The sequence below is a fragment of the Labrus bergylta genome, chromosome 17 (genome assembly GCF_963930695.1).
Source record: "Labrus bergylta chromosome 17, fLabBer1.1, whole genome shotgun sequence".
In the NCBI taxonomy this organism is placed as follows: domain Eukaryota; kingdom Metazoa; phylum Chordata; class Actinopteri; order Labriformes; family Labridae; genus Labrus; species Labrus bergylta.
In genome coordinates this window covers 19,538,641-19,749,849 of record NC_089211.1, presented here as the reverse complement: position 1 = coordinate 19,749,849, position 211,209 = coordinate 19,538,641, and the positions used below count along the sequence as shown (strand labels likewise).

The following is a 211,209-nucleotide window of genomic DNA, read 5'->3' as shown; positions in this document are numbered from 1 at the left end:
GTGCTGTGTCTGCAGGCGTCAAAAGGCGTGATTGTTATCACTATCCATATCCATTGAGACAGATAAGTCCTCATTACCTGATGAACACCAGTTTCCTCTGCAGATTAAAACAGTTGGTATTCATTTTCTTGATATTACTAGTTTTCAAGCATTTGTGTGCACATACTTTTTGACAAGGATACAACATAGAGTATCCGATGCAGCCTATAATATTTTCTGGCTTATTCCTCTGAATTAAACTCAACAATAATTTTATTTAAAAAAATTGAATTTTGGCCAATTGCAGATCTTTAATGAAACAACTGTTCATACTCTTATACCAATACCTAGGTTATTTTGTTGTTGACATCTAAGGAAGAAATATGCAACCACTCCAGTAATGACGATTTTCTTTTACTTTTATCAAATCTTCAAGTTAATCATCTGGAAGTTAAAACGGAAAAACTCACAAATTGAAGATATGTTCAGATTATTAAAAAGGCTGTGAACATAACCAAAAACTGATGGTATTGTCTTCCCCTGGAATTGATGAATGGTTAATGTTATAAAATAGTTTATTTCTAACTGCAGTGTCTCTAATGTAACCTAAAAAATACCTTTTTTGAAATATTTGTACAATGCATAAAAACTAGAAAAATTAATTTCAATGCAATTTCCCTTTTGGCAATGTTAAGAATGGGATTTAAATAATTATGTTGTTTTTTTACGATGAGGCGATTTAGAAGGAATGGTAAGACTTTCCATTCTACCTCCCCCTCATTTCTGGGTCATGTCATTTCCAATGAAAGGAGGAGAAGATTAAGTTCAGTTATTGCGTATAGTTGGAGGTCCCCTTTCACTAGAGATCTTCAATCTTTGAAACTTTGTCAATGTCTGATAACAAGCTGCCTGAGAGATCTGTTGCCCCGTGTCTCCTTTTACTCAAAGCTTTTCATCGCTAAACATTACCTGAGGCAAGGAGGCCCCCTCAGAAGACTTATAAGGGTAACAGGGTTAGGGATGTCTCATTACTTAAGGGTCCTGGATTTGGGATTCCTTCTTCCTTCTATTTCCGTCTACTCTGTCCTTTAATACCTCCACATCAGAGCAGGTCTGAGCCCTGGAGGTGATTGGCTCTGAAGCCTTGAAAGAGTGCTCAAAAAGTCCTTGAAATGTGGGGCACCTGGTGGATTGAAGGCATGTGGTTTGCTGACTGGTGAGTTTAGCCTTTGGGTCCAGCTGGAGAGCATTAAAAACTGTACTGGAGGTGCTTTTCGCTGCCTTTGGAATGAGTCCTTTGGTCTGCGTAGAGTTTAAATAAAATCCTGCCATGTTTGCTATCATGTCTGGTAAAGTGTCCGAGATCAATATGAATGTATGAGTATGCTTATAATTCTTTTGCTCTGGTGGTTTTTCTCAGCTTGTGCTCTTACCTTAAGCATCCAAATAAGACTAACTAATGTACAGAAAGAAGCATGTTATGGATGACTTCATTGACCCCCCCCCATTGTTGTTGTTTTTCCCCCGTTTTTGAAGTTGCTTATCTCATGGGGGAATGAGTCTGTGATGGATTAGAACAAAGCAGCGACCTCCTGCTCTGGTTCACAGTAAGGTTTTCCTGTGAAGCTGCTGAGTTTAAGCATTCATCATCTCAGGGTGTAAACCTTTTGGAGATTCCAGTAAAAGATAGTTTTGCTAAGCTGAAAAAGACCGTCCTCTTGGGTGCAAAAGTCTTTATGATTTCGGTCTAGGTCTGGCTGAGGTTTGTTCTGGTGCTAATTTGAGGGAGCGCATTAAAGCTCCTGTGAGGAATATTTAGCTGGTTATAAATAGTTCCGAACTAAATAGCTGTTTTCTATGTCTGAAACTGCAGCAGGGTCGGTGTCAGACGAATCTCACTACAGAAACAGCCATTGTTTCCATTTTTCCACAGAAAAGGTTGTGAATGAGTCATTATGTTGACTCAAGAGAAGTTAAAAAAAAAAAAATCTTGTACAGACACATGTACAGGATAAAATCTTTAATACAAAAGAGGTGTCCACAGGGGGCGCCAAAATCAATGCAAACTAACTGTTCATCACAGGAGTGGATACGTAGGACTTTTGGAGCCAAGTAACCTTCAAAATCTTATTGCAATTTCAGGTCTGAGAAACTCTGAACAACTAAAGTTATAACTCAGACCACAAGTTCTTTGGCTCTCTCAGTTCCTAGTGCAGCTATGGTGCAATCCAAACCTGGCATGCCTTTGCCCTCCCTGAACTGGTTTTTGTGGGTTTGAGAAACCTCCTGGCAGGTGGTCCTGTGCTGTCTGAACACATTTTCTGCTTAGTCAGATGGCTGTCTGGATACATTACTGCTGATTTAAGCCAACCTCGGACTTCATCACATCCCTAATGGTCCTGACTTCTGGTTTACCCACCATAGCAAACCCTGTGAGAGGTTTCAAGCTGTGAGGCAGAAGAAGCATGTTACAAATATAACTTAAGGGAATAACTGCAGGGTTGTTTGATGAATTCACATGTAAACGTGATTAATAAGGATCTCTTTGCATATGCTTTATCAGCAGAACAAGAGTCTGAGATCGTCTGATAGTAGAAGCTAAATTAAATCAATACATGTGAACATGTACAAACAGGCAAAGTCACTGCTTTCTCAGTTTTGTTTTTTTGGACATTAAACAAGCGTAAGACTTTTCACTCAAGCATTGCAAACATCACATTGTCTACATTTACAATCAGGGAACTAACAACAATGCTACAGTTAAAGTGCAGCTGGCAGAGGTAGAGGAGTATGCTTTAGCCATAACAAAATCATGCTGATTCCTCATAATGCTGTAGAATTTTAATCACCTGATATTGAACCAAGGGTCATGTCATATTTTACATTCTCAGCAGCAAGGCAACCTTTTAGCCTGACTTGATGTAATTATAATTCCACCTCTTTTAGGGCCCTCTTCAGGCTAATATCTATCATGACTTTAATCAGCATCTTGTTACACAGGGTGTGGAGCCCCTCTGCTGGTGGCTCTAAAGCCAATACACTGACACTTGAGAATTGTTCAACTGTCCTAATGCCACCCTGTGTTGTCCTTAGAAGCTGGGATGTTTTGTAAAATGTAAATAAAAGACGATTGTGCATGATATGCAAACTACTGAAACCCCATATTTGATTAGAAAAAAACAGAGATATGTCAAATGTTGAACATGAGAAATGTCATTGTTTTGGAAAATGATATGCCAAATTTGAATTTGATGCCGGCAACAGATTTAAAAACAAAAGTTGGGACAGGGTCAAGTTGCCTTTTGTTGCATCACTTTTCCTTTTAACAGCACTTGGTAGGGTTTCGGGAACTTCAGTGACACATTTCTGTAAGTTCTGCAGAATGTTTTACAAGAGTTGCTTAATGTAGGATTTCAGCTGTTCAAGCATACCATGGTCTCCTTGTCATGATTTGGTTTTGTATTTTGGTCTATTTCAGAGTTTAGATTTTCTTGTTTTAGTGTTTCTCATTCTTCCCTGGTGTTGATTTACTCCATAACTGTAAAGTTTCTAGTGCTTGATTTATTTTCTCTTTTCCCTGTGTGTGCATTCCTCAGTCTTGTCTGCGGTGTCTCATGTCTTATCCTGCCTTTGTGTTTCCCTCCAGTTTTGATTGCCCTCATTGTCTGCACCTGTGTCGCTTGTCTCACCTGTGTTTGATTGCCCCTTGTATTTATGTTTCTTCCCTTCTGTGTCAGTTCATTGTCAGATTTAATTTTCTTCCCTGTGATTCCTCGTGGCTCCCTCTGTATTTGACCTTTTGTGTTTTTTTTGTTTTTTTTTCAGTTTGGACTTTTTTCAAGAAGTAAGCCTTCTTTTGGCTTTTTGTTAAAATAAAAACCTTTGTTTAGATTCTGCACTTGGGGTACTGTGTCTTATTTACACTTCATAATGCTACAAAAATTTTCAAAGGGTAACAAGTCGGGACTGCAGTCAGACCAGTTTTTAAACCCGGACTCTTTTGCTTCTGAGCCATTCTGTAGTACATTAAGATTGTGGTTTAGCATGGCCTTTCTGACATAACCTGACAAATAAATTGTCTATTTGTTAAAATGTGTTGCTTCAAAACCTGTATGGCTCATCCTTCACAAATGTGCAGGTCACCGATGCCATGTGAAATAATCATAGACTGTAAATATTAATGCATCTTAATGAAGTCTTCTTAAATCTTAATTGAATTCTGAACTGATAACAAGTTGAATGATCCCTCTCCTCTTTAGCCCAGAGAAGATATTTCCCAACAGTCAAGTCAAAATGTGACTTGTCAGATCTTGTCAGAGTTTTCCACTTCACCTCAGTCCATTTTAAATGAGCCCCAGACCCGGAAAAAGGCGTTTCTGTAGAATGCAGTTTCATCTTTTCATGGTAGAGTTACAGCTAATGTTTGTGAATACAGCTATGAACTGTGTTCTCAGAAAATGGTTATTGGAAGTTTTTCTGAGCCCATGCAGTAACGTCCACTCTAGAATCCAGTCTGTTTTTAATGCAGTGCCATCGGAGGGCCTGAAGATCACAGCCACCCAGTATTGTTTTGTGGCCTTGTCCCTTGCTACAATTATTATAATGCACTGAATATTGAATTGTAGACAATGAAATCCTCAGATTCTTTACAAATTTTTTTAGAAAATATTCTCCCAAAAAATGTTGATTGCCTGCACGGTATTTCTGTGATATGAACCCCTTTACTCCAGAAAGACTCAGCCTCTGTGGGATTCTCTCTTTATACCCAATAATGTTTCTAACTTGTTGCCAGTTAATCCTAACTGTGGTCTCAGGTGGTCTCTGTTTCAACATTTGACTTCTTTATTTTCACATTGTTCTTTTTCTCTTTCAATTCATTTCATTTATTATACAGGAAAGTTTAAAAGGAACATTACGTCACAGTTTAACGGGCCTGACTCAGTTTAAAAACTGGTTTCCAGCAGGTTCCTGTTCTGCGGAACATGAAACATAAACCAGTCATGACACATCAAGACAAACACATTTACAGGACATTAGCAAAAGCTAGGCAAATACAGACAAATAGAAACAAACAGTACAGATACTGCGAACAGTACATGAACAATTAATGAGTGCAGGTGTAAGTGTGGAGAAGGTGTCGTTTGTATGTATTTCTGAAATGTGAGGTAGATGGTAAAGTTCTAATGTGATGGGGAATGTCATTCCAAATGTTGGTGTATGTGTAAATGAAGGACTTCCGACCATAGTTGTTTTTGTATGTATACTTGTCTCATTTTCTGTGTCGGTAGAAGTGCAGCAAGTGTTGGTGAAGTGCTGCTTTTAATCTGAAAATAATACGTTGTTTGCACTGTTGACTTAGCAATACTCAGGAAACTAAAAAAACAACACTTTTTTTTTTTAAATGTCACACTTGCCCCCCCCCCCCCCTAAAATGTGACCCGGATAAAAAAAAAAATGTCACACTAGTTTTCATTGTGATTAAATGACGTGTCCTCGCTTGAATTCAAAATGCATTTCCTTATTTTTTTTCCTCCCCACACTGTTTTGGAAATACCATTTGTAATTATGTTGTTTTTTTTTTTTTTAATCTTTTTATTTTGAGTGGCTTAACTGGTCCTATAAGAGCTTTGGCATGTGAACATTTTTTTTAAATTTTTTTTAAAGGAAGACAAATCTAACCAACAACAGCCGTCTCCATCTTCTCATTGAGTCTCATGATCACACTGACGGGACGGTAGCCTACAGGAGGGGATCAGAGAGATGCTTCCCCCCCCCTCCCATCCAGAGACACAGCCTCCATGTGATCTCTCTCTCTCTCTCTCTCTCTCTCTCTCTCTCTCTCTCTCTCTCTCTCTCTGCTCGGGCCTTGACGTCACAAGTGCTCCTGTGCAGTCGCTATGGCAACATATTTCCCTATACCCCCTCTTCTTCTTCCCTCCCTCCCTCCCTCCCTCCCTCTCTCCCTCTCTCTCTCTCTCTCTCTCTCTCTCTCTCTCTCTGCTCTGGTAGGTCCACAATGGTACAGCCAGCATCTTGCAGCACAATGGTCGTAAGGTGGTGTTGAGTTGGAGGAAGAGTGATTCAGCATCAGCAGACCTCGTCTACGTCCATCTCTGCTTCTTTTTTCCTTTCCTCATCGCCGTTTTTTGCCTCGTCTTGTCCCCTTTTTGCTCATTCGCCATCTTTGTCTTTCACGTCTAAATGAAGCTTTCGGCTCCGCTCAGCGCAATGTTTGGCGTCGGGATGTTTTGAAAAAAAAAAAGGACTGTCACCGGACTGGGATCGTCATCAGCTGGCACGGAATGGTAGGCGAAGGGCCGGGCTGGGTTTGTTTTAGATGTGGGTGCGATGGCTGCCTGGAGGGTGGAGTGATGAATATTGATTGGAAGCGAAGGTTAATGAAGTCCACTGGCGATGCCTTGGTGGGAAAAGGACAGCGACTTAAAAAAAAAATAAAAAAAATAAAAAAAATAACCAACCCCATCGTGATGCATTCACGGCCGCGGATGTTGTTGTTACAACAACTGGCATCTTTGTGCGGGGATTTCATTATGGCGTTAATCTTGACCTGACTCAATGTGCATCTCCATCCATACACACATCCTGCTTCAATATCACATCTTAATTATTGACAATAAAACCACAGCAAAAACGGGCTACAATCCAGTCTTGTTAATCAATATTTAGACTTTAAAAAAAAAAAACATTTTATCATGCAATTACTTCTGTGAAACACAGAATTCTAGCTACTTTAAGAGGGGATAAACACTTCACTGTTGTATAGCGCGCAATGCATTTTTGATTAGAGGTGCCACAGTGCTGCAAATGGATGATGCTCCTCTGAACACAAGCCTTGCACGGGGCCACACAGCTACTGTAGGCCTGCATGCAGAGTTTGTCCATCCTCCCCCTCAGAAGTAAGCTGCGCACCTTGTGCATTATGCAGGCCATCACTACTTCACTGAGGGGATGGGACCACCCTCAGATCCATCCCAAGTGCTTTGGAAAGCAAGAAATTGTGAGACGAACAGGCTGAAGCACTGCTATTCTCTGTAGATTCATTTGGGAATTTTTCTATATGGGGAGGTTTTGTGTGTGTTTGTGCTGTATATTGATGTTCCTGGAGGGACTCTGAAGCTGTAATGCAGAGGGGGGACGGGATGTTATTCACCTTAGGCTTCACTCTGTGCAGGACATATGGGGTTTAAAGGAAATCAAGCTACATAGGAGGGTCATTTATCTAAATCTGCTTTGTTTATGGGAATCTTCTGCACTTGAATTATTGGCAAATTAAGAGGACAGAGATGATGGAACAGCACCAATTATACTCTCAGATTTCACATTCTTCCACCTAGCCTTTTCAGCGCACTGCATGCCCACAGTCCTGGACTAATTACTGGTGTGCAGTGCCGTGGAGTGAGTGAAGGTTTAAAGGTGTCACAACAAACTCCCCATGTTCAGGAGAAAAGAGAGAGAGAGAGGTTTTAGCGCTGTGACCTTGGCTGCTGAATAATTCAGGAGCAGGCTTCCATGCCTGTGAAAGTGCTGCAGGGAGCACGCTTAACAATTAAACAAAGCTTTTTATGGTGATTCTGCAGCGGCTGGAGAGACTGACATCTCTCTTCTAAGAGTGACATGGGTTAATCTCACGTCTCATTATCATCTTCACTTTGTGGAAAAGGATATGTCTTGAACAATTCCTTAAGAATTCTGTTAAATTTCTAACATAGCTTCAGTTTATAACCCCATCTGTTTTATTTGAGGTAGTGGACACTGCAGGATACTCACTGATATTGATTTTGAGGTAGACTGCTTGTTTGTCCGGTGGAAAATCATCAATGGAAACAGCCGACAGCAGACAAATGTTATCTTGCTATAGATGATGCTCGCATTTTAATTCCATTTTGTTTTCAGACTTTGCAGCATCAGTGTACTAATCCTTTGTTATGCAACAAACTAAGGCAGTGTAGATGAGATCATGATGGGATTGCAGGCTAAATTAATCAACTAAGTAATGACATGTATTTAAATGTATGATCATTTTTATTATCTGCTGATCTTTTATTTGGTCTGAAAGGTGTCACAAATAAGGTTCATTCAAATTTGACAGTTTCCAACAGTGCATGTTAAAATGTATTGTTTTGTCCAACCAACAGTAGAAAGGCAAATATATTTATTTCTAGAAAATGTCAGGCACTCTTTCTCTGAAATCTTCCTGACTTTCTTGTTCTCACAGGTAACTCACAGCAAGAGACTGATCCCTATCTGAAAAAAAGGTGGGGGGAGGGGGGGTCTCTGCAGGTAGTACATGATGTGGTGGGCGAAGCGACAGACTTCAACACTATTATGACAATATTTGTCTTTATATCCAAGTATTTCATGTAGCTCGACATATATGTGGCATCAACAAAATAGTGGAGAAGAACATTCTCGCAAGCACATATTGAGGCAGTTTCATTACCAGCACGGCGATCGCACCTGATGCACGCTCTCAGTCTGGTCGTGGGATAAACATAGGATATAAATCATCTGCCCCTCCCACTGGCTCATGGTCAATTTTCCTCAATATTTTCCACTTTGTTTTCACATCAGCTGCTCACGCCAAGTCCACAATTCCAGGTGAGGGCGGAATCAAAATTCAGCTGTTTGTGTTCAGACTCACAGCTTTTCAGCAGTTGTGTGCACGTGTGAAAGTGTCCTAAGAGAAAAGCAGCAAACTTAGCTGCTGACATTATTGGGAATGTTGTACATATTACTCTTTCAATTGGATATCAATTGAAATGGAAGATATTAAATGTAAATTAAATAAGAAAATGACTGGAAAGACATAATGGAATTAATTAAAGGTAAATGGTTTACTGGAGAGTAGATAAACATAAAAGCCAGGAAGGGTCTTTAATGTACAGTGTGGTTCTGCTTAGAAGGCCAGCATCTCTTTAAACCTTATCTTAAATGATCTTAATGAATTATTGAGTCATAAACAATAATTATAGCCTACTACAAACTATCCTGGAAATATAAACCCACCAGAGTAAAGGAGCAAACCAAACACCATCCAGGTTCACAGTATTGCTCAGCTTGCATGCAGGTTGATAGAGGCTTAATGTGAACATTTCAGGACTTTTTCCATCCCAATTCTCGCTGACCATCAATTACTTAAATGTCCCCATCAGTCTTTTGGTGTCCATTGTGCCAAAGTTCCTATTATGATTGTGTGGAAGGTCAAAGTTGTCATTAGAAGTGGATGGATGAGGAACACTGGCATAGTCTATCATCACCAAACGACCCTGTCTGGCTCTTTTTACTTGCTGTGTAATACCAAGGACTTAATTCTCCATGCAGTTATCGGCTCAAATATTAAGAGGCAGAGTCAATAAATTCAGTTTTGTCAAGTTATGTAATTAAGCAAAGATCTAAAAAAACAAGAAGTATAAATAATTTGAGAAAATAAATGTTTAACAAGATAAGTAGGTCACCATGTGAAGGTTTACTTGTTTGTGTGTAGAATAATTAAGCCTGGACAAGTAACTGAAGGAAGGACTAAAAACTTACAAAGCATGATTGGCTCATATGTTTGCATGAGCAGGCGTCGATTTCTCATATCAGTTATATAGTATTTGGCTTTTATGAGTACGCCTTAAGCAGTGACTTACGGTGTTGAAGCAAATGCAGAAGTGCAAACACATGCAGTTCCTTGAGTGTCCACTTGAGGCTGTCTCCTAAAGCCAAGTATAAAAAATGGCACATTTAAAGTAGAAGTAAATATGTTTACATTACTGTGCTTAGCCTGAAGTAGCCTGAAGTGCACCTCCTCAAGAATATACCGATGCTTTGAAACAACGCAGACTGCAAGCCCTGTGATTGGTCTACATTTTCCTCTCCAGGATTGCACTGCAAAACATCGGGATACAGAGTGTAATTATGACACGAAGATAAATATATGTTCTTAGTTTCAAGAACCTCTGTGGGTTATATTAACAAAGGCTAACAATTAGCCTGAGCTAACAATGTTATCAAAAATGTAAATCCTGTCCATTCTATTCCAATGCGGTACATTTCATCTCCTCCAGTGTCTCCTCTCTTTTCTTATTTGTAATAATTGCAGTACAATGAACTGTTGCTCAGTATTTCTCAGTTCCTACTCCAACATAATACATTCGGTTTAAGTCGCTATGGTTTCCTGTACACAACAAATACAGAATGTGGCAGAACATGAAGCTATCGATATAACTTGAATAGAAATCACATTGCCAACTAGCGTTTGTAGGTGAAGTAATGCAGAGCTACGCAGACACCAACACACAAGTATGTAGTGTTCATGGCGGTGTATGCCACTACGACGTAGCAACTGCAAGGATTCGATGCCGAAATATTAACTTAAGATGTATGCATACATTTGCATAAATTTGGCCGTGGTTGTGTTGACTGACAGGTGTAGATGTTTGCCAAGAGGCTTAAGGCCGTCTCACCTCTGACTCTTTGTCTGTTTCTCAACTGATCTAAAGTAAGGTTGAGATAGCATTTTCAAAATGGCAACCCCCTTTGTGGCTTCAAAATGCCGCTTAAAAAAACAATTGCCGATGTCACTGAGACTACGTCCATGTGTTACACAGTCTACAGTACGTCCACATTAATATGTTTACCAGAAGAAAAAAGTGATTATATGTTTTCATTAAGCTTTATTTTTCCTAAACAGTTATAGCTGGTTGGATTAAATTACACATCATTATTATTGCTGTGAAGGACAATCACTTTTATATATATATATATATATATATGTATTGTACTGTATATAAATATTCAGATCTAAACTTAAAGTTTCTGTTGAAACTTAATAATACATTTTTCAGTAATAAAACAATATTTTTCTGTGAGGGGTTGTCCCCACATACTTATAAGTAAAATAAAATTCTTGCTGTACAAAAGTCGTTTCCCCCTGGCTGCAGTAAAAAGAAATGCCCCTGCAGACTCAGATGCAGTTACATAATTAGATTTGATCAGACAAATATGCCGCTTTTATTTGCTTTCTGCAGATAGCTGAGTGCAAGACTTTAACCTGTGTTAGACTCGTTCCCAATCTTCTAGCAATGGCAGCAATTCTGTGAAGATAATTGCAAACCAGTATGGGTCAGGCATTGAAGGAACTCGACCATCAAAAGATATTAAATTCAGATTTAGTACAATTATGGAAACCTGCATTTGATGACAATTTTTGTATGACATTGTACCTTCATCAAAGATTGATGCTAAAGTGTTGTTGCTCATACATCAGATAACAGGTGTGGTGAAATCCATTGAGAGAATAGGTATACTTTTGCAGCAGTGGTCTATTTTGGAAAGCATAATCTACTGTAACCATGGCATCAGAATAGCTCTGTGGTCATGTGAAATAAAATATATTCATCTTATTATGTTTTACAGGTGACTATTCAGGAGGTTGTTGTACTGCAGGCAAAGTGATTTTAAAAGCATGCTCCACCTCTACCGAGTGTGTTTCTGGTTCTGGAAGAAAAGCTGTAAATTACATGATGGTGCTCATGCACCTGCTCATCTGTACATGTTGCTACCATACGGCTGATCAGAAAACTGCAGCGTAATCAGATTTTCAGCAAACATGTCTGTTGTTTACTTCAAGAAAATTGAGGGATGTGAGGATGACAACAGGGAAGAACCAGCAGATAAGTGTATTTTTCAGCTCTAAAAAAACAAATCAATAGATGTCAGCGAACATTTGGATTCTCAAAGCCTGCAGATGAGCTCAGGAGTCCGCGCTGACTTGTTTTCCTGGCTGGGTCCGCAGTTTGAAGTGCTTCCCTTCCCCTCCCCTGAGTCCGTATGGGAGGCTGTGCTGCGTTTGGCTCAGGAAAGGCAAAGCAAGGCAGCGTACTGCAGGAGAGGCTAGGGCTGCTGAACCAAGCAGCACTCACAATGGAGCTCAGAGGGAGGGGGAGGGGAGAGACGGTTGCAGGGAGGCTTGGAGCCTGGGAATGGTAGGAGCGAGGGAGGGACAAAAGAGACAGAGAGAGGCAGGAAGGGGAGAGCACAGGCTCTCAGCAGTGTTGATGATGGAGGGGAGAATGAAGAATTATAGATGATGCTGTGGCGTGCATTATTTGACATTTACCAAATGTGTGTAAGCCTGAAAGCATGACAAAGGGAAGACGAATGGTGGGAGGAGAGGAAGCATAGATGGATACGACAGGACACAATAACACTGGTGTGTAGTGGGTATTTACACTGGCACTACTGTGTTTTATAAGAAGCCTAGCAGTCAATCAACCTCTTAAATGCAGACATAAAATCTTGTTTATAACTGAACTCAAACCCTGTGTGGCTTTAGGTGTACAATGCAGTGACTGAATGAAACACATAGTGCTGGCATGTCTCCTAGAGTTGTTCTGAGACAGAAACCAGTATGAGAAATGCTTAATGCCTAAAAAGCTGCATCGCATAGGCCTATGGTCCGTCTAATCCACCTTCCTGAAACTACATTTGATTAACCCCACAAAAAAAGATACATTTCTTAGTCTTGAAACAGTAGCTTACACAGCAATATTATTTCTGATCCTCCAGCAACTACTGTTTAGGATCGGCAAAGAAGAACTATGCGCTGCTAGCAAAGCATGGAACGTTTTTTGAAATCACTGTTTTCCCATCACACATTTTGAAGCTGTATATATTTATTTTAAATGGAAAGATAAGATCATTAAGACATGTGATAATTATTATGAAGCTGTTTCTGTAAAAAAGAGTCTTTAACATTCTTGGACACAGGATGTCGGAAGCTGCTAGCTGAGCTTCTGCCAACACTAACTTAGCTAGTCTCTACAATCTGACCTTGTTCTTTGGTTAGGGTTTCCTTAAGCCTACTTAGCCTGGCAATACAACAATGAATGCAATCAAATCATGTTCGATGAGGATTGGTCTTGGCCTGGCTGAGGTTACAGTAGTTCTTGTAGCCTAAAACATACTACATATAAAACATGTTTTCTTTGCTTGTATTGGAGGGGTACTTTGTATCGACCAATACTCAAATCTAGGAATCCATACAGGAATGAAAAGATAGTATCAGAACATCAGTATTGTCTCCCTCTGTTAACTGGACTACACTATGTCAGAAACAGTCTGTTAAATTTGTTAGCAAATTAGCTTATAATTGGACTCAAAGATGCACCTCATGATTTTATTTTTCAAAAAGCAGATGTACTTCTTACTAACAGTATTAGGCATACAATATTTCTCGGATAATTCACTACCAATGTTTCTATGAAATTCATCTCCAGTCGAATGCTTTTCGTACCAGAGACATTTCCACTAGATATTGGCATGTCATGTACCCAGCCTGCACTTCTCCAACAAGTAATGAAATGGACTCTCCAGACACATGGGAAATATTCCATACCCTGTTCTTTAAAAACAATGTATGTAATAGTATGTAAGTAAGTAAGTAAGAAAAGCTCTACAACAGATCAGCCATTACATGTCTAACACCTGCTCTCAGAAACCTTTCACTTTTTGCTGCATGAAGAAAAAGAATAATGAACCTCAGTATTACACTTTGGCACATTCCAATCATATAACATGATGTCAAAGTGTTTTTGCTTGTCATACTTACAGTACCATGACTTTGCTGGCTTGCATACATAGCATTATTTTAGAAAAGAAAATGTAATTTGTGGTTTGCATTTTATTGTGGGGTCTTTTGAGGTGGTGAATGTAACATTTGGGAGGAAATTAAGGAATATTAGTGAACTGTTCTTCCGTGCTTTTAACCAATAACCATCAGGTTGGACCTGTTTTATCACCAATGCATTGCTCTCCGTACACCTATTAATCATCACAGCGGCATTACAGGTGTAACTGCTGACTTTAATGTTAGCTTCAATCTTTTTAGGCCTTGCCAGTGAGCCAGCATGCACAGCGGAGCTTTATCACAGCACGTCCAGGAAAGCCACAGGTGGAGCAAATAACATTCCCTTGTTTTGTGCATCCTCACTCAGCGGTGTCTTACTGCATCACTTAAATTTCATAACTACACGTTTAATGTCTATCCTAAACAGAGTTACAGCAGCCCCCCTGTGTCTGACAGACCTAAACATGTGTAGCCATATAGTGAATATAACCTGTTACATCTTTGTTCTACAAAACAAAATTATGTAAGTTGTGGTCTCCCTGATTATGCTGCGTTCATGTCCGTGTTCAGCCAGTTATTAGTAGCTGATGGGTGAAACTATTTATGTCAGCCTCCTAAATGCAATTCCCACTTGGAGTACCCAACTAAACATTTTTGAAAATTAATTGGTGATGTTTAACATAAAATATACATGCTGAAAGAGTCCATCCAGCTCAAACGTTGAACCTACTATGCACAGTGTGACCACTAATTTTAGATATAATCTGGCATTGGAAAGACGCATACACTGCCAGACATTTTTTTTTTCAGACTTGTTGATAGCTGTGCACTTATTCAAGAGTAGCATCTTTCAAAGGACCAAGCCTTCGAAGCTTATGTAGACCGCTCAGGCCAAACTGAAATGAGAAAGTCTGGTCTTCAGATGATTTCCTGTTTGCTTGACCAGCTCTTTAGCCTCAATAATTTGCTACTTGGCGCCACTCCTGTTGCCTAGCAACCTTGCAAGCCAGAACTAGCTAAACCTATTATTTTAAAGGTAATTTGAAGTTTTAAGGCACCTTTTTTTACTTTAGTATATAGCTAGTTACTCAACTGAGTTGAAACTGGTAAGTTAAATTTGAAAGTGTATTTTTAGTTATCACATGTTATTATTGCGGCTTGTAAGTCTGGCATCCTGTTGGAAATGGCGCATAATGAATCTTGGGATATGTCGGGCCACAAAGGATGCATTGGATGGACCTGTGGTGTTCCAGGAAAAGAAAGATGGGTTTGTTTTGCTGCATTTGAAGGAGCCTTGAAATGGGGACAGTCGACGCACCACGGTGACACAGTTGGTCTGGAAACGCTGCTGCACCCTTCAAAGGAAGCAGCCCCTGAACCGGGACACAGATGATGTTCCTCCAGCCATCTAATCAAAGTCTGACTTGGCTGCCAGTCGTGTGCAATAAACTAAAGGGTAAAACAGAAAACCCAAAGTCACCTAAAGTAGACTGACCTGGATTAATAGCTTCCGCTGTATGACTGCACCCTCCCCTCCCAGAGTCTGCAGAGTGATCACTGGTTTGCCTGAGGCGTTGTTGTGCCCATGAGGGCGGATGTAACAGAATGCTCAGGATCCAAACACCAAGGACCAGTCACAACTGCAGAGCACACACACACACACACACACACACACTCATACATGCATACACACACACCAGCAGAGTTCAGCATCAGCAAGGCCAGCCCTGGAGATTAATGGTGTGCTGTATCAGTGAAATGCATTGGCCCATTCAGGATGATTAAAACAGCCTCTCTGTTTCGTCTTTTTTCTTTGTCTCAAGTCTTCAGTTTATTTCATTTTTCCCCTCACGACTGTCATCTCATAAGTGGAGCATCCTTTTGTAATTGTGCGGCACATCTGTTTTTCTAATGTTTCTCTTTGGGTCCAGACAAATGCTTAAATAATCAACTTAAATCAAACCAGTTTGTCAAAGCTGCTGGTCTTTCTTTTAAAATCTTCTTCCACAAGCAGTATTTGTCCTTTTAAAAACCATCAGGTACATTCTTTTTGTGTACGTTATGATTCTGTATGTTGATTACCAATCTGATGCAATGATTGGGTCACTCAGACATAGGCATACATCAATCATAATTTGCATCCAAACCCTGCACAGTAATGACATGTTGGTGCGGGCTTAATGGGAGGGTGCTCATGTGTCTCCACTGGTGTGGCGTGAAATTGCTTTGGCGCAGGCTCTGAGTTTTCTTTTAAAGGTTGAATTTGTAAGAGCACAGGCTGGCTGTTTTTCCACTTTTTTTTTTAACACTATCAGACTTTAACAGTTACTCCCGGAATTGGCAGTACAATACAATCTATACAACAAAGCGTCTAGATCTCCAGTCCGTCCTTCAGATGCTCCCTTTCTTCCTGAACTCTGATGCGACACTGAACAACTCTTTCAAAAAAGTCCCAAGAGCAACACACAGGAGGGGAACCTTTGTTAAAATTGTGATTTCTTATCCTTATATTATAGAATGGTTCTCTGATTTTCTCTTGAAGATTAATCAGCATGTCATCTTATCCATTTTAAAATGACGCTGGATAGTTAAAAAAAAGTTATTGGGGAACATAAAACTTCATTCTGTGGTTTCAATTGTTTATCATGTACAATTCAAAACATAAAAACCAAACCCTTATTTTATATGATTATGCAGAGTTCATTACAGTAAAATGTAATACATTGTCATTATTATATATTTGTGAGTGCTATGGACCTGTTTGTCTTCAATGGCTACAATTATTATCAGTCATCCTTTTCAAAAAGATTTTTTTTAATGCCTTTATTGGAGAGACAGGACGGTGGATAGTTTTGGAAATCGTGGAGAGAGAGTGGGGAAATGAAATGCAGGAAAGGAGCCATGGTTGGATTAGAAGCAGGGCCACCTGCTTTCGAGTACTTCCACCCCTGTACATGTGGGCGCCCACAACAACCACTAGGCTACTGGCGCTCCCTTAGTCATTGTGATATTATCCATACAGTATTTGATTTGTGTATTTCTATTCTGCTATTATTATTGTCGATGCAGCCATAAGTCCTTATATTCTGTTGTACTGCTGTTGCTGTGTTGGTCTGTCTCTAACCATCTCTCTCTTTCTCTATTTCACCTGATCCGCCCACACAACAGTTGCAAACAGTTTTTCACTGATTTGTTCAGTTCTGCTCTAGGTTGCTACCTGGTCAAAGGATTCTTTCTTGCCACTGTTTCAAAATGTTGCCCAGTGTTTGCTCATATAGACGGTTAATGTTGGGTCTCTCTAAATAATATTACAAAGAGAATGATCCATAACTGCTTTTATTTATTTTAATATAATATGCCTGTAACCCTCCAATCTCTTTTATTTGTATTTAGAATAAGCTGTGGTAGAAAAGGGACCTTCAAGCTGCCTATCGTTTGTTATTCCTACCTCTCAATCCCCTGACATTGGCTTAAGTACTGATGACACACATTGTAGGATGAGTGATATGGGCATTTTAAAGATGGTGCTGAGTGTAGTCTTAGCTCCAACCAACAGCATTTCAACCACAACCTCTCTCAGCACAATCTGGCCAAAAGGTTGAACAAACACAATCACATAATCTGCTTTTTCACTCGCTGTCTGCCTCACAAGGGGAATGATTGCTTGAGAGGGCTTTGATTTGTTGTTTTCATCACATTTTCATTGTTAACTGCTGTTAACTACACAAATCAATGTGTCTGCCTTTTGTCATGACAGGAATGTACTGTCTAATTCGTAATTGTTGCGACGTTTAAATTCCTGTGTATTTTTTTTTTTATGGCCTTCATTCACATAGGAGTTTGCATTCTTTATTTATCCTTAAAGCTCTACAGAGGTCTCTTATCTGAAATCATCAATCTGGGTTTCTAAGGGTTTTTAAGGTGAAGACCCAGTCCACTTAAGATGACTCATGTATGCACATCATGATTCTGTCTTTGTGTTTTTCTCTCTTTAGACTCATCATCTTTTTGAACCTGGTGTCAAATTCAATGATAATCGAAAAATTAGCATCTATTGAAACAGATTGGTTACTATTTAGCAACTCTAAGGCCTTTATATGACATATATTTTGTTATAAAAAAGTGGAGGAAAACTTAAGACCAAAAAGCATCGGCATAAATAATCCAGGTCCAGTCACGCAGGATGGTTGGAAAAATATAAAAGGCTTTTAATTCATTGGGCTGGAAACATTAAAATACACCAACGCGTATCGGCTTGTGCCTTCTTCAGGGTGCAGAGGTGCAGTATGTTGTTGCTTCTAAAGTATCATCATGCGTTTGTATTTGGAAAAACAGTGAAACAATCTAAATCTAATAAGTTATCTGGTAACATATAGATATTAGATCTGCTACAGATATTTGCACACACTGTCTAAATTCATTCAAAACAATGAGGCAGGTGTTTATTGAATGAATACAGTATACAGTATACTATACTGCTGGAAGAGTGAGAGGTTTAATATCTTATGTACACTGATGGTTAAACATAAAAGCGAACACACATATTATTAGGTAGCTGTTGGGGCTTGTTCAGTGTTGATCTGTTAGATGAATAGCAAATATTGCACTGGTTGATGCAGTGGAAGGCCTGTTAATCATGTCAAACATACAGGTGTGATGTGAAATTGCAATGGTGGCTTGAGAGATGCAACTGATGTATTGATTGTGGACAAAAGTACTTCCTCAACCTAATCCTTATGACTGTAGCCTCATGTGTGCATCATTTTTTACTCGTTTATTACATCTCCTTATCTTCCCCTCTCGTCTTTTCCATTTCGCTCAGTGTTTCAAACACAGCGACCCCAACAGAAAGGTGCAGACAGCAGGAATACCAGCCATCACTTTGTACTGTGTCACTGCATGCGTTTGAAGTAAAAGGTCGACCTAAACAGGCCAAAGCAGAAATCTCAAGCCTTTGTGTCCCGGATTTTTCTAAAGCCGCCCTGCTCTTTTTAGATTGAGCACAGACACTAAAATCTTAACTGTGACATTATTGGAGGACTCGTGGCGCTAACTGATAAATGTGTGTCCAGAAAGTCCTACATCTGCCTCCTGAGAGTGAATTGCAAAGTCTGTGATGTGCTAAACTATATTTTGTGAAGGGCAAGAAAGCATTTTGGGCGCCTGTCGTCTCATGGTCTAACCCCCACTCTTTTTTTCTATTATTTTTTATGCCAACATTAACACCACACATGAATCCATTCAGAGCACATAATCATCAGCATACTGGGGGATTCATTACCTGGAAAATCCTCAAAGCCATTAGAGTCATCGTGGATGATAGCTGCAGCCTTTCTAGCGTCTGCGTAATGTGGGAACTGCAACGGCAACTGTCCTTTATTCCTTCAGTGGAATTTTTCTGCCAAAAGAGAAACCAGACGAAAATGTGAAAATCTGCACTAAAACCAAATTGACCCATTACTTGCCCCATTGCAGTAAAAAGCCCCTCAACAGTGCCAAAATGACTACACTGGTTTTATGCAAATGCTCATGCCTGATGGTATAAGCTCTTTGAAAGTTTGCTTCATGTATGATAGCAGTATTAAGTGTTACCCTGTGAAACTTCATGTGTTATCTTATGACTCACAGCTCGGGTGAAGGTTGAAGAGGTTAATGAGTGTCAGAGTGATAAAATGTAAGCGCTAATGGCTAAGTGCATACGGTGTCACAGTATGAAAGGAAAAATGTTTCTAATGTTGATAACTGACCGTCCTGTTTTTTTCGATATGTGTTTGTGGTCCTAAGACTTATATCTCAAGTGTCATTACTTTCTATACTGAGGACTTTTCAAAGAGAAGGGAATTAAAAAAATTATTAACCTAGACATTTTTGGCAAGAAGATTATTTACTTTTATGCTGAGAAGAAAGACATTTGTATTTTTTAATGCCTATAGCCTAGCGGAAAGATACGATTCAGCGTTAGCACTTTAACACGACAAGAGCTCACTGATTAGCGTGTAGTTTATTTAATTTCACTGTCACTTCCTGAAATCTCTGCTGTGTTAGGATGATGACTAATTTTTTATGAATCAATAAACAGGTTAAATGTGTTGTTGTTAGTCAGCTAGCTTCTTTTCACATTTACTTTTCTTTATTTTTAACGAAGCTTTTAACGAGCAAACAGACACATATTTTGCTAAAATTGCTGTTAGCAGTAGCTTTACATTTAATAGATAGACGAGTGATATTGATTCATTTGGGTGCTAATAAATTCAGGCCTCACAGAGCCAAGCTGTTTTCCCCTTTTAGTCTTATTCAGGGCTAAGGTAACTGGCTAAAAAAAGGCACATTTTTCTGATTAATTAAACAAACTAGATGCATTTATTTGTTAGCTTTAGTGGTGTTGAAAAGTTTTGTTAGCATTCGACAAAGCCAGGATTTATGCTAAACTAAGCTAACCAGCTGGGAATAGCCCTCTGAACAGACATCAGAGTTTCATCAATATTTCAGGCAGCACATCAAATAAGGTCTCAAAAAAAGGTTAAAAAAAACAAAACAATGTTGATGTGAAGTTGTATAAGGGGGCGTACATGTGGAGGCTTTATCTTGGAGGTGATCTTTTACTCCTTGATTGTACGCCTACTAGCTGTTCAGGTATTTTTTTTTCCAATCCAGGTCACTTCACTATCTGGATGACATTTTTTTTTTATTGTAGCCATGCGATATTGTATTCTCATAAAGAATCTCTATTTTCCTGTAAGGATGATAAATGTTTTTCTCACTTCCATTGAGAATGATGGTTGGCAGAGAGGAGAGCGCAGTCAGTGAATTGTCTGGGAGAATTCAATCCTACACCAGGAGGCGTGTCGACACAGAGGTCCAAACAAACTATCCATCTTTTTGGTGGACATGTTGAAAAATTCTGTACTCAGAAAGACCATGATAAATGGAATGCTTCAAGTTTATTTTATTTTTTTATGAAGTGTGTTGGGAGTGAAATGGATGATACACATCCTCTGTTTATTGGCTCGGAGTCAGTTCATTTCCTCATATGCTAGAAATTGTAACAAATGTGTAAATTCCTGTTAATCATGTTAACACCTCGGACTCTCACCCGCTGATCCTGGCTCTCCTCTCTTTGTGTCTTTCAGGTATTTATGAGCAGACATTTCTTATATAACTGCAGCCAACCTATCCTGGATGTGAAGATAGCCTTTTGTCAGGTGTGTGTTCCTTACAGGTAAAAAAGGTACAGTATTCATTCACTTCCATTTCCCCTTTCATTGCTCTATGTGTTGTGCAGTTGTTCTGTTTTTATGTCTGTAAATGTGGTAATTCATGTTTGAGTTTATATTACAAAATGTTTGATAGGAATAAAGATTAAAGATGAATGATTCATTTGGCTCTTTGTGTGAGGAGAGTTAAAGCTTTTTTTGACATTTTGTAGATACATATCATGCAAAGTTAAAATATTTGGCTGCTTGTGCTTGAAGTTAAATACCACAAGGGATTTTCTACCAGCAATATCTCAAATAAAGACAAAGCAGAGGGATTTCCTAATCGGAGTATCTGCTGTCTCCTGTGGGGATGTTATTTCAAATCAGTGCAGTTTATACTGTAAGATTGTTCATGTAAGGACCAATAGCTTGAAGCAAAGTCTTCAGACTATCGCACTGTAGCTAAATCGATTGAGACTCTTGCATGACATGTCTGCATTAAACATGCTTTAGCTAGATGTTTCACTAGATGCTCAATAGTCACTATAGGTAGCAGTCGTCACTGCACAGGGAAAGCTGCAGTCCAATGTATTGAAATAATTAGATCATAGATTTTAATGACCTCCCAGCCATGCTGAATTTATTACATCACATATATGATTTTTTCATGGCATCAATGGGAAGTGTTTCAAACTGGTGTGCCCCTCAGTAATAACACATAGCGGAACAGCTTTGTTTGCTTTGTGAGCTGGGTTGTAATTACCCCGTCTGTAATTAACTGATTTTTTTTTTTGGGTCGGGGCACAATTTGTTCGACTGCTCTGCCCAAGTAATTATAGCCTAATTGTTGTGTGCACATTCATGAAAGAATAATGACTTTAGTCTAGTTATTACAGTAAAGACATTAGGGGTACTAATGTCGTTACATGGCTATTATCGAGTTGACATTTCTGAATGGAAATAATCTTAGTGTAAACTCAACTGTACTGCATGTCTTGTCCTGTTGATCCTACCTCTCCAGCTTTACCAATAAGCACATAACTCTCACTGTACCAATAAATAAATATGGAGTATATGATATAGCAGAAACTAAAAATATTTTGTATGTTAATTACTTGATATTTTTAGTGATACCTGGTTCTGTTATTTTTGAGTTGATGATTGTCTTCCAGGTGTTTCATACTTGCACGGTAATTAATCATACAGATCATCTTAACCATCAATGACAGTGTCTTTTGTTGTTGTCTTTGTTTCATGCAGGGTTTTGGAAAACAAGTGGATGTGTCATATATTGCCAAACATTACAACATGAGCAAAAGCAAAGTGGACAACCAGTTCTACAGTGTGGAAGTGGGAGACTCTACTTTCACAGTTTTAAAACGTTACCAGAATTTAAAGCCCATTGGCTCTGGAGCTCAGGGAATAGTCTGGTAAGTACTCAACAGTGCATTTCTTTTATGTCCTGTTTTACATAATATCAAGCTATTTTATGTGTTTTTATGCAGTACTTAATGAGCACTTATCTCATTTAGCTGTAAGTTGTTTTTTCTAATTGTCTCGTAGTTTATTGCTATGGGAGAATATTAAGGGAGGTTTATTGTTTTCAATGTTGTGTGAGGGAAGGGTGGCAACATTAAATTTAATGAAATTGTACCAACTTTCCATGATTAATAATGGTGTAATTAGACAATATGAAAGTCTTATTTTTAACTCCTGTGAAAAACCAGATGTGGTGCCTGACCTATCATGACATCTACAAGCATAGCATGCAGCCTCATGGGTTGTAGATGCAGGTGAGCAAAATGAAAGGGAATGGATCAACTTCAAGTAAAACTTTCATATGCGCTTTTTTGTTTACTTATTCAAGAGAAAATTTTATTCCACCTTTTTAAACATTTTTAAATATTTTGCTCTTGGCTGGGGGTGGAGTCCAGGGGTGGAGATACCAGGGGAGGGGAGGGGATTTTTTTTTTTTTTACCAGAATCCCACTGTGACATCAAAAGGAGAGCACATTGGAAACGGAGCATTTTTCTCTGTGTTGTAAGACTTATGCAGACCACATACAAAGGACTGGATGGATTTATTTCACATTATGTGGGTCAGTAGACACTCAGATTACCTAAATATATGTTCAAAAATGCTTTAAAAGTCAATTTTTTCATAATATGTCCCCTTTAATGAAGTAAAGGAGTTAGTTATTTGAAAATACTCTAAGGGTAAACATGCAAACGATCCTAAAAAGTTGCGAATAAAACTTGTCATGATGATGTATTGATCATAATCTGAAAGATAATTTGATTGACAGATTGACTGATTCAGTAGTGAAGCAGAGTATCCATCTGAGAAGTGCATTTTTTTTTACAATTTATGAAATAATAATAAAGGGGATTACCTTATATTAGCATACAGTAGGATGAATAATAGATAAGACAATCTAAGTGAAAATTAGAGGTGATGTTGCAGCTCCTTTAAGAAAGGGAAATATTATCATTAGTGTTTTTCAGGAAAGGAGAAATATATAAAGAGGCCTCTCCAGTGCTGTGATGACATATCTGTTGTTGTTTGAATATGGATATGTGGGCTTTAAGGGCCTAACAAGATGGGCACTTAAGTGAATCCTTAATCCGGATTGCAGAGAGAGCTTGTATTCATTGTAATTCATCTCACGCCTGTCCTGTCAGAATGCAGTGGAACTGCTGCCAAGGCTCCACTTAAAGGAATGCATCTTACAGTGTTTGTCAAAAGACTAAAAAAGATCCTTAAATTATATTCATGTTAATGCTGGGTCAGTGTCAGCTCATAGTTGACCCATGTTGACACGTTTTAGTATTTTATATAGTGTTTGAAGAATCACTGGCTCTCTACACTGTAAACCCTCTGCCCTCCACTCGCCCTCTTTCATTGTCCGTCCTTTGCTTCCCATGCCCTCGGCCTTTTCCCTCTTCCGCTCCAAAGCAATTTTGTGCATTTGCAGAGGAGCTTGGGCAGGCAATGCGGGCTTTAGCTGCTAATGCTGGGATTGTGCCTGTTTGAAGGATATTGTAGGGAGACAGTGAAAATCTAATTGAACCCACTCTGCTCCGTTCTGCCCACAGCTGTCATCTGGTGTCAAACGTTGATGATATTAAATCAAACCATACCGCTGATATGATATCTTAATAATTATACACATTAAAAGGGACAAGCTATGGAAGTACTATTAATTAGATAGTTAGAAAAAATCACATCAACAAATAACCAAAACTGAAATGTTTATTCATGATGGAAAATGGGTTCTGTTGGAATATGGTGATTAAGTAATTAGAGTGATGTTTTTTTTTTTTTTTTTTACCAGGCATTATTATCAGCCTAATCCCCATCTGGATGACATCATCACAACACAACATCTGTCTGATTTTGCACAAACAGTCCGATCCCTTTCTAATAACAGTTATAACACATATCTGTACATCGCTGCTGTCTGTACATGCACAGACAGCAAGCTGAGTCCACACAGAAAATCAGCAGTCAGTACAGTATTCTGCCTTTCTTACGCAATCAGGAGACTCTTGCCCCTGTCTGAATCCTGGGAACATGTTAATGAGGGAAAAAATGTGAATCACGTGTGCTTCTAAAAAGTCCCTCGGCAAATGTTGTCGCCCACAAACGTCGCAATCTGTGCACATGCTCTGCCCTTATGACTCCTGTGCTCGGTCAGGATGAGCTCCCAGATTCAGAAGCATCTTAGGGAGGGATGAAGGCTTTAAGTAGTTTAGCTGGTCATGACATCATCTTTCACTCAACTAGAAAAGTGATGACAGGCTTAAATCCCCATTGAATCAATGCTTTTATGAAGACTGCACTGTTTCCATGGTCACACACTATCCCTGGCCTGCAGTCTCCAGAGACATGATGAACCACAGTCAGTGTATCCAGCCCAGCCATGCACAAACCCACACACAGCGTCATATTGGTTATGGTTGCATTAATCCTGCATACAGATGCCATGTAACTCGATTTGTAACATCCTATAGGGACAGGAACATCTGAAAGAAAACGCACAGTCTAATATATAGATGAATATTTGATGTGTATGTCTTCCTATGGCTGTAAATCTAAATTTCAAACCAATCTAAAAGGTTTTTCAGGATGTTGATTGTGCTGTGTAGCGAAGAACAAGAACTCACTCTGTTGTAATGACCTCCAGGAGGGCTTTAGCCACTTTATTGAAAAAAAGAATAATTTTATTGTAACATTTATTGTTGTAGCTACATCATAAAGCAGCATCAACATTGTGAAGCATATTATTGCCTCGTGTTTATACCTTTTTAATGGTAGCTATGCAAACTCAAATTGAAAAACAGAGAAGTTCAAGTGTTGGGAATTTGAATAGTTTGAAGTGGAATTATAGGAATAGTTTGATATATTCAGAGATGTTTTTACAGTCTAGGGTCTAATTTAAAATATTATATTCAATTTCATAATATTATAGTCAATGATGTAAGGGATATCTCAAATTGCATAAGAAAGGTTTTCCTCTTAACAGTCACACTGACCATCTCTTAGTATTTCTCTGTTGCTGACAAATATTTCCATGAGTCTGTGTGTTTGCAGATTGGAAAATAATCCTTTTGTTTTTGTGACCAGTAACAATCAGCATGGATTGTCCCAGAGTCATGCAATCACGTGCATCGTGCTATGAATATTGAAATAAAATGTTTCTGCTCTACTCTGATGTTTTCTCTCTGCAGTGCGGGCTATGATGCTGTCCTGGACAGAAATGTAGCCATAAAAAAGCTGAGCAGACCCTTCCAGAACCAGACCCATGCTAAGAGGGCTTACCGGGAGTTGGTGCTCATGAAATGTGTCAATCACAAAAATGTAAGTGACTCCTCCGAGGTGAAACAGAGATAGAAAGGAATACAAGAAGACAGCTCCATTGTCAGATTGATGCACTGTTTCAAACAGTACCCAAAGCCAGTGTCTATTTTTGGTTCTGGATAAATCCCTTCCCTACAAAACGGAGACGAGCGACTGCAATGTTGTGGCCGTGCTAAATTCCTTGCCTCCAGAAATTTACCGAACTGGCATGGAAGTGAAACAGAGAGCCCTCTGAGGCAATAATGTAATCTCCAGCGCTGCAGTTTGTCCCCTTTTCTTCTTCTCTGTCTCTTCATCCTCTTCTGCAAATTTATCCTCACTCTTTTGTTCCAACTTGAATCTGTCTCTCACTCAGCTGTGTCCTTCATCAGGGTCATTACACACTTGTCTCCTCAACTGTTGTATTTTAGGTGTTGATTAAACTGCTGCATGTTGATTATTTGCTTGTTCTTCTCTCTTTCAGATTATCAGTTTATTAAATGTCTTCACACCACAGAAATCATTAGAGGAATTCCAGGATGTGTGAGTATAGCAAACCTGCATAATATCATCCCTACAAAATATGAATAGAGCTCAACTTATTTTCATGTAACTTTGTATATAACAGAAAGAAGAAGGGGGCAGATTCCTACTTTGCACCTTCACTTGTGATAACACTACTTCTTGAGTGTTAGTGAAAGTAGTGTAGGTGTAACCTGAGGCTGCTGAATGTATCTCGTGCACGTACTGAATGATGAATGAGTGTTTTCACATTAAGAACAATCTCAGGGTAAAAAGTTCTGCAGAAGAATTAATGAATCCTTGAGGGACTTTTATTTTTTTCTGACTGAGACAGTTGAAGCACTGCTGAATACTCAATATGTAATATAATATATATATTAAATAACTTAGGAACAAAATGTTTTGAATATTTTATTAGACGGCTTATCCATCAAATGCTAATTAGTGAAGTGTGTCAAATCAATAAAACTCTTTTTCAGGTACCTAGTGATGGAGCTGATGGATGCCAACTTGTGCCAGGTGATTCAGATGGAGCTTGACCATGAGAGAATGTCCTACCTGCTCTACCAGATGCTGTGTGGTATCAAACATCTGCACTCGGCCGGTATTATTCACAGGGTAAGAAAGCTAGGAGACTCAAACTGTAGTGAACAGGTTTGGGATTTTTTTCATTTGTTTGAGATAACAAATATTAGTAAAACACCCGTAGACTTACCTTAAACCTTGATGTCACTTTGGTCATTTAATTGGCAATCAAAGGAAAACCCTCGAGGCACTACAGTGACAAAGCCTTAATCCCTAGATTATGTGTTGTCTCTCCCTCACTGGATGGTAAACCTGTGAGGGATCAGTTTTAACTAGCTGCCCAGATTACCTATGGGAAAGAAAAATATGATCAAGGAGATGTTGCATGTGTTTCTTCTTCCACCTAAAGTTCCTCACTGGCAGGTCAGTAAATGAAAGTGCATGACCTTACAGTGGGAGATGCATGAGGATAAAAAACAATAAAGCTGAGGACTATCAAATTGTTGCTTCTGTGTTTCCATTTACAGATCTGATTTAAATCAAAATAACCAACACAGGGTAGACATTTTGGGAAACACACTTAGTTTCTTTGTAGAAGAGAGTACGTTATTATAAAGCCAGCATCCAATTAACATACCTAGCATCTGTTAGTACTGTATTTTAGAATCACCCTTTAACCCAAATCTGTGTTTATTTCTGCAAAGTTGTTACCAAAGATGTTGTTGTTTTTTTTTTTTTTTTGCGTCAGTGGTAAAAAAAGAATATTCAGAGAATGTGCAGACAGACTGTGTCAGTGTGTATCACTTTGACAAATGCCAGACAACTAAACACAAATAGAAAAGGAGATCTGCACTTCACCAACATGCACACAGTTTCTCATCCAGTCTTTTCCCGTCTCCAGGACCTCAAACCGAGCAATATAGTGGTGAAGTCAGACTGCACCCTGAAGATCCTGGACTTTGGTTTGGCCAGGACTGCGGGCACCAGCTTCATGATGACCCCTTATGTGGTGACTAGATACTACAGAGCCCCGGAGGTTATCCTGGGAATGGGATACAAAGAGAATGGTGAGAAGTCATGAGAATTGACTTTAAGCTTGCTTGGATCAAATTCAGACATATTTCATGGTTAACAGTGGAGCCAGTGTGTTATTTGCCTTCCTTAATTATATCCACAATCCGTCTAACACCTGCTCACAGGTGTATAGCAGAATGAGCTAGTATGAAGCATCACTGAATATGTTTTTTTGGAGCTATTTTCAGTGCTCCCAAAACCGCACTGAGCTGCTCTCTTCTGGTGGCTGTGAAGAAAAGGGAACGGAAGTTAGTGCAGCCTAGAAGACGAAATCTCTCTGTAGTCAAATAAAACTTTTGCAGCCGTGTTACAAAGTCGTTTCAAGAGGTGATTGAAAATATAGCAGCCGTATGTCTATTTGCACTGAAGCCTATGAAATGTATTTTCAAACTATAGAGACACAGCGACTTCCCCAAAGACAAACATTCAGTCGACAGATGAAGCTGTAATTATCTTCTTGAAGGCATTAATGATGAAGAGAAAAAAAAAAAAGATTAAATTACACTTGTTATACCTTAATGATCCCAGATAAAAGTCACAGTGTGTGATATGTGACACCTAACAAACAATTCTAGGGGAGGTGCACTTTATAAACAAACTCAAGTGAACTGAAGCGTTGGATGTCTGAGTCACTGATTAAAAGCCCCCAGATCCTCAGACATGTGATTGAAACCCAGCCAACGTTGTGACTCATTTGCTGTATTATTCCTCTCATGGATGGAAGCCTGTAGGAGCCGAGGCTTTCAGTTTCCTGTCACTACAAAAGTCCCTCTAAGGCTCTGCTTCTCTGCTCTTTGTGTAAACCTGCTTTTCATTCGTATTTAAGTCTATGTGTAACATGCTCCCGGCTAATTATTTCCCTCCAACGAATAACAACTTGTTTCTAATCTAATGTCGCTTGATGTGTCACACACTAACCTTTTTTGCCTTCCTCTCTTTTCTTTTGCTCCCGCTTCGTCTTACTGTCACCTCTGTGCGTGCAGTGGATATATGGTCGGTGGGGTGCATTATGGGAGAAATGGTGCGCCACAAAATCCTCTTCCCTGGCCGAGACTGTATCCTTATAAACACACAGCGAATTTATCTGATGGTAATGACATTTATTATATTGTAGGGATATGTCTTGTGTTATAATGCAGAATATAAAAACATTCTTAATTTATACGTGAGTAACTCTAGGGCGCCCAAATAAAACCGTGTTTTTCTTACACTTTGCTTAAAATCAGTCATTTTATATAATTGATTTACCTTTTACCTCTTTTTTAAAATATCTTTTGGGCCATTTTGGTCTTTATTGGATAGGACAGCTGAAGAAAGACAGGGACTGCTGGGAGGAAGGAGGGTGGGGGATGACATGCAGCAAAGGGCCGAGGTCGGACTCGAACCCATGGCCGCTGCGACGAGGACTGCAGTCTCTGTACATGGGGCATGCAACATAACCAATATAAATGTGAAGTTTTGGTCCAAAGGCAACTCTTCGACCAGTCCAGCTGCCTTTGGATCAAGCTTTGAATTCACCACGACCTGGATGACTGAGAACCTACACAGACAACATAATCACTACCGGCTTCGCTATGATTAATTTACTTTAGATGACTCTGTGCCTCGCCTAATGCTCTCTGTTTGTCGCTGAGGTGACCTAAAACCACACTCACGTCCACATATTTATAAAAACACATGTTCATATCAACTGATCTTACAACACTTCTAATTCAACCTGCAGTAACATTTTAAAAAAAGCATAAAAACGGTTAAATCTGAAGCTGAAATCAGTCTCTTGTTTTGGCAGGATTAAGCGCTCCATCCACGTTTCTGAATATCTAAGTGTGTATTATTTACAGTGTTTTTTAAAGTGTGTCCTCTTGCAGTGAGGGGGCTGAGATGACTCGTCTGTAGGATTGTTTTTTTTTAATGTTCCTCTTGCTGACTTTGTTCATGTGTGTTCAGTACATCTCGCCACCTCAAGGTGCCCACATATGTGAGTCAGACATAGTTATTAAGCATTCAGTGAATAATAATGAATGATTAATGTAATCATTCTGAGCATCTGTTCATAGCTCGTTATTTGAATGCATTTCCTGGTGTGAGGAAAGTGCAAACGTTGAAGGTGTTGACTAAATCGTCAAACAAACAAAATGAGGCAGCTACGATGAAGCAGATGTATCATATCATAGACTGTATGTGGATGCAACGTTCATTAGTGAATGGTGTTGCACTTTGGCTGTGTCTACTTGGTTTTTGGAACTGGTCTTGTTTATTGATGGCAAGTGATCTTTAGGAAAAGGAAGTTGAATGCATTACTATTCTCTATCCAAATTAAGAGGTTGCAGTGGTGGCACCATGTCAGACAAAAGAAAGCAGTGCCCAAGAGCATACCCTGCGTAATTGTCTATTTTACTCCAAATAAGTCAACTATTTACTCAGTGAATAATGTGCTGTGTTGAGGTGGACTTAAAGCTAGTGACTGATACCAGAAATGTAATAGGATAAAGTCAACTGAGGTAATAAATCAAGTGAGAATCAGTGTCAAGACAATTGCAACTAGTAAAGTTTCCCCCTGCTGGCCATTTAAAAAACTGCAGGCTTAGGGCACTGAGTTCATTTTCCTGAGTCCTCCTCTTCACTGCGGTCTTTGGGATGCACTCAAAATGATATAATACGAGCTACAAATGTGTTTTCTGTTCAAGGACAACTTTTGAGGTATACCTGATGCTCATTAATATGAAATCATCCCACAAACATAGATAATTAAGTATTTGGCTAAGAAGTGTGATTGTCTGACTGGACAAAGCCAATATGTATAACTTATCTCCACCTCTGTCCAAAAACACATAAACAGCACTGTTGCTGTGGTTAACATGTTCAATCCTCCACAATCTTGCAGCCATTTATAATCACCTCCTCAAATCCAAACGAGCTATTTCCTGTGTTTACATCGTCACAAAACTGTTCCAGTTAAGAAAGGAAGCCTTTTTTAAATAATGAAAGTATATATTAGTGACATGTTCAGATGGGCTAACGTTTTTGTTGATAAGAAAGGTTTGAAATACTGCCAGTGTTGTTGTTTAAAATGAGTTTTTTTTTTACTGTCAGACATTTAGGTAGAGATAAGCAGTGAGAAAAGCAACACTTTGTGTGTCGGCAGAAGCTTGTCGCTAATACTCTGTAGATCCCCGAGCATGCAGTCTCTCAAAGATTAATGCTCTGTAGAACAAGAACACCCCTGCATTGAGCTCTGCAATATCGCTCTCTTCTTCTATCTCTGCTCTCACGTCGACCTTACCCTCTAACACTCCATCTTCTCTCACTGTAGATCAATGATCTGTAGTCATGCACACTTTTGTTAATCGTCTGTTTATAGATCAGTTCTGGGCTGGTACCCTGCTGTTGCTGATCTTAATTTACTTCATAGACTTTTTGACCTTGAGTATTACCTTCCTGAGACTCTGTCGAAAGATGGCTGTGTTAACACGGGTCACTGCACAGTTAGGCTCGGGGTGACTGGCTGTTTGATAGCCGATTAGTACAGTGGGTTGTTAAATGAGAGAGATGGCAAGGGAACTCAAGCTGAGTGGATACTTTTAGGCTTAAATATGGATAGCTCACTACAGGAACATTTAGCACACTTTGTTTCTTGTGATGAACTTATAATGAAACAAAATACCGGGTACGAGAGTGACCTAGGTGTAGTTCACCCAAAAGTGGGCGTGGCTTAGTCAACATCACTTGCTTTATGAGATCAGTTACTGTTACAGTGAAATTAATAAATCAGTCTGTATTGGAAACAGAAATGCAACAAAAAGCAAAACACAAGCCCCAGTCTATTTATCTTAATGCAATCATAATGCCTGTCTACAAGCTAACAGTCAAGCTAACAGTCAAGCTAACAGTCCTTAGGGGGATCTAACATCTGGGGACCCATAAAGTATTAAACTTAATGTAATATTTGGTGGTGTGACTTTATCTTCAGCCTTTTGCACAGATATTTGTAACTAGCTAACATTAGCATTATAAGATTAGCAAGAAGTTGTTGATGTTGATGCTAAAATGAAATGCTTATTAGCCTTTGTGCTGTTAAATTAGCGTATTTTTTAATGTTTCATTGAACTAAAAGTGCTGCTAATATTTTAATCCTTAAAAATGATTTACAGTTGGTTTTGCACAGTTTAACATAAACTGCATTATGTGTAATAGCCCAGCAGGCTGTGTTTTGCAGTCAATAATAAATGTTTTTTTAATGCTTAGACTAATAAAGCCAAGAGGCAGAGAAACAGACTGTTTTCTAAACGGTTCAAATAAATGTTAAGAGATCAAATTAACCATAGGCTCACATGGCTAACCTTTTAGGTTGGCAGTTTTCCAATTCAACCAAATAAATGTAACATCCACTGAGATTAAGATGGGTCAACAAAAGTACTTCTAGGTTTTACTGAATAAAGACAAGGGCTTTTAACACACATTAAGAATGTGATAAATGAAAATGCATTAACATACGCCGATGTGCAATTCATTTAGAAGGTAGAAGTGTTTTAATAAGAGTTGGTAATGTGTGTTTGTGTGTGACCCCAGTGGACATGTGGTCAGTGGGCTGCATCTTTGGAGAGGTAATAAGAGGGACAGTGCTGTTCCCTGGGACTGACCGTATCCTTCTGCCTCCTGCTTCCTCACATGTGAACCTGAATTTCATAGAGACCATGCAGCATTTTCACGAGATAGGTTTCCTTCAGGTGCATGAGGCCCTTTTCCGAGACTCCAAACACATTGGAGCGTCATGCAGTTTGGCACTGACACACTGGAAAAAGCACCTCGAGCTGTCTGAGTGAATCCGAAAACTTGCCAAGGAGCCATGGATAAGAAACTTACTGGATAAAAAAAAAATGCCTCACAGAGCACAGGGTGGATCATGGCCAATGTGCTACAGAGACAAAAAAAGAGGTTGAAGTCTGAAGCGTTCCAGTAAGCTGAAGTACCGGGGATCTCTGGTGGTCCTGGCAGCCAACGGCCTCATCTGGCAGCCTGTGTGAGAAAAAGGGGAAGGGAGGGTTACTGGGAATGTGTGGAGGGGTAAGAGAGGAGATATTTGTCTGGAAACATAGGCTGATAACACCTCACTACCATATATGCAAACACAAACACATCCACTTGTACATGAAAGATTCATCTTATTAATTAAAAACTAGTGGGTATTCAATGCATTTTAAAGCTACTATGAGAAGTTTTCAGATGGTTATGAAACAGTCTAAAATTAAAACTGGTGACTCTATATGACCTACAAAAGCAAACAAGACCATAATCCTCAAGATTGATTGTTTCTATACATTATTTTTTAATGCTTGAAACTGCTGCTAGGAGGTAGGTGTCAGACTAAATGTTCATTTGCACACGACCAAAACGCAACTTGAAAGCACAGGTTCCTGAAAGCAGGACGAACACTACTGACACATGTTCAGGACAACATCAGCAAGAGATGACACATACTGTTTTATCCCCATTGGTCGCCAAAATAAAAATAAAAATAAAAACTCATAGATCTTTATACAGATTTCAAGGCATAAAATAAATGTGTGAATTGGAATAAGTAATTAATTCCCAGGAAGCCCCCAAAAAAATAGACTGGAGGTATTTTGTGAGGAAAATGAATGAAAAAGAAAAATGAATTGTTATAATCAATGGACAGGATTTTGGTCACAAATTATTGATGTAATGCTTTGTTGGGGCATAATAAAAACAACCTAATTTAGTTCAGAAATCACATTAAAGCAATTAGACTTTGGGATCACATCTTAGAAATGATACTCCGTCCACTACACCATGTTGTGTTTTTGTTTTGTTTTCATTTGGTCGACATGAATCCAACATGATTATGAGTGAACCTCAACCATTTTTACAACTTGTCCTAATTACGCCTGAGTCTAGTATAGTAGGTGAACAGGATGTTGCCTCTTCCAAATGTTTTTCCCCTTAATCCTGACCACCCCACATCAGACATCGACCAGTGGAACAAGGTGATCGAGCAGCTGGGAACACCTTCACCAGACTTCATGAAGAAGCTGCAGCCCACAGTGAGGAACTATGTAGAGAACCGGCCAAAGTACGCAGGCCTCACCTTCCCCAAGCTGTTCCCTGACTGCCTTTTCCCTGCTGACTCCGAGCACAACAAACTCAAAGGTGAGAACTGGACCTGCACTTGAGCTGTGTTAAACTGTATAGTGTATAGTCGTCTGTGTCCTCCATTGTATTGGTTGATTATTCACATTTAAAACATTATCACGTCTGTGTTTAAAGACACACACTTGTGTCCCTGTGGCATGTTCCTGTACTCTGGAGTATTTCCTGCCTGATCTCACAAAAAAAAGTCAAAACCATCACCATGATACCACTCATAGAATCTTTTTGATTTAAAGACGCAACATAAGGTGTTTCTGAATAGTTGGTCCCTCATCTTGGACAGAATTACATTTACAACCGAGAGAATTTTGTAGAGGATTTTTTAATGGCAGGGTTGTTGAAAAAACATACCGCCACACACGACTAAGCATGCCTTTAGTGTTCATAGAAATCCTAATGGCTTCTTTAAACCATAACACAAATATGACGTCTGTCCCTTTAATGTTTCAATAAATGATATAGCCAGTCATGAAGCAGCTTTAATTACCTCTGCATCATTTACACTCTGCCCGGACAAAAAGTCATACCTGAATGATATATTAGTCGACCGATATTGTTGGACAGGTATCGGTCCACCATCACTCTATGAGCACTGTGATGAGAGAAAGTGTTCAGTCTTAAGAATATTCACTTCAGACTTTGGTGATCCACTGACTAGTCTTGGTGCAACACTTTATTCGAAACCAATTAAACTCCCTTTAATATAAATGTACTTTAAGACCTTATTAGCATATTAATGTTACAGTTTAGCTGTAAGAACAGCTTCAAACAGCACCCAGGACGTCTGCAGACTCTTGAGTTTAAGTCCTTTATAAAAAACTTATGGTCAACCTTTACCTCAGAAAACTTCTACTTTTTTCGTTTGCCTTCAGGGCTCACACATTACACCGAAACGTGTTCCCTAAAATGAAGTCTTTGAACAGTATCCCTCAAGCCTCGGTGAATTAAATTTATTGCAGGGCGTTAACTAAGACATCATATGTTGCTGCCATCTCAACTGAGAATCACAATCTCTCATCCTAGTGGTATAAAAAGAGGAAAATCCCTCCAATGAGATATAAGAAAATATGTTTTTTTTTTTTTTCATGTTGCCTCACCCTTACATCAAAGCGCCTGTCTGGTACATTTCTCATGAATCACTGCTGTATGCTGTCTGCTCCCTGCTGGAGTGATGGTGTTAAAGGAAAAGCACCTACAGAGAGTGGGAGGGAGTGAGAGCGGGTTGAAAGTGCTGCTGTTGTGAATGTTTTGTGCCGTTACAGGCAGGAACTGAGGGAGACATCCTTTGGGGCTTTGGTACTTTTGAATTGTTGGAGAAGAGGCCTACTATAGGAGAGAGTGAAAAAAAAAACAGACAGATAAAGGGTAAAGGAAGGTTAGAGGAGAGCGATAGAGGAGTCATTTTTCAGATTTACCATCCTTTTGTTATTGACGTTTGGATGCTGAGGCAGAAAGCCGGCTCATCTGTCTCTCTCTCTCTCTCTCTCTCTGCTCACAGTTCACTTCCTTGAGTCCTGTGCTGCTGTAGTGCTATTTATATCAGGGTCAGTGTGTGTAGGAGAGCATGGGTGTGTGGTTTAAGGGTTCTCAATTTCATATCAGTCAGGCAGGCCCTTCGGTTAAGAGAGTCCGGCCCTTTAAGAGATGCTGAAATACAGCACATTCTCCACATACGCATGTCTTTATTTAGAGAAGGTACCAGGGGGAGCAGGTAATTTCACAGATCCCATAAATTATTTAAGACCAGGATGACTGAATCATCCTGTTACAAATAGCACCAAGACCTAAATTTTGCATGAATCAGAGATAAACAGTATTTGGGACAAGCCTGAGTCTTGAATTTTAATTAGATAAAAAAAAGAGAGAGAGATCTGGGTGGTTGATAGGGAATAGCAGAATTATCTGCAGTACATTTTCCTCCACGTTCACTGCATACTTCATGATAACAAAAAGTCAAAATAGAGCTTTTTTCAGAATCTTTCCCTTTGTGAAAGTATTCTGTTTATTTGCTGAAAATGTTTTTTTTTCTGTTTTCCCTTTTGAAGCAGCTGCTGTTGTGTATTATTCTCTTTAATCCATTTCTTGCCTCTGTCCTAATTGTGTTTTTTTTTTTTTTTATATATTCCCTCCGGCTCACAAAGTGACACAAACAGAAGAAAACCATTTTCATGCCTCTTGATCTCAACCAGATGTTTGTCTGTTTGTCTCAAAACCCACAGCGAGTCAGGCCAGAGACCTGCTGTCTAAGATGCTGATCATCGACCCGTCTAAACGGATATCGGTGGACGAGGCCTTGCAGCACCCCTACATCAACGTGTGGTACGACCCAGCTGAGGTGGAGGCGGTGAGTAGGCCTCTGGCAGAGCTGTGTTATTGATTATTGTCCTCAGCCTAATCCTTAATCCTCCTTTTCCTTGTTTTTGAATGTTAATTAGTATCACAAAAGATAACAACGCTGATGACTCCTCTCATTTTCTTTAAATTCCATTTTTAGTCTAGTTCCTTTCAAATCAGTGAAAATGGCTGCATCAGTGCATTTTTTTAATTTAATTTTTTAATTTTCTGTTCACATCTCATTTTCATTTACTCTCACATGTGGTTTTATAAAAAAACATATCTGAGTGGTATTCAAGATCAGTGAAAATTAACTCTCGCTGCTACTGATAACGGAGTGACTTAGTGCATTGTTCTGAGTCGTAATGTAAGAGTGGTGGTGGTGTTTCTGGTCCGTTTGGTGAAGTCTAATTTCTTCATCAGTGCCTCATTAGTATGAGGTGACAGCGAGATTGGGAAAACGCCATCTGCAGCTCCATTAACTTAGCACAGATACCACTTCTTCTACTTGCAGCAATACACTAATGAATGCATGACCAGCTGACCAATTTCAGCGCTGTCTTTGGCTAGTCTATACTAGCTTTCAAAAAGAATAATTTACAAAATGCCACACCTCCATTGTAGTTCTTAATCATTCTCTGAGGATTTCACTGTGCACTTGTCTTAGCTGTGTAGCTCTTTGATGGTTTTCATGCTGTTATTGTTGTTAGACTTGATGTGGATTGTATGATATGGCTGTGAATGGCATTTTCAACACATTTTCTGCTGTTTTCCCTTTCTCTAATGTCATCTCATGCTGATGAAGGCCAGAGATCTCATCCAAATATCCATGGTAAATAACAACCGCCCTACATCCAATGAAAATGACAAATTCAATGGGACTGAAGAGGTTTGATTTGAGACACTTTGACACATTTGGTTCAGCACTGTCGCTCATTCAGCATGATTTAAAAAGAATCATAATTGAATTTGCATATTGCATTGGACTAAAGTGTTGCATTGGGATTGTGGGTTTTACTGCAGTGTGAAGCTGAGGCATTTATTTTAGGATGTTTAGAAGCAGAGAAGTGATGAAAAGACATTTAATTGATTTGTGTTTGAAGGAATTCCTCACTTCTGTCTCGCTGTAGCTGCTGAATGCTAAAGATAAAATGTCCCACCATGGTCGTGTCAGAGAGGTTTATGGTGGTCCTGTGTGGTTATGGTGTCATATGGTGCAGCAGGATCACTAAGAGCAGGGCTGAGTGGACGACAGACAGCAGATTTGTGACAACCGCAATGTAGCTAGAAAAGAACACCAGACCGTATCTCTCTGTCCGTCAGTTGTTTTATGCTCATTTTCATGTGCTTCACAAAAAAAAAAAAAAAATGTATTGCAAACTTTTTTAATGTAAGACTTCATCTGATGTGATTAAGGATAATTAACTCCTCATTGTTTGTTTTCTGTCATAGCCTTATTTTCTCTCCATTATCCACATGAGCCGACCGAGCATGTCTTTGTGTTCATACAGAATTTATCCGTCAGATGTTTGTCTCATGTTTGGATATTTTAACCTCATATTTGAATCTATTCGTCTACATACTACCAATCTCAATGCATAATAACATAAAGGGGTAAAAACTTGATTGTACAGTAAGTCACTTGTAGCACCTTGCCGTGATACGTCCAGTGATATGAATTCATGTTTTTCAAATCTCAAATCCTAAATTGAATTTCTGACTGATTTGTAAGATTAACTTAAATGTTTGTGCTTCGTCCCCTTTAGCCTCCGCCTCAGATCTACGACAAGCAGCTGGATGAAAGAGAACACTCCATTGATGAATGGAAAGGTGAGGATTAGTTTTTGAGTAACGTTTTTTTTTAAACCATGAATCAAACAAAAACAAACATTTATCATTTCCTTTTTTTGTGCTAGCTTACATTAGAAGTCTCTTGGTAACTATTTTTGTATCAGTTATCAATGAGTATTCTTTAATAGTTAGACACCATCAAAGTACCGCTTTAAACAAAAGTCATTATATTCAGGGAACAATATTTGATCATTTCAGTTTTCATTGTCGAGTATAAACACGGTATGATGTGATATGAGGAATGCACCATGGTGTCCACCCTGTTTACAGACATCAGCCCATTGGCAAACAATGCGGCATACACTGATGTCAGTAGCCAATGTGTATCTGTTTGTGTTGTATCAATTTAAAGCTGACAAGCTAGTGTACCTTACCTCTGATTCAAAGAAAATGTTGGCTGTGGGCAGAAGTGACCTATAGCACAATCTCTGATTTGTTTTTATGGTCAGGCATGAAATAAAATGTCAGCAGAGTCGGAGTCGTACATCGTCTGTTAAAAAAGACCAGTGACATGCAGTTTGTAGAACTTGTTCCAGTGACATTTCAAGACTAGGGAATATTGACATTATAAACAATTTAAGTTCATGAAATCTCATAGCACTCTGAAAAACAGACATGAAGAAATAAGATGAAGTATGAAAAAAAAAAACACGGGCATTGGAATCAGCTACATACATTTTGTTTGTATTTTAATCATCAGGTTAATGTACAGTTTTTACCAATATGTTTGGTTTTAAATATGTTTTCTCTATTTGGCAGAATTAATCTACAAAGAGGTGATGAACTTTGAGGAGAGAACGAAGAATGGCGTAGTGAAGGGACAGCCTTCACCTTCAGGTACTCTCAGTGCATAACCCTAATCGCTCTGTAAGTGAATTTACTATAACCTTACTGGAGTCACTTGTAAATTAAATAACCCATCGTGTTGTCGACCATGCGTCTCTGTCTTTTGCATCCTCTGTTTTTGAACATGTAGTGTTGTTCTCTTGTGCACAGTGTATTTGTTAAATGGTTTCGTCAACAAGAATTGCTAAGATAGTTTTTTTATTGGACATAATTAATTAACATGTAATGTTTGTTTGTTGTTTAAATAGAAATGTATGTATTCATGTACAACATGTCCCTGATTTAAGTTTGGGGTTCTCTGGGGTCTGTCACAGGACATTTCAGTCCACAGCTGCAGCTGACATTTGATGTTTTTTTTGTTCTCTGCACCAAAAAAAAAGAAAAAAACATCAGGTGCAGTTCCCATACTTTGCCACAGAGAGGCAGTGTGGAGTCATGTATGCACATTGACTATAGATCATCTAGACTCAGTTCATGTTTGTAAAAAAATATTGATATTCAATATAAAAAATATACAGAAATATACAAGAACAAAACGTCAAGACCATTTTGACGCATACTCAAAGTTATTGAAGTTGAATCCTTCAGAGAGAGTAACACGTGTTAGCCAGAAGAGGGACTGCCACATGTGAAAATGCAGTTAAATTAGTGTGTATCAAAAATTCATCGAAGTATAAACATTACCCCTCAAAATACTCTCCCTAAGCATTCAAACATTTTAGAATTTAGAAACCGTTTACTTGTAAAAAGGTTAATGAACGTTTATCTCTCTTATCCTAGCAGAGCCAAAAATAACACACTCAGCAGTTCATTGTAAAAGCAGTTAGTTTAAACTTAAATGCAGTATGTAATCTTCTGCAAGCATCTTCAAGCTGAAAGATAACATGGTAGAGATGTGTCTGAAATATTGAGATCAGTAAAGAGCTAATAGGATGAATTCATCCCATAATGCAACAGCTGTTCTTTATCGCATCTTCTTTACCCACTCCGCCTCTCAGAAAAGCATCACCGCCATCTTTCCGTCTTTTTTTTTTTTTTTTTTGTTGCCATCCACTTGTAATTAAGCAGATGGGCTGGCTGTCTGATGCTGAGTTCAGCAGACTCAGGGCATTGCAGGCACTGCAGACAGCAGAGTCTTTACTGCAGCAGAGGAACAGACGAGCTGAGAGCACACATGAAAGTCAGAAAGCAGACCGGCCCTGCAGCTCTTTGTGTGCTCCTGCATGTGTGTGTGTTGGAGATTTCAACATCTTTTATTCCATAATTATTACTCGTTAAGCAATTACAAGACCGGCACTATAGACTTTGTTTATTTACACACGGTAGATTTTCAATACAGTTTAATATAAACATTACCATAAAACTTAAAGTAATAGCCCGGGCTTTTATTCACTTCAGTCTATGAAATGATCCTTCCTTTATTTAGGACAGGCATCAATATTAGACAGGCCTTTTATTATTTTTAAACAGCACTCGTGCAAAGCAAAGATGGGAAAGACTATAAAATTGTAAACTAACACCAGAACAAATATTTGAATTTGAACAAAATTAGGATATAAACTTTGTAAAGCTGCATGCACACCTGCTTAATTGCCCGTACACCTATGAGCATTGTTTTGTCTATCTCGGACGGATGTTGAAGTTCATCTTTGTTTTTTCTGTCGTGCAGCTTTTTATCGTTTATTTTGATCCACAAACTATTTGAACGGGAGACTCACAGGAGCCTTTATAGGTCAAAACTTGCAGCGACACCAGGCTAGTGAAAGGGACTAGGCTTTCATTTGGGATGGGCTTTTATCTGAAATTTTACGGTAACTCCCATTACATGACCACGCTCGACTCATCACGAGAATATCTGAAATATATAAAAAAGTGAAAACATACATTAGGGCATATAGCAGTGGTTTATAAGGACTGCTAGATTATTTCAGAGCAAGAGTTCAAATATCTCGTCACAAATTCTGTCAGAGTTTCTCCCAAGATTAGTCGTCAGTCGTTAATCTTCCGTTATGGTATTCGTTCTTGCTAGCAGTATTTTTTTTTTCTACTCAAGTCATTAAACTTTTCCTGCACACACACTGTGACTTTTAGCATTTGGTTCTGATGTGTTTACAGTAAGTAAACCTCCTGCTGGAATTAATGCCAGCTATAAATCCTGCTTTGTTCTCTGTTTTGTTTTGGGTCAGCTCAAGTGCCCGACAGTCTTCATTAAGCAATTACCTCCAACAGGGAGCAGACACAACCATCAGATTTACAGTTAGTCTGCACTGTACGGTGTCATCTATGGACATCAATTAACTACTGGCCTGCCTGGAAACAAATCTAACGACAGTTGTTCCAGCGATTTTCTCACATTGATAATAACCTTTAATTCTTGTCTTCATCCTTTTCAATCACTGTTTTCTTTCAGCTAACATCATACTGAAAAGCAGACTGTTTTTGTTGATTTGCTAATAAAACTATGAAGGGCAGCATAAGACTCTCAGTGAGGATTTGGTAAAAGTCAAAACCCACAGAAGTTCTTGATACCTTCTGACTTTTTTGGTGACAGAAATAAACCTTAAAGTCCAAAGCTAGTCCCATGAAAACATTAAAGAGACTTATCAGCTGCCAAAAGTACAATAATACTCAAACAATAATGGACGTTAAGTGCTGTCAAAGTTAATTCAAGCATGGAAATCAAATACTTCTGCTGTGTTTAATGAAGTCTTGGTCTTATTATGAATGACAAAAACATTTTAAAAAAACAGCTAATTAGACTCGATAAGTAATTTTAACCTTACTCATTTGAGGAAATTTCCATTTTTGTTGATTTTGGTGCCCCCTGTGGACAAAATAGGAAATATATCTCTTTTCTTACTTGGAAAAAACAAATCCTTTTTTTAAACAGTCAAATGTTGTCACATAGTGTGAATATTTTCAGTGTGAAATGTAAACGAAGACTCATCTTGTCTGACACCTACCCTGCAGCAGCGGTTACAGGCATCAAAATAACTACATAGACATAATCTATCTTGTTGCTGATGGTCTTGTTTGCCTTTAAAGGTCATAAACAGGTATTCATTTCAGTCTCTTTCATAATGATAATAAAAGTTGCCACAGTAGCTAAAAAAAAAATCACAAAAGTTGCCTTCAAAACAAGATCATGGGGACTAAGTCAGGGTGTTTTTAAAAAAGAGGACAAATGACTGAGCAAAAAATGGCATTAACATGGTCAACTGAAAAATGCTTTTGACAAGGCCCAGCCACATTAAAGCCCTCAAAACAAAATAAATTGCACCATAAAATATCCAATCCTAATCATGTCTGGGTTTATATTGATGTGCATAGCTATTAGGCAAATTATAAGGATGTGCTGAAAAGCTGCAGACTCTGATAAGATTTCCTGTGAAACCCATCGGACCCTGAAGCTTACTTACACCTTCCTCACTACAAACACACTGTGATCATGTTGTCCTTTTACAGCTTTTGTCGATGTTGTTGATGTCTCAGTGTCACAGAACATATTCAGCTACAACATTTCTCTCACTGTGTGCACAATACCTTCTCTGCTTGTGTATTTATACTGCTGCTTTCCTCTGGTCTCTTTTTACGTTGTAACCCCCTGCTGCTGTTGATTCCCTTAGCACAGGTGCAGCCGTGAACAGCAGCGAGAGCCTCCCTCCCTCCTCCTCCATCAACGACATCTCCTCCATGTCCACCGACCAGACCCTGGCCTCAGACACTGACAGCAGCCTGGAGACCTCTGCAGGACCCCTGGGGTGTTGCAGGTGACTAGCCGCCTGCCTGCGCAACCCCATGTTCTTCCGGAGGTGAAGAACTCGAACGAAATGACCCACTGAAAATATACACACACACAAAAAAAAAAAGAGTAAAGATCAAATTACTATATATTAAGAACAAAAACATGAGGTATGGAAACAGAGAATCTGAAATGATGAAATCTAAAAAGCCTGTGCATTGTCATTCAAAAACAGCATTTAAACTGAAGATAATAAGCTGAGATATATGTTAATGATCCTCTAGTTGCTTTGCTTATATTACCCCACATATCTTGTATATGGCATCCAAACAAAAACGACCAAATGCTTAGACTTGCATCTCCTGTAAAGTGCATATTGGCTGGCTGCTGGTCTCCCAATTCCTAACGAAAGCATTTATGCTTCGATCACCGTGGCAAGGTGGCCATTTTGCTCATCACAACTGTACAATAAAATCTTCATTCCCCTTTTCCCTTTTCTTATGTAACAACACTGCTGTATTTTAACCTCAAGGCTTGATCTTAGACACCCTCATCCTCATCCAACACAACCCCCATGTAAGGTTGCCTGATATGTGTGTTTTTATGTGGTTATTCTGCAGGGATATGTAGTCGCTCTCACCCTGAGCGACGCTGCCTGCACTACTTGTAAATAATGTAATTCTGTACAGCTGATGGGCACACAGAGTGGGACTGATGGCCAGTACACTGGGAGTTTTTTTTCTGACTAGCGCACCTTGCCACATCACCGCTTTCCACCTCAGTTGCCCCTGCCTATTGCTGTAGTCCTGCATGATTAGATTTAAATCAATGCTAATCTCACTGTATGCTAAAATGAGTCTGTGTAGAGACTTTTGTTTATATAAGATGTGAGCTAACTCAAATCCAGACATCAGGGGGAGGAGGGGTCTGGTCACAGGATAGAATGTGTGAGTGTTTGTGTGAGTGTTAACCACTGGCAAGCCATCGAGAGATGAGTAAATGTCAGGGCAGAGTTTGGGACTTAAAGGGTCAGTACACTCAGTAGAGTGATTTATTTGATTGTGCTCAGACTTCTTAAGAGGAGTTTTAAAAGTCTGATTTGTCAGTGATTTCCCTTTTATTCCCCTGGTAGTGTTTGATTGGTTTCTGCACCAGCACACAGGCTGGTCCACAGCCCTGCATGTTATCCACCAAATTCACACAGCGGCCATTTTGTTCTGATGTGGCGCTCACGGTCGGTGGGGGGGGCTTTAATGCTGTAATAATGTAACGCTGCGATCCAGGTTACAAGTCAAATAACTGCTTAAACTCTAACAAATGATTTTTTTTCCACCACTTTTCCACTGATGAAGAATAAAATAAGATGGGGAAAGTTTAAATCAGGGCATATCTGGACACATCAAGCTAAAACACAACCTAGCATCTGATACCAGATCACATTCGCGTACAACCAATCTCCTAGCTAAAATTACTGTAGGACAGGAATTTAGACTTCTAATAATGTTGCTGTCACACTGTCAAACAATAATGTTAACCTGGGCTAATGCTAAATACGTCTGTGGTACAGTAGCTAATAGGTCAAAATTTAAATTAGCTTAAAATGAAACAATGAGGCAATCTACCGTTAGCTACAATGTTATTACTATGTTCGCTAGGAAGTGGCTAAATACTATACTTAGCTGTAATATACCAGAGCTTATCATTTATCATATATTTTGTTGTTATAACTTGAAATTTGGTCCGTTTCGAAACAATGATACAATCTAGGCTAATCTTAGCCTGGCGTTTTTGCCTTAATCAATATTTTAAACCATCGAAATATAATATCATTAAGAGATTAGCAGTTACCCTACAGCTAAGCTTAGCTGATAACAAAGTTAGCTATAGGGTACATCATAGTGTTTTGTTTCAGCTTGAAATGTGGAATAATTTCCAGGGACGATTATGAAATCTATTGTAGCTAAGAGTTGATGCCATTCTGCGTATACGGTCTTATTGACCGACCGAGCAAGTAGTTGAATGCTAAAGTTATCGCTTCCTAGTGGATTATCAAAAATGTTTTTCTAGTTATATATACTTTAAATATATGGCTCATATACCTATAATTATCCACGTCCTTTCAAGTTGCCATCAGATATGTGCGTTTACCTGACATGCTACCTGGAACAAAGCAGTAAGGGGTTGTCAACATTTTAGCCTCCCGCTCTGAGAGTGACATCAGAGAAAGGCCGCTGTGTAAACGCGGTGAACTGTGTAACATGAACCCCTCGTAGGCACAGGAGGCTGGTCTGTTTCACAGTTGGGTTCACCATTAAGATAACGTTATTATTTATTTGACTGAAACATAGATTATTGAAGGAGTATCAAAACACACAGTTTGTAGTTTACCGGCGGGCGATGAGTGTTAACCTCGTAGCAATGTGACATTTTGTTCCAACATAAATAATATTATTTAACTACACACAACAGAAACAAACACCCTTTTTCTGTTTGAACTAGAAACAGTCTTTCTCACATTATTTCGTAGCTAGAAGATATTTATTGACTTATTTATTTTGATAGGTGGAACTGAAAATGGCAAGTGCCTTTTGGAACGAAGCATTGTTGGTGCAGAAATTATATTTTTTCCTCTGCTTCTTCTTTTTCTGCCTTAAAATGATCTGAATCCCCAATCCAACATTTTTTGGTTGAACAATAATGAAAACACAGTTTGGCCTGATGTTGGTGCTTTAACTTTGGGTTTTAGCTTGGAATAGTGAAAGAATCGAATTGCTTTGCTGAGATTGAATGACTTACTTATGCTTGTGCTGGTTTAACATGACATTACATGGACGGTTTTCTACCATTTGCATATTTAGGCTGAATTTAATTTCACTATTTCTTAGATTTAATCTTCATTTAATAGTGTTGCCAGATATTCTCAAGCCGGGACACTTGCACACGCTCAGACGCTTACATGTATTGTTTGCATTGAACTTTACAAAGGCCCAGCTGCAGTGATGCACTCTTTCTCTTTAGATTTAGAGAAGGAGATGCACAGAATGTGTGGCAGAAATCAGAGATGTTTCTCATGTCTCATGTCTCATGTCCAAATTTGAAACATTTTTCACTAACATACAGTTACATAGTTTAGGGTTTTACTACATTTTTATTTTCATGCTTACGACAAAACTGTGCCGCTAGAAACCTCAACTACACCCTGAGTTGTTGATCTCAACAACATTCTCCTTTTGTTAAACAAGAATGAGAAAAAGATTCCAAGTTATCTTGATTTTTACTGCTATATTTCATGAATATAAATACAGCATCACCATCTTTCATACTCATGCACTTTGCATGGCCCCTGCTTAAGATGTTAAGTCATGAATTGTTAAAACACGAGGAGATGTTTGGAGATCACTGTTTAAATGCACATTTCAAATATTTGTTTGTTAGCATGTCATTTGATCGTCCAGCTATTTCTCTGTGATCTCTGGTTTAGCACCCCCATTAAACCGGCTAAATGTTCCGCTTCACTGTACATATGAGGTCTCCCAATCCCTCCCCTCAGTTTTTCTTACAGAACTGCAGATAGCTACTTTGTTAACACTCTTACTTAGCCTGCGGCCTGTGTACAGTTAACCACACACAGACTCACAGTACCTTCACCGAGCTACAAGGGTACCTGACGGCAGCGTCTCCAGGATAAGCTACAGCTAGCTTGGCTTTCTGTTCAGGGTCTGGCCAGGGCAATCTTTACAAAAAAAAACAAAACAGGGTGCAACTTTGAAAAATGACTTTTATGTTTCGAAGATGTACAGAAGATTTTATCACAAATACTACTGTTGCTGATAATCTACAGGGCATTTTTAACGATCCATACTACTTCATTTGAACTTTTACACGTTTTTTCGCACAGAGCAACCACTGAATCATATTCCTTTTCCTTTTTTTTCTTTTTTTTCTCTGAATGTGAATTGTAGATCTTTTTTATAAGACGTCCCTCCACACAATTCTGTTGTTATAACAAGGTGCTTATGGTCCCGTTTGATGCGCCTAAAGCAGATCCGGTTCTAACGCAGATGAACAGCTGGGTTGTCCGCACTGAATGTAGAAAATGAATTGTTTCACTCACGTCATTGCTGCTCTGCTTGGTCATCAGTTTGTGTGTGTGTGTGTGTGTGTGTGTGTGTGTGATTTCAAATGAACCAGCAATGAACGGCGACGGGTTTGTGAAGGTTGATGACGTTTTAAATAAAATCATGTTGGATTGATTTCAAGAATGTTGATGGAGCGTTGGTAAAGTCATGTGTTTGGGTGTATTTCATGTGTGTATTCATGTTCAGTCACATAGAATTAGAAATGTGTCAACTACCAATCCTGCATCTATTTTTTTTTTTCACAATTAAAAGGACTTCAAAAGTTCTCGCTTGAATCCAGGATTAGAAAGTTTGTTAGCCATTTATCTAGGAATGGCCGACTTGTCATTCAGCCATGTTTTTTTTCCCTGCTAATTTTAAACTACATGTCAGAAGTTAGGATACATCTTGTACTCAGCTGTGCCAACAGAAAATCATTGGACCCAGTACTTGTGATCCCCAGCTTGTTTTCTCCCCCCCCCCCCCCTCACTCTTTTTCTGTTGTCTCATATTGTAAATAACAACAATCCAACAATGCAATAAACACTTTATTGCACTCAGACAGGGAGGCAAGCTACTGCAAAGGTCAGGTGATGCTCAAAATGTTTGGAGTCTTCAATGTGGACTACTAAGATGAAACCCTGTAAAGCTCATCTGAATCAGGTGATGTTGTTCTTTTACGATTCCTTCTCTCTTGTTTTCTTTTACTCTGTGCTGTTTTAATGAATCATTCTTTTGACATTGTCAGGTTGAATAATAAAGAAAAAAAAAAAAAGGAAATTGTATCTGTTTCACGCTGATCTCAAAGCTTCAGGCTCAAGCGTTTCAAATAAAGTCAAAACAAATGCAAAAGAAAAAAATTACTGAAAGCTGTTACTGTAAACACAACATTTTAAAGGAACTGTGTATGTAAAAATAGTATATGTATGTGATTGAAAATAAACAAAACCTTTGATCTTGGACTCTGCTGTATGTTTATTTCTTCTTTTACCTGCAGTGAAGTGCAATTCAATATGCCTTAATTTCTCAGTAGGAACCATCCGTCCAAAGCGTCACAGTGACACTGAGTCCCATCTACACCGACTCTAAATCAGGTTTCAGGCTCTTCTCAGGTCTGCTGGACTCTCTGTCTCAAAGCTGGCAACCATTACAAAGTGTCAGACAGACAGAGAGAAGAAATGTGGAGCAGAGAGAAAGAAGCAGATGTTACATTGATGCTAGAGGAGGAGGAGGAGGAGAGGACAGTAAGAGATGATAACATTCGTTTAGTGTCAGATTTCACGACCTATGTGGTCACTTTACCTTCTTCTATATGAGGTAACTGTACCTCACAACTGAAATATCTTTAATCAACAATCACTTTTCTTTGTTTTTTTCTTATGTATCTTCACATTAAATATTAGATCATACCTTATTTACTTGTGTAATTATCTTTTTCTTTTAAGCTGTCTGTTTATTCGACTCTGTAAATGGACTTTTCCAGCAGTTTCTCTTCTGACCATTCAAAGCAGTTCACTCACATTCACTGTGACGGGAACAATTTTGAGTTCAGAGTTTTCCCCAAAGAATATTCAACATGATCAAACCCCCCCCAACCTTTCGACTGAGAGACTACCGACTCTTCCAATGAGCCACAGCTGCTCGCCCTCATTGCCTACTAGAAGGTCATTTTATGAATGTAGATAAGAATTTTCCACGATAATGTTTTGGTAAAATAAGTAAATACATTTATATATGAGTAACTTGTAGGCATGGTTGTTAGTCCATTTTTTTGTTTTATTCATTATTTTTCTTGCACCAATGATCTGATGTAGAACAAGTTGACATCTTATTTTAGGATATGAACAAAAAGACACTTTTAATGCGACAAAAAACTTTTTCAGGAAATATATTTCCATTCATCCATCCTTTATTCATACCGTCTATCCTTGAAGTGTCGCTGTGGGCGTTGGAGCCAATCAAAGCTGAAATTCAGCGTGAGGAAGGGAACATCCTGGTCGACTTTCAACAGAACTGAAAGAGACAAACACAACCACAGACACACACTCACACACACTTTGATATAGACTCAAAATTATGTTCAAGATCAATTTATCACCATCCACATCTACTGTAACATTTAAAAAAAAAAAACATCTTATATGATATACTGTAATATAATATATATGGGACATATTCTGATTATTTACCAGTGTAAGATGTTTAAATAAAAATCTGTTTGCCCACAGGATAATTTCATGCCAATTAAAGAATTATCACACAGCACTCACTCAAAAATGTAAATTCATAAAATGACAAAAAGTTTAAATAGTTTAAGCCTCTCAATCGCCAGAATTTGCTACTTTGGTTGTTTGTATGACACTTTTTGGTAAAGGACTCTTTTGGATGACCATTTCGATCACATAAACAACACCATTATTTAATAATCTTAAAAAATGTCATAAAAATTCTGTCATATACCTTTAAATTTCACACAGATTCAAATTGGTTCAAGTTTTGTCTCTTAATATGTTGAAGAAAAGTTGCAGTGAAGAACATTACAAAGGGGGACTCACATGAAAATGCCTTTTTATTCATATTAAGTCTTTTTTTTTTTTTTTTTTTTAAAGTTCTTTTGGGTGTCAAGTGTCATGTCATGAAAATATTCCTCCGTCCCAGTCCTCCACTTCCTCTCGCCCTGTGTCCATAATCTGCTCTTTTGTGTGGAATTCACAGAACGAGGTGCCGCTGTCAGCTCGGATTAAGCCTATTACTTCCCGGTGAAGGGCGCAAAATGAGGAGCTCTCCTCGCCCTCCGTCTCTCACTTGTTCAGGCACTTTTTTTTTCCCCCTCCATGTGCACATTCCTCATGTCCTGCATTGACCAGCAGCAGGTTCAAACGAGACCTGGTGTTCAGAGGGGAACGACTGGCCTGTGGCAACTTTCTGCACACTTCAAACTTCTTTTTGCAGAAGTCCGGCTTAGGTCTGCAGTCACGCGTGTCCTGTATTGTACCCATCAGTAAAATCCACATGGTGTAGATGTTTGGTTTGAAGCTACATAAATACACTCTTTATTGATATGCAGTCACTTTACAGACATTCACTTATTGTACACTGGCCCTCAAAGACTCATGCTCCATCATGCACTCACATCTTGCTACTGAAGCCAAAAACCCGGCTGTTTGTGCCCTCCATGTGGACACTCACTGTCCATGTGGATACACTTGATGAAGTCATCCCCTTTATTTTACAGTTATGACCCACAAACACAACTCGCTCTTTGAACCTCTAAATGTAAAGCTGAATAAGGATTGAAACTAGTTTTTTCAGGTAGATTGAAGACTACAGTAGAGCTGAAAACTAGAGTTGTTCTGATAATGATACTGCTATTTGTATCAGTACCAGTATCAGACGAGTACCAAAACTGGTATCAGTAATAGGAAAATCACCAATACTCATAACATTATCGGTATCACTATTAGAAAATGACCAACACCAGTAACAATACTGAAATGAAAACAATAACAATACTGATACCACTGTTTGTATTAGTATCAGTAAATTACTAATACCAATAAGTATCAGTTTCAGAACAACACTGATACCACCATCAGGTAACTACCAATACTGATCCCAGTATTGATATCAGTATAAGGTAGCTACTAACCAGTACTGATACCAATATCAGGTAACTACCAATACTGATACCAGTATCAGAACAACACTGATATAGAGATAAGGATGCCTATCAGGATACTACCAACTCTGATACCAGTATAAGTATCCGTACCAAAACAATAATAATACAGATTCTGATATCAGTATAAGTATCAAAAAACTAACCGATAGTGATGCCAGTACCGGTATCAGTAACAGTACCATAACAATAAAAACACTGACACCAGAAAGTTTATCGGCCTCTGATATTGCCTTAAATGCAAACACTGGTATTGATGAATTTATCAGTCAAAGCACTGATACAATACACATTTTAATAATCCCTCAGTCAACTTGTTTCAGTGTGGTTCAATGTTTTCTAACTTACATCCCAATTTTGTTTTCACACTTGATTCTGAAGTCCTCGGTATCAGCTCATACTTTAATCTGTTTACTGGAATCTTCTCTACTAGTTCACTTGTAATCTCAGACACAAACCAACATTTCAAGAGAATTAAGAGTGACAAGAGCCACACATTCCTTAAAAGGGAGAGTCATATTAGTTACCTGATCTTATTAATTGATGACATATGTTTCTTTTTCTTTTTTCCTTTCTGGGATTCAAACCAATGACGCATTGTGCAAGTCTTTAAATTCATGTTTACGAGCAAAAACATTCCTCAATCAGTATCAACTCAACTCGAGCCACATCCATCTGATTATGTGTCAAACTAACTAACGACTATCTATAAAATATTTACAGTACAGGCTCTCTTTTTTTTTTTTTTGGTCATGGTGGGGAAAAGAAACAGCACAGAAGCACAGGCACATATACAATATATTGTCCACTTGAAATGGTGCACACACATTGAGACACAGAACATTTCAGTACCACCTTGCTGAGACTCCATGAAACATGTAAGTGCAAGGACGAGTCGTCATAGAAAACATCACACTTTGATACGTTTGCTTAAATATCAGACACACATTGAAGTATTATTTTCATTCCTTTTTACAAACATGTGATTTCTCTGCATTGTTTTCCCCTCTATGTACAAGAGCACACACCGAATAACATGGAACAATAGGAGGATTTTGGTTGGATTTTAAAAGGAGATTAAGATAGTGTTTTTGTTCTTTCAGTCTTTTTTACGACCATGATATTTTTATTAGCTGATCACATCCTTTCCAACTTTTTTTCCCGCTTCTTTTTCGCTCCAGGAGTAACATTTCAACAATAGTAGTTCTGTGTATCACTGTAAACCACGGTGTACTTTCCCCAGTCAGAGGAGTGATTAACACAGTTTCTGGACACGTCAAAAAGTCTCTCCGAGTGACTTTTTGTTTAAATAATGCCGTATTTACAGATAATGTCAGAGTGGCATCACTCCAGGTGATGTCTACATTTATACAGGTGGCTCCCATTGGCCCCCTACACCTTCTATTCTTAAATTAAAACATGCTTTTAACCTTCCCTTCTTCAACGCTCCCTCTACAACCAGCAGCCAAATCCTGTTTGGAGCCCTCATCTTCTTCACATCATTTAATTAAACAGTTTTCAGTCTTCAGTCAAAGCTCCTCGCTCTTCCCTCACTGTATCCAGATGGGGTTGTTCCGATCAGGTCGGCGGGGGTCGGTCACAGTGGTGTTGCCAGTTGCAGTGAGGTCACTAAACGTGGAGAAAAACTGTTCCATCTCTTTCTGCAGCATCTGATTTCTCTTCTCGGCGTCATCCTTGGCGCGCTCGGCGTTGCGCAGCTTGATCTCGGCCATCGTGTATTTCTTCCTCTCCTGGTCCAGCTCTTCGTGGAGGTTCACCATTTCAGTCTCCAGGTCCAGGTTACGCTGCTCCAAGCTGCGGAGGAGGGTAAACACAGGGTGAGGAGAGGAGAATAATATTGAAATCAGAAGGAAACTGCTGCTTATAGTTCTTAAATTTAATTTATAAAAGATTGTGTGGAGCATAAATACTGGATTTTTAAATCGTGTCTAATGCTGTTGAATTGTTTAGGAGCGTGGTTCTCAATTGGTGGGAATCTAATTTAGACGTTACAACTTCATTCAATGTGTTCATTTTTTTAATTTATGCTATATACTTTCCTTATCCCTGAGGTGAAATTGGGGTTCTCACTCTGTTATTGAGGGACACACATCAAAAAACAGGCCCCAAATACACCAATGGACATGCTTTAATGGAGATATATCAAAGTGAGGGGGGGGCTGCCCATACATGGGGCACCCCTGAGCTTTTTGCTGGTGTTAGCTAAAGGGCACATAGGGAAGTGAACCAACACCTCTCCAGCAACCAGACCAATTCCAATACTTTGGTTTGTTCCAAAGTCCCTACAGACTAAACTACTGCAGTCCCTCAGATATGTTTGGCATCCTCCTAGACAACACAACTTTTCTCAGATTAGAACCCTACCTCTTTATCCGAGCCTCGTACTCGGCCTTCTGCTTGTGCATCTCCTGTTTCAGACTGGCCACTAAACTGTGCAGAGCGCTGTGGCTGCCCGCTCCGTTGCCCACAGTAGGACCGTCACTGTTCTCGCTGCTGCTGGTGCTCCGACTGCTCCGCCCTGCTCCGTCTCCGCTGCCCTCTCTGTTGCTCATCCTGCCCTCCCCCTCTCCTCCTCCTCCTCCTCCTCCTCCTCCTCCTCCTCCAGACTGGGGATGCTCGCTATCCTGCGCCGGACCGTCCAGATCCTCAAAGTGACCCCCGTAGAAGTCCTGCTCGGGGCAGGTGGTGGTGGAGGAGCGGCAGGAAGTGGAGTTGTCGGGGAGAGAGATTTCACAGGAGGATGTGGACCAGGTGGCGCTGTCCACGCTCTGTTTGTCCTCACAGCTGTTGTTCAGACACGTGTTGGCGACGTGGTTATGCTGCTGCTGGTTGTGATGGTTTAACTGGACATTGTCGTACGTAGAGAGTCTGTTCTGATTGGACGTTTGATCCACGTGCGTTTTGCTGCTATCCCGCAACGTGACGCAGCCGTTCGGTACCCAAAGGCCATTGCGGCTTTGGGTTTCTGTGCCGGAGACGCCCAATCGGACAACTCCGGTGCCATTCCCCACGCTGCTGCTTCCACTCGTCACGCCACTGGTTCCCATTTTTGTTCCGGAGCCTTTGAGTGCCCCGCTGCGCCGCGCCGGTAAACTCCCACTTCCTGTTAAAGTCTGACTCTTCTCTTGATTCAGGTCTGAGGAGGGGGAGGAGCTAAAGGAGCCGTTTGTAACAATCCCGCTTCCTTTGCTGAACGCCGGGTTCTTTTTAACCGTCAGCGGCGGGCTGCGCGTCATATCAAAGCGTCCTATGACCCCGTTACGAGGGCTCGCTGACCGCGGGGAGCCACTGTTGTCCACGTGCTGGCGATGGGAGGGAGACTCGGGAGCTTCCCAAACACACTTCCTGACCGCGTGGGTGTTGTTGTTCTCTGCGTTCTGAGACACCGCAGTGATGGCGGAGGTAGTCGTGTTGGTTTGTCGTTTTTGTGCGTCGATGTTGTTGTTGTTGACGAGCTCTAGAGCCGTGGGGCTGTCCTCATTGAGGGGAAACAGAACGTCATGTCGGCCAATCAGAACGGCCATGAGCTGCTGGACCAGAACAGTACCTGACAACGTAAAAATCACATGTCATTATCTCAGAAAGTCAAAAAAACGAGCTTTGAACTTAGCCAAACTTTAAAAAAAAAATATGCAAGAAATCACATGAGTTTCAAGACCTTCCATTATCGTTACTGGATCCTCAACCTTCGGCCTCAGAATATTCGGTCCGAACACTGTGGCCAAGTTTTGGACGCTCATTTTGTTCACTCCTGAATACGACTGGACTTCATCTAGGAATCTGCAAAACAGTAAAAAAAAAATAATAATAATAATTTAAAAAAAAATCAGCTGTTCACTATTCTTTAAAAGTTCATGATTCAGCAGAACTTAAATGATCATTTTGTACCTGCAGATGTACTTGAGCAGATTGTAGTTCACTGGAGGTAGACATTCAACAAGCCTTCTCAACTCCTTCATACCCTGCGGATCATGAGGCAATGTGAGCTAGATCAGGAAGAGTAAGTCATATCTTCTCACATTAAAAGTTGTGCTGACTACAGACAGCCAGTGGGGAAAAAAACACAACAGGGAAACAAATGGAAAAAGAGCTTAGTGCATACCGAGGGCAAAATGATCATTAACATGTTTTCTCGCAGGGATTAATCAGGCTGATTTAAAGATCTCTTGTGGAAACTATTCATATGTTTTATTGGAGATTACAAAAGATGAAGATTTCTCATTTAAAAACAATGAGTACAAATGAATCTACTATCTAAGATGTGCATAAGGTATGCGTTTTATATATTAATGTACTTTCCCTTAGGACAGGTTTCTAACAACTTCTATGAGAAATTCTACTTCTATTTTACACAATAGAAAATAATTGGAAATAACGTGTCGGATACAAAATAATAATACAATGCACAAGATCATTTCTATATTTCTAAACTGTCTGGTGAATCGTTGTGATCTGATAGGAAATCAAACGTCTGTAGCAGTCCACTGAAGAAACATTTTTTTAAGAAATATTGTAAATTCTGCCCGTTGTGTCCAAAAGGTTCTAAGGGAAGTACATCTCTAATATCATTTGAGATGTAAAAACATATTACTGGATCTAAAACAAGAACACACAAGTGCACATGCACAGACAAAAGCACATACATGATGTCCCGTAAATACATCTTTTCTGACATTGTGGTGAGCCTAAACATGAAAACATTGCCATGAATCATAACTTTTATTCTGAAAGAAGTCATGTTTGTATGAGAAAAGTTCAGTCCTAACACAAAAGCATTGTAAGAGAAACAGCAGAGTATGGACGACTGAGCAGCTGTAACGTCTCAGAGCAGGACTCCGGATGATTTATGTGACAGATTTTCAGTTCTGACTTCTCTCAGGATTTGAACTCTGAAAACTTTATGTGTTTGAAAAGCCATGTTCATGCAGGATACAGCTACAAAGGAAGTAATCGAGTGGCCTTTCTCACCATTTCATCATCCTTGCTCAGAAGTTTGGCGGAGGCCAGGAAGTCGCCGTACTTATGAAAGGGGATGACGGGCTCCGGCAGCTCTCTCAGGTACAGCTTCAGGAGAGAGGCTACTGTGTGCACATCTGTGTTACTGTGGAGGAAGACGAGACACACAGAGGGTGAGTCATACACAGTGTTCAAGCAAACACCAATCATGAATACTGCTGCAGCAAGGTCGACTAGTCGTAAGAGAAATACCACAAGAGAGAGAAAACACAGAGCCCTTCAACTTTTAAAACACCACAGATCACGTTCAGAATTTAAAGGAATAGTTAGACGTTTTGGGGAATCCAGTAATTCACATTTTCATAAATAGGTCAAATTGGATACCACTTTTATTATGAGTCATTTTGACGGTACAGCATTCGTATGTGGTCATCTGGCTTAGCTTGGAATGCCTGGAAAAAAACAGAGTGTATAAAACATGGATGTAGTCTCAATGACATCAAATACTATCTCAACCTAACTTTAGATCAATCTAGAAACAGCAGAGATAAATTTCAGGCAAATCGCTACAATGCATCAACCTGACAGTAACTCGACCGCCCCCTAATATGCAAATGTATGCATAACTCTTACCTTTATATAATTAACAGGTGAGTTATAAATGTATAAGCTATTCCAACCAGATTCAGTTTTTGAAGCGGGCTGTAAACAGGTTTATTTCTACTGTACAAACAGACATTTTAATATGACATCTAAAGTGGCACCCTGTGGTTTTAGAGCTCGCTTCAAGTGGACACTCGAGGAACAACCGTTTTTTGCACGACCGCATGGTTTCATTTTTTAACACCAAAAGGTTTCTGCTTGTGTAAAACCACTACCCCAGCTTTTTATAATTCTACCAAAAGAGACAAGCAGAACTTCTAGCGCCCCCTGGCATAGCGGTCAGTGTGCACTGCATGCCCCATGTACATGGCCCAAGTCCTTGAGAGCAGATCAAGGAGGTTTGAATCTGACCTGTCGTTCCCCACTCTCTCACTCTCCAGTTCCTGACAGCTTGTGAGATTGGCAGCTAACGGGGGAATCTGCACGGTGAGGGAAAGTTACGAACAAGAAACTGGAATGTGGGCAGAGACAGAGGAGGGCTTAAGTTCAGTGTCAAATCAGAAATCAGAGGGTGGAGATGTTTCACTTTGAGGAATGACATACTGATGTTCCTTCTGAGTTTGATTTTGATTCCTGTGTTTCTTAGACATGGTAAGAAGTTGATGCATGGTCTAGATCTGACCGTCCTGTCCAGGTTTTATTTCTGGTCTTCAGAGAAGGTGGATGAGAGACGAAGGGTGGAGTGAAGGAGGGAGGACAAGCAGAAGAGAAGAAGAGATGTGGAGGTGGAACACAGGCATTAGTCTGTCACCCTGAATTATGGATGAAGGCTGTCATATTAAATAACAGCTCCCAGTCTCTCAGTACAGCCACCTACACACCACACATTGCAAATCCAATTTATCCAGCCTGTTGAGAGTTTGAGTCAGTCGATAAATATAATTAAAAGTGTGGATGTTTAGCATTTGAATTTCTCGCTTCCATTTCACAATTCAAGAAAACTTAAAAATGATAGAAGGCTTCTTGTCACAAGACCAGAATTTTAAAACTTAGATATGATACTAGTTAGAATCAAACGATAGATACCTGTTTCGATACCATAGCAACAAAAATGTAAGTCAAAAATTGCAGGCAAACTCCTGCACACCGTCTCCAGAGGACAAATTCAAAGCGTTGCTTAATTTAGACGGTGCGCTCTCACTTGAAAGTTACTTTAAGTTACAAATATGAGTGAAGATCTGTAGTTCTTTAAAGCTTTGGTACTTATGCTATTGATCATTTAAACAACAGTGATTGTATCATTTTTTAAACGCATTGGTGGTAAAAAGTATCAAGGTATTGGAAGCTTAGACATTCTTAAAGGGTTGTACAATGTGACTAAATCTATATATTTCAGTGTAATTGCAAAGCCAGTTGGATTCTACGTTATTGGTAAAGTAGTCTTTACAAACTGTTTCTCGGAGTTAATTCAGAGACAAACTCAGAGACGACAAATCAGTCGTGTTGTGAATCTTTTGCTCTGAGAGGACAGTTCCTCTGCAGACAAACCCAAGTCACATCAAATGTGTTAAATCAGCCCTACTTGATCCAGCAGCAGAAACCAGAACTCTTCTAACACTAAAAACTTCATCATTGTTCCCCCTGTGGTTCCAGAATCAGCTTCCCATTGAAATGCACTAACACAATCCAAGCAGCTCGTGTGTTTCCTCACCAGTCAAAAGAGGGCTTCTCTCCGCAGTCGAAGGCGTCCTGCAGCTCTTTGACCAGGTTGGCCTGTCCGGGCAGCCTGAACAGTCCCTCCTCCCTGAGGCCCCACTGCCGTATGAAATCAACACACTGCTCCACCAGCATAGGGGCCAGCTTGTTCCCATAGCGACGCTCATATCGTACGGTTTCCTCCAACTTCTGACCAAAGATCCCTGAAAAGAGAGACACGTTTGGAATGACGATGATTGCTAAATAAATCCGCAGTGTGTGATTCTGATTTAAATGTTTACATGTTTTTTTCATTGTGATAAGTTTTTATGGCAACAATTTAAAGTACAGTCATGTATTGTGCATCAATCACATGAAGGGAAAAGGGCTTTAATAAACCAAAGCAGCTTAGAGCAATATCTCTATCAATGATTCATGTTTTTAGAACAGAGAAATATGATTTAGAAGCTGCATTATTAAGGGCATGACTCTGACATGACAAAGAATATGGTTTATCATTTGTAATATTAACTCGGTTTAATATCCTGCACGACTGAACTTTCTCCCTTGAAGTGAAAAGAGTATTAACCAAAGATTTAGAGAAGAAAATAAAACCTCAGGCTTGCATCCGCAGCTTAAGGCACATCAAAGAGATCCGTTAAATCAATTGGTAAAAGTAAAAAGGTTGGCGAGACAATCCAAGCAAAAAAACAAAACAAAAAAGAAGTACACCCACAAATCTTAAGTCTGATGATCAAATCTGAGACTCCCCGTTGAGCACCTCTCGCCTTTTGTCTGAGGCGGTGGTGAAATACTCATTTCCATTTCCAGCCGTTTCATGCGGATGCAACGAGAGGGGATTAAGAAAGCCTTCCCGGGAGATTTGGCTCTGCATAGTTTTCCGGTCTTCAGAATCACACAGAGGCTACTTACAGCGAGCGTACACGTGGTACGACAAGGTGACTGAACTTAAGTGAGCTTAAGGGGGAATCTTCATTCTTTTTTGACAGCGGACGACACAGCAGTGAGATTTGTATTAATGTCCTACATTCATTCAGAGCATTCATTAACGTACGCAACTCATGCTCATGATGTATGGTTGTTGTTTTTTTTTCACCAGTAAAGTAAAACTCGTCATACTCACCGCTCTTGAAACTGATGCAACTCGTGAGCTTCCGGACAAAAAGCCTCTTAATGAATTTGTGATATGATAACACACCACTTGTGCAGAGTTTTAAGTGCTTGCGTTTTAGCATTTTCCAAAAAGCCGCCTTTGTTTTGGCTGTGATGACAGAAGGCAAACAAACAAAGCTGAAATCAAGGAGATGCATCAGCTTGACAGAAGGTCAGTCAGACTGTCTTTATTTTCATCCCTCACAAAGTGCTTTGTTCCCGTCCTATTTGATTGGAAAAAGAGGCTCTTCACTAAGAAGTTCACAGCAGAGTCTTGTGTTCTTTCTTCTCTCTCTCTCTCTCTCCTCCGGGGCAGCCAACACAGAGATTCTGTTCACTTCTATCCTTCCAGCAACCCACATAAGACAAATCAGTTAAAACTCACAAAGTCGCCAGAAAGATTAAAGCTGTGTATCCACTTTTCCCAAATCTTAAGCAAATCAGAAGAAAACAGATTTAAGCCGAGCTCCAGCAGACTGAAGAATGATGAATATATCCTCACGACTCATAGAGCGCATCAGAGGAGTGAAAACCAGGTCATCCCTCCAGACGTTCTGGTCATGAGTCTAGGAATGTTTTCCCAGGTCACATGCGAGTATGTGCGTGGACCAGCTTATGAGGCATATGTGTGAGTGTGTGTGTGTGTGTACTGGATATATACGTTTCCTTTTTGTACTGGACTGACTGGTACCACAACACAAAGACTTCAGACTAAATAAGAGAGAAACTTCTACTGTGACTCAGACGGTTCAATGAACACTCTCAGCTTCTGGAAGATACAGAGACCTACACACACACACACACACACACACACACACACACACACACACACACACACACACAACTGTCTCCACCCCCCCCCCCCCTTCCTGCAATAATGTCATTTTCTTTTAAATCACAATATGGAAAAATAACGCAATGTCCGTTCTTTCCAATATGTTTAGCCCTTCTTTCAGCACTGTCCACAGCCCATGAAGCAGAAACGGTTGATAATGTTTAATAAATGTTAGATATTCTTTCATAAGGCTCTTTGTCTTGGACTTCTCACTTGTGAGTGCTTTTGTTTCGTCCTATGCAAGCGAAATCGGGACACAATCCTTGCTGAAATGTCTATCTACGCTCTAAGTTCACGTCATCAGCCAACATGTAGGTGATCGATCTTCTCTTTACAGTCGGTACGGGTCTCAACAATCCCACATCGGTTGACTTTCTAGCAATAAAGAAAACCTCTCAAACAAGTTGAAAATCCTGGTTCAACAGTACAAACTTGTTGGAGCTCAGAGATAAAATACAAAAAGCAGGTAGTGACTGTGAGATCTGATGGTCCTGAAACAACAACTGAACTCTGACCGACTGAAAATCGTTTCTAAGCTTCTCTGTCCTGTACGCAGAACTCTGATAAACAACCAGAAGACGGGGAAACATTGTACTTCAAAGTACCTTTAACAAGAGTGTTACACTAAACTGAGTCCTCCTGACCCGTTTACAATGTTGACTGAAAAAAAAAAGACATTTTACCACAGGAAGATGTGTCTCTGGTGGGCTGTGGAAATTATTGTCTTAATGTCACTGCACAACAACAACAACACAACTCACAGTGTATCAAAATCTCCCGTATACACTTCAGAGAACATGTCTGTGCATAAAGAAAGAAACTTTGTGTCACTGAAGTTTTTTAAAATTAAGTTAAAAACTTGATTTTTTTTACATAAACGGAAAAACAAAAAACTGTTCTGCAGTTCCTAATGAAAATGCAAACTCTTTCCAAAACAACAAACAAACTTGTGTGGTTATTACCATGAAATAAATCTCCAAAGATCCAGATGGAGAAGCCACAGCTGCACATTTCTCAAAAGGTCTGACTTTGAGCGCTCTCCTGTCCAACTGTTTGTTCACGCTGCCCAGTAATCCCATTCATCAACATAGCGAGTGTTCAGCACAACATCACAGCAAACCATCGGCAGCTCAGAGTCCTTCTGTGGGTCAAACCTGGGAATGTGTTTTTTCCAGCTCTCTGTCCGTCCGTCACTCTCTGCACAGGACTGTTCACCAAACTTGAGAGCCAATCAGGGCTCAGTTGGTCTTTGCTGCTACTGCAAATTGTAAAAGCCTGGAATATGTGTGTGTGTGTGTGTGTGTGCACGCTGTATATGTGTGTTTGTTTGAAGGGCAGAGAAAGCCCGGCTTGGCTCCAACACGGAGCCACCTTTCTTGTGGCATCTTTGACAAATGGCTCGTCCTTTTGAAGAGCAGTCAGCTGCAATAGACATCAAACTCCCTGCTCTGAAAACAGAGGGGCCAGCTCAGCCTCATCCATTCTCTGTGACACCGAGCGCCGCCTGAACGGCCCGTCCGGTTTCAAACGCCCCACTTGTTGCCCTGCTAACGCAGAATGTAGGCCACTGTCTGCCAGCAAAGTCAATAACAAGCCAGCAGGAGACTCAGTCATCAGCACTATGATCTCACCATGACTGTGGAGGCAGATGAATGTGTACGGCACTGGAGTCCCAAGACTCATGTCCTCAAAGGGGACAATAAAGTGTATGGTTTAATATGGTATGGTATCATGCAGAAGCCCACAAAGTGTTGTACTGTTTTACTAAAATACCACAACATCTTGCACTTCAGCTATCATTCACAATATAACTGATGGTTTCTACGTTGGCTTTTTTTTGGCTTTATTTGACAAGGTTATTTACTTGTTTCCTATTTCCTTCCCTATTCCTAATGTATGGAAGAAGCTGTTTTTACATTTTGTCATGGCTAAGTCAAGTTCTTTAGTTATGCAACCAAGACGTGGCATGACAGCGCCTCATACAGCGAACGACTGATGGCTCAATAAGACTGTGAATAAGAAGAGAAAGGAAAAAAGGCCGTCTGAACAAGGAGAAAGAAAGTACAAACAGGAGAACTTAGAAGATGTTTTAGGAGTTGTCACTTATATTGTGCAGAAATGTAATGTTGAAAAGAGTGAATTGTTACTTTACTGGATTGTATATCAGTTTTTGTTTTGGATTCATCATCGACTGTCCAGTGAGATATAGTCTGAGTAGAAGCATTGTGGTTTGGGATAAGCCGTGTGCTTACAGTGATATCATGTTACACTTTGAAACCACTGAGCTATTTTATTTCGTTTTCTTTTTTTTTTGTGAATCCCATTAATCAATCAGAGATATTTATACCAGAATGTAGAAGTGGGTCTCTGAGGTTAATGTGTAGTCTGACCTCAGCAAGACCTTCAGAGGTATTAAACCATGTTCTCAGCTCCTGGTAAATTCATCAGTGTATGAATACACAAACACTTTACAAAAAGATGATAAATGCACACAGGGGGAATCATGGCTATAAATGTTATGTACTGCAAAAATCTTGTCTTGATAATGCAACTAAAAATTGATTTAAGTGAAACTTTTATCATTGTGCACAATGTTTGTCCGTTCAGTCTTTAGTTAAACAATATTTCTGCATTTAAAGGATGCATTTAGTTTTCTGGATCAGGACACAGTCAACAATCAGATGACGTCAAGTTCTGCCCAAAACAGACTGAGCTGAAGTGGTGTTGAGATGGTACACATCCCTTTTCTTAAGTTTAACAGTCTTTCTCTTTTAGAAACCAAACTGTTCATATCAGTCTTCTTCACAACGGTTGACAAATAAAACCAGGGGCTGTGTGTGTCTACTGACCTCCTCCAAAAGGAGCCCAGATGACCCTGCGGATCGTCTTCACCCAATCCTCCATGTCATTCTGGGTGCTGGCCATAAGAAGGTAGGTCTCATGGTTGGCTGTCATCCGCTCTCTGTCTCCCCCTGGACAAACAAAAGACACATAAACAGAGTTGATGATTGAATAATGTGGAAAAAGTAACATTTCGCTGGTGGCAAACTTTCATTTTGGATTCATAAAGAACGACAGTCTGCTACACAAAGACATAAGATTTAATCAGCCTGGATAATCTGTTTTTTTTTATCCAACATGTTTGAGATGAAGAGGACTGAACAACTTTGAAAACATTCTAAAAGTTAAACATCCCCTCCAGACAGGATTATTTTTGGGGTCTGATACATCTTTTCCACACGAAAGTTTCCATCACCTTGTAATACATTTCTAAAAGTCACCTAGTCTTTGTGCCATATTGAAAAATGAAAACATCTTCAGCTATTCAAATATTATTCATTTCAAAAGACACGAGATGTCTCCTGCTCCGATGAAAAGAACAGTCTCAGTGTTTGCACCTTAGAGGTTTTGAGTTACCACGTCTCACGTGTACAAGTTGCATACTGGACTCTGATTGGCTGAAAAACAAGTTGTGTTGTCACAAAATCATCAAACCCTGCAGGTTGAACAGAAAGAAACCTTTTTCCCTGCAGCACCTGAATGGGAACATCTTTCCAGTGTCAATCTTTTTACATGAAATATTGTTCACAGTGAAAGTCAAACATCCAGAGGAAATAAAAAAAAAAAAAAGCAGTGACAAAGACATATCCAAAAGGAAAAGGACTCTAGGGTAAAGCTCCAGGCAGTGTCAGACCTCCTTGTACCAACACAACACACGTGTCCTTGGATAATAATCCCAGGGTAACCCATGATACTATACGAAGCGATACAAGATGATTTGATAGAATACAACACTTGATGTTTGGCCCAGGATAAAAATAATTTCCTAATACAATGATTATGTGATCATTTATACATTGCAGGACAATCATATAATGCTACATGATGATATCTGATGAAGAATATAAAAGGTTAAGTGCAGCATTAATTTATTTATTCACTGCAAGTTGTCATTGCGCCCCATGTGTGGAGGCTATAGTCCTGATTGTAAGAGCTCTGAGTTTGAATCCAACTTCATCTCTTTGTTGCATGTCATCCCCTGTCTTATTCTATAGAGGCAAAAATGGCCTGAAAGTATTATATTTCTAACCCTAATCCTAACCCTAAGAAATATATAATATAATATATCTTAAGATATAGATATCTGGCACCAGCCACAGGATAATGGTATCTCACGGGTCAGAGTCACAACAAATTGATATTTTGTCCCAACCTTGTTGGACGGCAGATTCACGGAATTGAATCTAACAAACAGGTGTTTCTAAAAACATGGCATTTCATGGACCCACACCAAATAAAAATAACTGAGTATAGTACGTGGTCTGATTAAAATATCTTCCATTAAACACAGGCTCAGCCATCCTGACGGATAATTGCCGCTCGCTCTCAGCTCTCTCGTGACACCGAACAGATTGGAGCCAAGGGGTCCGGACCTGTTTCACATAACCAAGCTCATCACAGCGATCACTATGACAACTGGATAATTTCCTCCACTCCACTTCGGCTGCATCAAGATCAAACAATTAATCTGTTGTTGTTGTTTTTTTTGTTTTTTTTTTGCATTTCACAGAATGCACCTGGTGTATTATGGGATGAGATGAGCCATTAGGAGACAAATGGTGTGTCACACAAACACTGAATTATTCATGAGTTTGACCACCAGGGATGCTCCTCCATTGATCGTGGCACAGGGTGAGGTCTGCGTGTTGCATACGGAAAAAATATTTATAGACTACTTCAACACAACATGACGGACACGCTCGGGGATGGTGGTAACCATTATGAAGTCCAAATGAAGCAGAAAGACGCACCAAAAGGAATCATTAGTTCAGCGCTCGTTTCACTACAATCTCTGATGTCATCATTATCAGTTTCACAAACCTGAAGCACTTGACTGTAGTGCATCAAATTATGATTAATCTCTTTACATGGTGAGCAGTGGCGTCCAGAATAACAATACATAATAGAGAAATAAGTGTGGTTTTAGGTTGTGTACCATTTGAGTGGTAAGAGAGCAAGGACCTGTTTTTCAAATCTTGCTGATCTACCTCAAGCTTACATTCTGATATCAGGTTAAAACAACCCTGTTTATTTTCAAGCAGTCAGTTTGAGAAGTGATTTGTTCATCCTGGATCAGTATACTCAGGTTTGAAATAAAGACAGAATGATTGGAGGGATGATGCTATGCTCAGCAGACGACTGAGTGCTGATCATTAGGCTGCAGGTACATGCAGTCGAGTGTGTCAGCTTCGATGTATTGAAGCAGTAGAGACGTGGACAAAAAAACCTCATCTTAAAAAGGCACAATGTGCAACATTTTGAACATTAATACAGCAGATATCCGATATGCTAACTAAAAGGTATCATTGAGTTATGTTTCTTTCTGAATAAAAGAGTGAGGTCAAACTTCCCCTGGACATACATCCATACATACTTCAAAGAAATAAGAAACCGATGGAGCTCCAGGCAGTGTCAGAGCTCACTAATGGAGGGGCGGGGGAGGAGGGGAGGCGGTGGGTAGAGGGAGTATGTTTTGGTCTGAGAGACTGTTGCTAAAGTACGACAACCTTTTTTTTTTTTATAATAAGAGTACTTTTTCCCGCCAATTAAATGAGTTTATAAGTAATTTTATAATTAAAATTAGATGTGATAATTACACCTTCAGGTCACAGTGAGGTCTCAGCCACACGCATCTGAAATTATAATTATTATCAACTCAGTTTTATGATAAATCCAAGAAAGCAAGCCATCAATTTTAACCTAAGCGCCTGGGTCCCTGGACAGCTCCGGTATATTTGGAGCCAAACTTTGACAGTGAGATGGATGCTTCCAGTCAGTCTTAATGAGATCTCATTAGCGGGCAGCAGATGCCAGTGTTTGCCCCGAGAATGCTTCAACAGGGCAAAACACTACATGTCCACAAAGTTTGCTCCCTGTACAAACACAGAGAGGACAAACTCTTTGGGTTCAAAAGTGGTTTCAACGAAGGAGTCATTACAGAAGTGAAACTGGAGATCATTTCAGGTCGTTATGTTGTATTCTTTCGAGCTGCACGGCCCATTACAGTGTGTTATTTCACCTCATGAAGCAGGTCAGATTAACACTTTGTGCTGCATTCAACAACAACTTGTTTGACATACTTGTTAATATGTCCTTGACCTTGTAGACATCATCAGCATGTATCAGCAGGTAGTGAGTTTATGTATTTTGCTGGTCTGCAAAAATTCCCTCAGCAATGTTCAAGTAAACCGGTCTACAATGATTAAAGGCTGAGGATGACAACAACTGAAGTTTCACTGATACTGCTCAGTCAGCATTACATTTCCTTCAATAAATAAAAGTAGTTACCTCTGAACTAAAAGTATTCATCAGTTCATCGATTATGTTACCATGTTACAATTCATTTAGCAGACGCTTTAAGCCAAAGCGAGGTACATCAAGAGAGTACGCACAACACTAATCCATTCATACACCGCCACTGAAGCAGCGGGAGCAATGCAGGGTTAAGTGTCTTGCCCAAGGACACATCGGACATGTTGCTCAGCTGGGGATTGAACCCCCGACCTGAGCCACAGCCGCCGCTATTTATGTGATCAGATTTTGGATTTCCTGCTTTATATTTTCATTTAACAACATGTATCGACAATTTAATCGCTATTTTCATTTTTATTTTTTTTTTTAAACGAATGACATGAATGCATTTTTTCAACAGTTCTGAAAACCACAGTTTGCATAAAAATTTACATTTTATTTATGAGGCTTCTGTGATTTCCCCCCACCAGCAGCCTTTACAATACATGTATCCACTCATCATCCATCCATCTGGACTAACAGAGAAGATGCTTCATTTGATGGCAGAGAACAACAGTCACAAATAAGACAAAAAGTTGTTGATAGGCTACATAATGTGATTTGTGGACAGGAAGTACCTAAGCTCTTCCTTTTAATCCAGGCTGTAGTGCTTTCTGCTCCTGATCCAGTGGTTAGTCACTGCCCGATATTGACTCCCCCCTGAGCTCACATTAATTACCCTACAATGCAGAGAGTAAACAATTTGATTATCAATCACACCTCCATCGTTTCACTTGGAACATGCAGATCAACATCTGTATTTAAGCAACACTAAAATTAAGAAACCGAGCAACACCTACCAATATTTGACTGAGTTCATTTCAGTCATAATGTAAAAAAAACATGAACGAGGAGGTAGCTTTTGCTCACCTCTGAAGTGCTCACATCACATCCTCGCAGTCAGCAGTGAATCTCTCTCTCTCTCTCTCTCTCTCTTCTCTCCCTCAACCTGCGACGCGCAACAGATATTCAAGGAAGCAAGAAGTCAACAAACCGAAACGCCGCCGGTGAATGCGGCTCACTTACAGTCGCACATGTGATTCGTCCTGCAGCCGGTCTGTAAGCTCCGCCGTCGCTCCCCCCCCCCCCCCCCCACAAAAAAAAAGACCCACTTCGTTTGCTTACAAGCGCTTCAGGTGATCAATCCACGTAACAAACTCCCCCACAGCGACTGATGTCAATACGGATTTAATGCGAGAGAGGAAACGAGAGGAAGCGTATCGACGTGTCGGTGTGTCCACTGTGAGAGACGGAGCGTGGAACACAAGTGGCGACCAGGGGCGTGACAACGTTTTTTTTTTTTTTAGGGTTCAGAGAAAACCAACCACCAAACCCCACTGAAGACAATATGTTATCACTTTAACACTAGCCTCACAAACCAGAAGTGTATTTCTTTCTAAAAAGTGACATTATGTCCCAAAACTGCTGAGAACCTATATAAAAAATATATATTCCAAGTCCAGCTCCAAAAAAAAGAAAAAAAAAGTTGTCAGCTGTGGATTGATAAATATCTGATTGTTCATTTGAAGGAAATAAGCTATAATGCCTTTAATTCATGGTAATGATGTATTTGTCACAGTGCACGTCATGGATTGATTGATTGATATGCGCTCCCTAGGAACACATAGCAACAAAGTCCCGCCCACAACAGATGGGTAAACATGTCTTTGCTTTCAACTCTCTTTGGATTGCGGGAATGGGCCTCCTGTCACTTCGCTGGGAGCAAACACAGAAATGTGCCTTAAAGCTGCTGTGTTCTGGAGGCACTACCAAAGAAGAAAGAACACGGAGTCAAGTTATTTTTTTTTATAAGCGTCGCAAAACAGAAAGAACAAACCTTTAATGAAAGTTGACACGGGCAATAAGAGGTGATGCATCGACGGGGAGAATGGAAACTGTGGACAGTAATCTGAAGAGATTAAAGATGGAGATTAGTTAGCGTTTAAGCCGTTGTTTGCATATTGTACTGATGACTGTTTTCTCATCTGATGGCCGTTGTTTCTGTCGGATGTGTTCTGCTGTAAATTTATATTTTTTAGTAATTTTGTTGGTTTTGGTCTGACAAGTTTCGACAAAACGAGTATGTCCATTTAAAGCTGAGTTCAAACACATTAGACCTTTAAAATAACCAATTTGGAGAGCCATTAGTATTCATAAATAATACTGTTGTGAAAAAAAAAAGAACTAAAATGTTTTTAACTCGAACTTAAGTGTGTTTGCATACTTAAATGCCTACAAGGCAAAAGCCAAATAATACTCCTGAAGACGAAATGTAAAACCAAAATCTAACTTTGGGGTCCTTGACAGAAAGATTTGTGATTCGTCTCAATTAGGGAGTCTTTTGTCTACTCAGCTACAACTGGCAGCTCAGGTTACCATGGTACAGCAGGTGTGGGCTATTTGTGACTTCATTTATTGGGCTGGTTGTCGGGAAAAACACAACATGTGCTTTCAGAAAATGACTGATGTGGCAGAAACACAGCTGAGAACTTTTTGTTATGAAATAATCAAACTTTTTTTTCCCCCATAAAGAACAAGAAAAACCTCTGTCTCTTAAAGTAGGGCATTGCAAAAACTACTGTTGGTCTCTTATAACTAGAAATGTGCATTTTTGAATAACCAGTGAGGGGAGAATAATGTCATTTTCACACACCTCTTGTCGTAATGTCCCATTACTCAGTCCCATCAGTCTAAATTTGATGTGTTAACCAATGATGTGGATCTGTCAGATGGATCCCACCGTGACATCAATCAGACACGTTGGCTAATTTGGCAAGCGACCCTTTCTCAGCATTGTTTGCACTGATTGTCATGCAAAGTAATTGTGATTCCCTGGTGTCCCTGTGAGCTTTTTTCTCCATGTTTAAAATCAATCAGCCCTCAGTGTTCGGTCTGTTTTTCCGCTGCCTGGATGGGAAGACAGCATTTCCTGTTGGAAACAACGCTTGTGAAGCTGTTAAACAAGCGTGCAACAGGATTATACAGCATACCATGGCTATTACACACAGTCCTGTTCCTCCTGCCATATCCTGTTGATGCTCAGCTTTCCTCCACAGTGGCGGAATTGGCTGCGTGGGATAAAGACGAGCGGTGTGTCAAACTCACTTAAAGCTTGGACGACTTCCTGGACAGAACTTTTAAACTGTCAAACAAAACATGTGAGGGAACTGTTTGCTGAGAAAAAATAACATTATTAACAACCTTTGTATCCATTTTAAAGGTAAGTAACCTGCTTTAGGAACATGAATAAATATTCAACTAAAGACAAATACATGTCAGAACACATTTGCATGCATCACTCATTCGAGAAGACGGATATATTGTCTCAGGCTACACAATCACAAGCTACAAGTTATGAAATAATGGTGTGTCCAACTAAACAGAATCCATCCATCTGTCCATTTTCAACACCGTGCTGAAGTCAAGTCTTTTACTTAGGCAAACAACAAAAGCAGAGGGCTAAACAAGTCTAGTAGAGTCGGTAAACAGATTGTAATTGTTTCAATATCGTCTAGCTAGTTGGCTAACATTAGCTTTAATGCAAGAATGTTTATAGCTGCCAGGCTAAACCTTTATTTGCTCCGTCTTCTCATAGACTTCTTTTTCATTGGCTATTGTGGACAGGCCAACCAACCGTATCCAGATCGTCCTGAATCCAACAAGTTTAATATTCTGGGGACGGGCACAAGGTTCTCAAACCACTCCTCGACACTGACACCCTGGCACAGAGGGCCAAGTAAAACAAATAAACTTCAACTTAAATCTGTCTATCCTTAAATCTATTCATTTTTAACATCTTATTTCAAATGTTTAAAGAAGCTGCTTCTGTTAACATTAAACACTTCACAGTCAAATAAACACAAATATCGTTTTTCAAGACTAGAAAATCATACAATTAGATTATAATATATATTTTTTAATATATATATTTTTGTGATACTATTTTCATCTTATAAAAAAGGTGTTAAAGTTTGCTTGCTAATGGTGAGCTTTTATGTACAGAGCATCTCCAATGATGAACATTAAAAGGTGTTAAACCTTATCAGTAAGCCAGCGTTGGTGCAGACCTGCTGTTGTAGGCGTTAACAACACACTCTCACTGATACCTTAAGAGGTTTTGGTTAGCACTTACCGTGGCAAACCCTCCATGAGAAGCGTGCAAAAGGAATTGGAGTCTGTAAGGGGAGGGTGAAGGAAGTGGTTTAAGAAAGGCCCGATGTGTTATCAAAGTGATCAAGAGGTTTGGATCTGTAAACCTGGTACAAACCAAGATCCTAGACGATGGTTTTCCCCTAAAGTCAGGAGGTGTTAATTGGGAATAAATTGATCAGCAAAAAAACCCTCAGTCCAGTGTTGCAACAGAGACAAAAGAAAATGTTTGCCAGCGTGTTAATATCCATAAACGTTCTTCTATTATCTGGCAGTGATGTGTCCTTCAGCTTTCAGAAAAATGCCATGTGTTCATGAGTAAGAGCTAAAGGGTTTATTATAAAACCAGACATGCAGCTGCCATGATTGAGTCATCAGTTTGTGAGTGACATAGGTTGTCTAGCCTGCTTTGTGCATTCATTAATACCGTTTGTTTTCCATACTTGGCAACGAGTATGGGTGTAAAGTTTTATATTTTCAATGAGACATCTTTTTTTCCAGCTATATGCAAAAAAAAAAAAAAGTGAATGAGCGCTTCTTGTTTGGAGACGTACTTTGAGCCCGATCACAAACACACCACTCAAAGATAAGTCAGCATTGTCTCCTGACCTTAGACGCATAAAAGTGGATCAATGATTTGACTCCAGGTTTAGAAAACCATCAAGTCAGCAGATAAGCCCAGATTCCCTGCGCCACTGAACAATGAACAACAAATATTTGCTTTCCAATCTTCCAATTCCTAGTCTGTAACTTCCCCATCCGAGACTTTGGTCATTTAAAGATAAGCTGCAGAAAGATAAAAAGCTCAAATATCATCGTGTAGCCTGTGGGTAAATTCTCTTTATCTGTCTGTTAAATAAATGACTGAAGGCCACCATTTGACAGGTTCTTTACAGGCTGTAGTTAGACTGCCCGCTAGTATTATTCTCCACCACACCACTGTCAGACTGCCTGCGATGTGTGTCTGGAAAACTAAATAAAAAACCCTCCATCATCGCCTCTTAAATGAGACCAATGCTAGCAGGAGTTCACCGCCAGAGAGAGTTGAAAATCTTCTCTTTTAGCTCGCCTGCACCTGAAGAGACAACCGTGACAGCTGTCACAATTCCCCCGATTCACCACGCTTCAGCACACTGCGGCAAAGTCTGAGACACTCAGCGGCGAACAATTGTCAGCTTAACAGCAGCGTGCAGACTTAACTTTAGAAGACAGCTTGTATTAAAGACAGAAAATACATCCAGATACATTCTTCACCTTTTTGGCCTTTATGAAAGTTAAGGAAAAGAGAAAAATGCTATGCCCTTTCAATTTTAAACTTTGAAGATGTCCTCTGCATTTGTGTTGATTTTAGCACAAGACAAAGCAGAACATTTTGTCTCTTTGCTTGTTTTGTCCTGTACATGCTCTCCTCCTAATGTCTCTTAACAAATGTATCACTCATCAAGAATTTTCTTATTGGAAAAAGTGAAAAATGAAGGATGTTTATGCAGCTTGTTGTTTTCACTTTTGTTTGACAGCGACCCCGCAGCAGTGGTTTCAGGCAGCTAAAACATCAATATAGAAATAGTCAATCTCTATGCTGATGTTCGTCTTTGCTTTTGTAAGTCAAAAGGATGCATCAGTATTCATTTCAGTCTGTTTAATAACCGGTTAAAAACTCCTCACAGGAGCTTTAATGATCCCTTACTATTATATTGTTTTAAGTTGCCCACTATCTGTGTCATAACGACCATCTGAGTTGGTTTGAGTGCGAGCAGCCAACAACTGGTCATTGCAGTTTGGACCTCAAGCCTTAATAAGTGGCCAGCTGCAGACTGGTCTTTAACTAATGGCTCAAAACAGGTGGGAGACAACAAAGGATCCCACTGTTCTGTAATTGCTCACAAATACCTGGAGCCCTGATCCACTTCACTCTGCCCAGTACTGTGGTTAGTGAGTCCTGTAAAGCTACAGCGTGTCTATTCTCCAACATGTAGACTGGACGGTATTGTATGGTCACTGAATTGATGGTTAAATACAGGACAGATAATGCATATTTGATCTTCAGCTGACATTTGAATACATTCTGATTCCTCGCAATAAGTTACATTTATGTACATGTTTGGATTGATAAGACTTGTTTTACACCTTTAAGTCAAACTTGAAAATAAGAAAGTTGAAACCACTCTCATATCTCTACAGTCTACAGTCAAGTGACTGTAAGCTTAGCTTAGCACAAGGGTTTCAGGAAAAGGCACTTTACCTGGCAAAGAAATCAACCAGCTTCTACAGTTTTAAAATGTCATTTTGTACAAATTGTAATGTTCTGAAAAAAAGAGACATACTTTCTCACCTTTTCTTACCTTTTGAGCCATGCTAGCTGTGTTCCCTAACCTTTGGTATTCATGCTAAGCTAAGCTATCGGTTTTATGACTAACGTTTTAAAAATGACCTGAAAACCTTCCTCATATTCCCTAAAACCACTGCTTTTAGATCTTGTTTTATGCATAGGTTCTTAACTCTGCTTGATTGTTTTTATGGTTTTATTCTAATTGTAGCACTTTGAGATTTCAACTGTAAAGTGCTTTATAAATAAAATGCTTTATTATTATTATTATTAACTCTGTCTTTTGGGTTGTGTTGATTTTGGCACCCCCTGTGGACATTGGCAGTACCTTTCATTTCTTTGCTGACCTTGTGCTGTTAGTGTTTAATTAGTATACTTCCTAAAAATCTCCTCCTGCTGTGTTTAATCAGTCAATCATATCACGCACTGTGGATCTTTAATGTGGAGTGTGTCAACAAAGGCTGTCTCTGCACTCTGCTGTAATTCACTTTTGTTGACACCTAACCTGGGGCAGGGATAAAGATGTTAAAAGAAACTGTGTTATGGGTCATATTAAGGCATCGGTAATATTTTAAATCGGTTTCACAGGAGCTTTAAAAATTTGAGATGAAAATAACTATAGTCTCCTATTTAAACTCTTCTCTTGAAAGTGGATTACCTTTTTTTTAATGCATCACTCCGTAGTCATTTTGAAAAAGAACAAAAAAAAAAACTCCAGAAGGCTTCAGTACAAGAAAAGCATACAACTAAACCTTAAATCAAAACTTGTCTCTCTGCTCTCAAAGCACTGTAACAATGTCACAAATCCAAGGAAAACCTTCACTTCACCTTATTGCAAAAAAACCCTTTTTTTTAGACAGACATCTCTCAGGAGGGCGTGGGTTTTAAAGCGTGAAAAATGACCTAAAAAAATATTGTGTGAGCTCAAAAGTGGAATAAATTTTGTGTGAGACGTGTTTGAGAAATTGTTAAGTTCTTCCAGACTTTGATTGTGCTTCCTGCCAAGAGAAGGAAACAGCTGCTGCTGGCTCAGAAAACAATGCAGACAGTGTAACTACCTTGTTAAGCTTCAAATGACAAAAATATGTGTCATAACTCTCAGTGTGTCCGTGTATGTGTGTGTTTGTGTACAGTGGGAGATTAGATGAACACATTGGTGTCCTTTGTATCTTGTCTAAAAAGGTGTTCCTGTTTGCATGCAAGCAGGGGCAAGTTGAGATTGAATATTGTGTCTAATGATAGCCTTCTCAGAAGTCTACACATCATCATAAATACCTCCAGCAGAAGAGGAAGTCACTCTCAGAGCAACAAGACTCAATACAATGCACATTTTTTCATTCATAACTCGTAAACTCTTCAAATACATATGATAACAGTCTTATTTACAGCCTTTCATTCATGAGTAATATCACTTCCAGATGATCTAATCCCTCTGAAAGGTGCAGCTGTTACAACAAAGAAGTCTGTAAAGACATCACAGCCTAGAGAAATGTCTCCCTTGCATTCAGTAGACAGTAAAGCTTTAAAAAGGCTCAACATTTTCCAACCCAAAAAAAACTTGTTACCTTGATTTGAGGATGGGAAATCGGACAGTCCATACTGAGGTAAACTATGAATCCCCTGATGAACCATCTCCATGTCTCCTCCACACTCCAGACAACAAGTACCCTAAGTGGGTTACAAAGTCCCAACCGCCTGGGTTAACTTGAGGACGGGAGTTCCTGACTGAGGAGGTGCTCTGCCAGATTTTTGGCCGGGCTCAGAGTGAGTGAGCACAGCTGAGAGGGTGTGAAAGAGAAAGGGAGGGAGGGGAGGGAGGTGAGGTTTGAAGAGGGGGTTGGGGAGTACACACACACACACACACACACACACACACACTCTCTGGAGCACTGTAATGGGAACAATGGGCAAATCTCTGTGAAGCCTTGGGTTTAGAAAGGCCACTGGTCTGACACAGGGCATGACCCCATAGGCAAACATGGGATGTCCCATTCACACTGCAGTGCTATTCGACATTAAACCACACACTGTTTACAGCTTAGTGATGTAATAGTATTGATTTTTGCCAAACAGGTGGTATCATGGTTAATAGACGTATGTATACGGCCTTATTACTATTTCAATAATATCCTATTAGTGAGAAATGAGGTACTTACAAATGTAAGTTGTGTTTATTGTTTGAGCCTTGTCAACTGTTGGGACAGACAATTCTATTAGTGTGTCTCTCTGAAGTGAATAAGTAATCCTCTGTTCAACGGACTGGAAGTTAATGACTGAAACTTTTTTCATTAAAAACAATTATGGGATATCAGTGTTTCCCTTATGTTTACAGCTTTGGGGGGTGGGGGGTGCGGGCAGATGGACACTGACACAAACACTTTAAGGAATCTTGGTGTTCATGCGTTACTTTTAATGACAGCTGTCCTGTTCTATCAGAAAGGTATCCTTAAATGACTTCTTTCCCTGATTTCCGACTCTATCCACCATCCTATCTCTACAATAAAGGCACAAAAAGGCCAAAAATAAATAAAAATAAATAAAGAAAAAAAATGGTAGGGGAAACACTGGATATCTAATAAATTGTTAAAACCATTATTGTTATACTACGTCTCCAATCCACTAAACGACACCAAACAAGAGTCAACAGCAGAATAAGCTGTTTGGCATTGGCAGGGAAGATTGGGCGAGTTTTTCATGGGCGCAACCCACACACTCAGCTCTGCTGCTCATTCCACAAATGCATGTTCCTTACAAATGTGGCACCATTTAAAAGGGAAATAAACAGGCTTTCCAACGGTATAAGATTTATTGCCAAGAAGCCAACAAAGAAATTATCTACCAAACACATAAGTAAGTGAAGCTGCACAGAGTCTTTATGTATTGTGTCAGCTCCTCTCTCTGCAGCTACATCTTCCCATGTATCTATAATGGGTGTCCTGATACCTGACCCCCAGCCAGGTATCGATGGCTAAATTCGCTTCCTGGTGTCACGGTGGTCCTTGCCTGTCAATCGACATAACCTGAAGGTAGACACCACAACATTAGCCTCCACTTGATTCCCTGAAGACATTGTCTGGTGGAGAACACAGACTCCATAGAGTTGCTACGGCTATCCATTACCATCTGATGCTGAATGAGAAACAAAGTGAATAGAAGACAGGACGTCAAAGGGGGCAAGGGTTGTTTGGCTCTACTGTCCATATCTGCAGGCGCCCGTTGGGAAGAAGGTAATCACAGCAGCAAAAAAAAAAATTGAGAATAATGGCCAAATTCACTCTAAATTCCCTGTAGTCTTTGTTGCTGAAAGGAAAATATGATACCTTAACTTGAGGCTACAATAATCAGCAGTCTTGAGGAGAGTCTTTCCAATCTTTACATTCAAACTATGGCCCCACAAATATGGAATTTTTGGGGCCGATATTGTGAAGAAAAACAATCTGTTATGCTATATCGATGATATCTGTCTTAGATCTATGAAACAGATACGTAAATGTACACATGTATTGCGCTGATCCCTCAAATGCAGTGATCAAACACTTGTAGAAAAGATATATAATGAAGACAAGATTGGTCACTCAACTCGAAAGTAACTGCGCATGTACTTGCGCTTGACACTCTGGAGAGTGATAACGCTTGTTGTAATCCAAAGAGCGCACTGCTGGTGAAAGAGAACTGCTAATGTAATACAATAAACTCACATTAAATGCTATTTGACTGGTGAATAAATCTAGTAATATCGTCGCACATCTGCGATAAAATTTGCCTATACCGACAATTACTGAATAAGCCAATATCGGCCGATATTAATAGCTGGCCGATTAATTGGTGGGGATCCAGTTCAAACTATAAAAAGCAGGATATTTAGATGCTAAATATTCACTCCTCTGTTCTCACACAAAGGGGAATGGATGTCTCGGGTCTAAGGCAGCTGTTCAGGAGTATGAATGAGACAAGTTTTAATAGTTGTCATGAGGACAGTGGATGGGTCAGTCCGTTCAGGGAGGTCACAGGGCTGTCAAAAAGCCAAGCGTCTCTGTTCTGATTTGATGCCAACTAAATAAAGAGCAGTGTCTGTGTGTCCTGCCAAGGCTGCTGTAAATATACCATTATGTAAGGGGAATCTATTTCAACTTAAGGAAAAAGAACCACAGCTCAGATGAGACGTACAGGCCACAAGTTGATAAGTTAATCATAAAAACTAGATACTAATACGTTTGCAAAAGTGAGTTGTGTGTCTGCTGGTATATTTTTTTAGTTGGTTAGCTCCACTTGTGTTTATTATCTTGTTTTTATATAGACTCAGCATTTTCTAACAATGCTTTCTCTAATCCCGCGACGCATGTGTAGTATCTTAAGATAGTTTCAAGTTTACCAAGATTGGTGCTCAAACTTAACTGAAATGGAAACTAGCAGCCGCCTTCAGGGCAAGAGATTTGAATAAAACCTACAAAAAAAGTATACCTTACTCTGGAAAATGGCCATAAGGGGTGAAAATGATTGGTGGTTTGTAGCAAATCTATACCGACAAATACGTTAAAAATCGAAAGGAAAACAGCAGCAAAAAACAAAACAAAACAGATACATCATTTATGATTTGATTTTGGAGGTTTTAAAGCCAAATCTAAGGATCGTAAATAAAAATCACAAATGACACTTAAGGAAGCTCTACGTCTTGGTATGAAACCACAAACAATCTGCTCAACCTATCCATTTCTCAGTTGACCTTAAGTACAGTGTGAAAGTAATTCTAGACTAACTCCAAACATTTTGAAACTATGCACGACACGACTTCGAGGTTTGTTAAAATGCCAGAAACCTTATGAGTGAGCCATTGAGACCACTAACAGCTTCACTGACTACTGGCTCAGGGATTACTACGCCACCAAAATGGTAGGAGTGCTGAGTTTCGTCACTTAAACACTTGAATGCCATGCAGGAAGACTGAAACATTACATCAGTGATACAGAGGTGCAGCCATGAAGACACAAGATCAAATCTCTCTTTAACCAGAGACTGTGTTATGTTATGTAATGTAATGCAATTTTAGCCTTGCCATATTGTGAGGAAATTCATGTTTAAAGTGAAGCTTCTTTCAACACAGTTGCACACTGTTGGGCTATATTTGACAGGAGTGTTTGCATTCTCATCTCTGAACAGTGTTTGTCTGTGCTGAAATATGCATCTAATGTTGTGTGTCTGTCTGAAAAATGTAGGCGTCTTACAGTTATGTAAACAACTCACACTATGACAGATCGCCAATTGGACAAGTGTATATCCTGCACTCATGGCAGTGGGACTGAATATCTTTACGCTGTGCATGTCTGGACTTCATACTTGGTGTGAACTCTTCAACCTGGCATATATGATCTCCCACGATGTTGGTCCAATATCCAAACTTTGTTTTGATTAAGATACAGGATGTTGTGTTAAGCCTCACATAAGACACATATACACAGAGATTCAGATTAGGATGCTAAAATGTTGTAAATCAAGATAACATAGCTACAATGTTAATAGATAAGATAAAAAAAAGTGGATAAAACATCAAGTAACAATTATTTGGAAGAACCAGACAAAAGACAAAAATGGTTCTAGTAGGAGGATGGTATAGTGCCTTTATCCAAACTACAGAGGAATACAAGGAGTGGACTCAACAAAGTGCCTGTTGCACACTCACTAATACCTTCTAATATCACCTTTCAGCACTGATGAGGGCCCCGGGGCAGACGCACACCTGCACTCCCCATTGCTAGAATTGGTAGGTTGAGTCAGGCTGGCCTTTTGGGAGAAGCCCTTTGAACTCTCAGACACAGTTAAAGAAACCTGACTTCTGCTTTACTGTGTGACTACTGGAGGCAGAACAACTTACTTACTTATCCTGTCTTTCTCCATGAGAAGCAAAGACGACCCAGCCTGGGAACCAGACAAAACTGAGAATGTGTGTTTTATTTGGCCTGGCAGATGAGTCTGGTCACCCTCCGGTTCAGACAACCATGGGACCTGATTCAGGTCGGCCAAATCACGACCCTTTATGTGATATGGGTTAAAACACGGCTGTTGCAGAATAGGGAGGGTGCTGACTTTAATTATTTATTTGGTTAATGACGCATCCGGTTGTAAACACTGTGAGGTCACAGTTTGTTTTTGCACTACTTTTAAGTCGTTCGTTTGGCATTTTAATCACTTGCCATCTTGGTTTTTCAGAAGCAGAACTCACCATATTTGGACAACAAGGTGGTTACACACTGCTACCCTTTTAATCTACACTATTTGACATGTTGTTGTAGTAGCAACTCATCCATCACATGAAGCCATGCCCTTTTTGGCTTTCATTATATTGCTTTTCCCAACAATGGCTTGGTCATTGGAAAAAATGTATGTCTAGGGCAAATTCATCATTTGCTTTACTTTTGAAGCCTGGAGGCTACATCCACCTCAAGTCTATGGTGGTATGTACTCAGTATAAATTAACTGGATGTTAGAACTAACTACATAGACAAGAAGCCCAGTGATAATTCACAAGTTTCATAGCGCTGATTGGTTTTCAGGAAGCATTTTGTTGTGTGACTGTTGACACAACCCATTGAAACCCAAAGAGAGAGGTTGGAGACTAATGTGAGTATAGGTCTGATATACCAAACTAAAAAAAAATTGCAATCAAGGAGAAATAAATGGAAAAAAAAAAGAAGCTTGAATCTAGATTTAGGTGCACCGGAAAGATGCAACTAAAATATGAAAGCAACCATATCCTGACAGCTAGCTTTCAAGAGAAACACTTTTCATGATTTTGATTCCTCTGAAGCAATTTCATGATGAATTGAATTCAGTCTGGTTATGTGTCGTAGAAACATTAATCAGCTTTTTCATTTGCTAAATTGCTTTGGGAGATTGAAGGACCTGTCAGAGGTGAACATTGTTGTGATAGAAAGTATAGATAAATCTGACATCCATCAATCATTACCATGCATTATGTGTTACCATGTCATATTTCTCTCCAGTGACAGATGAGGGGTTTTTGGTGTGTACGAGTTAGTTTCCATTTGTGTTTCTGCACACATCTACGAGGAGGTCACAAATCTCCAGCTGACTGGCTGTCCAAGACTTTGTAAAGGCAATGGACAGAGTTTGTCAGCATTGGCAGGATAAGCGTGTTTTCATTTTGGCCATCGCAGCAGTCTTGTCTGTGATGCAGCTCCACATCCGTGTTGTTTTTTCTGACAAAGCTGGCCAAAGCACTGCCGGACGGAGAGGGCTGCAGTGAAGGGGTGGTGGTGGTGGTGGTGGTGGTGGGAGGGGGGGGGGGGGGGGGGGTGTAATGCAGACTGGGTCAAAGAAAAAAAAGATTGGTGATGAGCTAAGTGCAGAGACAGAGGAATGCTGACGAGGTTGGCTCTCTACAGTATGGGTTTGAGTTTGGATTGTTGGACTGTTGCTGATGTTGTGTGTTCAGTTCTTAAGGTTCAAACTTTTCAGTGAGGTTCAACTACAGGGTTTTTTGATTTGACTGGATTTAATTGAAAATCATGAATGCCAAACAGGGCTAACAACAATATAACAAAGTCTTCAATTAGCCTTTCAACTCTAAGAATTAAGACGTCTACTGCCAGTTTGCTGGTTTTAATGAATACTGACTAATATAAGCTAAAATCACAGGTTAGTTATCAGACAGTTGTGTTACTGTAGCTGGTTGTTCTAATGTTTGATATCATAACATGGACTGGTTGTCATGCAGGTTTTTTAGTCAAATACAGCAAAGAATTATCTTCTTAGGACAAGACAGCCAAAGTCAGGCTTTAAAGATGATTTCATCAGAGTGCTAAGAGGAATCGCTCATGATTGCTACACAAGACAGTACTTGTGTCAAAACATCTCAAACACATTCAACAGCTCTCCTCTTCCATTCTCTTTTCACATCCACTAGGAATTATTGAAATCTAATTTCTGCCAGGACTTCAATATTATACATACTGTAATTCTTCTGGCAGATATCGCTCCCATCTGTTGCCTCAGGTTTTTGCATGAGAACAGTTTTTTTTACCAGGATGGATTTACAGGCCGGCTGGGAGCTGTGAATTCACGAGTGTGTTAGTCTGTTATCTGCCTCAAGCAGGAAAGTAAAGTGAAATGTGACCCAGCTCTTTTTGCTTAGTATGATTTTAAGTCCTCTGGCATTATTTTTTAAAGCAATGCATCTTGTACTAGCATACCTGGGTGGCATTTTAACTACAGATGAGGCTTTTAGTCTTTTGTTGGCATACAATATATTCTAATGGTACCAGACGAGTCAATCCTATTCACAGCATCTCAGTTTTTTGGAATGAAATGACTGAAATGGAAAAATAGACTATTCAGTTTCAGTATTTTAGAGTTATAACTGTGCAAGGTAACTGCTTTTGGTCGTCCTTAACTAAATGTTAAATTATACCATATGAATGTAATGTTTTCTTTATCCATATGTCATAAACATTAGAGATCAGCAACAATAATGTAATGTTTTCTGTGCGCTTCAAAGAGAAATGTCAATGTTCTTTTGTTGCCAACTGCTTTGCCTTACATTTGACCAAATAGTCACAAAACTTACTGGTTAATTAGGCGAAAATAATGAAGTAAAAGGATTTTAAAAGCACAACAAAAGATGCTCAAATGTCTCCAGAATTTGGTTTGACAAAAAGTCTACTAATTCAACCCTTTAATGAATATTTGAAGCTTTTGATTTTAAACATCAAAAGTCGTGTACAGGACTTTGGAAGTACTACTTTAATTGTGGAAAATAAGTGAAGCCTTTTGAGGCTCTAGAGGGAGCTGTGAGAAATCTGATCATCAGTCACCCGAGTCGGTGTCCACTGGAGCAGAAGAATAGAAGTTTGATAATGGAAAAAAAGTGAGAGGTTGTCCAGCATCTGCGGCCCCACTCCTCTTTTTTGTTTGAGGCTACAAGGACTACCTGAATCACAGACCAAACTGTTGACCATCAAGTTAAAGCTGGAGCTTTGTAAGCACCAAGGTTTTGAAAAGACTTAAGAATGCATAGAATACAAATGACATCACTATATAAAAACAGTTTGCTGTCTCAATTAGGAATTGTTTTAATAAAAAAACACTCTCAATTGTTTAACCAACATGTTGTTGCCAAGATGAGCACATTAACTGTGAAGGCTCTGAACTTTTGCGCTTTCTTATATCGCATGCCATTTTTGATGATGCAACTGAAACTGACATTGTTGAAATGAGATCTGATTTTTTTGGGGTCGATAACAAATTGCACCAGATTACAGAACTTACTTAACCATAGTAAATGTGACTGCTGTGTGTAGGAATTGCAGTGTTTATGCATGAAGCAGTACCTTCATCAAGCTCCCAGATATTGATGGTCAGTCACATCCTGTCAATACAGCGCCTCAGAGAAAAAGACATTACGGTATATGAAGTGAAATACTATGCCAGAAAAATGAACTTCATTATTTACAGAGCATGTTTTTAGATGTCGGTGTAAGGGGAAAAACTGCAAATGAAGCTGCAGTGGTGTCACAACAACGGCAGCAGAATCAGGAATGTAAACACTAAACTTCACAAAGTGTTCATCTGAAATCTTCAGTAAATGTAATCTATGAACTGTCCCCCTGTTAAATTCCAATGAATGAACACTCGTTATCTGGATGAGAAAGGAGAGCTATCTAAAACTCATTTGCAAGCCAGTTTGTGTCTTAACTTTAAGGCAGGCAAAGCTGTCTGAGAAATCCTTCCGCCCCTTCCTGCAGCCGTAACTGAAACTAAAGACAGTGCAAAGTCTAATAATATCACTGCCACCGTAATGCACCGGTCCAAACCACAAGCAAGCATGTTAGTGTTCATTCCTGTTATGTAAAAGAGACAGACCTGGGTTGGAGTTAAGATCCATGGGGAGCGGAGGAAGACGTGCCCCCTTCTCAGCTGGTGGTCTAGGGAGCAAAAGCCACGCTGTCGCTGCTGACCGCCGGCCCCCCGGTGCCACCTCTTCATCTGTTCTCTTCCTGAGCCACAGACAGATTTACCTCCTGCTGTTTCTGCTAAAACACTCTCCACTTCCCTCGCTACACTCTTTACTTCTCTCCCCCCTCCTCCTGGCTTTCCTCCTTTTCATATAACTCTCTCGCCTAAAAACTTCATTTTTTTGTGAAGTCAAAAGCAGGTCACTGTGACACATCAATCAGCAGCAGTTTTTGGCGAGGTCGGGCAAAGGCTAGTCTGTCTGCCTCTCAGGAAGCCTTCCCTGTGCATAAACTTCTATCAAAGCAGCTGGAAGAGCAGAGGGAGCATTTTTGTAAGACGTACACACGAATATGTAGCAGAGAATGAAACCGAGTGAGACAGCAAGCCAAAGGCAAGATGGTGTGTCTGCTTGTCTCTGAAGGAAGTGAGAGGGAGGGGTGGGAGCTGGCGGTGGAGGTGGAGGGGGGTTTGGGGAAGGGGGGGGAGGGAGGGGGGGGGGGGTTGTATCGTAAATCATGCAGCCCTCCCTAAAGTGGGGACCTGTAAATCTGGCAAACGAAGAGTGGGCACTCGGCCAAATGACTCATCCACAGCGCTCTATAAATACAGCAGTGCGGGGTCGGCGAGGCTGCTGCTACTGGTGGCCAAGAAGCCCTGAGACACAGGGGGGGGGTTTATCCCTCACTAAGGAACGGTCTTCGTCGACCACTTATCTCACTTTAGTCACAGTAAGACTTATGGGCATAGCATACAGCATTAGCTTCTGTTTGACGGCAAAGGATTACATTGTCTGAGGGTGGAGATGCACAGATTGTTAAACTCTCTTAGTTAGGTTTGTTAGCTTGTCAGCATTGAATTGATGCGACAAAACGGAAAAAAACATTAACTTCTGATGTTTTCGCATTATTTGCAGATGGGATGATGTCTGTCAACATGGCCGGAACTGATGTTCAGCTGATACACAACAATTCATGGGGGGAACTCTCAGTTATGGTTTGTATTGGCTGAGACATCGGTGTATTCGTTATGCTTTGTATTGATGCCTTGACTGGAATTTGCTGACGCCTGATACAACATTGTAGGCGGTATGGGAGGCAGATACCGATACTGGTATTGGTATCAGCAGATATCAGTATCTAGTGTTCTGATACTGGTATTGACATGAGACAACTCTAATCCACACATTGTCCCTTTGACCCCGGTTGGGGCGATTAAGCTGAAGGCCGACACTACCAGTTGGTTTTCACTCCGAAGAGACATCTAAATATTTATCCCGAGACAAATCAGTTTACATACCACCAGGTCTGAACATTCAAGTCAAGTGTCCCCCCCTGAAGACAAACACGCTGTAAAGGCTTTCAGAAACTCCCCTGGAGTCCAAAATGTGCCCTCGCTGAGACCCAGCCAACCTGATACATGTGGGAATAAGTGTTGTGGACGGGGGTTAGAGCTATGTGACATGTCAAATACCAATCCTCTCAATAAGGCAGTTATGTAAGCAACCAGAGTTTCCTGCCCTGTCCCTTTCACTGGCCCGAGTCTTGGTCTGTTTGTGTATATCCTCCAGAGGATCTTACTGCTGCAGACTGTCTCTCTCACACACGGACATAAGAAGGTAAGAAGAAGGCCTGGAATTCTTTTTTTCAAACAACGTCCACCACATACAGTACAATGCAGCTTATTGTTTGGATGTGCTAAACTCCTTAGTGGACTACTCTTGTCCATTACCGTAGCGGTTTAAATATTATAAACATATAAAACCTCATAATATGACAGTCTGTGTCTGGTTGAGATGATAAAAATGTGGGCATTGATCCATTTACTGTCTGCTACATGGTGGTGGTTGGTTCATTGCACATTGTGTCCTATTTGTTGTCCTTTACAGCTCACATATAAAACCATTAACCACCACAAGCTGCTACTTTATCATCTCTCCATTAAGTGACAGCTCTGCTAGAATTTAATGGAGGGTGCATCTCCTGTACAATATATAAAGTGTAGTGGCAACATTGCATGTCCACTCATCCTACACGCTATCACCTCATGCTGTTATGGCAGCTGCCATTTTCCATTTAGTGGTTGATCAATCATGGCTTCATGAAAAATGGTCTTCATCATCCAGTGTGCAGTAAGAGTCATTATATGAGCTCCCACAGGGTTAGTTCCCATCACTGAAATGCATAAGCTGCACTTTTCTCTTATAAAGAGATTACCTCCCATTCATAAAACAAGTGGTTAAATCCTGACCTGATGTTTGCTTTTCCTTCCTGTTTTAGTTTTAATCTTTTAACTTGATTCCCTTATCAAAGGAATATTTAACAATTTTCAGAAGATTGACAGGACTGTCTTTGTCCATTAAATATGAAGCTGCAGCCAGCAGCCTGTTGGTTCAATTTTGTATGAAGATTGGGAACAAGGCAACAAATTCTGCCAAACAGCAACTTTGATGCTGTAAACCTTATATCTCCTTTAAAAAAGAAAATAGTTTCCTTTGTTCCAAAACAACAAGTTGTGATTATAAAGGATAATCAAACACTGGAAAATATCAAGTTTAACAGACAGTTAAGTGCAGAACTGTTTATTTGTGGACTAGAAAGACTTGTAAGGAGTGGGTGACATAAAAAGTACCTTAGTATGTAGTCAGCAATTTTCTGTTTATCCCAGCCTGCTTGTTAGCTGTAGTGGCCACCTGGTGTTTTAGCTGGTTGCCTAGCAACTTCATGTATCAACAAGACTCAAGAAAGTTGTGGCATCTATTCTTCTTCTTCTTCTCTCATTCAGAGTTCATGTGGTGGCTTTAGAATACTTCATGTTAACAAAAATCAAGTTAAAACACTTACTGGGTAGTACATTCTGTAAAAAGGTGTTTTGGTAAAGAATGTGCTTCTGTTGGGACTCTGTTGGGACTCTGTTGGGGGGGGGGGAGGCTCAGCTTTTCTTTAGGTTGGGAACCACTGATTTAAACTCAGGGAGACTCGTCATCAGTCATCAAACTCAGCATTTTAAATAACAATTTGGAAATAAGACATTCCTTTCTAGAACAGTAGATTGTCTCTACGGTCACTGAAGTAAACTTTCTCCAGATGTTTTGCTTTAATTAGCAGTCTGTAAAAATCCCACAGAGAGGGCAGGCATCCTTAACAGAGAGTGCAATGCCCCCTGTAACAAACCAGATCATTAGAAGAACAGCTTTCTGCAGCTCTGACAGAACAGACTCCAAAAAATCCTCTTGTATAAAACCTTATAGGAAACCTGGTCAGTGCCCTTATCCTAATCCACAAAGTCAAATGTAACCACCATTACTAAACCTCAAACATTTCAGTGATCTCTGAGAGGGGAAGATGTTGCCTCTGCTTTGCAAATCATACAGGAGTCTGTACTGTTACTTTTAAATCCCTTTGACAGTCAGCCAGAGTTTCCTTTCCAACACCTTGTCACTGGCTTTCAGAGCAAAGAAGTTTGAGTTTGAGTCTGATTTTTTTTGAGCACACAATCCCCAAAAAATGGTCCGCTTCCAAAATCTACTAATACAGAATAATGGAGCTGCAGCTAAATTCTGTGACACTGAAGAGTGTTTACGATCTTGACACTTTAACACCATCCAGACATCGAGCTCCTCTGCCTTCATTTTGACTAGAGTCTTTGAAAGATGTCAGTAATCATGGCCCAGGGCATTTTCTCAGACTTCAAAATGTTCCCCCTTTTTCTCCTGAATAAAGAATGTGTCTTCTGGGCTTTCTTTCTCAAACGGCTTCTTACACCTTCCAACTATTTCCCCAGTCAATGTCAGGACTTCATTCCTTCTGCAAAGACATAATGAGCAATGTCTTAAATCTACCATCTGGGACATTAAGTGATTTTCCAGAACCTTAGTGGGAACAAGTAATCTTAAAATCATCCTCCTTTGCTTCCATTATCTTCTCCCAGATAATGCTCTGGCAACAAGCAAGTTTTGCTTGCCTGCAAATAACTACAGAGTAAAGAGTACAGACTGAGTCGACAGGGCATCCTGTTTTAAACAGAGGTCTTTACTGGTCTCAACCAGCAGGACTTTAAGCTACAACCCATAGACTGTAAATATTAATGGACAAAGCCTGACCGACGTCACCCATCTGTTACTGCAGGGGGCTTTGGAGTCCCATCGGTGGTGGTCGCTATGCCGGAAATGCTGTGTCAACCTAACAACAGGCTAAGAGCTGGAGCTGAGGCGGGTTTTGAGCCTCTTGACAAACAGTTATACCGTGCCCGCCTGTCAATCAGGTCAGCTATGCGCCATATTGTGAATAACGCTTATCCTTTACAAAATTAAACTGAATGAGTTATCAAAAAATGTACCCCCTGTACAGTCTGTGCCAATCAAAAACCTAGGCTAATCAGCCCTCTTCTTATAAGAAAGTATGCTGTAAACATGTACATTTCTGCTGTAAAAATTGGCTTTTTTGAATGGAAGTGTACGTGACTTCTGAGGCTTCTGCAGCCAGCCTCCAGTGGACACCTGAACTGCAGGCACAGGATGTTGCTGCATGATTCCGATGTAAAACGTATTATAGTGTGTCCCTTCAGACTGCAAGGATGTTGATCTCAACTGCATGTTTTGCCCTGAGAAGGCCCACTGCCCGGAGTGACAACAGTGCATGCTTGTGGTCATAAATTCAGATATAAAGAGAGCAACACGGGGATGCGAGTCTTAGAAGCCCCCATATGACAAATGATGTCAACAGGAGCCACTACTCCTCCAGGAGGCCATAAGCCATATGTCACAGACAGCAGGTTATTGACTGAATAACCACACTCGGAAAAAACATACGTGTGCGTAAAAATGTCGACACACAAACACATCCACACGTGCACAAACATACGCTGAGGAAGAGAGAGAGAAAGAGGAGAGAGTTCAGTTCATGACCTTTTTGAAAATGTCATGAGAAAGGACACTGACCACATCCAACGGCTCAAAAAGCTGACATGCGACCGTCAACACTTTTGTGTGCAGAAAATACAGTTATCGTTGATGCTTCTTTTTTCCCACTGCAATATCCATAATTTAAATTTACTGCTCTTCCTCTTAATGTATGCCTGGATACTGTCACCTTTCTGGATTTATGATGCAATAGAAGCCTCCTGGGCACTATACATCCCACTGTTAATTAAATCAATATATCACAGCATACATTGTTGAACGATAAAGCTGCTTGTATATATCCTGTGTATCAGATTCATTTGATCAAACCTGTGTATGGATAAAATATATATTCTCACTTTGGCTCCGAAGAGGGGGAGGTTGTGTTTGGTTGCAGAACTCGTTCTTCAGCGTGTCTTGAAGTTTTTTTTAATGTTATCATCGCTGGGTGTCGCTTTCTTCCTGAACTTTTTTGTGAAAAGAGCAATTAAATATTTGCAATGTGTGTATTTTGTTTCCTCTCTATATATTTGTTTCTGTCTGTGGATTATCTTGACCCAGCAGCAACCTCCAGTGTTGAAAATAAAGCCAATGCATTAGGGGAAAATCAGTGAAGTTCCTTGAGTGTCCACTTGAAGCTGGCAGCAAAATCCAAGGAATCACCATTAGGTCCCTTATTAATTCCCATTTAAACAACAGAAATAAACATGTTTACAACCTGGTTAAAACATTGGTATCAATAGCCAATTTCTTTTTGGTATACACAGGGGAGAACTTTCATAACCCATCCATTTTTAGTTTATTGAGCCTTAGAGCTATTCAGACATTTGCATAAATAGGGGCATGGTTGAGTAAACTGACAGGTGGATTAATTGTAGCTCTTTGCCTGGAGGCTTAAGGCCTTAAATCTTCTACTTTGCCCGTTGCTAGACTGATTGAACAAGATCAGAGCCTCTTCAGGTACCGAGGGGTGACATCACTGACACTACGTCTATTGTTTTATAAAGTCTTTGCTTTTGACCCATAATGCTGAAGTTTTGTGTATTGCAGTCCAAACTGTTTTTTTCTACAAAAGTAATCCACCTTAAAAAAAAACTGTTCGTTTCTCATTTTCTTAATTGCGCCTTGTGTTTTATCCTACTGCTTACAAATATTTGTTTATGTCGCTTAAGCTTTTATGTCCAGTCTTGCCTTTTCTGTACAGCAAATAGAATAGCCCTGATTGAACCTCAATCTTTACAAAATGAGAAAATGTATCATGCCCACACACACACACACACACTTATCAAGGCAGTAACCAGCATGTTTGCACTTGGCACTCCTGTGCTTTCTGAAATCATGAATAAATATAAAAGAATAGAAAGAACGTTCTGAACACTGTGTAATCCATTCGCTTCTGTCTGGAGTTTGTCTTGAAATAGATCTGCAAATGAAGCCGTGAGCCTGTTGTGGGATTTAAATAACCCACAGGCTTCCTAACACTCCATAAACACCATTATCATGTGTGCAAAGTAGAGCCCCAGTTGACATGAGATTATAAAGAATGGATTGTAGTCGTTCAGAAATAAACATAATTACAGTAATGTTAAAGCTGCTCCAGCGGTCAGTGAACCTTTGTTTATACACACATATAGACTCTATAAACAGTCAATGCAAGCAGCAGAAGTTATCCGTGACTAATGACACATGGGGGGCATGTTTGAAAGCACCTCCATACATCCCGACACTGAAATGTCAGCACCACACACTAATACGCTTCCTTAATAACTCCACTGGGGCTTCTTTCACCTCAAACATGGAGTCTCAGTTGGCCATTTTTATGAACAGAGATTAACAAGTGGAGCAATTGTTTGAGTTATTAACCCCGCTCCCTGCTGGGTTTGGCTTTTTTTTATTATATCCATCCATCCATCATTCCATCATCAACTTCTTAAACAGTAGCCTATAAGTTACTCTGGCCTCCTCATCATGAACGGCACAGAGGTCTGTTGTCTTCTGACTGTTTGTCCGTCGTCACTCTCCAATGGGGATCCTTCATTACTGTTTAATAAGAAGTCTGACTATATAGGTAAGTATAGCATCACATTCCTAAACGTATCATATTATTATTATAGGAGGATTACCTCAAAAGACCCCTCCCCCCCCCGAACGCCTGAGTTTGATTTACTTCCACTCTGCCTCGCATTCCTGCTGGTCTTTACACTGCGATCACCATTAATCCATCACACAAGTCGCATACTTTAAATGAAACGTTCACCTCGGTGACATGCGACACTCATAAGTCAGTGCGGAGGTCAATGAGGTGGCTACCTGTGCCCACTCATCAGGTATTCATGTGACACAAACAGTCACGGGATGATGATGGAGGATTAATCATGGATGCACTACATCAAACTCGTTTACATGTGAAACTCGTTGAGTCAAGTTTTATGTTGATTGAAAAGTGATGATAGAAACAGACAGGAGAGAACTGCAATGAATCAAAAACATACTACAATTTAAAGTCAACGTTATGTTGATAAAACAACCCAGCCAAATTGTGCAAATTTAGCAACGACAGTGGGGAGTGCTGTCTTGCAAAGCATCACAGCATGATTCCTGCGAAACCAAAATTTGTCAATGAAGGAAAATGTAGAGGAGTTATCCATCTGGGGGTGAAAAAAGAAAGAGGAAAATTCATTGGAAGGGGCCGCCCAGTGAACCTTTGCCTATAGGGCCCCAACAGACCCTAGAATCGCCGCTGCCAACACCCTGGACTGTTTGCCAGGGCACAAAATCAACATATAAGATTATTTAACTCCACTTTATAGACACACATTTAGACATGCTTGTTCCCTCGTCTTTCATTAATCTATGCACATACTCTGATGTAAACACTGTACAATGGATCTACCTCAACCCCATCTGTCACATAATTACATTATTCATTATGTGTATCTCAGCATCCTCTAATATTTAATGTTTAATTTTGAAATAAAAGCACACAGTAACTGAAGCCATATTCCTTGTATGCATAAACATACCTTGCCAATAAAGCTGATACTGACACAATAGAGAGTTCCGCTAATATGTTCTTGCATAATAAAATGTGACCTTTTTAAGTAGAGTAAATTTTAGTTTACTGCTTGAATTAAGAAAATGCAATGCTTTAGAGGAAGAAACAAAGAAATGTCTCTGCACTCCTAGTCATCACTGCATCTGGAAATTAACTCTCAGCACAACAAGTACAATCTAGAGCACATTTAAACAAACTTGCACAACATTAGTGAAGTGCATCCATTTTTGACAATAAATGTAAATACACAAAATTTGCATTTCAATTCTCTTGGCTCCTTAAAATTCTGCATGATCCGTTGCAAATTACAAAGAAGAAAGAGACACAGTACATCACACAGACTGGATTTTAGTGTTTTCCCCAGTCCTGTAGTGGCCTCAATGACCACATGATGGCACTGTCAGCTTTATTTAAACAGGGACTCTGAGGCTGCTCTTGGTCCTTACCTCACTACATCACTATGTCAACTCACACTTAAAGTGAGGACCTGTAAGCAGATTGCTGAACCAAACATGATCTTTGGTACTGAAAGGGAAACTTTACTCTCCAGGTTTGAGACCCTGTAAACAGCATTTATCTCCTCGGGGGTGTCCACCTGCTCCTGGCAACATGATCCCAGGGTCTTCTCATGAATGAAGGGATGTTGGCCTCTGGGGGGGTGAGCAGGGAAATATTCCCATAATTCAGCTGTGGACAGCTTTATGTGGACTGACCAGCAACTCTAACCACTCTTCCAAACAAACAAACAAAAAGAGAGGAAAAAGGAGAAGAAGGGAGGAAAAGACTGAGCCTGGGGCGGAAAGAGAGGGAGAGTGACATACTGAACTCATACAGGAGCTGCAGCCCTGTGTTTATTAGAGCTCGGGGAAAAGAGCAGCACACAGTTTCTCCATCTCAAACACAGCGGGGAGTGTTTCCTGTGTCGTTTTAAAGGACTGGGATGATTAATCACAGTTGGACCACGGGGAGTGACATTTAGCTACAGGTATTTGTGCAACCAAGTCCGAGCCATTTTGTCCCAACTCATTATTCTGTCTTCTCGCTATCGCAGTCTGAAAAACCCAGATCCTCAGAGCCAGGGTGTACCACACAGCTGTATTCACATCATAGCTGACATTCTTGGGAGGATTCGGCGACATCAGATAAAACTGCAAACTAATCCTAAGCGACAGGATGTTCTGATATGTATTCCAGATATATGGACTGGGAGAAATGCAGGTTTTATTCTGTCAGAGCTGCCTGTGTGTGAGAGATACTCTTAAGAATATACTTCTTCTTCTGTGATCCCCCAGGAAGTACCAGAATATAGAAAAGTTTGCAGGTAGATCCAAATATGTCGGTATAGAAAACGGCTTGTGTCATAATCCTGAAGCAGAGCATAACATTTGCTCCGATAACATAAAAATAAACATTTAACGGCAGAATCTGACGTTTTGACAGTCGTATTTGCGCCTTTAGCTCAGGCCCATGAGTGCTCGCACATGTTGTAACGCGTCAGTGTGACGGAGGAAAACATCATCAAAGCTTGAAGTCTCAGTTTTGCCGAGCAAAAACAAAAGCCCCATTGTGTCTGTACCTGAGTGTCTCTGTCAGACGGTTAAAAATAAAGGCCATGATTCTAGTCTAAATATTGTTAGCCATGTGGTGAATCTGCTTCAAAATCCCCCCTCTCTCTGCATCAGTGACACTTTGTGCGGGTTGAGCACACAGCTGTTGCTATAACCAGTGAAAGAGGAAGAAATGAAAGATGAGAATAACAGGAAAGAAGAACAGAAAAGGCACCAGAGCATACAACGCAGCGCAAAGAGTTTTGCAGATTTTACAAGTTTTTCAATGCACAAAGAGAGTAGGTAAAACTTCTCATACAAAGCCATAACACATTTGGCTTAAAATGGTAAGAACACAAATGTGGCTTTCAAAGGAGAGCCTAAAAACTCTAAATGAAAATACACATTTTTAATAATTATAGCTGCACCTAGTGTTATTCAAAAACTCATTCTGTTGTTTAGACCGCTTCAGACTGTGTTGGCCAGGCAAATCTTTTGATTGACACCTGCCTGGTTCCTCTCACAAACCCATGTGACAATCAGAATTGTGCAGCCCGAAACAGTATGTTCATTTCCTCTGATTCAGATTAGGAAGACGGAAGAAGCCTTACAAATGTCACATTTTCATTAAATGAGTCACTGAATGGTGAGCTACAGTACGTCATGCTTTTCCAAGTTTGTTATTGTGGCATCTAGCACACACAAGCAACATTAGCTGAGATGTCCATTTATGTTTCAAAGCTTTGACTAAAATGCTAATTGATGGCTGTGTATACCGTGGGCTACCCTGCTAAACATATGACAACACCATTAACCTGCGACCAGGAGTAGATCATCCACAGCTGGAACTGACAGAAGCAGCAAAAGATAAACAACCACACGGTCAACACTCAACAACCGGGGCTGTGAGAAGTCCGCTGTTGTTGTTCATTAATGCTATAGAGTGCTAATGCTAAATGTAAATATCTATATAGCTGTCCATGGACTATTCTTGATTGGTTTGTGAAATTTACTGACACATTTTCAAAATATTTAAAAGTTTAACCAAACCAGATTGTGCACAATATCTGAAAGGCTTTATGAGTTTAAAGCTCCTGTTAGCGGCACAAAATGTAGATTTTAGCGCCCCCTGTGGACAAAGTGCTGGATGGGCTTGTACATGTGTAACTAGTGTTTTTCAACAAAAATATGTATTTTACTTCTTTAAAGCGAAAATGTTTCACTAATTGAGAATGTCAACAAAGGCTGTGGCAGTGGGCATTTAATCACATTTAATCAGCAGCGGTTTCATTCATTAATAAACAAACAACATGGGAATATCCAATCTTATGGTTTGCTTTGCTTTTGTAAGTCACAAAATAAATATATTTATTAATTTCTCTCTGTTTCATAACAAGCTAAAAAAAAAAACTCCTCACATGGGCTTTAAATGAAAATATTTTAATATTTAAGCTAATCTTTAAAAACTGTAGATGCAGTATTATGAACATAAGACCCTAAATTACATATTTAGAGGCTTTCTGTAGATTTGGGATTCAAATGCCTTTGAAACACGGAGGCCTGTGTGACTCTCTCCCTGTACAGATGTCCTGATGTTGCTTGTGTTCAGACCTCATCACCGCCCTCCCAAGACAACGAACATCTCTGTACAGCTCTGACACCCCCCCCCCCCCCCCATCACTTCCCGTCTGTCCGTCTGCCAGCGAATGTCCTTGTGTTGTGTTCAAACTGCAGGGCTCCATTTAGACCAACGGAATATATGTGTAGTGTTTTCCTTTCATTTGCTCTCTCTGCCTCTGTGAGACCTCTTTATTTGCTGTCTCATAACAAGAAATGTTCTTGTTTTCCATCATTACGAGGGCGTAGAGTAGTGGAAGTTGCAGAATGAGGAAAACAGTTTGGTAGTATTAGTGGTTCTCAAAGGAGCGATGAAACATCAAGTCTGTTGAGTCGTGATGCACTTTAAATTCCCATGAGGCCTTTGTAGTGAGTATTTGGGCAGCGTCTGTTTTAATCCCCATGTTTTGGTCTGTATGAGTAATTGCAGCATCTGAGGCACAGCCATAACAACCTCTTTTTAAAGTTTTAAAGAATAAAGGTTACCCTGGGTATTGTGGCAAGTTGAGTGTATTTTCTCAAACCCTAGCAGTCATATGTATGAGTAATCATGTGCAATATGTGCTGGATTTTTTTTCCTCTAGTACACAGTCATAACACAAGGGCCATTTACTATATGCATGACAATTCAGGAAATGTTTCACAATTTAAAATAACAAAAGCTTCTTTAAATTCTTGCAGGGTTACATCTAGGCTTAAACAATTCATTGAATTGTAATCGTGATTTGATTTCGACCTAAAACGTATAAATATTTGTGATCTCAATATTGATTAGTTGAGATTATTATTTTACCAAAATCATGCAGCCCTAGTTTCATCCATTCTACAATCTCTATGGTAACGGCTGGTTAGTTTAGGCTTAGCATTAAGTCTAAGGTTGAGTCTGAATTCAAACTCTATACTTACCTATTCATTGTCCCCACAAAGGAAATATGTGGACAATAATTATTGTGCAAAGGTTAGCAAACTTTAGTTTTAAATGTATGACTTACATTTCTGATTCAGCTAAATGACTATAAGTATACAACTCTTTTCTACCGCTGCTACTGTTTAAGATGAAAACTTATAACAGGAAGTTTTAGCCAAAGTATCCAGTAAACAGAAAGTAACACAAATCTTGCTGTGATCGAGGTACCTGGAAATCATCTCGTTCTCAAGAAGTTTAATACAACACACTTGGGGAAAAGGATGTAAATCATCAAATTTTCAACAAAAGAACTGGTACAAAACTAAAATAGTTCTATTTATTTCTAATGTTCACAATCAGCAGTTCTAAGGAACAGCACCTGGTTTTATGTGGATATTCTGTGTGACAGTTATTTCAGATATAGAAAACTGACTTACTGGATTTCAAATGTGTTTTCCCCTCATAATGCAGGCTGGTCCCATGTGGAAAGAAAATATCAAAACTGTTTGTTGCTGTGCCTGGAAAACTGTAAGTCTCACAGGGTCAACAGAAATAAAAAAAAAATCAGCCACACACTACAAACTGTTACTGGTATATGAAAATAAAATTAGGTATTACAGTGGGCAACAACAAACACCATGGTATGATATACCCAGAGAGGGGGAAGAAGTCTTTTTGAAAGGATCTTCATCAATGATGTCAGTCATATTGTGGTGTTATAATGTGTACCTCATGTTGGAGATGTTGCAGGTTTGTGATAAACATCAGTGTTCATCTTTTTTTTTTAAATGTGTGAGCACCTTAAGTATACATGAAAATATGTTATATCATTTCATAGCCACCCAAGCATATACAAAGATTGTGTTGAATTGTTTCTCCTATAACACAAGTTACACATACATCAACATGAAAACTCACAGTGCCCGAAAAGATCTCTGTAGGGGACTGTTAATCCCAATCTGATGGGTCAACTATGTAAATCAGGAGGGTTCATTAGCCTCCAAAAAAAAATACACTATTAACGGTCTTCCCAGCAAACCTGTGACACACCTGGACTTTACATCTGCCAGCTCTGGCCAACTGCCCACATCACTCATTTAATTTTGGCTCAGGCCATCCAGCCTTTAATTGACCTTTTACTGACAAATGTTTGGATGACCTCGACTCATTATCTACCAGGTCACATTGTTTTAGAGTTTGAGTCCAACGGGAGGGACAACTTATCAGAGAAAATGTCAAATAACTTTAATGTTTTGGTCTCCTCTGACAGAAACTGTAGTTGATACTGACTCGGGAAAAGACCAAGATCTATAATTTACAATTCAATTCTGCAAACTTCCTGTGTTTTCTCCACTGACTACTGATTACTGTAGGCTGATCAACTGGTGTTGATGCACTCTGCTACTGTTTCTTCGACCAGCTGTCTCTTTGTCCCCAGAGAACATGTGTGTTTTAAATATCTTCTCCATAGACTCACATTCCTGGCAACGCTCTGCCTGGGAAAATAACTCACAAGTCCTTTTGTGTTGAATCTGTATTCCTCCTCGAGTTCGTGTGTCAGTGTATGTGTGAGGTCAGCGGTTTAAGCCACGCTTGTGAAGTAAGCTTCTGAAAAAGCAATATTTAACATCCTGGAGAAGCTGAAGCTCAATTCTTCAGTTTGAAAGCTGCTGTGAGATAGAGATGATACCACTGTCATGCATGCTTCACAGGGCTAGAGCTAAAGCTATCATTAGCTTGTCTTTACATAAATTGAGGAGCAGAATTTAATGAAAACAAAATGTTGAGAAAAACTGCCTCCCGGCACCTCTCAGGATGACTCATCAACTTACATCTGTTACAAATATTGGCGCCACACAATAATATGGCAGAGTTTAAGTTGAGAAGATAAGTATCACTCCTCAATATGTTAACTGAATATCTACTGCCAACAGCAACTTTGCGTCGCTTAGCTTAGCATTAAGACTATCAACAATGATATACCAAATATAAGATGTATAAGTTGAATTTAGTAAAGAGATGCTGATAAGCAGATTTTTTTTATGTATGACGAAAGCAAGGGTAGGTGTTCCCCACCGCTCCCTGTCTTTATGCTAAGCTAAGCTAAGCACCTGTTGGCTAAGGCTTTATATTAAGTGTGAAGATATGACTCTGGCATCGTCTCATCTTACACTGAGCTTAAAGGAAAATTAACACATTTCTAATAAAACTATGCTCTTTCATAGTTAAATAAAAAGTTTGTATCAGAAGGCGAGACAAAAGGAATATCTCAGAGGATAAACCCTAAGAGACAGAAATGGAGAAAGAGAAACATAACATAGTCCTAATTTCAGAGCAGAGACTTCCCTCTCTGCTCTCTTACCGATGACATTTCCTTTTGACATTTTCTCTCCTCAGTGTAGGGCAGCCTCAGCGTTTACTGTATCAACAGTCTAAAACATCAGCTCAAAGTTGAATTTCACGTATTTAAACCTATACCTCAACCTTCATGGCAGACCTGAACGCTCTCATCTAATATCCACAACATGAAGAATGATTTTAACTGCCTTTATTTCCTTGGTACAGATTGAATTTATAAAGCTGTTTCATCCTACCTGGAATGACCTCAAAGAGGAATTTCCCACTGTCATCGCCACTGGTTGGATGCTCTGAAACTTTATTTCCAGGTAAGAGAATGGCTCCCTGTGGAAAAAGGAACAGACTGATCAGTGACCCAATACAGTGACTGGTGAAAACTTCATGACCAACCAGCTTTCTGGTCAGTTTTGTTGGCTAGAGTTAAGAAAGGATTATGAAAGTTAAAAAGATCAAAATGCATTTCTGTTTTAACTTAAATATATATTCAGAAACCCCTTTTCATCCAACAAAAGATGAAAGGAAAACAGACTGTTCACAAATGCAACCTTTCACTGTTTTTGTTGGAATTGCACCTGGATTGAGAAACAACCATGATTTTTTAAAAATATTTGATCCTTTGTTCTTGCACATTCACCTTTTCTTGACCTTTTCAGCTCATCTTTTCTGCCACAGGACTATCACTGGAAAGCTGGGTTTAAAACAGTGTCATGAGTGTCAAAACAGTCTGCACTGTCATGTATATGTATCAGGCAACAGGGAGGGTAGTATGTATATAGTAGGTCTCCGGGGCCTTGGCGGGATGATGGAGCTGAGCTGTTATAAAATGTGGCAAAGTGGCAGCATTATAGCAGATCATCATCTCTGTGTCTCAGCTCTGTCCATGATGATACATCATCAGCGTGACACTTAACGCCAGAGATACTCGGCTTTAAATAGCAGGAGCTTCAGCATCAGCTTTTCTTAGAGTCAACCTCTCAACAACTTCACTGAAGAGTATTTTACTGCCTGTTAGAAACGCTGTGAGGTATCTGGTTGTTGTCTTCACTGAGCATCACGACTGACTGACACTCATGAGTTGAACCAGGGATACCATGACCAGGAATAACACCAGATACTTACCTAATATTGCAGGACTTAAAAGAGTCAGAGCTGCCTGTGACCCTTTTTGGGTCACCAGCAATCATGGTGTAAAGTAGCTACTTTTGCAAAAAAAGTAACTTTAGTTGACAGCTGCTGCAGATGAATAGTAAGTAGTATACATCTTAATATGTTATCTTCAAAGGTAAAATATAAAACATTGTAATTGATTTAACTATCCAACAAGATGTGAAGTTAAATGAGCTTCACATCAATCAAATACAGCACTATAATAAGTTTCCCATCGTAATCATGAAGCAACCTCCGGTGCAAAAACCTGCAGTTCGAGTGTCCACTAGGGGCTGGCTGCAGAAGCACCAGAAGTCACATACACAACCATTCAGAAAAAAAATGTTGAAAGCAGGAATAAACATGTTTGCAGCCTGGCTCAATTTACTAAATTGGTCTGAATCGTAGAATAGTTCTGCTCCTCTTACTTAGCCTGTAGTCAACAAGCTATTTAAAGTTCAGAAATGTGTTAACTTGTCTGCTATCTGGTATTTATGAGCCAATGATAATTCAAGTTACTTAAAAAAACAATGTCAGATTGACCACTAATAATGACATTAGAAAGTCAAAATGTTCTGAATTAGATACACCACACACTCAAAAGCTAACAAGTAAATGAAGTTCCTTCACGTGTTAATCCTGTGAGAATCACAAAGTACCTTTCTACTTTGCTTATTCTACTAATTAGGACTATAAAAAAGGATTACAACCCGACAGCAGCAGGTTGGTGCTTTATGCACTTAGTGACTTCTCACTTGATTAACAACTGGCACATAGCGCCACACGGCAGCATCTGACAGTCATTACAGTGCCCTCTATCTGGGTTCATGTTAATGCAGACAAGATGTGCACGAGTGACAGCTTCAGTATTAAGGACCCACGCACATGAACAGGATCTGAGGAGAGTCAGTTTCCTTCCTGCTGAGAGGGAGAGCTCTTTAATGAGCCCCACTGAATAACTGTGACAACCAGGGAGTGTAAACCCTACCTGAGGCCCCAGATGAAGTGCTTTTTAAAGGGGGGGGGGGGGGGGGGGTCATAAAGATGGGACAGACATGCTACAAAGAGGAGGAATGGGGGAATGAAAGAGTTTGTTTGATGTGGTTGTAAGCAAGAGAATCTGCTCAGCTTCAGTGTCATGGGATTCAAAGGTTCTTTGAGAACTTCTTGAAGTGATTACAGATCTTTTTTGTCATGCATATTGTACTGATTTAAGGGAACAGGAGACAACTTCAATGAATCATGGGTAACTAAAAAATGTGTGCCTTTTGGACGGTTTGTATTGCAGTCCCTATCAGAATTACAAATTTGCCAAAGGATTCTTGCAAATATCAAACGATACTGATACCTGTTTCGATACTATGGCAACATATATACAAGTCCTAGGCACCCAATATCGGGAAAATTAATTTCTTCCATTTACGAAAGATTGCAAGCAAACGTTTGAAAAGTTTAAAAGTGAATCAGTGTTTAAGTATTTGTGCAGTTAAGACAGTGCTCTAAAAAAACATGATTTAAGATCTGTGGTCTTTTAAAAGCTTTGGTCATTTGATACACTTTCCATAATTTAAACAACAGATTGCATCGTTCTGAAATTTCTACAACCGTAGTCTCTATACTATGAAACCTCAACACATCTGATATTCCTCTGCTGTTCTTAACTTCAGCCACACTTTCCATACTGACATCCTCCCTGGTGGGCTGTTGTTTGCTGCAGACAAACCCGACCACAGACAGAGGACTATTTACTCAGCAAATAGTACGGTAGCCTGGCCCAGCCCACTGAGCAGCAAAAAAGTCCCAGCCTATTTTGGGATGTTTTCGGCATTTTTATATTGTCTTTAACAAGGATGATGTCATTTTTTTTGGAAACGGAATAATGACATAAACCTAATTATCTTAAAAGGCTGAGCCAAAAAAGCCAAACTCACACAATATGGGACAGTAAATACTGAGAGAGGAGCAACAGCGGGCCACTAAGGCTTAGAAACAGCAGTCGGTTTCTGAAGCTGTATGCTCCAAATGAAATGAAACAGTGTTTTCTCAGACTGCAAGCAAATACCAGATTACTCATTATGAGTCCAGGTCGGTTTATTTAATGGCTTTAAGTAATTTAGTCTGACCTGCTTGCACACACTTCAGCAACTTCCAAATGGAGCCCGTTTATTTGGTCATAAAACAAACTTTTCCTTTTGTGTTCTAAGCTAGCTGAATGTGCATGGACAGTTAAATACAGGAGGGGGCAAAGGATGTGTCTTTAATAAGTTCTCTGGTCAATGTGCCCTCTGTGATAAAGAAGGTTGGGTTTAAAGTCTCATGGGAATTGGCCATCTTGCATGTTTCCAGTTCAGCACTGATATGTAGGAACTTATCGGTGACCGAGCTTAACATAAAAAAAATCTTAGAGCATTCGTCTGTAGAGTCCTGGAGGTAAAAATCGAACATGAATCGTTGATGGCCCGCTTACTGAGGCTTTGCTTCTTATTCTGTCCACTTTGCTCAACAGTTTCAATCTCACAAGAATCTTAAGTTTAATCTTTTGCCATTTCCGGAGAATAAAATAAGCCGTAGGAGGCTCGCGCTAGTTAGCTATGTGTCATACAAGTAGTGAAAACGCCCAAGCAATTTAAAGTTCTCAGCGTCAGATGTTAACTCTTAAAGGAATAAGTGTGAAGGATGGAAAACTTTCCCAGTGTCTGCTTATCTGCACCAATGGACGTCAAAATATTTGTTTGTACATGAGGCAGTCTCTTGGATAAGTAACAAACACAAGAAGATGCTATTTTGAAATGATACGTTCATGTTCCCGTTTTTCTGTTACGTTAAGTAAAATAAATAGTTGAGATCAAATCAAACAGTATCAAATTGAATTGAACTAAATCTATATTTTAATGAATCATCAATGATTCGGTTATTAGCCTATAAATTGACTTTGGAACCGTCTGACATTTTAAGCAAGTTTTTAAAACTAGTTTTTAAAAACTAAAACTTTTTAGGACAATGAGTTCGGACAAAGACCATTTCAGGCTAAACTGCAGAGTTGGGTTACAATTATCTGATGGCCCATCACTGCCAGCGACCTCTTTTACAGACAGTCTTGCTTTGGGAACTAGTGATCTGGTCTGAAGAATGAGTTTAGAAAAAAAAAGACATGTGGCAAGATAATGAAATGCAGGGTAATATGTTGTGGTGCTGAGATTGATTCCTGATTACAAATGTTGACACTGATGTCAATTAAGCAGAAGATATTGTGTAACAGGTCATTTAAGAGCTCATTAACCATTGGCTGGTTGGTCAGCTGTCCTTTTATCCGATAATGACTGTTGCAGCTTCAGTGACCTCTCAGACATTCAAACTCAGTGGGAGACCTGGACACCATACCTGCATGTCTGAACCATAAGTGTAAGGCAGCGTCTGTCTTTGTTCTTATTTTATTTCACTATATAATCCTCAATTTTTACCTGCATGTTTGCTTTAAGAGCTGTCTATTAAAGTGGCAAAGAGTTAGTAAAGGTAAGTCAGCTCCACTGAGTCCATCAATCCAATAAATGTCATCATAATTTCACAGTTATAAAACAGGCAGTTCACGTCTTCTGCTCTGACTGGCTGAGCCTTGTTTAAAACCCACAGTAAAATCCACAGCTGTGACTGCCAAACAGTCACTAAAATATTAATATGCCAATCAAACGCAACAGGGCAGAAATAATGGAAGACTTCTGCATTCTTTTTCATTTACTTGGTGGTTTAACAGTGTGTGAATGATGTGAGAAGTTAGACGTGATAAACCCGGAGACAATAAAAAAGACTCAAATAAACAAAGATAATTAAAAATCTGAAGATTTGCCTGATCGCATCTGTACTTACTGGTCTTTGAATCTTAACAGTTAAGGAAATTGCACGTCTCTGGCGCTAAGTTCAAACACAACAGCAGACCTTCTAGCAAATAAATGTGTTATTTGCAACAAAAATCTGGGACAGAGAAGCAGACAACAACAGAGGCAAGAATGCTTCTTTGACAAACACAGAAAATCCATCAAAAAGAACAAGATCCCTAAGATAAAAAAAAACACACACAAGGCCTACAGTGATTTATGTGTGAGCAGCTGGATAACACAGTGTCCTGTCACTTTCTTACAGGAATACTTGTCACTGCTGCTGCTGTCTGCCTGACAGCCTTATCTTCATCCAAGAAGAACCCCCATATAGAAAAAGTAAAAAAAAAAAAGAAAATACATCTAAACTTCAGGAAAAAAAACGATGAGTCTGGAATGTAAGGGGAGGTAACCGAATGAAGGTTTTCATATTGATCTACTTCTCTCTTTTACATAGGATATAAAATGCCAAAGCAATTACATTAAAATCTAATAAAGTGAAAGGAAAGACATTAAAGGCTCCTTGTTTAAAAGTGAAACCTTCAAAGGTAGAATGCAATACTTCAATAATGTTAAAACCTTGTGTTTTCCGTTATCTATCCCTGCTTCTTAGAATTAGATTATTACAGATTTTGTGAGAATCCTGATCATATTTTCTTATGACATAACACACAGCTTATAGTGGTACATTAAAGCTCCTGTGATGAGTTATTTTAATGGTTATGAAACAATCTAAAATTCACATTTATATCTCTTTATGAGCTAAAAAAGCAAATAAGACCGTTTCTATGTAGATATTTGTAATGTGTCAAACCGCTGCTGGGGGGTCAGTGACAGATTAAGTGAGTGAAAGAATGCTACGGAAACAGACATTTTTATATTTTCCACAGCAGTGATTCTTGATGTCTGATATTTTTGACTGTTAAACGCTGCAGGATGCGATTTTTTTGTCAAAAAAATACAAGTTCGATCTGAAGAGGTGAGACATACCACTTTGTCCACAGAGGGCGCCAAAACAGACAAACTGAATGTTCCTGACGGGGGGGGCTTTAGTAATAGTTCTCAGAAAACATCAAAGGGACGAGTTTAACAAAATGAACACACAGATTCACTGAATATCCCATTAAAAGAAGTTTCTCCTTTGCAGTGCAGAATATCTCCCAGTGTCTTTATTGAACCTTATAAATACAGAATTTGTATATTTTTTAAAGGAATGTCTCAGAGTAATTATATTAAAGTCAGAGTGCTTTCTTGGCTCCATGTGCTTTGTGGTTTTATCCTTTTCTAAGGCAAGTAACTTTAATACAAAGTCAATGAAAGGACAAACTGGATCAGTTTCTATCCTGGTGATGATTTGTCAGATGGACGTACTTATTCAGGTAGTTTTTTTTTAATTGAAAATAATTTGAACTACTTGCTAAGCTAAAGACAATTCAGTTTCAGATTGGGGTGCTTTTTATCTAAAATATCGTATGAACTAATGGACACATACTATATTCAGTAAAGATGAGTTTGATCTGGAGAGAAGATTTCGAATGAAGGAATGAAGGAAAAAGAAGATCTCTCTCCGTGTCACAAGAGGGAATTCAACGAGAGTATTAATTTATAGAAGCTTTGTTATCCTCCTCAAGAAAAATAACTGGGCGCAGAGGACAGATCATTTTTATTAGTGCAAACTGCACAGTTGTGAGATTTATAGCTTTAATATGAACGTATTTGTCAGAGTAAATGTTTAAGTCACACAATCTTATAAGAAACTCGGATGCAACTAAATCCAAAAAAGCTGCAGGGTACTTTGTACCAGTAGAGAAGAGGAAGTAGTTATTTGTGTTTTTCTTTTTACAATAAGAGCTGGTAAAAAAAGTGAAATAAAAAAGGAAACTTGTGATCCATTGTGTTTGTATGTGACAAAAAAACAGTAAATATCCTTACAGCAAGGTCATACATTTGATATGTACTGTACGTCTTTGCATGTGCTCTACCTTAATGCACTCTTAGATGTAATGTTATCTCATTTCTTGAGCTCTCTACAAAGCCGCATATGTGGGATCATTTGATACCAGACGTCAAGGACGACCTTGATTTATTGGTCAGTGTCAAATTCATAAAACAGAAGAGCTTTTTAACCATTTATCATCTCTATCTCTTAATGTTGTATTAATATATGTTCATGGTATACTGTAAAACCCTAAAGTGATACTTTTGGGATCAGATTGTCTGTATGGTATGGCAGCTAATGGCATTGATAGACTATTTCCATACACACCCATAAACAATCTGAAAATGACAGTTCATATTTTGTCGACAGAGTCGTCTTCGTTATTTAAAGACATTTGAATAAGCAGCATGAGAGTTTTGTTAGAAAACACTTCTTCTTTTCTCAAAGAGAAAATGAATGATGCTCCACAGGGGGCACCAGAACTGCCATAACCCCCAAAGTCCCTCACAGGAGCTTCTAGTTAATTAGCAAACTAGAAGCATTAGCAAACACTTAATATCAAGGACAACATCAAGGCTAATCCATGAAGCCATGTATTGGACGGTGTAGTATTGGCAGTCAGACAAGGTCTTTTGCCCACAGATACCAACTGAAACTCTGTGTTGTGTGCGAGGAATTTTGATGTGATTCAACACAAATCCTGCACCAGCTGCAGACTCGCTTCTTGTGAGGAAATGTTTTCCCCCCAGTAGCGCAGACACCACTACACCTGCGCATACCTAAAACTCATATTGGCTCTGTGTTAAAGTGTGTATGTGTGAGAGAGAGAGAGAGAGAGAGAGAGAGAGAGATAGTGACTTGAAAAACAGAACTTGTAGGAACTTGTTGCTATTCCTGAGAGAGTTAATTGACTTTTCCATCCATAAATACAGAACTTATTAGACATGCAGTCCCCATAAAGAGAGTGGAGGAAACAATCCCTGTATTTAAGGTCTGTATATAGAAATACTGACAATCAGAACTGTCTTGTGTTAAATTGTCTGCACTAATGCATTAAGCCTGCTGAAGAAACTAGTAATTAATTGTCAGGAATAAGACGATACAGTAATTGGCTCTTAGTATGCCACATGGGCACCAGATGGCACCCTGCCATGTCCACAGTAGAGCATGTCGTCAAAATGTGACACATGCATGCAAACTCTGTGTTGGGACCTGTTATCTCAGGATGATGTCAGCTGTGACGTACACAGCAGGGTGTTTCGATAATGTCAACATGACGGTACACATTCCTCCGGCATTCAAACTAAATGTAAGTCAAATCACGTCTGGATGTTATTGCCTCACTGAAACCGCCGCACCTTACAAGGACACACATATTCTGCCACGATCGGAAGTCTCAAATGTACCATGCAGCTGTGTTTTTCAGAGCTGAAAGTGACAACACTTGAGCAGTGAAGGTCACACAATTGGTACAGTGTTATTGCTACACCAAAACAGCAGCAACACACATTCTTGCAGTATGAATAATTACAGAACTTCTGTGGCATTTGTATTTTCTCCTGTTAAATGCCAAGGTCAAACGGTTTCCAGCTCATCTCCGGAAAACAAAGGATTTTCAGTGAATTACTGCGCTGTTGCATTATTGATTGAATGCAATTTCTCATTAAAGTCAACTACTTTTCTGCAGGTTTTCTGTCTGAGTTCAGACACAACCCCCTTGTGATATGAATATAAATAAAGTCACTTGCAAGGCTTGTTGTGGCTAGAATTGAAAGATCCTGCTTGAATTTTAATATGTCAACCATTTCTTTATAAATCATATTAACATGTAATTGGTTAAATGTATTCATTGACAATTCTCTCATTCATTCATTCATGAAGCTACCTTACTTTACTATACTGGAGCCCAGATTTGATGGTAAGTGGTTTAAATTACAATAATCATTCCATTTCTGCCGCTGGATGAATACTGTCTTTGTTTATGGCTCCGTCACATGAAATCTGAGAGCATATCTGTGTGTGTGTGTGTTTGTCTGTGTGTGAGAGTGTGAGCGGTTACATGCATGCTTGTGCGTGCATATATCTCCATGGACGAGTAGGGGCAGGCAGATGGCATGTTGACGCCGAGCCCACACGTGCCGTACCCTGTGCATGCTTTCTGGTGACCCTTCACCTCCATGTGACTCCCATTCTTCAGATTCCACACGCCGCACAGAGAGGTTTGGCTCGGCTGTACCGGGGACAATACTGTCCCCCTTGCACTGACGATAATAACACTGTGTTTCTAGTAATGTTATCTAAAGACTCATCTGAAGACAAGTTCTTAAAAGTTCTTAAAAGTCTCTATATTTGGATCTCTTCATGCCAATGCCCCATAGTAGCCAAAAAGAGTTTTAGGTTATGTTAAAGCAACTACCTTGTTTGGAATCTGGAAAGATGTGGTCAGGGTTAAAATTGCATGAAAGCAAAGTTGGACACATGATTGTATCGCTATCCCAACCTCTTCTTTAGTCTTTTACACTTTTAAATATCATATTACATAGTTATTATTCACATGAACACAAGAGGTTGCTTATTATAAGAATGTTTGAATAGGTCAATATAATGTTTACTTCTCACTACAGTCTTTGTAATAAATGTTCTATGGGGAATTCATGGTCAGAATTAAAGACTGGAGTTACAACACTTCACCCCAAGAATCGAAAATCACATTAAATCATGAGCCACCCAAAGATTCCCAGCCCGAGGAGCCACAGAATTCACTTCTGCTAACCGAAGCACACATTATACTTACTGATAGGACAATTAAGATCCTTCAGGTCAGTACAGTCCAAAGCCAAACAGATTCTTGTTTGTCGGTCTGGAGCGGAGCATACACTCAGGGTATGGAAAGTTCTGACTCCTATGTAAGTTTCCTGCAGTCGTTTCTCCTCTATGCCAATCTGCAGAAATTTCTGACATTTTCAATATGATGCCAAGTTTTTAGCGTCCGTGTTTCCACGGCAACAGAGAAAGGCAGATGTTCCTGCTCCCACTGAGAAGGCGGCAATTAGGCAAATGTGACAGGTAACAAATGGAGACTTCACGGCGTGTGAGAGGATTAATTAATATCTGATCTAAATATGGCTTCACACCACTGGGCTATGTGGTTCAGGGCTCCACTTCACACCCTTTGAGTTGTCTGATGGGTCGAATATATGCTGTTGTACGTTTTTTGCCCTGATCTTGAACATCAGTCTTAAAGGCTAAGAACAACTTCAGTGGATGCTCTTTGTCCTCTTTGCCCTACTTGTGTTCTGTCTTTCAGGATGTTAGAAACTCTACACTTGTTCTCTAGTCTCCTGATGGGTACTGCCGTGTCTTGTGAGAGTGTTTTTTCGTGCTATTCCATGCTGTTCTGCTTTGGAGGTCACAGAGATTTAAGGACTTTGAGCGCACTGCTCTGTGCCTGACCTAGTTTTACTGAAATTTTCCCATTCTCTGCAAAAAGTAGCAGGTTTAGGTGACTGGAATTGATGTTGGCTTCATTTCAGAAATAGAGAGTGAAAGTTAAGAAACAAGTGCAGAGTTTCCATCCAGTCTCTAAAGTTGAAGGAACATTAATACAAATAATTTTTAAGTAGATGACGAGTATATTTAAGGAAGACAAATTGTTTCCTGTCATTTTCGGTGACTTATTATGAAAAACAGCTCCGCAGAGTTTGCATCATTCCCTCAGGATATTCTCAGCACCAAGAGCATAAACAAAGCTGCTGGTGCTCCCAATATAAGACCACAGGAAGAAGCAGAGCTACCCAGAAATAGCAGTAGAGACTATCTCCTCTCACTGTATCTGGCCAGTGGCCCACCCTCAGGTCTGCAGCTTTAACCTTCACAGACTTGTGCTGATGATGTGGCTTAGGTTTGGCTGAGCTGAGCTTTCTGGGAAATCAGCCAGACTCAGAAGTGTGGGTAGATGAGCAGAATGAACAATTCATTTGTGCACCAAGAGTTCAAGTTTCCCATGAACAAAAAGAAAAAAAGAGGACATTGTTTGGATGGAATAGATATAAAAGGTTGGGGTCCTTGGTGTATTTTTCTATGCAGACTAAGAACAGAGCTTCTGGTGTGAAACAGCTGTGTTTTAAAATGCAAAAGAATAACTCCCAAAAGGACATAACGTAATGCATAAATGAGTTAGCGACAAGTCAAGATATGCCAATTGACCTATGAAAATACTTTAGATAGATTTAAAGTAACTCTGATTCAAGTATCACTCTATATGTGACTTGCTTACTGAGTCCTACACACAATGTAACTCAACTTTTTGGTATTTTAGTATTTAAAGCTCCTGTTCCTGAACTGCTGGAACGACTGCCATGGGGCAGGTGTCAGACTCAGCGGTTGACTGCACGATGCTGAGACAGCCTTTCGTTTTTGAATTTTCTACGGCAATTCGGCAAATATCTCGATACTTGAAACATATGACTGTCAAAGGAAAGTGGAATTTTCTTAAAAACACTACTAAGGATGGACAGCGAAGAGACACACAGGGGGCGCTAAAATGAAAATTAACCAAAAAGTTCCTCACAGGAGCTCTAAGAAATGTGTATTTCAGGAAATGTGTGTGTCATGATTGTGTCTATTAGCTACTTGTATTCTAAAACAGTGACAATATACGTTATAGAAATGCAGGAAGTGACGGAGTCAGAGTCCTTGGTTGTCGTGGTAATCATAACATGTGTGTTTAACATTGTGAAATGGTTTTTATTTTGGTACATTAAGGTACATTTAGTTATTTGTTAATAAAGATCACAGTTTGATTTAGAGTGGATATGTTAGCTATAACTGTTGTGTTGGCTATAAGTTAAATTATACTCATATCTGACATTATAGCGTTAAAAGTCGAGTTCAAGAAAATAATTCAAGATCAGATTATTTTCCTGGAGGAGCCCATGCACCAATAACTTCTCTCTAAGCAGACTTCCCTGGTATCAGACAAGAAACTTTGGTAAACAAATTATTAAATGAAGTGCAGAAAGCAAAAATATATAAAATGTGATCCAAAAAAAAAAGAATTTGGTTTTAATTAATAAAAATAGACTGGATTGATTTTGAGCTTCAACGGAGAAATTTCAAAATCAGTAATCCTATTTTAGCCAAACAATCTAAATTGCAGGAAAAACAGCAAGAATGTCTCTGTGTAATGATAGAACCATTTAAAAAGTGTTCACATGCTTTATCTTGCTGTAGTTATTACATTTCAGTTGCTGGTGGGTAGATTTTGAACCGGACAGGCTAGCGTTTTACCCTGTCTTCCAATCTTTCTGCTATAAGCTAAGCTAGTAATCATCTCCAGTAGATTCATATTTAACTGAGGGATATATACGTGGTATCCAATGAACCCATCTACTCCTTTAATATCCCTTGTAATCTGTATTCAGCTGTCTCTGGCTCCCTGACACTAAATCCCAGCAAACTGATCCCTGAGCTGCTCTAAAACAGAAGAAACATAAATCAATGTCAACTTATCCTTATTTCTCTTCATCCCAGATGTTAGTTTAACTTCAGCTTCGTTACAAACATGCAGCGCTTTATTGAAATAACCTGGTGGTGGTCCACATTTCCACATGTGATGTGTATAGTTTCCCTTTCTAATGAGAGTCAAAAGTCTGTCTGGTCCTGTTTTCTTTGTTCAGTCTGCACATGCTCAGTGAGGTGGGCTGCCTGGTTACAGTAACGTTAGAGACGGTATTATTGTCTGCATCACTCACTGTCCCTACTTCTTTCAGGACAGCTCTCTGTGTCTGCTTCAGTCAGAAACAGCTCTCAGCACTTTACTCGTTTGAATCAGAGTCAGATCGTCTTATCTTACTTGGCTGAAAGATGTAGTATCAGCTCTGTAGACACAAGCTGCCCATTGTTTCAGAGACACTCTGAATCTTGATCTATTGATACATTTCTGTAAAGCTGTTATATAAACTTGCAGAAAGCAGCATAATTACATGAACTGAAACTTAAGTCAAAGACAGATGGTCTTTTTGTTTAGAAAAGGACAGCAGAATATTTTTACAGAATATTGGAAGTAAGTCGGGAAAATGGGACATTAGTCTGACTTTTGATCATTAACCAATCTGCAATCTGGGCTCTGGATTCTTTCCTAAAATATAAAACCTTTAGAAAAATGTATATTAAACATTTTAAGAAACAGTTTGTTTCCTGTTTCAAGTTAATGTTGATTTTTTATCAATTTTTATGACCGGTAATTAGCATTTTATATTAGTAACTTCTTGAGTACTTGAAGGTTAACAGTGTATAGCAGGGGTGGGCAACTGGCGGCCCGGGGGCCACATGAGGCCCCCATCAACCCTCAACGTGGCCCTCAGGTCAATATCAATTAATTGGAAACATGAAGAAAACATGACCAAATCTGCCATGAAATCATGAAAACCAGAAATATGTCCATAATAATATTTGATCACTGGTATATGTTGAGTTCAATTTGAGACAAAACTGACTGTAATCGTTTTTGTATCCTACAATTTGGCCCCTCTGGCAGTGAGAATTAAATGAATCCCTGGTGTAGAGTGCAGAGCCAGCATGTCTGGCTTCAAAACTAACAAAGGTTGTTATATATTGTGTTTAGCAGTATTGGTTAAACTACACGTTACTGTTGGAACTGCTATATTTTCACACTCACTCCCGGATTGGACAAAGAGCGATGTAACCAAGTGCGACCCTTTCCTCCCTTCCTTTTGTCTCCGTGTTCCAATAAGCACAGAAAACTGCACATGGGAACCATCGGCTTCCCCAATATTTCCACATGCAGCGTGCAACTCTGATCTTATCTGTTCACAGGAAATATCTGCTCACTAGTTTTCTGATGTGCCAGATGGAATCACAACAATTTAAAATCTTGTTGAGCTCACAAGAGATGAAATTGATTTGTTGATTTTGCAGTGGTGTACCATCCAAAATGCCATTATTTTTGTGACAATTCCTTTAGAACATTTGACCACTAATATACTGTATGATTCCATGAAAACAGTTCTGGGCAATACCATGAAACTGGATAAGTCTTTCAGTGTGTTTGCAGCCTTACCAGGGCTTTGGTCTCCTCTTCGTCTTTGTAATAGAAGAGCTGCTCCCCTCGAAGAACAAACCAGCGGCTGTGCCAAGTCTTGACAAAACCTCCTTGCTTCCGTAGCCACCCACACCTGATGACACTCGGCCGTCCCTGCCTCTGCGTCTCTGCGCCGGCCTGACCTCCGCTGCGCTGGGGACTGCTGTGGGACACACACTGGTCGTCCATTACAGAAGCTCGAATCTGCAAAACAGGCAAAGTCTGTTCAGATACATCGATACTGCAAGATACAAGGTGGCAATAGGCCAAACGTCTGCGACATGTTACAAAGAGATTTTGCAGAATGTGCACATGCCATCTCTGTAGGGATATTAAGAACACAAATTATGAATAGATCCAGTATTTGTACGCTCAGTGTCCCAATATTCTGCAAGAGATTTAACCGGTAAGCAAGGAGAGTGTATGATAGGGAGAGAGTAATATTTAGAGAAACAATCACCACATTCCAACACATGTGTGGCAGCACCAGGACTGGTGGAAACAATTTTCTCTGGATTATCCTGATCTTACTTTCTTGCAATGTTAAAATGTAACTACACGGCATCTTTTGTCTATTTTAAAACCTCAACAAATATACCAAAACCATCTGCATGGCTGGATACCACCGTGCGACTGGAAGTAAATGGGAAAACTGTTTTGTTTTTTAAGGATTTGGAGAAAGTGGCCGCAACAGTCATGTTTGGCTTATTTGCTGTTTGCCAGTCATCGACCATTATGGACTTTGAGACGGATTTGAGTGTTGAAAGGAGACAATGGCACGAGGGAATACGTGGGTGGAGGAATTCATAAGTCAGATAACAAGACCGCAGGCCACACCTCTAATCTCTGTTTTCCTTCTTTCTTTTTTTTTTGGGACACCCACCTACAGATGTCAGCCTGCCAGTTCTTCTTTTGTTTCAGTGGAACATTTTGTCTCGATTTTAACCCTCAACATTAATGACTGTTTTAAAGTTGAAGTACACGATACAAATGTGTGATAAAACCCATACCACACTCCAGTAAACACACACATGTAGCTGCCTCCACAGTAGAATAAAATAAAATAGGAACGACAGAATCAGAGATCAACACTGCTACTTTACTGACTTTGTGGCTTATAATGAGTCATTTTAGTCAAATACAGCCATAACACTCCAGGATTTCTCAATGATCAAAGTCTTGCCATGTTTCATGACCGTACTTGTGCTGGTGCATTAACTGTACCATGCCGAAGCACACCTCTTTCAACCTGGACTTTTAGGGTGACGCATGCTTAGGGAGGTACGTCGGATTATCTAGTGTGGTGCGCCCTTAGTGTAAATGTACTGTGTATTTCTTTTATATCAGGATAACTCCTGATATAATTCACAATTTCCTAGTTTGGGATCAATATAGGTCATCAATAAAATGGTGAACTACTTTTCATTGCCATTCACTCTACTTTGAGCCATTTAAAATAATAACTATTCTCTCCATTATCATTTATATGGCTTTACAAAATGGCAAGTACTTAGTGATTTCTGACCCAGTCATTGTTTCCATCAGAGTAATAGATTGTCTCTAAACCTCTGCATCACTCAGTGAAATCTGCCACTACTTGGAGACTGCTGCTGTCAGTGTTAAGCGTTGCCATGTTGTCTGTGGCTCTGGTTGAGCTTGCATTGGTGAAAATCCAAACAGCCCACATCTCCAGATGAGGACCAGATGCAGCGCAGCCGTGTTCCAGCAGCAGTGGAGCAAGTGCAGCAGGGCTGTTGTGGTGATTTGAAACGTCTCTCTTGTTCCATGCACACGGTCCAAGCCAGTGTGTCCTGTGTGCATGCCGTGTGCATGCTCAGACGTGTTGGCCAACTTGGATTCCTCTGAGAAAAAAGGTGTTTTTTTCACTTGTTTAGCATTTTGGTGGTCATAACCTGCTTATTATCTTCTGTTTGTTGATACTTTATCTTTGCTCAACTTTCATGTTGGATACATGTGGGGGAAAATGTCAGTAGTGCTCTTAGTTGAACAGCAGTGAAAGCTATCATCTGTTGAAGGTTCATTCAAGGGAAAAGTCTTTATTGTGTGGGAACATTGAACAACTTGGGAACAACTAATATTGAAGGGAATAACCTCTCTAACCCTGCTGCTCCCCATGGTCTTTATTCTCGTAGCGTAAACAATCTGTAAGCACACACACATCACAGTCTAGGGAGGGTACACCCATCTGTTGATGGATTCACCTGCTGTGTTGCCAGTCTGGTACCACAGCCCTTTAACAGTTTCATGCCTCTCGCACAGAGCCTGCTGGAACTGTTCTGTACTGCTGCAACACATTGAAATGATGAATAACTCGGGGATTTATTCATGTCAATAACTTAAAGGTGTCTGAGAGCAGGAATGGTCTTTAAATTTCACATTCCACTGTGGTCCAGGCCAGAGGTAATAAATGGCCACACAGGGATAGAAAGCATTATTATCACTAAATCTATAAATCAACAGACAAATGGAGAAAGATTATTGTAAATGTTAGTGGGTCTGAAGCCAATGTAAAAAAAGTACAAGATAAATTGTGACCTTTAAAATGATTCTTAATTTAAATGTAATGTTCCAGCTAAGATAGATCAGACAGAATTATAGGAACATGATGTGCAAACAACAGCTATAAACAGATGAAGCCTTTATACTATTCCCAATATGAGGATCAATTTCATTGGAATGAAGAACCACTTTTAAGTTAGGTGTAATAAGATCACTAACAGAAGAAGCAAAGGCCTGGGATGGCTATATTGCTTTGTTTGTTTGCTGGTCGGTGCACCCCTTGGGTCTAGACTAGGCCTGCAAGATATGAGAAAAATATGTGATGTGCAAAAAAACGTTGTTCATCGTTGTGATAACCAATAAATATTGAGTTTGTATTAGCTATAACCCACAGTTTCTACATCGATCTGCTGTTCCCAGTGTTTTCCACAATGTCTATGTTTGCAGCATGTTCCTCCTCGATCCAAAATAATCTCAAAAAGCATTTTTCTTCACAACTAACTTGGCACCAGTTAATCTGAGAGAAAACAGTTTATTTTAATGTCAACGTTTCCATATTTGTAAGCCTGCAGAACGTGTGAATTCTGTCAAGAGCCAAAATTAATCGCCAAAACAGGAAGAAGTGTGTAGCGCTACTCAGACCAGAAGCCGAACTAATTTAACCTTCAGTCAATCAAGGAAATGAAATCAGAGGATCTTTCTTTTATGTTCACATCTTATGGGAGAGTGTGCTTTGAAAGTGATTAAATAAAAATCTATTGAAAAAGTGTTGAAATAACTTTTCTCTTTTTATAACTATTGAAAAGTATTTATGGATAACCATATTGTACAACTTAAACCATTAACTAAGAGTTCTCTCTTAATAAACTCCTAAGGAAGTTGCACATGATTTACAGCCTTTATGTACTCTGCTCTGTATTGTGGTACTTCTGCATTATAAGACAATAAAGATATCAGATTAAAACTGTGGGTGCAGATTTGTTTTTAAATATTCAGGAATGAGTCATGCAAAAAAGAGAAGAATTAAGCAGGACCCTCTACTGATCAGCCCCTAAACTTTAGTACACAGGGAGTTAATCACTTGAAATCCGAGTGTGTTGTAACTGTAAGAGGGGATTTAAAATATTAAACTCAGGCAGGAAATCAGGCAGGAAACTCCAAAGAGCATAAACACATTATAGACACATTTGCTCAAAAGCTAACACATAATGCTTGTTAAATCACACCTTCAAACTAAGACCTGGTGTCTGAGTAATGAGCTGGCTAGCACAGCAAACACATTGGTTTTCAGTTGATACTGTATACCTAATTTTATATGAAACAACAAACCATGATGGGCTGCAGGGAAGGTAGGTGGCCTCTTTCATGAACCTGGATTTCACATGTAGTTATTTCCTCTTCACACTGTACTCTAATAAACCTTCCTGCTGCAGGAGCTTGTTCTAAGCACTTTCATGAAAAACTGCAACGTCTCTGGAAGAACATATCACAACCTTGTTTCTACCATTCAGCACATTGAAAACAGCCGCTCACAGGTGCATTCTGTATCGCTGTAACACGCCTGTGTGTGCAGGTGCATGTGTCTCTGTCCCCTGAGCCCCAGCCTCTAAAAAAAGCAGCAAAACTGGACATGTAATTTTAACAACAAGGTTGGAAAGGAACATCTAAGAAACAATTTCACAACACTAACTTACATTTTAACTTGCTAGCCACAAAAAAAAAAGTTTTAAAGTGCATTTATTTTTAATTTAGGCCAACATTTGCAAGGGGAGAAGTAGTTTGGGGATGAAACACCAAAACAGACACCAAAAAAGTAAATGTACAGTTTGACAGCCCAATTCAAAAGTTTAGCGAGAGTACATCAAGTCTGGTTTCTTGAGTAATAAACCTGGCACTGTGATGGAGCATTCAATTTTCAAACCAGCCATTAACAGTTAACATTACCACCTGCACAAGTTCAGTAAAGCCTCCTTCTCTCTCAACTTCAAAACTGCATTTGAAGACTTCAATTTAAAAAACATCCCGGAATTTTCTCTCAGCCCAGTCGAGAAATGTCACCACACTTAGAGGTCGATGGGAAGAGACACTTTGACCTTCACTACAAACAAGAGCCACACAAAAATATGTACCAGGAACGCATGCTGTACGCTCGAAAGGACAGGAGAATGACAGAATCAGCCCCCATGGGTTTTGTGGCACGCACTATTATTTCTAAACTGGATGCAATGTGTCTGTGGTGAGCAAGAATCAGATGTGAGATCATTGCTGATACCAATATGTTTAATAAAATAAGTTTGGATAGCTGATTCTGACTGTAATGTTTTTATGGTTCCATCTTCTTAATTCTTCGTTTCTGTTTTTCAAATGAGGCTATGTGATTTGATGTTTGAAAATCGCTGCTTGCATAGTCCCTCCTCTTGAAATGTCACTGAAACATGTCTACCAAACTGCTAATCTTTCTTAGAGACGATGTAAGACTCCCACACTGCCGACATTATCTTTGGCAATTGACCAAGAAAACAAATCACATGTGGGCACAACATCCCTTGCCCTCTTACATAACATCAGTTTGCCCAACAGGTGACTTTTTCTGCCCAATGAAAACACCTTTGGGGTGCCAGTAGACTAGTGGCTAGCGTGTGTGTGCCCAATGTACAATGGTTAAAGTCCCCCAAACAGCAGCCTGGGTTCAGATCTGACCTGTTGGGCCCCTTACTGGATGTCATTCCCCTCTATCCATTGTCATATCTCTACATTAAAGGCATAAAAAAGGGGGTTAGTAAACCTTCAAAAGAAAAGAATCAGTAGTTGGTATACCAGCTTGCAAGCATCAAATTGACGTGAGAACAAAGGTAACACATCTGTTACTAACATCTGTGCATGGCATTTTATTTGCTGATAAGCCAATGTCAGTCAACAGAGCATGTCAAGTATCTGTCAATACCAATGTTCAACCATTACATCAGAGCATCTCTTGTCTGTGGCTTGGAATAAATTCAAACACAAGTAAAAGGAAAAAGAAAGTGTGGAGAGACATGAGGGCTATAAATGTTTCAAACTATGACTTGGGATTTGGCTGTGAGGTATTAGTATTCTCTGTCTGTTTCCATTGGTAAAACAGAATCTAAGCAAGGCCATCTGAGGATCAGGGACGCCTTGTTGTGGCTTCAAAATGTGCATCTGTCAGTGAAATCCTGAAATACAGCTACTGGACGTATCTTAAGAAAAGAAAGCTGCGATCAGAGATGCCAAGAAAGCACTGGAGTTTCAAATAAATCATCAGAAGACAACCATTTGATGTAAACTGATATATACTACAAAGAATCAGCTTTGTCAAGTGGGATGATCATGCACAGGATGCATGTATTGCTGTCATAGATAAAATGCTAGGAACCTTTCCAGATCAGTAAAGCGTTTCTTCATGTGCACACTCTGATGGCACCATATGTTGGCTACATCATGACTTACATCATACCCATAAATAAGGGTACAAGAAAGGATGTTTAATGAAATTCTACAATCTCTGAAATGTGATACTGCAGAGCTTCTCGCCCATACAGGATCTGTCTGACAGCATTAGGAGGTTGCTGGTTTTCTGTGCTTACACAGAGTGTTTGTTCCCCATATGTGAAAGTACTGAAGCTCACAGCACAAAGAAAGCCTGAGCTGCTGCTCGACACATCTTTGTTTGAATTGAGCTGGTTTGGTGGAATGGAGATTGAGGCTTTCATTTCCGTTCGGGCTCATCCTGATGGAAGTTATTCAGGGGAAATTTTTAAGGGGTAAACGTCCAACAAAGTTACCGAAACATATATTTTGGACTGCAAAAAAAAAAAAAGCAGAGCATTCCATTTTCTCCTAATTGAGACTTTAAAGATGGGTTCCCAAACTGACAAAAATATTGGTGTCTGGTGAGGATAGTGGAAGGAAATCTTATGTGACCACAGGAAGTGGCTCGGTCACAACACCAGCAAGGGAGCAATCTGTCGAGGGAAAATAGGACTCAATAAATTTAGACGCACTGCCTTTCCCATAGTGTGGTGCCTATAAAGCACCGCAGGCCAAAAATGGTAAACATTGAACGTGCCAAAGTGTATTTTACAGACATCGTGTGGAACAATTTCACAGTTTTCAAACTGCTGTAATGTTTTAAATTATGTGCTTTAATTTCAGGCAGAGTTTGGCAGAGGTGCTATAACATTAGTCTGCACTGTTAGCAGCCAAGGTTGGTCCAGCCTCCTCGCAGTGGATGATGGCTATTTTTGCACTTGAATTCTTGATTTTTCGAAAAGTCTAGAAAACAAGACGCCACCCAAAACACAAATCTAAACACGCCTGTCATGTCTAACAGAGGCTAAGGCGCAGTATTATGACAAATGTTTCCGTGAGAGAAGTAAAGGAAATGGTCAATTTCCATCGACTTTTAATTAAACACAACTTTCAAAACATGTTTAAAACAATGTGCAAATAATTTACTGCTTGAAGCATTAATGATCCACTGATGAATAGCAGACATTAATTCTTTATTCATAGCTATTAACATGTGGCAGACAGTGTCATTACCATCTGTCTGCTTCAGTCCTTACTCTTTCCTTTTCAGCAGCTGCTGTTCTCCACATTGGCCTCAGTGCTCGCCACTTAAGCCTTTGCCAGCTTTCCTAGCATGATGGAAAGGTCATCAGTGTGTTAAGAAAAATGTCACAATGAAGAGTCCAAATGATTCTATCATCCAGTCTCTTCAAGTCTGATGAATCTATCTGGAATTTAGACTTCTAATGTATCGACGTACCCATCTGTCCATCTAACTTTGCATTATCATTATCAATCATCTTTAACCTATACAAGTATATCTCCAACTATCTATTTACCATAATGTTACCTTGTCCATCTGTCTATCTACTTATTTATTCATGCATACATCTTCGTATCTATTCATCTATCTACTTTTCAATATTTTTATTCATCTTTATATCTTTCCATGTTTCAACCTTTGTATCCATCAGTGTGTCGCATGTTTGCATCTATCCCTATATCCACCTTCATATCTATTTGACTATTCACTTTTGTCAGGATAACTGAATTTTAAACTTGGATATAATACTATTACAAAAAAAATGGTATTGTAAAATCGAGGTCCTCCAAAATTTGGTAATTTCTTGTTTTTAATTATTAACGATTTCAGGCAAACTCTTGCACAGTCTAATTATAGCTAATATAAACTCAATATTTATTGGTTATCACAACTTTTTAAGTATCGATGAATTGGATATTTTCTCAACCTTAGTACCAAACTCCATACCTATTCATGTATGCATCTTCATATCTATGTATGCAATGAATAGCCATCTGCATTATGTTCATGTCTATTGACGTAGTCCAGCTTTGTATCCAAACATTTATCCATCCATCTACATATCTTATCTTTCTGTCTCCATGTCAACAAACGTTTTTATCCTTCTGTTTTTTTAAATATCCATCTTTCTACCTATCTATGTTCTGTCCATCTACATATCTATCCAAAACGATGTGATTTTTGGACACCAAGGATTTGTCATTGTTAAAGCAAACGCAAGTCAGCATGTTTGAAAGCTGATTCAATCCACATGGCAATGACATATCTCTGTCTGTGTTTCATTAGAAATCCTCTCGATGCCAACTCAGATCAAAGTCAACAAATTTGAAAAAGTCTGTGTTAGTTTTATTGAAAGGATTCTCATTTGTTTGAGTCCAAACCGACCTTGTGCCCTGCTAACTGCATCGAAACACCATTAAAAAGTCCAACAGACGAAACATGAACTTCACATTGCCAGTCAATGCTGTCGACCCTTAATATATCCCTGTGCAACCTTCCCCCTTACCGTCTGCACAGTCGGGCCTCCATAACCCACATGTGTTACAGACAAATATAACCCTTCTGCTACCCAAGCTGATACCTCCAGAGAAGTCTGTTTCTGTTAGTCTCCCGCTGAAAAGTCACAGAGGTGAGAGGAGGGCATGTTCCTTGCTGGGCTGTAGCTGTTGATAATTGCTGGAGGAGGATGTGAAAGAGGAATAACTTCAGAAAGGTCACAGATCGACGTACTCACACGCGTGCGTCTTCCAACACATACAAGTCAGGTCTATCTTGATGGAACACAGGCGGTAAGCTATCCTTCATTAATGGATAGGGACCTAGTCCATGGTTAGAAATAAACCCACAGGTGGATGGATTAAAGCAGGAAGAGGGGGATGAAGGTAAAGTGGGTGAATCATCAATCATTGCCGGATAAACTCCATAACGCTCTTGAATTAAGTGTTGAGTCAGTGTCTATTTCGTATTCACCAATCTAAATGCCATATGTTACCCCCTTTATAGTCCTCACTCGCAGCCTGTTTGGTGTAATGCCTCGATACACACTCACTAGCATTGCCACCCCTCCCTCTTCGTTTTCCTCTATGCCATGTGTCACAGTATGTCTGGGAACTGAGAGGCAGCCTTGTGGAGACCCGAGAGTGAAGATTTCACATTGGCTGCTGACTCACTGTTACATGTGTTTGACACACTGTTTTCACAGAGAGCATGATACTGCTGATGTGGCTTGCCTTTGTTATAAAATGAAGTGAATGCAGGGGGATATTTTCTCGGTGTAATAAGATGGAAGATGTAATGGTCACAAGGTGAGAGTGGGGCGAACTGAAAAGCACACCTGTGATCATAGTCATTTTCCCCAGAGACTTTGTGTGCAGTTCAAGGATAGCTGACTCAGCATTTTAACCTTCATGAATGTCACCTTACTGTAGATTCTCTGGTTGAACCAACCTGTGTTGACAAAATTGCTTTTCTCTTTCTTTCTTTCCTCATGTTGAAGTTATTGCTTTCTTGCTTAAAGTGAAGTAGATGGATACTGCCTTCATGTCTCTACGGTAACCGTTCAAAGCTACTGTAAGCAGCAATTAAGCTTAGCTTAGCATTGAGAATGGAAACAGAGGGAGGTAAATAGCTAGTCAACAGTAAGAACAGTGTCTAAGGGGCTCCGGCGGCCTTTTGGTAAGTTCCATAGACTGGAAATATTAATCGATGAAGCCTGAATGACGTCACCCATCTGTTACTGCAGGGGGCTTTAGTCGCCATGCTGGAAATGCTATCTCACCCTAACTTTCAGTCAACCCAAGAACAGGCTAAGAGCTGGAGATGAGGCGGATTTCAAGCCTCTTGACAAACTGTTACATCGTGCCTGCCTGTCAATCAGGTCACTTACTCTCCTTATTGTGAATAACTCTTAAAAATAATTTGAAATCCCCTGTACAGTTTGTGCCGATCGAGACATGAGCTAATCAAACCAATATCATTTCTTTGAACCAGGCTGCTAATTTCAGTTGTAAAAAGAGGCTTGTTTGTATGGGTGTGACAATCGGTCATTTCGCAGCCAGCCTCAAGTAGACACTCGACGAACTGCAGGATTTAGCAAATCTGCATTGGATTCATTTTTCAAGGTTTCATTCAGTTTGCCGCTTGTTTAGTTTTCACACCCCATGGACTTAATCCTTAGTGGGCGGACCAAGTTCCTCCCCAGACTCCTTTCCCATGTCATTCCCTGCTCTCTCTCTCTCTCTCTCAGTGATTTCTGACTCTGTCCAATGTCGAAATCTACAACCTCAACTCTAAAGCTGACTTATAACCAACTAAGGAGCATAAACTTTATGCATGAGGTTGTGTAGATGAAGGTGTATAAAACAGGTAATGTGTCAAACTTCACCTGCATACAGGCATTCTGCATACAGTAAATTCACTTTGTTTAAATTAGACAAACTTCATAGTTTTGAAACAGTAATACCATTGTTTTCTGTTGGACAATCAGCCAGAGTGTATTCTGCCCCTGTGCAATTTGCCAGGCAACCAATGAAGATTATGTTAATATAGTGTGCCTAGTAATTAAAAGCAATGGTTAATAGTTTTTTTACACACTTCATCTTTTGGACATTTTTTACAATTAAGTCTGAATAAGTACATTCTGAGGTGCTGGCTGATTCCCATTTATTGAAGTAAGACTTGTTACTTGAAAAGGCAGAAACAAGAGTGACAGTCTTCTCATCAACCCATCCGAAACAGAGCAAATCAGTACACTTATTTAAAAACTTCAACTATTTCTTCTACCACAATCTATTTTCCAGTTGTATCTCAACTTCAGTTTTGCAGCAGCTTCTGTCCTCCTGATCTCCATCCCTTCCTTTCATTCTCTTTAAATACACAGCTATCACAGAGTTAGACCTGGGAACAGGCGAGTGCGGCAGCTGACAGGGAGAACCTGATCCCTGGGCTTTCCAGCAGCACAGCTTGTGCACTGCGCACATTCCTGGCACACAGGGGTCACCATGTCTTCCCTCCTTCCACCTCAGCTCACGCCTTGTTTGCTTTCACATCTTCCTATTCCATTAACACACCTGGCGGGGGGAACAGGTCACCGCAATGTTCTTTTGACCTCCCTGTCTCTTATTAAGATTTACGCTCCTTTGTCTTTACTTCTCACTCCTTTATTCCTTGTGTTCTGAATATTTCCATTCTTCCTTTCTGCCTGTTTCCCATGTTCTTGTATTCTGTGACTAACAGGCAATAACACTGACGACAAGTTCATTAATCCAGACATAATTGAGTTCTCTTGCCTGTTTGGCCAGCCGTCAGCCAGACAGGGGGTCAGTGTGTTTTGGATGGCATATTCAACGGTCTGGCCATCTGTATGTTCTACAGCAAAATAAGCCAGACCTTGCAAACGCTGGCCCAACAGAGCGGTAGTTGAGTGTGCTGAATATTAATTACATGACTAATGAAAACCTGAAAAACTACACTGATGTATTGATGCTTTCCAGCTGCCTAAGAGTCGTTGCTATGGTTACATTCAGGCATGCTCTATCAGGCCAACAGTGTTGCTTATATGCTTTAGGTAAAATTAAGCTGTTTTCCATTTTTAAAAGACATTTCTCAGAAGCTCAGAAAGTAACACTTCTACATTTCTGAAAGTTCAGCGCCTATACTTCCTCTATTCCAATCACAACATGATACAGCTGTGCGACAACGCATGAGTGACTCATAAGTGTAGTGATCAAACCCATTTGTAAAAGTTTGTTTATAAAACTTCTCAAAAGAAATGTTCACTCAAAAAAAAAAAAAAAAACACCCACTGACTTCTCTTCTCATGCAATATATCAAACCGACCATGAAAGCAGCACAAAATGTCAAAGCTACAAGCATGTATGCATCCGCTCAAGGGAGAGCTTCTCAAAACATAAATTACATAACTTTAAGTGTCAGTCAAGGATTACAAGACTGAAGCTGTCAGTCAGACCATTTGCCTTCAGCATCTTCAGGCTTATATTATAGAATAGAATAGAATAAAAATAGAATAACTTTATTGATCCCAAACTGGGAAATTGTGGCGTTACAGCAGCAGTTTATCCAAACACACAATATGAGTCAAAAACACAATGGATACATACCAAGTGTGTAACGCTGTGCGAGCAAGACAATGCAGTCACATTACTACAACATCACAAATCTGTAACTTCACTTTAGAGGCAAAAACTGTACAACTTTAAAGCGCAGACTCACCTTTCAAACAAACTGTCTTTTTTAAATCCCTTGGCTCTGACGTTTTGGTGATACACAACTGATGTATCCAGTCTTGTCACATTAATCAGTCAACATTAACAGAAATCCTGGGCTGACAGGAGCTGAAGTTGTTGAACAGCTCAGCTTCGGCTGCCACTTCCCTCCAGAAACAACCCGGTGTGTGCAGAGACGATTGAGTTGTTGAGGCTCAGATGAGCTGTTGCAAACTTTCCCCCCCTGACTGCACACACCATCTGCATGCTGAGAAAGCCTCTGCTGTGGACAGGATGGCTGTCGCGGTCAGCACAGTCACACATGGGGCACCATTACAGCGTACAGAGTATGCCCATACACACACACACACACACACACACACACACACACGCACACACACACACGCACGCTGACACACAAACGCACACTTTCCCTTTAAACGCTGCTGGCTATGCAGTCCAAACTCCTCCAGTCATCCTGGCTGGTGAGACGCGAACAGTCAGTCTGGGAAGAGCGTGTATGTATGTTTGCTACAGAGAGGAGGAGGAGGGACAGAGGGAGGGGGGAAGTGTGTGTGTGTGTGTGTGTGTGTGTGTGTGTGTGTGTGTGTGTGTGTGTGTGTGTGAGCATGTTTTAGGAAGTCTCAAGATAAGAACTATTACTGAGCAGCAATACAGCTTACTTTCTATTGTATATTCTCCACAAGAAGCCCCTGGATTTTCATTAAAGTTTCAAACTTTGCTCCAAACTTATAAAAAACATTATCTGCCAGAAAATTCCCATACTTCTCCACGCTTCATTATGCAGAGTATGAATCACTGCCAAATTCCCTCATATATCATATGTGACTTTTTCTGCAAACAAACACAGTAAGCTGCCCTAGTTTAGTGCAGTCTTCAGGGCGACACATACAAATGACTGCGTGCATGCAGCTCGACAAACATTTATTCAATGACACTATCCTCACTTTGGTGCGAGCCCAGCTGTATACACACCGGTGGAGAATGCATCTTGTTTACCTGCAAGGTTTTAAGTTTTCCTCCTTACCATTAGTCTCAAAGCGGGTACTTCAGAAGAACATACCTATCTAAATTAAGGACTGAAGATATTTTTTCATTTGAAGTATTAAAAAAATAACAATGTGTTGTGCTACTGTGTCTGCTATCATTTTACACACTATAGTTACGGTAATTCGTTTGCATGATTTTGCCCATGCAGGTACATTCCCCGACTTAATCGTGCATGTTTCTTATCAACTCCACACAACCTGCCTGACCAACAGACATGTGATATGGAATTATGGCAAAAGAACAGGCATCAGATGAAAACATGTTTGTGTGAACGTTGTCATGCAAGCTGTGAAAATTAAAATAACATGACTTTATGTCTTGAAAGTTTTGGGGAAATATGCACATGGTTCCCACAGAACTGTAAGCAGAACAATTAAGCCAATGCAGAGGTGCAAAGACTGCAGTTATTCAAGTGACCACTTGGGACCAGCTCAAAGGCAAAGCAATATCCTTTAAGCCTAATATTTAAAAGCCAATCCTTAGAGCCAGTGCTGTGGAATTAATCACATTTTCATTGTTATCAAATTATAAGCAATCCCAATAAACACATCGCAAGAGTCTGAGATTATTGCAATAAATGTGGAAAAAATATTTCATGTAAACAAGCAATGCTTTCTTAATCAGCATGTTTACATTTTGCCTGTTTGATGGAGGCCTGGGTGCAAAAACTAGGGATGCAAAATATGAATTTTATTGAGCCCATTACCAATAGTTACCTGCTCCTTTATGGGAGGTTCATTAGTATCCTGCATAATGACCCTGCTTTAAAGCCCTCAAATGAAACAAGGGTAACTATCAGCTACCCTCAGATTAATCGGTGCCAATTAAGTGGTGAACTTTCTGGATTTATTTAGATTCTAAAGGGACATTTTGTCTACTGATAACAGCTCTTTAAAGGGGATAAAGAGTTTTGGGGTGTTATTTTGAAGAGAACTGTAAAACATTTCTCATTAGGAATCACAATGTTATTAATTTTACTTTCTGTTAAACGGAAATGGCCAAAATTCCATCTAAAATGTACATTATCATCCTGGAGCCCTAAAGAACATTTATGCAATCTTAATATATCTCTGGCACGTGTCAGCCACATCCCCTGCTAATGTCCTCAACGCTAATAAGGGAGGGGAATTCCAATCTATGTAGGAGGCGGCTGACGTGTCAACAATAATTACTTCCTCAAAATCCAATCATCAGGATGAGAATTAGTTCATTTACAGACTCAGACTTTGTACAGTATATACGAACGAGGGCAAGCTAGACTGGAAGTGTGTGATAATTCTGGAAGAGTAAGCGGAGTTTGGTGATCGAGGAGTTTCACAGCCAAGTTGCTGACTGTGGAGGAAGTGATGTAGACAAACATGGTCCTGACTGGGTTATTAAGGTGTTATGGGGTCAAGAGTCGGGTCAGGCTGAACACATTACTTATTGATCTGTTTGATCTACGGGCAGGCCTTGAGCCGTGATGCAGGAGAGGTCGCTGTCACATTTGAACCCTTCGATTAGCATCTGTCAAACGATTGATCAAAGAGGCAGTGGCAGTACATGAATCTGCCCAAAGCCCCGAACTGGGACTTTTATAAATGTATGCTATAATCAGAGTTTGGCCAAATAACCTGCTGGGGCAGGACTAGCCTAGAAAAGTAACCAACATCATACTGGACAATTTGCATCAATAAGACAGGGGGCTCAGGGGGCAAGACATGTCATGAAAAGGACGCTGTGGAAATCTGAGATGGTGGAAGCAACAGAGCCTTATCATGTTTTGCTCTTGTATCAATGCTGCATGTAAATTGAGATATTTACAGTATCAATGAACAAGATGGAAATAATCTACTGGTGAGTAGAAAAAAGTATGAAGCAGCTTTATTTGAAAAGTGTATAGCGGGTTATTATGGCTGCATGAAACCTCCGACATAACAACCCTATACATGTCCCTGCTTATTACACGGCTACTTACTTAGAAAATCAATCGTTTGAAACAAAATATTGATTTGGAAATTATTTTATTGATTTGAAAATTATTTATTTCTCCAGCTAAACAAATAGTCCAATGGAATCTACAGTTAGATTTCTCCATAGCACCAGTTAACTCCGTGGCCTTTATGAAAACGAGCTTAAGAAGGTTTCATGGATCCCATTAAACTGAACATTTCTGAAAAATCAGCAAGTCCGGCTGTTTTTGTCGCTGAGCTCCAAGCGTTCTCAGTTAATACAGTTCAACTTTTGAGAAAGCACCACTCTCCTCAATATCACGTTTCCCTCACCAGCCAATCAAAATCAAGAAGCTTTCTACAACTAATACAACACATTTCAAATATGTATAATCAACAGTCAGAAGCAGTGAGAAAGAATACAGCAAAATCCACCCCCGCCTATAAAATCTTATAACCACACAGATAGAAGGAGAGCTTTCCAGGAGTAGCAAAAACAAAGTCTGAATGAGATGAAATTAAGTGTTGAAGCTACACACGAGTCAGCTCACAGCCATCTGTCCTCAGCCATCCTTCAGCGTGTTTTATTATATTTGCAGGACGTGGAATGCTGAACGCGAAACACTGTGACCTTGTGACGTAAAAAGTTGCCATCTGTAAACAAACTCGAGCTGCATCTACTCCCATGAGGAGTTCTGGACGACTTTATCTGATAGGAGATAACTCATACGATTAGAGCGGATGAGTCGTCACGGAAAACGCCTCTGGGAATTGAATTGTTCTCAATGGGATTGCTTTTCTCATGGCCTTGCTGTCAGAGGTTTTGGACGGTTGGTGACTTCTGGAAAGATAATAAAAATCCTTGGAGGCACACATGAAGCCTTTCCCAGTGCAACAGGATGACACTAGGACTTACAGCATTGAGGATACAAGGTCCTCTGACTGTTCAGTATTACTATTTGGGACTCACTTAGCCTCTTATTGGTATTTATTTACGGCTCTAGATGGATATTCTAATACACACACCAATATTACAAGTGTATTATAATACAATAAAATGATCACAGTGAATAGTCTTATTATGAATTGAAGCTAAAATTAGTAAAAGCAAAGCCATATAAGCCATCTGTTAGTCAGTTAGTGTGTGCATGAGTTTTAGATAGACTGTATCATAACCAAAGTCAGACACTACACTGATTACAGAATGCATCAATGTTGTTTACAGCTAATTTCTAATGCCCCCAAGTGGCGAAAATCTGTTATTGCACCTTTAGTGTTGAAACGTTTTAGTCATACGACCCTCACACATATTGACTAAAAAATTAACCATAACATTGCCCAATTATTTCTGTCCTCATTTCCAGATATTTTCTTTTCTGGTATTTGGCATTTCAACTTACCTCAAAAAGTGGAAGGAAGATGAAAACAGGATGAAAAACACATCACAACAGACAAAAGCAAATGTTTCTTAAGCACAACTAAAAGACAGCTTCTTTTAATAATATGAAAGAGGTCATCTACGTCCATGACTAAAATAACAACAGTCTGTGACTATGTACAACTCTACACTATGTTAATGTTGATAAGCTCAGGGTCGCCCCTTACATTTCTTCATTCATGCCATTACTTGTCTCAGCTGGGACGGAAACATACAGCAGGAATGTGTTATCTCCCTTTATAAACAACACTCACACTTGTAGATGTGCACACTACTGTTTACATGTTTCCACACCAACTTTCCTCTTGTATTACTAAAGTGGCTCTGTGTAAATGTGCTTCTGATCCCTTAATATGTATTAAAAACCTTGTAAACCTCGACTTTCATAAACCTAACAACCTTAAAATTAAGGAAGTCAAAGATAGGCTATTATGCCGATACAATGGTCAAATGATTATCTTTAAGAGCCGTTAAATGTTAATGGCAGTGGTACTAGATTTAAAAAATACTATTAGGCTCCAATTTATAGCTTTTTCTTTACTACTAAACTGCCTAATTGCTAATTATAGCCTATTTCATAAACTTCTTCTGAGACAATGTGTCCCTGTACACTGAAGAGCACATCCCATTCCTTCAATTGATGCAACATTGCTCTCTACTGGTCACTTTAACAACTTCAAGATCAGGCGCTTTAAAAAGCCTGTTGTAGCCCTTTCTCTTAATAATTTAAAAGGGTTAAGACGTTAAGACATGCACGTAACAACTAGCGATACAAAGTGGCTATTTGTAATGTGATGCATGCAGCATGGCACTATGGTAGCAGCCTAAAATTACTTGCATTTCTGCTTATTAGATCCTTATTAGAATTAATACAATAAGACCAACATTTAAACCAAATAAAGTCCATCCATGTTTCATATCCCTAAATGTGTTGGAGCCTTGCAATACATGGAACAGCATACTTAAATCCTAGATGACCAAAGGGTGTTATGCATTATCATCAAGGATCCACCAGAGGTCATGTGTCACAGCAAGAAGTGGACTCACACATGATTTCTACACACGTTAAAATCTTTAATTTGATTAAATCCCTGTGTTATTTAATTCTGAACGGCAAAATGGGCAATATATTCTATTACATAATCAAGTATGTGAATGTGTAGGCTACTTGCTAAATGGCATTGTCTGAAGAGTTGCAACCTTCATTCGCTCGTTTCTTTTCTTTTAATAACCAAAGTAAAGCGGTCAAAAATCGGTTAGCTAGCTTCATAATACTGGACGACACAAACGCTGTATTTCACCAACTATTTTCGACACTTGTGACGGAATAAACATAATAAACTTGACTTGTGTGAAGTTTTCTGTAACGTTACACGTGAGAACCTACTGACCCATTCAGGTGTTTGAGCTGATGACGCTCAGTTTTGACGTATACTATACTCAGTTTTCAAAGTTGAACACTCAGTGGAGCTGCAATGGGCTGGTTAATATACCATAGCCACAAAACCATGCACATGTACATCACATGACAACCTCTGAAAAACAAAGGGAGCGTTTTGTGTCACTTATAGATATTGTGTTAAGTTTCGGGAACTTGGGACCCAAATACGGCCCCCGGGACACTATTTCAATCTATAAACAGCAAAGTCCTTGCCAGAACGTAAGTTTGGCGTTTTTAACTTACAACTAACAACCAGTTAATCGTGATTTATTAAGGTCTAAATTTGAGCCATTAAATTATTTCATCGCAAATAGTTAAATGCTATTTTGTCCCTTTAGGTGCACAGTGGATAAGCCTCCGCAGTGTCTCCCTGTAGTCACAGTGATGAGAAAGAAATACACTGCTGCATCTTTGTATGTCTCATTTCACTTAAAAAAAAAAACAACCTCTCAGACAGCTCAGATGACGAGTCAGAATGTCACCGAATTCCCTTTTTTACCGTTCCTTTGAGCCGTTTTCATTTAGTTTTTGGTACGTAATGAGTTCTTTTATTAGTGGTAAAGTTAATCTTGTAACGCTCGACCTACCAGAAGGTCCTTACTTTATTATAAAATAAAAGCCTGATAAAAATGTATTAACTGGGTCAGTACACTATACACCTCACCAAAAGCCACTGTTGTCACCAACGGACAATCATCACAACCCATCAAACTGGATAGGATAATACTTTATTGATCCCCAGAGGGGAAATTTGGGCGTTGCAGCAGCACAGACAAGAAATCTCAAAAATACAAAATACACATTAAACAGAACAGATTAGATAAGATAAATAAAAATAGGGGGTACATACAAGTACAAAATGAATGATAAAGTTAACTATGCAGGGAATTGAGACAGTATGTGCAAGCGATGATTAAAGTGACTTGGTGTGGGGGTGCAATGGTTAGTACGTGCGCCCCATGGAGGCGGGCGGCCCGGGCTCACATCCCACCTGTGGCTTCTTTCCCGCATGTCATTCCCCACTCTCTCTCCCTGATTTCTGACTCTATCCACTGTCCTATCTCTCCATTAAAAGGCCCAAAAATAAATCTTTAAAAAAAAGAAAAAAGAAACAGTGACTTGGTATGATGAATAGCAGCAAGTCATGTAAACAGCAGAGAAGAGAGGCAGTGTTGTACCACAGTAATGCAGTCCCACTGCACAGGGGGACTAGGCAAGGATGCCCACTCTCCCCCTCTCTGTTCACACTCTTCATCGAACCATTAGCAGCTGCAGCCATCACCATGACACCATGTCAGAACACCAACATAAAAGGGAATTCCAAGCCCAAACATTGTCAAAAGATAACGCTGTATCACCCTCAGTCCTCACTTCAAGAAACCAATAAACTTGTTCAATCCTTCTCCACTATCTCTGATTACTGTGTTAACTGGAACAAATCCTCCATTCTTCCATTAAATAGTAACAGCTTGGATGTGGAATCCCACACAACACAAAACCCCTTTATGCACAAGACACATCTAATATTTAGGTATACAGGTGTCCCTCAGGCGGTCAGTTGACCAGTCTTATTTTCAGTCCACTACTTAAAACAACAAATGACGATCTCCTCCGCTAGATTAACCTCCCACTGTCCATCGTAGGCAGAATAGCAACCATTAAAATGAAAATTCTTCCAAAGATTGACTACCTATTCACAATGATTCTGACACACCTCTCTCTCTCGATCACTCGGGGGCGAGATTTCTCCCGAAGCACTCTGACTCCCAGAAGGAAAATTAATATGGTTATTTATATAGTTATTCATCGTTACAGATGCTCTTACAAAGAATAATATTTTCAGTCTATGTTCTGTTCACAACACATCAAACAAACTTGTGTCATGTTTAGGGGAGTTATTTTTTGATAATTAATTTCAGACCCAGCCCACCCTCTATAATGCCTGATTGTTTCATCATTATGCATCACACCAGCTTGGCTCTGTCGGCTAAAAATGTTGTTTCTCAGAGAGTATTACAACATTTCACAGTTATATCTAATTTTTCTGTCTTTTGTAAATCTACAGACACTGAGGACGGCATAACGAAGGATCCAAATGTCAGCATTCTCCTGCTTATAGAAGACGAGGTCATCCTGGAGGATCAGATCATTCAGCATGTCATGAAGGACTATTTGAATATGGTAGCTATGCTCGTGGGTCTGCTGTATGCAATTACATCGACTAACAAAAGGAAGTGCAGTATACATTTAAAGTCATACAGAAGAACCTAATGAATATAGGCGGTGACCACTGCCCCTTCAAGGGTCCATGGAGTGAGAAAAAGACTTCTTCATAAAGCTGCGTAGGCACTACACTGAGGTCGGGAGTTTTCTGAAAGTTGCCAAGAAATATTTGGACATAATCTCAGATCTTTTCTGAAGTGTTAGTTTAATCATAGTAAGATCACATCATTAAATGTGTAAATTATTGATTTTATAAGTTTATATAAAAGTGTTTGCATCTGAGAAAAGTGACTGATAAATGGTAAATGCAGCAAAAGAAAGACGACTGTTTTTTGCACATTCTTGGGTGGAAATGTTTTAACCAACAAGCCAGCACAGTATTTTAGGTAAACACATTTGTAAATGTTTAGATGTGCTATTTGATCCGATCTGCTAGTAAAGGTTGAAGAACTTTAATCACATTTGAATTGTTATTTGAAAGGAAGTTGAAAGTTTCCACAAAAGCAAAGAGAATCACTAAAAATGTATAAACTAAACTGATTTAAGTTTACTCAAATAGAAATATATATTCAATTCAAATTGATGAATTAATTTAACTCAATATTTTAGGTGGATTCAGCTTTTGATAAAATATTTTTATATTTTTGATTTCAAGTCAAAAGAAATTGAAAGACCATTTTGCCTTAACTAGATAATATCACAGGAACTGAATTGTGATTTAAAGTTTTGTTAACTTCAAGATTTAAGTACAAGTGACTTGATGTCAAGTTAAGTTGACTAGAAAATTGTATTTCTTTGGCATAATCACAAATGTGTCTCAACATATCTCTTTAAGTTCAGTTAACTTAAAATGTAAAGGCAGCCCGGACACCAACTTTTTTAAGTTATAGCAACTACGTTTTTTTTTTTACAATGTACTTGAGCACATCACATATTTATGTTCACACTACTCACTAAAACAGACAATTTTAGTATCACTAAATTTCGAGATCTGAAGATAAACCTGCAGATCTTCGTTAGGAAATGTTTTTCCTGCAGTGTCACGTCAGACAAGCAAATGACAATCCTTCCAGGGGTCAGAAATCTGTGAGGTCAAAGAGGTCAAGGCTGCAGACTCTTGTTGTGCCAGTTCACCACAAGATGTTTGTGAGAAAGGAAAAAGAAAAAAAAAAAGAAAGGAAACAAGGATGTGCTAAATGCTGAGGATAGTCTGGATCTATGCACAAAATAATTGATGAATCAAATGATATTTTGAATCAAGTGACATGACAGCCTGTGTGTCTCAGTGCAGATAAGATATTTGCTATCAATGTAATCAGTCTAATTGCTTCATTTCCTTGTTCACAGTGTTTATGTGTTGTCTCCATTAAGCCGTGTCATTCCACAGCTCTAATAAACAACCTGTTGAGGCCGGGCCAGACTGTAAATACCAGAACATCTATTTGCAGTAAATCAGTGTTATTTACTACTCCGTTCACGCACCTTTGTTTCTGCAGAGGCGGCAGTGACGTGTTCAGGGAGTCAGATAAAGGGTATTTCTCACCAACTCTTTCCTGTTATTTTCCAGGGTCCTTTGTTTGGTTGCGAGGCCTCGGTCCGTCGGTTCTCAGGGGAATGAGAGGAACATTTGAGCCGGAGCACTTGTGAACACTCCGGTCCTCAAAAGTGGACTGCTCCCATACCTGTCTGTGTCACCGTGTGTGTGTGTGTGTGTGTGTGTGTGTGTGTGTGTGTGTGTGTGTGTGTGTGTGTGTGTGTGTGTGTGTGTGTGTGTGTGTGTGTGGTAGTGATTGTTTGTGTGAGTGTCCCCTCGTCCTTGGGTTGATGGGATACATCCCTGCAGTGATAAATATCTATTCAGGGAACTCATGGGGCCGGAACACCTTTCAAAAGTTGTGTTTCTTGTACAAAATGTTAGAAACAACTAAATAATTTCACTTTTATTAAAAAAAAGCGGTGGTTTAAATTTATAATTGTTTCAGTGAAAGAATAAAAGAGAAGAAGAATAACTCCTTTATTGATTCAGAATTTTATACTGTGGGTTTTAAAGTAAAAAAGGGCTTCTTTAGGAAAAATAAATATTGCAATCTATTATTGACTGAGGAGATTAATTTATTACTTTTTATGCATAAGCAATGTAAAAACTTTTTCCCTATATTTCTTGTTTATAAGTGCATAAAAAATGTATATCTACCTCGTCACAGTGACTGCAGCGTGTTTGTTGACGTGTGCGTAGGTGTCAGGCCTTCATATAAATACAAATTCAATCAAGCGGATAGGAAGCTTCCTCTTCCAACAACCAGACAAAGGAAGTTTTTTGTGTCACTTGTAAATTCCAAGCTTTTGGAGGGTCTCCTGAAAAAAACAACACGCTTTTAAATTCCCGTCCTCTGCAGACACAACAACAACAGGAAGAAGGGCCATTTTCACAGGTGTCAGGAAGCAAGGGGAAATAAACAAGCTGAATACTGGAAAAACATTTTTTTTTTCTTTTTGTACCAGTAAGAGTCAGAGGTGAGGCTCATAAGAGATATTTTTAGACATGACAAGAATATGTACGCAATCTGGGCTGAAATATTTGAATCTGATGTTTTGCACTTTGATACTGCATATGTATTTATATTATATAATAATGAATTAACAAAAGATTAAACATTATGTTTGAGTGTTCATTCTAACATTTTAAGAGTCTAAATAAAAAAGAAAATGAATAGTTAATCAAATATCTACAGTGCATTTATCACAGACCAAAGTATAGATATCTTATAGTATAAGATATTTTCTGTCATCCAATCCTTTGATTTTTTTTTAAGGTAGTCTGACATTCATAATCAAATGATTTGAGACTTGGAATGAGATTTACTGCATGTTCTTGAAAGGCTGTATACTATGTCTGGACATTTAAAGTCCATCTTATACATTCTAAAGCAGTGGTTCTCAACTGGTGGGTCAGGACCCACAAGAGGGTCTAAGAGTTGTTTTCAGGGGTCGCGAAAGTGTCAAGAAGTCTACAAATCACTTTTAAAATGTGTTTGTTATAAAAATGGATCGTCTCTTCATCTGTTATATGTTTTTACTGTCTGAAGTCCAAACTGCTCCATTTTTCATAAAACAAATCTCGGCTGACGTGATCTCCTCAGGCAGGTCGTTCCATAGTTTTGGATCCCTCACGGCAAACGCTCTACCCCCTTTAGTTTTTAGTCTGGAATTTGGAACGACCAGAAGACCTCTGCCTGAGGATCTCATGAAACTTGGTACGGCTGAGAAAAGAGTTCAAAGATTTTTGAAAGTGTTCTTCCAGTGAGTTGAAGGTCTCACGTGCATTTCTGAACAAAGACCCTCAGCATTGTCTGGATTCATTTCTGTTCATGGCTTTTGTTTTTCACTTTGTTTTCCAAACAAGGATCAGTGGCTCCATGTAGATACATATTCCATCTGAAGCCAGTCTCTCCTCTTCAGTCCTTTCTCATGCTATTAGTGGTTGAATATTTTTACATTCCTGAGATTTCTTTTCTGCATGGGAATAAAGAAGATTTTGCCATTTGTGGAGATATGGAGGGCATACCAGGACTTAAGAGTCAAGGATGCCCGAAGAATTCTCAGCACTTCTAACCACTTGAGTTAGTTTTGCAGTTTGTATATCACATCATCATGGGAAACAGAAATCCCTTCATACTTTCATGCATTCTTTTTAACATTTTCACTGCTCAGAGAAGCCTTTTCCATCTTCCTTCAATCAATCCTTTTTTTTTTTTTTTGCCCTGAAAAGTTTATCAAAGAAAATCAAAATCTCCTCTTTTTTTCTGAACTTCTTTCAGAATTTTATTTGCATCAATTTGAGGTCCAAAACGTCCAGGTGCTTCACATCTTCAGGACTCTTTTGACAAATACAACTAGAATTTGATTTGGTTTGATTTGATTTGACATAAACTAAACAAAACCACATCCAGGAGGTTTAAAGCAAAAACATTTATTCCAGCATGGTCTCAAGATGTTAAAAGACAGAACTTCCCATTAATTCAACAGCTGACCCCAAATCTTTATCAACTCACTCGCCTGCTGTATAGATTACCATTTCCAGATTTATGCTTTTATTTTATATATTTTGTTCATGAATTTAACGCTCCTCTGCAGAGCAAAATCTGCCTGCAAGTGTTAGACATCAGACTCCTGTGAATCCCACAACTGAGCCTTCAAAGTAAAGAGCCTGAGATTATACTGAGAACATGAAAGTGAAAAATAATCTGTGTTCTTGAAGTCGAGCATGTAAAACTGGTTAAATCCAGCCACAGGCTCACAAATAAAGGCTGCTGAAGAAGTGAGAAAATAATCTGAAATGAACAGCCCTGATAATGTGTGAGACTTTGCAAGAAGTCTCCACATGCTGACATTTTACTTTTTTATTCTTTTATTCTATTTTAAAGTCATACTTACTCTTATATTACACTTTACTCCTTTTAATTGATCAATTGAAGTCTTTTTTAGTCATGGGTCTTTAAGTGCACTTTCATTTGTTAAGATGCAGACATTTATAAATCACTATAATAAACCAAACTGCATTAATAGTCTGCTTTATATTCCACTCATTAAGATGCCTTTACATTTTTTTTCTAAAATATTAACACAGCTAAAGCAGCTTCATTTTATTCAACATTTATTTTGGGGCTTTTTGTGCATTTATTAGAGAGATAGGACAGTGGATAGAGTTGGAAATCGGGGAGAGAGAGAGAGAGAGAGTGGGGAATGACATGCAGGAAAGAAGCCACAGGTCGGACTCAAACCCGGGCAACACGCTTGGAGGACTACAGTATATCCTCCATACATGGGACGTACAACCTAACCACTAGGCTACTGGCACCCCCCCAGCTGCCCCACCCTTAACTACATAGTTAACCCCCTCTATGTCAAGGATTCAAGATAAGACAGCTTTCCGCATGACAAATTACTCGATCAGTTAGTTGATAGATTAGCATTAAAAATCAAATCACAACACTCAGTGGTAACTTTGGTTTAATTGTAAGAGCATTCTTTACATTGGCTGGTGTCATATACATGATATTCAACATGCCGGCTTTTTACAGTACAAACAAAATATATTTGTTGAAAACTCACTACAATAAATCAATGAGAAATATTGCGGTGTCTTCAACAATAATGAGAAGAGAAAGGGATCTGCTGCAGCTAATGGGTACAGATGAAGGGATTATTTGAATTAATTGAATCCAGAAACAAATGAAAAACAATAAAAGTCAGAGCAAAACCTTTAAACCAATAACATATTTCATCTTCCTATTCCATTAGAAAAAGATGATGTGTCAAACAAGGAGCAAACAAACCAGGTAAAGCTTTTAAATGCTGTAAAAAAAAAAGAAAAAAAAAAAAGGAGTTGACATCATTGTTTAAAATAATAAAATATATCTTTCAGTTCATTTATAAGTTAATGCTACATTCACACTGAACAGAATCCATCCTCTCAGCACTTGTCAGCGAGGGTTGAGCCTCTTCGGGGCTGCGGATCTGTCCGTGTGCTGATCTGTGCTTTGAGCAGTGCTGACCTCTCCGGAGCCCAACTCTCCCCCTGAAAAACAAAACAGCGTTTAATCCATACCACTGTGCAACCTCACAAATGACATCAAATTCTGTCCATTTTATGAATGCAAATACAGGTAGGCCTATGTACATAACATTTGACATTTTTCAGTGTCAAAATGTTTTACCTGTTTGTGGCTCGGTCCTGAGCTTGTTTGCAATTTTGGCAAAGAATTTGAGGGTGAGACAAGCTCCTGTCTCCCTGTCACATATGCCACCTTTACAGTTGCATGTCTTGCGGCACTCAACTCCCCATGTCCCATACAGGCAGTCTGTGGAGCAAAAACATTTAGAGTAGTGTCAGTTAAATTCACAGAGGAAGAAGAGAAATGGGAGTTCCATTTAATAGTGTTACAGATGCATATTCATACTTCACAGAATGATAATCAACGTTAAAAACAAAGGGGTGTTATATACACAAAAGAATGCAAATGAGCAGTTACAGGAGCATTGATGGTTGGTTGACAAACTCCAAGCCTCTTATGGTCAAAGCATCTCTTCTTACATTTAAAGCACCATCTGCATGTCTGCAAATATGTTGACAATGCAATCAATAGATCCTAAAATACTGTAAAAACATAAAGGGGTTTGGTGCAGCAGGGCATCATATGTCCCAAATGCAGCATGCAGGCACATGAAAATGTTGAATGTAATCGTACCTTTGCAGATGCCATACTCGTCTCCATAATCGTCCTCATCCTTGTAGAACTCGCAGAATAATCCGGGTCCGCACTTCACTCCGTGCATCCCCGACACGGTGCGGTAACAGTGCTCTCCTCTGCCGGCTGCACACACCTGACAACAGCCGCAGTCATCCAGGACGGTCCGTGTGCAGCGCTGCGTCCCGCCGCACCGCTCCGCGTTGCATCTGTCCGGACAGTTCACCGCGTACTTGACATTGTTGCCCCACGCCTCCGCATGTTGCACTAGAAGCGAAGACAAAACTGTGAGGAGGAGTAAAGACATGGCTGGATGCAAGGAGAGCGCCTGGAGGACTGCTGAGTTTTCGATACAGAGACAGAGATGCGGAGCACCTCTGGGAGCAACGTGCAGAGTGACCTGTGGTGCATCAGGTTGTACGGTTATCAGCAATGAACAACTTTGTTTTGCACATGACTTACCCTCGTCAATTTCCTCATTCCGGTGTTGTCGTCCTTTTGGCCAGTCAGCCCCCTTTTTAGAAATCCGGCCTGGAAGTGGGATTTACTCTGCACCGCCGTTCAGGAATTGAAATGCGTGTGACATGATGTCACAAGTTATCTTTGGTTTGTTTTTGTCTTAGTTAGTAAGTGACGGCACCCCCAAACATCCCATTGCATCAGGTTTGTCGTGACTGGCTTGGATTTTAAAGGATTACATTTGATGTAGGATGTTTTCAGTCACAACAAGATTGCAAAACAACTTTGAAAACATTTAACACAATTAAAAAATACATCTATTTTGATGTATAAAAAACACAATACAATAAAAATAAATGGCCAAGACATTATCGCACATGAGAAGGCAACACAATATAAAGAATTATGAATAAATAAGTAGAAATAAAAATAGAAATAAAAAATCCTTAACAAAAAGAGCAGGATCTATTTCAATCAATCAGAAAAGAGAACACAATATAACTTCCTTATGTAGGGATTATTATCATTGACAGACTTGCATTAATACTTACCATCCATTATGCAAAAAACACTTTTTCAATGTTTTTTCAAACATTCATATGGCCCTAGCTAGCCTACAAACCCCCGAGTATGAGAAAAGTCCATCCTCTCTGTCTTTTGCCTGCTTCACTTTTCAGAAAGTGTGTGCTCAAACAGGCCGTTTTGAGATTTTCCCTTTGTAACATCACAAAGGGCAGTAACCCCTCCCCCAGGTGGGTGACACTTCTACAGCTAGGTGTATGATAGGTGCTGCCTTCTCACCGTAAACAATAGGGCATGGTGCAAGACAGCCCAAGCGGTTCCAGAGAAGGGCGTGGTCAAACCTGCATTTAAAGCCATAGACACAGAAACAGTCTGTTCTGAACAGGGCTGAAATAGAGGAGTTTATAGGCATAAGGCTAAAATAAAGGATCAGAGTAGATTTTGATCAAGACATTGTCTGTACATGTTTATCTTAATGTGTGAAATGTTTTGTGTTAGAGATAAATATGTTTAAAGATTTTCCACTTTTTTTTCTCTCTTGTGGTTTTTAATTCCCATTTTCAGGGTGTAACACAAAGTTTATATTTTTAAATTGTAATGGGGCACAGACATAACAGAGATGTAATGGCATGTGTTCTCCACTGGAGGGGCACCCAAAAGGCCCTTAAATAAAGTTTGATTTGCTGAAAAAGCAGCTCTTCGGTTCATCACTTTTCTTCTCTGGAATGCAACTTTTAAAGCAACTCATTACAATGCTTGATTGTGTTTCATCTGCCATAAGGGGAATCAAACATTTTTGCACCATTTTTCTCTCTAAGGTTAAGGGTCGCTACAGTGCAATTCAAACATCAGCAAGCAGAACCAGATAAATAAAAACATGTAACCAAAAGTAACATGTAACAACACTATTTCAATCTTGAGTGTCTGTTGTTTTCTTCTTCCCTTTCTTAACATTTTTAAAATAAGTAAAGGTGTTTTTGTTAATTTTTTATTTAAGTTAATCAATTGATAATGCAGAAAAATATAACATTATATAATCATTAAACCACACACAACTAAAGAAACAATCAAGCAATTTATTTGTGCAATTCCATAATGTTGGGAAATTCACAAAATGTGTTTATAGTCCTTTAGGGGCTCAGGTCCATACTGCTGGATTTCCCTTAACTCAACATTAAAAAATGTTTTTTTTAGTTTCTACCTTGTCGTTTTTTTTTGTCTGTGTCAAGCTAGATTTAAAAAAAAAAAAAAAAAAAAAAAAGGAAATACTAAAGCAGGATGAATAAGCAAATGATTACGTTGTCGGTCATGCTGATAATGCCTGCAGTTCAAACTCCTGGACACAGGGCGGCGTCGCTGGTGGCCACCGTTGTTTGACCATCCAAACACACGAAGAAGAAGTAGGAAAGAGGAGAAGGTTGATATGATATTCACGTCCAAGGGAGACCTCACTGGGACGGGACAGGTAACGCAAACCATCTAACGGCGAGGGGGGTTTTACCAGTCAAGGTAACTAACACGTCTGCACTCTATTGTATTGTAACAATACCCAGCTTGACATGCAGTTAACCAGCCGCGGTGGTGTTTTGCTTCGAGCTGTCAGCCAACCAGCGGAGGGGCTTGGTCGGGGAGGAGGTGGGGGGGGGGGTTTGACAGCCATGGGAGCAGACTAGCAACTGCACTGCAGCCAGCGTTAGCTCAGCTGTCAACGGTAGATGCAGATAAAAAAAAAAATATTACCGGTGTTTGTGAATGTCACGGCGGAGACTGCGTTTTAATGTCACACATTTTGGTTGCAGCAAATGGTTATTATAACGTAACGACCGTTAGACAGGAAAAAACATGTAGGCGCTGCGAAATGTTGACAGATGCTTCAAAGTGAAAAAGGCAGAGATAGCGGAGCAGGACTGTGTCATTAATTGTGGATTCATTTTAAGATGTTTTTTTTGGCTTATTCGCGTTACTTCTCATGCGACATTATAAGTGAACTAACTGTCTTTTAGATTCCCCCCATACCCAAAGAATCTCAAGATAACCATTATAAGCAGGGTGTTTTCATATGATGGTGATGAATGAAGCCTTTGGTATCCAAGACTAAATTAGGCATTGTTTTATGCTTTGTGTTGCCATTGTTGTCGTGGTGACAGCATGCCTTTTCGAGGGGGAATGTAACACCTCCAACCGGTCTGAGGTCAGCCCAAAGGGTCAGGGGAGGCAAGGGGGGGGGGGGGGGGGGGGGCATAGGTCATTCAGGTGTCAGGAACCACCTTGTCTGACTTAAGTCAAAGTGATTAAGGAGTCTAGAGGTAGCCTACTCCCAAATAGCTGAGCTTCTTACCCTTGGTGAAGATTGAGGCAGACTATCCTGCAGTATTTGTATTTTTATTTATTTATTAGCACATATAAGAATACATCAGAATAGGATTAACAAAGGTGAAGATTGAGGCAGACTATCCTACAGTATTTTTATTTTTATTTATTTATTAGCACATATAAGAATACATCAAAATAGGATTAACAAAGGTGAAGATTGAGGCAGACTATCCTGCAGTATTTTTATTTTTATTTATTTATTTGTTTATTAGCACACATGTAAGAATACATCAGAATAGGATTAACAAAGGTGAAGATTGAGGCCGACTATCCTGCAGTATTTTTTTTTATTTTTTTATTTGTTTATTAGCACACATGTAAGAATACATCAAAATAGGATTAACGAAAACATAAAAGGTGTGTCAGGAGAGGTCAAGAAGCCAACAGGCGTATACAAGGGACCTCACCTCTTAAGAGACAAATAAATCAACTACACAAATCGAACTACACAATTTCAAAACATAAACACATATACAGTAACCTATACACGTATTCATACACACACACTTAGACACATACATTCAATAGAAAGACTGAGAATGTTAACCCTCTATCAGCTAAATGAAACAGGCATTGATCTATTAAAAATGGAGTGAATGAGTGAGTAGTTTACACTTTACTCTTATTAGTTTGGCCTACATTTACCAAACAGATATTTTAATGACACGAGGGGTATGATTTCTGACTTTCTTGGAACATAGTAAATTTAAAATCTTTGAGTTTTGGAAGAAAGAAGAACAACAAGTAAAAGTCTGATTCACATCAAGTTGTGATGGAGATTTTTCTCTATTTTTCTTTCATTTTATTCATTAGTGATCAATAAATGAAAACAAAACTTACCTCTTTTTACTCCCAATGTTTATATTTTAGTTTCATTGTAATTCACAGACATGGTGCAATAAATTGTATTGCTTCATCCTATCATTGTTGTGAAATCTAACAGGAAAATTATGACGAAAGTAAGTGACTCCACATGTCTGCTTGAAAGTGTGACCCAGTTCCAGTCAGCCCTTCCTTATCACTGACATTTACTTTCCTATTTTCATACAAGATACTGCATGCAGTCAAAGTCAGTGTTTTAATACTACTGGTTTAATTTAAGCTTCAAGACCAACACATGACTCCTATATGATTTTATAGCTTACTGGCAAGTTGCTCGTCTTAATTTGTCATCGTAATTAATAACCCGTAATACAATATGTTTTTATGTCTGTGTATATAAATAGAACTCCAGGTCCGCACTTCACTCCGTGCATCCCCGACACGGTGTGGTAATAGAAAGATAGTCTGGTGTTTGTGAGCTTTAAAGTGAATGGTTAAAAAAAAAAAGTCTGAAACGAGCTGAGCTAGAAGAAAAAAAGAAAGTCAAACCTAGGCCAAGAGGTGTTCTGAATGTTAATTTCCCGCAATTTAAGAGTTGCATTTCTGGTGGTTGCTGGCTGGAGGTTGTCTCACCAAAGAGCTCATTACTATATCAATGCTTGATGTTATTTTTGGCCAAAGTAGAAACCATATAGCCCCACAGGCCTCAGGCAAGGGAAGACGGATGAGGCTCTGTGACTGTGGAGAATGGTCAAAGTGGCATGCTCGCATGTTGTGCAGCCTGTAACTAGCATTCTCTCACTCCTCTGACATTTTGTGCTGTTTTGGTTCACGTTTTAATCATGGGAAGATTCTAAGCCAGGATTGAAGAGTATGGAAATTTGTGTTTTATGACTGAACAACTGATTTAACCAATTACTATACTTCAAACCCAGTGTTTTAGTTAAATATAATCCATGATATTTTTGGGTCTGTATAGCACATCATGTGTATTTTTAATGACAGGCCTATGTTTCCTTTGGATTTCTATATCTTGCATTGTGGATATGAAATCCTCTCTTTTACATAGTTAACATTTTGTTAGATGAGATAAGATTTCAGACTTCCAATTTGTGATAGTTTTTCATTAACTTTTCCATCAATATTCAATATTATACTATTGTAATAGTGCCAATAGAATGAAGTGAGTGGTGAGATTTTCCTAGAAAGGTAACAAACAGGACTCCTTAAAGCTCATGTGAGGAGCTTTAAGATACAAAATCAATCAAAGGATGTTATTATCATCACATGCTGTAACATTTTAATCTCAACTACAAATTGGGCTACATGGTTGTCACGTGGTTGAGTCCAGATAAAAAAAAACATTGTATGATTTGCTTAGGTAAAGAACCAAAAAAAACAAATCTGTCTATGTCATTGAAAAACTGTTGCTGTAAATGTATGTCATTTCCACTCAATGGCAACAAGACACCTTCTCTGTATTTGTTTAGAAAGCAGAGGGAAAAAATTCAGACAGACTGAGGGTGAGGTGGAGCCGCTGTGGTCTTGTGTTTCACAGCATTAGGTGACAGAATTGGAGACTTTGGCTATGATAACTGCACGGCGAATGAGAATATGAATGAAATATCAGGGGATCCGATTAGTTGGACTCATGTGCTTGTTTTTCATTTTTTGACTGACCATATCAAGACTTCTAAATGATGACAAACCAAAAGCATTGCTTGTGCTGTGTGATATAACATTTTACAAGACAAGAATGTCCCTCATTAGTGTGGGTGTCTTGATTAGCTGTGAGCATAGGGTGAGCTGACCCATTTCAGTGATACCCACTGGGCCTATGCCACTAGCCTGGATGTATTTTATGTTGGAAAAGGGCCATCATTGAAGGAGAAACCTGACATTTTTACAGTGAATTTACTTGGCAAGAAAAGCATTAGCACATTGGCTTTTGGCTGCAAGTGTTGCCTGTAAATGAGTCATTTCATTATGTTGATTAAGTGTGAAGGAATGATATGTGTGAATTTATTAATCTGCAGACAACAGGCCGGTTGTGCTTCTATTAATCATATTTTGTCTGTGTTTTTCAGGTGGTCATGACCGTATAGATATAATGCTTAGACATGGTGCCCTGTCAGACCCATGTGTTGCTGAAGTGGCAGGAGCACTTTAACAGCTCCTGGGCTTCAGAGGACAGTGTACAGACAGCCAGAAGGCATGGAGCTGCAGAGCTCTACAACAAGCTTCTTCACAACAAGGAGGTGGTGACTCTGGCTCAACCTGTTCAAGAGCTCGTCGGCCCACGCCTGCCAGACTTCGAGTGTGAGTCTAGCGCCTCTGCAGAGAAGGAAGAGTACCTGTCATCCCTGCTTCACAGCCAACGATGGCTCGCTCACCGCATGCTGACGCAAACCTCCTACACCCTCGGCCTCCACCAAAGGCTGGTGGTCCTCCAGAGGATCTACTACGCACTCCACAGCAAATACCATGACAAGTTCAGGGTGCAGATGCCCTCCCAGTCCACGGACAGCGGGACTGACTGTGGGCAACTTGAGCTGGCCTCAGAGCCCTGCCTGCCAGGCGCTGCATCCAAAGTCAAATCGGGTACTGATGTTCTGATAGAGATGGGCGTGAGGACAGGTTTGAGCCTGCTCTTCTCCCTTTTGCAGCAAAACTGGAGATATGCTGCCTCCGTGCATCCAGAGTCGGTTCTTTGCAATGACGTCCTCGCTACAGCGTCGTCTGTGCTGGCTTCTCTGCCGCCGCTCTCTCTGGCCAATGAGAACAAGATCCCGTCTGTTGGGCTGGACTGCCTGGCACAGGTGGCTGACTTTCTGAAGAAGACGTCAGTAAGTAGCGGAGCTGGTGGGGCAGACCCGACCGGACGGAGGCTAGCGCTGGAGCTGCTCCTCGGCCTGGCCATGCAGAGAGGCTCCCTGAAGTTCCTACTGGAGTGGGTGGAGGTTGCTTTGGCTGCTTCCATGTCCTCACCCACCTCTACACTGTCTTCCTCCTCTTCACTGAGCTCCCAGCAGTCAGCTGGTGTGGGCTTTGATGTGATCCATCAAACCCTTCTTCAAATGAGGCAATATTCGGTATGTTCCTCATAACTGCTGTTTTGTAATATATATATATTTAACTTTAGATTGTTTGCAGCATTTGTCAAGCTGCCTGTGTAATATTTTTTTATTATTTAATCTGACATCTTATAACAGTTTAGATTATTTGTTTTGGGAAGTTTGGCCTTTTAACCTGTACCAATAACCCCAGTTCTGATTGTGGAAAAAAATACTTCTTTAGAGAAAAATCTTGTTCTCTGTTATGGATTCCTCATTAAAAAAAAGGCAAAGGCAGGAATTAAGGTGTTTTTACAACACAGTATGTCTGCTTCTTCTCTGCCCATTGGAAATATGCCTTGTGGTTTCCCAGCTTCCTGCTTGATTCATTAGTTATGTGAGGCAACCAACATAAAACATGTATGAACATTCTGATGAGTAAGGCCCATTATCTGCATAGCAGAGAAATGGCTCCCTCCTGCAGGCTTTCCTGTTCATTTGTACACACTCATTTGAAGCTCAGAGTCATGTGTTCGTGTGCAGATAAGGATTATGTTTGAGTCAGTCTTCTTGCTGTCTCTTGATATGCATATTGAGTCATCCTTCAGCAGGCTAATCAGCTTCGCAATACTTCTGGATAGTTTACAACCAGGGATGTTTGTTGACATTACAACCTCCTGATGGATTTTGCCTTTTTACAACACCGTTCATGTAAATTAGAGCTACGTATGTAATAGCATTTGAATGCACAGGAAATTCACACTACTTTAAACACTATAAGATCTGCATCTAAGGACTGGAATCTCATATGTTTTACCAGTTGCACGCTTCTCCTCTGAGAAGAAATGCTTTTCTTGTTCTGCTTCTGGTTTAGAATGAAAATTTGCATGAAACTATTAAAAAAAAGTTAGGAGATACCAGCATCCACACGGTGATTGTCACAGGTTATAGTAGTAACAGACACTGTATTAAACTTAGATCTTTTTTTCCAGGGTTTCCGAGGGGACTCCGTCAATACTCAGGTGCTAAAAAAGGATGCTGATGGACTTTGTCGACTCTCTCAGGCAGCTCTCTGCCTGTTTGAGGAGGTAAGAAAGATTTAAGTGATACGCTGTAACATATTGACACTATAAGAGAACTGACCTAACTGACTCTATGGACCTCATCCTCCTCCTTTTATCACAGATTTGTAACCTAGCGTCCTACTGCCTGTGCTCCTGCAGCACAGATGCATCTTCTCCGGGTACAGATAGCGACACAGTGATGGTGTATGTGTGGGGGAGCAACAGCAGTCACCAGCTGGCAGAGGGAACTCTGGAGAAAATCCTGCTGCCAAAGCTGACTCAGGGCTTCAGTGATGCTCAAATGGTAACGCTTCACATGAGGATGGGACTAAAACATTCTATTCACTTTACATGCTTACTCTTATTCACACATTACTCATTGTCTCAAGTACGGTTTAGACATATAGTCTAAACCTCCAATAGTTTTCCTCTTCTTTTCCACATGAATGAAAGTGCATCTCCTTCACTTATACTTACTTTATCTGTTAATACATGTCATGTACATGTCTCGTCTTTTTTAAAAATATAAAGTTCTACACATGTTCATCTTAAATATTGTTTTTTGTCCCTCCTGAAACCTTCAGATCTCATCTGCCTCTTAGTGTCATTGAGAGGCATCCACATTCATTAAGCCAGCATTGAAATCATTTTACAATAAGATGTTTTTTTTAAGATCGGAATATAAATCCCTTAAGCCCGAGATGGGTTTTAGCTTTCATTGGATTGTCACAAAAATAATTGAGACATTATAAGATAAAATGTGCATATAAAAATATCATGATAAAAATTTGACTCAACATACCAGAAGTCTTTGAAAGCATTGTTTTGTCTATGGGTTGGAAAGTAGCCCTATAAAAAAAAAAAACACAAGTGTCCTTAATCTAGTAATTATGTATTCTTTGTGACCTTTCTTTGTTCTACTTCTCTCCACTTTTAGATTGAGGCAGGCCAGTACTGTACCTTCTCAGTTTCTGCTGATGGTTCAGTGAAGGCATGTGGAAAAGGCAGCTACGGTCGTCTGGGCCTGGGGGACTCCAACAACCAGTCCATGCCCAAGAAACTTGTGCTGGAACCACACAGGAACATGAAGAAAGTGTCCTCCTCTAAGGGCTCTGATGGTCACACTCTGGCTATAACTGTAGAGGGCGAGGTAATAAATGAGAAAGATTACTGGTACATGTATAATATACTGTATTTTAAACTCTGCAAACCTACGATACCTGTATATGATATATCAGAGGTTAACAAGAGTTTAACATTAACATTTGACAGTTCCTCCTACTGTACTTTAATATTATAACAAAAAAAGCCTGTGGAGTGCTAATTTGACTCCTCAATTAAAGACAACAAGTGACCAGCGGTGGTGGGCAGCACGACTCGAGTCATGAGGGTCTGGAGATCACTTTGACCGTAGGCTGAGCGCTCAACTACCGTATTGTAGCTAGTAGGAGTGCAAGCTCCATAAAGCGAAAACAGATGGTACTAAAAGAGCAACACAGCTGCACAGAAGCTGCAAGTTGTAGTCTTCGCTGAACACAATAGAAATAATCACACAGGAAGACAGTTTATATATACCGCTGTGATTTATATTCCAGATTTTACGGTATATATTTCAATTTTTTTTTTCTCCCCACCCCTAGAAAATACACCTCTGTAAATATCAGTGAGATTATGATTTACAGATACATCCATGTCAAGCTCAAAATTGTTTCTTTCAGGTGTTCAGCTGGGGTGATGGTGAATATGGGAAACTGGGCCATGGCAACAGTGCAACACAAAAATACCCAAAAATCATACAAGGACCGCTGCTTGGAAAGGTGAGTACGAAGAACAAAACACCTGTTGAGGAGGAAGTGGATGTGATATTCAGTCCTTAAGTGCATACATTTCATATGTTGTTGTTTCCCTGCCAGGCTGTTGTTTGTGTGTCTGCTGGCTACAGACACAGTGCTGCTGTGACTAATGATGGAGAGCTCTATACATGGGGAGAAGGAGACTTTGGCAGACTTGGTACATGCTTTATTGCTTAACTCTTTTTGCCTTTATTGTCTTAACCATTTCAGTGAAAACCTTTCTCTGATATGTTAGCAACAATCAATCAATATAATCTCTGTTATTTAAATGAAAGAATTGTAGAAATAATGGATAGTATCAAGAAGTACCAAAGCTTAAAAAAACGTCAGATCTTAACTCTTATTTTTAACCCTAAAGTTGCAATGCATTGCTGGAGTTCCTTTGCAATTTTGATAATTAAAAATGCGAAAATATTCAATATTGGGTGCACAGGACTTTTATGTGTTGCACAAGTATATAAATGGGTAATGGTATTGTATTTTTTCTGGTATATACAAGTTTAATTCCTGGTACCGTTTCAACACTAGTTCTGTGCGTCTCCTGTGAGCAGGTCACAGTGACAGTCAGAGTCGAAACGTGCCTACACTAGTAAAGGACATCAGTGGTGTGGGTCAGGTGGCCTGTGGCAGCTCTCACACCATTGCTGTGGCGCAGGATGGACGCACTGTGTGGTCCTTCGGCGGAGGGGACAATGGTACGTCCTATTTTTGTTACACTTGAAGGACAGTACCATCAAAGTGTTAATTGTGGTCTCTCATGGCAGAAATGTCTCGAGTCAGTGTGAACTTATCCTGCTATGTTCACGTGACTCGTAGGTAAACTCGGTCATGGAGACAACAACCGGGTGTATCGGCCCAAGGTCGTAGAGGCCCTGCATGGATTCATCATCAGGAAAGTGTGTGCGGGCAGCCAGTCATCTTTGGCTCTTACCTCTGCAGGACAGGTGAGATGACTCATGGACATAGATGTCCAGTGTACAAAATATCTCACCATATCTTACCTACTCCCTCTGCTCTCAATGAAAAGCTTTTATTTAAAAAGACTCAAATCTACTTAACAGTTGCCATTCTTCTTCTTCTTCATTAGCACTTGATACAGTTGGTCTTAATGATATTTTAGCATTTCTTCACATCCTTAAATACAAGGATGGAGCAAGACAAAAATGGAGATAGAAGTAGCAAGATGGATTGTTTTTAAATAATTTGTGTTCATTTATTCATTTAGGTGTTTGCGTGGGGCTGTGGCTCATGTTTAGGATGTGGATCCTCTGAGACAACCTCCCTGAGACCCAGGTTTATAGAAGACCTGAGTATCACCAAGATCATTGATATCTCATGTGGAGACAGCCACTGCCTGGCTCTGTCCCACGGTAAGGAAAAACAATAACACGGACAATAACAAAGCAGAGATGTGTATCTGTCAGAGGGATTAACCTGTGGAACAACAGTGACGAGGAATTAAAAATGTGTGGTTTCCTCTCTTCATTTGTTTAAGTTAAATGATAATTGAATTGAAAGATGAAGTAGGATGAATGGTATTCATAGGGATCAATTGTAAATGCTGATCCAAATAAGCTACTACGATATTGTATAAACTGAACATAAAACAGTGGGGTGTTCAGATTATTAGTGTTAAGAAAATGTGCAGTCATTTTTTTTAATTTTTTTTATTATTTTTAAAATTCAATGAAAGAATAATGATTTCGATAGTTTCATTTTTGGGATGTTTTAATAGTAATTGTTCTCTGACCGCACTGTACACTTGTCTACTTTCCTCAGAGAATGAAGTGTATGCCTGGGGGAACAACACTATGGGTCAGTGTGGACAGGGCCACACCTCAACACCAATCACCAAACCTAAGAAAGTGCTGGGTTTAGAGGGGGTGTCCATTCAGCAAATCACAGCTGGCACTTCTCACAGCCTGGCTTGGACTGCTGTTCCCACCGACAGGTCTGGCCTCATTTTTTCTTTAAGAAATTCACATGTTAATTCTCACAATCTTATCCATGTTTAACTTACAATCTTTGCTTTTTTTCTGTGTTTCTTCGTCTTGTGGAAGATATACTTTTCCTCTATGCTGTTAAAACATATTTGATTTCACAAAATAAATCAGAGTGGCAGCTCTGTCTCGCAAGACTTCTGTATTCAGCATTGTCCTTTACTGCTGATCTGTTCTTTTCTCCGCCGCTGTTAAATCTGTGGATCTGTCTTTCTAGTTCTGACACATTCATGCTGGCAAAGCTCTTTTTAAGTGACTTGGCATTTTTTTCCAGGCAACTGGTGGCATGGCACAGGCCCTTTTGTGTCGACTTGGAAGAGAGCACATTCACCTACCTGCGCAACTTCCTGGAGAGTTACTGTGATGGAATTGGGAACGACACACCTCCTGCTCCATTCTTATCTAAAGGGTATGAAATTAAAGGAACAATCCATATGATGTGGGGATGTAAATCACAGAATTCAGCGCTGTGATTTGATTATATAACCTGTTACAGAGAGCTGTAGCCTGTTATATTAGTCTCTAACTTTAGCCCTATTTGTAAAATCAAATGCAAACATATTTTTCTGTTGTGGGAATCTTTGCAGTCTATTCTGATCAATCGCAATCGGTGTATCAATATTTTAGTCCTATTGCATTATCACCAACAGGGTGAAACATGTACATCCACACTTTCTCTTCTTGCCTCTTCTTCACTGACATCCTTATACCCTCTGTATGTCCTCCTCAGGGACCACCACCAGTTTCTCTTGCTGTGCATGAAGCTGCTGTCCATCCACCTGTCCTTGGCCCACGCTGGGGGCACTGGTGCCATGGTTTTAGGGGCTCAGGGCCGACCTCTCAGAAACCTGCTCTTCAGACTCATAGATACAAATATGCCAGACTCCATACAGCAGGTAAACTAGCAGTCTGTCCCTGATCACAGTTTATTCTTAATGAGCCTGCTATAACATGTGATTGTGGGAATTTGGAGTCAGCTGGTGTAAGAACAAAATATATAACACTAAACTAAGGTCTGAATAATGTTGTTAGAGCTTTTATGAGCTTAATGTGAAGTATTCATTGCCTCTGCATATCTTTGTTTTTTTGGGGGGTTTTTTGCATCATGCTGACATTTCTGTTCCTCTTCAGGCAGTCCTGAACACATTGTCCATCGGGGCGTCCCTACTGCTGCCTCCACTGAGAGAAAGAACAGAACTGCTCCTCTCCCTCCTTCCTCAGGGCCCACAGAGCTTAAATGTCCTCTCCAAAGGACAGGTATGCACAGTTCTGATTGGCTGTTTTTTTTTAAAGCAGAGTATGTGTTTTATTGCAGTATTGCTGTTTTTTGTACCAATTTTGGTGGTTTGGCTCAAATTTGCCTCTTTGGCTCAGGAATGTGGTTTTTATGGAAGAGGTTTGGGTAAATACAGGACACTCTTACATGATTACATTCAAATTGCTGTAATAAAAGACTTGTTTCTTGCTTTGGCTGCTTGATTGTCCTCATTTAAACTAGGACTATGATGCTGATAGTTGGCTAGAAAATAAATGGATTGAGCGAACACACACAGTGTGTCGACTTGAACCGTTGCTAGGCAATATGAGTAGACTGCTTGAATGTTGTGAAAAAATGTTGTGAAATAATTATTCCTCCTCAGCAGATATTTTTTTGCAATCTTCCATCTAAATAATGAATTACTGGATAATTCACCCCTCTTCGTTTCTCTCTATTTTTTAAAGCGTCTGCAGTTGGACATGGTCCTCAGCAGCCTTCAGGATCAGAGCCATGTAGCTTCTCTTCTTGGTTACAGCAATTTCGGAGAGGTGACAACACTGGGACCCCCTCTGACACCCGCTATGTCTGTCAGGGCAGCCTCCACATCCAGCTCTATTGAGGCCTATGACCCTCTGCACTTAGCAGAAGTGCTGCTCAGGACTCTGCTGCTCAGTATTGGCTTTTACACGGTATGGAAATGAGGAGCATAATGCAACCATGGAATGATCTAATTTCAAATTATATCACATTATTGTCTTTGTCTAAACATTTGTGGTGCACATTGTTACTGTTGAGTAAGAGGGATTTTCTTCCACCTCCACGTGATTTCCATTTTTCTGTACGCTCTTACAGGAGCGAGCGTTCGGGGAATTGGAAAAAAACAGTGACAAGCAGCTCACAAGTGATAACCAAGGACAGACTGATCCTCCCTCTCACTTCCACCAGCTGTTGTCTGGACTTCAAAAACACCTGCTGGCACATTGCTACATCCATTGTAGCACTGAGGTACACTACAATCAGCTCTATATCATTAAAGAATTGGCTTTGTACCGAAAAACTAATCTGAGAGTGAAGCAACACAGATGTTTTTGAAACAAACATAACAGTCCTATGTTGCAGTCAGATGTATTTGACTCTAACGTTTTAGTCATGTTGTTGCATTATTCTTAAAATTGTTCATTCTGTAGGATGACAGCAGTGTAACGCTGCTTCGTGAGCATCTTAACCTGCTGCTTCCCTGCGCTGCTGAAACACTCAGGAGATCCACCAAACTGTTGAAAGACAGCTCCCTGGATAAACAAATAATCAAGAAGCTGCACAGTAAGAAATTTGTTTTTAGCTTTCAATGAAACAGACTGTTATAAACACCGGTGTCTCTGTATGACCTACAAAAGCAATGTGAACAATCAGTGACTAAACTGCTTACTTTTATATAGCTTTTATAATGCTGAGGGGTAGATGTCAGACAATGTGATTAACAGGAAATTACTGAATCAGCCTTTTTATATAATGTCTGAATCATCAATACAAACACTTGTACAGGACAAGGTCAGCAAAAAGGTAAGACTTTGTCCACAGGGGTCTTTAGCTTTTTCTTAAAGGTGCATAGGGAGTCTAATGGAGTTTGGTAGTTCGTTCCACCACCGGGGGGTGACGGAGGAAATGAGTCTAGTTAGATACTAAGGGCCCAGTTGTATAGGCTGGATCAGACACCTTTCATTGGCAGAGGGAATGTAGACCTGGATGAGAGAGTTTAGGTAAGGAGAAGCCGTTTGTCGCTGTGTTGTAAGCAAGCAGCAGGGTTTTCAATTTGATGCGAGCAGTAGCTGGGAGTCACAATTAAAAAAATCACAATAGAAAAGGTATTCCTTTTTATTTTTATTCGATTGCTTCTCGATCTTACATCTATCTGTATTTCTCAGTTATGTTTATCAGTCCCTCTTACCCCCCCCCCCCCCTCTCTTGTCTCAACTCTTGTCCCAGTGGTGTTGTACAACTCTGTTGCTGGCAGCCTGCTGTGCCAGGTCATGTACTCCTTGCTTCTGCTGCCCCTGGCCACAGTTCAACCTCTCCTGAGCCATTTACTGGCCTTGCTGGAGCATCTTAATGATTTCAACAGGCTGCTGCCAGAGACAGGCCTCCTGGAGGAACAAGAGCTGGGGATTGAGGCTGAGAAAACCTCTTCAGGTTCTGGAAACTGTAATCTACCAACATTACCCATTGTATCACTAGCTTTAAGATATTCATAACATGAATAGCTGCTCAAAGAATACTGCTATTTATTAATGACTTGGGATCCTTCTTACAGATAAAAATGAAGAAAACACATGTGTTGGACAGCAGTACCAAGAGGAGGAGTGTAAATGGGTCTGGCTGTTGGACCTGGAGAGGTCTGTAGCGTTGGCAGTTGGCCGCTGCCTTGGTGGTATGCTTCAAGGCCCTCCGTCCTCACTTCAGGAGAAAATGTCAGAGTTCTGGCTATCAAATGTCCTCCTCAGGAATGGCCTGGAGACCGACTACGAACAACTGGGTAGGAATTCAGACAGCTTGTCTTCACTATTTTTATATTTATTACTATTTTGAAAATCTAAATGTTCATCCCCAGAATAATAATGCAACCATGTGTCCCCATTCTATTTTGAAAACATGCTCCCTTAGCTTGAAATAGTTTTTCATTTCAGCAAATGATTAAAAAAGTATCTGTCTCTGTCTCGATGCAGTGTGTAGTTTTCATTTTTTCAGATGTATTTTTTGCCTTGTAATGCTCGCTCCTGCAGACTCTAGCATGGCATGGCTTACTGAGGCAGTGCTTCTGGGCAGCAGTGATGCCAGGCTGGCAGAGCTCAGTCTGAATGAGGAAACCAGGACTTTGCTGGAACTTGCACTGGGGTCCTCAAGGGGAGCAGCAGGGTGCCTGTGGCAGAACATAGAGGAGTATGCACACAGTAAAGGTAAGTGACATGTGTATTTTTATTTGTTTTGTATAAATCTAATAGTCCATAAGAGAAAAACGATACATTTAGAATCTTAACACTGCATGTCTTTGATTTAACAAGACATCATAGATGAACTTTAAGATTCTCGTCTTCAGGTTGTTCTTTTCTTTTCTGTGTTTTTGTTGTTAATTGTTTTGTTTTGTTGGGATAGAGTGGGAGAGTGGAGGCTCCTCAGCAGACAGTTTGCTGCAGACTGTGTGTCGCTGCAGTCTGGCAGCTCTTCTGAAACACACTGGGCTGCAGAATGAGGCCTGCTGGCAGGACAGGTCAGTGATTCAAAACGTTTATTAACTAAAATGATTCTCTGTACATATGATTACATACTGAAACCCTAAACCCTGAATGAGCTTTATGTGTTACAACTTTAATTTAGGCATTAAATGATGTGAATGAAACAGTAACAGTGTGGAATATTTCATCTGCAGTGCAGAAGGAAGCTAATTATCCTCTTTATTTATCCTCTCTGCTCTGAGACAGATATGAGCCCAGTGAGACGCTTTTAGACCTCTACGAAACAGTTTATAAAATCAGAAGCACTCTGTTGGCCTATAAAAACTCTCCAAGGATGTCCCAGGTGCAGACTGCTGCAAAACAGGTACTATTACTTAAACAGCTTAACTTAATAGCAAAATCAAATACATGCAATGCAGCTATTTATGACAAAGTCAAACGGTAAGAGAACATAAAAAGGTGATTTATGAACAATACACACAGTAGTTACATTTTCAGACCAAAAAATGCAGAACATGTTGCTTGTCTGGATTACTGTTGTACTTTTTAAGAGGCATGACTTTACATATATATTTTCCCACTTTCCCACTATAAAAAAGGAGATCATTTTATTATTTATGATAAGAAGAAATCTGTGTATCTAACATATTTCTTGAATTGCAGACTACTCAATCTCCCGAAAGTCCTGAAGCAGATCGTCAGGAGCCCAGCACCTCAGCGGAGCAGGCAGGGAAGGATCCTGAGCAGCAGTCAAGAGGTCACTGCAGCCGGGAGGTGCAGGTGCCCGCAACACCAACGGCAAACCACAACCAGGAAGACATTGCAGAGGAGGACACATTTGGCAACAGTCGTATGTACCTGTCAGGTTAGAATTGTATATCTGTATTCCTGCCCCACCTCTAGGAATGTTAAAATCTCATCTAGAAACACACACATCTCTCTGTTCGGACTCTGCAGAAGTTCTGGAATCATTCATGGCCACCCGGGAGGCGATGCAGGTCCAGCAGAGTGTGACGGTGTACGAGTCCTTTGGCACCTCCGCCCTCCCAAGCAGCATGGAGAGTCCGATCAGCCCGGAGAGGGAGCTGGATCCCAAGCAGCAGTGGGACAAACAGAGGGAATCCGAGGAAAGCATGTCTTTCTCTGCTGCATGCCATCTGGTAGTGTCCCGCTGTCTCTTCCTGCTGCTTACAGTCAGGCCTGCTTGGGTGGAGCCCAGCGAAAGAGAGAACAGCCAGGATATGAAGAGGTGGGAAAAAAAACTTCTGGAGCATTTGTTTTCGTTAGGCGCTGTTGTAATAAGCTGTTAGTGTTATAACTGTCCAAATCATCCCACTTTTAGGAAATCAACAACAGAATCCTTTGCGATGTCTCCTGATGGACGTAAACAGGTAAATATCTTCAACTCTATTCACTCATGCAACTCTTGAAAATGTCCCATTAGCGACCAGTGCAATCTTTGTGCATGTATTGGAGCTGCTTTGTTTTCTTTACCGCTCATCAATACGTTCTTCTCTGCTCTTTTTCTTTTACAAAAAAACGGACAAAAATTGAAATTTACTCGTAGCATTTTGAGGGACATGTGTGAATAAGCAACTCAGGAAGATTTCAGGGGCTGGCTGTGCATGTGTGAAAACAGCTTCACTGTGCTGACATCAAGCCTCACATCTCGTTTTCAGTCCTAATGCATTGTCTTTGTTTTATTTAGTCTGACCTACCAAAAAACTCTCTTGGATCCTCCAAGAACAAAATGGGTAAGTGGATCATGTTTACACTAAATATTTCCTCTGTTAATTCTACTTTAGAGTCGTGACTGAAACTCAGTCCTTCATAAAGGAAAGTTCACTTTTGAGTGAAGATTATTGCAGATTCCTATGTTTAAATATAAGGCTGTTTCCAGAAGTGAGTATGCTTATTTTAGCAAGAAAATACACATTTTATAAACTGGATTTATTTTGTTTTGTTTTCTTCATTATTTAGTGCTGGCTTATTTTAAATAATTTGATGCTGAAACGTTCCCAAAGTTTGGAGGGAATGTATGTGTCTTTTTATTAGTATATAAGAGTCTTTCTGCTGAAAGGTTGACAGCCTAAATTATTAATATGAATAATCACAGTTTCATTATCTTTCATTATCTAATAATATCTGACTCGTCTGCATGACAGTGCTTATAGTTTTACATTTTGTTCATCATTCAAGTGAGAAAAATCACACCAACTAATTTTCAAATTTGAATGAAATACAGAATGTACTGTAAGATGTGTTGGGAAGAATAACATCTAATCTATCAGAAATGACACATACACTGCTGGACTTTCTTCTGTTGTTCCGTCTGTTTCAGGCTCACCTCTGTGTTCTCTGGGCATCATGAAAGACGCCTGGGATCGCCTGCGACAGTGTATCAGCCCGAACGCCTCTATGCCCCACTGTGGCAACAACACTTTGCCTATTCTTAACCAGGCGTTCCAATTTGCCTGTGGAAGCCTGAGCCATTCGTCTCCCCCGTCATCTACACTGCCTGCTGGACAGACGTGTAGTCACGCAGATCCCAAGGCCATTACATCTGCTATACTGCAGCAGCAGCACAGGGCTGAGGTAATGTTTCTGTTCTACACAATGTAATGCCGAAAACATCTGCATCTGTTTGTTCCTTTTTAAATTTCAATATGGTGTTTAATGTTAGGGTGTTAATTGTCTCATTCATTCGATGGGAGAAGTCATTTCATTTGGAAGGTGAGGAGATTTCATGACTCCTCATTGTGGCCCTCATGACATAAATTAGGGCAACGTGAACAGAGTTTAATTGGCAAAGAAGAGGGATGGATAATGTCGGATGGGGGGAAAATGAAATAAATAGATAAGGCGGTTTTAGAGGGGAAACTCCCATAACACATAAATTACTGTGAATAATATGAATCCTGCAATTTACCTTTTTATGGGCATTTTATATTCTTATTATCAGATATTTGGATGTATCATTATATGATTGTCTTGCAGGATATATATTTTTGCAGAATGGCTGTGTTGTGATATTATTGTAATTGTGGGCCACGTATGGCATATGGTATATTATATAGTATCTTATCGTATAGTACTGTACTGTCGTATGGTAATGTACCGTATTGTTTCGTAATTTACCCTGAGATTACCGTCCCTAAGTGGCACTAACTATTCTCTTTTATCAGTTGCGGCTGGAGGCCTTGTGTCACATGTCATCCTTCCTGCTGAAGATGGAGGAAAAGAGCGGCGGGTTCACCGTCTCCCCTCAGTTTCCTGCGTTATTGCAGTCCGTGCAGCTTCAGTTCCTGTCTGGATGCTTTGCTCTGGGAACACAAATCATTAGCTCTCACTCTGGTGCTAATTATGAGATGCAACATTATATGGTAAGCCTACAAGGATTGCAAGACGGAATAAATATTTGATTCAAGCCGAGAAAAAAAAAACTGTGTTCAATTATAAAGTTTTTCTATATAAACATGTTGTTTCATGGCTAACTTTCCAATCCTTTTCATCACGATCTAGTCTGGTACACAGTCAGCGTCAGTGGATACTCAAACAGAGCTTCAATCTGCAGCCCATATCTTCTACCAACAGGTGGTGCGTGTGCTCAAACAGAGGGCCGTGCTTGAAAGAGAACATCCAGGTTTGCTCTGCAGTGTTTCACTTGTTTAACAAATTATTCATTCTTTTGAGCTACCTTGTACAGTACCACTCTGTGCTTGTATTTTAGTTTGAGGAGGTAACATTTTCTCTCTATTCTACCCAGGTTCATGCCAGCATCTCCTCCTAGCCACAATGTTTGCACTAAATTTCAGCTACCAACCAGTGGACCTGGTGCTGGTCATCAAATGTGGCATCCTGGAAATCCTCTCCACACTAACAAACAACAGCTGTGCTCTTATGAACCAGGGCTGGTTTGCAGCCTCAACATCTGGATCCATGCTCTTAAGTGGGGCTGTTAGATTAGCTTGTGCCCGCCTGCTACAGATATTGACGGTGGCTGCAAGGTGATTGTGCGATTAATTCTACTTTCTAAATTAGAAAAGGAACCCTGTTTATATTTGTGTTTAAAATTACCCTGTGATTGCAGCTCCTGTGAGGATTTGCTGCCTTTAGATGTCTCCCATGCGTTGATGGAAGTGATGTGTGAGCAGCTCCACAACATCCAGTATACTTTCCACCAACAGCAGAAAGCAGAGAGGGGAACATCCGAGGCAACAGATCTGGACTGTGGAAGCAAGAGCACAAATCTACATGGTATTTCAAATTTCACAACTGAGATTCACTGAAACGTTTTTTTTTATGAAGTCCAGTGTTGAGAAGTAATCTTAGAAAAAAAAAGCACTGCTTCTCTCTTAAATTATTTCATCTTTTTTTGAGACTTGTATTTTTTCTGTTTTTGTTGTTTCAGGAATTGACAGCAGCAAAGTGGTTGAATCTCAGCTGGCTGATTTCTTGGTGTTCTTGAGGCGTGTATTGTCATTAAGAGTTATGACAAGACTTTCTACTTTTGTCAAATGGGTTGATCCCCTCATGGCCATAATTTCACACAAGTGCACTTTAGGTGAGACATATTGCACTTACAGTAAGAGGTAGATTTCATATGTTTGCAAGGCAGAACTTTTGTTTCACCTCCCCTGTCCTCTCTTCAGGATCTCCATGCTTCCAGAACCTTCGTACAAAACTTTTGGCCTTCCATGTTTTAGAGAGACTGTTACCTGCTTGTTCTGAGCCCACTCAAATTCAACAGGTATGATGCAAATAAATGCAACATGCAAGCCAAGTGCCCAAAGAAAATCAGTTGTCAAGATAAAACTGCAGGCAGACACCAGAGTATTTGAAATTGTGAATGTGATAATGAAGGTGTTATGTTACATTTTATCATTTTGTTTTCTTTTTTTTTTCCCTGTACAGATTGTTAAACAACTCTTTCAGCTTTCATCTGTTTACATGTGGAAGGAACCACTAGCAGAAAGGAACCGCGAGGAGACCGCTGAAAAAGATAAGGGGGTAATACTGCAGTTTTGGTACTATGTACTTAAAAATCTCTTGCTTTCTTACCATTCCTAATCTCTAAATATATGACTGCAATTCTTTATAATATATTTCAGTTTATCATAATGTAAAACAAATCACAAGTGCTGTTCTTTGGCAATATCTAGAAATAGATGAATTAGTCCAAAAGTGATAAGTTACATATGAAAATGGCAGACATATCCTTCTTTTCTTCAGTTATTAGCTTTAGAAACTTGTTAAGTCTTTTTTTGTTTCAACACTCCCAACACTTTTGTCTTTTCGTCTTGTCAAGTAGAAGTTATGAAATTCATCCTGAAAATCACAACATAGAATGAGCGCTCTTATCTCTTCAAAAGGTCACTGTAAGAATTCAAACTTTGCATTCACCACGTTTAAGCTCATGTGAGCAATTTTTGGTTTGTTTCGATTTTCACAACCCCTTTGGACAAGGCCATATATCTTATCTATTTGCTGATATGGGAAAAAAAGGTAAATAAAGGCTGTTTTTGCAGTGTTTTTCACAGTTTAAAATGTTAAATGGATGCAGTTAACCAGGACTCAAAGTAGTGCATTTAGGAACAAGTGAAACTCACTCCTGGCACTAATAATGTTGAATCAGCAGAACTACGTAATAGAACAGATGGGCCTGTTCTCTATCGCGGGGCTGGAGGAGAGAAAATATCAACAAACTTGATTAGTGTCAACTTCAAAGAGCACAGATATAAAACAGAAATCTACAGGATAATGTGATAACTGTCATGATCAGTTTGCTAATACTGTAAAAATCTTGGAAGTTCCCCACTGGGGATCAATAAAGGATTAGCTTAAAAAGTTTTTTTATTGTTGTTGATAATTGCTCTCTTCTGCTTCACTTTTGTTTTGCAGAATCATGGCAGCTATGACGAATGTATTCCCATTGGAGATTTTTCCTTTGACCCACACAAGCTGATCTGCTGTTCTCTGGAGAGTGGGAACATCCTGTCACATGGCTCAGGAGGGAAAGGTTACGGACTGGCAACCACTGCCATCACATCTGGCTGTTTCATTTGGAAGGTGAGGACCGTTATTTAAATGAAGACGCTCATACGGTTCATTTTTATTTACTGCCCTACACTTTCTGAAATCTAACATCCTGACATTATCTAATTTACCCTCAGTTCTACATAACCAAAGAAAACCGAGGGAACGAGGGCACCTGTCTCGGTGTTTCCCGTTGGCCGGTCAGAGATCACAACCACCACACCACCACTGACATGTGGCTGTATCGCGCCTACAGCGGGAACCTGTACCATGGAGGGGAGCTGGTCCGCACACTTCCTTCTTTCACACAGGGAGACACCATCACCTGCATCCTGGACATGGAGGCTCACACCATTTCATTTGCAAAGAATGACAAGGTGTGACCAAATATTGACAATAAATACTCAGACATCTTAAGCTGTTGACTGTCGAATGTTTTTTATAATCATTGTGTGTTTGCGTTTTTCTGCTAGGAGCCAAAGTTGGCTTTTGAAGGTGTGGTTGCCTCTGAACTCTACCCCTGTGTTTTGTTCTACAGCAGTAATCCTGGGGAAAAGGTACTTGATGTACTGTTCATACTGTAACTTACTCCACAGGGAAAGCAATACTTGTGTTTCCCTTCTATGAATCCAAGAGTGTTTTTTCATCCTCATTTTGTTTACTTTATCGTCTTTGACCACAGTTAATTCTAATCTAGTCATATGTGATGCAAATTGAGATACTTTTTCCTGGAAATTCAAGTACATGATCTGAAAGTTCACATGCTTTGGAGAACATTTTGTAGCATAATAAGGTTGTGCTGCTGTATTTCCCACAGGTGGCGCTGCGGGATCTCCAAATGCGAGGCATGCCCAGTAATCTTCTCCCCGGGGAGCCTCTCTGCAGCCCTCGGACCACGGTGCTGCTGGAGTCAACAGTGCAGCTCCTCCGTCGGCTCCATCAGTATGAACAATGGGCTTTGCACATCAACGAGTACATCCACACACACCTGGAGCTCATTGGTCCCCTGCTGAAAGAGGAAGACTTAGGATGTTTCAATCCAGGTCAGACAGGTGTGTAGCCTGCTCTTTTGTGAATAGACCATGCTTTAGTTTCATTTTCTTTTTCCATACTTATTTATATTATTCAATTGGAATCACACAGAATCATGGATGACATACAGTCATCATTGAGATCAACAGCCGGAGAGATCTGTCTTTTCAGTTTTACTTTTACAGTGTTATTATAACAGGCAAACAATATAATGTGGGGTGTCTTTCTGTTTATAAAGAAGAAATACACATTTATAAAAAAGGTTGCTTATCGCTTAAATAAGAGAAGGGCATTTAGGGCAATTATATGACTTCCATTTCTCCCACATTTCCTTGATGAGTTCTTTTTTTCTGAAGACTCGGAGAAAAGATGATTTTTGTTCTATTGTAAAGATTTCACAAACTATACTACACTGTAACAGTTTTCTGTAGTTGGTGTGTCTGGCTTCTTTTTTTTTTTGTGATTGCCTCCCTGGCAGTTATACTCGGTATTCCAAGCAAGTATTAAGATTGTTTTGTCGCAACCTTAATGAGGACCCAGCTACATTTTTTTTCAATTTCCCTCCAGGAGTCAGTCCCTCGCACTTTGAGAAAGAAGAAAATGAGAAAGATGTTGCCAGTGAAGACTCAGGGGAAAGTCTGTCACATCGTCGATCCCTGTCGGATGCCAGACTGGCTGCTCTTTGCACTGACGTGTGGCCGGTCCTGGCTCTGATTGGAGGAGTGGACAATGGTCTCCGGGCTGGAGGTCTGTGCAGGCACAAACCAAGCGGGCGACGGGCCATCCTGCTGGGCGTCCTGAAAGAAGGAAGCACCCTGGCCAAGCTTCAGTGGGAGGAGGCAGACTTCTCTGTCAGGTATTAAAATTGTATTCTCATAAATTCACTATTTTCTGTAAGACTTTCTTTCAATACATTTCTCTAAAGATCATTTACATCCATTAAACAACTATTTTATTCTTCTTGTCTTGGTCCTTTCAGCATGTTTTTGACTGTATAATTCTTTCTGTCAGTGTTTCTTTTTTCTTCTTTGTCTAACATTTTAATTTATTTTCGTCATTTAACCCCCTGATCTTACTTTCTTCTTGCTTCCTCCTCTTCATTCTTAAACCCATTAATCCCTGTTGAATCCGTCCTGGTGTCACTCCATGCTGTATCTGTGGGTTCTTCCCATCCTTCCCAATAACTAAAGCTCCATGAATTCTTGGTCACCCAGTGACACGCCGATCATCTCTCTGGAGCCCTGCGATGTATCCTGCTGTAACGTCACCCAGCTCGGAGGCCTCAAACCCACAGTGTTGTTAGATCTGATTTATTTGATGGGGCTGCTGGAGGAGCAGGGATGGGTGGGTGCAAATCCTGCCCCAAAGAGGAAACATTCAGAGGAGAACATGAAGGAAAGTGAGATGCAGAGTCGTCAGGATGAAGACATGACTGAGGACGATGAGAGGAAGAAGTTCAAAGAGCAGAATGTTGATACAGACCCTTCCTCATCACCAACCTCAAACAAAGTTGCTTCAAAGACCGCTGACCATCAGGAGTTGACATCTGTAACCCACACAAACTCCAAATTGGATGCCTTTGCCCTCGAATTGAGAGCTGTTAGAGTCTCATACCTCCTCATTGGAGCTTTGAAAACCCTGACTGTCATTTTCAGTTGTGAGAGGCTCTCGGATTTGCTCCTGGTGCCTAAACATGATCCGTCCAACCCAGCAACGAGTCCCCTTACCAGCCCAAACCCTGACCAGACCAAAGCCAGTAGCAAACAGTGGGATGAGAGCGCTGAGCTGAGGTCGGTGCTGCAGTATGTGGTGCAGAGCATGGTGAAGTGGGCGGTCAGGCCGTGTCCCATCAAACAGAGCGTGTCCCTCACAGACCTGGAGAGGGCTCAGGTCATGATCTACAAAGGAGCCATTAACAGAATGCAGGAGGACAAAGAACACAAAGGTATCAGAATGTAGGGATCAGATTTCAGATACATTTGTAGTCATGTTAGCTTGTTTTTTTAATTTGTTTTAGAGCAAAATCACAGTGACAAAGGTTGACTTGGACTTGTCAAATCTAAAGTTTTGACCTTGAACAGTCTGGAAAAACGTTTGACTTCTGACTTTTGCAGTGATAGCCTTAAGAGTCTTATCAGATCTACTTTAACTATTAAATTAAAGTATCAAACATATGTTATATTCCTGTGTCTGATTTTTTTTTAACTTTAAACCACAGAGTGATTAACAATTAAGATTTGCCAAAGTGAAACACAATAAAAGCTACTATCAGCATGTTGCTACATAGCACAAAAAGTGGACTTTAACATATGTCCCGCCTCTGACAAGGGCACAAAAAGTCAATCATAGTTTTGGATTTTGGGATGGCCAATCAATTTCTATCACCACCAGTGTGTATTCATTGTTATTGTTATATTGTTCTGCTCTGTAACATTTCCTTGACTGTTGTATTTAATTTGTTTGACTGAGGGATTTCAAAAACCCCTAATGTATAGGATTGACGATAACGTAGAGACAAGTTGATGCATTAAATTCTCATACTGGAGCACAACTATTATCTGAAAAATTAGCAAATAGAGTTTCTGTTGGCAGACAACCTTTGCAGCTAGAATTGGATTGTTTAACACGTAATGAAAACAGCTTTTAAGAAAAACAAATGAAAGAACTGTATCTTGATTTGTAGTTTGTTTATGAAAATCTGTGTTGTTGTGAGGGACTGACAGACTTACTACAGCTTTATTTTTGTATTGAGGATCAAAAATTAAAACTTAAGTGCAACAGTAATTAAGGAATTGGTTAATCTAACCTTCCTCTCTGTCTTCTCCTTGCAGAATCTGGCCATCACCCGTCCTCTCAGCCAGTTTCCAAGTCCTCTAGCTCTGTGTCGTTGTACAGCGCTGGATCAGAAGGCACTGCAATCTTTGGCCAATCAAACAGAGCCTCTGCCTCTTCCTCTAATACTGACTTAGCATCCTCTCTGCCAGCACACCTGCAGGCGGATACCCTGGATAGTTTCAACCCTTTCTTTCCCATCAGCCTTCTCCAGTGAGTATAGATCATTTTAATGGTGTTTATTTTTTCTTTCGGAGGAATAAACACAATTACTCTGGGTTTTGTTGTGTTGCTGTTGATTACCACAGACGTGTATCTTTTGGCAGCAACAGCTATTCCGAAGTCGAGGGAATGGGTGAGTTAGGATGTACAGAAATAAGAGTGTGAGGATTCTGCCTGTCACTGTCTTTAACCTTAGCTGCGGCTCTGCCTGCTTGTACTCCTCCTAACACAACCAGCCGACTGTTGTGTCAGCGATATTCCTGCTTCAGAAGCCAAACAAACCGCTTCAGTGCTGCAGAATCAAACAGAACATTAATCGAAGCTCTTCAGGAGAGTTTGGATAAAACTCTCAATATTACACCTCAAGAGCAAATAGCAGACATAAGCATGTGATCAAAGGGTACATTCTTGGTTGATTGTGTTTTTCAGGCACCTCCAAGTGAAAAAAACATGGTAGAAAAAGCTCATTGTTGGTCTGTCAACTACCTTATATCAGCAATATAAGGTCAGAATTGAAAAGTGGCCATGTAGCCCCACTTGTTCTGTGTATTACTATATATACTGTATCTTCACTCCTTCTAGGCATATGGTCTTAACTCGGTTCCCTACGCTTACTGGCCTGGTTAGCACCACCCCCGTGCTGCACCCCTGCTTCAGCCTGGCCAGCTCTGCTTCTTGTGATGCCTTCACAGAGCAGCAGACTAGCTTCATGGAACCAGGTCCCTGCAGCACACAGGCCAGGAGCAGCCTGGGTAAGAATGAGCGCAGTGACCTTTATGGGGGGAAAGCTGTCAGACGTCAGTGTCTAGGAAAGATAATTGTCTCATTTCTATAGTAATCTATAATGGATAAACTTTGCTAATAATTGCAGCCTATAAGTAGATAACAAAAAACCTCTTTCCCCATGCTGGCTTCATGTTCAAACATGCTAATAATGCAATTTTTTAATGAAATCATCTGAGATCTGTCTGTGTCTTGCATGCTCCTCTATGTTCAGCTGTGTATCACAACCAAGCTGCCGATCAAAACAGCATGCGTTTTACTCTGCTTTTAAAACAGACAGTAATTAGTCAAACACATGCATGACTACACTTTGTGCACTCACATGCTTGAATGGCACCATTTGTTCATCATCAGTTATTTTTGTTTAAAACAGTTTCAAGGAGTAAATCAAACTAAAGGTGATCGCTTTGACTATCATGCATACATGATCAGGGTTAGTTGATTGGTAGGTTTAAACATTTATTTTTTCTGTTTTGGAATAGAATAGCAATTTTATTATTATAACACATTTAGTACAGCATACATTGAGGGAAAATAACTAACAAAAACAAAAGTTTATACAACAAATGCAGTACAGTCTGCGTACATGTATAAAACAATGAAAAAGGGAGCTGTGAGCTTGTTTCAGTTTTCTGTTGTTTTTTTTGTGTACTTTTACTTTTCTCCTCAACCAGAACGGACACAAATGTTTGTCACCAGTCGGTTGCTAGAAATGGGATTCACTATGAGACATATCTACTGGGCCATGGAGGCAGCAGGTACTGCTTTGTGTTTTTGCTTTATAGGCTTTCTATTTCAAACATCTGTCCTTCACCGTGTGCTCAGCCTTTTTATAGTTTTGGTGTCTAAAAGAAAAAAAATATATATATATATTACTTTATCTCATATCTTTAACAGTTGCTTTTAATTTAACATAAAGCAAGTTACTTGTGTTGTTAATCTCCCTGATAACAATCTTTACTTCAGGGGCTTAATATAACGAGCCCCACGAGTGACATGGATAAAATAAAAATAAAAAATTGTGGCAATGAGATAATAACGCTCGGCCATGGCATGTATCGAGGAGTGAGTGTGCATGACGAGAGCTTGAGGTCGGTTTTAAAACAAACAAACAAAAAACTGACATCTAGAGAAACAATCAAGCAACGCTGATGAAATGTAGACATCTTTGATGACTTTGATTATAATGGTGGGAAAGCCCTGACCTAATGGGAGTAGGATGTATTGTAAAACTATCACACTAAAGCGGTCTACATCCCATTAAAGGGGGCAAACACAGGTTTGACATTTAAAAACCGACTAAAGCAGCAATGAAAATTCTCTGCATGATCTGACTTACTGAAATGATTTCCTGACCATGCGTTATTATATCCTGGCCACGGCTTCATTTTCATTTTATCCTTGTCACTAGCGGGGCTCTGAGGAACTTCTGGAGCAATGTCATTTAATGAATAATTTTCTCATTAAAGATAAAATATTATCATTCAAGCCTTTAAATGTCTTCAACTGTAGTAAAGTGGTAAAAGTGAACACATTCTTATCGTTTTCCTCACACATGGCACGGAACTTTTTACAACACATTATAAAATAATACACTGGAATGGGGTCAGTATCACTTTTTGAACATTATTCAATTTCAGGCTTTCCTTCACTTATTATTTGTTATCACTACCCTCCTCACACACTGTGTTGAATCAGAGCAGGTGTGCAAACATGTCCTCAGACAGCACACAGACGCAAAATCCTCTGATGGGGATGTCCAACAAGAATTAGCAATGCAGCGCTCCATGATCCACCTTTTCTGTTTGAACTCTGACAGTTCACCTTCCTTGTGGTCCCTCCCAGATGTAGCAGGTGACCTGGACTCTCAAACCATCGAGGTGTTGGCCAGCTGGATGTTAGAGCACCCGCTGACTGAGGAGCACCAGACGGCTGAGTCAGCTCGACCTGAGCGTGCCCCGGACACCCCGTCACCAGATGGGCCAGAGACTGTACAGTGCCCTGAGCGATCCACCAGTCAACCCAATGAAAGGTCAGATACAGATACATTTACTGGCTTCATGGTTTTATCAATCTAATCATATACATTTTTGAAATAATGTGATGCATGTTGTTTTGTTTTGTTTTAAAGTTTGTTGCCAGGGCTGGACTGGATCGAGAGGGAGAACTTCTTGGATGTCCACCTCACCAGGAACAGACCTCCTCCTGCACGGCGGCGACGCTCAGGCCCGACTCAGAGGACCTCCTTCCGAAGGGCAGGTCAGAGACGCACCATTGAAGTAGATCAAGCAACACAAATAGGCAAGGCTTATTTTTTAGGGTTTTTGAATCACAAGATACCCAAGACCACGTTTTTTTGAGAAATCATGTAAATCATGAGTACTGCTTTGACATATAGTATACATTGCAAGTGTTAACCTGTTTTCCAATAATTATTGTGCCCCGTAAGGAACTCTTTCAAAACATTTAGTTTTCAGTGAACAAAATATGGATGCAGGCTCATTAGCAAATGGAATTACATACTCTGAAATTGAAAATGATTAATTAAATAATCTGTTTTAACAGTCATCCTTCCGTTTTGACTTTACAAGAAAAAAACAGACTTAGAAAAATGTTTTTAATATTCTATAACTGAAATATTTGGTCTGTATGTGCAACAATACTCTGATATTTCCTGTGGTGAATGATCATCCGTGTATTGATACAGTATTGCCCATTGACTGTATTTAAATATGGACATCCTGTCTTCATCTCCTCTGATGTACAAAAAAGAAAGAACTAATGCCACATCCCTTCTGCTAACCAAAACACGTTTAAAATTCCCATGAAACAGCAAAGATGCCTCGGGTCGGTACAGATTCTTGTGTTGGTTGGAAGCAGACACTCGTGTGCATTGAAAGTCTAATGTCCTCTTGTGGCTCGTCATGTACTCGGCTAATCCAGTAAAGAATGCTACAGGAGCTGAATTTGTAAACACAGCTGTCAGTCATGATGTGACATTCACTGTTTTTACATCAAATAACCAATCAAAACTAAAGTTGTAAGAAAACTAAAATCTTGGACATAAACCAGTGTGTGATAATAACTATCGCGACAGAATCTGAGTTTGAGAAAACTTTATTTGACATGTTTTTAACGCAGGTTTTTGATTTTAAAGTTTGCCATGGAGTGGTTTATGAACTATACTTTAGACAGGCAGTATCTTTTGGCTTCACCTGAAGTGGGGTTGTTGTTTTTTATAGTATAGTGTATTGCCATGTAAATATTAGACTGCTATTCTTTATCAACTTTGATTTGAAGTTTTCTGACTGAAATCTTTCATCGATCTGTCTGTAACTCACAATAACGGCCTTTTCTGAAATGTTTCTCTGGCTAATTAAAAACAAAAGTCACAAACGTTTTTCGCAATTTCATCTGAAGCTAGCATCCTTTTTCCTTTTAGACCTGCCATCCCCCAACCCACTCCCGCAGCTCTACCAACAGCACACATCCGTCAGTGATTGGCCGGAGCAGGTGGAGTTTCATCCCTTTTCTGCGGAGGAGGAGTCAGAGCTGGGCTACATGGACGACCCGTACCATGAAGAAAGTTACGAGGACTTGCTCGCACCTTCGTTTTTCAGCTTGGAGAGAGACACGCTGCAGATAGTGGAGGTCAAAAACACACATTCATCCCCGAGGCTGCATGACATGAATCAAAGAAAAAAATGATTTTCGCCTATTAAAAGAATTTTAAAGATGCCTTTTCTTCTTCTGTTTGTTTAGGCTGGAGAAGAACACAGTCAGATGGTGAAGTGTGAGCTCTGCAACACCCTCACCCTGCAGTTTAACAACCACATAAAGCGCCGTCACCCAGGGTGTGGTCAGAGCGCTGCACGTAAAGGTTACGACAGCACTGGGTCGTATGTGGACGTCTGGTTCAAAGGAGAGTGTGGATCCAACTTCCCCTTCTACCTCCTGTGCAGCTCCTGCAGGGAAAAGTATCTGGCTGCGAACCTGAGCGACCCAAACTCTAAATACGAAAGGTACAGTAGATCGTAAAGAACAATTATGGATCCATTCAATACACTTGATTTAACATCCAATAAAAGTGTCTAGACTTTCTATTGTGTGTATACTTTTATAAAAACTGCTAATCTACCTTTTTGTTGTCGTCCTCCTTTTGCTGTAGGATTAAGGGTCTAACATCTGATTTGGTTGGCCACTTGGACAGCACTTCTGATGGTAGGAAAGGACATTTTGACTTTCAATAAGGGCACAAAAGAATGAGTTGAGTGGTTTCACATTTGTTAATATGAAATGATTTTTGTGTTTTTTCTTAGATGATTGGGAAATTAGCCACCAAGATGAGTGCGACACGGACAAACTGACAGGACTGGAGGACTTTGGACTTTTGCTGCGACCACTGGGACTGACTGAAAAGAAGCTGGTGCCAGACCCCATCCCCTTCACTGAGCCGGATCCTCTCGGAGCTCTGGTTTACCGCACAGATGACCCAAGGAGGGCAATAGCTCCCAAAGGTATTATTTCACTCTTCCTAGCTAGTTTTGTTCTAAGAAGACGAATGTCAGGGCGCTGGTTAAGTTCAGGTGATAGAGCAGGTGTCACATGTACGGAGGCTTGTTGCGGGATTAAAGCCCCATCCTGAGGATATTTGGTGCATGTCATCCCACACTCTCTCTCCCCACATTTTATGTCTCGCCAAAGCTGCTCTATCAAATAAGCTCTAAAGACACTTAAAAACTTTTTCCCGTCCAGTATATTTTCTGCAGCTTTATCTCGACTCTATTAAAAGGTGTGACATAAAACTAACCAGCGTTTTAGTTTGATTAATACTGTGTTGTTTTCAAACGTTTGAATATTAAATCACCGGACGGATCCAGAGCATTAGGTTGCATTGAGGGGTTTAGTATCTCACTGTCCTGTTTTTCATGTTGACATGAATGTTTCTGTCACTTTATCTCTAATGAAAGATTTAGTCTACTTGTAACACACACCCACATCCCCTCTGTGCTTGTTGGCAGCAGCAGATCTCTGCTACAGCAAAGCGTACTGCAGCAGAGTGACTCATCACTCGTTTATCATAGCTGGGTATCTGAAGCACAACAACTCATACACTTACAGTTCTCCAAGTAATTTGAATTTTTGCATACCCCACCCATATAGACTGTCTATGTAAACCATGCTTTAAAAAGGAAATTTAGGGAGATATTGTAAGGATTTTTGTCATGATTGATTGTAATGAAATGCCTTTCAATTTTTGTTTTTCATTATCAGGGAATGCACTTGTTGAGCATAAGGCCTCCCTGAGCCTTGGACAGCAGGCTGTATCACTGAGGGACTCTCATGACAGACTAAAAGCTTTGAGAAGAGTCACCTCCACAGCCCAGATTCTGCTGGCTTACAGCATGGTGATGAGAGCTCTATCTCAGACCGCCTCCAGGTATGTTTTCCCGGCCTAAAGCCTTATTGATAGATGTTTTTCAGCGATTTATCGCGTTTCAAAGACTCCGCTCTTATCTTCCTCTGCAGTGCATCTGTGTGCAGCCAGTCAAACGGACTGGAGTCGTTGGGTCTGGCAGATATTCGTATCCTGGTCCGCTTGATGACTCTAGCAGCAGGAGGCAGAGCTCACACCTGTATGGACAGACAGCCAGGTGTGAAGGGGGTGACCACAGAGAGAAACAACTCCACCTGCCTCAGCTTCCTGTCCTCTGCCATCGGCAGTGTGGTGTCCCACAGCCCCGCTGCTTACAGGCAGCTGGTGGAGATATGCACTCAGGTCAGATTTCTTTGATCTTTCCCTTCATTATAAGATCTCTGTTTTATAATTATTACCAAAATCTACACAACAAAAACTATTTTCAGAGTGTTGCATTTTTCTTCTTTAAACCTGCTGCTAGGTTGTTTTCTATTTAATTATGAAACAGACTGAAATTAATATTAAATCCTCTTTATGAGCTACTGAAGCCAATAAAACAATCAGCATAAAGATTCTTTGTGGTCTTTAATGTCTGAAACTTCTGGCGTGGGGGTAGGTGTCAAACTAAATGATTAACAGCACACTGCCAACAGCCCATGTTTTTGTTTTTCTCAGTGAATGATCCATTTGACTTTTGACAGAGAGCAGAATGAGACTTTTCATGAGAAAATTGACTTTACACATACAGGACAATGACACAGCTCTGTCCACAGGGGGGCGCCAAAGTCAAAGCCTAAAAAGAGAGAAAAGTTATAAATTATAAAAGTTCTTTGAATATTTCTGCTGCAGGACTTGATGGCAGCAGCTACAGGAGTGAACATTGGAGCCATCAGTGACCCGCAGCAGAGAGGCTGTCTGAACTTCAGTCTAACATCTGCAGCTCAAGGAGTCCAGAATCAGAAGGACACCATCGAGCAGACTCCTCCAACATTCCTGGTCACACAGAGTCTAGTGTCCCTGCTCACTGAGAAGGGTGTTCACTGTTACAGCTCAGACAGGACAGAACACGAGGCCAACGGTGAGAGAAGGAGGGTTACTTCATGAGTTTTTTCTATTATAAGTATTTATTAATACATGTAATAAATCTTATTTTGAAGTGAAGACAAGATATTTCTGAATTTGTGTCTGTTTGACCCAGATGCAGCAAACCAGGGGATGCCTTCTTCGTCCTTGCCTCCTTCCCCTCTCCCCCACCTGAGCTCCAGAGTTGGCCCTCTGGAGCTGGCTAATGCTCTGGCAGCGTGTGTTCTGTCTGCCAGGCTGACCAATAGGCACCGTCAGTGGGCAGCACAGCAGCTGGTGCAGGCCTTGGCTGCCACAGGGCGGGACAGTCCTAATCGGCCCCAAACATACAGTGACCTGGCAGGTGATCTGCGCAAATGTCCCCTCAAGAGGCTGGAAGGACACTACAACAAGGTGAAGGACTTCAAATGTTTTGTCTAGGAACTTTTTTCACCAGACAGTTTTCCCTTTGTTCTTACATCAGGATGAGATGTGTTTTTGTTTGTTTTTCAGAAAAAACAAAAAAAGAAATCAGAGCAGTTTTCACATGCAATTTGTGCAATATGCAATTTCTAGATCATTTTAGGAGGACTGCTCCTGAAATCCTCCTGATCTGGCTGTGGACTATCCCTGTCAGACAGGATGGGGGGCTGGGGGTCTCCTGAGGCAAGACATATATGAGGTATAAAAAATGGCAAGGAGGAAGCAGACTAAGCAGCAGAGTCCGCTATATGACACTATTATGGGAATATTTGCCTTTATATCAGTGCTCACAATATCAACAAAAGAGCAGAGAAGAACATAATGCAACTCACCCTGAAAACTTCAGGTGTGAGCAAGGCTTAGGATTGATTAAACTGGTAGAGTTTTATCCATTTAAGTATTTGTATGTAGTTATTTTGTATTGAATAATTTATATGTAGTCCTTTATTTTAATCACAAGCTTCAGCCATTATTTTTGAACAATCCTAAGTTGTAAATGAAAAGTGATGCCTGTAAAACATCCACCAAGTTATGGATGACCTCTTTGATATTCTTTCTTTCTTTTTTTGAGAAACAAACAAAGGAGAGGGTTGAAATAATGTGGACATTGGCAAATCCTCGCCACTGACACGCATCAGTATGAGCAGGGACAGCTCTGGCATTTCTTGACCTATCATGAGTGGAAAATTCAAAGAAAGTTGTTTCTGCTCTGTTTAGGTGACCAGCTGTTCCTGGAACAGTGATCAGAGTTTGCTGGCTACATGCTCCCAGGACAAAGTGGTGCAACTGTGGAGCATCAGCCAGAGTAATGTGGAGTTACAGACCACCTTCTCCTGCATCACCAGGTATTATCTGTGCCGTGAGGGTTTAACTGTGTCATACAGATGTTTATTGTTATGGACTGTATTGCTATCATGCATTTTATGCTGTCTGTTGTGGTAACTTTTGAAATATAAGTAGAGATCATTTTAGGCCATTTTACTGTCGACTAGTTTAGTGACATAATGTTGCAATTCATTTAGCAGATGCTTTTAATGTCAAATCTTTATCTATAGGTAATGTCTGAGGATATTTAATTAATAAACAGCAGTTGGACACAAATGGACATTTAGCTTAGTAGTACAAGATAATAAATTAATAGCACTTTTCAATGTATTTAAGTAAGCCACACAGGATCATACAAATGACATGATATGGTGTCAAAGAACTGGTGATCGTTGAAGTTGTTATCTCGCTATTTCTCTGACTCTCTCCAGTAAGGTGGACAGATCGAGCAGCGAGCGGTCCAGTAGATGTTCCCACACGTCTCCCGTCTACTGGAGTACAGGCGGACACTTCTTGGCAGCTCCGGAGAACAAACACATCAACATCATGAACATCAGGGGTAAGTCTAGTTCTTTGTCTCTTAAGAAGCCTGCTGTAGGTCTAATTTCAGAACGAACTTACTAAATGTTCAGCTGTTGCAATGAACTGTTACTCCAAAAAGTTTGATAATTTGTAAATAATCATGTGAAACTTCAAACCCTGAAAAATTACAGGAAGCAATTTTCCCTTTTTTTGACCAGAAAAGGACTTCAAAGATTTGTGTTATTGTTATTAATCAGAGCAGTAAATTATTGTCTTTTTTTTTTTTTTTTTTTTAACTTTACAGGGTCTCACTGCCATGTGGAGGCTCAGGTGTCCCGGGTCACGGCTCTCTGCTGGGCTCAGGCCTTCAGCTTGTGGGTTCTCGAGCAGCCAGCTGCCGGTAAGAACAGACCTGCTGAGAGCCTGCTGGTGGGACGGCTGGACGGCTCCCTCTGCTGGCTGCAGGTCACACTGCAGGAGATCGACCTGCACGTAAAGAGTACAGAACTCACCCACTGCTACAGGAAGGAGGGTAGGAGGACTGTTATTGATGTAATTCAAGTTTAGTTAACAAGATGGACAATTTTTTTGAACATTGTTATACTTTGAAACCTAGAGGAATATACATTTTGTCAAACACTTGTTCCCCTCTTCTGCAGATTGCTAGAAGAGAACACTTTTCTATCTGTATAGTTAATGAATCTGCTGTCAGGAGGCAATTAGCCTAGTGTGTTTCCTTGGTAACAATAAACATTTGGTGTGTGTCATGGTGGCTCATCATGGAGGCTGCCGCGACATAACACGTCCCGTTACAACTATACTATTACTTTTGGCTTTGATAACTGTTGGAAATATTTGTATGTATAATAATATATTTCACCTCCATATTTAGTGTAGATATGTGAAAATGGCATCAATCATATTTTATCTTTTTTTTTTTAAAGAAATCATTGAGTGTATTTTCAAAATGTCAAACTATTAGGAGTCAAAGGCGTACATCTTGTCTGATCTGTTCTAGCTCCTCAGTGTGTGGCCTGGCACAGTGAGGACAAGCCTTTCGCAGTGGGCTATCCCAGTGGAATAATCCTTTTGTCCACACCGGAGACGTACGAGAATGAGCAGCCTGTGGAGCTATCTATCTTCCAGGTTTGGTTTCAAATACTCTCTCACTCCCATTTGCCCTTGTTTTAAGAAAACTACAAGTATGGTAACATACAATTTCACCACTCTAACCTCCTCTTCTCTCACTCTGCAGGAAAGTGTGACTTCTCTAAAATGGGACCCCACAGGACACCTCCTGCTCTGTTTGGGGAGGTCAGAGGTAGTGAAGATACTGGGACGCACTGAGGGCACATGGGTGACCCTCCACTCCATCATTCATACCAGCACTGTTAACATCGCAGAATGGTGTCCGCTCGCTGGCAGAGCAACAGATCCCAGGCTTATGATGGCTGCGTAAGTACTTAATAGTTACTACGTTTGTAAATGTAACGGTACAAAGAACGTAGAGGAAAATGTATGAAAAAAAATGTCTCATCAAAGCTGCATATAACTGTTTTTTTTGTTCACATGGCTGCTTTTCTGATTTAATTCTCTCCCTGATTGTGCAGAGGCTGTCAGAATGGCTCTGTGCATGTCTGGACATTGCCACAGGGGGGTACCGTTGTATCTTTGCCTAACATACTCAACAGCCCCCTGAGCCAGGATAAAAACACAGAAGTCAAGGTCAGTTTCAATCTGCTGTTGGAGCTTTTCACCACTGATTCTACCTTTCTTTATTTGGTTTAAATAGAATCTTTTCAGGACTTTTTTTAAGAAAGGTTTTATTTTTGCCTGGTGGTGTTTTTCACCTGTAATTCTTAAGATCTGTTTCCTTTCTAACCGCAGGAGGGAGCAAGCTGTGTGTTTGTACTGCATGGCCACATTACAGCAGTGAAGTCGCTGTCATTTTGTTCCACTGGACTGGCTCTGGTCTCTGGAGGGATAGGGGGACTGCTCAACATCTGGTCCTTACAGGTCAGAAACACTATTCACTGTTCCTGACACCTCTTAACTTGAAAAGCACTTACCTAACAATCAACTCTTCCAACATTTATGATGTATTGATTGATTTATTATGAATTAGTCAGATTTGATATCATCCTGTGTCTCTCTGTGTGTCTTTCAGGATGGCTCAGTCTCACAGACGGTTACAGGTTTGGGTTCAGTCGTCAGCACTACCTGGATACCAAACTTGGGTGTAGCTGCCTGCTTTGGGAGGTCAAAGGTAAAGTGAATCACTCATAACTTAATATCAATAATAATCAAATGTTAGAGGAACATTTTGGGATTTAAACAACACCATCATCCAGCAAGGAGACGTTCATCTTAACTCATAAAAGCCTCTTATACATGCACTGCACTCCTGAAAGTTTTCAGACATGTCTTGTTTGGTCTATGCCAAAACTCTTCATACTCTTTATTGCTCATCAGCTTTATCTGTATTTTGTTTTCCTCTCTTGTATTTGTATTGTGGAAACATCCTCACATGCACGCTATACCTCAACACTGGTGATATTACATCCAACTATGACAATCTCCCTCTTTGAGGTTCATGTATGGAGGGAAATTGAAGAGAATATCAGGACCTTGATGTCATAGAAAATGTCAGGACTTCGTGTAGTGTGTGAAATGGGCTAAAGTTTGCTGGAAAACAGCCGAACTTTGTATTTTATTATAAACTTTTAATGGATTATAATGTGCAGTTCAAACATTTTTGCCTGTGCGACTTTACAGTTTTGCTCTGGCTCTGTTTCTTTCCCAGGACGTGTCGTTGATCTGCTGCACCCCTGACTGGATCAGTCAGAATCATGTGCTGGCTTCCTGTAGAATGGTCCTCAGAAGCCAGAACATCCTGGGTCTAAATCGGGCTCCTTGTTTGTCCGTCTTCCTGGAGAGGCTTCCCCTGCTGCTTCAGGATCAGTACAACTACGAGCGGGTCATTACTGAATCTTTATTTGAAAGTTTTTCTTTTCTGAGCTTCAGCTGAAATCTAATTTTGAATTTCCTTTCTAACTGCAGAGCCATGTGGCAGCCGGTGACCAGCTCGTCCACAGTGTCTTCCTGCAGAGTCTGGCCTCTCTGACTGTTGGTCTGTCCTTAGAGAAACACCTCTGCCGGTTTCCACGCCCGCCACACCACACCTATCCTGAGGCCCACGCCTGCCCGTCAGAGTGGAGCTGGCTCGCCACCTACGCCACTACTGTCCGCAGTGCTGAGGCTATCGCAAGCGGAACTGTCTTCCCAGAATCCTTCATTGTTTCTGATTGTCATGAGATTGAAGAGTGTGAACTCATCAAGGCACTAGTGAGCAGCTGCAATTATCTTTGAGTTATTATTATTTTGGGAAATGGTTTGAGGAATTTGAATTCAGTCCCCATAATGAGAGAAACTTTTCTCTCTTCTAGGACAACAGTAAGTGGAGCTTCAGGATGGATGAACAGCTGATGTCATGGGCAACCACCAGACCAGAGGTAACAGTAACGCAAAATATAGACTCACTCCTTTTGATAATGATTCTGTTTGATCTACCGTCCCTTGCAAAATGAGATGCGTGTGTGTGTTACGCTGATGACCCCTGAATAACATCCTAAAGATGTGTCTATATTTTTATTATATTTTTGGTAACCTTCTCTGTGATCCGCTTTGTTTTTCAGGACTGGCAACAAGGTGGGAAGAGTGACGTGTACTTGTGGGGGAATGGACGCTACGGACAGTTGGCAGGAGTGGGAACCAACCTCATGATTCCTGCTCTCGCATCCTCCCTCTTACAAACACAACAGGTAGAAACTTCTCCTCAATCAGGATGAAGTCTCTGTCCTTGACTCATTTGTTGAATGTTTCTGGTCATTGTCTTTCAGGTTGTGTGTGGACAGAACTGCACCTTCCTGGTCCAGTCCAATGGGACGGTACTGGCTGTAGGAGAAGGACAATATGGCAGACTGGGACAAGGGAATTCTGATGATCTCTACATCCCTACTATCATCTCTGCTTTTCAAGGTACAATATTCACCAAGGGCCTCAGAACTCAAGTATGAACTGTTCTGCTATTCTGTCAAATGTCAATTCTTGCCTCAACCACATTGAATCAGTAATCCAAAGAGAAGAAGTGATCATTTTCAATGCTGATTTGATGTAATATCTACAATGTTGTGGGTGCAGGTTATGTGGTGACTCAGCTGGTGACGTCCTGTGGGTCTGATGGACACTCTATGGCTCTGACTGAGACCGGGGAGGTGTTCAGTTGGGGAGATGGAGATTTTGGGAAACTGGGTCACGGCAATAGTGAAAGGCAGAGGAGACCCAAACAGATAGAGGCCTTACAAGGAGAGGACGTCATTCAGGTAATCCAGGGATACTTTTCTGCTTCTGTTCTGTATTTTTCAAAGCATTAAGAGAGTTATTAGTGGTAATCTGCTTAACTGGCAGTGTACTGTTTTAGCTCCAGATTTATCTCTTTGCTGATATTGTCCTGTCACATGAAAGAAGTGTTTGTTTTTTAACAAAACATCTCTTCTTTCTTTAGGTTAAATTAATTATTTGCATATTTAATGTGCGCAAGGAATCTTTGGCATGGATACATTTTGACAAAGCTTTTTTTAGCTGCTAATCACCTTGCCCATGGCATATAAAAAACTAAAACAAAATAATCACTCTTCTCTCTGAAGGCCTTGATCCCTTTGAACATCATATAGAGGCATCGTTATTCATTTGAACCCCCTGACACTCCTCACAAGAGCTTTAATACTCCTGCGTAACACATGAAAAACCACTTTTCCCCTTTATTCCCTAAAAAAATATTTCTAGTGAAAATCAGATTCACTCTACGTTTTCTGAAATGTTCCTTAAACTCTCCTTTCAATTTCAAGCTTGCTTGTGGTTTCCGGCACTCGGCTGTCGTCACAGCAGATGGGAAGTTGTTCACCTTCGGCAGCGGTGAATCTGGTCGCCTGGGTCAAAGATCAACATCCAACAAGATGCTGCCTGAGAGGGTGGCAGCACTAGAAGGATATCATGTGGGGCAGGTAAGAAATGGACTGTTTGATTCTTTAACTCTGATGTTAAAACAGTCCCTACATTCAAATAAGAAAAGTACTTTAAAATGTTACTAAACAAACTTACTGTTTACCTCTCCCAGGTGTCATGTGGCCTCAACCACACATTGGTGCTGTCACTTGATGGCATGGTTGTGTGGGCGTTTGGAGATGGGGATTATGGAAAATTAGGGACTGGTTCCTCCACAGCCAAATATTACCCTCAGGCAAGTCCCAGTGTTTACCCCATGGGGAATATTAAAGTAATTCTTGTATTTACCTTCTTTGTATCCGTTGCCCTCAGATGTATTCTTTAAATGTACTTGATATTTCATGATTTTCTACAGTGTTGATGAAATATTTTTCCTGGCTGTTCCTATTTGCAGAAAGTGGAGCAGCTTTGCAACAAGAGTATAAAGAAGGTCAGCTGTGGAACTCAGTTCTCTGTGGCGTTGAGCTGTGATGGACATGTTTACACATTTGGACAAGGTACATTTTACTGTGACGTTAAAAATATCCCCATTGTGAGTTAAAATGTTGTTATTGCATTGAGTTCTCAGAACAACTCGTGGTTTATGCCTTAAGCCAGCAGGAAATGGCAAACTTTTAAAATATAAATCATTTAATTTGAAATACATAATCACTCACAAAAACTCCAACAGAATTGAATAAATCTAATTTGTACATAACTCTAGGCCGGGGTCTTTTGCATAATGGTCATCAATCATCATGGCAGGCAATTGTTTAACTGTCTGTGTGATGGTTCACTGTGTTTTATAAAGCTCCTGTCAGAAGTTTTTAGCCCGTAATGAAACGGACAAAAATTAAGATGTCCACATATGTTCTCACAAGATCATCAAAGAGTAGATTGATGATTTTTTTATACTTATACTTACTGTAACAAATGCAGTACGGTAGCTGACAGACCAAATAATTAACTGCACGCTGCAGAAACAGTTTTTCATTATTATTTTTTTACATTTCCCACAGCAGAGGTTTGCAGAGAGTGATATATTTGACTAATAGAACGCACATGCACAGGTCAAAATCAACAAAGAGATGTCCAAAGGGGGTGCCAAAATCCATATAAACCTAAAGTTCTTCACTAGAGCTTTAATTGAAAAAAAAACATTAATACTTAAAGGTTCCATATTCTGCTTTTTCTGGTTTTATATGCTCTTTAGTGTGTTTTCCAAGTGTCCTGTGCATGTTTAGACACATCTATGTGCAAAAATTCAAAGTCCGCTGTAGCATTAGCTGCATGTAACGCTCGGTTCTAGCCCCTCTAGATAAAAATTTGTCAGTCCGACGTCTTTGTCAGTGTGAGATCACTGATCTAAGCTCATTGGCTCATTGTGGCAAGCCCAGCAGATCATGTTGAAATTTCCGAGAAGCGTGTTGAACAACTGACCAATAATGACAAAGCGGATCGGCAGACCAATCAGAGCAGACTTGGCCCACGTGGGGTCTAACAGTGTGGGCTCAACAGAGCGTAGCTGACGGACTCAGAGCGTAGAGGGAGCAAGGAGGAGCAGTACATGAAAACAGACACTTTTGTCGGACTTTATCTATTGTGAACGTACAAAAGTAGGTACATAGATTAAATATACGAACCCCAAAAAGGGGAGAATATGGGCTCTTTAGCACAAAGGAGATGCTCTCTTTACTGCCATAAGTTGTACAAAAAATCAACTTACCGGGACTTGGCAGAATTGGAAAGCTGCATATAGAAAAGACCCCAATGTGTTTTGTTGTTTATTTAGTGAACACAGATATATAACCAGGCTTCCTTCTGTTCATCCCCCAGAGCGTTTGATCGGCCTGCCGGACTCCATGCTGAAGAATAAATCCTGCCCTCAGGTGGTGCCATCTCTGGAGGGGCTGTTCATAGAAGATATAGCCGTGGGCTGTGAGCATGTGCTCGCCCTGTCCTCCACAGGAGATGTCTATGCCTGGGGCTGCAACAGCGAGGGACAGGTAACAAACATCCTCTGTTATACAACAATTCTACATCTTGACCGTCTGAAGTTCCACAGTAGACACCTGTACTATTGTTGTTTAATTTGTGTGTGTGTGTGTGTGTGTGTGTGTGTGTGTGTGTGTGTGTGTGTGTGTGTGTGTGTGTGTGTGTGTGTGTGTGTGTGTGTGTGTGTGTGTGTGTGTGTGTGTGTGTGTGTGTGTGTGTGTGTGTGTGTGTGTGTGTGTGTGTGTGTGTGTGTGTGTGTGTGTGTGTGTGTGTGTGTGTGTGTGTGTGTGTGTGTGTGTGTGTGTGTTTGTTCCAGCTTGGCCTTGGACACTCTAACCCCATGAAGGAGCCCACACTCATTACAGCCCTCCAGGGGAAAAACATCAGACAGATCTCTGCTGGTCGCTGTCACAGCTCAGCATGGACCACCCCCTCTACCTCCATCAAACACTCAGGTACACACGCACGCACGCACACACACACACACACCATGATCCATCAAAGAGATCACACTTTAAGACTCGTGTTTTTAACCTTCATCTCCAGGTGGCCCTGGGAACTTCCAGCTTGGCCTTCCCCAGTCAGTCCCTCCTCAGTACAACACTCTGAAAGACTGCAGCCCCGACGTCCTCAGCATGCGCCTCAGGGTCCTCAACAACTTCTCTGATCTCATGTACAAGTCCTGGAGGCTGCTCAACCTAGACGCCAGGAACCCAGTGAGCTCTGATCCCTCTTTCTAACATTTGCTTTTCAAAAACAAAAATCCTACTGCTTGTTAGTCTCCTCTTTAGCTGCTTCGTTTCCATCTTTCCATTGTGATGCCTCATTTACTTCCCCTATTTAATTCCCCGTCCTTCCCTCTATCCAGGTGTCTACTTCACGCTACAGTTCAGGGACAACAGCCATCATCCGCGGTGAACTCAGAGGCATTTTATCACCCAAGGTCAACACCCTGCCTCTGGTGCGCTCCATAGGCAGGACGATGACGCAGGGCAAAACATATGGGCCACAGATAACTGTGAAACGGATTTCAACGAGGTAAGGACGGCCGCTCGGTATGTTGGCAGAATCTGGACCATCTCAGCTGGTAATAAAATGAGATAATAAAAAATAAATAATATAAAAAGATTAAATCATTAAAAAAGCAGTAAAAAAAATGAAGCAATAAAGGAATTAATACTTATAAGAGCTAGAGATAAGAGATGAAAGAGGTAAAAATAAATAAAAAATGATTGAAAGCAATTCAAAAGATGTGAAAGTCTTTAAAAGGAACAAAAACGTCAAAAAGAAACTGTAGAAACTACAGATCATAAGAGCATTAAAATGAGATGAAAGAAATAAAGGAAATGAAAGCTATAAGAATTAGTAAAAGCAATAAAATGATTTAAAAACAATAGAGTAACAGAGATAAAAACAGTTAAAGGAGATAAACGCAAATAAATAAAATAAATAAATAAATAAAGGAATTCAAATAAATACAAGCCAAAGGAAATAAAGCAATCAGGAGAATGATACAGAGTATGAGACAGGATAAAAGTGAATTTTCGATGCAGTCTGTAAGTGTGTGTGTTGATCAAAACTTTCCACTCCCACAGAGGGCGTTCGAGTAAGCCCATCTTTGTGCAGATTGCGAAGCAAGTGGTGAGCCTGAACCCCCTCGAGCTGCGACTTCCATCTCGAGCCTGGAAGGTCAAGCTCGTCGGAGAGGGAGCGGACGATGCCGGAGGAGTGTTTGATGACACCATCACCGAGATGTGCCAGGTAGGATAGAAAAACCTCAACGGGGAAAAAGTTTCACAGCAACAGAACGAGCCTGGAACATTCTCTGCTCTCTGTCAAACGACGCTCCACATATACTCTGTGTTTTTCATCCAAGGAGCTGCAGTCTGGTGTCGTGGATCTTCTGATTCATACTCCCAACAGTTTTGCAGACGTGGGCTGTAACACAGACAGGTGCACATTTTGTAGTCTTCTTTTCTTGCATAGTATCCTTAAAAAATACATACTTTCTAAAAATCTGTCTTTTTCTGGCATTGGCTGCGGTTCTTCTCAGGTTCCTCTTGAACCCGGCGGCACTCTCAGAGGATCACATGATCCAGTTTCGCTTCCTGGGCATCCTCATGGCCGTGGCTATCCGCACGAAGAAACCTCTGGACTTACATCTGGCTCCACTGGTGTGGAAACAGCTCTGCTCGATGCCACTGGGGGGGCCAGACCTGGAGGAGGTAGACCTGCTCACCTACCGCACCCTGCAGGGAATCCTCCACCTGGAAAACAGCGGAATCACAGAGGATAATTTCCATGTGGTACGAAACTATGCAAATTGTCTCACTGTCAGATTTCAGTGATGAAACTTCTCTAACACTCCTGTGTCTCTTTTTGAAGATGATCCCACTGGACTCATTCATGGCCCACAGTGCAGATGGACGGCTGGTTCCTGTGGTTCCTGGAGGGCAGAACATCTCCCTCACATTTGCAAATCGGAACGAATATGTGGAGCGAGCTCTGGACTACAGGCTGCATGAGATGGACTCACAGGTTTGAGGGGTTGCAGGGGGATTTGGGGGCATTCAGCAGACGTGTTAAGCTACAATTGTGAAACCTATAGGAATGCTACACAGATTGATTTCTTTAGGAAACAACACATAATAACTCTTAACTAACTATTTCATGGCTCATTAGCTCATGTATGTCCACAACTGTGCAGCCCTGTGTAGCTCATATCATCCACCATTACACAAGCTGATTTGAAGCTACATTATGCTAGCTGTTCCTGCCGTCAAGTCAAAACCAGGGAGCATAAAATGAAAACAAAAAATCTATTAATGCTCTCTGTTACATCTACAGGTTGTCTATTTCTGCTGATTCTGTCAGAACAATCAAAGTCATTAGTTAAAGAATGTACCGACAAGATTTAAAGTAGCCGTCAAAGAGAGAAGGTTTTGATAAATACATCTGTTGTAGGAAGCATTTTCAGTTTTTACCCACAGAAAAATTGTCTTTTTATTTTTATTTAAGCTTCAGGGAAACCAGCCGTAGCATCAAAGTGACCCTCTCCTTCCTCATTCCCAATGCTGAGCCACAAACTCAACACATTTTCAGTCCACAATAAATCATTTATTAACACTGTTCACAAAATGAATCAAACAATCAGGGAGCGCACGGGCCAAAATAATAGACATAGCATCTAAGTCAGAAACCCAGAACTACCTTACCTCAAATAAAGTAATGAAAAGAACATTGAGGCATCTTGCTCCCTAACTGAAAAACTGGTGAAAAGGTTTAAGTGAAAGAAAAGGCTCCTCTCCCCTACAACATAACCAGGACTGCACAACGTAATAACAACATCTCAATTTAAACAAGACACAAAGTTTCTCATCTCAAAATGAACACGTCTCTCTTTGGAGGTGAGGAAGAAGGAGGGCAGCGTTCCAGCTTCCCCAGCTCCATTTTTAAACTGGCCGGCCACTGATTCCTTTTTTCCCAATTGAGGACGGGCACCTGCAGCGCAGCACGAAGACAGATGCACAAGAGCTGTTAATATTAAGCCTTTAATCCGGTATTCAAAAGAAAACTAATCTTTTAATAACAGGTTTGAAAACAAGTAGTCATTTTAAAGCATTATTTGACTTCAGCCTCTCGAATATGAACGATTAAAACTAAAAATAATCCTGAAATTTTCAGATCTTTGTCTTCTAGGAGCTGGCCTTTGGGTCATTTTGATTGGCTTTTGTTTTAGTCTTTGTAGACATTCATTGGCAAAATTATCAAAAACAATGAAAAAATAGAAATAGTCCTCAGTTACTAAGGTGGTAGAATTTATTTGACATCTTAAACCATAGAACTTCAGGCCTGGACCGCATTGGATATAAATGAATTGTACAATTATAAATTCAGTGTGGATGTTTTCTGCTGCATCTATTGGAAACAACTGGCATGCCGACCAGTTTCCATTAGGGCTCAGTGCACATCCTGTTTGTTGTGCTGTTGTTCCCTTTATCTCGCCCTCTGAAGTATCAAAGTACCCTCGCTTGTTGTTGTGTTGTGTCCAGGTGGCAGCAGTCAGAGAGGGCATGTCCACCATCATCCCCGTGCCCCTCCTCTCCCTGCTGACGGCACAGCAGCTGGAGCAGCTGGTCTGCGGCCTGCCAGAGGTCTCGGTCGAGATGCTGAAGAAGCTGGTGCGTTACCGTGACATCACAGAGAGCCACCAGCTCGTTGGCTGGTTCTGGCAGAGCCTCGAGGAGTTCACCAACGAGGAGCGAGTGCTCTTCCTGCGTTTCGTCTCTGGCCGGTCCAGGCTGCCCTCAAACCCCGCTGACATCACGCAGAAGTTCCAAATCATCAAGGTTGACAGGGTGAGGCCGCCGCTAACAAACTAACAGCCATGTTCAGAATAAACACTTTTTTTAAGTACAGATGAGCTCAATCACATCGAGCACAACTGGTTCAAATACAGAGCAGGAATTCTTTTGGGAATTCTTTGCCAAGCTTTTCTTTTATGACTCCAACACAGAAAAGACGTCAGAAACGAGGAGGTAGTTGTTGAAAAATGAAATCACAACCACATTTTTTGTATTTCCCAGGGTATTGTGTCTTATTTGCTGTAAATTCATAAACATTAAACATCGTATTGGAAGTAGATATCCAATATTTTTGGATGTGAAATTGTAATTGTAATTTATTTCAAGGATAGCCCCTTGAGATGCATCATCTCATCTTCAAGGGGGTCCTTACAAAACATAAATTAATCATCATAATACAAAATTAAAATAAAAGTTAAATCCAAAACATAATACCAAACATTTAAACACAGAGACACCCACACCACAAACACACACACACACACAATCAAATCAAATTGCAAACATGGGACGCGTTTTCTCTGGTAGGTGGAATATTAAGAATAACTTCTACAAATATGTTTGGAAGTGAGCGAGATGGCTGTAACCAAGAACTGTTTAAAATTAGAGCTACCAGCCAATGTTGAATGGATAAGAATAACAGATGGAACATGTGCTATGTAAAACATTTCTTTTCCAATGAATCACAAAAGGATTTTTATTTTTCAGAATTCAGACTAAGAGGACTGATAGAGAACTTTACTGCTTCAGATCCAACTGTATTTTACAGAGTATTGTATGTTTTGTATTGTAACACATCTTATTGCTTGCTCTTTTTTTTTTCAACATATTTATAATCTTCTGGCTCAACTCTCGAAGTTAAAAGCTCCCCATGTTCATTGAAAATAATTCAGGCTCATAAAACCTCTGAAACAATGTGTTGGTGATGTCACACTTACATTTATTTATATTTTGACTTGTTTATTTATTTTTGGAATGATAATAGAATTGCAGTCATCCTGATGTTATGTTTAATAATGGGGGTCAGTTGGATTCTTTAAAATAAAAAAGATCGTATACCCAAACAGGTAAAAAATGTACTAATTATCTTTTCATTTCCCTCAGCCAATCAACGGCCTCCCCACTGCTCAGACCTGCTTCTTCCTGTTCCGCCTCCCCCCGTACACGAGCCAGGCCATCCTCGCCGAGCGTCTGCGTTACTCCATCCACAACTGCCCCTCCATCGACATGGACAACTACATGCTGACACACAACACGGACCCGGCAGACAGCTCGGACACAGAGGACTGACGCAGCCGCATGTGGGCACCAGTGTGATGAATGTATCTTCTCTCATGCCATGAACATTATGCACTGAACACTGATTTTTATCCAAACCTGTACTGTAGTGTACTGTTTATATGTCGCTTGATTTAAAGGTACGTGTAGTTCTGGCTTTTCCACTGTAGTACAAGGTGTTGTGATTATTGCAGTGACAACTCTGAAACCAAACTACAGGGAAACAGAATATACGATTTTTCAATATAAAGGTGAATAAGCCACAATAAAAGAGTACATGTGCCTGTTTGTTTGGAAATAATGTACATGTAATAACTTATTGTCCTGCCCCACACAGGCAGTATTATTGTAAAATAAACAGTGTTTAAATAAGGATTGAAGTGTTTTATATTTGGAATCTGTATATCAAACATTCACCAGTGTATAGCTTTCCTGAAAGGATCAATATAAATATAATAAGAAGTTCATTTAGTATCAAAATAAAGTAAACTTTCTATAAAGTAAGGCAACCATAAAGCTTGCTCATCTCAGCAGTGGGTGGGATTTAAAGTATATAGAACTTTTAGTGAATGGAAAAATTTAAAACATTTTGTATAGAAGTAATCGTCCAGAACAGTGTATGTTGTTGTCAGTGTCTCATATTGTTTGCTGTTGCAGTAAAAAAAAAAATCAAAATAACTATTTCCAGTTTAATGGGATGCTAGAAAAAATGATCAGAGGAACAGCAAAGTGAGGGATCAACCCCTGAGGATCATGAATGTCCTTCTAAAGTACCTGGATAAAAGTGACAACCATAAACTCATAACGTTAGTATTCTCTTCAAATCTAAAATCCTCTTCAATATAAAAAAAACAGAAATGTGTTGTTTAAAAAAAAAACCCTCACAACTCAGCCAATAAATACTGTTCATGTAAATAAAAAAAATCAGTTTTCATTTGAAAAGAAGCTGCTTGGGTTAACAGGCTTTCAGGAGCCTTTGTGTTTCATTATTTACCACATGAAAGGCAAATAACACGCAGCGCTACAACTCTCCTTATTAATAAAAAGGGATCTTAATTCAATTCCCCTGAGTCTAATGTTGTCCTGCGTCAGCACAGCTGGTGTGTCTGCAATTTGTCTGTGCTAGAGAGAAGTACGTCTGCTGTGACCTTATTACCCATCTGTTTCCCTGCGTGCTGTGCAGCCAGTAATACAGAATTCAACCTGCAGTCAGCAGCCCTGCAGCTGAGAGGGGGAGGCTTTTTCTTAAGGGCGCTCGCCTGCTAGCTATTAATATAACAAACATCTATCACCTTTATTAGTGCATGTATTTGGAGAAAATCTTGTGATTTTGTTTTAAAAAATTGGTAAAACTGAATTGCCTGAAGTCTACTCGGGATTTCTGCTGTGAAAAAGATGCAAATTCAGGTATATTATATTTAATCTGACAGCACGTGTGGAAACAGAGAGGAGCATGATGTAGGTCCACCTGAACAAATAAGGCCACTTACAAATAGGATTGTCACCATACAAGAGTTTTAAAATTCAATATGGTTTAAGTAAAAATCAAAACAGTGGCTCAACCTTTTTTGATCCAAAGCTTCAATAGTCCAAAGCTTCAATATCAGGTCGTTTTTTCTTCATTAATTACTCAAAAAGGCTCAAATACGATGCAGTAACATATCAGTACCCAAACGTTTCCAACTAATTTGTGCAGTTCAGACTCTCTCTCTCTTTCCCTTGTGGCAGCTCTTGGTTAAAAATATCGGTGAAGATCTGTAGTTTTTTAAAGCTTCAGCAGTTTTCAATACTATCGCTCATGAAAATAACTAAGATTGTGTCATTTTTAAACAGGTGATATCTAAAAGTATCGTGAACATTTTGACAACCTTCAAAATAATCTATCCTGCCTGGGAATGTATGTTCAAATCAGCCTCTTTTGAAATAGATTTAAGATATAGCAACTCATCCCTACAGTTTTATTTTTTTTGTCTGAAAGAACGATGACAAGGACCTCATGTTGACTCAATAGAAACGATCATAAAGCAAAGTCCTTAGATTGGATTGACAGAAGACGGAGGTATATTATCCCTGCAGAAAGAACATCTTAAATACACAGTAAGAATGAAGGCATATCAATAACTGTGAGTAACTGCAAGACTTCATTTCAGGTTTTAAATATCATAGTTGTTGTATTTTCTGGAAGGCAGCGTGAGTGGAAAAAGGATCGACAACCAGGTTGCAGATTTCTCAGATAAAACAGAAAGTCATTCAGGCTGGCGACTCACACAAACACACAAAATGTGCTCTGCAGACACAAACAGGAGGAGTTAGGCAAACAGAAAAACTGGCTCTCCTCACAGCCTTCCCAAAAGTGACACCACATCAACCAATCTGCTGATCTCACACACATTAAATACCCTGTCACCTGTCCTCATGGGCCAATCAGAGAGGAGCGCTGTAATCAGGGACAGATTGACTGCAGGTGTAATCAATCTCTCCTGCCTCTGGAGTGAATGAGACTCAAACATGTTGAACAAAGGACAAAAATACCAAACTTCCCTTCTGAAGTCCAAACATGGCTTACATATAAAGGAAATACATCACTGAAACATTCTTTAACTTAAAAAAAAAAATCATCAACTACTTTTGGAGAACTCAATTATTTACTCATATTTCTACATACACATTTGACTCTTAAGGGAAGAGGAATGTGCTCCTTTCTCTAGGCCAAGACATCAACATGTATTCTGCATTCTACATTTTAGTATTGGAGACGGTATGCTCCACAACAGACGTGTTGAAGACAAGGTTATAAATATGTAATACTTCCTATTCCCACAGGAGGGCAGGCTGGTAGTTGTGCTAAGATGTGAAAGTTCAAGAGACCTTTGAGACTAAGCAGAGCTCATCAGTAAACACCCCCCCCCCCCCCCCCACACACACACACACACACACACACACACAGGAGGAGAGACAGCATATATAGCTGATGGTGCATATCACTGTCAGCAAATCTCTTGTCACTCTGTGTCTTCCATCAGCTGTTTTGATCCGTACAAATGGATGACAACATACAAGACGACAGACAACATGGTCAAATTACTCCGATCATACACCTTTTACAACCTGAGGAACATTGACAGATGGATCTCTTTGGATTGACATGTTAGGTCATATAAGTGCAGCTGGCTTTAGTTTGCGTGATAAACTTGTTTTCAAAACAAGAATTGCTTGCGCGTCACTGCTCTAACTAGGGCAGAGGGGTTTGTTTCCTCCCAGGTGCAATTCACAAAAAAACATCTTTGCCCAGTTTCCAAAAAACACATGAGGATCTCTTAATTTGTTCAACTTAGTTCATCCATTACAAAACACAGAAATGTTATTCTGTGAATCAAAGACAGCTGGATTTCTATGCATGCAGTCCTTCAGGATGGCATGTTTGTTATCGAGTGAGCTACATGAATAAAGGCAGCACTGTGGAGAGAGAGGGGGGAGTTGACATAATAATTTAGCACTCTGCATGAAAGCAATTCAGCATAAGTACTGTGACAGCAGCAGTGCTGCAAGCACCCAGTTAAAGAGAGTACGAGCCCTGATTTAGCATACAGTATTTTAAAATGAATTTTAATCAATGCTCATGTAATTCATGAGTCTCCCGTCATATGCGACACAAATATCACACTGTCCCAACTGAGCACTAACCAAGTCTTTAACGTTGAAATTTGGTTAACAACAGGCTGAAATCAGGTCGGTCGATTCAAGGCCTACCTCTCAACCTCTTTCAACACACTTTTAACATTAGTGTGTCAGAAAACACAACTTTTTTCTTTTAAGAATTTAAAGGCTGTAAAAAATGACGATTGTAACAACATTTTCTCAAAACCATTTTCAGCAGTGGGGGAAATCCCATCGATGCAAAGACATAATTTCATACCATTTTATGTTTCATACAAAAATCATAAATACGGCGCTTTATTGGCTGTGTGATGTTAACAAGAAGGTTAAGAGGCATTGTAAAGAGAGCATTTACAAACATTCCCCTCAGAAGAAAAAGAAGCTTTACAGCTCTGAATAAAGCTTTCAGAGACAGAAACTGACATAGTTAATTGATATCTGACGGGAAACTGAGCAGGAGAGGACTTGGTGGCTTATTGGTGGTGAGTGGTATGCTGCATATAGGCAAAATGATGAAGGAATCCAGCTCTGCCCATTTGCTGCATACACAGTAAAAGAAAAATTATCTTCACATTATATATGTCATGACATGGGAATCGCTGTTAATATGTCTGTGAATGTGTGACAGATGCAGATTTTCCAGCAAAATCTAGACGTGTAATTGACACTTTCATAAGTCTGTGAAACACGTTCACTGTTGAACCGGTTTTAAATGTCTTTAGCCATAGATGATTTTGCCAGAATTATTCAACTTTGCTTCTACCCCAATGGCATCACTATGCTGATGACACCCTAGTGTTTTCATTTAGCCGTCTTAAGAGTAAGAAAACAGTAAAGAATATTTTACATGAAGCCTTTTTTTTTCTGATCAGGCTATTCTGATTATTCATGTAAATATCACAATTTGGATGTTTGCAGGAAAACAGCATATACCCTATGGAGGCCAGTAAGTAATCCCATGTAAGACTCAAGAACGTCTTTGTGTCTCTTTGGTTTTTGTGCTAATTAGTGAGTTTCACTGGTGGGGGTTAGCTTTTGTTTGTACTATTGGCCAGCTGCTTTCCTCTGCTTTTATTTTCAAGTTAAAATATTTTGAATTGTCTACTTGCACATACATAATTTTAAACGGACAAATTAATTGATTACCCAAAACATTGAAACATTACTTTCGTTGACATCAGCTGGCCCTGCCTTAAATTCTGCTACTCCCACTTTAAGATTACTCAAAGCCTGTGAAGAGAAAATGTCAATAATGCCCAGCATGTTCCAGGGCCTACGTCCAGCTGAATCATTTGGAGAGAACTGGTTCTTCTTTGATACATGTATTAGTCAGTGTGTCAGCTTCTTCCATCTCGAAAAACAATAATGTTACAAACAGCTTATTTAGGAAATACTGTCCAAGAAATACCACACACACGTGGAAACTAACCTTTTCACATGTACCTTTTTGTTATTCCTGTAGTTGTACTCTAGATTATGGAGTTCAATAGCTTGATTGTTTATGACCTCTGTTCAACTTGTAATAGGAGCAATAATCCAAATCAGGTTTCTTTTTCTTTTTTTTGTAATGAACTCTTTACCTCTCCATCTGCAGGGTTCTGGTTGTATCATTAACAGACTTGTGCAAATGCAATATCACCACGTTGGAAGTTATCCTCCTCTATTTCATAAACATCTAAAATGCTCGAGTGTTTACCATGAAAATAACATCCTGAGGCTCTACAAGCAGATCTGAGCCTGCTCCACTGAGCTTCCTATTATCTGTCAGATGTCAAAATAAAATTACAATATTAGCAAGGAAAGTGTAAAGTCATTTGAATTATATATCTCTGTATCTGTTTTCCAACCAAACACTCTTTTGTTTTTCATCTCTTACATCAGGGTGGTTATGTAGAGAGATGCAGGGACAATATATTATTATTTGCATTATGGACTTATCATTTTGACAATTTCAAATGTTGTCCATGTTTCAAAACTGCAAATAACGTAGTATACAAATAATAGATTGTATAAAAATGGACGTAGTCCTGGTGACAACACCTATTGGTTTATGATGAAGCTTTTTGAAGCCCAAAGATACTGCAGTCCAAATTCAAAACCTTGATGAGTGTTGTCTCCACCCACCTGCACCTCCCCAGTCGATGAAGATGCAGGATGTCATGAAGCGGACACTGAAGCTTTAGTATTTATCCAGCTGCGTATTGGTCTTGAAACCTTTATTTGTTTTCCTCTCTTTCTCTTTTTTCAAAAGCATCTCTAATATTTATCCTAGTTTTAGTTTCTGGTCATGGAGCTTTATAAAAATGCAGAGACTTTTTAGGTCAGTTAGATCAATTTTATCTGAACCAGTTAGCTTCCATCACTGCAACACCTGTTGTTTTGCGGTTTGCCTGGCAAAACGAGGGACGTCGAAAAACGGTTGTGTGGGGGGGCCTCAAAACTACTTACCTTCTCTGGTCAAAACAAAAACAAACTATTCAGCACTGGAATCCAAACTTTGGAGTAGGTTGTACTGGCTGCTGCGTTGTTGTCAGAGAAGCCAGCCCTTCAACATTGCAGGTTTCCTTAATGTCTGATGATATAGTAAGGTTACTTTATGGTTTATTTCAGTAGATATCTTACATATTGGTCCTTTAATTTTGGTTTCTGATATATTACTCACGCCTCTGTAGAATGTACAAGGTCTCTCCAACCTGAATTTTTAATTAGTCAAAGGAGGGTGTGACCTACATTATCTCACTGAGGCTACACAGGAGTGTAACCAGTCACCTGATTCCCCCCCCGCCTTACCTCACCTCCTCTCACTCCCCGCCAAAATCAGGGGAGCTCAGTTCATCCGAGTGAATGGATGAGGGCTGCTTTGAAAACAAGGGCACTTGGGCGCGGGTCAGTGAATAACTGAGGTAACGCGGTGATGTGATGTGTACCTGGTCTGCTAAGGGCCTGTTTAAGTATGCTGGCTGGCACCTTTCATTCTCTTATTACAGGACAGGACAGAAAAGGACCAGCAGCATGTGACCCATGCACCTCAAAGACACTTAAGACTGTGGTACAGTTTCAGCAGGAGATGGGTTATGAATGAGCTCGACTTCCTGGACATGTTAAAAGTTTAAACGTTTGATCTCCACTTTGTTCCGTGTGATTGCTTTACCAGAATGTAAATTATCAGTCCACAAACCTTCCATACATTTTTGTTAGCTTTCTTTTCATCTGTAGCACTCTGACATCTGCCCGTTAAATCAAATCTATGAAGCTACAGCCAGGTGGTTAGCCACAAAACATGAAAGCAGGTAGAAACGTTATTTTTTTCAACAGATTTGCTTGTTCAGTACAAAGCTTCTTAACTGCTCTTCTTCCCTTTTTTCGTTTAGCAACACACCTAATTCCACATCAGAATACAAAAATTGTACATGCATGCTTACTGTCCACGCTATTGCTTGGCAACTACATAGCCTCAGCATTTTTATATTGACTAGATGGGAGCTTTTCTTCTGCTAGCGAGCTAAAGTAGGCGGCAGCTAGGCTCACAGCCAAGCTAGCTTTTCCAAGTAAAGTTGGAAGGACATTCATTTGTAACTTAAAACTGTTTTATTTATTTTGTTGGGTAAGGGTGGAAACCTCTGCCAATCATTTTGCTAGTAGCAAAACAGTACAGTAAAATAAACTGTAGATGCGATTAAACATTGCGGTGAGCTAGATGGGATCGCTAACAGGAGGTTTATTACCTCACAGCCAGGCTAGCCGTTTTTCCTTGCTTCCAGATCTTATAGATACGCAGAATGGCTGCTGGCTTTAGCTTAATATTAAGGCTTAAGTTAAAAGAGTCTTTATTATTTTTTCAACAACTCAACATTAAAGTGATAATCTTAAAAAAAACTCCTCAAACAGGATCTTTATGGTAGTAACAATGATAAAGAATAAAAGTGACTCAGCTCTCTTCCACCATGTTTTCTGCACAATTAAGGAAAAACTTAAGTGTTAAGTGTTTAAATGCATCTCGATTTAGATTGGGCTTCTTGAAAAGTTTAAGGAGTTTTTTTTTAATATTTTCAATCTGGGGAACAGTTTGGCTATAAAAACTCTCTTTTAACAAAAGATTCAAATGTAGGCCTATTGCTCTTTAAATACAGTACCAGTGAGCAGATGTTTCTGTCACGACCAACAACCAACTTGCTCTTTAGCTGTAATTCCCCTCAAATGGCCAGTGGAGTGAAAAGCTGAGGTGTGTCATTGGACTTAAGGAGGATAAGTGAGACTAGTTGGCAAAGCATGTGAGACTGCTCTGATTAATAATGCAACAGTGTCTGAAAGGGCAACACAATCTTCTCATACTATTGGACCTTTCCAGAATAACTCTAAAAGAGGACTGTTAAACATTTATCATTGCACCTGTTTCATTGATTGAGATTTTCAATTGCTGGACAATCACTGGTCTGTAGAGGAATTTGGTATGTTGCGCTTTGATTCCCAATTAAGGTCTAAGCTAAGGTAACATCTTCAGGCATTCCCAAGCTGGTAATTAGAATAGAATAGAATAAATCTTTATTGTCCACTAGAGGTGGGAATTTGCAGTCAAGATTAAAGATGTTTACTGCACTTGGAATAAATTACTTCTTAAAGACATTTTTAGATGCCAGAAGGACTCTATAGCGCCTCCCAGAGCTCAGTGGCTCAAACTGGTAGAAGAAAGGATGGAAGTTATCTGCTATAATACTCCTTGCTTTCTTCCTCGCCGTATCCGTAAATAATTGAGACAGAGGTGTTTGTGGCTTGCCCACTATTTTGCCTGCTGTTGACACAAAGACTACTGAGTTTTCTAAGGCGATAAAGTCACTGTGAGCGTTTCTTGAAGATATACCTTGAAGATATTTTCAGAGAAGCTCAACTGGCGGTCCAAAATTGTGCCAAGGTATTTAAAGTGTTCCATAGTTTCAACAAGTTGGCAATCAAGTGAAACTGGCTCAATTTTTAGATCTTGTTTAGTGCAGATAATTTATCATTTTGTCTTGGCTACATTCATTTCTAGCTGGCTGGTGTGACACCATGTCTCCAGAGCCTTTGTGCGGAGTGAATATGCAGATTCATCAGAAGCATTTTCTCTAACAGGCCAACAAGGGCCACATCATCTGCATATTTAAATAAACTGAAATGTGTCTATTTGTTGTAAAGCTACCTTACAAATATGAATCTTAGAACCCAATCTAATGTTCCAACTACTTACCACAGCTGACTTCGACAAATCTGTGAGAAACATTTACAGCAAACAAACATCTCCAGCCAATATACATTTATACTAGAACATTATGATTGACACTGACGGTTAAACACCAGGTGGTGGAAAGCTTTGTCTGTATTAGTGCTCAATTGACAACTCTGCTATTGTCAGGTGAGGCAAGTAATTCGTTTTTTTTTCCTGCACTTTGATAATTCATAGAGCAGGAAAAAAGCCATCTGGGCAGTGGAGTAATTCACTAGTGTGGCCTGGCAATCCATGGAGCCACATGTGTCAAAAGCCTGCCAAAACTCATGTTGCACATTACCATGTTACATGAGACCCAACAGCCCTGTCAATGGTTTCCAGAACTTTTCTCAGTAGTAACTGAATCAATAGTTGACTCAATAGCTATTTAAAATGTTAAATAGTTATCAACATTATCGAGGTTAACAGTTCCTTCCATTTCTTATCAAACTAAAGTAAAAGTTAAATGAAAATAACATGTCATTTTTAATTTCTTTCTTAATATTTGCGACTGAGCAGATAATGGCTCATGTGTTTAAAGTGAAAACTTAAAAATATTATTTGGATATTTAATGAGGTTTAAGGTAAAACAGAGGGACTGATGGGGGGAAATTTATTTGTTTCCATTTTCTCATGACTGCCAATAAAATCCAAAATACTCACTGAGGCTCATTGAATCCTCTTTATTTTAAAGCCATGTAATAATACGTCATCATGCTAAATACGGATGAAGCTACAGCTGGCTAATATATCTGGTTTACAGATGTTGCCCAGCAGAGCGCCCGTCCATCCTTTGGCTTACACTCACTACATTATCGATGGTCGGGGCTTTACCTCCTGTGGCTGGCAGTGGGCATCAGCAGAGCTTCATACAGCCAAAGCTGCTCACAGAGGTTGGAAGCCAAAGCTAAACAACAGAGCTTTATTTCAATGAGCTATTATGCAACAACATCTGGGCGAGGGACCTTGCGAGACAAGCACATCTTTTTTTTTTTTTCATAAAGCAGTGATTACATCAATACCAACAAGCCTATGCCTCTTCTCTCCCAATGGGATCAAAACATGAAGGGCATTCCTATTGCTTAGTTGACTCCGAGCCAGAAACAGGAATTTCTCTCACCCACCTCTCCCCTTGTCTCCCTTTTTTTATTTGCTAATGATGTTCAGATCAAGAATCATTTTGTATTCTCAGTAATCATGAACATCTGGTGTGCTCCATCTGGCCATGTTGTTGTCTGATGGGCTTGACCATTATTATTAGTTTAAAAAAAAAAAAGGTTGTATAAATGCACAAGCTGGTTTGGGGTGAGCTATTTTTGGACGAGATTAGAGATGTTCAAATATTTCCAAGCACAGGAAGTGGAGCGTAATATGAATGAATACTTAATGCACTTTTGGTTGGTGCAGACAGTGGATAAAAGAAAAGTCTGGTGTGTTTGGCAACAGAAATAAAAGAGACAACCCTTTGATGTGTTTCAGAATATTATATGAAGCTGTTTTTTAAGACCCTCCAACATCTAGTTTCTGGGGCAAAAAAAGCCCACATATCTTCACTACAACAGTTTACAAATCCAAACCCTATATTTACATAGTGTAGGGTCAGGACACAGAGATGATGACGCAGGAGAAAGCAAAGGACGACATGTGTTGTGGGGGGACCTAGTTAAGCTCCCTGCTGGCTTAAAATACCAAACAAAGTAGGGCTGTATCATACAGTATAAACCCGACACCTGGGATAAAGTATGCATACTGTCATCAATACACACACAATGCTTTACAATAAAAACATGCTTACAGTCAGATCTAAATAGCTGTTTATCAACCTTTATTTTAAATCAGTTCAATCACCTTTTTTTTTATTTCTATAGCCCCAAATCTTAATAAATATTATCTCAAGACACTTTACAAAAAGAACAGGTCTACCATGTACTCTTTTTATAATTATTATATACAGGTACCCAACATTCATCCACTTTGAGCACAGCACCTGGCACATTTTAGAAAAGTAGCAGTGGCAAGGAAAAACGTCCTTTTAAACAGGCAGAAACCTTGAGTAGAACCGGACACATGTTGAACAGCCATCTGCTGAGACCGTGCCCGGCTCTGAAAGTGAGATATGGGTCTTGTGGTGCTTAAAGTCTCTAAAAGTAGTATGGGAGGTAGAGCATTCAATTTTCCAGCCGCTCTTCTTTGGAATCATCTATAATTTTCTGTTCCTAAGGTAGACACTCTTTCTTGTTCTCCTTTTTGATAAGGCTTTTTGTCAAGGCCGGATATGATTCGCCTTGAATCAGCACCTAGTTATGCTAGGCTCAGATTTCTTTTGTGTTAAATAAAGGTTTCCTGAGGTTTAAAGCAGGTTCTAAAGTGAACGTTTTTTCACTGACCATATGACCCAAAAAGAATGATCAGACAGTGCTCACTGGATTCCTCATGACTTTATACATGCTCCAGTCTCCTTCTCTCTCTCTCTCTCTCTCTCTCTCTCTCTCTCTTTCTCTCTCAAAAACCTCTCGTTATCTTGTTTTCTGTTCGTCTCTATCCATTTAACTCTTTATGTTTCTGTAAATCCATCTATCTCTTACCAAGCCAGTCATGGCTGACAATATTCCACCAATGAGTTTGGCTCTGCCCAAGGTTTCTTCCTGACATTTTTCTTAACCATTGTTATTAAATGTGTACTCATAGCAGATCAATTTTGGGTCACTGTAAAAAAAATATTGCAGAGCACAAGCTCGATATGTCCTTTTTATGTAAGTGTAAGTGAAAAGTTTTGTTGTCATTTGTAGCATTAGAAATGAAAACTGATTGATTTATAACGTGTAAAACCTGAAAGATATCTCCCCTTTTCTGTCTCCGGGTGTAGACCAGACAATCAAGGATTTATACATGCTTAGAAACGTGAAAATGGACAAAAATAAGCAGAATTTCAGCACTTTCAAGTTGCAATTGAAAGTATAAAAAGGATGAAAAGAGAGGGACGGTTATAGAAAGTGAAAGGGATTAGCACAGGACATAACATGACATTATCAAAAAGGATCACCACAGTGAACCCCTTTGAGTGAATATCAAAGGCTCTGATGGGGAGGGGGCAGTAAAGTGCTGCAATGCAGTCTGTGTGTGAGCATCCATGCAGTACCTTTCCAGTATGTGAGACGCAGAAAGAAAACATACAGTTTACTGCACGAACACATGCCTCACTGCAGGTGTATTAGAGGCTCCACAGCATTGTGTACACACTTCAGACTCTTAGAACAAAGACGCTCACATAGTAAAACTCTAATTGCAATTAACTCCAAGAACCAATTTAGTTCACTTTGAAGGGGAATTTTAATGTAACCACAATAAACTTTGATGTTAGAATGTGATTATTCTCATTACTCAGTCTATGAGGGGAAAGAATACTGTCTGCTGGCCTCGTTATGCATTGTTTGTGAAACATATTAGGCTTTTTAATTACATTTAACAAGAAGATGAGAAGGATGAGAATGTTCGTCTATGCAGACAGAGCCGTCTCAGGCAAACAAATGGTTTCTTTAATCAGAATCAGTGCAGTATGTACAGGTGGCTGCTGCCTCAGGGAATTAGTGTGAAGAGCTGTGATGGTCAAGAGGGCTTGGGATGGGCTGCTCATACACTCAAGTGTGCTGTTCAATACAGAACCAGCATTACTGCATGTGTTTACGTGCATTGAGAGGGCTTGAAAATGTGTATGATGGCATTTAGAGACTGAATATTTCTACATTTTTCCTTTCAAATCGAGCACATTTTATTCTTATTAAAGAAGGATTTCTAAATATGTGTGACTGATTAATTAGACAATGTTATTTAAGAATCCACTGCATGTTTGAAAAATACAATCTATGAACCTGACCTACATAAAAGACCTTGTGTACAGTTGTGCTGACATCAGGGACTCAAGGATTATATTTTAAGCAGAGCCTGTGATTTATAATCAGCTTCTTGGTTAACTGTAATATTAATCATACAACGAACTGTGCCTCGAGTATGATCCAAAACCTGCAAATGCAACCACCTTCTCTCGAGCAATAATGTTTTTGTTTATGTTAAGCACGCTGCACAGTCTGGGAATGAAACATTTGGATTGTGGAAAAGCATAAAATGGTTAATGCATTAGTCTTTAATAGTCTTCACATAATGTTTCTTTATGAAGGAGAACAATCTGAGATATTTACTTTGAGCCTTTATTGATAGTCCTTTCTTTGCGTTGGAGACGTCTGGGATCAAATCTTGTCCAGCAGTGCTGGTGTGACTGTTGTGGGTGCTGTTCTAGCATTACACACAAAGTGTCAGGTGGTGGCTGAACGTGTAAACACATCCCTGTTTGCTGACAGAGAGACACAGGGGGCACTGAGAAACCTGAGAGCCTCTGCCCACCTTTCCAGAATAATCAAGAGTGATTGTAGCATACAAACCACACATTATCTCCCAATTACCTCAAATCAAATCTATTTACCAAAGACTTTATGCAAATGTGTTATTTTGTATGTGCATGAAATGTCAAACTGCACAGATAATAAGAGCAAGAGCTTGACACACAGATATAAAATATGCAAATGCACACATGTTTAAATTATCATTGAAGCATGCATATACACACACACACACACACACACACACACACACACACACACACACACACACGTTCACACAAAGGTCCGGCAGTGTGTGTGAGGAGACAGAAAGTGCTAACAAGGAAACACTTGTGCCTGCTGGCATCTGTAAAGTCTCCCTCATTTATCATTTAGTGTTTAGTGGGAGTACAGTACTGTAGCTGTCATGTCCTGGTAACATGGTACAGTAGGACAGTTTTAATTAAGTGGACAAATGGCCAGTGTGATTACATGGAAAAGATTTATCTTATTAGACATTAATCAAACTGAAATCATGTTATACTGCTAAGTTGGATGTCTTTTCAATCAATCAATCAATCAATCAATCAATCAATCTCTATAGCGCCAATTACTCTTTAGCATATTATTAACAGAAACCAAATATTAATCCACTATGTGCAAAGCAAAGTTACAGAGGAGAGGAAAAACTTCCTTCCAGGCAGAAACCTCAAACAGAACCAGACTCATGAGGAACTGCTTTTCTGCCGCAGCTGTGTCGGGCTTGGAAAGTGGGAGACGAATAAAGAAAGGAAGAAAGAAATAGAGACAAATAGAACAACAACAATGATTTAATAGTAAAATACTCAGATCACTTTGCGTTGAGCTGTAAAATAATCATAATTGGGAATTTATTGTAAATACCTAGATTATTGCTAAATGTAATTACATAAACCGAAGGATTTCTGTGAGATACTGTGATAACAGTGTTGTGGAGTTACCATACTGACATTCATCACACTACTGGGATATTACAGTATACTGGTGTAGAAAAAGGCTCTATTTGGAATGTAATTTCACATGCACCTGCAGTGTATGTACATACATCTGCAATCTAAACAGAAACTGTAGCCTGTACTGTGAATTAACCCACAATGACCTCCATACATGAAGTCATGAGCGTTGTCTTAAATAATAGACGATACAGAACTGCATTTAAAATTAGCATGACTTATCAGTGGTAAACAGGATTAAAGAAAGAGTACCAAACTTGCATCTCTCCTGGAAAATACAGAATGACCATGATGCATCTTAAACGAAAAAACAATCCCAGGCAGAAAAAGAGTTGCATAATGAAACAAGGGGAACAGTGAACTCTGGGGGCACGGATGCTGGCAGGAAGAGGGAGGATATTACTGGGTACATTTGGACTGGTAGCTGTACCAGCTGTTCCTAACGTGTTTCTCTGGCTGCGTTATTATCATGAACATGAAGTCAGATCATAGAGGGAGACAGGCTCTTTGGTTTGTTGCATAAGAGATTTTGTCTAGCAACAAAAGGAAGGAAAGATGGGGAAACGGCAGAAAAAAAAGAAAGCTGACGGAGTAATATGAGTGAATGAATGAGATACAAATGTCCATTTGTATTGTGGTTGGTGCTTATTGGTGCATAAAGTTTGCATGCATGTGTGTTTGTTTCAAGCTGATATGGCGGGCTGGCACAGTGTCTTCAATTACTGCAATGTTTGGGCTTATCAATCATGATATAGCTACTTCCCTCACTCAGTCACATGTCCCAGACAGCTGCTGCAGCCAGTTTTCATTACTTTGTATAACGTCAAGTGGCCTTGAGATCCAAATGTATGACTTGACTTGTCTGAGAACAGGCAGGATACACAGCCAGAAACACGTGTTACTTGTACGAATAAAACATCACATACGAGGGAATGTGATGAATATGGGAAATGCTGCTATTTCGTCAGAGGCACAAAGTTATAGGCTGAGTTCCTCAGATGATCACAGCACAGCTATGACTGCATTATGCATTTAATATACGATAGTTCTGGAAGGGACATGTGATATTGTAAAATAAGCAGATTGTTTTTCTTTATTTAATCATGAATTTATCTCAACCAACAAAACCATTTCCTCATCATAACTCAAACTGGTCCATTGCCAAGCAAAACGTTACAATTTTCTTGCAGGCAAGCTATGTTTGTCCAAACGTTACTGCAGATTACCTTGATACATCTAAAACAAAAATGATCTGCTGTGTTGTTCATCAGCAGCATTCAGAACGCCTGAGGCGGAGTGATACATATAGTTAAACGTCCCAGTGCTGTTAAACTCTATATTAGCACCCATGGAAGGCCTCTTGTCCAATCAGATAATTTGGTTGAAACTGCTGCTGTATAATGTGATTTATTGGAAAGACTTCAGACTGACCTTCCATCGAGCCATCTTATGCTTGGAGTATCAAGGGCGGGGAAGAGGAAGGGGCCTCCTGCCCTGATGTCCATAAAGGTCTAAAGTTGAGAGCAATCCATCAGCAGCTGCATGTTCTGCCTCTGAAACCTCATTTTCTTGAAAGCCTCCTCATGGTTGTAACATAAGTCAACTGCTGGACGCTGCCAACTTCCCGCCACCGCCAACTGAAATACAGCGACAGTTTGTATCGCCTCAGCTGGAGCTCCTCTGTACTGCTTGAGAGCGTTTTGTCAGTGGGGGTTACAGCTGCAGAGCCGAAGGTTTTTCTCCTGTGATGCATGACTGTGATGGAAGGAGGTGGATTGACTCTGAGTCATCCATAGTCTGTCCCGGCAGAGCAGATTTATTGCAAGCTTGGCAGAGAGAGCAGCAGCTAATAGAAAGACGGAACACCCACTATCCCACATGTTGTCCACCATCCTTCCCAGACTGATAGATTATGTGTGGGAATGCATTTATACTGATGTTGGCAGGGTCTCACACTGTTCAACCTGTTGGCTCACCTCTTTGTGAACCAACTACAGTGTATACACTTTAATTATTTACACTGCAGAGTGGACTGTGCATTGAAATTAAATGGTCCTCTTTTTCCCTCTATGTTAATTCATTCTAGTCATTACAGGTTAGCTCTGTTTTTCTCTGCCAGTGCCGAGAAGAATAAGCAGCTCTTTTTTTTAATTTGCTTTCTTCAATCTTTACCACTTTCTTGTTTATGTTGGCCCTTTGCCATATTGTGTAATCCAGGTTGTGTATTATCTGCTTGCATGAGCTTGAGGACAGAGCCTCACTTCCCACAGCTTTTGTTTGGAAGAAACCAATATTTATCCTCTGACCTCTTGATTATAGGGGGCAGCAACATCTCTAGGATGGATTTTTTTTTTTCAGAGCACTGCAATCAAGTTAGCAACACAAATAATGAGGGTAGATGTTTTTCCTGCATGCTGTAGTGATGAATCTGCCAAGATAGCATGCTGCTTAGCTTAGCTTCTGATGCAGTTAAATTGTGAGTGCCAAGCACATTGGGTTTTTTTTTGTGATATTTTAAGTCTTTTAGTAAAGTTACATCTGAAAGCAGATTGATAAGGTTTACATTGTCAGGTTGCACAACAACAGAGACTAAAAGAACACCTATAAACAGGTCTGCATCAGAAACAAGCAAATTACACTCCACTACTAAAGAGACTCATAAAAGGATAGATAACACCACCCAAATAAAAAGGGCTTGAAATGCAGTAAAAAAATTCTGTCAGTCAATCTAATATACAGCTTGTTAAAGTCTCAATATTTTAGAAGCGGGACAATAAGACAGGCTTACATCTGTCCTTGTCCTCTTGCTGCATCCCCAGGAGAAATCAGAGTTGCTGGAGATGAGTCAGAGCGGCACATTGACACCTCTAGCTTACATGTCAAGCTAACAGAGTCATGCTGTGTTGTTTAAATGTTTGATCTACTGATGTCAGGCCTGATGAGGTAAGGGACTCATTAGTGATAGATTCATTAGCTTTGGATCGAAGTGGGGCACCTTGCCATTGTGGGCTGCTTCATTATTCATAAGGAGGTACTTAAAGGACTTAAACCTGGATTTACAGATTTGTCTGGAGCCTTGTTTGTTCTAATGAATGCTAACGAGATAGAGAAGCAAAGTTCATCACAGTCAAATTTATGTCCCGAAAGAAAAGAGCATTTTTCAAGTACTTTTCAGAGGTTTCCTTCATTTTTAGAACCCACGTTCTTTTGGAGTTTACCTGCTGGTCCAGCTGATAAAAACTGCATTGTTGTGTTCACAATTTCACTTTACTATATAACTAATCCATATTAATGATAAATGTCCCTCAGGAAGACATGCCATGCTTAATTGAAGGCAAACATTTGAAAAGGTTACCTCACACTTTAGAACTTGATGCCTGGTGGTCAATTAAACTTTAAGGGATCTTGAGAGTACGCCTGTGACCGGGAGGTTCTTATCTTATCTCACTTTCAGATCCTGGCAGGCCGAGACCATCATAAATATTGCATTGGTTTAGACGGCTAGAGCAATCTAAACCAATGCATTGAGTCAGTAACCAAGGTTTTATCTGTATAAAGGAAAGAAAAATGTTTTAAGGTAAGATTCAAGTGAAGCTGGAATTGTTTTCACTATACTGCTTAAAGGCCCATTGCAGTACAGCTAAAACCAATAGACAGGTGGACTATTATTTTTATTAATTACAACCATCATTTAACGCTATGTGTCTTTTTATTACCTTGAAAAAAAATAATAAAAATAATAATAATAGTTTTGTAAAACACTGTACTACAGCTTACCAAAGTATTTATATATCAGCTACGACAGAGAGGATTTAGCACAAGGTATGTCATTCCCTCATTTCTAGCAAGAGGTCTAATAATAATGATTATTTTAGGAGTGTGGGATCTTGGAACTTGTTGTCTTCATTGATAGAAGTCACCCATTGCTGTTTATCTGACATGACCTAAGCAGATTTCACATTTACGTATAAGTTATGTTTTATAGTGTTCACAATATGTTAATTCATGTTCATTTAGCTGATGTCATTTTATTCCAGTGAGAAAAGCTGCAAGTAACATGAGCTAACTTGCTCCATTGACTCTTTTACTTTTTTTTAATAGATATTTTGTAGACTATTTCATGCCTTCATTGATGGGACAGTAGAGTGACAGGAAATATTGGGAGGAGAGAGTTGAGGAAGACAAGCAGCAAATGTGGAGAGTTAGACTGGAACCTGGGACGATCTGCATGTTGGGCGCACAATCAAACTGAGATAAACTGCTGCGCCCCTCCTTTCGATCTTAAATGTATTGTCTAGTATGTACCTGGTAGACAGGTAGCCAAATTCAAAGCACTTCAAAAAAAAAGGATTTTCCTAACTGAACGTTGTTGGAAGCGTTAAGGAAACTTTACAAAAATAGTATTTAACATTGTTCTAGTCATTTTTCAGCCTTTCAACGCTGAAATGTTTCGTATCATAGAGCTACTTTTAGTTTACTTTCAATTAAAAAAAAGGATTCCTACAGTACATGGATGATTGTAAGTCAGTATTTAAAAGGAATAGTGATGGTGCATGGAAAATACCATCAGCGTGAAAAGGTTGAGCTGTCAAATGTTGATGTTGATTGTTATTACTACAGATTACTTGGACCTCGTACAACAAGCAGTTAGACACATAATGAAGCAGATAAGCTGAACACAATCTGGATCTCAATAGCTCACATGGGTCTCTCAGATCAATAGCTCAGTCTTTAAACTCAAACTCAAATCTTAATCGTCTGTGTAGATTTCTCCACTTTGCCTCTGTCAGGTTTTTGGCAATATAACACACGGTTAATGGGCTTTTTTTTTTATTGAGGGCATGTTGACATATCACAGGAGGAGGAGAGGCCCAGGTGTTACCAATAACCTTAACGATCAATTGAAGGGCTACCTGAAGCCCTGCCAATCAGATCAGCAGGAACCTGGAACGGGATCAGGCCTTGTTGCCAATGGTATTAACAGCAGCTGTTTTACAGATGTTATGGTGTTGATATAAAAGTAACACCAAAGCTTAAATAATGTGAAAGAGTTTTTCTTAGATTTTGAACGTTATCATGTTTTATGCTTAAAGATGAGGCTGTTTTGATGGGCGCTGATGGCCTGGCAGGTGGGTCGCCCCTAATGTTCTGTACATGACTGTCGTCCTCTTGGCGGGTGGTCCAGGTTCCGGTCCGGCTCCTTTCCTCCTCCTTTCCCGTGTGTCATTCCCCACTCGCTTGTTTTCCACATTCTTCCACCAAAAGGCCAAAAGATCGTTAAATTTGAAAAAAGAAAAAAAAATACTTCTTCTCTTTTCATCATTGCAAAGAAGTCCCATGAAAAAACTGAAAACCCTTCGCTGAGGTCATCCTGGTCCATTATCAGGGACTCTCTTGTCACGAGTTGAGCGGCTGAGGGATAACACTTGAGAAATCCTGGCTTCTTCATGAGGATTTGCAGACCCTAAACATAATCATTAGACTGGTGGAGCATGTTGGAGCCGCTGGGGATTAAATCTGCTTGAAGGGCTGATTTCAAGTCAAGAAATATCAGCGATTAAGACCTTAAGACTTTGTCGCTGTAACATAACCTTGACTCCTCCTTGACAGCTTCACCTTTATTACAACACTCTGCCACCTGGATTGCATATGGAGGACATTTTTCACACCCCACACACTGAATATTTTGAACGTGTCCCCTTTGTGCACCCTTTGTGTAAGTGAAATGTATAATCAAGCCTGAACACTCTTTGCTATTCCAAGGTGAGGCCTCTGCATGTGGTAATGAGCAGCTGCAGGGAACCTCTTTCTTTTGGGAGCTTTAACCTTGCTGTGCCGCTGAGGCAGCAGAGAAAAACAACAGGAAGCCTTCCCACCATGGCAGAATGGGGAAACGATGTTGGGGTTTTAAGGACAGATGACGAGTTGAGAGGTAACAAGAGGATAGAAAGGGTTTTAAGAGGAGAAGGCTGCAGCGTCATAACTAAAAATATGTGTTGAGAAGAGCAGTCGTGGTCAGGGAGGCTCTGTGCTAGGGTAGGAAATAGTGGTAAAGTTTGACGTCACAGGTTACGTATTTTCTCTGAGGTCTGAAGAGCATCCTTCACTTCATTTCCTCAGCCTTGGACCAGGAACGCATCATATCCTCTTACCCTAAAACGTTGTAAATTCATCTAAAGTAATTCCCTCTTCTCGTTCGCTGCCCTGAAGGCAGACAGTTACACACACACACACACACACACACACACACACACAATTTGCACATATGTCTGTCTGTGCTGTCTGGGAGCTGGACCACTGCAGATCACCATGGATTACTTTGGGATTTTCCAAGCGGCATCTAAAACCTCTGGCTTTCAACCTTTTGGGAGATTTGACTTTTCGGAGCCATAATTAACGATTAGATTCCAATCATACTTTGCCAGCCGTGACGTGGTCAATGTTTTATCCGGGGTTTCAACTTCCTCATGTCACCACAGACGTGTATACATACTTTACAGACAGACCTCCATTTGCTATACTGCATATTCTTACAATGTTTTGAAGAGGAGCTGGAGCCATTCCCAGTGGACAAAGGGAATCAATTAACATGTCACCAGTCAATCACACAGAGACAGGCACCAGTTAATGCTTAGACTCACTAACAGGCAATGTAGAGTCAATGAGCAAAGCTTATGACAGACTATGGGTGTTTTTCAAATCTTGTCATGATTTGGTCTTAGTTTGTATTTTGTCTATTTCAAAGTTTAGGTTTCCTTGTTATTTATCCTAGTGTGGCTCGTTTCCCTTGTGTGTTTTTGTCTTAATGTTTCATAGTTTAGTTTTTAGTGTTTCCTGTTGTATTTGGTAATTTCTTATCCCGATGTTCTATGTTCTAGTGTGTATTATTGTTTACGTTGAGTTCTCTGTGTCTCCAGTGTTTCGGGATTTATTTTGTATTGTCCTCAGTGTTTCTTGTCTTGTGTTTTCTCCCTGCCTCTGTGTGTTCCCCTCCAGCCTTGATTGCCCTGATTGTCCTCACCTGTGTCTTGTTGGTCTCACCTGTGTTTGATTACCCCTGTCTATTAAGTCTCAGTGTTCCTTCTCTCTCATTGTATGTTAGTTGTCAGTGTTGTATGTTGTAAGATTTTTCTAGTGTCGGTTTTCCTTGTTCTCCTGTGACTCCTTGTTTTCCCCTTTTGAATTTTTCTTTAAAATAAATATTTTAGTTTAATTCTGCACGTTGGTCCAGTTCCCTGTTTTCTCAACCATGACAAATCTTTTCTTTTCGTTTCAGAGGCTTAAGTTTTTGCGTGAGCTGGCTTGTCTTTGTTGCCCATTTTACATTTCTGCCGTTGTCTGTTGATCATTAGCATGGGTCGATACCAGTAGGTCTGTCCGTGTAGGGATCTTAGCCACCCCCCTCTTGGGCTCCCTTGGGGGGGTGTTTCTTTTGAGTGTTCTGTGGCTTCTTGACTGTCTCTCCTTTCAGAGGATACAGAAAGGGTTGCTCGCCCTTTATGTACCATGTGCTGTACCGTGCTACCCACGGTCTCTCCAGCTGTCACCACTCTGTTGGTCGACGTCATCCACTCTGTTCCTGGATGTCCCAGGCATGGCCGGATTGTGTAGTTGTGCAACATACATCCAAACGATGCAATCAGACACATCATTAGTGATGTATTCCGGGGTCAAAGGGGGTTTCAAGTCTCGACACCTTCACCTGGGCGACCCAGCAAAAGGCTGATCAGAACCAGGCTTGTGTCTAAGAAGCATTCCTCCAGTTTTGACACATGTAGCTCCCTCTGGAAATACAGTATTTGATTCCTTTTTAGGTGTGTCTGGAGGTTTGCCAGCTCGGTTACCATAAAATAAGCATGTGGCTCCACCCACCATGACGGATAAAGACTGCAGGTGACTTATATACTTATGTCTTAAGACAGACAGCCACAGTTACAGAGACCAACAAACACTTATTCATCAGATATTGACAGTCATAATGCAAACAGATAGAAATGTAGTGCAAAACCCTGAGATACCTGATGCTTGTTTTCAGTTTATTTTGTTCAAAGTAAAGAAAAGACTTGAACTGCACAGATATGTGATTGCTCATAAAATAGTCAATACAGAAATGCAGTTTTTCTCATTTCTGCTTCTGTAATTGCAGGACAAAAATTGTTTTGGAGAGGTGAAAAACACTCCAATTTCATCCTGATTCTTCGGATGGAAACACAAAAGTGAGATGGTAAGAGCCCGAGCAATTACTGGTGCATTAGCAGGAGCACTCTGAAGACAGATCTCTTGAAACAGAATAATCTGTGTGAGTCAGTGCAGGTTATGTTTAACAGCTGTTTTGGAACTCGCTGAAGGAGGGAACATTGCTATCTTGTAAACATTTTAAAGAGTTTTTAGCCTTTTTAAATGGTGCAGTACAGTACGGTCAGAGCATTAAAGTAGCAACTGACAAACTCAGTCTAAAATCAACTTTGTTTAGAGCAGCAGGAAACCACATCAGGGGATTAAGCTAACAACTGTGTATCTTGTGTTTAAAAAAACTCAAGGTTTAGTCTGGACTTCCCACATCTTAACATTATATGTAAGTATTAAAATATGGATTATCTTAAAAGCTCTACTTTAAAAAAAAGTACAAAAAAACAAACAAATCCAAATCCGTTATCACAACAGAAGGGGTCCAGGCCTGTAGGGGGCACTATTTTGAGCTGGATTTTGGTTAATGATATTTCTCGATGTTGAGGACAAAATCAGAACCTGAGACTAACTTGGGTAGCTTCAATGAGAATAAAAAAGTGTAGTAAGGTTTTTTCCCCACCAGGTTTGGCTTCTGTCACTGTGGCACTTTTAAACATGTTTTTGAATTTGATTTTTTTTCAGGATTTGCAGGCCATTTATCTGGAAAACAAACATCTTTGACTGTTGCAGGGAATTTGCTCTTGTTGGCCACCAAAGAAAGCAAACTTAGTCCTAGAATCCAATCCAATTCAATTTGAATAGCACATGTCATACATACATAAATTCAGTGTACTTCACAGAAAGAACCATCATTTATCCACCACGAGCAGACGCCTAGGCAGCAGTGGAATGGAAAACTTCCTTTTAACAGGCAGAAACTTGAGCAGAACCAGACTCAGACTTGGAGAACAGCCATCTGCCTCGACTGGATGAGCCACGAACAAGGCTGACATTGCTAAGCAAGCAGACAGAGGAATAACATGAGGTGACTTGAAATACATTTTGGTTTGTTTTTAAAGTGAGTCTCAGATAAGACAAGACAGCTGAGAGTAAAACATTTCCTATCTCTAAGTTAGAATGGAAGTAACCTGATTAAATTTCTCTATTGGGTTAACTCTATTATCCAAGGCCCTGCAAATAGACAGCTCAGAAGCCCCTGAATGCGCCAACACACACACACACGCATATTTATAAGTACTTTGCTCAGCAAAGGCTGGGTGGCCCACACCTCCATGACTGTCCTGAAAGACGCCACCCATCAAGGGATCAACAGACGCCAGTAAATCCATTACTAAAAATACTTGCCAATCCTTTGGGATTACTACGCGTAGCAAGTGGACACTGTGTGTGCCACAAAGCTGGAATTAGGCGCTGAAAGGCTGTCAATGGCGCATCAGCACCTGATCCACTATGTGTTTGTTCCCAGGGCAAAGGTGGCTGAGTGTGCCACTTGAAATGACCTGCACCACATGTTACACTGAACTTTGTAAACTCTCATGAAAAAGGTAAAAGAGAAGATTATCTTTATTGGTGAAAACAAAGGCTTAAAAGCTTTAAATATTCTGTGCCACTACTAGAACTATAGTAGTATTACACTTTGTAAAAGAAGCATGAATGAACAATAAGATCCTATAACAATAAGGCAGTGATAGTGTACAGTTTTTGTGGGTTTTTTAGGGTGTATTACATTGCTTTAACAAATACTATAAAGGAGAAAACATCAGCTAGAGGTTCTTCTTTCCTGTTGAGGTCTTGTGTACACAGTCCGTTAATTCACCTAATTGACCTGAAGATATTTATTTGTAGTAGCCAGCAATAGTTTGTACTCCACACAAATCAAGTTCAGGTGTTGGGTCACACTGGAGTCTGGGAAAGCTGGGTTGAATCCAGGTTGGGCAGGCGGCCCATTGTGGTACAGTGTTAGGAGCTAACTTTGGCTGTGACTCAAGTCTACTCCATGGGACAGTTTGAGTACACAGTTTGTTACAGATGTTTCTGTATAGTTCACCGTTTGAGGACGAGAAAGTCAAGATGAAAACACTAAAAAGTGGTACTGTACAGGATATTTACCAATACACATTAAGGAACCTGTGACCTTAAGTGCTGTAGACTTCAGAAACAGAAAGTAAAGTCATTATCAAACCATAACCTCCTATGTTGTAAAATGAAGCTAATGTGGAATTGCATCAAACTGCAGTTTCTCTTCCTGTTTGATTTTAATCAACATAAAGGTCTTTGAAAACTGAATCTGTATTCATTTTATGTGTTTTTCAGATCCTTAATCAGATAAAAATTAGGGACACAGAGAAACCTTTCACACTGAGTCTGATGCATTTATTTTTCTGTTAAATGTGAACAATATGCAGTACGAGAGTTCGAGATAAAATGGGGTCATTAAGCAGTGAAGATGATTTTGTGGTTCTTTCAATGCTTGAAAAGAAGGAAACACTGGGTCCATCGTCCTGATACAAGACAAGGGCAAGGAGAGTTTCACCTCTTGATGAAGGAGCTGAGGATTAGCCTGATCGCTTCCAGGTATATTTCAGGATGTCAGTGGTCCAGTTTGATGCCTGGGACCACACATTAAAAATAAAACCACCAATTACCAAAAGAATGGATCCTGAACTGTGGCTGGTAGTGTTTTGAGGTAGGGACACAAACTCTGAATAGTCAAAAAACCCTCTTAAAGATTTGGTCAATTGCGATAAAATGCAGAAAA

General features: G+C 39.9%; 4 protein-coding genes across 24 annotated transcripts; 2 read left to right on the top strand and 2 right to left on the bottom strand.

Moving 5' to 3' along the window:
- Positions 1-5,964: 5,964 nt before the first annotated feature.
- Positions 5,965-47,790, top strand: mapk10 (mitogen-activated protein kinase 10). Of its 6 annotated transcripts, none has more exons than XM_020642999.3 (14): positions 5,965-6,284; positions 20,743-20,814; positions 22,069-22,238; positions 25,540-25,669; positions 26,133-26,191; positions 26,650-26,788; positions 27,597-27,762; positions 28,753-28,824; positions 33,755-33,937; positions 36,157-36,281; positions 37,077-37,103; positions 38,038-38,101; positions 38,882-38,989; positions 42,595-42,735. In XM_020642999.3, exons 1-13 carry the CDS (start codon positions 6,282-6,284, stop codon positions 38,974-38,976), a joined length of 1,305 nt encoding a protein of 434 aa, XP_020498655.1. In that variant the 5' UTR covers positions 5,965-6,281; the 3' UTR covers positions 38,977-38,989; positions 42,595-42,735. The 6 variants fall into 6 exon arrangements, with proteins under 6 accessions (XP_020498655.1, XP_020498648.1, XP_020498654.1 ...); XM_020642992.3 differs by having other exon boundaries at positions 5,966-6,284; positions 38,882-38,959; positions 42,600-47,790; XM_020642998.3 differs by having other exon boundaries at positions 5,966-6,284; positions 38,882-38,959; positions 42,595-47,790.
- arhgap24 (Rho GTPase activating protein 24) lies at positions 47,303-123,636 on the bottom strand. Of its 7 annotated transcripts, XM_020642982.3 has the most exons (10): positions 123,129-123,636; positions 111,005-111,229; positions 97,203-97,290; positions 62,640-62,762; positions 57,799-58,006; positions 55,497-55,629; positions 54,417-54,490; positions 54,187-54,308; positions 52,893-54,075; positions 47,303-52,322 (listed from the first exon to the last, which is right to left on the bottom strand). In XM_020642982.3, exons 2-10 carry the CDS (start codon positions 111,212-111,214, stop codon positions 52,058-52,060), a joined length of 2,406 nt encoding a protein of 801 aa, XP_020498638.1. In that variant the 5' UTR covers positions 111,215-111,229; positions 123,129-123,636; the 3' UTR covers positions 47,303-52,057. The 7 variants fall into 7 exon arrangements, with proteins under 7 accessions (XP_020498638.1, XP_020498643.1, XP_020498644.1 ...); XM_020642987.3 differs by lacking the exons at positions 97,203-97,290; positions 111,005-111,229; positions 123,129-123,636 and adding exons at positions 81,961-82,013; positions 82,493-83,000; XM_020642988.3 differs by lacking the exons at positions 97,203-97,290; positions 111,005-111,229; positions 123,129-123,636 and adding exons at positions 66,720-66,821; positions 67,012-67,153.
- A 12,582-nt stretch (positions 123,637-136,218) lies between these two features.
- esm1 (endothelial cell-specific molecule 1) lies at positions 136,219-137,901 on the bottom strand. The gene is made up of 3 exons (XM_020643022.3): positions 137,474-137,901; positions 136,943-137,086; positions 136,219-136,803 (listed from the first exon to the last, which is right to left on the bottom strand). Exons 1-3 carry the CDS (start codon positions 137,778-137,780, stop codon positions 136,709-136,711), a joined length of 546 nt encoding a protein of 181 aa, XP_020498678.1. The 5' UTR covers positions 137,781-137,901; the 3' UTR covers positions 136,219-136,708.
- A 1,956-nt stretch (positions 137,902-139,857) lies between these two features.
- On the top strand, positions 139,858-186,375 carry LOC109990774 (probable E3 ubiquitin-protein ligase HERC1). 10 transcript variants are annotated; one of them, XM_065965600.1, is made up of 80 exons: positions 139,858-139,963; positions 143,737-144,741; positions 145,695-145,790; positions 145,888-146,070; positions 146,704-146,916; positions 147,485-147,583; positions 147,680-147,776; positions 148,171-148,314; positions 148,436-148,563; positions 148,845-148,989; positions 149,399-149,570; positions 149,894-150,028; positions 150,350-150,515; positions 150,751-150,876; positions 151,342-151,566; positions 151,730-151,882; positions 152,065-152,197; positions 152,861-153,064; positions 153,186-153,407; positions 153,655-153,828; positions 154,025-154,139; positions 154,351-154,468; positions 154,768-154,969; positions 155,062-155,353; positions 155,447-155,495; positions 155,813-155,858; positions 156,446-156,699; positions 157,290-157,487; positions 157,627-157,747; positions 157,871-158,111; positions 158,195-158,361; positions 158,516-158,668; positions 158,757-158,854; positions 159,019-159,114; positions 160,006-160,173; positions 160,278-160,517; positions 160,614-160,697; positions 160,958-161,192; positions 161,740-162,028; positions 162,363-163,117; positions 164,004-164,217; positions 164,809-164,978; positions 165,684-165,767; positions 166,855-167,041; positions 167,141-167,310; positions 168,452-168,660; positions 168,772-169,031; positions 169,178-169,230; positions 169,329-169,526; positions 170,284-170,449; positions 170,539-170,788; positions 171,278-171,506; positions 171,633-171,904; positions 172,691-172,818; positions 173,230-173,357; positions 173,625-173,852; positions 174,339-174,466; positions 174,576-174,775; positions 174,931-175,045; positions 175,208-175,336; positions 175,488-175,586; positions 176,124-176,297; positions 176,381-176,665; positions 176,767-176,832; positions 177,016-177,141; positions 177,220-177,358; positions 177,521-177,702; positions 178,228-178,383; positions 178,497-178,619; positions 178,779-178,881; positions 180,200-180,369; positions 180,675-180,813; positions 180,905-181,074; positions 181,227-181,396; positions 181,954-182,119; positions 182,235-182,311; positions 182,412-182,664; positions 182,744-182,896; positions 184,411-184,716; positions 185,827-186,375. In XM_065965600.1, the coding sequence occupies exons 2-80, from the start codon at positions 143,770-143,772 to the stop codon at positions 186,010-186,012; spliced, it is 14,469 nt and encodes a 4,822-aa protein (XP_065821672.1). In that variant the 5' UTR covers positions 139,858-139,963; positions 143,737-143,769; the 3' UTR covers positions 186,013-186,375. The 10 variants fall into 10 exon arrangements, with proteins under 10 accessions (XP_065821672.1, XP_065821679.1, XP_065821674.1 ...); XM_065965607.1 differs by having other exon boundaries at positions 139,865-139,963; positions 154,768-154,954; positions 160,958-161,183; positions 167,141-167,268; positions 171,627-171,904; XM_065965602.1 differs by having other exon boundaries at positions 139,865-139,963; positions 154,768-154,954; positions 171,627-171,904.
- Positions 186,376-211,209: the final 24,834 nt, after the last annotated feature.

Excerpts from the sequence above, each read along its gene's own strand:
- LOC109990774 (XM_065965599.1), top strand. The coding sequence starts at position 143,770 with ATGGTGCCCTGTCAGACCCATGTGTTGCTGAAGTGGCAGGAGCACTTT. Across the intron at positions 144,742-145,694 it reads TTCAAATGAGGCAATATTCG|GGTTTCCGAGGGGACTCCGT; the intron begins GTATGTTCCTCA and ends CTTTTTTTCCAG. Across the intron at positions 148,564-148,844 it reads CTCTTACCTCTGCAGGACAG|GTGTTTGCGTGGGGCTGTGG; the intron begins GTGAGATGACTC and ends TTATTCATTTAG.
- arhgap24 (XM_020642982.3), bottom strand. The coding sequence starts at position 111,214 with ATGGACGACCAGTGTGTGTCCCACAGCAGTCCCCAGCGCAGCGGAGGT. Across the intron at positions 97,291-111,004 it reads AAGAGGAGACCAAAGCCCTG|GGAGCCATTCTCTTACCTGG; the intron begins GTAAGGCTGCAA and ends CTTTTTCCACAG. Across the intron at positions 55,630-57,798 it reads GAGAAGCCCTCTTTTGACTG|TAACACAGATGTGCACACAG; the intron begins GTGAGGAAACAC and ends CTTCCTCCACAG.
- esm1 (XM_020643022.3), bottom strand. The coding sequence starts at position 137,780 with ATGTCTTTACTCCTCCTCACAGTTTTGTCTTCGCTTCTAGTGCAACAT. Across the intron at positions 137,087-137,473 it reads CGAGTATGGCATCTGCAAAG|ACTGCCTGTATGGGACATGG; the intron begins GTACGATTACAT and ends TTTGCTCCACAG. Across the intron at positions 136,804-136,942 it reads CAGGACCGAGCCACAAACAG|GGGGAGAGTTGGGCTCCGGA; the intron begins GTAAAACATTTT and ends TTTGTTTTTCAG.
- mapk10 (XM_020642992.3), top strand. Across the intron at positions 22,239-25,539 it reads GGAGCTCAGGGAATAGTCTG|TGCGGGCTATGATGCTGTCC; the intron begins GTAAGTACTCAA and ends TTCTCTCTGCAG. Across the intron at positions 27,763-28,752 it reads AATGGGATACAAAGAGAATG|TGGATATATGGTCGGTGGGG; the intron begins GTGAGAAGTCAT and ends CTGTGCGTGCAG.